This window comes from Schistocerca cancellata, chromosome 11 (genome assembly GCF_023864275.1).
Source record: "Schistocerca cancellata isolate TAMUIC-IGC-003103 chromosome 11, iqSchCanc2.1, whole genome shotgun sequence".
NCBI classification, from domain to species: domain Eukaryota; kingdom Metazoa; phylum Arthropoda; class Insecta; order Orthoptera; family Acrididae; genus Schistocerca; species Schistocerca cancellata.
In genome coordinates this window covers 149,263,769-149,552,126 of record NC_064636.1, presented here as the reverse complement: position 1 = coordinate 149,552,126, position 288,358 = coordinate 149,263,769, and the positions used below count along the sequence as shown (strand labels likewise).

The window sequence follows — 288,358 nt, the reverse complement described above, 5'->3', positions numbered from 1 at the left end:
AGCATGCCATCTGCAAGATGGAAAGACAAAACTAAGCACAGGTTTTGTCAGAATGTTTTATGTTTCCATCAGTGTGTACATTACAGAGGTATGTGGAAGGCATACAAATAAAATGTGGGATAAGTGACAATATGTTCCACCTTTTAAAGCAGAAGGTACAGCATTTCTCCGATACTGTTAAACTAGTGCATATGTCATTGGATGAAAAATCTCTAATGGAAAATTTAACATATGACAGCACTTCCGTCAGTGTTATTGGCGTAGAAAACTTGGGGTGTACACTCACAGTACATTTCTCCCTGTATATGGCAGTTACTTGTCCCATTTACAGTAATATAGAGATGAAGGTCGTATTTGTGGCAACAGGCGAGAATGACTAAAATACAGTTGGCCTATGGGACGTTGACCCCTTTTGCCTGTAGATGTTCTTTTTTTTCTTTATTGTGATTTTAAAAACCTTATACAAAGGCGGGCTGTCAGCAGCACAATACGCCGCTCTTCAGCCTTGAGTTTGACAACAAGTAGTACATAAAGGTGGCACAGAGTAGACAGCAAAAACGGTGGGCAAAAATGTAGACACTAAAAATCGAAAAAACATGGAGCCGTTCACGCTGGACGAGAAACATCACTAACACTAGCCAACATGGTGCACATAACAGGGATGATGGTGACGGCACGTGAACGGTGGTGGCGTGACGGCGAACAACACTACACACAAACAAAGGCACACACACGAAACACTGACGGCGATGATCTCCGTCGCGTGAATGTTCACTGAGCGTGTACGAGTCCGGGGACCTACCAGGAGAAGAGGAGGAGGAAGGGGAGTGGGAGAGCGAGAGGGGAGAGCAGAGATGCCACGGGCAGGGGGGAGGGGAAGCCCAGGGGAAGAGGGGTGGAGGGAGGGGACGGGGGAAAAGGAAAGAGAAGGGAGGAAGGGTGCCTAAAGGAAAGGACACCGGAAGTGGGGGTTGGGGCAGGGTCAAAGTTGATAGGAGGGGTAGATGGAGGGGAGGAGGACATCATCAGGGAGGGGGACCTGGCGGAAGCCACCTTGGGAGAGGGTAAGGGGGGTGGAGAGATGGAGACGTGGGAATACAAGCGCGGCAGCGGTCGGGGGTGGGAGAGGATGGGTGAGACAAGCAGATGAGGAGAATCGAGTTTGCGGGAGGTGTACAGGATTCGTATCCTTTCAAGGAAAAGGAGGAGATGGGGGAAGGGGATGAGATCGTACAGGATCCGCATGAGGGAGGGGAGACGGATGCGATAGGTGTGGCAGAGAGCATGGCATTCAAGGATTTGGAGGGATTTATAAAAGGTAGGGGGGGCGGAGATCCAGGCCGGATGGGTGTAACAAAGGATAGGGCGGATGAGGGATTTATAGGTATGGAGGATGGTGGAGGGGTCCAGACCCCACGTACGGCCGGAAAGGAGCTTGAGGAGACGGAGTCGGGAGAGTGCCTTGGCTTGGATGTAGATGTTCATGTCTGTGCTGCTTATGTGTGAATCTGTGTGTTTCTATTTCGTTGATATCAACGTGGTAAGCTGCAGTTCTATCCAACGTCACAAGTGTTTCTTCACGAACATATTGTAACTTGCCCTTGGATTTATGAGTTTTATCCCTAGTTGTGCTTATTTTAGAATCATTTTTAGGAACATCTATGTCTTCTGATATTACACAACCTCTTCGAAGCAAAAAAAAATTCAAATATTTCTTAAACCACTTATGAGAGGGATGAAAACAAACATGTGTGCTTACGATGCATCTGAAGTTCTTCCTCGCAGCTTGGAGCGCTTGTGTCGCCCCAGCTGTCAAATGGTAACAACTGTTACAGCGGTGAGTGTCGCGGCTGTTGTGTTAGACTGTGGTACTATCTGCAAGATGGATCTTGCTGTAGATCATTCACGCAATAAAAATTAGTAATACTAAAATTATATATATTTCGTTAGTTCGGCATTTAATTCGTGATTAAATGTCTTGCTTGTTTCATATAAGTTTTGCCGTCTTGTTTTCAAGCTGATTAAAATATGAAAACATCTCTTATTCTACTGTGTGTAGAGACTGAATTGCTCATTTGCGACCAACTTTCTAAAGCATTACGGCCTCTCATAATCAAATAAAAATTATACTAGGTTAAGTCAGGCAACACTTTTGGAGGACAACATTTTGGTCTTTGTTGACATCCAATATTGTATGACGACTGATACTGCTTATTTGTTCAAAAACAATGTGAGCATGTACAGTGAAAGGAATTAATGCTATTTTTTCCAATTTTTCACGAAATTGCCAAATTTTAAGGAGAGATTTGGTTCATTGTTGTGGTTCGTTCTTAGTTTCTTGCGTAATCTCTGCAATTGCGCCAAGCGAGTCCAGCATCAGGTGATTATCTAACGAGCTCGATACCATATCGAACACAGCCGCCACATTCGTATACATCAATTTAGCTTCATAACTCTCTTTTCGGGGACAGATCAATCGATCCACACCCTCCAAAAATTAAAATTGATAAGTCTGCTTCGAACACAGCCGCCGCATTCGTATACATCCATTTCTCTTCATAACTCACTCATTTCGGGCTCAGATCAATCGATCCGCACCCTCCAAAAATTAAAATTGATAAGTCTGCTTCGCGTATGAAGCACAGCGCCGCATCGTCCCTGCACATCCATTTCTCTTCATAACTCACTCATTTCGGGCTCAGATCAATTGATCCACACCCTCCAAAAATTGAGTGTTCTTGAAGTCCGCCGCGCATCTAATAGCAAATACAATGTTGCACTAAATAAGGAACACGTTACTAAGAAAGTTGTAGGGTATGAAGTATTGTCTTCACAAATAATAGCGAGAGATGAATGCTTATAGCGATTCTATTAACAAGCTAGGAATAAATAATTGTTAAAATTAAGGAGATGGTTCTGACTTCCAAAATTTTCTTGCTAAACTGCGTAAAGCGAAGCAAAATAAATGGATTTTGTGTGGTGCACTGTTGCATCTAGTGGCCGACAGATGTCAGCTCGAGACACAAGGCTTGACAAAACTTAATTGACAGCGAAACACGAGAAGTTAAGTAGTTCACAGTAGTTAGCCATCTACTTGAAGGCGTTGTCAGTAATAGCTCTGCAGACGGAATTTTTGGCGGGTAAAAAGAACTGTGTTGTTTTTTCGTCAAGATACTAGGTGCTCGACTGAAATGTAGTAGTAACTCAGGAATAGGTTTCAGACAATTCTGATTTCTAAGACACGAAAATCGGAAACAGAATGGTGGCAAAATTGTTGGAGAGAGAATAAGGAATGTACTATACATTCACATTCTGAGAGGCAATTAGGTTGATCCGTTAAAATTATTGCAGCTGAAATATGGTATTTTCCTATAAAACATAAATGGGTTATTTAATACTGTGTCAGATGTATTAAAGCTGGAAGTGCAGTGTTGTTGTGATGAGTTATATAAACTGCAGATTTAATTTCACAGCTGTGCTGTACGCTATTGTAATGAACTGTATTTTCAACTACTGAATTATTTAACAATGAAACTTGCTACATGCAAAAGTAGAGACGCAGCAAAACTGGATATAGTATTACAAATTTGCCTCTGAAAAACAAGATGCTTAAATAGAAGGGAAGATTGTATACGAATGTCTCTCCTGAAATTAATACAATTCGGAAATTAAATCAGTGTCTACTAAATTCACTCTTTATTATTATCTGTAAATACCATTATGGGGCAAAAGCATTGGGGTGTAAGTATAAGAATTTAAATAACCCTTTTTAACTTTTTAAATTGGACAATAATTAGATCTTAGCCTCAGTGCTTAAAAAGATTATAATGTAGGATATATTGAATAAAAGTATGCTATGAGTCTTGTTTGTGGGTCACACACACACACATTAAACAAATGTTATATGTTCCAACATAAATAAGCTTCATTCTAGATAACTGAGTCCTGTTTTCTTGCCATTTGGCAACCATTGTCTAGGCACCATTTACTACCTGAGGCTAATAAGGTTAGTCTCACAGCATCAGGTGCAGTGTTTCCATTTTGGGTCACACTTTAGGCAGTGCTTCTATCTCATCTGATACACACGTAAGTAGTCTCTCTTGAAGCAAGGCTACAGTTCAAGAATGTTACTACTGTGTCCTGCCGTAATAACCTCGAAAATAGTGTTTGACTTACAACTAATTACTGGCTCCAGACTATTGCTTAACTTTGCGCCTATAGGTTCAGTTCCAGATGATGTGGCTCATTGAGGTTCTGTTATGTGTGGAACAGTCGCCATCCACTGCAAACATTTTCTTTAGAATTGTTACGCTAGTAATGGATAAGTAGGAGGAGACTGTATGGGGTCAAGTGAAAGTTGCAAATACGTCCGTCCATTTTCACTGTGATGTGGTGTGTGAGGTCATGATGGGGCTTGGTGTTTTTGAGTCAGTCCATGTTTGCAGAAGGTGCGTTGTAGTATTCTGTTGTGCTGGATGTTTGATAGTGAGTAATTTGACGAGTGTTGAATGTTTCACGCTGTTATGGGAAGCAGTTGTGCTGGTTTGCAGTGAGTTTCTTATGGTCTAAGATTTAATTATATTTTTCTTTTTTTTCATTTGAAAAAAAGATACAGAAATTTTATGAATAGGTCATTGCTTCTTGCAATGGGCGAAGATATGATGCCGATGATGAAGTTCCTACAGTTACTTGGACTGACTGCTTTTCAGTCTTGTGTGTGTGTGTGTGTGTGTGTGTGTGTGTGTGTGTGGGTGTTAGTGCTTTTTGTATGTGTACTACAGGTTTGTTTATAGTTGTTTGTGTATACTGAAAGTGATGGTGATACAAGTTTTCATGAATTTTTGGGTTTTCCTTGTTAGTGTTTGGTAACTGTTTTGGATTGTGATTGGTAGGAATCATGGGTAATGATTTACCATTGTTGGTTAGAATAAGTTTGTGATATTAGTGATGTGAGCATGATTCGGTTTGTTGTACTGTTGACTTCTCCTTAGCCAGATTAAGTGAAGGTGTGGATAATGGATTTGAGTGTTGGTTTTTGGTACTGCAGGACTTCCGTATAGGTCAAGTAAAATTTCTGATATCAGGTTTTGGAGCTGTGTGCAAGTTCGTGATATTTAGGTCTTTGTTTGAGCTATGTGGGTGAAGTGGAATTTGCGAATACTGGGTTTTAGAGTTGTATGTTGGTTCCTGGTACCGAATGCTCTGTTGAAGCGATGTAGCTCAAGTGAAAATTGCAGTATTGTGTTTTTCAGTTGTGTATGGTGTAAGGGGACATCCTCCTCTAGCATTACTTCTCCTCAACGGTAGTAGTTGGTACCAGTAACATTTTTCGAATTTTGGACAGGTCGATATTATGTCATCTGTTTTCTGAAAAATTTCATATAATTTTATACACAATGCTATATTTCAAGCTAAAATTTATGAAAAGAAATTACTTTATTTTCATTGTTACAATCGATATCTACTAGCTCTGAGTGTACAGGTAAAATGTTTTTTTTAAGAAACATTTGAAATTACGAATTATTTGGCACACTTAAAATTTCTATTATTAATTATGTAATCTAGTACTGTTTGTTACTGGATTTATTTATGAAATAATAATTGAACCTAATAGAAATTCATTTGTCAAGAAAAATTTTAAACCGTTTGTAATATTGTTTTTACTGCAGAGTGAGGGAGTAGTAAATGCCTCTGATGTGATCAGACGATTTTTGCATTTTGGGAGAAAAATGTAATTTTGGCTTTGTTACTATGAAAATTCAAAGGACAGTGTGATATAGTAAAATGCGACAATAAATTAACATAAAAACAAGAATTCTGCAACGACATTCTTCAAAATTATGTAAATCAATTGAACCATGAGAACCTAAAATGCGAGAATTTCAGCTACAAGAATCAGACACATAGACATGAAGAACTGGAGCCAACAATGCAAGAAAAAAATAAGTAAAAAGTTTATAGTGATCTTACTCCTCTTGAATCTTCAGAAAAGGCTTTACTATAGTGGACAGTAGCAACGACAAGGAAGGAGGGTAGATTAGAATGTGATAATGGGTTACTGAAATTGTGTCTTCATTTGTGATATATAGGACATGTGAAATAATACAATACCAATAGTTTTCGTCTTTGCAATTTTTTGGTATTATGTTAAATTTTGAGTGCTTGATTTTTGGATGAATATTTGTTTTGTAGTGATGTCATTATTCTTACTGCCTGAAACTACCTTCTTCATGTGGTGCTCCTGTTAGTTTCATTCTGTTGCTGGAGTTAAATACTTTACATGTTTTTAATGTTTTCTTCAGAGGTGTAATGAGTGATGTCATGGGTACCATATTGTGTGTTCTTGAAGCAGTTGTGTACACCACCTTGATGACATAACTGGTCAAAGCATGTGGGTGGAATCACAACTTTTGGGTGTGCTAATCTACCTATATAACAGTTTGAGCTGTAGATTCCTTTATATAGACCGATTTTGTTCTTTTGTTATAGTCTGTGGCACTTGATTAGATTAAAGTAATGCCATGTTCCAAGAATCATGGAGTTATTCCTATCTAAATGGCGTAGGTTACATGTCTTTTATGCAACAAGGTTGTAGTTAAATATCTGTCTTCAGAGCCACAGCTGTCCAGAAGTAGTATAAGGGACACTCAAAAACAAACGAGCTGGAGGCATAATTACAGAAACCAGTACCTGTACGTTAGAAGTATTGGCCCTGGCTGTTGAGACACTTGTCCCACTGTGACACAAGGCAGTGAATGGCTGTCTCATAACATTCCCAGGGCTGCGATGTTAACCAGTTCCACAGGGTTTCGCCGTCCACATGAGTGCAGGAAAGGTTATTCTGACGGTCTTCTTTGACCAAGATGGCCCGCCTTCTGATTCAGTTCTTGCGATGTGGGACAGCAGTGAACGGCCAGCGTTACTCACAAACCTTAACCACCCTTCAAGTGATCAAATAAAAACAACAAGGCAATCTCACCCGTGGGGTCATTCTGCCCCAAGACAATGCAAAGCCTCAAATGGCCAACACAGTCACGGTACTCCTGCAGAAATGCAAATGGGAAGTTCTTGGCCACCCTCCATACAGTCCGAGCCGCTCTTCCTGTGATTACACCATTTTTGGACCCTTAATGAGGCTCTGAAGGGCAAACGATTTACCTCGGATGACGACGCCCAGCTGGATGTGCGGAACTGGTTAACATCACAGCCCTAGAAATTTTATGAGACAGCCATTCACCGCCTTGTCACATAGTGGGAAAACTGTCTCAACAGCCAGGGTCAATACTTCTAACATACAGGTGCTGGTTTCTGTAATTATGTCTCTGGCTCCTATGTTTTTGAACGCCTCTAATAATTTCAGTTCAGATTTGGAATTGTGTAAATGCGTCCAGAAATTACTGCAACCACTCACCTGTTGTTTTATTCTTAAATTTTTATTCAACATGACTGGTTTTGAATTGACAAGTGATTGATCATCAGATGGTACATATTTATTGCATATTTGCAGCATTGTGGAGGTGAAATGGGTATGGCAAGTTGTAAAAACTAAACACATATACGGTGAATCTGGTGAAAAGTATGTTCAGTTGACATCTGGCCAGAGATGCATAACGTCAACAGTGGTGCAAACATGCGATAAATATGTACCATCTGATGACAGCAATTTGAAACCGTTCGCTGTAGATAAAATTTGAAGAATAAAGCAAAAGGCGACTGACTGCAGTAATTTCTGTAAACCTTTATTCATCACAGTCAGTCTTCCACATATATAAGGGACAGACCTTAAAAGTTTTAAAATTGTGTTGGTAGCTGTCAGATTATGTTAGTAGGCAAATAATGGAAATCTTTTGTGGCTACTGTTGAATGCATTCTTGAGCCGTTGAGAGATTTAGCGATATATGGTCATTATGTTTGTTTCTACATTTCGATTAAAATAACTTTGTGGTTGACCAACTATGGTGAAACAAGGTTGTTGATTGGTCACAACATTCCATGTACTTAGAGTGGGCAACAGTTGGATGTGCAATGCAAATCGTTCAAAACATACAGATTATTCTTATCGTTGTCATAGTCAGTGGCAGTGGCAAGTACGTCAGGGGGGGGGTGGTGCTTAAGCCAACAGTTGTCTCTCCCCTTCCTGTGCATCCTACTGTGCCTGGGAAAGTTGTGTAGTGCCTAAAAATCAGCCTTCATAGGTAGCACATAGGTGCCGAGGAAGGACTGCATTTGGCTGACTCCTAGCCACTGCCACGATCACAAAAGTTACTTTGCTCAAAGTGTGATGTGGCTGTGAAAAATATGTTCAAGGTGAACTGTGATTAGCACAATAAATACAAGACAGAAACCTTTCTTTTGTATAAACTTCACATCATTATGTAGGATTTACAACACTGTTATGTACTATGGTGTGAAGGTATCAAAGGAGCTCCTCTCTAATGTACGGTAAGTGATTGGTTATCTCACCCAATTCAAAAATAATTTTAAACATACTTCAAACGCCACTCCTTACGCAAGTTATCTTAGCACAAGGATATGAATCCACCTATAGCTGAATGGCAAGAACTGTGTTCTAAACTATACATATTTAGGTTAAGATTATCTTTGAAAAATACCTGCACAATCAAGTAAATGTTAAGTTCCTGATAAGACAACATATAGATACCTGATACAACTGAAGTATCTGCAACATTCTTTATAATTCACTAGAACACATTTACCTGGCATAAACACATCTAGTATTAAGCAGTATTGTAATTGCTAATATAGAGTATGGCTTAATCTATGTACACTTGTCTTTCGTTAATGTGTACCTTTATTTGTTCCCTAGTCCAGTAGGTTCACCTACTTCATGGAATGTACGGAATATGTCTACATCTACATTTATACTCCGCAAGCAACCCAACGGTGTGTGGCGGAGGGCACTTTACGTGCCACTGTCATTACCTCCCTTTCCTGTCCAGTTGCGTATGGTTCGCGGGAAGAACGACTGTCTGAAAGCCTCCGTGCGCGCTCGAATCTCTCTAATTTTACATTCGTGATCTCCTCGGGAGGTATAAGTAGGGGGAAGCAATATATTCGATACCTCATCCAGAAACGCACCCTCACGAAACCTGGCGAGCAAGCTACACCGCGATGCAGAGCGCCTCTCTTGCACAGTCTGCCACTTGAATTTGTTAAACATCTCCGTAACGCTATCACGGTTACCAAATAACCCTGTGATGAAACGCGCCGCTCTTCTTTGGATCTTCTCTATCTCCTCCATCAACCTGATCTGATACGGATCCCACACTGATGAGCAATACTCAAGTATAGGTCAAACGAGTGTTTTGTAAGCCACCTCCTTTGTTGATGGACTACATTTTCTAAGGACTCTCCCAATGAATCTCAACCTGGTACCCGCCTTACCAACAATTAATTTTATATGATCATTCCATTTCAAATCGTTCCGCACGCTTACTCCCAGATATTTTACAAAAGTAACTGCTACCAGTGTTTGTTCCGCTATCATATAATCATACAATAAAGGATCCTTCTTTCTATGTATTCGCAATACATTACATTTGTCTATGTTAAGGGTCAGTTGCCACTCCCAGCACCAAGTGCCTATCCGTTGCAGATCTTCCTGCATTTTCCTGCATTTCGCTACAATTTTCTAATGCTGCAACTTCTCTGTATACTACAGCATCATCCGCGAAAAGCCGCATGGAACTTCCAACACTATCTACTAGGTCATTTATATATATTGTGAAAAGCAATGGTCCCATAACACTCCCCTGTGGCACACCAGAGGTTACTTTAACGTCTGTAGACGTCTCTCCATTGATAACAACATGCTGTGTTCTGTTTGCTAAAAACTCTTCAATCCAGCCACACAGCTGGTCTGATATTCCGTAGGCTCTTACTTTCTTTATCAGGCGAGAGTGCGGAACTGTATCGAACGCCTTCCGGAAGTCAAGGAAAATAGCATCTACCTGGGAGCCTGTATCTAATATTTTCTGCGTCTCATGAACAAATAAAGCGAGTTGGGTCTCACACGATCGCTGTTTCCGGAATCCATGTTGATTCCTATATAGTAGAATCTGGGTTTCCAAAAACGACATGATACTCGAGCAAAAAACATGTTCTAAAATTCTACAACAGATCGACGTCAGAGATATAGGTCTATAGTTTTGCGCATCTGCTCGACGACCCTTCTTGAAGACTGGGACTACCTGTGCTCTTTTCCAATCATTTGGAACCTTCCGTTCCTCTAGAGACTTGCGGTACGCGGCTGTTAGAAGGGGGGCAAGTTCTTTCGCGTACTCTGTGTATAATCGAATTGGTATCCCATCAGGTTCAGTGGACTTTCCTCTGTTGAGTGATTCCAGTTGCTTTTCTATTTCTTGGACACTTATTTCGATGTCAGCCATTTTTTCGTTTGTGCGAGGATTTAGAGAAGGAACTGCTGTGCGGTCTTCCTCTGTGAAACAGCTTTGATTAGTGAATGGAATAAATCACCACTCTTTTGAAATTGTGGTGGTTTATGTATCTCAAGCCTCATTAGTACATGTGTACACAGTGTGAAGGTGCAGTTAGAATGCTTACTGCCTTGAAGAGGCACCTGCAAAATGACTGTCAGTAAACACTAGGATCACTGTCTTCAGCTGCCTACCTACTATGTGAATGGAATACCTCATTAGATTAGTTGATTACATACTTCACCATTGGACAACTTAATATTTCCTCAAATGCATGAGTTTTTAGTCACAGGTACTTCATTTGAAATTAATTTACACCTTACTGGAGATATAGTGGTGCATGCTACATACAGAATTCATGTTATTAATGAGTACCTATTTAAATCTTTTGTAATTTGACATGTAATGACATTACTCTACTTATCGTTTTGTTCTTTACATTACTGGCAGGTTAGATCAAAAAAATGTTAAATAATTCATTCAGTATAGATTTGGTCTATTTTCAGAACCGCAACACAAATTCAGAACTACAACAGGATTCCACAACCAAACGTTCTTTATATTCTGGGACAGTCACTAAGGATAGGCCATGACCAATACCCAAGATCATTGTTTGTTATTTTACCATCTGTGCCAAATTAATGTGTCTGGTAACATATTAATGTTAAGGCTCTATCAATAATAGTATTGTAGATACACTTCAACGAAATCAAATAGTTTACATGCCACTGTGAAAATTCAGTGTCATAATTTTTTTATTAAAGTAGATAGCGCTTGTATCTCGTGTGCAATGAACGTGATTTTTCAGTATGACATGTCAAAAGACCTGCAGTAAAATAAATTTGTTTATTGCAAAAGGAGTTGTGTCTTAGAAATGGGGCAATATAACTCTGTTGTTCACAATCCCTGTTCCCTGCCATAACCCAAAGAAAGTAATTACAGACTCAGTACATAACATTACACGTGGGGGAGGGGGGGGGGGAAGAGGCGGACACACGATTTTGGAAAGAGTTTAACGGCCCATCCATTAATGGTTATAAATCCAAGGATAATACTTTTTGACCAAGGTGCTTACATTTCTTCAAAGGTAAAATTGTGAAAAGCATGAAATTATAGTATTTTATGACTGACTCCTCATGGAATGTTGAATACTTTGTCACATACAGTTGTTCAAAATTCACTCCCTTACAGTGAATTCTTAAAAATATGTTGTATTAGATGTAGATGTAACAACTGTTTGCAACATATGAAAATTTCTGCCATACTGCCGCTTGTACCTTGATTATCGCAAGGAAATATGCTATGAAGTATTGGATTTGCAGTCAGATATTACTGAACCAGTCTTTTGACTGCATAATTTGATGCAATACCAAACATGAATTGGACAAAGAAATACTGAATATAGACATGTCATAGACACGTTCAATGTTTAGATGTTTAGAATAAAGTGTGAGCCAAATGTAACACATTTGAGCAATGATACACCGCTTCTTATTTGTTAAGTGTTCAGTTCTTTTTCCTTGATTTTTTTTCCACGCAGCATCTCTCCTCCGCGTGTAATTTTAGACTGATCAGTATCTGAGAATATGTAATAGGCTGTGACAATGAAAACATATTTGCAATAGTTTCCTCTAGATATGTTCAGTTTGGATTGATCTTTTGTATGTGACATAATGTTGAAGAAAAAATTAAAAGAAGCAGAAGTAGCGATTGTTGTAAGCATTGTTCGGGTTGTAAAAGAAAAGGTTTCAGTATTTTGACCTACCAGGAAGCGTTTTTTTTTAAATTTACTGACCTGAAACATTGTTTTAATGCTTTTTTTTATCAGAGGTATTGGTATGGTTTGCTGTCACAAATTGAGTGCTAGTTATAATAACAAAAGCAATTGTTGGCTTGGAATAGTTGCACCAGTAACTGTACCTGGATTGTTTTGTCATCTCTCGGCAGTAAAAAAAAACAAAGGAAGATTGGTGTTTGACAATATTACGAAAAGGAAAGTTGCAACTCATATTATAATGGAGAGGATGAGTTGCAAATAGGCACAGCAAAAGACTGTCAAACAAAGCTTTTTGCCAAACTGACGCTCACTGGAATTAAACAGCTCACACACACACTCACAAATGCAACTTAAACATACACTACCAGTCTCTGCTCTGATTGACAAGGCCAGACTGCGATCATAATGCGCTTCTGCCCCCCCCCCCCCCTTGATAGCCAGAGACAGTGTATGTGTGTGTGTGTGTCATTCACCCATTACGTATAGAAACACAGACACTGATATTCCATTCCTGTAACATCATGGTCAACAGTCTTAATCGGAGAGTACTGCCGCACACTGCCTCTTCTTACATTGATGACACACTCGTAGCGCGGGAGACATTCATCCGCGCCCTCCAGAAATTGATTGTTGGTTATGAAAATTAGATTAGAGTGGGCTTTTCTTCTGAAGGAGAAGGGTGGGCTGCTTGAGGGCTTGCTGTATACCCTTTTCAGCCACTGAGTTTTACATTTTATTTTTAAGTTAAATTTGTTTATATAATGCAATTCAGTGCAAATTTCATGTTGATTATACATTTCAAAATTTCGTTTTGGTATTACAATTTGCGTCGTTCATTGTGGAACTTGTACATTGGTATTGTTCTTTCTTTACAGCTTTACATACTATAATTATGTTGCTTAAATATTTTGCATAATACATAATATTTTGCATAATACATAATACATTACTTAAAAATCAGTTTAAGTCTGAGAATTATATGTATACAATTTATGCATAGTATGGCTATCTGGAGAGAGGGAGAGCGATAGGAGTATAGTGGGTTGAGGTGACTTATTTCTAGGGCGGATGGTTCAATTATAGGGTCTTATTTACTATTTCCAATTTTTTCAATTCAATTAAGTAGCTCCTTCAGGGGTTCTTGGTTGTGTGTTTGTTGTAGTGGTGCGTCTCTCTCTCTCTCTCTCTCTCGCTGTGTGTGTGTGTGTGTGTGTGTGTGTGTGTGTAGACCCTTTGTTCAGTATGTGTCTGTGTTACCGCTGCTCGAGGCTTCACTAGCCTGGTTTGGAGTGGTTCTGTTTTGGTTGTTCTGTTGATCTCGTTGCTGGGTTTGATATTGGGGAGATTGGCGATACTGCGCAAGGATCTCCTTTCTGTGCTGTAGAGTCTGTTTGCTACTTGGACGTGTATGCCTCACAGGGGGTCCTGCGTACTTCAGGATCGGTGTAACGGAAGTTTTGAAGGTACAAGCTGCAATCTGTAGAAGTTGTGTTGTATAAAAAATGTGTTACCAAGTTTGTTTCTGGGTACGAAGTATTTTCATCACAAATAACCAAGATATATCAGCACTTAGAACCACTTTGTTAACAAACTAGAGATATGTAATTGAGATAACCTAGAAAATGTTTGTTATTTCCAAATTTTCTTGCTAAACTACATAATGAGAAGTAAAATAAATGGCTCGTAGGTGCTGCTGTAGATGAAGGCAGGAAGCGTTCTGTATTTCCGTAAATTTCGAGGTGAAAGCAAGGAAGAATCTTGCAGATGAAAATCACGAACAGCAAACTGGCAAATCACAAGAGATGGTCGACTGTTGGCAGTTAAGTACAGATTTCACGTGTATCGTAATTTATGAGAGTTAAGATTCACCAACGAATATATCATGTAGCAAAGACCTGCAGTCATTAACTTGAGCTGCAATGAGAATTGCCGCTTAATACTGAAGTTAAATTTCAGATGTATCGATGTCTTTATGTATGTAGAGTATGCCTAATTGGAAAATATTAAAAATATGACATAATATATATACTTTACTGTATCATTACAGAAAACAAGGAATTGAAACAAAACAATTAAGAAATATAAGAAACATGCTACTGTAATGGACCTTGCAGTTGGTGGGGAGGCTTGCGTGCCTCAGCGATACAGATGGCCGTACCGTAGGTGCAACCACAAACGGAGGGGTATCTGTTGAGAGGCCAGACAAACGTGTGGTTCCTGAAGAGGGGCAGCAGCCTTTTCAGTAGTTGCACGGGCAACAGTCTGGATGATTGACTGATCTGGCCTTGTAACACTAACCAAAGCAGCCTTGCTGTGCTGGTACTGCGAACGGCTGAAAGCAAGGGAAAATTACAGCCGTAATTTTTCCCGAGGGCATGCAGCTTACTGTATGGTTAAATGATGATGGCGTCCTCTTGGGTAAAATATTCCGGAGGTAAAATAGTCCCCCATTCAGATCTCCGGGCGGGGACTACTCAGGAGGACGTCGTTATCAGGAGAAAGAAAACTGGCATTCTACGAATTGGAGCGTGGAATGTCAGATCCCTTAATCGGGCAGCTAGGTTAGAAAATTTAAAAAGGGAAATGGATAGGTTAAAGTTAGATATAGTGGGAATTAGTGAAGTTTGGTGGCAGGAGGAACAAGACTTTTGGTCAGGTGAATACAGGGTTATAAATACAAAATCAAATAGGGGTAATGCAGGAGTAGGTGTAATAATGAATAAAAAAATAGGAGTGCGGGTAAGCTACTACAAACAGCATAGTGAACGCATTATTGTGGCTAAGATAGACACGAAGCCCACGCCTACTACAGTAGTACAAGTTTATATGCCAACTAGCTCTGCACAGGATGAAGAAATTGATGAAATGTATGATGAGATAAAAGAAATTATTTAGGTAGTGAAGGGAGATGAAAATTTAATGGTCATGGGTGACTGGAATGCGAGAGTAGGAAAAGGGAGAGAAGGAAACATAGTAGGTTAATATGGATTGGGGCTAAGAAGTGAAAGAGGAAGCCGCCTGGTAGAATTTTGCGCAGAGCATAACTTATTCATAGCTAACACTTGGTTCAAGAACCATGAAAGAAGGTTGTATACATGGAAGAATCCTGGATATACTAGTAGGTATCAGATAGATTATATAATGGTAAGACAGAGATTTAGGAACCAGGTTTTAAATTGTAAAACATTTCCAGGGGCTGATGTGGACTCTGACCACAATCTATTGGTTATGAATTGTAGTTTAAAACTGAAGAAACTGCAAAAAAGTGGGAATTTAAGGAGATGGGACCTAGATAATCTGACTAAACCAGAGGTTGTACAGAGTTTCAGGGAGAGCATAAGGGAACAATTGACAGGAATCGGGGGAAATAAATACTGTAGAAGAAGAATGGGTAGCTCTGAGGGATGAAGTAGTGAAGGCAGCAGAGGATCAAGTAGGTAAAACGACGAGGGCTAGTAGAAATCCTTGCGTAACAGAAGAAATATTGAATTTAATTGATGAAAGGAGAAAATGTAAAAATGCAGTAAATGAAACAGGCAAAAAGGAATACAAACGTCTCAAAAATGAGATCAACAGGAAGTGCAAAATGGCCAAGCAGCGATGGCTAGAAGACAAATGTAAGGATGAAGAGGCTTATCTCACTAGGGGCAAGATAGATACTGCCTACAGGAAAATTAAAGAGACCTTTGGAGAAAAGAGAACCACTTGAATATCAAGAGCTCAGATGGAAACCCAGTTATTAGCGAAGAAGGGAAAGCAGAAAGGTGGAAGGAGTATATAGAGGGTCTATACAAGGGCGACGTACTTGAGGACAATATTATGGATGTAGATGAAGATGAAATGGGAGATACGATACTGCGTGAAGAGTTTGACAGAGTTCTGAAAGACCTCAGTCGAAACAAGGCCCCGGGGGTAGACAACATTCCATTAGAACTACTGGCGGTCTTGGGAGAGCCAGTCCTGACAAAACTCTACCATCTGGTGAGCAAGATGTATGAGACAGGCGAAATACCCTCAGTCTTCAGGAAGAATATAATAATTCCAATCCCAAAGAAAGCAGGTGTTAACAGATGTGAAAATTACCGAACTATCAGTTTAATAAGTCACAGCTGCAAAATACTAATGCGAATTCTTTACAGACAAATGGAAAAACTGGTATAAGCCGACCTCGGGGAAGATCAGTTTGGATTCCGTAGAAATGTTGGAACCCATGAGGCAATACTGGCCTTACGACTTATCTTAGAAGAAAGATTAAGGAAAGGCATACCTACGTTTCTAGCATTTGTGGATTTAGAGAAAGCTTTTGACAATGTTGACTGGAATACTCTCTTTCAAATTCTAAAGGTGGCAGGGGTAAAATACAGGGAGCGAAGGGCTATTTACAATTTGTACAGAAACTAGATGGCAGTTATAAGAGTCGAGGGACATGAAAGGGAAGCAGTGGTTGGGAAGGGAGTGAGACAGGGTTGTAGCCTCTCCCTAATGTTGTTCAATCTGTATATTGAGCAAGCACTAAAGGAAAGAAAAGAAAAATTTGGTGTAGATATTAAAACCCATGGAGAAGAAATAAAAACTTTGAGGTTTGCCGATGACATTGTAATTCTGTCAGAGGCAGCAAAGGACTTGGAAGAGCAGTTGAACGGAATGGACAGCGTCTTGAAAGGAGGGTATAAGATGAACATCAACAAAAGCAAAACGAGGATAATGGAATGTACTCGAATTAATTCGGGTGATGCTGAGGGAATTAGATTAGGAAATGAGACACTTAAAGTAGTAAAGGAGTTTTACTATTTGGGGAGCAAAATAACTGATGATGATATAAAATGTAGACTCGCAATGGCGAGGAAAGCGTTTCTGAAGAAGAGAAATTTGTTAACATCGAGTATAGACTTAAGTGTCAGGAAGTCGTTTCTGAAAGTATTTGTTTGGAGTGTAGCCATGTATGGAAGTGAAACATGGACGATAAATAATTTGGACAAGAAGAGAATAGAAGCTTTCGAAATGTGGTGCTACAGAAGAATGCTGAAGATTAGATGGGTAGATCACATAACTAATGAGGAGCCATTGAACAGAATTGCGGAGAAGAGGAGTTTGTGGCACAACTTGACAAGAAGAAGGGACCGGTTGGTGGGACATGTTCTGAGGCATCAGGGGATCACAAATTTAGCATTGGAGGGTAGTGTGGAGGGTAAAAATCGTAGAGGGAGATCAAGAGGAGGAGGAGGAGGAGATTAGTGTTTAACGTCCCGTCGACAACGAGGTCATTAGAGACGGAGCGCCAGCTCGGGTGAGGGAAGGATGGGGAAGGAAATCAGCCATGTCCTTGGAAAGGAACCATCCCGGCATTTGCCGGAAGCAATTTAGGGAAATCACGGAAAACCTAAATCAGGATGGCCGGAGAAGGGATTGAACCGTCGTCCTCCCGAATGCGAGTCCAGTGTGCTAACCACTGCGTCACCTCGCTCGGTAGAGATCAAGAGATGAATACACTAAGCAGATTCAGACGGATGTAGGTTGCAGTAGGTACTGGGAGTTGAAGAAGCTTGCACAGGATAGAGTAGCATGGAGAGCTGCATCAAACCAGTCTCAGTACTGAAGACCACAACAACAACAACTGTAATGGAAGTAGTGGTCTACAAACGATTTTTTAATTTCTCGGTATTTCATATCTGTTTCTACATTACTTTAAACAATCTCAAGTCCGAACACCAGATAGAATATGTGTATACACTATTTTTATCCATGAAAAGTAATGATGTAAGTGCCAAGGAATGAATATTCGCTTTTTTCTACTGATGTACTTCCAAGCAGTTATGTAAGTAGTGTGTGACAAAGGAGAAACTGTCAGAGTGCATTATTCAACTATGTAGCATGTCGTAAACTGAAATTAATTTGGCCCAATATTACCTGTCTTTTTACATGTGGCAAGAAAACAAAGGATACTGACAGAGAGAAAATTCCACATACATTTTTCTAGACCTGACAAAGACCTGTATCACTAAATAAGTAAGTTTTTAAACAAACAGCACCACATCTGTTGTTATGATATAAAAAAGTGGGTCAGTTTTATTTACACACAGGGCTACTTTTAGATGTAGTTTTCGAAGGTAAGAATAGGGAACAATGAACTGTACTCGGAAATGATACAGTAAATATACAAGTTTAGCGCATCTGTTCATCTGACTAATTAATTTTCAAGTTACATGTCACACTATGATAACTGTTTGCAGAGAGAATAGATCATATGTTAAGGAAACTGTAAATTAGGGACATGATCCTTTTTACTGAAGCTCGGGTACTTGAAAATAGCCACATTTTGTTAGTCGTATTCATCTGATAATTGTTACCAAATCCTCTCAATGATATAGCAGTTTATTTACTTTTTTTGCCAATTGCAGTAGGATTTTGTCATACAATCGACTTTAGCACTCTCATCACGCATCTAAACCCTAGTTCTGTAAAATGGTTGTTTGCTGTGTAAAACTGTAGCTTACTTCCCAAGCGTTAATTTATCTTTCAAAATTTTGTGGTGCTGGACATCGTGTTCCAAATCAGAAACTCTCAGAATCACTATCAGATTCTAACACCACTTTATCGTCATTCTGAAGTTGTTTTGGCATGGGCTAAAGACACTCCAGACTTCACAGAAATGTAGACCATTTTACAGAAGTGTTAAATACATTACCTAAATTGAATTTCACACAAATGACAAATTCCTGTCTTACTGAAAAATATTGATAGAATGCAAAATTACACTCACTAAATTTTCATCTCACTTGATGTCAACTGTCCCAAAAGAAGTCATTCGGTTGTAACAGCTGTTAAAATATTTATCGTGAACACTGAGTCCAGTGCTGCCAACGCAGTATTACTTTATGGAACTGACAAGACTCTAGATCATTCTTCACACACTCTAAATGCACAATCTCTTGTTTAGTCGATGCTAATGATGCATTTATAACAGGGAAAGAATTTAAAACTTTTCCCAACAAGTGTAGTGGGCAGTTAAAAATTATTTCACCGTTAATGATAAGTCGTAATGAGATTAGTCAAGATTAATTTTACGCTTTACCACAATCATTTGGCTCCAGACCAATTTGAAACCAAGAGAGCTAGTGGGTTAGAAACTGTGCTGTAGTAACCATATTTTGTCAGCGGTATGCAGGGCCCCTGCTGAGTGCAAACACGTGTTTGAAATATGTTGTGACAGACAACAATCCTTGTCCTATCATCATGTTATAACATGGCGGCCAACGGGAAAGTTCGACATATTTTTTTCCGCGGAAGAGTGTTAATTTTCCCGTCAAAAAGAAGGCGTGTGCAAGTTGTGAAGACGAAACCACGAATTTAAACGAACGTGTGTCCAGTTTACAGTTTATAATCAGTGCTAGGAAAGTGGATACCTCGAATTTTCATCTTGGAAAATCTGAGCCGAATACTCCAAGTTTTGCAAATCATCGTGCCCGCTAGCGAAAAGTGGACTAAGTCACTTACAGAAACAGCACGCAAGAACTGCAAAATCGTGTAAACGGTAAAAGTACCGATGTCATAATCTTTGCGCACGAAAACTCTTTTGAAGTGCTTTCAACTGTACACCGTGATATCTCAATGAGCTGCGTCGAACCACATGGAAAGGAAAAGGACATCAGAAACAAAAAACGATAGTCGCTGTCAACCACAGGAGAGAGAGAGAGAGAAACAATTCAACCGTGAGTGTAGCTGCCGACAGCGAATTAAAATCAAGTGTTCCTCAAGATGTACTATCGATTAATATGGACAAAAAAAGGCAAAACAAACAGTGCCAACACGCAACACCAAGTACCGGTAGTCGTACATACAGTTATCAACCAGCAGAATCATGTAAAATAAACCTACACTCCTGGAAATGGAAAAAAGAACACATTGACACCGGTGTGTCAGACCCACCATACTTGCTCCGGACACTGCGAGAGGGCTGTACAAGCAATGATCACACGCACGGCACAGCGGACACACCAGGAACCGCGGTGTTGGCCGTCAAATGGCGCTAGCTGCGAAGCATTTGTGCACCGCCGCCGTCAGTGTCAGCCAGTTTGCCGTGGCATACGGAGCTCCATTGCAGTCTTTAACACTGGTAGCATGCCGCGACAGCGTGGACGTGAACCGTATGTGCAGTTGACGGACTTTGAGCGAGGGCGTATAGTGGGCATGCGGGAGGCCGGGTGGACATACCGCCGAATTGCTCAACACGTGGGGCGTGAGGTCTCCACAGTACATCGATGTTGTCGCCAGTGGTCGGCGGAAGGTGCACGTGCCCGTCGACCTGGGACCGGACCACAGCGACGCACGGATGCACGCCAAGACCGTAGGATCCTACGCAGTGCCGTAGGGGACCGCACCGCCACTTCCCAGCAAATTAGGGACACTGTTGCTCCTGGGGTATCGGCGAGGACCATTCGCAACCGTCTCCATGAAGCTGGGCTACGGTCCCGCACACCGTTAGGCCACCTTCCGCTCACGCCCCAACATCGTACAGCCCGCCTCGAGTGGTGTCGCGACAGGCGTGAATGGAGGGACGAATGGAGACGTGTCGCCTTCAGCGATGAGAGTCGCTTCTGCCTTGGTGCCAATGATGGTCGTATGCGTGTTTGGCGCCGTGCAGGTGAGCGCCACAATCAGGACTGCATACACCGAGGCACACAGGGCCAACACCCGGCATCTTGGTGTGGGGAGCAATCTCCTACACTGGCCGTACACCACTGGTGATTGTCGAGGGGACACTGAATAGTGCACGGTACATCCAAACCGTCATCGAACCCATCGTTCTACCTTTCCTAGACCGGCAAGGGAACTTGCTGTTCCAACAGGACAATGCACGTCCGCATGTATCCCGTGCCACCCAACGTGCTCTAGAAGGTGTAAGTCAACTACCCTGGCCAGCAAGATCTCCGGATCTGTCCCCCATTGAGCATGTTTGGGACTGGATGAAGCGTCGTCTCACGCGGTCTGCACGTCCAGCACGAACGCTGGTCCAACTGAGGCGCCAGGTGGAAATGGCATGGCAAGCCGTTCCACAGGACTACATCCAGCATCTCTACGATCGTCTCCATGGGAGAATAGCAGCCTGCATTGCTGCGAAAGGTGGATATACACTGTACTAGTGCCGACATTGTGCATGCTCTGTTGCCTGTGTCTATGTGCCTGTGGTTCTGTCAGTGTGATCATCTGATGTATCTGACCCCAGGAATGTGTCAATAAAGTTTCCCCTTGCTGGGACAATGAATTCACGGTGTTCTTATTTCAATTTTTAGGAGTGTATTTGCAGAGTCAAGGACGGAACATAGCAGCCGAATTTCAGTCTAGAAGCAGTCACAAAATAATTAGTATGGTGTAACCAGGCGCAAATTTCAGGTATTGACTTCCAAGAACCATGACATGAAAACAGCAACAACAAACAAGGACTTTTACGTGATTTAGCGGGAACAAATGGCATATCAAATAACGAAACGAAAGACCTAGTGATCTCACTTAAAAGAAGGTTACGTGAGCTGAGAAGTTCAAAAGCGATCATCTTCTCTGTTCCACATCGACATGAATTACCGATCTGGTCGTGTGTTAATAAACAAGTGCGAAGCGCAAATAAACAGATCCTAAATATATGCACGTGATTCAAAAATGTTACGTATGTGGACGTAAGCTGCAGAGGAAGAAGATCTTACATATCGCATTGCTTACATCTCAACAGACTATGGAAAGACTTAGTTATAAAACAGATCCAAGAAGTAGTGAACAGCAAATTGAATGTGCAGTGTTGTGTTACAGAGGTCATCCCTCTCAAGGACAAAAATAACGGATACTTGAGAGAATCGACCACGAAATGCCAGTTCAGAAGAACAACACATCGGCAGGACAAGAGCGATATATTTTTTTTTTTTTAAAGAGAAAACCTTCCACCAGCGCAATACCACATACAAGTGTATATGTTTCATATGCACCTCAAACACACGTCAGTTCACACGAGAATAATTTATCACTTTAGCATTATAATGCACAGGACGTAGGAAACAAAATAGATGCTTTTGAATCATTTATCACAATACTATCTCCATATGTACTAATAGTTACAGAACACTAAAACAATGGATACCATTCAATATTGCAAATTAAAAGGCTACAACCTAGCTACATTCTACTGCAGAACACCCATCATTCATCTATTCAAGAAAATGTAAGTTCATAACCACTGTGGAAAAAGTTCTATGGGGGAACAGTTTCTGTGTTGACAAAGATTTCGAAATTACAATTCTTAAAATCATATTTTGCACTGTTTCTTTCTGTCATAGGTGTATATAGATCCCCCTGTGGAAACTTTGATGCTTTTCTGAAATCACTTGATGGGGTTTTAAGTAAATTAATGTCAGGCTGTAGAAGTGTAAATCTTGTCATACTGGGAGATCTGAACATCAACACTTTTTATATGATGGACAGGGAAGCAAACGTTTTACAGATTGTATCCTGTCTTATGGGGCTAAAGATCTTTTGGACTAGCACCCACCAGAATAGCTAACACACATAGTAGGTCAACTGACCATGTTATCACAAATTATTACCATATCATCTCAACAGACGTAATAATTGGTCACCTCTCAGATTTAGGCCACAGACTAGAGTTAAAATGTAATACCAAATTCAAACCAAGAAAAATGTATGAGCTCAGGCGAATATTATATGTAAACAATATTGCTATACTAAGACATAATTTTTTAAAAGTTGGTTCAAATGGCTCTGAGCACTATGGGACTTAAGAGCTATGGTCATCAGTCCCCTAGAACTTAGAACTACTTAAACCTAACCTAACCTAACGACATCACACAACACCCAGTCATCACGAGGCAGAGAAATTTCCTGACCCCGCCGGGAATCGAACCTGGGAACCCGGGCGGCATAATTTAAACCAGGCATCATGGAAATCAGTTATGACTACAATTGGGGTCAACAATAAACGGAACATGTTCACATAAATTATGACAGCACTTAAATAGAGCCATACCATTAAAAAAAGTGAGTATCCAGAAAAATCAACCTTCAAAATCAAAACCTGTACCATTAGATTTTAAAACAGATGACGTGAAAAAAAAAGGAAAACATATATAGCTTACATAGACTGACTAACATAGAGTTACATAAAGAACTCTACAAGCAGTACAAATATAAGTACTCTGAAGAAGTCAGTAGACTAAAATCAGAAAGAGTGAGCCAACAGATACGAGGTTCAGATAATGTTTCAAAGACTTTCTGGTTAACTGTAAATAAAGTCAGAAACAATGAAACAGAAACAAAAATTAATAATGTAAAATTAACTGTGAATAATGAAGGTATCTCTGATCCTCTTCTAGTGAGCAATATTTTTAATAATTACTTCATAGATACTGTCGAAAATGATGTCTCTGTGAAACACGATATATAGCACTCATTTGAGTCCTGTAACAAATAGAACTGCAGTACACTACCTGCAGTAAGCACATATCATATTCTGCGGTTTATTGATAACTTCAGAAACAAAAAATCAGCAGGATTAGATGAAATTTCTCCATATCTATTGAAGAAATGCAAACATGAACTATGAAACCACTAGTTCATCTAATGAACTGTGTTCTTGAAGATGGTGTGTTCCCTGACAAGTTGAAACTGTCTGTAGTGAAACCAATACACAAAAAAGGGAAATAAAGCATGAACAAAAATACAGACCATAGCCTCAACTTTCAGCAAACTGATAGAAAAACTAATAATAAATCTTGGAACATTACAACAATGCTGACATATTAAGTGATTTCCCTCATGGTTTCAGAAGAGGTCCAAGTACCACATCAGCAGCAGTACAATTTGTCCATCATGTACTTGAAAAATAAATGAAAAATCTCAAGCAGCAGGAGTATTCCTGGACCTCACAAGGGCTTTTGATAGAGTACATCACGCCGTGCTCTTATCAAAAATTGCGAAGAGTGGTGTCACTGGAAAGCTCATGTAATTGCTAGAAACATATTTAAGGGGAAGACAGAACAATGCACGGAGATTATGTACTCTAATGGAGAAATACTGGAGAGGAGAAGGTTAAGTACACGAAATATACTCCATTTTAGGCTCCATTTTAGGTACAGTCCTATTGATATACTATGTACATGATTTCCTGAGTTCTCTTGATAATAAGCAAATGATCACTATGTATGCAGACGATGAGCCCAGCCTAGTTGAAGATATACATAACTTTATTGAAAAGGAAAGAGCTCACTTTGAAAGAGAGAACCTAACAGTAAATATAGAAAAAACTAATATTAATCATTTTAAACCAAGTGGGCCAAACAGACAAAATACTGTCATTGGTGAAATTCTGCCAAAAACTTGTACAGATTGTAAATTCTTGGGTTTAAGCATAGATGATCGACTTTTATGCAAGCAGCAAGCTGCTTAAGCCTGTAAAAAAAAAGAACACCCAGTTTATATGTATAACAAAGATTATCACCATATCTTTAACTCTGAAACCCTAAGGACTGTATAGTATGGATCAGTGTATCCTTTCTTGTCTTATGGAATAGTACTGTGGGGTGGAACACGCCACACTAATATGAAAAGGATTTTCATACTGCAGAAGCGAGCCTTGAGGTTCACAGCAAAATTAGAAACAGGAACTTCTTGCAAACCTCTATTCATTAGACACAATATTCTCACAGTTTATGCCATGTATATTCTAGAAACTATAAATCAAGTGAAAGAAGACAGTAAGATCACAAAAAGATACATGGATATTCACATCTATGAAACAAGGCATAGAAAATAATTTTGTGTGGTTAACAGCAGATTAACTTTAACAGCAAAAATCCCCTATGGAAAAGGAGCTGTTTTTAATAACTTGTTACCAAATGAATTTAAGATATTGACAGGGGATACTTTTAAAAAGCGAGTCAAGCTGTGGCTTATCCAAAAGCACCCTTACAACTTGAATTTATCATGTTCAGTGGATCATTTGCATGAAAGATGAGGTGATTAAGAATGAGTCATTTTACATTCAGATGACAAATTTGTAAATATGGCTAGACAGCAACCATTCACAATGATTTTTTAATTATTTTTTAACCATACAGAAGTGAGTAATTTCTACCTATCACAATATACACACTACAATAATAAAAAATTTTCTACAGAATGGGATTTGTCAAGGAGAAACTTTTTGCTCTGTTTTTGAGCCTAACGTTTCTGTCTGTCACACATTATCAGTTGGTCGGTGAAGACAGATTTTGACAATATAATTGGGTTTAATGAAATGTGGGTAAAAGCAGAACCTAACTTTAAAAATGGTTTGATAAGCAATACCATCAACTGTAGTATCATAGCGCCAGTTGGCAGAAGAAGGAAATAATTGTAGCACATACCAGAACATCATCAGGTGATTCCTAATTGTCTGCTGTTACTCAGTTTAAGGAAGTCTGTCAGCTACCGAGAAGGGCTTAACCACAGTGCTTTTTGAAATGGTTTCAAGACACTATGCTTTGAAAGTAAACAAAGTAGTATGATATTATGGATAACATACTATATGTCTGCTTGTGTCTGTGTATATGCGGATGGATATGTGTGTGTGTGTGTGTGCGAGTGTATACCTGTCCTTTTTTCCCCCTAAGGTAAGTCTTTCCGCTCCCGGGATTGGAATGACTCCTTACCCTCTCCCTTAAAACTCAAATCCTTTCGTCTGTCCCTCTCCTTCCCTCTTTCCTGATGAGGCAACCGTTGGTTGCAAAAGCTTGAATTTTGTGTGTATGTTTGTGTTTGTTTGTGTGTCTATCGACCTGACAGCGCTTTTGTTTGGTAAGTCTCATCATCTTTCTTTTTAGATATATACTATATTATTAGATATACAAGATAAGACACCCATAAAAGCAGTGACAAAAAGATAATTGCGGGCTAGTGAAATGTAACATTATCAATTAACAGTAACTTTAAAAGGTCAGAATTATTAGAAACTGCTGTGACAGAATACAGAGATTCCAGTTTTCCTTGTGGATGAAACTGTAAACAAACACAAAGTTCCCAGATTGTATCACTACCATTGCTATTTCAACCTAACATAACTGATTTCAGCTCAAGTCAAATGGTATACTGCTTAAAGAAGTAATATTAGTAAGTTGACAGAAATGGATGATTAATTCAAGTTGCAAATCTTTAGGGACTTCAATTAATTCCGTTTATGAAGAAGTTAGGAACGAACTGAAAGGAACAAAAGCTACATTAGATAATATTCTAAACGAAATTTCACTAATATCAGACCTGTGACAGAATTTAGTAAAATTTCAGACAGTATGCTTGTCTGTCAGTAGCAATCTTGTTGCGCAGGAAACCTGTGTGAAAACTTTATCAGTTGTGAATTTAGCTGCAGTAAACTGTAGAAAATCCTCAAAGTATGTTTACAAATAGACTAGAGAGAAAAAGAGTTGTCTAAAGCAAAGTTGAAATAAAGGCAAAACTATGTATAGAAAATGTTTGTAGGGAAAATCAAGAGCTGTGACTTTATGATGACAAGTTAATGTAGTACTAAGATTACTTCTATAGCAGGTTATTGTGAAAATTTTGGTTCTAAAAATGTTTTTCAAAAGTTGCGTTTTGGGAGTGTGCATATGTTGCCATGTTACTAGTAGTATTTATGGTAGAAAATTAAAAGAAATGCAAAGAAAAGAAAGGTGAGATGTTGTTACATGCAATATATGGCAAAAGTATTTAGATGTATACTGATAGAAATGAGGCTATATAATGAACTAGTGACAAAATTTGAAACTAATGGAGACCAGGAATGTGAAATAGAGACACTGTAGCAAAGTAACCCTCAGAGATCACAAAAACATTTAGTGACATGCATATGGCACACCTAGGACTCAGATGCTCTTGTAGGAAGCTGCAGAACCTGAGACAGTGGGGTGAAGCTGAAAATTATAAAATGCTACAAAAGAAGTACAGAAAAACAATAAGAGAGGCAAAAGCAAGAGCAGTTAATACCACCATAATGAACTCAGAAAGCAACATAAAGGCAGGTTGGAATACAGTTAATACTGAAAGAACAGAAAATGACGGATCACACAAGGAAATAGATATTGTGTTAATGAAAAGACACCTTAGTTGTTACAGATCGTAGAGAGAAAACTAACATAATCAATACTAACTATACAAATATGGTAAAGAACTTATAATTGGAAAGAAATAGTCAAGAAAAGAAGGTTACTAAGTTATCAAAAAACTCAAGCAGAACCAAGTTCTTGAAACCAATCACAGAAGATGAACTGAGGAAAACCGTGCTAAAACTTAAGTCCAGTAAATCAGCTGGTGATGACAAAATATCAAAACATATAATACAGCAAGTAAGTCTCACCTTCGCTGGAAATACCAAACAGCTTTTTCAGAGGTGGAAATTTTCCACAAAAACTGAAGATAAGCACTGTGATACTGGTGTACAAGACCCCAAGAACTACACGCCAGTTTCACTGATATTCAGTTTCTCAAAATTCCTGGAAATGATTATGTATAATAGATTAGTTGATTATGTGGACATATACAACATTCTTCTACCATCACATCGTGGGTTCAGAATGAGGAAATGCATATCAATCAGAAACCAAAGTCATCAAATATGGAGTCCCACAGGGATCTGTATTGAGGCCATCTGATTGTTAATGACATAGGTGTTGAAGACAAGTAGAAGAAAATATTGTATACAGGTGACACGACAAAAATGTCATACATATTCAGAGAAGAACATAAGAATCTGCAAACACCTCAGGTCTGTGGCTCCTGAAAAATGGACTTATTACAAATATAAAGAGAACTATGTATGCAGTGTTCATAAATATAGAGAAGTCTGTGCACATGGGTTTAGCAGTGCATGAAATGAGACTGTAATAAATAGAATCCACTAAACTGTTAGGAACTACTGTGGATAACGAGCTAAAATGGAAACAATATATTAATTTTGTCCATAAGAAACTAGGTTTATAATATTAACATTGGGCAACTATCACAGCTTGGAGACAAACAGCTTCTGTGCACAGCACACAATGGACTCTTCAAACCATACCAGCAGTATGGAATGATAGTGTGGGGAATCGCAAACATGCAATAAATAGAAAGAGTGGTCACACTACAAAGAAAAACCAACTTAACTTTTACATCCTTATGTGAGTATAAAAATGTATATCAGGAAAGATAGCGTACAATGGAGTGCAAATACTAATGTACACATCCACAATACACAAAGGAAGAATGACATGCAAAGCATACCCCACCAACTGACAAAGCTTGAAGGAGGACCCCAGCACTCAGGTATCAAGTTACTAAGAAGTCTGTCTGAAAAACTGCCTGACAATGTACATGACTCTAAGCTTTCACCAAAATTCAAAGCCTATATGGTGAAAAAGGAATTTTACAATGTTGTGGAGTACTTATCACATTAAATTTGTGTATGTTGTTGCTTATAATTAATGTTGTTATAATGAAAGAAAAATGATGTGGAAGTATGTGGTAATGGATGTTTTCTGTTTTTGACGTGTCCTTTATTAGGTGCACATTCACCATACACTATTTAATACTACAGCATGAAATAAAATTCAGTTCAGTTCAATTCAGTTTAATATAGTAAATCGACTGACGTCACAGGTTAGTATATTGATCTCATAGTGGCAATATAAATTACATTGAAGTCTACATGATAAAAATTGAACACAACCTGGAATGTTGAAGGAGATAATGTAGTTACTGTTCATGTTACTGGCAGCAAATGAAATCATATCTACTGTAAAGAAATTTGTCATGTATGAAGTTACTAGAAATTTTTTTTATACTTTATTCAAACATAATATACTCATGATCGTATTTGTTAACACAAAGTTTTTGTTATGCTGTATAACTGCTATCTTAAAATTAAGAAAAAGGAAACACCTATCGATTACTGATATACTAAGAGTGGGAAGCCCAACAAACGTAACTTTGGTATCACAATGTAAGCAATCAGCTGCTATTTTTTCTATAACACTAAAAAATCTAATGTGAGTGGAAACGATGTGAAATTATAATATAACGTCAATTTTTGCAATCTACGTTGCCTCTGTAGGTTTGCTAATGAGAGAAAAAGCTTATCAGAGGAGGTTATTCTCAGATCCAATGAATATGAGATGTTTGACAAATCAGTTACAATGTAATGCATTTCATGAGTTAAAGAATTTGATGCTATCATGAAGGAGGTATGTGAAATACATGTAGAGTATTATTGGGTTAGAATATGTTGAGGATGATGTATAGAGCACTATAAAGGTATCTGATGCTATGATGATGTATTTTGAGGTTTATGTGATACTATGACAAGTTTTACAGGAGAATTTGGAGATGATGATTATGATGGGGTTGATGATGATGCTGAGATGAGAGTGTATTAGGGACATACTGATGCTCTGTTTTATAATTTATGTTATTCCTGTGCATGGTGGTTTACCATGTGCAACCAAGAAAAGTACTCGTATTTATGATGGAATAGTGTTGCTCATTGAAGTAAGCTTATGATCTGTGGTTAAGCCCAGGAGTTTGTAATGATATTACTGCTGATGTGATACACACTGCCTGAAAATAATTAGTACACTCTTTCAGAGGTTTCCAATTCACTCAAGACTTATTGTAGCAACAGTATGTAAGGAGTACATGATATGTTAACATTTATAGGTTAATAGCACAAATGGTTCTGAAGTACCAGCTATTGATCCATGCTGAAACACCCCTACTAGCATGTGATGTAGCCTCCATGGGTGACAGTGCAGGTGCTGACTCTGCCATCGAATCAATCACACAGATGGCGAATACTGCCCTGGGATATGTTATCCACATCTGCTCGCCATGTTCAAGTAGTTCCATCATAGATGTTGGTTGATGAATCATATGAGTCACAGCTCACCCAATGGGCAAGTCTCCAAAAGGACTGTCCCAACACTTGGAAGGCCACCGTTTGACCCCTTCAAACACATTCAGCTGGCTGTGGGAAGCACGAGTGCATCTCCATAGTGCAGTTGCCTTCTTGCTTCCCATGCCTGCACCACTCTGAGCCCTCTGCTGTGAGCACTCCCTATTAAAAGGTAGACAATGGTGGCACTCTGGTAGCTATGCTACTACGCTATCTATTGGCAGACGACATTGGAACGATTATAAGTATATCTATTATCCACCAGATTTCATATGCTGTCGAAGGATCAAAACTGACATCATCTTTCCAGGTGCACACCTGGGGCTTTGAAGATGGGCTTGCAGCTCGCCAAATGTCACCAACAGTTGTCAAAGGTTCTGTCAGATTGCATACACCTGTTTAAGGGCCTCAAGGTGTTGGTAATCTCAGCAAACATGCAACAAATGGCAATCAGGGCAGGGCCAGTGGCTTGACTCATATGTGTCAGGAGAATGACGCCGAGGACCCAAATGTCACTGGAGGCAGAAATTACGATGCTGTGAGCTACATGAAATTGTCGATGTCAGCACAGGCAAATAGGGCAGTGGGCAAGATGATGTTGCCCTGGCATCAATGGCGGTAACACATGATGACACGGCAGGAGGCGAGACCATCTAGGATACCTGACAGGGCAATTGGAACTGCTGACCACGCACACCTAATTCTGCCACCTGCCGCCATAAACTCGAGTGATTCTACAATTTATGTTCTGTCAGCTAAAGAAAGGTCAGACAAGGTCAACACCATAGTCTGATCCTCAGGATCAGGAGCTAACTGGACAATTATGTCGCCTTGTAAATATGCGATCCTGGCTGCATACGACTGCCCCTGGCAGTTGTGGTCCTATTTAAACTGCAACCATACTGCTACCACGTGGGTTTGATGGCCGAAATACTGTGTAAGTATCTGACAAAGTTTGTCAAAGGAAAGCCTCTTGGACTCAGTGGAGGGCTTCAAATCCTGCCCAGTGTCATAGAGGGTGTGACATCATACCTTCCTGATTCCAACACACAATAAAACCCATTTTATGAATAAGATTTTTTTTGTTCAAACAAATTTCGGGCTTGCAGCCGGTCGTCATTCAATACTTCGCACGATATTTCAACTGGGCACCTGCCAGTCATCTTCAGATGAGCCGTCGCAGACTGGCGAAAACGTCCTCCGTTCCTCAATATATATAGCGTACTGTAAATATTCTGTGCATGCGTCGAAAACTTAATAGTTGAACCACAGTGCCCGCCGGCAGTGCCGTCGCTTGATCAGTCAATTCGCCGGGAAAATTTTAAAATTCACAAGATTTTTTTTATTCCTTTTTAATAGTGTAGGTAGATATGTAAAGTTTTCTTTTACACAGTTCTCAAAATCAAATAAGCAGATGATGTTCCCCATTGCCCACAAAATTAATAAGCCGATTCCTGGAATTTCTCATAAGCCTTACTGGCACAGCAGCAGGTATGTTAGCCATTTCTACCTGGATGTTGGATTTCATGTGTTGTAGGGTCCTTGGACGGTTCATATAACTGGACCCGAAATTGCCACTTACTGAGATGAGACACTTCACGACATGTTAACTGGAAACGACCTTTGATGCCCTTGAAGTGTTAGCTGTTGATCCGTCATGTTGAAATGAAATGTCCTCTAAGTCTGTCCATCAAGTTGAGGAAAAATAAATGTTCACATATTGGCCTGAATTCACTGTCACTGTGGCCACAGTCTCTTCAAACAACTAGTGACCAACAATCTCAGCTGAGGAAATGTCGCAACACAATGTCACTTGAGATGACTGCAACAGCCTTCAATGAAATTCTCGGGGTGTTCTGCCAATTGACGCATCCGATCAAGTGAAAATGGGCTTCATACTAAAAAAAAGCAAGTTTGTCCTTAGGAACATTTTTGAGAAGTGCCTCCCATGCGTTCCTCTGAGAACTGAAGTCTTGTACCAAGGCTTCCTGCACTATTGCCAACTTGTGCGGATGGTAATGGAAGTCACCATAAATTCACCTTACTGGACGATCAGAAAGTCCAATAGCAGAAGCATGTCTAGGTGCAGAATGCCGTGGGGATTGCAAGAGTGAAGTTCTCACTCTTCAACTTTTTCATGCAATCTGATGGGCCAAGGGATTCCATTTCTTTGTCGTGTTGTCCTTCCATGTTTGCCTGAATGTAGTGATCTGTGTAACAACTGATTTACAGTCTCGGACACAGCCCAGTGGGGCAAGACGCAAGTGATTTTGTAAGGCATGCTAGGCTGCAATCACAGAGCACCAGACCGAAAAGTAGGCCTCGACGGCAAATCCACGCTCCTGCTGCTCGCTGTTCATGACTGACCTGGAAGAGAACAACACCTGTCGAATGGGAGAACAACACCTGTGAACGAGACCACTCACCCCACTACATCCCCTACAGCCTGAATGCCGTGCATGTCAAACGAGTAAGTTATGTTGGCGCACTCGTACTTAGCTAACGAGCATTTCGGAACTGTGTCAAACGAAACTTTAGATATGTGTCCACATCATTAAAAATGATCAGGGCCGGCCGTTGTGGCCGAGCGGTTCTAGACGCTTCAGTCCAGAACCGTGCTGCTGCTATTGTCGCACGTTTGAATCCTGCCTCAGGCATGCATGTGTGACATGTCCTTAGGTTACTTAGGTTTAAGTAGTTCTAAGTCTAGGGGACTGATAACCTCAGATGTTAAGTCCCATTGTGGTCAGAGCCATTTTTTTTTAAATCAGGAAATTACGTTGCCACACCACTTATAAACCACACTGCGGGATAACCACAAGGTGGTCTTATCAACCAGACTGACAATAGGAGCTATCTGACAGTGCAGCGAGAAATGGCACAGATAATTCTCTTATTTTTCTACAGACACTGCAAGATGGGCAAATGGTGTCAGTGCCAGAGAAGATATCTGTCCCTTGGGTGGGTCGCCATCCACCAGTGAGGCAAGGGCATAAATCAAATTCACTTTCTGTATTACCAGCTTCGGAATGTGCTCCTGTTGCTGTTGCTGCTCCTTCCACAGGCACAACTGTTCCTGCCAACATTGCAGAAACTCTTAGCACTACGAAAATGGTGAAAGAAAAAAAAAAAAAGTAACTGGTGTGTCACACCCATAAGACGTCCTTTGGCACCATTTTAGTATTTGCAGAAGATGTGACAAAGTCACTACGTGACACAGTAGTAAGCAGAAAGCAGTATAGTTTTTTGTTTGTAGACATCTCTGAGGCGCCGTGTGACGCTGATCAGGACACAGAGCCATCGTTTTTCCTTAATTTTCGACGATACTTAGTAACAGGTGGACCATCGTGCACAAGGTTAAGTGATGCAGAAAATGACAATTTTGAAAAACAGTAATAAGCCTGGAACACAGTGTGAAGAGCATTACAATAACCTAAAATAATGCAGCAGTTACTGTGGTACATACTGCACATGCTAAATTACAAATAAATTCAATGTGGCCTAATGACACCTTTACCGACTTCCTGTTTCCTGCAACAGAATGCTGGGAATCTTTGAAAGTTACTGTGATTTAGGGATAAATGAAAAGGGAATTTTTACGCATTGTGTTGGTAGAAGTTAATTATATAGCAATGGTGTGGCCAGTCAATGTAAGCAGTGTTTCCTCTTTGCCAACTTCACGTTTTCCAGTCGATGGCACCTCACTATCTCATTGCGTGGCAGAGGTGTCACGGACGGGATTGGTGCAGCTCTAAAGCATCCAATTTGGAATACACTCCTGGAAATGGAAAAAAGAACACATTGACACCAGTGTGTCAGACCCACCATACTTGCTCCGGACACTGCGAGAGGGCTGTACAAGCAATGATCACACGCACGGCACAGCGGACACACCAGGAACCGCGGTGTTGGCCGTCGAATGGCGCTAGCTGCGCAGCATTTGTGCACCGCCGCCGTCAGTGTCAGCCAGTTTGCCGTGGCATACGGAGCTCCATCGCAGTCTTTAACACTGGTAGCATGCCGCGACAGCGTGGACGTGAACCGTATGTGCAGTTGCCGGACTTTGAGCAAGGGCGTATAGTGGGCATGCGGGAGGCCGGGTGGACGTACCGCCGAATTGCTCAACACGTGGGGCGTGAGGTCTCCACAGTACATCGATGTTGTCGCCAGTGGTCGGCGGAAGGTGCACGTGCCCGTCGACCTGGGACCGGACCGCAGCGACGCACGGATGCACGCCAAGACCGTAGGATCCTACGCAGTGCCGTAGGGGACCGCACCGCCACTTCCCAGCAAATTAGGGACACTGTTGCTCCTGGGGTATCGGCGAGGACCATTCGCAACCGTCTCCATGAAGCTGGGCTACGGTCCCGCACACCGTTAGGCCGTCTTCCGCTCACGCCCCAACATCGTGCAGCCCGCCTCCAGTGGTGTCGCGACAGGCGTGAATGGAGGGACGAATGGAGACGTGTCGGCTTCAGCGATGAGAGTCGCTTCTGCCTTGGTGCCAATGATGGTCGTATGCGTGTTTGGCGCCGTGCAGGTGAGCGCCACAATCAGGACTGCATACGACCGAGGCACACATGGCCAACACCCGGCATCATGGTGTGGGGAGCGATCTCCTACACTGGCCGTACACCACTGGTGATCGTCGAGGGGACACTGAATAGTGCACGGTACATCCAAACCGTCATCGAACCCATCGTTCTACCATTCCTAGACCGGCAAGGGAACTTGCTGTTCCAGCAGGACAATGCACGTCCGCATGTATCCCGTGCCACCCAACGTGCTCTAGAAGGTGTAAGTCAACTACCCTGGCCAGCAAGATCTCCGGATCTGTCCCCCCTTGAGCATCTTTGGGACTGGATGAAGCGTCGTCTCACGCGGTCTGCACGTCCAGCACGAACGCTGGTCCAACTGAGGCGCCAGGTGGAAATGGCATGGCAAGCCGTTCCACAGGACTACATCCAGCATCTCTACGATCGTCTCCATGGGAGAATAGCAGCCTGCATTGCTGCGAAAGGTGGATATACACTGTACTAGTGCCGACATTGTGCATGCTCTGTTGCCTGTGCCTATGTGCCTGTGGTTCTGTCAGTGCGATCATGTGATGTATCTGACCCCAGGAATGTGTCAATAAAGTTTCCCCTTCCTGGGACAATGAATTCACGGTGTTCTTATTTCAATTTCCAGGAGTGTACAAAGCTGGTACACACCTACTATCTGGTGCTGAGGATTTTGCAAAAATTACACGTGAAAGTGGTCGTAACAAAAGCATTTTGTTTATCTCTGCCCTGCAAACTGTAACTCAGAAGAATAACTATCACTTTCCACACACTTTGTAGCGATGCAGAATGATAATAGCAATTTTCGAGTGAAAGTGTGTTTCAGTTACTGGAGATATTTTAAATTTAATTAGATATTTATTTGTTTAATGCGTCTGTCTTCTGTACCATGTCGTTCCCCATTTGTTCTCATCTTGTGAATTTTTATAGGAAATGGATGAGCAGAATTATTGTTGTAGACTGTTGTAAATGAAAACAATATGTATGTCTGAATTATGTCATTCCGTTACCTTTTCTGTGTTTTTTATTTATTTTCTTTTACAAAAGCCTCGTTATATGAACAAAACGAACTTTTACAATAACAGTGTTGTCCTTTATAATGATTGTGAGTATTTTTTATCCTTAAACTGCAAAAATAGTTCACTCTCCGTCACTCCATTACTCGTGAAACTACTGGAGACCTGTCGGTACTCAGTAGGGTGTTGTGTGTAACTGAAATGTGTTACAAAATAAGGCTTCAATGTTGTAGGAAAGTTCTTGTAGAATGTAAACACTTTAAAATTAAGGGGCACTGCTCTCCGAAAGGCAGAAGCATCGAGTTGTCGATAGGCACACACAAAAGAAGTAAAACTCGCTATCTTTTGGAGTGACGTTTTGACGAGCTAGAGTAAAATACACAAATCCACACAAACCGGTACCTGTACATGATGCCGGTTAAGCCCCTATTACACGATGCACCTAAACCGCACACTTATGCACCAGCGCCCCAAGCGTGCATATCTGTAACTACAGGCTGCTTCGGATAGACCTGTTACACCACACACGGGATATACAGGGTGTTTCAAAAATGACCGGTATATTTGAAACGGTAATAAAAACTAAACGAGCAGCGATACAAATACACCGTTTGTTGCAATATGCTTGGGACAACAGTACATTTTCAGGCAGGCAAACTTTCGAAATTACGGTAGTTACAATTGTCAACAACAGATGGCGCTGCGGTCTGGGAAACTCTATAGTACGATATTTTCCACATATCCACCATGCGTAGCAATAATATGGCGTAGTCTCTGAATGAAATTACCCGAAACCTTTGACAACGTGTCTGCCGGAATGGCTTCACATGCAGATGAGATGTACTGCTTCAGCTGTTCAATTATTTCTGGATTCTGGCGGTACACCTGGTCTTTCAAGTGTCCCCACAGAAAGAAGTCACAGGGGTTCATGTCTGGCGAATAGGGAGGCCAATCCACGCCGCCTCCTGTATGTTTCGGATAGCCCAAAGCAATCACACGATCATCGAAATATTCATTCAGGAAATTAAAGACGTCGGGCGTGCGATGTGGCCGGGCACCATCTTGCATAAACCACGAGGTGTTCGCAGTGTCGTCTAAGGCAGTTTGTACCGCCACAGATTCACGAAGAATGTCCAGATAGCGTGCTGCAGTAATCGTTTCGGATCTGAAAAATGGGCCAATGATTCCTTTGGAAGAAATGGCGGCCCAGACCAGTACTTTTTGAGGATGCAGGGACGATGGGACTGCAACATGGGGCTTTTCGGTTCCCCATATGCGCCAGTTCTGTTTATTGACGAAGCCGTCCAGGTAAAAATAAGCTTCGTCAGTAAACCAAATGCTGCCCACACGCATATCGCCGTCATCAATCCTGTGCACTGTATCGTTAGCGAATGTCTCTCGTGCAGCAATGGTAGCGGCGCTGAGGGGTTGCCGCATTTGAATTTTGTACGGATAGAGGTGTAAACTCTGGCGCACGAGACGATACGTGGACGTGGGCGTCATTTGGACCGCAGCTGCAACACGGCGAATGGAAACCCGAGGCCGCTGTCGGATCACCTGCTGCACTAGCTGCGCGTTGCCCTCTGTGGTTGCCGTACGCGGTCGCCCTACCTTTCCGGCACGTTCATCCGTCACGTTCCCAGTCCGTTGAAATTTTTCAAACAGATCCTTTATTGTATTGCTTTTCAGTCCTTTGGTTACATTAAACCTCCGTTGAAAACTTCGTCTTGTTGCAACAACATTGTGTTCTAGGCGGTGGAATTCCAACACCAGAAAAAACCTCTGTTCTAAGGAATAAACCATGTTGTCCACAGCACACTTGCACGTTGTGAACAGCACACGCTTACAGCAGAAAGACGACGTACAGAATGGCGCACCCACAGACTGCGTTGTCTTCTATATCTTTCACATCACTTGCAGCGCCATCTGTTGTTGAAAATTGTAACTACTGTAATTTCGAAAGTTTGTCCGCCTGAAAATGTACTGTTGTCCCAAGCATATTGCAACAAACGGTGTATTTCTATCGCTGCTCGTTTAGTTTTTATTCCGTTTCAAATATACCAGTCATTTTTGAAACACCCTGTACCTGGCGCACATGTGCAGCAGACGGTAACAACACACGTAACGTGGATGGAACTGTCTGATCTCTTGTAAAGTCGTTCGTGCTACCATGCGAAACACAAGGGGGGACTATGTGGCATATTGGAACGTCATTCGTTCAAATTATTTATGTGAGCTCAAGGTTCCTATTTAATAAGAAATTATTTTTTATCAATATTTATTAAGTAATTGTTATTCTTTTATGTAAGTTACTACTGTTCTGAACTACCGATTCAACACTTGGTTACAGAGGTATGCGTATTTATACAGCATTTTGCACATGGGGGACCCACTTGTTTTTGGAGCTATTGCCCTGGCAGTGACAGTAAATCTTCAGATCGGGGGACAATGACCACGGAAACGGAAATCCAGACGTTAAGTTCAACCGCTGGCTGAAAAGAAGGGATGAAGGGAAGGGATTATATTCAATGCTTATGAAAGAACAGAGGCCCGAAGATCCTCAAGAATTTCGAACTTCGTAAGGATTGATATGGCCTGTTTCGAGAAACTGCTGTCTGTGATAGGAGATGGAAGTGACGAGTGTGACACAGTCGTGAGGGAGGCTGTCTCACATCCTCGAAAGTAAGTTTTGTGATCATACCATCCCAGATACCGGTGAAAGCCCTGTTAAGCAATTTTACACAGAGTACGCGAATGAACTTGCCCCCCTTCTTGCAGCGGTGTACCGTAGGTCTCTAGAAGAGCGTAGCGTTCCAAAGGATTGGAAAAAGGCACAGGTCATCCCCGTTTTCAAGAAGGGACGTCGAACAGATGTGCAGAACTATAGACCTATATCTCTAACGTCGATCAGTTGCAGAATTTTGGAACACGTATTGTGTTCGAGTATAATGACTTTTCTGGAGACTAGAAATCTACTCTGTAGCAATCAGCATGGGTTTCGAAAAAGACGGTCATGTGAAACCCAGCTCGCGCTATTCGTCCATGAGACTCAGAGGGCCATAGACACGGGTTCACAGGTAGATGCCGTGTTTCTTGACTTCCGCAAGGCGTTCGATACAGTTCCCCACAGTCGTTTAATGAACAAAGTAAGAGCATATGGACTATCAGACCAATTGTGTGATTGGATTGCGGAGTTCCTAGATAACAGAACAAAGCATGTCATTCTCAATGGAGAGAAGTCTTCCGAAGTAAGAGTGATTTCAGGTGTGCCGCAGGGGAGTGTCATAGGACCGTTGCTATTCACAATATACATAAATGACCTGGTGGATGACATTGGAAGTTCACTGAGGCTTTTTGCGGATGATGCTGTGGTGTTTTGAGAGGTTGTAACAATGGAAAATTGTACTGAAATGCAGGAGGATCTGCAGCGAATTGACGCATGGTGCAGGGAATGGCAATTGAATCTCAATGTAGACAAGTGTAATGTGCTGCAAATACACAGAAAGATAGATCCTTTATCATTTAGCTACAAAATAGCAGATCAGCAACTGGAAGCAGTTAATACCATAAATTATCTGGGAGTACGCATTAGGAGTGATTTAAAATGGAATGATCATATAATGTTGATCGTCGGTAAAGTAGATGCCAGACGGAGATTCATTGGAACAATCCTAAGGAAATGCAATCCGAAAACAAAGGAAGTAGGTTACAGTACGCTTGTTCGCCCACTGCTCGAATACTGCTCAGCAGTGTGGGATCCGTACCAGATAGGGTTGATAGAAGAGATAGAGAAGATCCAACGGAGAGCAGCGCGCTTCGTTACAGGATCATTTAGTAATCGCGAAAGCGTTACGGAGATGATAGATAAACTCCAGTGGAAGACTCTGCAGGAGAGACGCTCAGTAGCTCGGTACGGGCTTTTGTCAAAGTTTCGAGAACATACCTTCACCGAAGAGTCAAGCAGTATATTGCTCCCTCCTACGTATATCTCGCGAAGAGACCATGGGGATAAAATCAGAGAGATTAGAGCCCACACAGAGGCATACCGTTCTTTCCACGAACAATACGAGACTGGAATAGAAGGGAGAACCGATGGAGGTACTCAAGGTACCCTCCGCCACACACCGTCAGGTGGCTTGCGGATTATGGATGTAGATGTAGATGTACATGTAGATGTAAGTTGCGGGCTGGTTGTAACATTACGTTATTAGGCGACTTTGTACTCTGTCATTGCCAGTTTCTCTTTTCCTGGCATGCTGAAATAACGCAAGACATGCAATCAAATATAACATAAAGTTTCGTAACCAAGGCATCACGATACAAATCGAAAATCACCGTATAACGTTATATGCATATTACTTGGAAAAGAAACGATTTCCGATGTAGCTTAATATGATAGTGGGTCATATATGCACCTTTCCTCGCTATATGCCTGAATTAAGACGCTTAACGCCTGTTTGCACCATTTTATTTTTAGAATACGAAGCAATCAATAGAAAAAATGCCTTGACGATCAGCTAGTATGAAAGACTACGGGCAAAAAAAAAAAAAAAAAAAAAAAAATCTGCAATATGAAACCTACTTACTGAAAAAAATGCGGAAAGATCCCCTAGACGAAAACCCTAAATTAGCCACTAGCAACCTAACAACAACCAAATGAGAAGCAAAAAGCACTGCGGCAACCCCTTCTGCGCATGCGCGAGTCATTGCTGCCTAGTGCGCATGAGCGGATTGATGACAGACTAGAACCGCTCTCTATTCTGGCGCGCGGATGATGTGTGTGGTTATTTTCATAGACTGGCTGTCAGACTAGACCATTCGTTAGCTTTCGCGCAAGATCGTCATGTAATACCAGCTTTAGACCGATAGTGCCGCTACTGAATTGCAGCAGGTGGACTGGTTGTGGTGGGGTGGTGGTGTAGGTAGTAGGGGGGGGGGATGACTAGCAGCTCAGAGGGGGAGAGCCGCTTGCTGGCTAGGAATGCTGGAGGGAAGTGTGGCAAGTATACGGGCTGGCTAGTGGGAAGTGGCACACGCCGAATGCGACGTGAATAGGGAGAGGATTACAGGATGGAGGAAGGGAAAACTGTTGGATGTGGGTGACAGGGACAGTGGCTTAGCTGAGATTCAGGCCAGGACGATAATCACCGTGGAGGATGTGTCACGATGGTAACTGCCATCTGCGTGTAGCCCGTGTTGCGAAGCGGCTATCGAAATCGAGCATGCTACGTTAAGCCGCATGTTGTATCACAGGGTGATCCACTTTGGTCTTGGCAATACTCGTTCGTTCTACTGGATTGGTTGGTAGCTGTACCCACACAAAAATCTGTGCAATCATTACATCAGAGTTGGTGTGTGTGACAGTCTTTTTGTGGTGCCTGTCTGCTACTCGCTGTAGAGATGACACATTGAGACATAATACTGTTGGTAAATTTAGATTTTTTCATTTGCAACAATATTATTCAAATCACAGACATTAATGAAGACACTGTTGAAAGCACTTCAGAAGAAGTATTTTCGCTATTCTTACTTTTATCCATTTTTTGCAGCTTTACATAATGCTGAGAACAATTGCTTATCATTCACCTTGCATTTGAGATCTCTGATTTCTGCCTTGTATTCATTATTAGCCCTGTGTAGTTACATAACTTTTTTATACAGGGCAAGTCAAAGTCCTTGGACACCTTCATAAGTTGGAAGATTAAAGGGAAAATTGAAATATGATTGGAACATAGGTTTGACGTGGGGCCGCTACTTCTGGAGTGAATGTCATTTATGGTCACCATCTTGAAATTCGCCATTTTGAATTCACGTCTTTTTTTATGGTAAAGGGGGTGTATGACACATCAAATAACACTCGCTTGAGCTCTGGAATTGAGTGGTGTAATTGGTTTTTGTCTATCTTGTACAGTTTAGAAGTTACTAATGCTCAAAGTTACCTTGATACCGACTCATCTCTCTGGATGGACAACACGTAGAACATGTGTTGAAGCAGTCAGTATGAAGGTAATTTCCCAACTTTGAACATTAATAACCTCTAAACTGTACAAGATAGACAAAAACAAATTGCACCACTGAATTCCAGAGCTCAAGAGAGTGATATTTGATGTGTCATACACCCCTCCCTTCCCATTAAAAAAAAAAAAAAAATGACTTGAATCAAAAATGGCGGATTTCAAAATGGCGGCCATGAATGACATTCACTCCTAAAGCTGCGGCCCTACATCAAACCTATGTTCCCATCATTACATTTCAATTTTCCCTTTAATCTTCCAACTTATGAAGGTGTCCAAGGACTTTTGACTCGCCCTGTATTTTACATGAGAAATTGAGACTAGAATTCTAAAACTTTGCAGGTCAGTGTAGCATTACATGAGTATATCCAATATCATGTGGCGTCACGTGAGTCGAACAAGTAGTGACCCATGACGTCATATAATCTTGAGATTTTTCTACACATGTAATTCATTTCTAAATTTTATTGAATATTTACAGAGTAAAGAATTTAATTATGTGTAACATTTAATAGGTAATGAGTTTTAATGAGATAGATAAAAATTTGTTTTGACATAGCAGACCATCTTTTTGCATTATGCATGATATGTTTTCTCTTCGTAAGAAAAAAAAACTTTCGTGTTGCTCGAGTGCGCGATCAAGTAGTCGTTGAGTGCAGATCTTCTGTAACTTTCATGAATGAGCATAGAATTGTTAATTTACAACACAGCGTTGAATTAAAAATTGTTCTAGGGAACCACGGTCCGACTTTGGTGCAAACAAATCGCGCGCGAATTCTCAAATATCGGCGCGGAGTTTAAGATACGCGGTTGGACATCGGGCGTTATCGTGCGTGTATGATTCAGTAACATTAACCGCAATTTACGGACATCAGCTTGATAATAACTATCAAAGACTTATATGAGCGGCATAGGAATAGTCTTGATGCTTAAAGCAAGCGAGAAGCGATTTACTGTCGGGGTACGATAAATATTAGCCATTGCATAGTAAGCTTGTTGATTAGCAACTCATAAACGGACAGTGATAGAATTACTGAAACGATCTTTTAAGTATCAATGACCACTACACACACATCAGAAACTAATTACTGTAACTGTGAGTGATTTCCGAATTGGATGACTTTTTTTTATTTCAGCTAATTGTTATTAACAAACTACACTCCTGGAAATTGAAATAAGAACACCGTGAATTCATTGTCCCAGGAAGGGGAAACTTTATTGACACATTCCTGGGGTCAGATACATCACATGATCACACTGATAGAACCACAGGCACATAGACACAGGCAACAGAGCATGCACAATGTCGGCACTAGTACAGTGTATATCCACCTTTCGCAGCAATGCAGGCTGCTATTCTCCCATGGAGACGATCGTAGAGATGCTGGATGTAGTCCTGTGGAACGGCTTACCATGCCATTTCCACCTGGCGCCTCAGTTGGACCAGCGTTCGTGCTGGACGTGCAGACCGCGTGAGACGACGCTTCATCCAGTCCCAAACATGCTCAATGGGGGACAGATCCGGAGATCTTGCTGGCCAGGGTAGTTGACTTACACCTTCTAGAGCACGTTGGGTGGCACGGGATACATGCGGACGTGCATTGTCCTGTTGGAACAGCAAGTTCCCTTGCCGGTCTAGGAATGGTAGAACGATGGGTTCGATGACGGTTTGGATGTACCGTGCACTATTATGTGTCCCCTCGCCGATCACCAGTGGTGTACTGCCAGTGTAGGAGATCGCTCCCCACATCATGATGCCGGGTGTTGGCCCTGTGTGCCTCGGTCGTATGCAGTCCTGATTGTGGCGCTCACCTGCACGGCGCCAAACACGCATACGACCATCATTGGCACCAAGGCAGAAGCGACTCTCATCGCTGAAGCCGACACGTCTCCATTCGTCCCTCCATTCACGCCTGTCGCGACACCACTGGAGGCGGACTGCACGATGTTGGGGCGTGAGCGGAAGACGGCCTAACGGTGTGCGGGACCGTAGCCCAGCTTCACGGAGACGGTTGCGAATGGTCCTCGCCGATACCCCAGGAGCAACAGTGTCCCTAATTTGCTGGGAAGTGGCGGTGCGGTCCCCTACGGCACTGCGTAGGATCCTACGGTCTTGGCGTGCATCCGTGCGTCGCTGCGGTCCGGTCCCACGTCGACGGGCACGTCCACCTTCCGCCGACCACTGGTGACAACATCGATGTACTGTGGAGACCTCACGCCCCACGTGTTGAGCAATTCGGCGGTACGTGCACCCGGCCTCCCGCATGCCCACTATACGCCCTCGCTCAAAGTCCGTCAACTGCACATACGGTTCACGTCCACGCTGTCGCGGCATGCTACCAGTGTTAAAGACTGCGATGGAGCTCCGTATGCCACGGCAAACTGGCTGACACTGACGGCGGCGGTGCACAAATGCTGCGCAGCTAGCGCCATTCGACGGCCAACACCGCGGTTCCTGGTGTGTCCGCTGTGCCGTGCGTGTGATCATTGCTTGTACAGCCCTCTCGCAGTGTCCGGAGCAAGTATGGTGGGTCTGACACACCGGTGTCAATGTGTTCTTTTTTCCATTTCCAGGAGTGTACTTTCGAGGTTGAAACTTCATCAACTGTGATTGATTTCTGGATTGTATGAGTTTTTTTTTTTTAATTTTTTATTTCAGCTAATTCTTCTTTCGCGGAAGAAACTTCATCAATGGTGTCGGGCTCATTCAGTTTAGTAGAACGATAGACAGTACTAGCTACGCTATTATTTATAGTTTTAAATGAAAAGACAGCACATACATGTTTTATTTTCTTTTGAAAAATGTTCGTACTTCAGTCATCAGTCTTCTCAAACCAGAGGCACGAGTGACGCTCCGTCACAGCACTACGATATCGTGAACCACCACACACGTGTGCCCCTTTCTCACTACATTTATGCACTGAAAACCCTGAGGTATAGCTGCGGTACGAAGGAGGAGGAAAGAAACGGACCAAAGACAGAAGGGTAGGTCACGTCAGGTGTGAGCCATTTACACACATGTGTGAAATCATGTCTCCTGGCTGCTGCTTTATTCTTTTTTACTATCTTAAGGCAACAGGTTTTTGACATTGATAAATTATGTAAATGTATGAAGATAAAAAATTTCATGCTTAACTTTGTCCTGTAATTTTCAATGTCCTCATCATTCAGAAGTCTTCATCTCACTGCCACATGCTGCAGGTTTTTTAGTTTCTAGTTTCAACCATATATCTTTATGGATAGACAGCTATGTAATGGAGCCACCTTGTACTCACAAGCAAACTGCCACCTTCCAGCCAAACCTAGATCTCGGGATATGCCATAGATCAGTCTGTCGCTGAAACCTATATATCATTTTGGGGGGGGGGGGGGGGTGGCTCACTATGGCACTGTACAGGGCTATTACAAATGATTGAAGCGATTTCATAAATTCAAATTGACATATGGTCACGACACACTACAGATACGTAGAAAAACTCATAAAGTTTTGTTCGGCTGAAGCCGCACTTCAGGTTTCTGCCGCCAGAGCGCTCGAGATCGCAGTGAGACAAAATGGCGACAGGAGCCAAGAAAGCGTATGTCGTGCTTGAAATGCACTCACATCAGTCAATCATAACAGTGCAACGACACTTCAGGACAAAGTTCAACAAAGATCCACCAACTGCTAACTCCATTCGGCGATGGTATGCGCAGTTTAAAGCTTCTGGATGCCTCTGTAAGGGGAAATCAACGGGTCGGCCTGCAGTGAGCGAAGAAACGGTTGAACGCGTGCGGGCAAGTTTCACGCGTAGCCCGTGGAAATCGACGAATAAAGCAAGCAGGGAGTTAAACGTACCACAGCCGACGGTTTGGAAAATCTTACGGGAAAGGCTAAAGCAGAAGCATTTCTTAAACAGGAGATTGGAAAACCGATGGATCGGTCGTGGTGGAGATCATGATCAACAATTCATGTCACGGCCTCCACGCTCTCCCGACTCAACCCCATGCGATTTCTTTCTGTGGGGTTATGTGAAAGATTCAGTGTTTAAACCTCCTCTACCAAGAAACGTGCCAGAACTGCGAGCTCGCATCAACGATGCTTTCGAACTCATTGATGGGGTCATGCTGCGCCGAGTGTTGGAGAAACTTGATTATCGGCTTGATGTCTGCCGAATCACTAAAGGGGCACATATCGAACATTTGTGAATGCCTAAAAAACATTTTTAAGTTTTTGTATGTGTGTGCAAAGCATTGTGAAAATATCTCAAATAATAAAGTTATTGTAGAGCTGTGAAATCGCTTCAATCATTTGTAATAACCCTGTAGTTACCTTTATAGGAGGATATAAAAATACATATTGGTCAAGTTCCTACTGTTTTTCATGAACATCGATGATTATATTATTAACACACTGGAACCGACAGACGTACCAGATACGTTCACGATGTTTTAACCATAAAATCCGACAGACGTGTGTCATACGTTCTACACTTCCGACTTACTTATTTGTGATTTAAACGCGTGTTTTACGTTTGTAAGTGGCGAGACTAATTGTTTGGATTGTCGTAAGTGCATTGTTGATGGCTAGCGCGCGCCAGTCTCTCGCGAATGGCGCCAGTGTTAGGTGAACTGCGAACGCGCTCGCAATATTGTTGAAGGTTGTTTTGATCCACGTCGGCTGCCGTGTTATGCTATTGTGTGCATCCTTCCCGTGTGTAAAAACATGTAAGTTTTGAGTATGGCTAACAGGAGCACACCACCAGCACACCACAGAACTGCTGAAGCGTCTTAACAAATCTCTGTTTGCAATGCGAATTTTATCAGACATAGGGGATATAAAAATGAAAAAGCTGGCATACTATGCTTACTTTCATTCCATAATGTCATATGGGATTAGTTTTTGGGGTAATTCATCAAGCCAAGCTAAAGTTTTCCGGGCACAAAAACGTGCAGTAAGAATTATATGTGGTCTGAACTCAAGAACATCCTGCAGAAACCTGTTTAGGGAACTACGGATACTAACTACAGCTTCCCAATGTATTTATTACTTAATGAAATTTGTCATTAAAAATATATCACTATTTCAAACCAGAGCTCAATTCATGGAATCAATACTAAAAATAAGAATAATCTTCACAAGGATTTAAAGTCACTTAGTCTTGTACAAAAAGGTGTGCATTATTCAGGAACACACATTTTCAATAACTTGCCAGCAGCCATAAAAAGCTTAACAACCAATGAAATTCAGTTTAAGAGAAGCCTAAAGGATTTATTGGTGGCCAACTCCTTCTACTCCATTGATGAATTTCTTAGTAAAACCAACTGATTTGTATATAAGTACAACATAACTTCTGCACAATTTCAGTGCAGTAATGTGTTCACTGAAAATTTGTGTTTGTGTGTGTGTGTGTGTGTGTGTGTGTGTGTGTGTGTGTGTGTGTGTGAGTATAATCTAACTTCTGCAGCATTTCAGTGCAGTAATGTGTTCATTGTAAATAAGTATTACAGTAGTTGTATTACATGTTTATTACCTTATAAATAAATAAAAAACTTTTTTATTTTCAATTCAGTCCATCAGTATTTGTAAAATGACTCTTAGTGTTCATTAAAAAATGACGATCATTCCACTTGGGACCTGTGCAATGATACATTAGCTTATTTGTTTTAGTTGTAAATATTTGTCATGTATTGTCGTTTTTCTGACATGTTCCACATCCTGGAGGACCTCCTCACTACGGATCAATTGGAATGAAAGTAAATCTAATCTAATCTAAGACATCGGTTGTCAAACTTAAAGAACTGTTGAACAATGGCTCAGAACATGACGATCTTTTGGACGACATCGGCGATTTTTCAGAAGACGGCGATGACTCATGCGAGCTGGAGGGAGAAACCCATGCTGCTGATAGAAAGGATGGTAGTGAGTATGAAGAAGCTACTGCACAAGTTCCTACTAGTCAGGCTTGTCATTGCCTTCATAATGAATAGTGTCATTTTGAGGCAGTTCCTGAATTACCTCTGTTTGAAGTAACGAGTGGAATTCAGGTTCCTGTCGATACATTGTCAGCAGCACTAGACCGTTTGTTGCAATGTAGTGTGATCACAGCACGTTTCTAAGAGTAAGGTCACAGACATATATATATTTTCTGAACTTCGCTGTCAGAACAGAATCAAACCAAAATCTTTATGGAAGAAATGGAAAGCGGTGAGGATACATGAAGTATGTCAATTTTTTTCAATCGTTTTGCATATGTGTGCTGTAAAGAAACCTAAACTTAGGTAATATTGGTTTGAAGATCCTGTGCTTGCTTCATCATTTGCTTCTCAGCTAATGCTACGAGACAGATTTTTTGCCACATTCGGAATGGTGCTTGTGAACAATAATGCGCTATGGATACCTCAACAAGAACCAGGTTATGACCCTCTGCGTGAAATAAGACCTGTCTGGGACTTTTTCACAGAAAGACGCAGACAAGTCTTTCATCCGTCACGAAACCTGACTGTGGATGGAGCAATACATGTCCTTTTCGGGGAAGAATTTGACTCCGTGTTTATATGAAAGACAAACCAGGGAAATATGGGATAAAACTGTGTATTGTAAGCGATGCTAAAACAGGTTACATGTGCGTTGCTGAAGTTTATACTGGAGGAAAAGAAACTCTTTACAATTCTGTCAAATCCCGTCCGCTGAGGCTACGTTCCTCTTACTTGGGAAAAGGACATGTGGTGTACATGCACAGATTTCATAAAAGTCCTGCACTCCTTGAAGAACCACGGGAAAGAAATACATTGGGAGTTAGAACTGTGATGAAGAACAGGATAGATTTGCCTAAAGACCTAATAAATCTAAAACTAAAAACAGGAGAAATGACATTTCGTCGCAAGGGACACCTTTTCCGCTTGAAATGGAAAGACAAACGTGATGTACGCATGTTGTCAACACAGCATAAGATGACTGCTTCGCATGTCAGTGTAAAATCCAGGAGTGGATATGTTGAGGTAGTAAAGCCAGACGCTGTACTAGACTACAGCTTGTCTGAAACGGGTGTTGACAGAGGAGACCAGCTGATGAGCTACTATCCCTTGCAGCAAAAGACTGTAAAATGATGGAATAAGATTTTCATCCACATTTTTATGAAGGAATCTGTGAATGCCAACATTATTCACAATATCAAAATATCAAAAAAGTGCCCATTAGCATATTTTATCTCTAAATTAGCAAAGCAATTCGTTCAAAAAGGAGGAGCAGAAATAAATAAAGACACACATTCAGCATCTGGAGCTACAAGTGCAGACAGACTCACAGTACGTCATTTTCCTGAGAAACTGCCACCAACAGAAAAGAAAACAAACAAAGCTAGAAGACGCAAGTTCTGTTGGGAACAAGATCTGATAAGTGAGGTAGTACTCAATTTAATTGTGGAATAAAGAAATTTGTGGCACAACTTGACTGAAAGATGGGATTTATTAAGATTCACCTTGAACAATGAGGAAGTCGTGAGTCTAGTAAGGATGGGAAGAGGGGGAACTTGTGGAGAGAGGCACTCCAAGACTTGACTCCTGTAAGGACGTTGCACTTGCTATGTAGAGATGATAAGGTTTGTTCAGGATAGTCTAGGATGCAGAGCTGAAATATATCATCAACAAACGTTCTACATAATGCTGGGTGTATGGAGACCCATCTATATCGTCGTTCAGACATGTACACGAAAATTTTGTGATTTTTTAAAATTTCATTGTGGCCAAAGGAAACTTGGATACACCTGTCTTGCACTGCTTCGTCTGTGGGCTTTACAGCACTCAGAATTCAGCACCGTGACACTAAGAAATTTAATGCAAAATAAATTTCAATCACGCTGTGCTTTTAATATTTAAAGTTTTCCTATCTAATATTCCTTGCTCCTCGCAGATTTTTGAGTCTGAAATATTATTTGCAGTGTTGCAAAATAATTGATTAAGAAACCGAGATGTACAGGACAATCACTCATAGCAAAATTAACATTCTTTGCTGGTACTTTAAATGGTGTTACAAATGCATATACCTTGCACACTCAGAGTCCTCACAGACCCAGTCAAATTTCAGGAAATACTGCAATATGTGAAATAATTCCAATTCAACATTTTGCTATTTTTTAATCAGTACTTTTTTGCCACAACTGATAGAAATTCCAAACTGCCACTGGAAAGATTGCAGTACAGTGCATAGATCTACAGAAGTAGATACTGTACTAAGTTTCAGTTTTGTACAAGACTTCAGTGGATACTGGTACTTTAAATATGGAAAGCAGAAAGAAAAGGAAATTCACAAAATGCACGTAGTTCAATTGTTACTGAAATAATCAATTGGATATTTCAGTTAAAATTGGTTATTGTGATGTTCTGGGATAAAGGTATCGACAGAAATAAGCCACACAGACACCCCCAAAAACACATTGTCACAACACTATAAAAACCTGATGTATTACTCATTTTTATATGGTGAGTTTCCCCAAGCATCCTATTAGCCATGACATGAAGAAAGAGCAGATCAAGTTATTTCTTAACATAAGAGCCAATGCATATAGTCAACACTTCACTGTCAGGTGCTGATTATCACTGATGTTGAAATCCCTCACGGTGTAGAGACCCTGCCATCTACAGCACAGATAGAATCTCTCACATCACCCAGAATCCTCAGTAAAGTTATACCTTCCACAATTTTACATGTAACATTTCAGTAGCTAGCCAAACCATAAACATATCACTAAAATGCTACTAACTACACATGACATTCTACATTTTACATCATTCTGCCAGGATGAATCCCAGGTGGCAGTAAATAACGTTTACTGAGCACTTGACACAATGCGTAATTGCTGAACGTTGTAAAGCTTCCTGCAGCCAGCTCAGCAAGAACCACAAAAACAGACTAATTTTAATTTAAGTAGGCTATACAGAAATTATGTCTTTCACAGAACAAAACAATATTCAAAATATTTACTTTTAATCTGTGGAAGAGAGAGAGGACCAATATGTTTAGGTGTGTATAATGTGCTACATGAAATTGGGGGATATACATCAACAAAATACTGTCCACTGAGCTACTCTTTGTAAGAGCATGGGAGTAATACATCTAGCCTGTGGTACAGAGACACTATTTTGAAGAAAAGTATGAGACCAGATGGGGCAAAATCATTACTACAGGATACCATAGCCGTAACAAAACTGCTTGAGACACGAATTCTGTGGAAACATTTTGATAACATTTCACATCAACAGTTATGCCATATTCTCATCACTAACTTAGCCAGCCCATTTCATTTCACCCTCACTCAATCCAGTTTTATTTTGACTACCCACTATCATGCCACATATTACATTATATTAATACACTATGTAATCAAAAGTTTCCAGACACCCCCAAAAACATACGTTTCTCATATTAGGTGCACTGTGCTGCCACCTACTGCCAGGTACTCCATATCAGTGACCTCAGTAGTCATTAGGCATAGTGAGAGAGCAGAATGGGGCGCTTCGCAAAACTCACGGACTTTGAACGTGGTCAGGTGATTGGGGTGTTACTTGCTTCATACGTCTGTACACAAGATTTCCACACTCCTAAACATCCCTAGGTCCACTGTTTCCGATGTGATAGTGAAGTGGAAACATGAAGGCACACGTACAGCACTAAAGCGTACTCATCTGTTGACTGACAGAGACTGCCAACAGTTGAAGAGGTTCGTAATGTGTAACAGGCAGATATCCATCCAGACCATCTCACAGAAATCCAAACTGCGTCAGGATCCACTGCAAGTACTATGACAGTTAGGCAGGAGGTGGGAAAAATTGGAATTCGTGGCCGTGCGGCTGCTCATTAAGCCACACGTCACGCCGGTAAATACCAAATGATGCCTCACTCGGTGTAAGGAGTATAAACATTGGACGATGGAACAGTAGAGAAACGTTGTGTGTAGTGAAGAATCACGGTACACAATGTGGTGATACGATGGCAGGGTGTGGGTATGGCGAATGCCCGGCGAACATAATCTGCCAGCGTGCATAGTACAGACAGTAAAATTTGGAGGCAGTGGTGTTATGGTGTGGTCATGTTTTTCCTGGAGTGAACATAAGTTTAGTACACTCCTCTAGAATATAAACTTCTTAAAATTGAGATAATTTAAGCCTGGATTATAGCTACTGCTCGCACCCCTTGTTGTTTTGCGTGGCACTATCACAGCACAGACCTACATTGGTGTTTTAAGCACGTTCTTGCTTTCCAATGATGAAGTGCAATTTGGGGATGGTGATTGCATCTTTTAACATGATCGAGCACCTGTTCATAATACACAGCCTGTGGTGGAGTGGTTACACTACAACAACATCCCAGAATGGACTGGCCTGCACAGAGTCCTGACCTGAATCCTATAGAACACCTTTGGAATGTTTTGGAACGCCAACTTCGTGCCAGGCCTCACCAACTGACATCGACACCTGTCCTTAGTGTGGCACTCCGTGAAGAATGGGCTGCCATTCCCCAGGAAGCCTTCCAGCACCTGACAGAGCATATGCCCTCGAGAGTGGAAGCTGTCACCAAGGCTAAGGGTGGGCCAACTCCTTATTGAATTCCAGCATTACAGATGGAGGGCGCCACGAACTTGTAGGTTATTTTCAGACAGGTGTCTGGATACTTTTCACCACATAGTGTCATGAATACAACATTTCTTAATGATGTGGAATGTGTCAAAATTATGCTGTTTAAAGAAAGATTGTGTTAAAAACTATCTTTCTTTCTCTCTATTTTGCAATTACTACTTTATATCTAAAAATTCACCTACTGAGTAGGAGTAGCCATTCAGGAATTCTTTTAATTTGTGTTTAAATGTTTGTCGGCTATCTGTCAGACTTTTAGTGGTATTTGGCAAATGACGAAAGACTTTTGTGGCAGCATAATTCATTCCTTTCTGTGCCAAAGTCAGATTTAACACAGAATAGTGAAGGTCACCTCTTCTTCTATGTTGTAGCTATGTATTTAGCTATCATTTTTAATTGGGATGGGTTTTTAATAACAAGGTGTTGTTAAATATCTGCTGGGTGATCTTGGGTGGGCTCCAGCTATTATACGGATTACACGTTTTTGTGCAATGAATTCTTGTTCTCTTAATGATGAATTACCCCAAAATATGAAGCCACATGAAAGCTGTGAATGGAAATAGGCATAGTACACTAATTTTCTGTTATGTTTATGGCCAAAATTTGCAATAGCCCTAATAGCAGATGTAGCTGAAAATCATTTCTGCAGATCATCAATGTGTTTCTTCCAACTCAATTTCTGATCAATGAACAAACCCAGAAATTTTGAAATGCTGCCTTAGTAACAGATTTCTGTCGAAAGTCTATATTTATCAATGGTGTTACGCCATCTACTGTACAGAACTGGATATACAGTGTTTTCTCAAAATTTAGCGATTCTGTTTTCTGAAAGACATTATTTACAATTTCCTCAGAGGAACAACTGTGGGACACCATTCTTGATATTTTTCCAGGGATGTTGTTGTTTTTGCAGACCATCTGCACTGTCTTGTGTGTTCTTCTAATTAAATATGGAATAAACCATTTGTGCACGGTCCCACTCATATCACAGAACTTAAGCTTATCTAGAAGAATTTAACGATTCACGTAGTTGAAAGCCTTTGAGAAATTACAAAAGATCCCAATGGGTGATGTTCGGTTATTCAGAGCTTTTAATATTTGATCTGTGAAAGCATACATAATCATTATCTGTTGAAAGGCCTTTTTGAAAACCAAACTGACATTTTGTTAGTACGTCATTTTCACAAATATGTTAGGCTAGTCTTGAATACATTACTTTTTCAAGAATTTGGGATAAAGATCTCAGAAGTGAGAGTGGGCAGTAATTGTTAGCATCAGACCTATTCCCCCTGTTTTGCAATGGTTTAACAACAGTGTATCCAGAAAAAATACCCTGTTTCAATGAGATACTACATATGTGGCTGAAAATCCTACTTATCTGTGGGAAATCAAGTTTTAGTACTCTGTTCCAAATTTCACAATTCCATGTGAGTTTTTACTTTTGAGTGAATTTATTATTTTCCTAATTTCAGTAGAAGAAATTGGTTTAATTTCAATTTTATCAAATTGTGCAGGTATTGCCTCTTCCATATACAGTCTTGCATTTTCTAATGAACAGCTGGATCCTATTTTCTCTACAACACTTAAAAAAGATTATTAAAAATATTTTCTACTTCTGAATTTATGTTAACAAACTTTTCATTGAGTTTGATAGAAATACAGCCTTCCTGTGCTCTCAGTTACCCTGTTTCCCTTTTCGCAATGTTCCAAATTGTATTAGTTTTATTATCAGAGGTGATATACCTCTGCTATAGCTATAGAGCATATACTGTAACCAGCTATGTATCATGATCAGAAAGACTATTTTTAACAGGAAAAGTTTTTATTTAATTAAATATATCTTGCCCTATAAAAACATTATGTATTAGTATGCTCCTTTTCTGTACACCAGGCAATAATACGTTAGAAACAGTTTACTAGCCATTAGTTTGGTAGTACTAAAGAGGAAGGGCATAGGGTACCAAACTCACCACAGCTTTATTTGCAAATTCTGTTTTCATCAAACTTACAAGATTGTTGTATGAATCTCACAGGTAACTGCAGTTAATGTAGTAACTTGAAACATTCAGAAATTAGTGTGCACAGGAAAGCGTTTCTAAAAACAAGTATCTGAGCCATACTAAATTTAGAATACAATGAGTACAGGTAGTAGTTAACAATACCAAACAGTATTGGATAGATACAAACAGTATCATGGATAAGCATGTGTGCAACTTCAAATTAGAATCGAAGCAAATTCATCAGACAATAGGCAGTTTATAGAAAGTAACTTTTTTTTTAATTCCTTAATTGGGTTCACATTTTAACAATAGCTTACACTTACATTTCTTGGGGAATTAACAGCTGATTTCTATGAGTCTAGTTCTCTATTCAGAAAATTTTACACTATCATATGCAGTTGATGTTCCTCAGACATATTGAGTCTGACCTTTATCTAAAATACCAAAGCTGTACATATCACATTAGTGTGTTTGACACCCCAGTACAAATTCACGCCTCAGCCCGTGGCCGTTCCCCTTTTAAATTTGTATCAGTATTGCTGGGCCTCTGCGGTACTGGAATAGCGCCTTAGCAATGAGCAAAATGGTCAGTCTGCCAGTCCCTCAGGCATAGGTTATGTATTAATCACGCACAGTTGATTTTCCAGAGACATATTCAGTCTCACCTTTATCTACGATAACTACACTCCTGGAAATGGAAAAAAGAACACATTGACACCGGTGTGTCAGACCCACCATACTTGCTCCGGACACTGCGAGAGGGCTGTACAAGCAATGATCACACGCACGGCACAGCGGACACACCAGGAACCACGGTGTTGGCCGTCGAATGGCGCTAGCTGCGCAGCATTTGTGCACCGCCGCCGTCAGTGTCAGCCAGTTTGCCGTGGCATACGGATCTCCATCGCAGTCTTTAACACTGGTAGCATGCCACGACAGCGTGGACGTGAACCGTATGTGCAGTTGATGGACTTTGAGCGAGGGCATATAGTGGGCATGCGGGAGGCCGGGTGGACGTACAACCGAATTGCTCAACACGTGGGGCGTGAGGTCTCCACAGTACATCGATGTTGTCGCCAGTGGTCGGCGGAAGGTGCACGTGCCCGTCGACCTGGGACCGGACCGCAGCGACGCACGGATGCACGCCAAGACCGTAGGATCCTACGCAGTGCCGTAGGGGACCGCACCGCCACTTCCCAGCAAATTAGGGACACTGTTGCTCCTGGGGTATCGGCGAGGACCATTCGCAACCGTCTCCGTGAAGCTGGGCTACGGTCCCGCACACCGTTAGGCCGTCTTCCGCTCACGCCCCAACATCGTGCAGCCCGCCTCCAGTGGTGTCGCGACAGGCGTGAATGGAGGGACGAATGGAGACGTGTCGTCTTCAGCGATGAGAGTCGCTTCTGCCTTGGTGCCAATGATAGTCGTATGCGTGTTTCGCGCCGTGCAGGTGAGCGCCACAATCAGGACTGCATACGACCGAGGCACACAGGGCCAACACCCGGCATCATGGTGTGGGGAGCGATCTCCTACACTGGCCGTACACCACTGGTGATCGTCGAGGGGACACTGAATAGTGCACGGTACATCCAAACCGTCATCGAACCCATCGTTCTACCATTCCTAGACCGGCAAGGGAACTTGCTGTTCCAACAGGACAATGCACGTCCGCATGTATCCTGTGCCACCCAACGTGCTCTAGAAGGTGTAAGTCAACTACCCTGGCCAGCAAGATCTCCGGATCTGTCCCCCATTGAGCATGTTTGGGACTGGATGAAGCGTCGTCTCACGCGGTCTGCATGTCCAACACGAACGCTGGTCCAACTGAGGCGCCAGGTGGAAATGGCATGGCAAGCCGTTCCACAGGACTACATCCAGCATCTCTACGATCGTCTCCATGGGAGAATAGCAGCCTGCATTGCTGCGAAAGGTGGATACACACTGTACTAGTGCCGACATTGTGCATGCTCTGTTGCCTGTGTCTATGTGCCTGTGGTTCTGTCAGTGTGATCATGTGATGTATCTGACCCCAGGAATGTGTCAATAAAGATTCCCCTTCCTGGGACAATGAATTCATGGTGTTCTTATTTCAATTTCCAGGTGTGTATGTAGGCCGAAGAAATTAATTAAAATGTGCACCAATGCCAGGATTCGAACTTGGGTCTGCTGCTACATCATTATCGCAGATAAAGGTGAGCCTGGATCATGTATAGTTGATGTTCCTGAGACATATTATCACGTTATATGCTAGTGTAAAATTTTCTGAAAAGGGAACTATGCCCTTAGAAGTCAATTGTCAGCTCCTCAATGTATGGGAGAATAAGTTATTGTTAAAATATGATCATCATTAAGGAATAAAAGAAAAAAGTTGAGCCCAGAGAAATATAAAATTTAATATCAAATAAACTATTATGTTAACTGATTCTTCTGTAGGTTCTTGGTAGAACAACAGTATTGAAAGAATACATTTACAGCTCGATATAGTAGGTCGATGTATATACTCCTTACAAGAGAAGAGTAATAAAACATTTCAGTCAAAGAGTGTGAAAATGTGTCACAAGTATGGTCGCAAACAACTTGTTGATGAACAAAATAATATACAGTTTGAAGAAAACGATGTTGCAGAAAAATTACATTATAAACAAACTACACAAGGAAGAATGTTAACATAAAAGAGGAGTTATATCTTTATTCCAGAAACAAAGAACAATGTCTTCAGAAAAAGTTGTATGTCAGAAAATAAGTGATTTCCAGTTAAATATGATTTTAGGTGAAAGAATTGAAATACATCGACAAAATCATGGAACATTTCCCAAATGAGAATCTTTATTTCCAGTTTCCTATTGGTACACATCGAAAATTTAGTAAGCAAATGAACTCTTTTTGTGGAGGTATTAGCGAGTAAAAGTTTCTTAAAGCTTTTGTATAGTTTGTTGGAAGTCGCGAAGTGATCCCACTCTGAAATACGAGATGAATGTGGTCTGGGTAATTTGCTCAGCTCCTAGTTGTAATACATATTTTATTGTATGAAAACCTCTTAATGAGGAGATTATGATAACATTTAAATTTGGTCAATAATTATATGAAATACTGAAAATCAGATTAATGTTTGTTGCCCTTGGAAACCGTTACATGGAACTGAGTGGCCTCACATCAGGTTAGTTGATTAGTAACATACATGATAACAATAAATCTCACGTGCCTTCCACGTTGGTGTAAATATTTTCCATCTGACGTAATTCCAGAGCTGATCGACTCTGTTTAAATAGGTGCTTGCACCTGCAATAGAACCTAGGTCCTCCTTATTAAATGCGTGAACATCGCTACCATTTAGCAACGGAGAGGCGTGTTATGTTTATGACATGGCATGAGTAAAAAACGAAGGCAACTAACATCTGAGGAGCGGGGAGGAGGAGGAGGTCATCAAATAAACAATGTCCGTCGCTTGTGTGGGAAAACATTCTCCTAGCTCCCAGCTTGTACTTGTTAGTGAAGCTGAGAGTCATCGGTCAACGTATGGAAATGTGATGACAAAAACATTGCCTTAACCCAGAGTCAGTCTGCACACTGATTTGATGTGACCCACCACAAATTCTTCTCCTGTGTCAACCTCTTTATCTCAGAGTAACACTTGCAATTTACATCCTCAATTTTGTGTTGGATGTATTCCAATGTTGTATAGTTCAAACACTCAGCATTCCCTCCAGTTACATGGATGTTATTCGCCGATTTTGTAGCACATGTCCTACCATCGTGTCCCTTCCTCTTGCCAGTCTTTTACGTACGGCCGTTTCTTAGCCGATACTACGGAGAACCTACTCATTCCTTATCTCGTGAGAGTCCATCTATTTTTCAACATTCCACTTCTTCTGTAGCACCACATCACAAATGCTTTGATTCACATCTGATCCAGTTTCCCCACAGTCCATGATTAGCTATCTGTGCTCCAAATTTTGTTCCTCAAATTCAGACAGGCCAATGTTCAATACTATTGTTTTTCTTTTATTGTATTTCAAAGCCCCATCTGAGACAGGCTGGCAGCAGCATATGCGCTACTGTTCAAACCGAAATACAGGAATTATACAAATAAGACATTTAGAATAATAGAAAGGAGAAAATATGGTGTACATAGATATAAAGAAGGGGGAACAGTACCGAAGAGGACAAAAAGGGGGGCGACTGTAAAATGGAGATAAAAACCGTAAACAAGTAGCAAACACATAAAAAAACGCACACAATGGATCATAAAAGTATCGACGAATGGCGTAGCACATAACAATCACTGACAGTAACACTATGTACAAGTCCAGCACACAATCACACTACTGGCCATTAAAATTGCTACACCAGGAAGAAATGCAGATGATAAACGGGTATTCATTGGAAAAATATATTATACTAGAACTGACATGTGATTACATTTTCACGCACTTTGGACGCATAGATCCTGAGAAATAAGTACCCAGAACAACCACCTATGGCCGTAATAATGGCCTTGATACGCCTGGGCATTGAGTCAAACAGAGCTTGGATGGTATGTACAGGCACAGCTGCCCATGTAGCTTCAACACGATACCGCAGTTCATCAAGAGTAGTGACTGGCATATGGTGACGAGCCAGTTGCTCGGCCACTATTGACCAGACGTTTCAATTGATGAGAGATCTAGAGAATGTGTTGGCCAGGGCAGCAGTCGAACATTCTCTGTATCCAGAAAGGCCCGTACAAGACCTGCAACATGCAGTCGTGCATTATCCTGCTGAAATGTAGCGTTTTGCAGGGATCGAATGAAGGGTAGAGCCACGGGTCGTAACACATCTGAAATGTAACGTCCAGTGTTCCAAGTGCCATCAATGCGAACAAGAGGTGAATGAGACGTGTAACGAATGGCACCCCTTACTATCACGCCGGGTGATACGCCAGTATGGCGATGATGAAGACACGCTTCCAATCTGCATTCACCGCGATGTCGCCAAACACGGATGCCATCATCTCGATGCTGTAAACGGAACCTGGATTCATCCGAAAGACTGACATTTTGCCATTGGTGCACCCAGGTTCATCGTCGAGTACACCATCGCAGACGCTCCTGTCTGTGATGCAGCGTCAAGGGTAACCGCAGCCACGGTCTCCGAGCTGATAGTCTGTGCTGCTGCAAATGTAGTCGAACTGTTCGTGCAGATGGTTGTTGTCTTGTAAACGTCCCCATCTATTGACTCAGGGATCGAGACGTGGCTGCACGATCCGCTACAGTCGTGAAGATAAGATGCCTGTCATCTCGACTGCTAGTGACGTGGAGCCGTTGGGATCCAGCACGGTGTTCCGTATTACCCTCCTGAAGCTACCGATTCCATATTCTGCTAACAGTCATTCGATCTCGACCGACGCGAGCAGCAATGTCGCGATACGATAAACCGCAATCGCGATAGGCTACAATCCGACCTGTATCAAAGTCGGAAACGTGATGGTACGCATTTCTCCTCCTTACACGAGGCATGACAACAACGTCTCACCAGGCAATGCCGGTCAACTGTTGTTTGTGTATGAGAAATCGGTTGGAAACTTTCCTCATGTCAGTACGTTGTAGGTGTCGCCACCGGCACCGACCTTGTGTGAATGCACTGAAAAGCTAACCGTTTGCATATCACAGCATCTTCTTCCTGTCGGTTAAATTTCGCGTCTGTAGCACGTCAGCTTCGTGGTGTAGCAATTTTAATGGCCAGTAGTGTAAAATCACAGCTCCTGACGCTCTGGAGAACAGCACCAAAACCAACACTGACGCAGTACACTGATGACGATGAGCAAAGTGAGGATCTGCCAGGGGCATGGCGACGAGGGAGGAGGGGAGAAGGGCTGGAGGGGGGTGAGGGGGAGGGGCAACGTGCCGGAGAGGCCGGGGAGGGAAGGACTTGGGTGGGACACAGTTGAGGAGGGGGTGCAGGGACTCAGGGGGGGAGCGGAAGGAGGAAAATCCGGCCTGTTAGGAGGGGAGAGGAGAAAGTGGTGGCCCTGCTGGGATCCGAGAGGGGGAGGTGCTGGAAATAGGCCAATTTTCGATACCACACAAGTAAGACATGAATGGTTACAGTTCTGTTTCCCCGTGTTAGTCTGCTTTTTATGTCCACTTCATCGCTTCGTTTTGTTTCCTTAACTTCCGTCTACTTCGTGAACACCACAGACTCCCAGCGCACTCTCGCCGCAATGCGTGGCGTGTGCAGCTAGGGCGTCAGAAGTTTGCAGGAGGTGTGCGCTACACAGCAACTGCCTCTTGTTTTCCGGCTTAATAGTGCGGCCAGCGGCCAACAGATGGCACAGGCGTATTGCGCCAGCGTTCGCGGGGACCCTCGACTACCGAACACACCGACAGATGTCCTACTGCATGTCAGAATACAGGCTCTCTATGAGACCAGCCCTGCCGTGCCATCTGTTGGCGAGGATAGGCACAGGATTCCACCGAGTAGCACGCCCCCTACAGTTGTTGAAAGTGATACTTGACTTTATTTTGTTTTTTGAAGTTTTGCGGAACCGTAGTTAAAGTAAAATTCATCTTCTGTAAATAAGTATTACTGTTTCGTTAAGGGCTTGTCATAAGCGAGCGACAGTTTTAACTGTTTATGGCGAGAATATTTTCTACTCGTTCTCATAGTTTGTAGTGAACGCCACATAACTTGCAACAGACAGATATCGTAGCATGGTTCCTGTCATTCTCCTTCCTTTTGGAGGCCGCAGGTTTTAAAGATTGTCCGCGGGATGTGGAAGGAACATGCATTGAAAACGCAAACTGTCGGGGGTGCTGGTTTCATCGATATGTCTACGCTAATGGCTTTCACAAAGCGACGGTCCCAGGCACAATCAACCTATTTGGCTCACGTGCGACGTGCTTGTCTACAACCTAAAGTGATAAAGACTGCGACAATCATTTACGGGGCTCGAGAATACATTTTTGTCTAGAAATCGAGGAAGGAAACTGTTACGATTGTTGCTTATGTAGGTCGGAGCTAACCGTTGTCAATAAAAGTGCCTCTGGCGTAGCGAACGGGGGGACTGCAGATTGCGTATAGGAATCAAGTATTTTAGAAGCAGGGGGTAATATAAGACGGTCTGATTGCGTGGTGAAATGGATAGGGTGACAGCTTCGCCTGCACTGGGTTACGGTTTCGCAACTCAGGTGCAGTAAGTTTTTTTTTTATTTAAAAAAAAAGTTTATCGATATTACTTGGAACATTATTTTTATTCAATTAATTGGTTTAAGTGTAATCTTTTATTTCTGTTCCTTTGTCACACCATTTCAATCACCATATGAACTTTTTCGTTTGTTTCATTGTTCCTTATAACGTTCTTTTTTCAGTCGGAATTTTTGTGAATACGAATTTAATTATGTTCATTATAATATTCCATTTTTTTGTAAATTCCGATGTATCAGTTAAGAAAACAACAGACGAAATACTCTATTTATATTTTTACAATGGTATGAAAATGTATTTCTGTTACCATATGTGCAACTTTTTTTACACAGTGATCGTCATACAAAGATTTGAAGCGTAACCTAAATATCTAAACATTTAAAACATAACCTGCATATCTATTGCACAATGGACAAAATAATGCAGATGGAAATTGTAAATGAAGGAAGAGTTTATAAATAAAACAAGATTCAAGCAAAATGAGAGATAGATATACTGAACGCAATTATGTGAAAAAAACGTGGGTGGTAAAACAAAAGAAATTATATCGAAATTAATACATAAAATTAATGAAACACACATGAACAAAGATTTCAAGTGGAGAAACAGTGATAGGAAGAGAAGTAAGAGCAAACAGAGAAATAGATATTATGATTAAAATTATGTGACAAAGGAATGGAATTACAAAATTTCATTCGAACCAGTCAACTGAATAAAAACGGTGATCAAAGTCATTTCGATAAAGAATTAAAAATAAATAAGCTTTTGCACCTGACACAATTCAAACCCGTAACCTCCTGCATGCAAAGCTGTTATCCTCTCCATTACACAATGCAATCAGGTCCTACACTACAACTTTTTTTTAATGCTATCGAGTGGTACAAAAACTTGCGATTTTTGTTTTCGTCAGTTTCTTGCAAATGAGGGCCTCCCAGGGTGAATGGCTGCAGTGTGTGGTACCTGGAATACTAACCTATGTCACCATATATACACAGACACTAATTTGATTTTATTTTATTTCGTGTTCCATAGGTCCAACTGCGTTGGGTTCACAAGGACGTGGAACGAGTCAGTTTTTTACAAATATAATATAATAATCTAATAGCATATTCACACATTTGAGTGTATAATGATAAAACAATTTGTACAGTAAATTCTTCGAGCAGCAATCCAGACAAAAGACAATACATACACTCCTGGAAATGGAAAAAAGAACACATTGACACCGGTGTGTCAGACCCACCATACTGGCTCCGGACACTGCGAGAGGGCTGTACAAGCAATGATCACACGCACGGCACAGCGGACACACCAGGAACAGCTGTGTTGGCCGTCGAATGGCGCTAGCTGCGCAGCATTTGTGCACCGCCGCCGTCAGTGTCAGCCAGTTTGCCGTGGCATACGGAGCTCCATCGCAGTCTTTAACACTGGTAGCATGCCGCGACATCGTGGACGTGAACCGTATGTGCAGTTGACGGACTTTGAGCGAGGGCGTATAGTGGGCATGCGGGAGGCCGGGTGGAAGTACCGCCGAATTGCTCAACACGTGGGGCGTGAGGTCTCCACAGTACATCGATGTTGTCGTCAGTGGTCGGCGGAAGGTGCACGTGCCCGTCGACCTGGGACTGGACCGCAGCGACGCACGGATGCACGCCAAGACCGTAGGATCCTACGCAGTGCCGTAGGGGACCGCACCGCCACTTCCCAGCAAATTAGGGACACTGTTGCTCCTGGGGTATCGGCGAGGACCATTCGCAACCGTCTCCATGAAGCTGGGCTACGGTCCCGCACACCGTTAGGCCGTCTTCCGCTCACGCCCCAACATCGTGCAGCCCGCCTCCAGTGGTGTCGCGACAGGCGTGAATGGAGGGACGAATGGAGATGTGTCGTCTTCAGCGATGAGAGTCGCTTCTGCCTTGGTGCCAATGATGGTCGTATGCGTGTTTGGCGCCGTGCAGGTGAGCGCCACAATCAGGACTGCATACGACCGAGGCACACAGGGCCAACACCCGGCATCATGGTGTGGGGAGTGATCTCCTACACTGGCCATACACCACTGGTGATCGTCGAGGGGACACTGAATAGTGCACCGTACATCCAAACCGTCATCGAACCCATCGTTCTACCATTCCTAGCCCGGCAAGGGAACTTGCTGTTCCAACAGGACAATGCACGTCCGCATGTATCCCGTGCCACCCAACGTGCTCTAGAAGGTGTAAGTCAACTACCCTGGCCAGCAAGATCTCCGGATCTGTCCCCCATTGAGCATGTTTGGGACTGGATGAAGCGTCATCTCACGCGGTCTGCACGTCCAGCACGAACGCTGGTCCAACTGAGGCGCCAGGTGGAAATGGCATGGCAAGCCGTTCCACAGGACTACATCCAGCATCTCTACGATCGTCTCCATGGGAGAATAGCAGCCTGCATTGCTGCGAAAGCTGGATATACACTGTACTAGTGCCGACATTGTGCATGCTCTGTTGCCTGTGTCTATGTGCCTGTGGTTCTGTCAGTGTGATCATGTGATGTATCTGACCCCAGGAATGTGTCAATAAAGTTTCCCCTTCCTGGGACAATGAATTCACGGTGTTCTTATTTCAATTTCCAGGAGTGTATTTTCTTAGAATCATTAAAGCACTACAGGAAAATAGATACAGAGCACACACAGATGCAGAGCTCAAGTTAGATAACATTCATAGTGGCGTTATATCAACTTGTGTTATATAATACTAAAATTTTACAATTTATTTATTTAAAAATTCATCAGGACTGTAAAAAGCTTTTTCTAACAGAAATATTTTTAGTACTTTCTTAAACTTAATCTTGTTATGAATCTCTGTCTTTATTTCGGATGGAAGAGCATTGAAGAGTTTTGTTCCAGTGTAGTGGACACCCTTTTGCACCAAACTCAAATTTCTATGTTCACTGTGTATCTCATTCTTCCTCCGTGTGTTATGCTCATGATAATTACTGTTTGGTTGAAACATCTCTATATTTTTACAAACAAAACACATGAGAGAAAAAAAATATATTGGCATGTAATTGTGTATATATTAAGTTTTCGAAAGCTATTTCTAGATGAGTCTCTAGGGCGCAATCCACACATACCTCTTAAAACTCGCTTCTGAGCAATGAACACTTTCCTTACTAATGGCTGGTTGCCCCAAAAAATAAGGCCGTATCCAGTGAGTGAGTGAAAATAGCCATAGTGTGCCACTTTTGGCATATCATGGTATCTAGGCACTTTGGCATTTAGGTTCAACAAATGTAGTGACAACCCGTAAAGCAGAGGTAGCAGAGCTAAGCCTCTTACAGAGATCTATAATATGCGAAGACCAGTGCACTCAAAGAAATTTTGTTGTTTCCATTCTTTCTATTGGCTGATTACCACATGTCACACTTATCTCTCTCTCTCTTTTTCTTTGTACAGAACTGAATAAAGCTGGTCTTACTAGAATTTAATGAGAGACTATTCACCTTGAACCAATTAACCACATCTGAGAGTATGTGATAAATGGATTGCCAGCCGTTGTGGCCGAGTGGTTCTAGGCGCTTCAGTCCGGAACCGCGCTGCTCCTGTAGTCGCAGGTTCGAATACTGCCTTGGGCATGGATGTGTGTGATGTCCTTCGGTTGGTTAGGTGTAAGTAGGTCTAAGTCTAGGGGACTGATGACCTCAGATGTTAAGTCCCATAGTGCTCAGAGCCATTTGAACCATTTGATTAATGGATATCTTAAGTTTACTATATATTCTACTGCTCATAAAAATTGTGGTATCATCAGCAAATAACGTAAATTTACATGGCAGGCTTGTACACGATGGTAGATCATTTATAAAAATCAGGAATAATAGTGGCCCAAGAATTGAGCCCTGATGCACTCCACATGTAATGGAACTCCATTCAGAATGTGAGGAAACATCACGTACTCCACCTGAGCTATTCAAGACAACTTTTTGTTTTCTGTCTTGGAGATATGACTGTAGCTAACTGTCTGTAACACCACTTTTTCCTACTAATTTTGCTTTGTGCAAGAGAATCTGGTGATCAACACAGTCAAACACTTTAGACAAATTACAGAAGATACCAAGTGCTACCATTTTGTCATTAAGGGTGCCTAGGATTTCATTTGCAAGTGCATAGAGTGCATCTTCTGTTGAATGGCCCTTTTGAAAGCCAAATTGGCTCTTGCTGAGAACTCCATTCTTCATGAGATGATCAGTAATTCTTACACATATTAGCTTTTCTAGAATTTTAGAGAAACCTGTCAGCAAAGAGATAGGTCGATAGGTAGTTAGTTCAGTTTTATCGCCCTTTTTGTACAGGGGCTGCACAATGGCATACTTGAGCCTACTGGGAACAACACCTTTCTGAAGGGAAGCGTTGAAAATATGACAGAGAACGTCCCTTATCCATACACAAGAATATTTCAGTAAATTACTAGATGTGTTATCAACCCCTGCAGAGTTCCTACTTTTTAGAGACATCATGATTTTTTGAATTTCATCTACAGTGACAGGATAAGGTGCATTTCTGAAATTGTGTTTGAACAACAGCTTGACAAAGCGTTACAACTTCATCAACATTGGACTTGCAACCAGTCTGTTGAGTTTATTAAAAATCTGAGCCACACTTTTGGGTTTATCTACTAGGGTACCTTCATATCTCATTTTATTTACATCTTCTTTGCTTGTTGCATCTCTTCCTGTTACTTTATTTACAATGCTCCAAATTGTTTTTATTTTATTATTAGAATTATCTGTTTTCTTCTCATAATATAGGGCTTTTGATTTCTATATTAGTTTCTTTAAAATTGTACAGTATAATCTATAGTTCCCATTTTACTACATCTTTACATAATCGAATTGCAGCATAAGTTTCCCTTTTGGTTTTACATGACTGTTTTATACCTTTCGTAATGCAAGGCTTACTTACAGACTTGGAAACATTGTATCTCACCCATTTCTCTGGAAATATTCCTGTCATTCACTTTCCTGTGTACGTGGATAAATACAAATATTTTTGGAAGCCTCGTATTTTGAAGATTAACCGCGGCTACTAAATAACGGAACATTGTGACGAATGGGATGTGGAAGGAACATGCATTGAAAACGAAAACTGTCGGGGGTGCTGGTTTCATCGATATGTCTACGCTAATGGCTTTCACAAAGTGACGGTCCCATGCACAATCAACCTATATGGCTCACGTGCGACGTGCTTGTCTACAACCTAAAGTGATAAAGACTGCCACAATCATTTACGGGGCTCGAGAATACATTTATGTCTAGAAATCGAGGAAAGAAACTGTTACGATTGTTGCTTATGTAGGTCGGAGCTAACCGTTGTCAATAAAAGTGCCTCTGGCGTAGCGAACGGGGGGACTGCAGATTGCGTATAGGAATCAAGTATTTGTAGAAGCAGGGGGTAATATAAGACGGTCTGATTGCGTGGTGAAATGGATAGGGTGACAGCTTCGCCTGCACTGGGTTACGGTTTCGCAACTCAGGTGCAGTAAGTTTCTTTTTTATTTAAAAAAAAAGTTTATCGATATTAATTAGAACATTATTTTTATTCAATTAATTGGTTTAAGTGTAATCTTTTATTTCTGTTCCTTTTTTACACCATTTCAATCACCATATGAACTTTTTCGTTTGTTTCATTGTTCCTTATAACGTTCTTTTTTCAGTCGGAATTTTTGTGAATACGAATTTAATTATGTTCATTATAATATTCCATTTTTTTGTAAATTCCGATGTATCAGTTAAGAAAACAACAGACGAAACACTCTATTTATATTTTTACAATGGTATGAAAATGTATTTCTGTTACCATATGTGCAACTTTTTTTACACAGTGATCGTCATACAAACATTTGAAGCGTAACCTAAATATCTAAACATTTAAAACATAACCTGCATATCTATTGCACAATGGACAAAATAATGCAGATGGAAATTGTAAATGAAGGAAGAGTTTATAAGTAAAACAAGATTCAAGCAAAATGAGAGATAGATATACTGAACGCAATTATGTGAAAAAAACGTGGGTGATAAAACAAAAGAAATTATATCGAAATTAATACATAAAATTAATGAAACACACATGAACAAAGATTTCAAGTGGAGAAACAGTGATAGGAAGAGAAGTAAGAGCAAACAGAGAAATAGATATTATGATTAAAATTATGTGACAAACGAATGGAATTACAAAATTTCATTTGAACCAGTCAACTGAATAAAAACGGTGATCAAAGTCATTTCGATAAAGAATTAAAAATAAATAAGTTTTTGCACCTGACACAATTCAAACCCGTAACCTCCTGCATGCAAAGCTGTTATCCTCTCCATTACACAATGCAATCAGGTCCTACACTACAACTTTTTTTTTAATGCTATCGAGTGGTACAAAAAATTCCGATTTTTTTTTTCGTCAGTTACTTGCAAATGAGGGCCTCCCAGGGTGAATGGCTGCAGTGTGTGGTGCCTGGAATACTAACCTATGTCACCATATATACACAGACACTAATTTGATTTTATTTTATTTCGTGTTCCATAGGTCCAACTGCGTTGGGTTCACAAGGACGTGGAACGAGTCAGTTTTTTACAAATATAATGTAATAACCTAATAGCATATTCACACATTTGAGTGCATAATGATAAAACAATTTGTACGGTAAATTCTTCGAGCAGCAATACAGACAAAAAACAATACATATTTTCTTAGAATCATTAAAGCACTACAGGAAAATAGATACAGAGCACACACAGATGCAGAGCTCAAGTTAAATAACATTCATAGTGGCATTATATCAACTTGTGTTATATAATACTAAAATTTTACAATTTATTTATTTAAAAATTCATCAGGACTGTAAAAAGCTTTTTCTAACAGAAATATTTTTAGTACTTTCTTAAACTTAATCTTGTTATGAATCTCTGTCTTTATTTCGGATGGAAGAGCATTGAAGAGTTTTGTTCCAGTGTAGTGGACACCCTTTTGCACCAAACTCAAATTTCTATGTTCACTGTGTATGTCATTCTTCCTCCGTGTGTTATGCTCATGATAATTACTGTTTGGTTGAAACATCTCTATATTTTTACAAACAAAACACATGAGAGAAAAAAAATAATTTGGCATGTAATTGTGTATATATTAAGTTTTCGAAAGCTATTTCTACATGAGTCTCTAGGGCGCAATCCACACATACCTCTTAAAACTCGCTTCTGAGCAATGAACACTTTCCTTACTAATGGCTGGTTGCCCCAAAAAATAAGGCCGTATCCAGTGAGTGAGTGAAAATAGCCATAGTGTGCCACTTTTGGCATATCATGGTATCTAGGCACTTTGGCATTTAGGTTCAACAAATGTAGTGACAACCCGTAAAGCAGAGGTAGCAGAGCTAAGCCTCTTACAGAGATCTATAATATGCGAGAAATTTTGTTGTTTCCATTCTTTCTATTGGCTGATTACCACATGTCACACTTATCTCTCTCTCTCTTTTTCTTTGTACAGAACTGAAAGCTGGCCTTACTAGAATTTAATGAGAGACCATTCACCTTGAACCAATTAACCACATCTGAGAGTATGTGATTAATGGATTGCCAGCCGTTGTGGCCGAGCGGTTCTAGGCGCTTCAGTCCGGAACCGCGCTGCTCCTGTAGTCGCAGGTTCGAATACTGCCTCGGGCATGGATGTGTGTGATGTCCTTCGGTTGGTTAGGTTTAAGTAGGTCTAAGTCTAGGGGACTGATGACCTCAGATGTTAAGTCCCATAGTGCTCAGAGCCATTTGAACCATTTGATTAATGGATATCTCAAGTTTACTATCTGTTCTACTGCTCATAAAAATTGTGGTATCATCAGCAAATAACGTAAATTTACATGGCAGGCTTGTACACGATGGTAGATCATTTATAAAAATCAGGAATAATAGTGGGCCAAGAATTGAGCCCTGATGCACTCCACATGTAATGGAACTCCATTCAGAATGTGAGGAAACATCACATACTCCACCTGAGCTATTCACGACAACTTTTTGTTTTCTGTCTTGGAGATATGACTGTAGCCAACTGTCTGTAACACCACTTTTTCCTACTAATTTTGCTTTGTGCAAGAGAATCTGGTGATCAACACAGTCAAACACTTTAGACAAATCACAGAAGATACCAAGTGCTACCATTTTGTCATTTAGGGTGTCTAGGATTTCATTTGAAAGTGCATAGAGTGCATCTTCTGTTGAATGGCCCTTTTGAAAGCCAAATTGGCTCTTGCTGAGAACTCCATTCTTCATGAGATGATCAGTAATTCTTACATGTATTAGCTTTTCTAGAATTTTAGAGAAACCTGTCAGCAAAGAGATAGGTCGATAGGTAGTTAGTTCAGTTTTATCGCCCTTTTTGTACAGGGGCTTCACAATGGCATACTTGAGCTTACTGGGAACAACACCTTTCTGAAGGGAAGTGTTGAAAATATGACAGAGAACGTCCCTTATCCATACACAAGAATATTTCAATAAATTACTAGATATGTTATCAACCCCTGCAGAGTTCTTACTTTTTAGAGACATTATGATTTTTTGAATTTCATCTACAGTGACAGGATAAGGTGCATTTCTGAAATTGTGTTTGAATAACAGCTTGACAAAGTGTTACAACTTCATCAACATTGGACTTGCAACCAGTCTGTTGAGTTTATTAAAAATCTGAGCCACACTTTTGGGTTTATCTACTAGGGTACCTTCATATCTCATTTTATTTACATCTTCTTTGCTTGTTGCATCTCTTCCTGTTACTTTATTTACAATGCGCCAAATTGTTTTTATTTTATTATTAGAATTATCTGTTTTCTTCTCATAATATAGGGCTTTTGATTTCTATATTAGTTTCTTTAAAATTTTACAGTATAATCTATAGTGTTCCCATTTTTCTACATCTTTACATAATCGAATTGCAGCACAAGTTTCCCTTTTGGTTTTACATGACTGTTTTATACCTTTCGTAATGCAAGGCTTACTTACAGACTTGGAAACATTGTTTCTGACCCATTTCTCTGGAAATATTTCTTCAATAAGAGCACAGAATTCATTTATAAAACAGTTAAATTTAGTATCAACATTACAAAGGCTACATACTACAGACCAATGCATTTTCTGCAACCTATGGTAGAAAGTTTCTTTTGCCTCTTCGTTGATTACTCTTACGAATTTCCATTGAGGAAATTGTTTTTTGAACAGATTAACGTCATAAAGAGTGATAATTTGTCCCTTATGATCTGAAAGCCCTGTTATAACCTGCCTGACAGTATAATTCTGATGTCTACTTACATCGAAAAAAATGTTGTCTATCATAGTTTGGGACACGGATGTAATTCTTGTTGGGAAGTTTATTACCGATATCAGATTATATAAGGTCATCAGAATCTCAAAGTTAATTTTATTCTTATTTTCTGTCATAAAGTTTATACTGAAATCACGTAAAGTTACATTATTGTTGCTTTTGAAAGTAATGCTGACAGCCAGAGTTCTATTATATGTAGAAAAGTTTTTATGTCACCTGAAGTTGCCCTGTAGGCAGCCAATACTATTATTGTGTACAATTTAGTTATTATTTCTGTTGCACATGCCTCAAATTGTTGTTCCACACAATATTTCTTAATATCTATAGCTTTGTATGATGCACTATCCTTAACATAAATTGCTACTCTTTACTTTCCCTACAGTAGTATGTTACTAAACTGTAACTTACTATAGATGGCAAGGCACATTCACCAGTGACATGCTGCTCATTTAAGGACAAAATCTGAGCATTATTTATGCAAACCTTTTCATTAATGTTAATAAGATGTTGATCTGTCTTGTTTAAGAGGCCCCTTACATTTTGATTAAAGAAAGAGATGCCTCTCCCTCTTGCTTTTTTATTCTATTGGTGCTTTTGTTACCCGACTGAGAATCCTGTGGAGTCTGCGTTGAGTCAGGAGGGAGCAGACATTTGACATTTCCTACTGCTGTCCCTTCTTTCTCTTCAGGCCCGCTCACAAAACATCGTTCAGATGTGAAAGAGGCTCAGCATTTCTTCTGCCCAACAATCTTTTATTTGGATTGCCCGATGAAGATTTCTTCCCATTTGTTGCATGTGGACTTTCTGTTTTTCCTGTAGACGTCACATCTTTTTCTTCTTCAGACGACGTTAATCTTGTAGGTGAGATCACAATTTCAGCATAGCAGAGTGTTTTAGATGGACCTTGCGTTTCGATTTGTACGCCAACTGACAAGTTATTTTTCTCCTTTACATTTTCAGCACCTGGATGTCCTTGTATTCCCATTTCTAGGGCAGTCCGTGACTTGTTTCCCTCAGTTATGTTACTACCACGTTCTCTAATTTGACAACACATAAATCGCTTTTCCTTGTTGTTTAAGTGCCTGTCATGCCTAGTATAATGATCCCTCTCATGGGAATGGCATTCGTGAAAAGATGCATTAGGAAATGCTTTAGCAGTTTTCTGTAGTTTCCTATTGGTGTTTTCGATTTCTGTGTTGGCACCTGATGTAGGAATTAAGTCGTATCTTGTTGGTATGCTCGAGAGGATCACGTTTACATTTCGTAAATTGCCTAGGGCTTTCACTGTTCCTCTGACAGCCTGTTTAGCATTATTATGGTACACATCATTAGAACCTCCTATTAAGACAACAACATCATTTTTTGTGAGTGTCTCCGATAGTTTACAGCAGTCCTTTGTTACTTCATACATACAGGGTGTTTCAAAAATGACCGGTATATTTGAAACGGCAATAAAAACTAAACGAGCAGCGATAGAAATACACCGTTTGTTGCAATATGCTTGGGACAACAGTACATTTTCAGGCAGACAAACTTTCGAAATTACAGTAGTTACAGTTTTCAACAACAGATGGCGCTGCAAGTGATGTGAAAGATATAGAAGACAACGCAGTCTGTGGGTGCGCCATTCTGTATGTCGTCTTTCTGCTGTAAGCGTGTGCTGTTCACAACGTGCAAGTGTGCTGTGGACAACACGGTTTATTCCTTAGAACAGAGGATTTTTCTGGTGTTGGAATTCCACCGCCTAGAACACAGTGTTGTTGCAACAAGACGAAGTTTTCAACGGAGGTTTAATGTAACCAAAGGACCGAAAAGCGATACAATAAAGGATCTGTTTGAAAAATTTCAACGGACTGGGAACGTGACGGATGAACGTGCCGGAAAGGTAGGGCGACCGCGTACGGCAACCACAGAGGGCAACGCGCAGCTAGTGCAGCAGGTGATCCGACAGCGGCCTCGGGTTTCCGTTCGCCGTGTTGCAGCTGCGGTCCAAATGACGCCAACGTCCACGTATCGTCTCGTGCGCCAGAGTTTACACCTCTATCCGTACAAAATTCAAACGCCGCAACCCCTCAGCGCCGCTACCATTGCTGCACGAGAGACATTCGCTAACGATATAGTGCACAGGATTGATGACGGCGATATGCATGTGGGCAGCATTTGGTTTACTGACGAAGCTTATTTTTACCTGGACGGCTTCATCAATAAACAGAACTGGCGGATATGGGGAACCGAAAAGCCCCATGTTGCAGTCCCATTGTCCCTGCATCCTCAAAAAGTACTGGTCTGGGCTGCCATTTCTTCCAAAGGAATCATTGGCCCATTTTTCAGATCCGACACGATTACTGCATCACGCTATCTGGACATTCTTCGTGAATTTGTGGCGGTACAAACTGCCTTAGACGACACTGCGAACACCTCGTGGTTTATGCAAGATGGTGCCCGGCCACATCGCACGGCCGACGTCTTTAATTTCCTGAATGAATATTTCGATGATCGTGTGATTGCTTTGGGCTATCCGAAACATACAGGAGGCGGCGTGGATTGGCCTCGCTATTCGCCAGACATGAACCCCTGTGTCTTCTTTCTGTGAGGACACTTGAAAGACCAGGTGTACCGCCAGAATCCAGAAACAATTGAACAGCTGAACCAGTACATCTCATCTGCATGTGAAGCCATTCCGCCAGACACGTTGTCAAAGGTTTCGGGTAATTTCATTCAGAGACTACGCCATATTATTGCTACGCATGGTGGATAAGTGGAAAATATCGTACTATAGAGTTTCCCAGACCGCAGCGCCATCTGTTGTTGACAATTGTAACTACTGTAATTTCGAAAGTTTGTCCGCCTGAAAATGTACTGTTGTCCCAAGCATATTGCAACAAAAGGTGTATTTCTATCGCTGCTCGTTTAGTTTTTATTACCGTTTCAAATATACCGGTCATTTTTTAAACACCCTGTAGGTGCACCTGGTTTTACGAAAGATGTTACGTTAATGTTCATTTCACTAAGTGTTTTCGAAATATTTCTGTCTTTACAACTGATGTCCCGGCACTTCATGTTGCCACCGGGAAACATACAGTCCTTGCACTCTGCGGACCTCTCCTCGTTAGTGGCCGTCTTTAACTTCTGTTACTGGGTGAAGTGGTTGTAGTGCTGTGATCCCAGAGACGTATTTGAACCTGGGATCTATTCACCGTAAGAATCATGGAGGTAAGAATAACGGGAGATGGCGCCACGTATCCCAGCCGTGCCACGTTTTGAAGCCGTGGGGGCGTGGCTCGCTGCCATGACACTCTGACCAAAGCATTGCCAGTGTGCTATAGCGCTGCGTGTATTACAGTCGTTAATTGCACCATATACGCGTGTAACGTCATCAGATTGGTTATTTCAAAGTTTTTGTTTAAAATAAAATCTCGTAAAGACGAAATTCCGCGTTTCTTCTGATTAAAAATAGTTTTTAATGTAATATTACGAATAGCTAACCTTCAATGTAAACGATACAATTTTGTTAATTCAGTAATAAACGTGTATCACAAACTAAATAATAGAAACTGAAAACTAAGTTAGCTATACCCTCCCTCCAAAGCCCCATAAATACATCTTGTTTGTAATACGTACTGGGACATTTCAGTTACGTTACACTACTCGGAAACACTGTTCATTACCCACCAATATTTACTGAAATACGGTACATAGAATGGCAAATCTACACAGTGTCCTGTTTAGGCCTATACTTTACGCCAGTTAATGCAGTGTTAGCTTTCAATTTGGTACATGATGAAGACAAAGTGAATTACTCAACACTTGGATTATCGACGATACGTACGTATTATACTGAAACGTGAAGTTGAAAACTAAGAATTTAATTCTTTGAATTAACATACCTTTTGCAAATGTTTTGGGTGTGTAGGGAAAACTGATGGTACAGCATTTTCTCGGAACCTTACTGTTGAAAGGCAAGTTCGGTCTACGTCCTCTTTTCGGAAATGCTGAGAACATATAGTGCTCCATTTAGACGCACGCCAATTCTTCCTCCTCACGGCATTCTCCCACAGAGCTTTCCGACTTTCATTTTTAGGAAACCTAGAATCATACAGGATAAAAACACGCTATAGCACAAGTACCGATGTAGCACACGTTCATTCACAATGAAGTTGTAAAATCACACTTAACGAGGCAACTTACACATGAAATGTTACTCCCTTCGATTTCGCATCACAATCAGAACGATTCGTACATCGGAACACCACACAAGTCACCATAATAGCGCAAAATCCTTCCAAAAGCGAGCGACAAGCCTATGCACACAAGCTTACCACAGTAATGTTTTGGTCGGATTGAGATGGTTACCCTCGGCTTCACATAGCTTCACAGCTGTGACGTCACGGCGTCTCCCTCTATTCTTACCTCCATGGTAAGAATAGACTTGATGTAAACATTATGCTATGTATTCTTCCGCGTTTGCTCGAATCTCATTGGATTTCGTTTCACTTGGAGCTGAAGCCAAGCTGTGACCAGTACAGTCAAGTACGATCATAAGGATACGTGTTAGGCTGTGTCGCACGCACACATACTGAGCGACAATGCGAGACATCAGCTTTACCGGCGCATTAAACTTGGACAGCACTGGTCAGCCAGTGGTCCAACTAACTTGCAATGGTGAGAGCAGCTGCAGGCCAGACGTAAGAAGAGACGAGCAGAAAAAGAATTTAGCTTCGAATGTCAATTAATTTTTAAAGAGAATGAAATAATATTCGGAGAAACTCCAGCACTACCGCGCCCTTATTAGGTGACCAGACGGAAAGCACAAAGTCTCATCTGACATAGTATTCAAATTACAAACATCAGTGATGAAAATTTCTAACTTAAACATAGGGTAATTTTCTTGAGCAAGCTGTGTATAATGCGAAAGCATACTGCAGGGATTTCGCTATTCTGTTGAATACTGAAGGCAGTGAAGGTATTAATTACTGTCAGTCGTCTGGTAATCTCTTAGTTCTTTCCTTATCCGAATCCGAGTAATACATTTCAGTTCTGGAAGTATCACCTGCTACATTGATAACGAGCCTATCAACAACAGAATCCACGAAGCCAAGCAGACGCCAGATTTTCTCTTTTTTTATGACTAGCCGTTCTATATTCCGCCAGCGTTCGGCAGACATGTGGAAAAGTTGCTTGCGTTGGTTCCAGCACATCTGGCAGCTTAACAGTCCTGTTACTTCTGAGGCCAAATTACGCAACTTACCTCCAGATCAGTTCTGTTGGGTTCATATTGTAACGATACAGTAGCGAATGTAAAAATGCAGCATTTGTATGATGTTCAAATGGCTCTGAGCACTATGGGACTTAACTACTGAGGTCATCAGTCCCCTAGAACTTAGAACTACTTAAACCTAACTAACCTAAGGACATCACACACATCCATGCCCGAGGCAGGATTCGAACCTGCGACCGTAGCGGTCACGCGGTTCCAAACTGACGCGCTTAGAACCGCACGGCCACAGCGGCCGGCTTGTATGATGTGCCCGATGCTATGAAAATGATTGTTTTTCAAGTTTCTAAGGGGTATAAAACGATGGACGTAGTACAACTGAAGAAGATTTGGTTTTTCATTTTTGCCTTAAAAATTAATTTGTTACGTTTCCTTAATTTAAGCAACTTTTATGAACAGTCTTTCATAAAACATCGATAATTAAGAATTTGTATTTGAAATGAAAACAGGAATTTCGCTTCCAATATGTAATCAGAAACAAGAAGACGTGCATCATTCATAAAAAGTGATGACCTTTACGAGATGCAGGTATTTTCAAACTGAACGAGAAAAAAATGACACTGCATAGATTTACACCAACGAGTCGTTATCCGTTTAGTTACCAATCTATTACGCTAACGACTGCGCTACTCGTACGATGTAACTGAAGGCATTAAATGTAGCTGGCAAAACTTCAGAGCCGATTATCTCAGTAAATTCATAAAAAACATTAAGAATAGCTTGTTCATTGGCAATTTTTAACCGTATTCCACAGGCGTGTTTTTCTGCGGAAGAGAAAGCAGCCCCGGCCATTTTTATACTGCGTATCAGAGCACAACGCTGCAGAGGCTGTGACAGTACACGATTCTTGAAATGAAAACTAACGTAGCTGAAGCGTGATTAGAAAAACTTTTAATGCTCTTAATACATTTGAATATCTTAAAGTTTCATTTAACAAACTTATTAATAGTATATCTAATACGTAAGTAGGACCTACTTCCATGAGCGTAACAACACCAGTTTACCTGTGCTACTGCTTCTGACCAATCATCGTGTTTGTGTTTTTTTACATCAGCTTTATTCTTATGATAAACGGCTTTGTTTTTTTTTATAGTAATAGGTGTTGTACGTGTGCTATGGCTACTGATCAATCATCACGTTTGTGTTTTATTTACATCAGGCTTATTCTTATGATAAACGGATTTTGTTTTTCATTTATAGTACTAAACTCTAACTGACGGCTTAACTGTTGGCTTAGGTGAGTTCCCCAAAGAACGGGCGTGGGTAGTGTGGCCTGCGTGGAAGGTGCTTCATATTTGTTCAGTTAATGTGAAGGCCTACCCCAGTGTTCTATTCCAGCATTTCCTGACATCTTGGAGGTGGTGGGTGTGTATCCTTAAACCACATCCATGAACTATGCAATTTACTATCTTCTCCGGAGCTGACCTAAGTTGGGCGTCTTTGCATCTGTCGGGCACCTCTTGAGTTGTTCCGGGCCTCTGTAACGTCTCTCTTTTGTTTTGATTCGATGCGGCTGTCTAGGGGTCGGTGGCGGTCGTTTCTGCCTTTGCCTTTTGAGCCCCTGGTAACCTGGTAACTGTGCTATTTCGCGCTTCACTTGTATTCCCCTTCCTGATGTATTTATTACACTCCTGGAAATTGAAATAAGAACACCGTGAATTCATTGTCCCAGGAAGGGGAAACTTTATTGACACATTCCTGGGGTCAGATACATCACATGATCACACTGACAGAGCCACAGGCACATAGACACAGGCAACAGAGCATGCACAATGTCGGCACTAGTACAGTGTATATCCACCTTTCGCAGCAATGCAGGCTGCTATTCTCCCATGGAGACGATCGTAGAGATGCTGGATGTAGTCCTGTGGAACGGCTTGCCATGCCATTTCCACCTGGCGCCTCGGTTGGACCAGCGTTCGTGCTGGACGTGCAGACCGCGTGAGACGACGCTTCATCCAGTCCCAAACATGCTCAATGGGGGACAGATCCGGAGATCTTGCTGGCCAGGGTAGTTGACTTACACCTTCTAGAGCACGTTGGGTGGCACGGGATACATGCGGACGTGCATTGTCCTGTTGGAACAGCAAGTTCCCTTGCCGGTCTAGGAATGGTAGAACGATGGGTTCGATGACGGTTTGGATGTACCGTGCACTATTCAGTGTCCCCTCGACGATCACCAGTGGTGTACGGCCAGTGTAGGAGATCGCTCCCCACACCATGATGCCGGGTGTTGGCCCTGTGTGCCTCGGTCGTATGCAGTCCTGATTGTGGCGCTCACCTGCACGGCGCCAAACACGCATACGACCATCATTGGCACCAAGGCAGAAGCGACTCTCATCGCTGAAGACGACACGTCTCCATTCGTCCCTCCATTCACGCCTGTCGCGACACCACTGGAGGCGGGCTGCACGATGTTGGGGCGTGAGCGGAAGACGGCCTAACGGTGTGCGGGACCGTAGCCCAGCTTCATGGAGACGGTTGCGAATGGTCCTCGCCGATACCCCAGGAGCAACAGTGTCCCTAATTTGCTGGGAAGTGGCGGTGCGGTCCCCTACGGCACTGAGTAGGATCCTACGGTCTTGGCGTGCATCCGTGCGTCGCTGCGGTCCGGTCCCAGGTCGACGGGCACGTGCACCTTCCGCCGACCACTGGCGACAACATCGATGTACTGTGGAGACCTCACGCCCCACGTGTTGAGCAATTCGGCGGTACGTCCACCCGGCCTCCCGCATGCCCACTATACGCCCTCGCTCAAAGTCCGTCAACTGCACATACGGTTCACGTCCACGCTGTCGCGGCATGCTACCAGTGTTAAAGACTGCGATGGAGCTCCGTATGCCACGGCAAACTGGCTGACACTGACGGCGGCGGTGCACAAATGCTGCGCAGCTAGCGCCATTCGACGGCCAACACGGCGGTTCCTGGTGTGTCCGCTGTGCCGTGCGTGTGATCATTGCTTGTACAGCCCTCTCGCAGTGTCCGGAGCAAGTATGGTGTGTCTGACACACCGGTGTCAATGTGTTCTTTTTTCCATTTCCAGGAGTGTAGAACTACTCCTGGACACGCGTATGGAATCGACTGTTACCACACGCCTTAGTGTGTTCTAGTTTTGCCAGCGTGAGGGCCACGCCTTGCAGAAGACGACACCCACCTGAAGGGGTGGAAGGACGCATGGACCTGCGGCAACTGAGGGATGGTGCCTCTGTAAACGGCACATAGAATTAAGAGTTACGTAAAGCAATTTATACGCATTTGCAGAACTGAGTTGAAAGAACATTTTGTTGGTGTCTCATAAATAGTCGCTTTCCTTAAATGATTAATACTATTTTCAAAAAAAAAGATCGTGTTGCTTTTTTAGCTGAGACAAAAATGTAAGATTTTGTTAAATATTCTGGACTCATTGGGAGTTTCATATCTTAAGGGATTTGCCACTGTTGAACTGAAAGCACATTTTTGTAGAGTCGCTTAAATTGTTTTTTTCATGTATGTGGTTACCACTTCTTTTAACAATTGGACAATTGTAAACCTTTGTCAAGCACTTGAGTAGGCCTGCAGTTTATGCTACGAGTTCTTTGTTTAAATCCTTTAAACTTTTTTGTTATGTTTCTTAACACACTGGAAACGTTTTCTTATTGAAAAAATTTGGATATTGTTTAAATAAAGTGTGTAAATTAAAGAGTGAAAGACGTTTTCACCGAACCTTGCCTAGCCATTGCGCATTCCCTTGGCCTTGTTTCTAAACTGTTATTGCGTTTTCGTTTTAATTGGCCATGTCAACAAGTATGTTCTTAGGGGTTATGGGAAGGAAAGTGAGGACATGTAACAGAGTGAGTGAATTAATCGTTGTAAGGCGATCAAGCCTGAAATTTTGTTTTCTTTACTAATCCGATTTTCTTGAGAAATTTCTTCAACTACCTTGCTATTAATCCTTATTGTTTTACGGACCTATTCCTACGAGTTTCGGTACGTAAACTTACATTTATACTTATTTTTACGGATCCTCCATTACTTAGCTAACTAAAAAGACGGTTTTTTGCATCACATAATTTTTACAAGTTGCAGGAAAGACGTTTTATTGGATCCTAGTATATACTGAGTATGCAAACAGAGCTGAAGCTGATGCAGTGTGTATTGTTATCAAATTCATTGAAGATGGTGGCAGGAGATGTGGCAACGTCGCACTGATGACGTCATAAGCTGATGTCATGGCTTTTTCTCCACCCCCACACCCTCCTCGCCTCTCCTCCCCCCCTCCCCCCAAGAAAAATGGTATGAAATGCTCACTCTGTGCTGAGTTGTTGTTGTGCAAGGACACAGGGTGGTTTTTAATTATTTCGTCATTTTGGCTGTTATCCTGTTGGAAAATTTTCTTTTAGTTCACACCCTTTTCAGCAATTACGCGTGCTAATAACATGGAGACCATCAGTCTATAAGAAAATCATGAGCATGACCACAAATGCAGTGGCATATTTGCGAGAAATTGTAACAAAAGCGTTACCTGTGAAGTCCCAAAAACATGAAAAACATCGTGTGTAAATATCTTGAACACAATGCACCCACACTGCTAACACACACTGCAAATGGATTCTATAATGATACTTGCACCTTCTTGAGCAGATGTACAGCGCTAGAAAATACATTGTTACAACAATTCAATAAAACCCAACATTTTAATTTCACAGAATGGGCATATGATTAGTGAAACTGAACAGTTCAGATTTGTAGATGTTGAGATAGATAGTAAACTATTGTAGAAAGCCCACATTCAGGATCTTCTTCAATTACTTAATGCCGTCATTTTTACTATTCGAACGGTATCTAAAGTGAGTGATCGTTCGACACGAAAATTAGTCTACTTTGCTTATTTTCATTCGCTTATGACGTATATTATTATATTTTGGGGTAACTCTTCCCATTCTAAAGGGATATTTTTGGCTCAGAAACGGGCGGACCGGACAGTAAGTGGTGTAAGTTCACAAACCTCTAGTCAACCCCTGTTCACGAGTCTGGGTATTTTGACATTCGCCTCTCAATATATATATTCCTTACTGTCATTTCTTGTTAACGATATTAGCTTATTCCCAAGAATAAGCAACTTTCACTCAGTTAATACTCGGTAGAAATCAAACCTGCATTTGGATCGGACTTCATTAACTCTTGTGCAGAAAGGTGTGCAGTATACTGCTGCATTCATTTTCAATAAGCTACCACTAGAATTCAAAAATCTTACAAGTCATCCACGCGCTTTGAAATTGAAACTGGAGTTTCCATATGGGTCACTCCTTCTGTTCTGTCGAGGAGTCCCTTGAAAAATTAAGTTGATTCTTGTTGTATTGTTGATTGCGTTTACTTGAAGTTATGGCTTGACTTTTTTCGGGTTCATAAACATTTTATTTTTATCTGTTATTACTTTTATGTTGTGATTTCATGTACTGACTTTAGAGATTTGCTCCTCAGTTTGTTCCTACGGAACTTGACGTGTAAATAAATAAAATAAGTAAATGTTTCTCTCCCAACTACGTGTGCAGACCATATACAGGGCTATTACAAATGATTGAAGCTATTTCATAAATTCACTGTAGCTCCATTCATTGACATATGGTCACGACACACTACAGATACGTAGAAAAACTCATAAAGTTTTGTTCGGCTGAAGCCGCACTTCAGGTTTCTGCCGTCAGAGCGCTCGAGAGCGCAGTGAGACAAAACGGCGACAGGAGCCGAGAAAGCGTATGTCGTGCTTGAAATGCACTCACATCAGTCAGTCATAACAGTGCAACGACACTTCAGGACGAAGTTCAACAAAGATCCACCAACTGCTAACTCCCTTCGGCGATGGTATGCGCAGTTTAAAGCTTCTGGATGCCTCTGTAAGGGGAAATCAACGGGTCGGCCTGCAGTGAGCGAAGAAACGGTTGAACGCGTGCGGGCAAGTTTCACGCGTAGCCCGCGGAAAATTGGCTCATGCCGCAACTGGAGACCGACAGCGCCGACTTCATCTTTCAACAGGATGGTTCTCCACCGCACTTCCATCATGATGTTCGGCATTTCTTAAACAGGAGATTGGAAAACCGATGGATCGGTCGTGGTGGAGATCATGATGAGCAATTCATGACATGGCCTCCACGCTCTCCCGACTTAACCCCATGCGATTTCTTTCTGTGGGGTTATGTGAAAGATTCAGTGTTTAAACCTCCTCTACCAAGAAACGTGCCGGAACTGCGAGCTCGCATCGACGATGCTTTCGAACTCATTGATGGGGACATGCTGCGCCGAGTGTGGGAGGAACTTGATTATCGGCTTGATGTCTGCCGAATCACTAAAGGGGCACATATCGAACATATGTGAATGCCTATAAAAAACTTTTTGAGTTTTTGTATATGTGTGCACAGCATTTTGAAAATATCTCAAATAATAAAGTTATTGTAGAGCTGTGAAATCGCTTCAATCATTTGTAATAACCCTGTATATAGCAATTCCACTGATCGCGTTGAGACACAGGAGAAGCAGGTCGCCTGCTTCCTCAGGCTGCGCCAGTGAAATGGTAAATAATGAAGCTGTAAATGTAAGGCTAGCAGCTCAGCCTATCGTCCAGTGCATGCTGTGTGGCAAAACTGCTGTGCTTTAAATTCCTTAAAGTGTGTTGCTGCAGGTGAGTCGAGTTCTTTTCGTTAAAAAAATTTTGTTTATCGTGCTAAGTCACCACCAACCGGCATTGACCTCGTGGTCACCTAGTATCGCTGTAGGTGTTGCTCGGGTATTCCCATGCAGGTAAGAATAGAGGGAGACGCCGTGACGTCACAGCTGTGAAGCTGTGTGAAGCCGAGGTAGCCATCTCAGTCCGACCAAAACATTGCTGCTGTAAGCGTGTGTACATAGGCTTGTCGCTCGCTTTTGGAAGTATTTTGCGCTATTATGGTGACTTGTGTGGTGTTCGGATGTACGAATCGTTCTGATTGTGATGCGAAATCGAAGGGAATAACATTTCATGTGTAAGTTGTCTCGTTAAGTGAGATTTTACAACTTCATTGTGAACGAACGTGTGCTACATCGGTACTTGTACTATAGCGTGTTTTTCTCCTGTATGATTTTAGATTTCCTAAAAATGAAAGTCGGAAAGATCTGTGGGAGAATGCCGTGAGGAGGAAGAATTGGCGAGCGTCTAAATGGAGCACTATATGTTCTCAGCATTTCCGAGAAGAGGACATTGACCGAACTTCCCTTTCAACAGTAAGGCTCCGAGAAAATGCTGTACCATCAGTTTTCCCTACACATCCAAAACATTTGCAAAAGGTATGTTAATTCAAAGAATTAAATTCTTAGTTTTCAAGTTCAAGTTTCAGTATAATACGTACGTATCGTCGATAATCCAAGTGTTGAGTAACTCACTTTGTTTTCATCATGTACCAAATTGGAAGCTAACACTGCATTAAATGGCGTAAAGTATAGGCCAAAACAGGACACTGTGTAGATTTGCCATTCTATGTACCGTATTTCAGTAAATATTGGTGGTAATGAACAGTGTTTCCCAGTAGTGTAAAACTGAAATGTCCCAGTACGTATTACAAACAAGATGTATTTATGGGGCTCTGGAGTGAGGGTATAGCTAACTTAGTTTTCATTTTCTATTATTTAGTTTGTGATAGACGTTTATTACTGAATTAACAAAATTGTATCGTTTACATTCAAGGCTAGATATTCGTAATATTACATTAAAAACTATTTTTAATCAGAAGAAACGCGGAATTTCGCCTTTATGAGATTTTATTTTAAACAAAAACTTTGAAACAACCAATCTGATGACGTTACACGCGTATATGGTGCAATTAGCGACTGTAATACACGCAGCGCTATAGCACACTGGCAATGTTTTGGTCAGAGTGTCATGGCAGCGAGCCACGCCCCCATGGCTTCAAAACGTAGTAGTACGGCTGGGATACGTAGCGCCATCTCCCCTTATTCTTAAGTGCCGTCCACACGCAACGATCTGTCTGCGCAAATGTCTGCGCACATCACATCTGCGCACACAGATCGTTGCGTGTGGACAGAAGATTTGCACCAACCTGAGGTTTGTGCAAACCTGGAAGTTTGAGTTGGAGGTTTGAGCGAAACCTCTCAAATCTGTGGGTTCAAAACACAGCTGCGCAGACAAGTTGGAGCGTGTGGACAGGAGATCGCCGCAAATCTGGCGCGAAACAGCTGTTTGCTCAGTCTAGTGTTTGTATTCGTGCGCACAGGGCATTAAAATGGCTGATAACTCGTCAGTGTTGTCGAGAGTTTGTTAGTGAATTCATTGAAATATGTAGAAACCACCCATGTTTGTGGAAGATTAAAGTAAAGAATATAGTGACCGGGACAAAAAGACAGCAGCATAAAATGCTCTAATTGAAAAATTGCGGGCAGTTGACGCCTCGGCAAACAGAGAAACAGTAATAAAATAAATAAATTCGTTGCGAACTGTTTGCTGAAAAGAGTTATCCAAAGTTCAGAAATCTAGAAGATCTGGTGTAGGAGTAGATCAAGTATACCAGCCAACGTTATAGTATTTTGATATGCTTGGCTTTCTTAAGGTTCGCCCTGCAAATCTAGCAGTAAATTTACGTGAGAAAACTGCTTTCGCTTTAGCAGCTACTGTCTACACCATTTTGACCGCTTTCTCTGTTTCCTCCCGTTGGTCTGAATGTTTTTTGCAACACAAGTTGCGAACACAGACCACAACAGAACTTTCTCAGTTTCTATATTTCAAAATAACTGAATTAAATTTTTGACGTTTACGGGGAGTGTAGTCGCTTGCCACTGATATTCCTTTTCTACACCGACAGATGGCGGGCGAGTACTAGATTGGGGTTTGTGTCGTGCGAACACGCCACATTTGCAGCGATCTTTTGCATGTACAGGCATCTGCGCCGATGTCTGCGCAGACAGATCTTTGCGTGTGGACCGGGCTTTACCTCCGTGGGTATTCCGTATGGTATCGATAGCTGAAATGCCACGGCGTAGGTACGAGTTGTTAGGTTGGCACTACGACACCGACACCGACTTCAGCGCCCTCTAGCCGGCCGGTGCTCTGCAGCTCTACGAGCGCCGCTCCCTATTCAGCCCATTTGATTCCGAGCCGACGACCAAGCAACTTAGTTTGTACTTCATAGGGGGCTAGCCATTACAGACTTGGTTTCTTCAGTTACTTCAGCGATAGTTTGTCCAACTACTAGTAGCTGTTAGCGTTGATACCTGTACGGCTTCGCACCTACGTGCTCATCTTGAGTGCAAAGTTACACTCTGGGATGGTAATGGCATTGAAACAGAGGATGACACGTGTAAAGCTGAAATACTAAACACCTTTTTCCAAAGCTGTTTCACAGAGGAAGACCGCATTGCAGTTCCTTCTCTAAATCCTCGCACGAACGAAAAAATGGCTGACATCGAAATAAGTGTCCAAGGAATAGAAAAGCAGCTGGAATCACTCAACAGAGCAAAGTCCACTGGACCTGACGGGATACCAATTCGATTGTACACAGAGTACGTGAAAGAACTTGCCCCCCCTTCTAACAGCCGTGTACCGAAAGTCTATAGAGGAACAGGAGGTTCCAAATGATTGGAAAAGAGCACAGGTAGTCCCAGTCTTCAAGAAGGGTCGTCGAGCAGATGCGCAAAACTATAGACCTATATCTCTGACATCGATCTGTTGTAGAATTTTAGAACATGTTTTTTGCTCGCGTATCGTGTCATTTCTGGAAACCCAGAATCTACTCTCTTGGAATCAACATGGATTCCGGGGAAACAGCGATCGTGTGAGACCCTACTAGCTTTATTTGTTCATGAGACCCAGAAAATATTAGATACAGGCTCCCAGGTAGATGCTATTTTCCTTGACTTCCGGAAGGCGTTCGATACAGTTCCGCACTGTCGCCTGATAAACAAGGTAAGAGCCTACGGAATATCAGACCAGCTGTGTGGCTGGATTGAAGAGGTTTTAGCAAACAGAACACAGCATGTTGTTCTCAATGGAGAGACGTCTACAGACGTTAAAGTAACCTCTGGCGGGCCACAGTGGAGCGTTATGGGACCATTGCTTTTCACAATATAAATGACGTAGTAGATAGTGTCGGGAAGTTCGATGCGGCTTTTCGCGGATGATGCTGTAGTATACAGAGAACTTGCAGCATTAGAAAATTGCAGCGAAATGCAGGAAGATCTGCAGCGTATAGTCACTTGGTGCAGGGAGTGGCAACTGACCCTTAACGTAGACAAATGTAATGTATTACGAATACATTGAAAGAAGGATCCTTTATTGTATGGTTATATAATAGCGGAACAAACAATGGTAGCAGTTACTTCTGTAGAATATCTGGTAGTATGCGTACAGAACGAGTTGAAGTGGAATGATCACATAAAATTAACTGTTGGTAAGGCGGGTACTAGGTTGAGATTCATTGGGAGAGTCCTTAGAAAATGTAGTCCATCAACAAAGGAGGTGGCTTACAAAACACTCGTTCGACCTATACTTGAGTATTGCTCATCAGTGTGGGATCCGTACCAGGTCGGGTTGACAGCGGAGATAGAGAAGATCCAAAGAAGAGCGGCGCGTTTCGTCACAGGGTTATTTGGTAAGCGTGATAGCGTTACGGAGATGTTTAGCAACCTCAAGTGGCAGACTCTGCAAGAGAGGAGCTCTGTATCGCGGTGTAGCTTGCTGTCCAGGTTTCGAGAGGGTGCGTTTCTGGATGAGGTATCGTATATATTGCTTCCCCCTACTTATACCTCCCGAGGAGAGAGGAGATCACGAATGTAAAATTAGAGGGATTCGAGCGTGCACGGAGGCTTTCCGGCAGTCGTTCTTCCCGCGAACCATATGCGACTAGAACAGGAAAGGGAGGTAATGACAGTGGCACATTAAGTACCCTCCGCCACACACCGTTGGGTGGCTTGCGGGGTATAAATGTAGATGTACATCTACATCTACATCCATACTCCGCAAGCCACCTGACGGTGTGTGGCGGAGGGTACCTTCAGTACCTCTATCGGTTCTCCCTTCTATTCCAGTCTCGTATTGTTCGTGGAAAGAAGGATAGTCGGTATGCCTCCGTGTGGGCTCTAATCTCTCTGATTTTATCCTCATGGTCTCTTCGCGAGATATACGTAGGAGGGAGCAATATACTGCTTGACTCTTCGGTGAAGGTATGTTCTCGAAACTTCAATAAAAGCCCGTACCGAGCTACTGAGCGTCTCTCCTGCAGAGTCTTCCACTGGAGTTTATCTATCATCTCCGTAACGCTTTCGCGATTACTAAATGATCCTGAAACGAAGCGCGCTGATCTCCGTTGGATCTTCTCTATCTCTTCTATCAACCCTATCTGGTACGGATCCCACACTGCTGAGCAGTATTCAAGCAGTGGGCGAACAAGCGTACTGTAACCTACTTCCTTTGTTTTCGGATTGCATTTCCTTAGAATTCTTCCAATGAATCTCAGTCTGGCATCTGCTTTACCGACGATCAACATTATATGATCATTCCATTTTAAATCACTCCTAATGCGTACTCCCAGATAATTTATGGTATTAACTGCTTCCAGTTGCTGACCTGCTATTTTGTAGCTAAATGATAAAGGATCTATCTTTCTGTATATTCGCAGCACATTACACTTGTCTACATTGAGATTCAGTTGCCATTCCCTGCACCATGCGTCAATTCGCTGCAGATCCTCCTGCATTTCAGTACAATTTTCCATTGTTACAACCTCTCGGTACACCACAGCATCATCTGCAAAAAGCCTCAGTGAACTTCCGATGTCATCCACCAGGTCATTTATGTATATTGTGAATAGCAACGGTCCTATGACACTCCCCTGCGGCACACCTGAAATCATTCTTACTTCGGAAGACTTCTCTCCATTGAGAATAACATGCTGCGTCCTGTTATCTAGGAACTCCTCAATCCAATCACACAATTGGTCTGATAGTCCATATGCTCTTACTTTGTTCATTAAACGACTGTGGGGAACTGTATCGAACGCCTTGCGGAAGTCAAGAAACACGGCATCTACCTGTGAACCCGTGTCTATGGCCCTCTGAGTCTCGTGGACGAATAGCGCGAGCTGGGTTTCACACGACCGTCTTTTTCGAAACCCATGCTGATTCCTACAGAGTAGATTTCTAGTCTCCAGAAAAGTCATTATACTCGAACACAATACGTGTTCCAAAATTCTGCAACTGATCGACGTTAGAGATATAGGTCTATAGTTCTGCACATCTGTTCGACGTCCCTTCTTGAAAACGGGGATGACCTGTGCCCTTTTCCAATCCTTTGGAACGCTACGCTCTTCTAGAGACCTACGGTACACCGCTGCAAGAAGGGGGGCAAGTTCCTTCGCGTACTCTGTGTAAAATTGAACTGGTATCCCATCAGGTCCAGAGGCATTTCCTCTTTTGAGCGATTTTAATTGTTTCTCTATCCCTCTGTCGTCTATTTCGATATCTACCATTTTGTCATCTGTGCGACAATCTAGAGAAGGAACTACAGTGCAATCTTCCTCTGTGAAACAACTTTGGAAAAAGACATTTAGTATTTCGGCCTTTAGTCTGTCATCCTCTGTTTCAGTACCATTTTGGTCACAGAGTGTCTGGACATTTTGTTTTGATCCACCTACCGCTTTGACATAAGACCAAAATTTCATTGACAAATATTTTCTATTAAATGTTCTGTTAAGTTAAACAGTACCGAAGCATTTCACCTTTCCCTGTCCCTACTCACTTCCTACATGCGGCCTACCCTTCAGTTTACAGGAGCAGATCCACACGCCGCCCATCCAGGCGGGATACAAAATTCCGTGTACACGTGCCCGCAATGGCTATTCAGCTGCAAACAACCCGCTCCACTCTGTAGCGTTAAATATCACTTTAGTATCACAAGAGCGCAGATTTTAAAAAATCACTGCTGGGCTGAATTCACGATGAGAGAGCATTCCCACTCTAACACGTATACTTTCACTTGAATTTGGGGTGAAAGGCGTATTCAAAATGGATAAGTATACCTGTTGCGATGTTTGTGTTAGAGGTTACTCTAGCTGCTCATCTGGAAATAGGAGAATAAAACGAGTTAAGCCGCAAGCCCACAGCACACTACACCTAAGTGTATATGGAAGAACACTGATGATGTTTACCTTTTAGGCGTAGCGTGACGTTTTATGGTGGTGATGTTACCTCGCCGATTGTGCGCTGCAAGCTGAAACCATCACATGTTAATGGTACATACAAGGTGCCCCAAAATAATGTATACACTCTTTGAAACAGAATATCTCTTTACTTAAAGGAGACATAATATGGATAATAATTTAGACGACGGTGAAAAACATAACAATGCTTTCTTTTGTTTCAGGGTTCTCAGCAAACATGGCGTCATCATTTGAAGAACTGGAATGGGTGCTAAAGCGTTACTGGAAATACAGATAGTGTGAGTGACGTTGGAGAGTTGATTTTGGAACACCACCACCGACAAGAGTAACAATTACAAGAATAAGAGGTAAGTTTGAAGTCGAAGGAACGGTGCACGGCATGAAGAAGGGACATAGCGGACGAAAGAGAAGTTCAACAGACAATGAGAGTGTTGATGCAGTATTCCAGGCATACACACAATTCCTGAAGAAAATCTGTGAGGCGATGCTCTCTTGAGACTGGGATATGCAGAATCTTGCTCGTGCTCCCCATTAACATGAACTATTTCTGGTAAAGTCTGCCGGTTAGGGCCAGAACTTTCTATCACTTCACAAACACTATCTTCCTGCGGGACGAGACGCGGCAAATCCTGCCCGCGCTCCCCATAAACACTTCTCCCGTACAGGCCCCTATAATCTCTTAGTTCGTCGTATAAGCGACCGAACTGCCTTAGCCAGACCTCATCCCTCTCTGCATCCCCTCGCTCGATGACGGACGTTTTATCCGACATCTGATCTTCTCTCAACAATTGCGAATCATTCTTAAACTCAAGCTCCAGTTCCGCTGTGGGTATTACAGCTGCCACTTTATAATCGATTTCCGGAACACTACTTAAATTGTTCTCACTGACAGTGAATGTACTTCCTACTGCCGTGTATACAGCTGATCTACTACTTGTGGGCGCACTCCTTTCTCCTAACACTGGCACACTCTCCCACCGTTGATTATTCCACACGGAATTTTCATAACGACGACACCTGGGTTTTCTCCTGTTATTGTGCCGCCAAAATTTCTCCACGCCCGGTCGGCCCCTCACCGGCGCGGCTAATGGTTTCCCTGTCTCGTCCCAGCAGATACGGTCCCCGGATGCTGCTGAGGCGGCTGATCACACCCTCTGGCGTTATTACTATTCTGTGAAGCCCGTATCACGTTAGTACGATACTGGTTTTCGTTATTCCTGTTATTATTTGCATTGTACCGATTGTTATTACGCTCCTAACCATTATTGTTATTGCTGCCATGGTTGCGGTATGCATTATTCCCATGGTTATCGTTGTTGTGGTTGCTGTGGTACCCGTTGTTGTTACCACGGCCTCTACCACTGTCGCGATTATTGCGCCAATTGTCCTCGTCCTCAACTCTTTCCAGGAAATCATTGATTGTCCTGTAATTGCTTCCTACGTAGCGTTTTGTATCATCTGGAAGCTTTTTGTAGAGTTCCCAGACTATTTCGGATTCCGTGCGGCGATCACGCAAATATTCCAACTTGCGGATCCAGCCCTCACAAAACTCCTTCATCGAACCGCGAGAATTCGCATCGAAAGGCCTCGATACGACAAATTCGCGCCAGACACTTTGCTGTTTTTGCTCTGACCAGTATTCAGCCAGAAACAAATTTTTAAATTCGTCAAAAGTCAGGTTCGTAATGTTGAGGTTTAAGCCCCAACGCTTGGCATCACCAGCCAACACGTCAATAACCGCATTAATTTTCCTCTCATTAGTCCATGATCTGGGTAAAACTCTTTCACAATTCTTAATGAAATCCGTCGCGTGTATACCGCCTTTTTTCAAGGGGTCGAACCGCTCCTCTTTCGTCAACAATTCCGAACTATGTGCATAGATTGGCACATAGCTCTGTTTTTCGTCAAGTTTCTTTTCTAATTCCGACTCTCTCGTAATTATTTGGCAAGTGGTTGTCGCAAGCGTTTCTACTTCCCTTTTTTTCTCTTCGCAGGTATTAGCCTGCTTCGTCACTTTGGTATCTACTTCGGATACTAAAGCCTTTAAAGTTTCCACCTTCTTTTGCCTCTTTTTTTCACTAATTGAATTTGTTCCGTCACCTTATTCTCGATGATCGGAGCAACTGATTCTCCTACACTTTTCTCGATTCTGCTAATTTCGGAATAAAAACGAGTATTTATGCTCGCAATTTCCGCCTGAACGCCTATCATTTCCTGTTTAAGATTACCGATTTCGGTATTAATCACAACAATATCTTCTTTGATTTTATCAACTTTTGTGTTAACAATTCCAACATTGTTGTTAACAACATTAATAGCTTTGTTCTGACTGTCTAGCTTTCGTTCAATTTTTTCAGACTCAGCTTCTTGCTTGGCCGATTGACTCTTGATTTCGTTAATCAAAACATTCAATAAATCAGTTAAATTTCCGGAAACTACCGGTTTTACTTCCGTAGCGGCTTCCTCTTTAGTTGTCCCCCCGTATTCGTCATCAAGGGATTCACATTTGATTTTCACTTCCGATTCCGAAACATTTTCTAAAGTGTGGAATTCCATTTCTGCTCTTTGTTGCGTTTCGGCGGTCGCGTCTTTCATGCTAGCTGCCTGCCCCTGAACAATGGGTACCGCGGTGCGCGTTTCCCACTGTTCGACCGATTGTTCCGTATCCAAGTCTACCAAATTTTGGCAATTGTTGCCTTCACTCATTTTAATAATTTTCAATATAAATGCCAAATCTCAAATCTAATTAGGATTCCTCACACTAATATTCTCGCTGACGTATCGACCATTTCGTAACCAGTACTTTGTTACGAGATTTGCACAATGCAAAATTCGTGTCCAGAACAACCTCAAATCTGAAGATTGTCCTGTCACCAGGTCGCCACGTGTAACCTCCCCCTCACTTATCGACCTTAATGACAGTGAAAAATTAAACTGCGTGTACCTAATGGAAATTTGGGAAAAGCAATCGTCACCGAAGTTAATCTGTCGGTAAAGAGGGAGGAAAGGGTTACATCTAAATGAAAGGAAAAATGCTAATGAAACAGGTGGAAATTAATTTTGAAAAGGGGTAAAGTTAGCAAAGAAAGTAAATTTGCGGCCGTTACGTTAACAATTAACGAGCGTTAATTAGATATTTGAGATTTGGGGGAAATTACGGTCGCCAGTCCTAAGGACAATTACTATAGTAACTGAAAAAGAAAGGTTATTACACATATAATTAGCACTAGAAGTGCGGCAACTGAAGTTTGACACGTGTAGTGTGAAAACTGAGAGTTTGTTAGAAGTAATAAATTTCGCTACACTCTGACTTAATTTAGCAAAAGAATTAATAAAACAGGAAAATCGAAAGTTAATTTAGTGACTGAATTTAATAGTGAGCTTTCTTTCTGAAGCACATCGAAATTCAGTCAAATACGGTTAGTCTTGGGCTACCTCAACAATCATTTCAAAAGCTACTTGAATCTACGCAATTTAGAAAGAAGAGATTTAACTTTGAACTTGAATTAAATGATTCTGAACAATTAACAATAGTAAAATTTAGTACGTACCAAGCTGAGCTGCAGTCACAGGTAAGCTAAAAGACGGTAACAAAACTCGCACTCTTAATTCGTGCTTGTGTAATCTAAATATTGTATCCAGCTATGAATACTTTAACTGAGCTTTGAAATTAAAGCAGTGAAATGCTATATTATTATTTTAATGCTGGCGTTTGAATTTCAACGACACTCGGGTTCATTCCGGAAAAGGAAGGGACCCTGCTTGGTAATGCAATTGGGACAATGAGCAACAAATGTTCATGCTAAGTTGCTGTAATTATAGTTACGAAAATGGTACAGTTTGAAGAGCTGAGGTCTGCCATACAGTTCTAAAACTTTACGTGCTCCCAGTCTTCCTTGTTGGTTGATTGAAGGTTTGAAGCCGTCGATCGAGGAGGTGGCGACAGTCACTCATTGTCGGCCGTCGCTGTTGCAGAAGCTGGATGTTGGCGCGCCTTCCTCTCGACATGGTCACCAGAACGAAACGGGCTCTTGATGTGCGCTAGCTAATGTTTTTCTTCCGCGACACCATGCCAGAGACTATCATCGCAAGTCGAGCGCAATTACATGCTGCCAAACCCCGAAAGCGCGGCAACTCGCGGGAGCTTCACACTACACACCTGCTCCACTGCACTATCCCAGCCAGACTCCCTCTCTGCTCAGCCCGCGCTCCTCGCGACAGAGTTAACACTACCAAAGATCCTACACACTTTGATTCTTCACACGACCTATCGATGTAATCGTTCGATAGCAGTTTTCCCTAGGCAAGACCCAGCGTAAAAAAGAAATAATATTTACGAAACAAACCAATTATACATCGACATAAATGCATATATATATATATATATATATACACAAATAGTAAAACAATTACAATACACAAAGACACAGAAATGTTATATATTCAGGTAACAAAATAAGGAAAACAAATTTATAGTACAATAGATGGAAATAGGAGGATATGCATTTCCGGCGTTACAATGGCCCTCTTGTCAGCCTCGTAAAGCCAACTGAGGTGCTACTCGATTGAACAGTAGCTGCTCAGTGTGAAGAAAACTGGTGGCAGTTGGGAGAGCTGACCAAGCGCCCCTCCATACTGTATCCAGTGATACCATTCACGTAGGATGACACGGCGGTCAGCTGGCGGCCCGCCAGGGCCTGTAGATGCAGTTTACGAGAAGGGTTAACAGGGTTAATAAATAGATATGGAATAACAACAAGATGGGTAAATAAATTTCTCAAACAGCTTCCAGCGTGTATCGGCGACTGAAATTTGGTTTGTGTATTCCGAGTGGTGTTGACTACGAATGCTAAAACATTACAACAGGCTTCTTCATGACATATCTGACTGTTCCATTGTCGATGGAAAATCGTGGCCTTCGTCCAAGAATGTCTCCTGTTTCGCGCCGCACCGACTATATGTTTATGTCCTATAAATGTCCAATGGGATTCGCGTCGGACGATTGGTGGGGCTAAACCTTTTGCTAGAATTGTCCAGAATGTTCTTCAAACATATGGCAAACAATAGTGGCCCAGTGGCGCAGCACATTGTCAGCTGTAAAAATTTCGTCTTTTTTTGGGAAGATCGAGTCCATGAATGGCTGTGAATGGTCTCTAACTAGCCGGACATAACCACTTCCACTTAATAATCGGCTCAGTTGGACCAGAAGACCCAGTCCATTCCATGTAAACACAGCCCACGTCATTATAGAGCCACTACCAGCTGGTACAGTGCACTGTTGACAACTCGGGTCCGTGGCTTCATGGTGTCTGCACCACACTCGAACCCTACAATCAGCTCTTACCAACTGGTACTCATCTGACCAGGCCACGGGTTTCCAGTCGTCTAGGCTGCTACTCATATTGTCACGAGCCCAGGAGAGCCACTGCAGGCGATGTCGTGCTGTTAGCAAAAGCACCAGTGTCAGTCATCTGCTGCCACAGCCCATTAACACCAAATTTCGCCACACTGTCCTAATGGATATGTTTGTCGTATACCCCACATTGATTTCATGCAGTATTGCTTCTCTGTAACTGCTGACAACTTTACGTAAACGCTGCTGCTCTCAGTCGTTAAGTGAAGGCCATCGAGTGTGTCTGAGAAGAACTGTGTGGAATATTATTGAGGTTCTACGAGGGCAGTTCAATAAGTAATGCAACACATTTTTTTTCTGAAACAGGGGTTGTTTTATTCAGCATTGAAATACACCAGGTTATTCCCCAATCTTTTAGCTACACAACACTATTTTTCAACGTAATCTCCATTCAATGCTACGGCCTTACGCCACCTTGAAATGAGGGCCTGTATGCCTGCACGGTACCATTCCACTGGTCGATGTCGGAGCCAACGTCGTACTGCATCAATAACTTCTTCATCATCCGCGTAGTGCCTCCCACGGATTGCGTCCTTCATTGGGCCAAACATATGGGGCTGTAGGGTGCATGAGGAAGAACAGTCCACTGAAGTTTTGTGAGCTCCTCTCGGGTGCGAAGACTTGTGTGAGGTCTTGCGTTGTCACGAAGAAGGAGAAGTTCGTTCAGATTTTTGTGCCTACGAACACGCTGAAGTCGTTTCTTCAATTTCTGAAGAGTAGCACAATACACTTCAGAGTTGATCGTTTGACCATGGGGAAGGACATCGAACAGAATAACCCCTTCAGCGTCCCAGAAGACTGTAACCGTGACTTTACCGGCTGAGGGTATGGCTTTAAACTTTTTCTCGGTAGGGGAGTGGGTGTGGCGCCACTCCATTGATTGCCGTTTTGTTTCAGGTTCGAAGTGATGAACCCATGTTTCATCGCCTGTAACAATCTTTGACAAGAAATTGTCACCCTCAGCCACATGACGAGCAAGCAATTCCGCACAGATGGTTCTCCTTTGCTCTTTATGGGGTTCAGTTAGACAACGAGGGACCCAGCGGGAACAAACCTTTGAATATCCCAACTGGTGAACAATTGTGACAGCACTACCAACAGAGATGTCAAGTTGAGCACTGAGTTGTTTGATGGTGATCCGTCGATCATCTCGAACGAGTGTGTTCGCACGCTCCGCCATTGCAGGAGTCACAGCTGTGCACGGCCGGCCCGCACGCGGGAGATCAGACAGTCTCGCTTGACCTTGCGGCGATGATGACACACGCTTTGCCCAACGACTCACCGTGCTTTTGTCCACTGCCAGATCACCGTAGACATTCTGCAAGCGCCTATGAATATCTGAGATGCCCTGGTTTTCCGCCAAAAGAAACTCGATCACTGCCCGTTGTTTGCAACGCACATCCTTTACAGACGCCATTTTAACAGCTCCGTACAGCGCTGCCACCTGTCGGAAGTCAATGTAACTATACGAGACGAAGCGGGAATGTTTGAAAATATTCCACAAGAAATTTCCGGTTTTTTCAACCGAAATTGGCCGAGAAAAAAAATGTGTTGCATTACTTATTGAACTGCCCTCGTAATAAGTGTACCATAGAGGCCTATAACGTCCTTGCCTAAAGTCGTAGTACTGATGAGCACACCTTATACCATTAGGCATAAAAACAAACTCTCTGTACGCATCCCTAAATTGTGCAATCAGTTGTTCCAAATTAGGCTTGTAGTACCACAATTCTTCTAACACAATTGCAGCAGCTGAATAATTAATTTTATTTCCATAAAATGTTAAAGCTAAATCGTCGATTCGCTCTTGAGAGGTAGGAACGAGGAAGGCCAGGAAACGTATAAGGACGCCCCGTAACTGTTAATGTCGAAAATAAACCCGGGATGGTAAATCAATCGCAGAGGGTTGGTTATATTTGTGTGTAATGAATTTTCTATTGGTGATGAGGCGTTGATATCACGTCTGAACGTTGTTCATGCTGATTGTCACATTATTCATTGTTTACAAATGAAGGAGGAGGTGGCGTCGGACACGTCGGACGTTGAGGCCGAGGAGGAGGCTGTATGCATTTCGTCGGACGAGGATGATGAGCCGGCTTCGCCGTGCACGTCCGAGGCGGTGGATACGCCGACGGAACATAGTGACTAGGCCGTATTTTGGTAGAATGTGTAAATGGCGTTGCGAGTATACTCAGTCGGACCTACTTTTATTTGAGTGCGGGAAGATGGGTGCTACGGAGAAATATGATGAAAACGCTTTGAATTTTAGTACACCCAAACATTATGACATTACCGATGAGTTTAATTTCTTTGCTAATAAATATGCATCTGTAATTATTAATAAGATAGTAACGTATGTGTATAGGATTAATGTAAGAGTAGAAAGACTAACACTTGATGACAGAGCTAATAAGAAAATATTTGAGGATCAAGGTGCATTGGAGAAAGTAAGGCTTGCTTGTAGTAATAAGTTGGGTCCGTTTAGTTTAAAGCCGGCACGTTCTTCAGGCGTAGATCATCAGGATAGTTTCTTATATGGTCCAAGTTTGAATAAAAAAATTCCAACGCAGACATTAGCTGTAAACCTCTCACCACAGACAACGCAGTGGCCCTGAATGTGGGATTCTCGGCACAGTTTTGATACTGTGGATCTCATAATATTGAGTTTCCTAACGATTTCTGAAATGGAATATTCCATGTATCTAGTTCCAACTACTACTGCGTGTTCAAATTTTGACAATTCTAATCATGCAGCTGTGATCTTGTCGGGAAACTTTCCACACGAATCACCTCAGTACAAATGACAGGTCTGCCAATGCCCTGCCCGTTTATGTATTGTGTACGTGATGCCACCGCCATCTGTATATGTGCACTACCCCGTGACTTCTGTCACCTCAGTGTAAGTAACATTTCAAAAATGGAATGTTAAGTTCTGGGTCCAATATACACTACCTGATCAAAAGTATAGGGAGACCCATATGTAATTCGGAACTGAGCACCAGATGTCGCAAGGGGCAGACCTGACAGTATAAAACGAGTTGGGCAGTATTGTGTCAGTAGAGAAGTCGTAACAGCAGAGTGGGTCGCTCAGGAGAGCTGAGCTCGCTTTGAACGTGGACTAGTCACTGCATGTCACCCTACCTCTGCGCTCTGTTGATGTCACCTGAGCAATACATCTATCAGGGGCATTCCAAACCTTCTGAAGCTGCCCAGATCTACTGTTGGTGGTACGATTATGAAGTGAGAATGCGAAGGAGTAACCATTGCTAAACTGAGACTGGGCAGACCTCATGTAGTGACAGACAGGGGCCATCGATCGTTGGGAAGGCTGATTGTAAGAAATCATATGAAATCGGCGGATGGAATCACTCTCGAGTTTCGAAGTGCTACCAGCGTTCCAGCTAGCACAATGACTGTGCGTAGGGAGTTAAAAAGAATGTGAGCATCCTCTCAAAAGCTACACGTCTCTGTAATCAGTGCTAAGTAACATTCGAGGTGGTGTAAAGAGTGATGCCACACGACAGTGGCTGACTGGAAATGAGTGATTTGGATTGATGAATCACTCTACTCCCTGTGGCAATCGGATGGAAAGATTTGGGTCTGGCGAATACAAGGAGAATGTTACCTGCCATCACGCGTAATGCAAGCAGTGAAGTAAGGAGAAGGTGGTGTTACAGTACAGCTCCTTTTGTCAGGATTAGGGTCTGGTCCCCATACTGCACTTAAGAAAAGGATAATTGTTGAAGGTTATGAACAGATTTTACAACATCGTGTACTGCATACAGTAGTGTAACAATTCAGAGACGACGATTGTATGAGCATGACAATGCACCTTGCCATTAAGCCGAATTTGTGAGGCACTAATTTATGGACGCTCCTGAAATGGACTGGGCTGCCCCGAGTCAATATACAGGGTGGTCCACTGATAGTGACCGGGCCAAATATCTCAAGATATAAGAGTCAAACGAAAAATTTCTTTAAATAGGAACCCCCATTTTTGTTACATATTCGTGTAGTATGTAAAGAAATATGAATGTTTTAGTTGGACCACTTATGTACTACACGAATATGTAATAAAAAATGGGGGTTCCCTATTTAAAGAAACGCAGTTGATATTCGTATGACCTATGGCAACGCTATCTAGCAGGCCAACCATAGCCCCATCTGGTTTCCCCCTTCAAGCTAGACGAGTTACGTTCTTTGTAGTTTTTTCGTTTGATGCTTATTTCGTGAGATATTTGGCCTAGTAACTAACAATGGACCAACCTGTATAAGGGTGGTCCCATAAGTACCCAGCCTGACCAAGAGATGGCAGTCGTTATTGAAAAATATCTCTGGATCAGAAAGTATACCATCTATGAAGCATATGTTTCAGGTTTGAAAACGCCACATTGTTTAGTATTTGTTTGGCAGCATCAATAGTGAACATTGTGAGTGAACCTGTGAAAATGGAGAAAACTGTTAATCGTTATTTTTGAAACGTCTCAGCGCAACCAATATTAAAGCTGAGCTAGATTCTACTTTGAGAGAGTCTGCTCCTTCTTTGACACTAGTAAAATGTTGGGTAGCTGAGTTTAAACGAGGCCGTACGAGCTGTCAAGACGAGCATCACAGTGGTCGACCAAATGAGGTAACGACTCCAGCTGTACTGGATGATTGTCAACTAGAGATGGGCAAACTGAAACACGTAACTGTTTCGAAACAAATGAAACAGTACAATGTCATGTTTCGATACACTGTTTCGAAACAGTGAAACAGATTGTATTTTGTAATCTAATAAACCTGCACATTTTATCATCTTGAATGTCTACTGTATAAGTATGTCAATATAAACACAAATGAGGTGCGCGAGCGCTAATTATGTCGCAGAAAGTATGAAACTATCACTTAGGCGTCTTGGGAGTTTCGTATTTCCTGCAGCAAATGCGCTGCTTTCGTGGCGTGTGACTTTCATACTTTTCAATTGGCTGAGGGCAGCCATAGCTGAAGACAGAAGAACCACCACGAACGGAACTGGAGGTGGGAGCAAACTGCAGAAACAACGGATATGCTACTGGGATTCCCACATTCCGTTAGTATGGGTAATATACCCATACTGCTAATTTCCATGCACACAAAGGGAAACATTGTGGATAATAGGCACAGTGACTATAGACTCACAAATAACGCCAAATAATTCGAATAAATAACAAAATATAACAGAAAAAAATTTTGTCTTTCAAGGTGTTTCTAACCGTTACTATAAATTCACCATGCTTCCCAGCTCTTCCTGTTCACCATTACACTATCAGCGATATTTCAAACAGATTGCTTGCAATTATACATACATCAAATTTATGTATATGTCTAATAACTGTCACTCTAGGCCTTTTTTTATTCAAAATGCTGTAGGCTTACTTGCGTTTCTTAATATGATTACTCTACATAAACAGAGAAGCGTATGTTATAAAAAAAAAGTGTAGACCTAATTTAACTGAATGATTTTCACATTTTTATTATTTTGAAAGTGAATAGTATGCGTTGTTTTATTGTTTGGTTAGTGTTTATAAAGCAGATGTTACGCCATTTCGGAATAGGACAGTCAACTAGAAACGAAGCTTTATTTTCGGATATTTTAAGCTTCATGCTATTGCTTGTCAAAAAGACTTCGACACTCTTGAAAGTGTTTCATGAAGGGTATGTTGTGTTTCAGTACCTGTGCCGAGCCCGAATCTCGTCCGACACAGAGCGGAATGAAACATCACTGTTTCGATACAATTAGTCCGTTCCGAAACAGCCTTATTTTGAAACAACGATACAGTTTCTGTGTCTGGTTCGAGATCGAATCTGCTCCGGTTATCTGAGACAGGGGCGGAATGAAACACCACTGTTTCGAAACAGTGAGCCACAGCCGTTCCGAAACACTGAAACAGTTCCACGTATCGATACACTGATCGAAACATAGAAACAGTGGCCAAGTCTATTGTCAACTGAAAGTGTGCGAGCTAGTAGACATAGTAGGCATTTCAAAAAGTGCGGCACATCGCATGTTATCTGAAAATTAGGAGACGAGAAAACTGTGTGCAACGTTTGTGCCGCGTTTGTTCACATCACATCATGTCGGCAGTTAATCGCTGTTTTAAAAAGTTTCACTGTTCTCATTATAAAAAGGGTATCGAACTTATTGAACATCGCTGGGAAACGTGTATAGAGCTGAAAGGAGATTATGTTGAAAAATAAATACTTTATTCCATTTTTTATGTTTTCTTTGTTGGGAGTGTCGACGGGACGTTAAACACTAACCACCACCACATTTGTTGGGAGTGTACTTATGTGGCCATCCTCGTACAGACATTAACACACACAAATCAAACTTTTCAGTCAGCGTCCTACCTGACTCCATAGGAAGCCATTTTGGGATGAGTTAGAACGTCTGCTTCGCCAGCGCCACCTAGGTGGCGTTGGTTTCGCTCCAGATGCCAGCATCCAGTATCATTATCGTCTCTGGCTTCGGCTCTTGGAGACCTGCGTCTCGCGACCCGCTGGTCGCGATGCTGATTGGCTGACAGTAAAATTCATGACGTCATATACAGTAGCGAATCAGAAGCGCAGCATTGCGACCAGCTGGTCGCAAGACTCTGGTCGAGACGCAAGTAAATAACAGCAGTATTGAAGCCTGCGATTTTGCGTATTACGAAAGTAATGATCCACCATATTAAAGATCTCTCCAAAAAGTGCCATTTTGAATTCTGTCTTTCATTTGTGTATGAGGATGCTAGTATTATTGAGTGATTACTGATAGATAAATTGTAGTTGCACATTCTACAAATGATTAAATTAATGCAGTGCTGGCGTTAGATTCATATTCTCGTACTGGCACCTTCAGTGATCTTAAACAAAACACTTGCCAAGTGGTTTTCCGAAAGGAAGTACCAAGGTTTCTAGTAACAATATAATTCCAGTCTGACTGTATCACTTAATAAAAGAGATCGAATATATTACAATGTCTGATAGTGTATTTGTACGTAACATAACTCCAATATCTGTAATTGAGTAACTTTAACATTAAAGATCTCGCACAACTTCACATTTTGATATACCAGGCCGTATTACGTTGGTTGTATTGATAGAGAACGGTATTATTGTTTTACGTGACAGTTTGTCATATAATTTCCGAACACAGATTGTATATGCGAGATTACTGCGTTATTAATAGATGTAACACAAACATATACGATGTTTGATAAACCAACAAGAATAACGTTTACGTTTATAGGTCCATAGATCATCTTACATGCTTGAAACAAGCAAGAAAAACAAGAGTTTTACGTTACAGGACTGATAAGAATCGTACATATTTTTGGATACACATTATCAACATAATTTTCCCAGATTTATCACCACACCCAAATACTAAATACAGCTACTTGTCTGTTGTAGGTCTGTGTTCCCATACTTTAGGCTGATATTTTCAGTATGGATATTCCTGCTGGCTTGGAACTGCATTTACATTGTGTGTGTACCAATTATGAACAAACTGTTGCTACTGAAATACTGGTTTGCATTTTCTATGTCCAGAGTAAGTTTTTTTCTCCAGGTCATTGTAAGTGCTGTCACTAGCTACAAAATATGCATTATCTGGATTACAGAAGTGTCCGATTCCACTCGTCTGCTTTGACTCTCATTAATATGGTGGAAACGGCTTCTCAATATCTCCAATATAGCGCCTATAACGTCATTACATGAACACAAAAATAGATATAAAACCAACAAACACATCTTCCTCCAAAAATATAATCAAACTAACGAGACCAGTGCGAGAAATTGGGGTTTATGGGTGGGGACAAACTAAATATAAACACATACAGGCACACACCACGATCCCAAACCACACAAAACGACTACATAAAAACACCACAATATCACAAATTCCGCTACACTCACAATAACGACAGGCATCGGTCACTTCCCTTCACCTGCATAGATCAACAGCAATTGTCGATACCACAAAATAAAAACCAACTACTCCAAAAATTATAATCACACCGCAACTATTAATACCACAAAACCAACACATGAAGCAACAGGAATCGCACACTTTCCTTGACCTATATAGGTCAACAGCAGTTTACGATACCAAAACAGCTATGACGACATATTGGTTTCGGACACTTCCCTTGACCTATATAAGCAAACAGCAGCTCACGATACCAAATCTCACATAGCTACGATGACAAATTGGAATCAGACACTTCCCATGACCTATATGGCTCAAATACAACTGACGATACCAAAAAAATTGGAATTGAGTTCTTCCCCTAAGAAACATAAATCAACCACAAGTGCCGATACCAAAATATCAGCTACCAACACATGCAGTAAATAACACCAACCGAACAACATATGAAAACTCCACCAAACATCATAACACGTGAACAATAGACCCAAAACAATGACTATTTACCCCAAAAAAGTTCTGGCACTAAACACTAGGTCAGCCACCCCAATCTCTCTCTCTCTCTCTCTCTCTCTCTCTCTCTCTCTCTCTCTCTATCTCTCTCTCTTTCACACACACACACACACACACACACACACACACACACACACACACAAACACACAAAACCAACTCACAACCCACCTACAACCAACCAACACCCCTCACCCAACCTTCACCCTCCCCCCAAAGACAAAAACCCACCAACAGTCCCTGGTCTGAGATGCCAGAACTCTGGATAATCACATATTCAGCGTGCATACACCACATTTCACTATCTCCACCACAAGCCCAAAAAGTTGCAGAATCTTAATAAAGGACAATATGTCGTCCCCCATTTTAGGCCGCAGACGCACACTATTAAACCTAGAAGTTATATCCATACGTAATAATAGAAGCCACAAATAATCATAACACAACAGAAACTTAATTCTTAACTCACTGAAATCAATTTCCGTTCTGCTATAGAAGTCACGACTGATAAAAGCACACTTCTAGCACCGAGTCCCAAATGAACCCAGTGTACACCACATAACATGCGGACCATACACACATCACCAACCGCAGCAAGACAGCATCTACAAACAAAACACACTCATAACCTAAACTCTGCACCATAATACGTCACACACCACAACACCTTTACATCATGGGCCAAAGCTGACGGGTGGGATTGGCCACCTCCATTGACCCATGTCATCAGAATATATAATGACATTTGGACCCTTTAGTGTACTCATATCGTTTATATAGAGAATGAAAAGCAGTTGACCCAATACTGTGTTGGTTTTGAGGCTCAGGGATTCTTCCCTACACTTGTTTATTAGAAACGTCAGTGGCTCCACTGGAAACTCTGAACAGTAATTAACTACTCTTGTACATATGTCATCGGGCCCTATGGCATTTTTTCTTTATTTTAGTTTTGCAGATTATTTTTTATATTTACAGATCATTTGTGAGAAACAGAAATAAACATTCTGTTACATTTAAAATGCTTAAAGAAATATATCATTCTTTTTGTTTTGTGTTGTGGGATTTTGTCATATGAGATTGTCTACCATAGTTACAATTGTGTTCATAGAAAATGGAATCGATGAAATGTGGGTCCAAAAATTCACTTCCTTCTTTTTTTTAGGTATTATGTTTTCATTATTGTTGGCACGAATTTCTTTTCTGTCTGTGCTAATCAAAGTCCAGACAGTCTTTGCCATATTAGGTGGGTAATTGATTTCGTGAAGTACATTGTCTTTATTTCTTTCGGCAATCTGCGGTAATATCTCTCTCTCTCTCTCTCTCTCTCTCTCTCTCTCTGTTTGTGCAGTCTTCATTACTGGTTTGATTTTTAATATTTTTTGTGACTCTCATATGGATGTTTCAGGTCCCTGGTGTGATCCATTTCTTTCCCATTATTTTTTGCTTTTCTTACAGCATGCAATATTTTTGCAGTAGCTTGGAGATGAATAGAAAGTTTCTCAATGTTTATCCATGGATTTTCTATAACCATGTTACTGTTATGCTATTTTCTGGACTGTACTAAACTGGTAAATCAGAAGTGTATAAAGAATTGTATTGTAGAGCTAAGTGTAAGTATGAGCAGGCAATCAATGAAGCAAAGAAACTACATGATATAACAAACATTGAAAAGTACAAAAAATTAATAAATAAATAAAATAATAACAGAAAAAATGCAAAGAAGTCGGAAGTTAAATTAACTCTATTGTCTACCCTAACCAAAAAGATGATATTGCCATAGCCCCAGACAAATGTAAGAAATTTTGTATCCAATCCATTGAAGAAATTGTTGTTGTGGTCTTCAGTCCAGAGACTGGTTTGATGCAGCTCTACCTGCTATTCTATCCTGTGCAAACTACTTCATCTCTGAGTAGCTACAGCAACCTACATCCTTCTGAATCTGCTCAGTGTATTCATGCCATGGTCTCTCTCTATGATTTTTACCCTCCATGCTGCCCTCCAATACGAAATTGGTGATCCCTTGATGCCTCAGAACATGTCCTACAAACCAATCCATTCCTCCAGTCAAGTTGTGCCACAAATTCCTCTTCTCCCCAATTCTATTTAGTACCTTCTGATTAGTTACATGATCTATGCAACTAATCTTCAGGGTTCTTCTGTAGCACCACTTTTTGAAACTTTGTATTCTCATCTTGTCTAAACTACTTATCATCCCTATTTTACATCCATACATGACTGCACTCCATACAAATACTTTCAGGAAAGACTTCATGACACTTAAACCTATACTCAATGTTAACAAATTTCCCTTCTTCAGAATCGTTTTCCTTGCTATAGCCAGTCTACATTTTATATTCTATCTACTTTAACCATCATCATGTATTTTGCTCCCCAAATAGCAAAACTCATCTACTACTTTAAGTGTCTATTTCCTAATCTAATTCCCCCAGCATCACCTGATTTAATTCGACTACATTCCATTATCCTCATTTTGCTATTCTAGATGTTCATCTTATATCCACCATTCAAGACACTGTGCATTCTGTTCAATAGCTCTTCCAAGTCCTTTGCTGTCTCTGATAGAATTATAACGTCATCGGCAAATTTCAAAGTTTTTATTTCTTCTCCATTGATTTTAATACCTACTTCCAATTTTTCTTTTGTTTCCTTTACTGCTTGCTCAATGTACTGATTGGGGAAAGGCTACAACCCTGTCTCACTCCCTTCCCAACCACTGCTTCCCTTTCATGTCCCTTGACTCTTATAACTGCCATCTGGTTTCTGTATTTTACCCCTGCCACCATCATAATTTGAAAGAGAGTATTCCAGTCAACATTGTCAAGTGCTTTCTCTAAGTCTACAAATGCTAGAAACGTAGGTTTGCCTTTCCGTAATCTAGCTTCTAAGATAAGTCGTATGGCCAGTATTGCCTCACGTGTTCCAACATTTCTACGGAATCCAAACTGATCTTCGCCGAGGTTGGCTTCTATCAGTTTTTCCATTCGTCCGTAAAGAATTTGCGTTAGTATTTTGCATCCGTGACTTATTAAACAGATTGTTCGGTAATTTTCGCATCTGTCAACACCTGCTTTCTTTGGTATTGGAATTATTATATTCTTCCTGAAGTCTGAGGATATTACACCTGTCTCATACATCTTGCTCACCAAATGGTTGAGTTTTGTCAGGACTGGCTCTAACAAGGCCGTCAGTAGTTCTAATGGAATGTTGTCTACTCTGGGGGCCTTGTTTCGACTCAGGTCTTTCAGTGCTCTGTCAAACTCTTCACGCAGTATCGTATCTCCCATTTCATCTTCATCTACATCCTCTTCCATTTCCATAATATTGTCCTCAAGTACATTGCCCTTGTATAGACGTCTATATACTCCTTCCAACTTTCTGCTTTCCCTTCTTTGCTTAGAACCGGGTTTCCATCTGAGCTCTTGATATTCATTCAAGTGGTTCTCTTTTCTCCAAAGGTCTCTTTAATTTTCCTGTAGGCAGTATCTATCTTACCCCTAGTGAGATGAGCCTCTACATCCTTACATTTGTCCTCTAGCCATGCGTACTTAGCCATTTTGCACTTCCTGTCACTCTCATTTTTGAGACGTTTGTATTCCTTTTTGCCTGTTTCATTTACTGAATTTTTATATTGTCTCCTTTCGTCAATTAAATTCAATATTTCTTCTGTTACCCAAGGATTTCTACTAGCCCTCGTCTTTTCACCTACTTGATCCTCAGCTGCCTTCACTACTTCATCTCTCAAAGCTACCCATTCTTCTTCTACTGTTTTTCTTTTCCCCATTCCTGTCAATTGTTCCCTTATGCTCTCCCTGAAACTCTGTACAACCTCTAGTTTAGTCAGTTTATCCAGGTTCCATCTCCTTAAATTCCCACCTTTTTGCAGTTTCTTCAGTTTTAATTTACAGTTCATAACCAATAGATTGTGGTCAGAGTCTACATCTGCCCTGGAAATGTCTTACAATTTAAAACCGGATTCCTAAATCTCTGTCTTACCATTATATATTCTATCTGAAACCTGTCAGTATCTCCAGGCTTCTTCCATGTATACAACCTTCTTTTATGATTCTTGAACCAAGTGTTAGCTATGATTAAGTTGTGCTCTGTGCAAAATTCTTCCAGGCGGCTTCCTCTTTCATTTCTTAGCCCCAATCCATGTTCCCTTTTCCTCCTACTGAATTCCAGTCACCCATGACTATTAAATTTTCGTTTCCCTTCACTACCTGAATAATTTCTTTTATCTCATCATACATTTCATCAATTTCTTCGTCATCTGCAGAGCTAGTTGGCATATAAACTTGTACTACTGTGCTAGGCATGGGTTTCATGTCTATCTTGGCCACAATAATGCGTTCACTGTGCTGTTTGTAGTAGCTTACCCGCACTCCTATTTTTTATTCATTATTAAACCGACTCCTGCATTACCCCTATGTGATTTTGTATTTATAACACTGTATTTGCCTGAGCAAAAGTCTTGTTCCTCCTGCCACCGAACTTCACTAATTCCCACTATATCTAACTTTAACCTATCCATCATCATCATCATCATCATCATCACACATTTAAGACTGATTATGCCTTTCAGCGTTCAGTCTGGAGCATAGCCCCCTTATAAAATTCCTCCATGATCCCCTATTCAGTGCTAACATTGGTGCCTCTTCTGATGTTAAACCTATTACTTCAAAATCATTCGTAACTGAATCCAGGTACCTTCTCCTTGGTCTGCCCCGACTCCTCCTACCCTCTACTGCTGAACCCATGAGTCTCTTGGGTAACCTTGCTTCTCCCATGCGTGTAACATGACCCCACCATCTAAGCCTGTTCACCCTGACTGCTACATCTATAGAGTTCATTCCCAGTTTTTCTTTGATTTCCTCATTGTGGACACCCTCCTTCCATTGTTCCCATCTACTGGTACCTGCAATCATCCTTGCTACTTTCATATCCGTAACCTCAACCTTGTTGATAAGGTAACCTGAATCCACCCAGCTTTCGCTCCCATACAACAAAGTCGGTCGAAAGATTAACCGGTGCACAGATAGCTTAGTCTTGGTACTGACTTCCTTCTTGCAGAAGAGAGTAGATCATAGCTAAGCGCTCACTGTATTAGCTTTGCTACACCTCGCTTCCAGTTCTTTCACTATGTTGCCATCCTGTGAGAATATGCATCCTAAGTACTTGAAACCGTCCACCTGTTCTAACTTTGTTCCTCCTATTTGGCACTCAATCCGTTTATATTTCTTTCCCACTGGCATTACTTTCGTTTTGGAGATGCTAATCTCCATACCATAGTCCTTACATTTCTGATCTAGCTCTGAAATATTACTTTGCAAACTTTCAATCGAATCTGCCATCACAACTAAGTCATCCGCATATGCAAGACTGCTTATTTTGTGTTCACATATCTTAATCTCACCCAGCCAGTCTATTGTTTTCAACATATGATTCATAAATAATATGAACAACAGTGGAGACAGATTGCAGCCTTGTCTTACCCCTGAAACTACTCTGAACCATGAACTCAATTTACCATCAACTCTAACTGCTGCCTGACTATCCATGTAAATACCTTTAATTGCTTGCAAAAGTTTGCCTCCTATTCCATAATCTCATAGAACAGACAATAACTTCCTCCTAGGAACCCGGTCATACGCCTTTTCTAGATCTATGAAGCATAGATACAATTCCCTGCTCCACTCATAACACTTCTCCATTATTTGCCGCAAGCTAAAGATCTGGTCCTGACAACCTCTAAGAGGCCTAAACCCACACTGATTTTCATCCAATTGGTCCTCAACTAATACTCACACTTTCCTTTCAACAATACCTGAGAAGATTTTACCCACAACGCTGATTAAAGAGATACCTCTGTAGTTGTTAAAATCTTTTCTGTTTCCATGTTTAAAGATTGGTGTGATTACTGCTTTTGTCCAGTCTGATGGAACCTGTCCCGACTCCCAGGCCGTTTCAGTTATCCTGTGCAGCCATTTAAGACCTGACATTCCACTGTATTTGATGAGTTCAGACTTAATTTCATCCACCCCAGCTGCTTTATTGCACTGCAATCTATTGACCATTTTCTCCACTTCCTCAAATGTGATCCTATTTCCATCATAATTCCTATCCCATTCTACCTCGAAATCTGAAACATTACTGATCATATTTTCACCTACATTGAGCAACTCTTCAAAATATTCCCTTCATCTGCCCAAGGCATCCACAGGATTCACCAGCAGTTTTCGTGACCTGTTCAAAATACTTGTTATATCCTTCTTACCTCCCTTTCGAAGACTGCTAATTACACTCCAGAATGGTTTTCCAGCAGCTTGACCCATGGTCTCCAACCTGTTTCCAAAGTCTTCCCAAGATTTCTTCTTGGATGCTGAAATTATCTGTTTGGCTTTGTTTCTTTCTTCAACATAACTTTCTCTGTCTACCTGAGTTCTAGTATGTAGCCATTTTTGATATGCCTTCTTTTTCCTTTTACAGGCTGCCTTGACTGTGTCATTCCACCAAGCTGTTTGCTTCATCCTGCTTTTACACACTACTGTTCCAAGACATTCTTTAGCCACTTCTAGTACTGTGCCCCTGTACCTTGTCCATTCCTTTTCCAATGACTGTAATTGACTACATTCAACTAACTGGTACCTTTCTGAGATCGCTGTTATGTACTTGTGCTGATTTCCTTATCCTGAAGTTTCTCCACTCTTATCCTTCTACATATGGACCTGACCTCCTGCACTTTCGGCCTCACAATCCCAATTTCACTGCAGATTAAATAATGATCAGTGTCATCAAAGAATCCCCTGAATACACGTGTGTCCCTCACAGCCTTCCTGAATTCCTGATCTGTTACTACACTCCTGGAAATTGAAATAAGAACACCGTGAATTCATTGTCCCAGGAAGGGGAAACTTTATTGACACATTCCTGGGGTCAGATACATCACATGATCACACTGACAGAGCCACAGGCACATAGACACAGGCAACAGAGCATGCACAATGTCGGCACTAGTACAGTGTATATCCACCTTTTGCAGCAATGCAGGCTGCTATTCTCCCATGAAGACGATCGTAGAGATGCTGGATGTAGTCCTGTGGAACGACTTGCCATGCCATTTCCACCTGGCGCCTCAGTTGGACCAGCGTTCGTGCTGGACGTGCAGACCGCGTGAGACGACGCTTCATCCAGTCCCAAACATGCTCAATGGGGGACAGATCCGGAGATCTTGCTGGCCAGGATAGTTGACTTACACCTTCTAGAGCACGTTGGGTGGCACGGGATACATGCAGACGTGCATTGTCCTGTTGGAACAGCAAGTTCCCTTGCCGGTCTAGGAATGGTAGAACGATGGGTTCGATGACGGTTTGGATGTACTGTGCACTATTCAGTGTCCCCTCGACGATCACCAGTGGTGTACGGCCAGTGTAGGAGATCGCTCCCCACACCATGATGCCGGGTGTTGGCCCTGTGTGCCTCGGTCGTATGCAGTCCTGATTGTGGCGCTCACCTGCACGGCGCCAAACACGCATACGACCATCATTGGCACGAAGGCAGAAGTGACTCTCATCGCTGAAGACGACACGTCTCCATTCGTCCCTCCATTCACGCCTGTCGCGACACCACTGGAGGCGGGCTGCACGATGTTGGGGCGTGAGCGGAAGACGGCCTAACGGTGTGCGGGACCGTAGCCCAGCTTCATGGAGACGGTTGCGAATGGTCCTCGCCGATACCCCAGGAGCAACAGTGTCCCTAATTTGCTGGGAAGTGGCGGTGCAGTCCCCTACGGCACTGCGTAGGATCCTACGGTCTTGGCGTGCATCCGTGCGTCGCTGCGGTCCGGTCCCAGGTCGACGGGCACGTGCACCTTCCGCCGACCACTGGCGACAACATCGATGTACTGTGGAGACCTCATGCCCCACGTGTTGAGCAGTTCGACGGTACATCCACCCAGCCTCCCGCATGCCCACTATACGCCCTCGCTTAAAGTCCGTCAACTGCACATATGGTTCACGTCAACGCTGTCGCGGCATGCTACCAGTGTTAAAGACTGTGATGGAGCTGCGTATGCCACGGCAAACTGGCTGACACTGACGGCGGCGGTGCACAAATGCTGCGCAGCTAGCGCCATTCGACGGCCAACACCGCGGTTCCTGGTGTGTCCGCTGTGCCGTGCGTGTGATCATTGCTTGTACAGCCCTCTCGCAGTGTCCGGAGCAAGTATGGTGGGTCTGACACACCGGTGTCAGTGTGTTCTGTTTTCCATTTCCAGGAGTGTAGATAGTCAATGACAGATCTGGTTCCCCTGCCTTCCCAAGTATACCGGTGAATGTTCTTATGTTTAAAAAAGTAGTTTGTGATTACTAAGCCCATACTGGCACAGAAATCCAGGAGTTGTTTCCCGTTCCTGTTGGCCTCCATATCCTCTCCAAATTTACCCACAACCTTTTCATACCCTTCTCTTCGATTTCCAATCCTGGCATTAAAATCACCCATGAGCAGAATACTCTCCTTGTCCTTTACTCTAACAACTACATCACTGAGTGCCTCATAAAAACTATCCATCTTATCTTGATCTGTCCCTTCACAATGCGAATATACTGACACAATCCTAATTTTCTTGCTAGACACTGCACTGTCAAATCTATCCACATCAGTCGTTCATTTACATACCTTATTGCAACTACGCTGAGTTCCATTTCTTTCCTGATGTAAAGCCCTACACCCCATTGTGCTATTCCTGCTTTGACTCCTGACAGGTAGGTCTTGTATTCTCCCACTTCCTCTTCTTTCTCACCCCTTACCTGAATGTCACTAACAGCTAAAACGTTCAGCCCCATCTTACTTGCAGCCTCTGCCAGCTCTACCTTCTTCCCAGAGTAGCCCCCATTGATATTAATAGCTCCCTATCTCATTACCATTTGTTTGCCACATCGTATCTTAGGAGTCCCTGGTTTGTCAGTTAGAGGTGGGACTCCGTCACCTCCAGAGGTCCGAGTCATTTTGCTCTGATTGTTGCCAGCATCATATTTAAAGTACCAGCGAAGCATGTTGCTAGCCTTACTTGTCCAAAGTCCCATTGAGTTTCACCCCTAACGGTTGAAGGACTAACCGGTGGATTTGGTAGTCTTTGCCGTATGAGCACAAAGGTGACCACGACTCAGAATATGTCTGAGATGCCCAGCCTTATTCCAAAGTAACTGGTATCCCGACTGTCAGGACCACTTACTTGGCCACTCATACGTGGTTCATGAACTAGGACATCACTACAGGAACCCACACCATGAACCATCCATTTCCCTTTTTAAATTTTCTAACCTACCTACTCGATTAAGGGATCTGACATTCCACGCTCCGATCCGTAGAACGCCAGTTTTCATTCTCCTGATAACGACGTCCTCCTGAGTAGTCCCGGCCCGGAGATCCGAATGGGGCACTATTTTACCTCCGGAATATTTTACCCAAGAGAACGCCATCATCATTTAACCATACAAGAAAGCTGCATGCCCTCGGGGAAAAATTACGGCCGTAGTTTCCCCTTGCTTTCAGCCGTTCGCAGTACCAGCACAGCAAGGCTGTTTTGGTTAGAGTTACAAGGCCAGATCAGTCAATCATTCAGACTGTTGCCCCTGCAACTACTGAAAAGGCTGCTGCCCCTCTTCAGGCACCACACGTTTGTCTGGCTTCTCAACAGATACCCTTCCGTTGTGGTTGCACCTACGGTACGGCTATCTGTATCACTGAGGCACGCAAGCCTCCCCACCAACAGCAAGGTCCAGAACTCCTACCTAGTCCTTGGACTAAGGACATTTTACAGACTAAGCAAAGATTTTAAAGAATTACCTGTAAATATTTTTAAAGCCAAATTTCATAAGTTACTAGTAATTGATCCTTTTTACACTGTTGTTGAGTTTTTTAAGAGAAAAGTACTGCTTGGAAACATGTGGTTTCTACTTTTATCCATTTCATGCAAACTAAAATACATTGGGAAATGTATTTTTCTTGACTTAGTCTATTGCTTTAACAAGCTGAATGACAATAAAATTTTATTATTATTATTACTCCATTTTTCTGAGCTAAATGGAACATATTTATTTATTTTTACTGTGTCTTACATCCATAAATGTAAATGCATTGTGTTTTGATTTGTCAATTATTTCTATCAACTACTTGCAATGGTCTGAAATTAATATTTAATACATGAACTTTTTATATAGACTGATGACATGATTTACCATGTCATATAGTAGTAGTCCCCCCCCCCCCCCCCCATCAATTTAGGTTGTGAAGATCTTATTAGATCATATAAGTCTCTTGAATGAGAACTGCCTTCTAGTGTTTTTACACTATCACCTACTACTATTATTTAAGGGAATTCTCTGGTATCCTTTTCTAGTAGTACATGCAGTTACTTGAAAAAATGTCTTACCTGACAACTTGGAGATTAGTACTGCCCTAGTATTAAGCTCTTCTTCCTTTCTCTGTATAGCCACTGCTTCAAGACAATTTCTGTATGTTTGTCTGTCCACAAAGTGGTATCCTTTACCTTTCTGTTTAAATATATAGCAACTCTACCTCCCTTATGTCCCTGTCCACTGAAACATTGCAAGTCTCTTGTATCCAAAAATGTGGCTGGATATTTACATTGTTTTGTGTATTATAAAAGCTATGTCTTGGTTTGTCTCAATCTTTGACATCAATGCCATCTGGTGCAAGTTAAAAACAATACAATCCTCAAGTCTGCTGCCTTCAGTTCGACATGAAGCTCCCAGATAATATCTTCTGTTCCAAATGTTGCGTACTGGCAATTGCGTACGAGACGGTGTGTTTTTCTTGTATTGCTAACTCATATGAACCTGCCTAAGCATATTGTAGGTACTTGTACCCAGTACGTATTTTCATTCCTGATGTTACTTTTGCCTCATAATTATTATGAATTAGCTTTCATAATTTGTCTTTAGTGTAAATTTGCCACAATTATCTGATGACGACTCAAAACCCATAAAGTTTTTAGCAATTAAGGCATTTCCATTGAATTACTACATCGAAAGTCTGAATGGTCACATACCTTACAAATAGAACGTTGTACATCTTGATTACATTTTCTTCCGGTCCACTTTCACTCAATCTCTGATGTCTCTGAATCAATTATTACTTGTATTGCTCTCAATTTCCTAGCAGCATAGTGTCCATTTTGAAGTAAAATTCTTACATTTGAAGCATATCATGTTGATAAATATGTGTAGCTAAAGGAAGAATAAGTTACAGCATCTTCTGTACCAAGAAAAATTGGGTGAATGACTCCAAAATAGTTAAAAGGTTTCCTCTTTGCTATCTACTGGTTGGTAAATTCTGCCAACCAAGCATTGCACAGTATCAATCTACATAAAAACTCCTATTCTGAAAGATGAATCTCAAAAGGTACTGAAGACAAGTAAAGGTATATAAATCTAAAAACATAATTGCTAGATGTAAAGCACATGAGACTGCAAACTCTAAAAATAATTCTAAAGCAGCTTGGAATGATACTGAAAAGGAAATGATTAATTGTAGTAAAGAAAATAGTGTCCCACTTGTCTTTACAATTCTCAGTATTCTGTAAATCAAACTAACCACACCACACTGCTCAGTAACTGCACCTTGTTTCCTCAGACTGAGCACTGTGTGAAATTCTTTACCACAAATTTCCTTGGTCAATAATTACTGTAGGAATGCACATACAAAATTTTTCAGGAAGTTGCTACATTCAGAGCCTTTAAATAAATATAAGGGAGCATCAGATACTTTGCTTAAGTGCACTGAATTTTATTCTGTTGAACTCTTAGTAATGAACCAAATTGAAATGCGATTCAGAAGTGAAAAATAAGTTTTTAATTTTTATGCAAGCAATTTTATTTTGCAATGTATTGTTACAACAGACTTCAGTACATCATATGATAAGGGGCTTCAAATTTATGTCACACAAGCTCTGCAGATGTCAATTTTCTCCACTAGTTACACAGCAATTCATTTTAATGTAATCAAGTAGTATTTCAAATAAAGGTTTTAATTGCACATACAAATAAAAGGATGTTGTTGTTGTTGTTGTGGTCTTCAGTCCTGAGACTGGTTTGATGCAACTCTCCATGCTACTCTATCCTGTGCAAGCTTCTTCATCTCCCAGTACCTACTGCAACCTACATCTTTCTGAATCTGCTTAGTGTATTCATCTCTTGGTCTCCCCCTACGATTTTTACCCTCCACGCTGCCCTCCAATACTAAATTGGTGATCCCTTGATGCCTCAGAAGATGTCCTACCAACCGATCCCTTCTTCTGGTCAAGTTGTGCCACAAACTTCTCTTCTCCCCAATCCTATTCAATACTTCCTCATTAGTTATGTGATCTACCCATCTAATCTTCAGCATTCTTCTGTAGCACCACATTTCGAAAGCTTCTATTCTCTTCTTGTCCAAACTATTTACCGTCCATGTTTCGCTTCCATACATGGCTACACTCCATACAAATACTTTCAGAAATGACTTCCTGACACTTAAATCTATACTCGATGTTAACAAATTTCTCTTCTTCAGAAACGCTTTCTTTGCCATTGCCAGTCTAAATTTTATATCCTCTCTACTTCGACCATCATCAGTTATTTTGCTCCCCAAATAGCAAAACTCCTTTACTACTTTAAGTGTCTCATTTCCTAATCTAATACCCTCAGCATCACCCGACTTAATTCGACTACATTCCATTATCCTCGTTTTGCTTTTGTTGATGTTCATCTTATATCCTCCCTTCAAGACACTATTCATTCCGTTCAACTGCTCTTCCAAGTCCTTTGCTGTCTCTGACAGAATTACAATGTCATCGGCGAACCTCAATGTTTTTATTTCTTCTCCATGGATTTTAATACCTACTCCGAATTTTTCTTTTGTTTCCTTTACTGCTTGCTCAATATACAGATTGAATAGCATCGGGGAGAGGCTACAACCCTGTCTTACTCCCTTCCCAACCACTGCTTCTCTTTCATGCCCCTCGACTCTTATAACTGCCATCTGGTTTCTATACAAATTGTAAATAGCCTTTCGCTCCCTGTATTTTACCCCTGCCACCTTTAGAATTTGAAAGAGAGTATTCCAGTCAACATTGTCAAAAGCTTTCTCTAAGTCTACAAATGATAGGAACGTAGGTTTGCCTTTCCTTAATCTTTCTTCTAAGATAAGTCGTAAGGTCAGTATTGCCTCACGTGTTCCAGTATTTCTACGGAATCCAAACTGATCTTCCCCGAGGTCGGCTTCTACTAGTTTTTCCATTCGTCTGTAAAGAATTCGTGTTAGTATTTTGCAGCTGTGGCTTATTAAACTGATTGTTCGGTAATTTTCACATCTGTCAACACCTGCTTTCTTTGGGATTGGAATTATTATATTCTTCTTGAAGTCTGAGGGTATTTCGCCTGTTTCATACATCTTGCTCACCAGATGGTAGAGTTTTGTCAGGACTGGCTCTCCCAAGGCCGTCAGTAGTTCCAATGGAATGTTGTCTACTCCGGGGGCCTTGTTTCGACTCAGGTCTTTCAGTGCTCTGTCAAACTCTTCACGCAGTATCGTATCTCCCATTTCATCTTCATCTACATCTTCTTCCATTTCCATAATATTGTCCTCAAGTGCATCGCCCTTGTATAGACCCTCTATATACTCCTTCCACCTTTCTGCTTTCCCTTCTTTGCTTAGAACTGGGTTTCCATCTGAGCTCTTGATGTTCATACAAGTGGTTCTCTTATCTCCAAAGGTCTCTTTAACTTTCCTGTAGGCAGTATCTATCTTACCCCTAGTGAGATAAGCCTCCACATCCTTACATTTGTCCTCTAGCCATGCCTGCTTAGCCATTTTGCACTTCCTGTCGATCTCATTTTTGAGACGTTTGTATTCCTTTTTGCCTGCTTCACTTACTGCATTTTTATATTTTCTCCTTTCATCAATTAAATTCAATATTTCTTCTGTTACCCAAGGATTTCTACTAGCCCTCTTCTTTTTACCTACTTGATCCTCTGCTGCCTTCACTACTTCATCCCTCAAAGCTACCCATTCTTCTTCTACTGTATTTCTTTCCCCCATTCCTGTCAATTGTTCCCTTATGCTCTCCCTGAAACTCTCTACAACCTCTGGTTCTTTCAGTTTATCCAGGTCCCATCTCCTTAAATTCCCACCTTTTTGCAGTTTCTTCAGTTTTAATCTACAGGTCATAACCAATAGATTGTGGTCAGAGTCTACATCTGCCCCTGGAAATGTCTTACAATTTAAAACCTGGTTCCTAAATCTCTGTCTTACCATTATATAATCTATCTGATACCTTTTAGTATCTCCAGGCTTCTTCCATGTATACAATCTTCTATCATGATTCTTGAACCAAGTGTTAGCTATGATTAAGTTGTGCTCTGTGCAAAATTCTACCAGGCGGCTTCCTCTTTCATTTCTTAGCCCCAATCCATATTCACCTACTACGTTTCCTTCTCTCCCTTTTCCTACACGCGAATTCCAGTCACCCATGACTATTAAATTTTCGTCTCCCTTCACTATCTGAATAATTTCTTTTATTTCATCATACATTTCTTCAATTTCTTCGTCATCTGCAGGGCTAATTGGCATATAAACTTGTACTACTGTAGTAGGTGTGGGCTTCGTATCTATCTTGGCCACAATAATGCGTTCACTATGCTGTTTGTAGTAGCTTACCCGCATTCCTATTTTCCTAGTCAGTATTAAACCTACTCCTGCATTACCCCTATTTGACTTTGTGTTTATAACCCTGTAGTCACCTGACCAGAAGTCTTGTTCCTCCTGCCACCGAACTTCACTAATTCCCACTATATCTAACTTTAACCTATCCATTTCCCTTTTTAAATTTTCTAACCTACCTGCCCGATTAAGGGATCTGACATTCCACGCTCCGATCCGTAGAACGCCAGTTTTCTTTCTCCTGATAACGACATCCTCTTGAGTAGTCCCCGCCCGGAGATCCGAATGGGGGACTATTTTACCTCCGGAATATTTTACCCAAGAGGACGCCATCATCATTTAATCATACAGTAAAGCTGCATGCCCTCGGGAAAAATTACGGCCGTAGTTTCCCCTTGCTTTCAGCCGTTCGCAGTACCAGCACAGCAAGGCCGTTTTGGTTATTGTTACAAGGCCAGATCAGTCAATCATCCAGACTGTTGCCCTTGCAACTACTGAAAAGGCTGCTGCCCCTCTTCAGGAACCACACATTTGTCTGGCCTCTCAACAGATACCCCTCCGTTGTGGTTGTACCTACGGTACGGCTATCTGTATCGCTGAGGCACACAAGCCTCCCCACCAACGGCAAGGTCTATGGTTCATGGGGGGGGAATAAAAGGATAAAGGTATCAATTGAAAGACAACACTGCAAAAAGATTTTATTTTCTTTATTAATATCACTTGGGTTTCCACATCACCAACAGGGGTACCAAGCACAATGCGTTACTCTTTGTTTTACATGGCGAGTTTCCCCAGTAGGCCTACAAACCATGGAATGTACAGAAGCACATACACATCTAAAATTTAGTACCGACAGTAATTATGGTCAGAATTTACGTGAACATTTAATATTTCACTTTCAGGCTGCCTCAATGCCGAAACAATATTTGCTTTTTCAGCAAGAGTTGGTTTCTTCAAACTGCCCTTTGGCTGTTTGTTACATTTACCAGGTCTTCGTTGCACTTTTACCTTCTCGTTGCTGGGGCATCGTGGAGCTTCCCTGCAGTCTGATTGAAAAAGTGACAGCGAATGAGCTGCGTCCTTCTGTAGTGACTTCAGGATTTCTGTGGACACTTTACCTGAACTGACACGGTTAATCAAAATTTGGTATGTGGACACTAATTCTCGGGCCAGAGATGTGTTCTCATGATCATCAGTATTCGTTTGCAGTGAACATAAAATGGCAGAAGCCTCTTCTGTCACCGTTGCTTCACTTGGTGTAAATGTGGCACTTGAATGTAATGCATACGTCATTGACACTGCATGAATGTGCTTGCATATGTTCAAATGAATTAAACTGTCCGCACAAGAACAACTGAAAGCATGTATACATGTATTACATTTGGAGCACTTCAATTTGCACTCCAATTTACATTCAATGTTATTTAAAATTACAGTATGTGTTACACCACAATGTGTTTGGGATTTCACATGAAACTTTGTACCATCAGTATTGACTGTAATGTCATTCTCCTTAATACTACATGAAGCTTTATGACGAGCCTCAATAAGATTGATTCTATATGAATGGCCACCCTTATACAGTTTAACCATTCGAGCACACAGTTTGTCACGCACCAATTTCATCAACACAACAAGTAGTCTGTCAAGTCTATTGTTTGTTTTTCCCTCTAGATAACAATATTTTAAAACTCTATGCATTGCTTCAAGGTGCATATTTGTATTTATACCCAGATTGCGACGGTGACAGTATGCCCACTGCTGAGGCCGGAATAAGTAATTTGACGAGAAATATACACCAAAGTCTCTTGTACCCTCATCTGCTTGAAGCTGCTCGACGAACGATTCCAGCAGCTCATTAAAATTGTCTATGTCTGCTTCTTCAAGCAATGTACGAAGAGCTTTGTACACAAATGCTTTCTTCTCTTCATTGCCATGGACTTTCTTCAAATTATTCCGCCAGCTGCGGTCTATGTGCCAAGCACACAGTAGATTATTTTCTGCAGGTCCCATGACTCGTGACCATGCACTACGGAAAGTATTAGTGTCGTCGGACATGAATACAGATGTTTTTATGATGCCAGCTCTCTCTTTCACAGCACTAAAGAAATGTGTCATTATGGAAGTAGTCTCCCGATTTGAAACACAGAATGTTACAGGCATACCTGAACCAAAATCGTCTACCACTAACAATGTGGTCACCAACAGTTTGTAAACATTTGTACAATGTGTGGAGTCTACACATACAACATTTTGTCCAAATCTCTGTAATAACTGCTTCTGGTAGTCAGTCATCAACACTATCACCGAGTCAGTCCTATCAAAATCTTCCCTGGCCTCACCTTCTTTCTTATAGAGGAGAACACAGTCTTTCATTTTCTCCAACCACATACTAACACTGACTTCATCAATTTTATGCTGCTGATCATCACCAATGGCGAAGTCTCTCTTAATGTTATGAAGGTCATGTCGAGTCAGGAGATGCAGCCTCTCCACTCCGCTGGAATGAACTGAGTCCCGCACATCATCCAGAATTCTCTGGAAAGTGACCCCTTCAGCAATTTTACCTGCAACATTTTAAAATTACTCCAACTACAAAGAGGCCAATTCCGAGTATGTACATGAAAACACTATTCAGAAAGGACACTGTAGTTAACCACCCCCAATAAAATAAATTCATGCAATATAACAATTGCTTAGTACTTATAAACTAGATAGTTTAACAAATGGCTTAACAGTATATTCAGTGTACCCTTCCAACAGTACTGAAGATGCTATTAACACACTGGGGATGGGAGAATAAACAGGCCTGATTAAAGGACTTGTTGCAATGTGATATTTCCCAGTTTCAGCTACCAAGGCTATTTTCAAATGGTTACGAGGTACATGTACATGAGTACATGTGAAGAGAATTGTAACTGGTGTTTTTGTATAGTCACAAATCCATTTTTGTAGTTGCAAATGCCCTGATCCACTATGTTTAACATGCTGGACAAGAAACAATAAATGTACTGTCTTTAGTCTACCCAGATACATTAATGATCAATTCTTAAATAGATTACTATGACGCAAGCAATAACACAGGGCAACACATAAGTATTTCAGAACTTATTTCCACACTTGCATTACTGTAATGCATTACACCTGCTCTCACACACACCTAAGTACGTGGCATTACAGTCACCAATATTGTGGTCAATATGGATCACAACTGGTCTTTTACAACTGCTTTCATGCTACCTTCACAAATTGTATTCATATGAACTGCCAATCGATATATTCACACCTTTTACTCCAGATCACATATCCATAACAATATTAATTTCTCAGCAGTAAAAAACAATGCTCCTTCACTGCAAAATAATAAAAGTCAACTACATATAACTAAAAGCAAGCCTGAAAATTGAATCAAACTTTCACGCCATATTTACTTGGAGATCACTGAAAGGCCAGCAAAATTCTACAAGGTAATACTCACCAGCGATGGCTTCTCTATCAGAACCACTGAGATGCAGAAAAGCAATGTTCTGGTCGTGGCCGATGGTTAGACACTGGACTCGCATTCGGGAGGACGACGGTTCAATCCCGCGTCCGGCCATCCTGATTTAGGTTTTCCGTGATTTCCCTAAATCACTCCAGGCAAATGCCGGGATGGTTCCTCTGAAAGGGCACGGCCGACTTCCCTCCCAATCCTTCCCTAATCCGATGAGACCGATGACCACGCTGTCTGGTCTCCTTCCCTAAACCAACCAACTGGTCGTGGCCGAAATGTGTTCTGTAGTAAATGACACTACAGATTCCACTTTCTTCTTCGTGAAGCTCTATGGCAGCAACACAATGGTTTCCCATCTTGCAAGTGCTCTGGGACTTACACAACCTTTTGCCACCTGACTTCGAAGAAAATGTGCCACTTCTGTGGCATACAAAGGTGGTTTTTGCAGTGCCATCCTTTAAACGCTTAGTGCCATAACTAGAGACAAAACTACTTTTTGTTCTCCTCTCCTCTTCAGACTTCCACTTCATAAAGTCTAAAACAAAAGCATCGATGAAAGACAATTGCATTCAGATTCAACAAGTGCCAAGCACATAGCAGGAGTAAAAAAACCTGCACTGTTAGATACACTCACGAGTTACTGGTGTGATTTTAATCGTTTAAATTTGCAACAATTTAACCTATACTTAATGTAGCAGACAGTAAGCTTACAGTTAACGTGAAATGCGTCTTTTTCAGGGTTTCAAATAAGCACATGTTCTATTGACCAACAAAAACAAGATCTAATGGCCACTGGTCAGGCAAGTATGTAATAATAATGGACGATATTAATTTAAGTAGGCAGTGTACACTTAACTTACCGTCCTTTGTTTGAAATTCACTAATTTCTTTTACCATCTCAACCATGTGCTCCTGCTCCACGTGTAGGCGCAGCTTAGCCAAAAAATTGCATTTAAAGCTGCAGTCACTTTTTGAGCACTTTATCGTACCTTCTTCACCTGGCTGAATTTTATGCACATTTCTCAAATGAGAATTCAAATGCTTCCTTGCTGAATATTCTCTATCACATACATAACACGCTACAGAACCAGCCATTCCAACGAAATAACTCACTCTCACAAGGTGCAATGATATTCACTCACATCAACTGTGAATACGAGAATGTGTGTAGCAAAGATGTTGCATTCGCTCAGATGTCACCTATGCTTCTGATTGGCTACTGTATATGACGTCATGAATTTTACTGTCAGCCAATCAGTATCGCGACCAGCGGGTCGCGAGACGCAAGTCTCTTGGAGGATGCTAAGTTCACCCAACCTGGATATGATGTGACGTCATTAGTCGATTAACACACGTATCGACTTTTACGAACGTTCGAGATTCTAAACTGTCGTCAGCTAGTGGTTTGTTTTGACACGTGCGACCAGATTAAATTGTGTGATTGTTGTATTGAACACTTACGCCGAAAATAATATTTATTTATTATCAATATTTTAGTATGGTTTCATACAATTGGTCTTGTCAGTACATATTAGATTGTAGCAACATACTCTTGCTGACTTTCTTTTCTTAATTTATATAGCTGAAAGAGAACTCGTGCAAGTTTGTTAGCTAAGTAATTTATATGTCCATACCAAGATAGTCTTTTATCAACCATAATTCCAAGTAATTTTACACTCGGACCGCAGAGACAGGTACCTTAGTGTCCAGTAATGACTGGTGTGTAGAATGATTGAATTTCGAACTTAAAAAGAAAAATATGAGGCAGTGTTGAAGAAAAATCGTCGACCGGAGATGAAATACGAGGGGAAGTGGATTTCTCAATGTAATCTTAACCAAAGGTTAGTGTCTTAACGCATCTAAAGATTTTGGCTGCTGAGTGCTTCTTCTCACCGAGTACGAATAACCGACGCACTTCAGCTGGGTCAGAAGTACATCAATTTCCGCTTGAGATTCACAATAATCACGCAATTGCCCGTCGTCATCGATGCTGAACTCTTTTCAGCTTTTCTCTCATTAGTCTCTCGAATGCTGAACACATAATTAGAGACGAGCAACGAAAAACAACGCACAGACACACACAGAGTACAATACACGATTTAAATGCGAGGAACGCAAAACACATTTGAACGAATGGCGCAGAGCACAGCGCTACCCTGTCACAACCTCTCGAAAGTTCACAAAAGTCGAATAGTCGATATACGGTTTCTATCGTTTTCGATGTAGCGTGATACGTCATAATGACGTCACATCGTATCCAAGTCCGGTGAACTTAGCATCCTCCAGGTAAAAACGCCACATATTAATGTCCACTAATAGGCGTCCACATACTTTTGATCAGGTAGCGTACGTCTTGAAAATTTGATGAAAACGTGTACTACACCCACAGTAATCGAAATTACAAGCAGTTTCTGACTAGACTGATAGTAATTCATGATGGAAGTGAGAAAGTTATAATACTTCGAAATCAGACATACATAAAAACAAATGAGTTCAGATTCAAAAGTATAGCTCCACAACGCTGATAATGACTGTAAAGGCACTGTGGAAGTTTGTGAACATGCAGACATATGAAAACGAGCCAGGTGGAAAAAAAGTATGTAAACTAATTTAGTATTTCGAAAGCTGTCGCCCATAACTATGAAAACATTTATCCCACTGTAAGACAAAACGGTCAATGCCTTCATGGAAAATCGTTTTCGGTTACCTATAGTGGTACGATTCTACTGAAGTGTACACATCTTTGTTCAAAGCAAACTGGTGACTACGAATGTCTTCCTTCAGGGCTCCAAAAATATGGAAATCGCGTGGGGAGATATGGCGACTGTATGGAGGATGTGTAAGGGCCTCCCAGCGAAACTTCTCGAGAAACTTTGGCAGCATGTGGTCCGGCATTATCCCGCAACACAATGATGTTGCCCTTCAACATTCAGACTTGCTGACGAGCTTTAGTTTTTGCAGAGAGTTTGCATGCCACTGTGCCTTAACTTTGGCGCCGTGTTCCAAAAAGTCAATGAGCAGCAGGCCCTTGCAGTTAAAGAAAATGGTCATCATGACTTTCCCGGAGTTGGCGAAGAGACAGGCTTTGTGCTGTTACAGTATGTTACATCGTATATAAGGAGAAATGACATTGTAATGGGAAAATCAGTAAAAACACTTATAGCATCAATGAGATACTTGACAACTGGCAGAAGTTACTATGCTTATCCGAAATTTTCTTCGTTGAGCCACATCATTCTGAAAACACATCTTGCCATACATGTAGCACTTACTTCAACTGGCCGATTCATATTGTTGTTGTTGTGGTCTTCAGTCCTGAGACTGGTTTGATGCAGCTCTCCAAGCTACTCTATCCTGTGCAAGCTTCTTCATCTCCCAGTATCTACTGCAACCTACATACTTCTGTGTCTGTTTAGTGTATTCATCTCTTGGCCTACCTCTACGATTTTTACCCTCCACTCTGCCCTCCAATACTAAACTGGTGATCCCTTGATGCCTTAGAACATGTCCTACCAACCGATCCCTTCTTCTACTCAAGTTGTGCCACAAACTTCTCTTCTCCCCAATCCTCTTCAATACTTCCTCATTAGTTATGTGATCTACCCATCTAATCTTCAGCATTCTCCTGTAACACCACGTTTCCAAAGCTTCTATTCTCTTCTTGTCCAAACTATTTATCGTCCATGTTTCACTCCCAGACATGGCTACACTCCATACAAATACTTTCAGATACGACTTCCTGACACTTAAATCTATACTTATTGTTAACAAATTTCTCTTCTTCAGAAACGCTTTCCTTGCCATTGCCAGTCTACATTGTATATCCTCTCTACTTCGAACATCATCAGTTATTCTGCTCCCCAAGTAGCAAAACTCCTTTATTACTTTAAATGTCACATTTCCTATTCTAATACCCTCAGCATCACCCGACTTAATTCGACTACATTCCATTAATCTCGTTTTGCTTTTGTTGATGTTCATCTTATATCCTCCTTTCAAGACACTGCTCTTCCAAGTCCTTTGCTGTCTCTGACAGAATTACAATGTCATCGGCGAACCTCAAAGTTTTTATTTCTTCTCCATGGATTTTAATACCTACTCCAAATTTTTCTTTTGTTTCTTTTACTGCTTGCTCAATATACAGATTGAACAACATTGGGGAGAGGCTACAACCATGTCTCACTCCCTTCCCAACCACTGCTCCCCTTTCATGTTCCTCGACTCTTATAACTGCCATCTGGTTTCTGTACAAATTGTAAATAGCCTTTCGCTCCCTGTATTTTACCCCTGCCACCTTTAGAATTTGAAAGAGAGTATTCCAGTCAACATTGTCAAAAGCTTTCTCTAAGTCTACAAATCTAGGTATGTAGGTTTGTGTTTCCCTTAATCTAGATTCTAAGACAAGTCGTAGGGTCAGTATTGCCTCACGTGTCCCAATATTTCTACGGAATCCAAACTGATCTTACCCGAGGTCGGCTTCTACTAGTTTTTCCATTCGTCTGTAAAGAATTCGTGTTCGTATTTTGCAACTGTTACTTATTAAACTGATAGTTCAGTAATTTTCACATCTGTCAACACCTGCTTTCTTTGGGATTGGAATTATTATATTCTTCTTGAAGTCTGAGGGTATTTCGCCTGTCTCATACATCTTGTTCACCAGATGGTACAGTTTTGTCAGGACTGGCTCTCCCAAGGCTGTCAGTAGTTCTAATGGAATGTTGTCTACTCCCGGAGCTTTGTTTCGACTCAGGTCTTTCAGTGCTCTGTCAAACTCTTCATGCAGTATCATATCTCCCATTTCATCTTCATCTACATCCTCTTCCATTTCCATAATATTGTCCGCAAGAACATCGCCCTAGTATAGATCCTCTATATACTCCTTCCACCTTTCTGCTTTCCCTTCTTTGCTTAGAACTGGGTTTCCATCTGATCTCTTGATATTCATACAAGTGGTTCTCTTTTCTCCAAAGGTCTCTTTAACTTTCCTGTAGGCAGTATCTATCTTACCCCTCATGAGATCAGCCTCTACATCCTTACATTTGTCCTCTAGCCATCCCTGCTTAGCCATTTTGCACTTCCTGTCGATCTTATTTTTGAGACGTTTGTATTCCTTTTTGCCTGCGTCATTTACTGCATTTTTATATTTTCTCCATTCATCAATTAAATTCAATATTTCTTCTGTTACCCAAAGATTTCTACTAGCCCTCGTCTTATTACCTACTTGATCCTCTGCTGCCTTTACTATTTCATCCCTCAAAGCTACCCATTCTTCGTCTACTGTATTTCTTTCCCCCATTTTGTCAATTGTTCCCTTATGCTCTCCCTGAAACTCTCTACAACCTCTGGTTCTTTCAGTTTATCCAGGTCCCATCTCCTTAAATTCCCACCTTTTTGCAGTTTCTTCAGTTTTAATCTACAGTTCATAACCAATAGATTGTGGTCAGAGTCCACATCAGCCCCTGGAAATGTCTTACAATTTAAAACCTGGTTCCTGAATCTCTGTCTTACCATTATATAATCTATCTGAAACCTGTCAGTATCTCCAGGCTTCTTCCATGTATACAGTCTTCTTTTATGATTCTTGAACCAAGTGTTAGCTATGATTAGGTTGTGCTCTGTGCAAAACTCTACCAGGCGGGTTCCTCTTTCGTTTCTTACCCCCAAACCATATTCACCTACTGCATTTCCTCCTCTCCCTTTTCCTACTGACGAATTCCAGTCACCCATAACTATTAAATTTTCATCTCCCTTCACTATCTGAATAATTTCTTTTATTTCATCATACATTTCTTCAATTTCTTCATCATCTGCAGAGCTAGTTGGCATGTAAACTTGTACTACTGTGGTAGGCGTGGGCTTTGTATCTATCTTGGCCACAATAATGCGTTCACTATGCTGTTTGTAGTAGCTTACCCGCATTCCTATTTTCCTAGTCAGTATTAAACCTACTCCTGCATTACCCCTATTTGATTTTGTATTTATAACCCTGTAGTCACCTGACCAGAAGTCTTGTTCCTCCTGCCACCGAACTTCACTAATTCATCTGGGCTGCATTAGTTCAAGAGCCGCCAGACTTCGCATAGGCCGAATACGGACATTAACACAGACACGTCTTTCCGTCGCCGATTCATCCACATGCAAGGATTTGTCTGTGAAAACACTGTATGCTCAGATAAGTGTGTGCAAATATCTGGACCCTTAAAGGGCCCTTAATGTTTACATTCGCACCATATTTAAGCGCACTTTGGCATATTCGGCGCCGTTTTCGTCATAAAAACTAAAACTGCAATACACGTTCCGAAAGCGTTGATTAGAGAATGGACAAGTCTCTGACGAGTATTTTTATGTAGGTATATTACGCACATTTGTCGCAGACAAACTACGAAAAATGCAAGGGGAAATTCCACTGTGTAACATCTGTTCCATGAAATCTCGTGCGAACTGGCGTAAGTCGTTAACTAGCTTCCACGATACTTCGGAGCAGAATCTTCTAGTCATCTTCAGACACCCTTTTGCCAGTATACACTAGGTCTTGGCTATGGCAAGAATATACGGCCTCCACATATTGCCGCAGGAAGTTACCGACATCCGGCAGTTCGCCCGAAAGTTCATAAACAGTTTATATATTATGTTAATGCATGTGTAATATTAAAACTTTCTTTACAGTGCCAATGTCAGATATGAACACCGTAATTCAGTTGGAAAAATGCAGTACGAAATAGTGAGTGGCAAACTGCAACTTATAACACAAAAAGGAAAAACAACACTGTAAGTGCTTAACTAGCAGACGCTTGTAATGTCAAAGTATTTCCAACCTCAAAGCACGATATGCACTGGTACCAACATCAAAATGCAGACAGCCATTTGTTGAGTAAAGTAAATTATGCGGGTTACTATTTTCAAACATTCTGTGTTTACTCGTAACAGTTACATTCGTTATATGTAAATAACATGCTCAATTATACAAAAATGATCTTAGCTTTATTGGTTTGTATAATGTCGAATGGTTATATCAACTCTGAAAACGTGGTAACATGTTCTTTGAATTTGGCATGTCGTGTTCTAACCTATGTAGATAGTAATTTGTGAGAGGTTGTATCATTGTTACACCTAATTGCATAGGATTTTATGATTAGATCTGTGTATATCTTTCATTGATATAGGTGTCATATTTATAATTTACCTTAGCAGTAGCAAAATATTTATATAGTGAAGAACATGGGTAGCCCAGCTGTTATTAACGGAGAACTCGTGAGTAAATAAGATTATTATTTTGTATATATGTATTTATAATACCGGCAGATTTCGAATCATTAATTCTACATTTTTTTTCTCGTTAACTATTATTCGATGTTACCGAAATAATAGCAGGAATGTCATGTGGTTAAGTAACGTTAATTCTAGTTTTATTGCTACATTTGTCATGTGTGTTACTCCACACAATTTGTATACCTGCTTTGATATGCAGTAAGGCTCCCGTTAACAAATTGGTTTATAATTTCTTATAGGACTTGACGAAGTTGACACCCCTCTCACCGGAAGTCATAAGTAAACAGGCTACAATTAATATCGGTATGTATACATTAGCTTTAAAATATACTTTCATCTGTCATTATAGTTTCGTAGCAGTTTTCAAACATTCACGGGCACAGTTACTCTTGAATCGTTATGAGAGCTTTATAAGTGTTTTTATTTTAACATTTCTAAGACCCTGACTTCAGCCATAGCTATTTTATGTAATACGGGAACCCAATGTAAGAAAAAAATAGTGTGCACACACAACATTTTCGCTGTTTATAAATGAATTTGTTGGATATTTCGCAGACTCCATAACAAAAGTTCTGTGTCAACTGATCTAGTGTGAAAGATACCGATAATTCGCAGCTGTACAATCTGTTTTGTTGACATTTGTATGAACTTCTCAAGTTTCAGCTCTGTGTGTTGCTTGATGTAATTTCTAGAGCCGTTCGCTCATTCGTTCAGAGTTCTGATAATGATCTGTTCCCCATATCTTTGCAGGAACCATTGGTCATGTAGCGCACGGCAAATCAACTGTGGTAAAAGCAATCTCTGGGGTGCAGACCGTCAGATTCAAAAATGAACTTGAACGGAACATTACGATTAAGCTTGGTTTGTATCTCTATTATTATTATTATTATTATTATTATTATTATTTAAGCTCTTTCATATTATTGCATACATATTAATGGCTTCAGAAGCAGAATCTTGCTGTGGCTGTTACTGTTGGCCTAGATGCCACGTAATCCATTGTGAAAGATGACGATGATGATTGGTTTGTCGGGCGCTCAACTGCACGGTCATCAGTGCCTGTACGAATTCCCAATTTTCACACAGTCCAGTTTTTTCACATTCCAATCTAACCATTGTCACGGATGATGATGATGATGATGATGATGATGATGATGATGATGATGATGATGATGATGACAACGATAACACAAACACCCAGTCCCTGGGCTGAGAAAATCCCCAACCCGGCTGGAATTGAACCTGGGAGCCCATTATCCATAGGCAGCAATGCTAGCCACTATACCATGAGCTGTGGACAGACTCAAAAGAGGATCTCGAGACCTGCCAGCACTAAGATATAGGATGCTCAATGACAGTGCTTTATTGTGTAAGTTTTCCACAGAATATTGGTCTTTGAGCAGTCTACATGAGTACAATTGTTCTTGGTATAAGGCATATGACTTTTTTCGGAGGGGGGGGAGGGGAAGGTTGAACACCAATATTTAATCCATTTTGACAGGAAGATTGCATCAGATTGACAATATATGATTACTAAAATTACATTACTTTTTAAGTAATTCTATTTCAAATTAATCTATTTTGATTGAACAACGGAATCTAGAATTTTATAATGTTCATATTACGAAACGTCTACATTGCTACTTACTGAATAGCGGAGCTGCTGATGTGTATCTGTTATGCAACAACTGACTAAAATGTACATAAATGTGTGATTCATTATTTGTTAGTTAACAATTATAGTAGTTAATAAACATGAAATTTAAATAAAAATAGAAAGGAGTTTTGGCAAAACTGCACTTACATTGCCCACGGTTTTTCCATTGCACATTTCTGTCGATAAAGATTCTTGTGAAGAATCATAGGAAGATCGTTAGTCAGATTTGAGTAGCCAGTGACATTCCTTGCACATAAATTCATCTGCTTCGTAAATGAAATTAGCCGGTGTTTTGCTTCACTCCCAACAATTTAAACAGGGGTATCAGGCCATGCCGTAATCATTGTCTCAGAAATCGTGATAACCAAATATTTGTGACAACTGAGACTATAAGATTTAGTGGTTCTCATTTATTTACATCCTTGTTTTCTTGTTAGAGAGTACTGTAAATAATAGTAAAAATAGTCAGTTTGTGAAGTGGTAAAGCAGTAGAATCGTGCTATTAATGTATGGTATGTATATCAAGTGCTAGATAAATTAAATGGGTGGCTGTGTGAAAAATTTTATATTTTTGGCTATTTTGTCCTGTTGAGTTGGAAGCTAACACTGGTTAGATGGCATGAACTGATATACTTCCACTAGATACTAGCTGAGGCAATGCACGTAATGTGTAAGAAGTATTTAAATTTATTGTGTGCTGTAATAATATTGCATAAAGACAGGAACCGAATATGTTGCAGAAGTCTCTTAGGGATTCTTGGAAGTCTTACTCTTCTGTGCCAATATATTCACTCTCCACTGGTGGTTATTGTCTTGTTGTTGCGGTCTGCAGTCTGAAGACTTTGGTCTGATGCAGCTCTCTGTGCTTCTCCATCCTGTGAAAGCCTCGTCGTCTCTGGTTAACTATTGAAGCCATCATCCACTTGAAGCTGCTTACTGTAGCCAAGCCTTGGTCTGCCTCTACAATTTTTACCCCCAGTGCTTCCTTCCGTTACGAAATTCACGATTCCTTAATGCGTCAGGGTCATTCTGTCAACTAATTCCTCCTTTTAGTAAAGTTGTGCCACAAAGTTCTTTCCACCCCAGTTTAGTTCAGTAACTCCTCAATACGTCCTTTGTCTTCAGCATTCCGCTGTAGCACCTCACTTCTCTTCTTGTGTGAACTGTTTGTCAACCTACCGCATGCATACGGGACTACACTTCAGCCAAATACCTTCAGAAAAGACTTCTTGATGCTTAAACTGATTTGAGGTGTTAAAAAAATTTCTCTTTTTCAGAAATGCTTTTCTCTCTTTTGCCAGTCTTCATTTTATATTCTCTCTTCACGCATCCATTATTTTGCTGCGCGAATAATAAAAACTTGTCTAATCCTTATCGTGTCTCATTACTGGAATTAATAGTATTAGCATTTCACGATTTAGTTCAACTACATTCTATGATCCTTGTTTGATTTTTGTTGATGTTCACCTTATAACATTTCTCTAGACTGTCCATTCCATTCAGTTGGTCTCCCATTTCCTGTTTTGTATCTTACAGAATTCCAGTGTGATTGGCAAATGTCAAAGGTTTTATTTCTTCTTCCTGAACTTTAATTCCTGCTCCAAATTTCTCTGTGGTTTCTGTTGTAACTTCCTTTGCGCATTCTGTGATTTTATAGTGGATATAGGAGGAAGGAACAGATGTGACTTGTGGGTACAGAATTTAGGTATTAATGTATTCTACAGCTAGTGTCAAATAGTAAAAGGAGTACATAACTTTTTTCACTGTAGTTGCAGCATCGGTTGCTAACAGTAGATTTGAGTGTTGAAATATGTACAGATACAAAGGTTTACGAGACAATCGGTCTTCAATACAATGACTAGTCGGTGGATGACGAGCCCTGACAACTATGAAAGTCTGTAGATGTTATGAAGTGGCAAACACACACAAAGTGGGCTCAGTACACGGATGTTGGAACTTAAGTAGACCCACTGCTGGAGTTCCACAGAGAGAATGTTCGTGTACCATTGGCAGTGGCGCAAATGTTAATGGCAGCGAGCTCGTGCCATGGTTTCGCTTGTCAGAAATGCGTCGACGTCACTGGTGGTGCACCTATTTTAAAGTACGGCCAACTGGGTGGTGGCCGATACCACAGTTTCCTTTACTGATTACCCAGTGTACAGATTCAATAACTTCAGGAATATACAACAACCCATTTCACCCTCTTCTCAACTACTGCCAGCCTTTCGTGTCCTTAGATTGTTATAACTACTGCTTTTTCGCCCTGCTACCTCCTGAATATCAGAGAGCGTATTTCAATCAACTTTGTTAAAACCATTCCATTAATCTACAAATGCTATAGTTGTATGTTTGCCCTTCTTTAATCCACTCTTTAAGATAAGCCATAGAGTTAATATTGCCTCGTGTGTTCCTACATTGCTTCGGAACCTAGAATGATCATTTGTGTGTAATAAGAAGTCTCGAGAGTCATGACACGTTGATCTGGTGCCTGGCCAGAGGATTGCAGTATGCGAGAAGATGATAGTCTAATTAGCTGTGAACAAATAATGGGACTTTAACCAAAAACAGTGTATTCACTATCGGCGAATTATTGTTTAGCCCTTTTGCAGTCAGCCGATTTGGAGTGGTGTGTGCTAAAAATTTCACACGTATTTATACTGTTTTGCTACATTCTATTTAAATTGCCATATATCATACAATATACATTTTAAAAATATGAAAAAATTACTACTTATCCATAAAAGTATGTAGAATATTATGGCTTACACAGATTATCATAATGTTTCAAATGAATTTGATTGTGACAGTTCAAATAAAATATATATTTTTTTAATATTATAAATTTGACTTTGATTCCATATATCCAACATTGTGCTTCAATTTAAGAAGGCTAACTACCGTCCATAGAATTTACACACATTTGTGAGTAAAATGACATGAGGGAGATGACATTTGTGCTATTATCTAGAAAGATAATAATTATTTATATGAAGAGAACATTACAGAATTTCTGTGTCTACAGTATGGCTTAGCATTTGTGTTTAGGAAAACATTCACCATGCAACCCCTTATTACATCTATTGAACAGTTCTTGACCTTCTTTTCCTTCCCTCACTAGTACACACACAGCATCTTGACTCTTTCTTCTCAGGAAGTTTTCTCTAACCTGAAGAACCACGAGGATCATCAGTTGCAAATACTGTAATAGGGAAGTGTGACATTTAGTGCCAACTGGACTCTCATCAATACTAAGTTGTTCATGAGGTGTGTAATGATGTCTAAATATATTATTAGCATGATCTACCAATGGCTGGTACCTGATACACGGGTCATAATCAGGATGGCCTGGTGCTGGTCATTTCTGACTGTCCACAAGATGAAAGAATTTCATAAAATTTCTAAATCGGTGGGCAGAAAACATTTTGCCAAACCATGGAAATGCCTGTGACGGTTTTGTGATCCACTATGAGCATTGTGGGCCTTTTTATTGAGTCCCATATTTAGTAAGCAAGCAATAAAACCTCTTAACTTGGTACTTGTCACATTCTTCCGTTTCTTATACGGTTTGGACAATGTAGCATGTTTAGTTACAAACTGTTTGATTGCAACTACAAGCTTTAAGTTTGTATAATTTATTGTGTAACCAGAATTTCATGATTTTTTAAGTACTCCATTGGTGCTTCACACTTGTTATTGTTCAGGGTCAACTGTCACTTTTCACACCCTACAGATAGCTTGTCTAAATCATTTTGTAAATTGGTTTTGATTTTGTGATAACTTTACTAAACAGTAAACAGCAACATCATCTGCGAACAATCTACAGCTATATGTTTTGCTGAAGTTAGGAATTACCCCAGAATATTATCCGGTGGAATTTTATTGAATGAGAATATGCAGAATACTTCGAAATATTGAATTCTGTGTCCCTGATGGTGGTTGTCACTGTTGCGGCAGATGTAACTGAAGGTAAGTGTTCAGTAGGACTGCTGTGTTGTCTTTCCTGTTTATAGCAGGAATGAAGGAAAATTAGGGTTGAGCACTGTACTGACAAAAGGGTAATTAGTGACAGGGCACGACCTCGATTTCGGGAAGTTCGACAGAGGAAATTGGCTGTGTCCTTCCCAAAGAAACCGTTCCGAGCATTCACCTCAAGCATTTTGGGGAAACCACTGAAACTAGGATTTTAACCACTGCCCCCCCCCCCCCCTCCACCCCCCGTAAGTGAGCCCAGTGTGCTAAACACTGCCTTAGCCAACTGGCTCAGTTTTTTCCAATTTAAATTTTCATCACAATGAGCTGACACAAGAACTTAGAAATACAAGGTGCAGCTGAAAAGTTCAGTAGATGGTCTCAAAAAGTAAAGGAAACAAGAGCTACAAACTAAGAACTGTGGTCATGTGTCGTCGGATATCCGCAACTTCTGCACATGTCGAACAGTAGTGCCTACACTGTCTTTGCTTATCTTGAACTGTTTTGCTGTCATTATTAAAGACAGCTGCTGATCATCTACAAGCATCCATCACACTTATATCATTGCAAAATGTAGCAATGCGTTAATGTGAATTTTTGCTTCAAATTAGGGAAAATGGCACCAGAGACTCATTGAATGTTAGTACAAGTGTACTGTGTTGAAGTAGTGAGTTAGAAGTGTCTGCTTGACTGTTTTAAATTCCTGAAAGATATAAGTGCGGTGTTGAGAATGAGCCACGTTTGGGTCAAGGTGCACAACCCCAAGACAGTGTGACGGATGCTTGTGGATAATCAGTGGCTGTGTTTGAAAATGAGAGCAGGAGAGCCGAAGATAAGCAAAGATGTTGCAAGCACTATTGCTTGTGAACATTTGCAGACATTGTGGGTATCCATCAAAATGTGACTTACAACTAAATCTGACCTCTGCAAACCACCGTGGAGTGCATGGCAAACAGTACCTCCCACTGTACTAGTTACTAATATTTTTTTTCGCTTACCATTCACATATGGAATGCAGGAATCATGATTGCTGAAAATTAAATGATTCTGCACATGCTGTGAGTAATCTAATCTTGTTCTCTCGATCCCTATGTGAGCAATATGTACAGAGTTATAGTATATTCTTAGGGTTATCATTGAAAGTCAATTCTTGAAATTTTGTTAGGAGACATTCTCAGTATAGTTTGTGCATACATACAAGAGTCTGCCAGTTCAGTTTCTTCAGCATCTCCGTGACACATTCCCAAGGGCCAGACAAACACGAGACGATTCGTGTTGCCCATCTCTGTATACATTCAATATCCCCTGTTGGTCGTATTTGGTATGAGTCCCACACACTGTACCAGTGAGTCAATATTCGAGAATGGGTTACACAAGTGATTTGTAAGCAGTCTCCTTTGCAGATGCATGCACTTTCCCAGTATTCTACCAATAAACTGAAGTCTGCCACCTGCTGTATCCATGACTGAGCCTATGTGATCATTCCAGTTCATATACCTACGAAATATTACACCTCTGGTATTTGTATGAGTTGGCCGATTCCAACTGTGAGTCATATCATAGTCATAGCATACCATGTTTTTTTTTCTTTTTTTTCTTTCTTTTTGTGAAGTGCACAGTTTTATATTTCTGAGAATTTAAAGCATGTTGCCATTCTGTGCACCACTTTGAGATCTTATCAAGATCTGACTGAATATTTATGCAACTTTCTACAGACCATACATCGTTATGGATAACTGTATCATCTGCAAAAAATTCTCAGGTTACTATTAATATTTGTCTTTGGTTGGTTAAAAAAAGAAATCTAATCACCAAGCAGTGGCAGGAGAACACACACACACACACACACACACACACACACAGATGTCACTTATGCAAGCTTCTGCAGTCAATGACTTCTTCCAACAGAAGACTTGAAGGGGAAGGAAGAGGTTTAGGAAAAGGGGCACAGTTGGGAAATCACCCAGAACCTGGGTCGGGGGAGACTTACCAGATTGGATGAAAAGAAAAGACTGACTGTTGGGTTTTGCACTGGATCAGATTTGAAGATGGAGACCTTAAACGTGGAACACAGGATAATATGCAAGATAGTAATTATTGCTAAACATAATGCAAGAGTTAATAAGAATGAAAAGATAAATGCATTGTATGTAACAGAGGTGGGAGGAGGATGGTGAATAATAGTCATGTCAGAACGTGAAACATGTAGAGAACTAAAACGGTTTGAAGAAAGGAGTAGTTACTCTGAAGAAATGCTGAGACAGAAGGAAGTAATGGAAATTAAGGCCAGGTGGGTGGCGAGAACCGAGTTGTAGTGCTAGTTTCCACATGCAGAGACCATAATCTGCCCCCTGCAGAACTTGAGGCTGTACAATCCCTAAAAGCTGACAACCCCCATCATTATCACCTCAGCAGACAAAGAATCTACGACTGTGGTACTTGACCAACGGGAGTATGTTAGTGAAGATCTGTGCCAGCTGTCGGACACCTCCACGTACAGTATCTGCCATCAAGATCCCATCCGTGTGATTCAGTCTGACCTGCAGCCCCTCCTAAAAACTGCAAGCACCGTATAAGGACTAACATCTCAATCCATATAACTTCCTACCCCCATCCAAACCATACTCTCCCACCTTTTACCTACTTTGTAAGATCCAGAACCCCAATCATCCTGGCCATCCTATAATTGCTGGCTTCAAAACACTCACTGACTGTGCATTTGCATTAGTCGATCAACCTCAACAATCTGTAGTACAAAGACTCCTATATTAAAGAAACCAACCATTTCGTAGATTGTCTGAAGTCCTTGTCTGTCTCACTCCCACCACACCTTGCTTGTCACCATTGATGTTGTTTGCTTTCATTTTCAGACCATCGATTGCATCTCTAATATTTGACTGTAACATAATTCCTCAGATGTTCGTCTGAAGCCAGTCAAATGTTGCTATGTCTCCTGCTGCATATTTTCTCAGTCAGTGCCCACCTGATTCCAAACTGATGATGTCCTTCCTGCTCACGTTAATCAACTTCATACATGGTAACAGTGACTTCAGCTTTGAGGTGCGGACATACAAACAGCATTAGGGGTACGCCCATGGGAACCATCATGGTTCCCTCCTATGCCAACCTTTTCGTGGGTCGCTTGGAGGAGGACTTTCCTGGGACCCGTAAGCCTTGTTTGGTGTAGATCCATAGATGACATCTTTCGCATAAGGGCTCGTGGTGAGGCTGACAACTTAAAATTCCTGGAATTTCTGCATACATCCTCCCAATTAAATTTCACATGGCCCTATTCAGAATCTCATGACACTTTCCTTGATGTTGATCTTATCCTCACTGAGGGTCACCTACACACTTCTGTCCACATTAAACCTACTAACAAACAACAGTACTTACATTTTGATAGTGCTATCCTTTCCATGTCAAACGTTCCCTCCCATACAGCCTTGGCATTAGAGACGAATGTATTTCGATACAGCAATGTTTCACCACTCTCACCTCAACCTTCACTGGATGTTATTACCCCACCAGTCTATATGAAAAGCAGATTTCCCGGGCCATCACATCCAATCCTGGTACTGCTGATTCCTCCAAAAACATCGTCAGAGTGCACCACTTGACATTCAGTATTATCCTGGTCTCGAATGCATTAATCGACTACTTCAAAAAGGCTATGACTTCCTAAAATGATGCCCTGAAATGAGATCAGGTCTAAGATTTTGCCCACCGCACCTACCTTATCCCTGTGAATGTCCTTTGTGCAAGACTTGCCCTAGGCACCCCCGTACCACCACCTATATCAGCCCTGTAACTGGCAAGACATATGCTGTCAAAGATATAGCCACCTGTGAAACAACATGTCATATACCAGCTATTATGTAAACACCATTTAGCCTTTTACATTGGCATGACCACCACCCATTTATCTGTTAGGTTGAGTGGGCGTAGGCAGAACATGTACACCAGCAACACACAATATCCTGTTGCAGAGCATGCTCTGCAACACGACAGTTGTGACCTCGATGCCTGGTCCACCACACGCACCACCTGGATTCTTCCCCCAGACACCAATTTCTCAGAACTAGGTGCAGGTGGGAACTAGCATTACAACGTATCCTTGGTTCTTGTCACCCACCTGGCCTTAATTTACATTAATTTCTTCTGTCTCAACTTTTTTTCACAGTAACTACTCCTTTCTTCACTCCGATTTAGTTTTCTGCACCTTTCATTTTCTGACCCGTCTATTTTTCGCTATCCGCTCCCACGTCTGTCACACACAATGCACTTAGCTTTTCACCCTTATTGACTCTTGCACGATGTTTTAGCAGTTATCTCTGTCTTGCATTTATCTTGTCTTCCATGTTTAAGCTCTCAGGTTTTCAAATCTCATCCGGTGCAGTCACCCAACAGTCAGTCTATCCTTCTCATCCCATCCAATAAGTCTCCCCCGACCTGAGGTTTTGGGTGACTTACCAACTGCACCCCTTTTCCTAAACCTCTCCAGTTCTTTTCCTTCATCCCTCTTCCTTCCTCTTCAAATCTTCTGCCAGAAGAAAGAGCCGCTGGCTCTGATAGCTTGCATAAGTAAAACCTTTTTATTTTATTTTATTTGTGTGTTCTCCTGCTGCTGTCAAAAATGAATTATTTTTGTTGTTATATTAATATTGTCTTTAAGATCAATAATATGCAAAATGAAGAGTGCTGACACTCTTCCCCAGGGCACACCCAAAGTTACTTCTAAACCTGGTGATGACTCTCCATCTGAGATAATGTGCTGCGTCCTCCCTCCCAAAAAGTCCTCAGTGGAGTCACAAATTTCAGTTGATACCACATATGATTGTACTTTTGACACTAAGTGTAGGTGTCATACTGAGTCAAATGCTTTTCAGAAATCAAGAAACATTGCATCTACCTGACTGCCTTAATCCAAAGCTTTCAGTATGTCATGTGAGAAAAGTGCGAGTTGGATCTCATGTGATTTATATTTTTGGAATCCATGGATGAGGTCATTCTGTTAGAGATACATCATGTTTGAGCTCAGATATGTTCTAAGATTCTACAAGAAGTTGATGTTAATAATAGCGGACAGTGGTTTTGTGGCTCATTTCTAGTGCCCTTCTTGTAGATGGGTGTGTCCTGTGTTTTTTTCCAACTACTGATGCAGTTTTTTGTTAGAGGGCTCTACAGTAGATTATATGTAATAGAGGGGCTAACTTAGCTGTAAAGTCAGTGTAGAATCTGATAGGCTTTCCATCAGGTCCTGGAGATTTGTTCAGTTTTAATGATTTTTCTGTGTTTCTCAACACCACTGACGCTAATACTTATTTCACTCATCTTTTCACATTAATGAGAATTAAATTTGGTCTATTCTCCTGCGTTTTGCTATGTAAAAGAACACTGAGCTAAGCATTTAAATTTTCGTTTTGCGACCCTCAATTTCAGTTCTTGTCTCGTCCACAAGTGACTAATTGCTAAATTAGATTGTACTTATAGCCTTTACATATGACCAGAATTTCTTTGGGGTTTAAAAATCATTTGCCAATTAATGCTATGGTAGTCATTGCTCTCTTGACAGCCAAATGTGTTTCGTTCAGCATCTCTCTATCTATTGTCCTGTGTTTTGTCATACCCAATTATGCTGTACTCTCTGTTTCTTTAGAAGTTTCTTTACTGTACTTGTATACCCTGGGTACATATCCATCTCAGTGCATGGTCGACTGTTTTTTTTTTTTAATTTGAGCCATAGTTCTTCTACATGCTCCTGCCCTGTGCTGAAAGTTTCAAGTTCCTCATTGAGATATGACACTACTGATTTTTTATGTACTTTACTGGACATATATATCTTTCCGATTGTTTTAGTTGTCCTTTGTACTTTGGTAATCACTGTTGCCACACTTGGGTTACGGTCACTGATACCAGAGATCAGGTCTATTTGTTGCCATTAGATCCGATATATTTCTGTCGTGAATGGTGTTCCTAACTATCTGTTCTAGATAGTTTTCAGAGAAGGCATTTAGTAATGCTTCATAGGATGCCTTATTATGCCTACCACTAACAAAACTGTAATTTTCTGAATTAATTGTTGAATGATTAAAGCCTCCAGTGCAGATTATAGTATGATTGGGAAACTTACGTACAATCACTCTCTAAAGTTTTTGGTTACTTCAGGAGATGAGTGTGGTTGATGATAGGAGGATCCATTACCATTTTATGCCCATCCATGATACTGAGTCTTTCCCAAACAATCTCGTGACATCGGTGCTTTGAGCAGTTCCACAAGATGATTTGCTGACATTTTCCAACAGCTTTACAACCACTGTGAAAACTGTGATACACCCAGTAGCAATTACTTTCAAGACCAGTAAAGGTATTTTGTGTGTAACTCTTGTTTCCTTTATTTTATGAGATCATTCACTGAACTTTTCAGGTAGAGCTTGTCTCTGCACTGGACGTTATTTTCGGTTGGAACTCTGTATTAATAGGAAGTGAGGAATTTGATTGTATAAAACTAAATGAGTTTGTGGTTTCCTAAGTTAAAAGCCTTTGTGCCAAACTAAATAACAAGTTGAACCAAAACATCACGTACTATTTATATAGTTTTCAGTCACAGTTGCATATAATCCTCAGTGGTCACTAATCTCAAACTGTTGCATTCATATGCAAACCATTGATTGACTTGACTGTAACATAATTCCTGTGTTACATTCCACAGATGTCCGTCTGAAGCCTATCAAATGTTGCATTGTAATTATGTTACAGCCAAATAATAGAAATGTAGGCAATACTATATTTGCTGCTGCTTCTTTGTTTCATTTGACAATAATGCTCTGTCACCTGCAGAAAGGACTAATTTTAACTCTTGTTGCAAATAAAATGGTAGATCATTAACACAGAAGATGTACAGGTGTGTGTCCATGATAGATGTTTTTTTAGGCTAGGCAGTAGTTTGAGGTACTCTCACGAACACTTTCCCGTCAGTAAGCATGTAGGGAAATCAGACTGCGTTCAGAGTAAAAACAGTTCAACTGTAACAATTTTATCAGTAAATTGTCAAAATATTCATAACAAAGTTCCCATATTTACTTTATTCCAGGAAAGTTCTCAACCTTGAATTATTCTTGGGACTGAGAGCTCTCTAAAACTCAAAGTAAAAAGCTACGAGATAGTTAGCAAGTCGTGGAATGTGTATCAGAAAGACGGATTGGACACCATAGAAGGGGCAGTGTTCATTGTTGTCAACAAATATATTCTCTCCTCATAGCCTGAAATTGAACATGATAGTGAAGCTATCTGGTCGTGTGTGTGTGTGTGTGTGTGTGTGTGTGTGTGTGTGTGTGTGTTTTTTTTTTTTTACAAAGGTCTTGTTGCATTCTATCCTGGATTTTCCAAAGTCTGTGGTCATTGTGCGTAAATACCCAGATCATGCAATACTAGTTGGTGTCATTTTAACCTACAGAGTAAAGGCTGGGACATGAATGGATTCATTGCAGGGTTTCAGTCAGTCAGTCTTGTGAAGTACTTTTGAACACATTTTCCGAAAATTGTTTTGGACAGCTAGTTCGGCGGCCCACTGCAATGGAAGTATCTTAGACCATGTAGCTACAAACAGATTGGACCTCGTCAATGGCGTCAGTGTAGAGACAAGGAGTAATGATCATGATATCATCATAGCAGCTATGATTACGAAAATGAATAAATCAGTCAAGAGGGCTAGGCGAGTGTTTCTGTTAAAAAGAGCAGATAAGCAATTGTCAGCATCTCACTTGGACAATGAACTGCAGTCATTTAGTTCCAGAATGGTGGCCATAGAGGAATTGTGCACAAAGTTTAAACAGATTGTAAATTGTGCTCTGGGCAAGTGTGTACCTAGTAAGTGGATTAAGCATGGGAAAGACTCGCCGTGGTTTGATAACGAAATTCAGAAAATACTGAGTAAGCAAAGGCTGGTGCATTCACGGCTCAAGAGGGGACACGCAAATGATGACAGATAAACATTAGTAGAGATTCATGTGTCTGTTAAAAGATCTATGCATGAAGTGTGCAGCAGCTATCACCACCATATCTTGGCTTAAGCTGTGGTGGAGAATCCAAAAAAATTCTGGTCCTATGTAAAATATTTACCGTATTTACTCGAATCTAAGCTGCACCTGAAAAATGAGACTCGAAATAAACGAAAAAAAAATTCCCAAATATAAGCCGCACCTGAAATTTGAGACTCGAAATTCAAGGGGAGAGAAAAGTTTTAGGCCGCACCTCCAAATCGAAACAAAGTTGGTCCATTGTAATATGAGACACAATTTAGGTCGAATGAATGACGATACAGCTACAGTAGTTTGGTTCGAGTCGAAAGCTTAGCAGTTAAGCTTTACCAGGTAGCCATTGCTATGCGTCAGGCGCTCCGTCCATATTTATACGGATACCCTTCCTTTTTCACGTGCTTCGTCTGGTTTGAATCGATTGCTTATTTTGCTTTGATCTGATAAGTGCCGTTTTCTATGTTATAGGTGTTTACGTCAGTCACTCTAAGCTGAAAATGCATTACTATACCGTGTCATGCATTGTTTGTCGCATTCTGGTAGTGCGTGTTTACGGCCTGTCGCTGCTCGCGGCATGGCTTGCTTTTGTGCGCGCTACCGCCGCTTACAATTAAAGAAAAAGAGAGGAATCGTCTCATTAGCGAAACAATGGCAAGAGACTGCTATTTGTTGTTACTTACACTGCTGCTTTCTTTGATAATGATCAACAAGAACCAAATAATAGACTGCGTATGATAGGACATGTTCTGAACGAGAGTTTGGCGAAAATTTTTCTGCGTTTGAAAATCTTAGCGGCCGCTTCTTTAGTACATCAAATTCTGCACAGAAATTAGTCATCTTAGATTTAAAAATCTAGTCAGTTGCCGTGCTTCATTTCTGACTGTATCACTATTAGGCGTAAGAGTAATACGAATATAAACTAGACACGATACGTATATTCTTCCGCGTTTGCTGTTGTCTCACTCTAGTTTCGTAGTTTGTCAGACAGGATTTAAATGAGATATAAGCAAACACGAAAGAATACATGGCGAAATGTTTATATTGGTACTATTCTTATGGTGAAGAGAATACTGCATGTGATTCACATTGCATCAGGTTCCTATTAGCAACCATCTCTTCTTACAGGTACGAAAAAAATCAGAACGTAGAGTTGGCCATATTGACAAAAATCCCAGTATTACCAGTTGGATTTTCGTAGTACCCCAGATTCTTATGTGATCTGGGGTAGTACATTGAAATTCGAAGATGAACAATACGGAATTTGTATTTACTTCGTTGGATAATGTATAAAAATGCAGTGGTCGAAACTCGGGGCGGAGAAAAAAAGCTCGTCTTCCAATTTTTTTTTAAATTTTATTTACTGACGCAGCGGTTTTGGCGCCAGTATTTATCTTTGTGCCTACAAAGGATACCTGTGTAGCGCTACATATATTCGATGGCAGAAGTTAGTTGTGGCGGCACCTACCAACATTTTTCAGAACTTCAGCTTGCTTTGCACTCGATTCTAAGCCGCAGGCGGTTTTTTGGATTACAAAAACCGGAAAAAAAGTGCGGCTTAGATTCGAGTAAATACGGTAAGCAGGTCTAAGGCTTCCATCCAGTCACTTGTTAACCAGTCTCGTTCGGCAGTAGACAATAGCAAAAGGAAGGTCGAAGTTTTAAGTTCCATATTTAAGAATTCGTTCACACAGGAGAAACGTACAGTCGTTTGACCATCGCACAGAATCCTGTACAGAGTACATAGTAATAAGCATCTCTGGCGTAGAGAAGCTGAAATAGTTGAAAGCAAATAAGCTATCAGGTCCGAATGGAATCCAAATTTGTGTTACAGAGAGTACTCTGTCATTGGCCCCTTACTTAGTTTGCATTTATCACGGATCTCTCGACCAGCACAAAATGCCAAAGGACTTTAAAAAAATTGCAGGCGACTCCTGTGTGTAAGAAGGGTAAAAGAATGGACCGGCAAAATTACAGGCCAGTATCCTTAACATCGGTTTACTGCAGAATTCTAGAGCATATTCTGAGTTCGAATACAGTAAATTTCCTAGAGATCAAAAAGCTCATGTCCACAAATCGGCACGCCCTTAAAAATCATTGCTTGTGCAAAACTCGGCTGGCCCTCGATAAAATCGACTGCCGAGTCGATGCGTCGTTCTCCGGCAATGTTTCAGCAAGTTTCTTACGAGCCACCTTCAGGTAAAGATGAAGAAGATTCACACTTCACGTAAAGATTGCAAGTAAGAAACGTGCTGAAATGTTGCCAGAGAACGACACACTGACTCGGCTGTCAGTTCGATAAGATTTTATCGTCGAGATTTGCCAAAAAAAACCTGCATTCTCATATCAACTTGCCATTTTTTTCACGATATACTGCAAACTGTGGATCCAGGGCAATAGGTAGATTCCATATTTCTAGACTTGACACGGTGCCCCATTGCAGGCTGTTAACAGAGGTACGAGCATATGAAATAAGTTCACAGATATGTGAGTGGCTTGTAGACTTCTTAAGTAATGGAAGCCAGTTTGTTGTTGTTGTTGTTGATGGTGAATGGTAATTGGAGACAGGAGCAACATCAGGAGTACCCCAGGGAAATGTGACAGGACCATTGCTATTTTCTATATACGTAAATGTTCTGGCAGACAGGGTGGGCAGCAGTCTGATATTGTTCTCTGATGATGCTGTGCTGTTTATGATCTAGACAAAACTTCTAGTTTGTGTGATGAGTGGCAGCTGGCTCTCAATGTAGAAAAACGTAAGTTAATGCGGATGAGTAGGAAAAACAAACCCTTACAGCCTTAGTAGTGTTCTGCTTGGCACAGTCGTGTCTTTTAACTATCTGAACAATATAAAGCGATACGAAATGGGACGAGCGTGTGAGGATTGTGATAAAGAAGGCGAATGGTTGCCTTTGGTGTATTGGGAGAATTTTAGGAAAGTATGGTTAATCTGTAAAGGAGACTAGTGCGACCTATTCTCGGGTACTGCTCATGTGTTTGGGATCCGCACTTGGTCAGATTGAAAGAGGACGTCGAAGCAGTTTAGAGGCGAGCTGCGAGCTTTGTTACTGGTAGGTTTGATCGGCATGCGAGTGTTACGCATATGCTTCGGAAGCTCGCGTCAGAATCTGTGGAGGGAAGAAGACATTCATTTCTAAGAACACTACTGAGAAAGTTTAGAGAACCGACATTTGAAGCAGACTGGAGAACAATTCTACTGCCACTAACATACATTTCGCGTAGAGCCCACGAAGATAAGATTCGAGAAATAGGGGCTCGTGCGGAGGCATATAGACAGTAGTTTTTTCCCTCGTTCTGTCTGCGAATGGGAGGGTACCGTCCACCGTGCACCGTACGTGGCTTGCGGAGTATGTCTGTAGATGTTGAACTCTGTACAATGCCTATTCCAGTTTCTCCCTACCTCGATAATGGGATAGTCATCTTTGCACTACTCGAACATGCTGGTGTAATGTTCTGATAGTAAAACAGCTGTTCTGATGTATGTATGTCATTTGCTATGGTATTGCTTGCAGACTTGTTAAGTTTCTCAAATTTGTTCTCTCTCTGAGCTGGAAATCTCCACTAATTTAGAACATTTTAATGTTTTATTCCAGGCTACGCTAATGCGAAGATATACAAATGTGACAATGAGAGGTGTCCACGGCCAGCATGTTATATATCTGGTGGATCGGGCAAGGACGACAGCTTTCCCTGTCTCCGTGCGGCATGTTCCGGACGTTTCCAGGTGGGAGCTTTCAAACATTCTATTCCAGGCTTATGACGACTGGTTTGTGGCAGGAATCATTGTAGCTTCTTTTCTAAAAGCTGATATTGCATTATATTTTGATTTTAATCAGTCTCTCTCTCTCTCTCTCTCTCTCTCTCTCTCACACACACACACACACACACACACACACACACACACACACACACACACAAACAAATTTTGTTTTTAATGCACCAAAAACAGATAAATGTTACAATTATATACAGGATGAACCTGAACGCCACTAACGAAATTTTGAAGGTTGTTCAAGGATATTTTCCAAGTATTTTGGTACAAGGGCCTGTAGTCTCTGTGGTTCAGTAGGGTAATTGCATTGCATTTGATTTCTAATCCCCATTTATCTTTCAACTGTGCTCTGTGGCTCCAGAAGCAGACAGCAGTAACAGAGGACAGGTTTGTTAGTCTGTTTCAGGGACAGGCACATTTTAGGGTATCAGATAAGTTAGACCATGTGTTGTTATTGTGATGTGACAGTATTTGATTTCTGATGCAGTCTACTGGGGAGCACATGCACTGAGGAGTTGAGCTGATGCGCTAGACGTCAGTGGCAATCACATTAGTTGTCTGGATGCAACCGAACCAACTGGGCATACAAAAGACTTGAAATGGTCATGTAGATGGATATTGTAGATATAAAATTACTTTTACATGGGCCATTAAAATTGAATATTGTAGGCAGTATATCCCAATAGTATTGTCTGGCAACATTCCACACACATCAGTTGCAGTCACATCTACAACAACATTACCAGCCAAAGTTGCTGGCAATGTTGGTGGCAATACATTTAAGGGTCGGAAGTGTTCACAAAGGGCCACACAGTTGAGCTTTGTAGATAACATTCTTTTTTAAGTGGAATGCTTCAGAACTGTCAGGGGCTCATGCTGGACATGTACCTCTTCCAGAATTTTATCATAATTTTGAAACATTATTTTGGATATCTCATACAGGTAGTTGTCAAAGAACTGATACAAATATGAGAGAGCGTATACCAATTCCAACCAGATTGGCGAGCGCCTTCCGGTTTCTAGCTACTGGCGATCTGTACAGAAATTCAGTGTCTCTCTCTTCTAATACACTGTTCATCAATAAACCTCTTGGTATCAGAAGCATGCAGTGCTTTGGTAAAAGGAATGAAAGATTTCATTATGGTAACAATTTTTTTCTATATTTTATTATTGTTCGCAAGTGCACACCACATTTTACAGGTATAGCGTGTATCTGAAATGAATGTAGAAAATGAGAGGGTTGGTAGAACGGATGATAACACATAGACACCCATGTCTGTATCCCTTAGCATATGATGCTAGGCATCATTGGAACAGCATCTCACTCCACCAAGAGGGTAGGCGCAAAATGTGCCATCGGAGCTATCACGGTAAGAGGTCTGCACGGCACGGCAACATTTTTAATGTATTTGTGGCATCGGGGTACAAGAGAAGTTGGCGTGAAGTTTTATAACCGTTATTTGACAACAGTTACAAAAAGTGCTCGTAATTAGGCCATTGTGCCTGAATGCACTCCATGCAATGACTCTGAAGTGACTGATGCACTCTTTCAAACACTTCTAGAAAAGCGTTAATTAATCAGAGGCTGTCGTAATGCGCCATCAGCTCCTCATCAGTGTCAGATTTCAGATGGCCTCAGAAGGGGGGGGGGGGGGGGGGGGAAATACTGTGGGTGTCAAGATGGGGGAATGATGTAAAGTCAGTGCCACCAGTCCACTGTGTCCTATTCAGTTCTCACCAAAGGTTTAATGCAAATTCATTCTCACTGCATGCGCAAAGTGCACTATCGTGTCGGTATCAAATTTGCTGTCGCACTTTGATGGAACATATTCCAACAATTCGGACAAAGTTTCTCATAAAAAGTATCTCTTTGTGGTTAGTCACCAGGGAAACATGTATGAACCGACCAGATTATAGCCTGCCAGACCGGCCCAAATGGTGACAACAAAGCAACATTGGTGACCACGAACAAAGGCAGTGGGCAATTTTCCCTTGCTGACACGTGTTGATTGTGGCTGTTAAACGTACTGTAAAAGTTACACGGTTCGGAAACTCCGGTTGAATGGCACACCTTCGCAAAACCCACTGACAGAATTCAGTTGGACATAAAAAATTATCTGGGTTAAGGAGTGAAATCTTCCGAAGGTGGTAGGAGTGGAAATCATTTTCATACCACACACACTAAATTGTGTAATGGCTTACACCCCTTTCTCGTGCGGTACACTGTGAGCTTGTTGAGGATGTGTCCTGTAGCAGTGCTAATGCCTCCTCTTCGAGCCGTGGTGGACGCACTGTGCGTCGACGACCACGTCTGTCGTGCCGTCACACCTGTAACACGAAGTTAATACACCGCGTTTCAAAGTAGGTCTTAAATGCGCATGTGCCTCTGCCAGAACGTGCCACTGGGAAACGTACCTCAGGTGAACCTGTCTCTCGTAGGGATCTGGGAATGGCAGTAAATCCGCACGGATCTGGCACTTGACGATTTGGAAACTGTCGAATGTGCAAATGGTGGGCAGTGTGAGCATTTCCATTCACCGCCGGTGAGCACAGTGCATGTCTGCCCTCTCCACCCAAGAATAGCGCTCAGTTTCCTGTACTACACACAGTAACACACAGGAGTGCCCTGATTAATGACAAACTGACACAGGATGAACAGACTGCAGTGTGCACAGATCTGGACCTCTATGCGACACGTATGAAACAGGCCTTTGCCCAGCCAAAAGCAGTGTGTTACATCCCAGTAAGAGGCAGAAAATCCGTAATGTCCCACCTGAAATATCTGCGACTGTATTGACTACAGCACTTACAAATAAAAATCGCAAAACTTCGACCCGGCACCTCTTTTACCTCGAAAGTCGTGGTATTAAAAGCAAACTGAGCACGTGAGGAGCCAGTTACACTTCCTCTATTCCTCTGCAAATTTTTTGCCTCACAGTTGGCAAAAGTTTGAAGACCTTCTAATTTTTTTGTACTTTGAGCGTGATTCTGAGCTCGTTGGGAATAATTTGGCAAGTGTCCTTGTCAAGTTGCACTCTTTGTATACATTCTTTTTATGTTCCAAACCTCTGTTCATACATGAATAACATTTATGATATGTGTGGTTCTCTTGTTTGCCCACTTCTGCATTACTGTACACAAAATGCTCACAACCACAAACTGACAAAACGTGGAGCTATATGTACACATGCAAACTTTAGAAGGGAAGTGAAAAAGTGTTGTTTTGTTTTGGACATTTGACTGCAGCAACATCAACAGAGCTGAGAGCGAGAGGAAAGCATTTATAGTAGAGGACAAATGTACGCATTGCCATATAATACGAAATGATCCACACTCCTCAGCAAAACATGCGCAACTATCACCAGTATTGCCTGGCCATACTGTGTGGGTTGCATCCGCATTGCAGCAGTGTTGGCAGCAGTGCTGTCGAGGCCAAATACTGCCTTAAAATGTCGGCCTCGTAAGTGTACTGAAAGTCACGTAACCGGTTGAGGACGATTACAACTGTCTACAATTTTCATTACTCGTGCTTCGCAAAAATGAGGGTTTGTCGGATCGGGAGATTCCGCTTCATGTGGGAGTGTCTACAAAATTTCTGGACAGCGTACAGAAAAATAGCAATCCTCTTGCGTGTTGTGAAAGTATTTCCTACCAAGTTCAAGTGCTCGTTGAGTTCTTCACTTCATCATGATAAAGTTGTTCTATACTGTCAAGAAGAATAGTAGGTAATTTTTCACCAAGATCAGAATTATGTTAATTATAAAGTGATATTAAGATTGCTGCAGACTTCATATTTAGTTTAAGTCCTTGATCCGCAACCTCCCCCCGCCCCTTCCCGCCCCCCCCCCCCCCCCCTCCCCCCCCGCCCCTTCCCCTTCTCTGAACACCAAACAGAGATTTTCATCCATCTAGATGATGACAGAATTGATATATTCGTGGGTAAAGCCGAAGGTCATTGGCACATAAATGATATTTACAGAAGACAGACCTTAGTAAACACTATTTACGTGTGAGGAGAACAGTAGTAAGCCTTAGACTGAACCTAGTGGTACCACTGAGAGAACAGGCTTCCACGAAGACTTTCAGTTCACCCAGATGACAGGCTGCTATCTGTTTCTCGTATAGCTTCCAGTCTATAAAGGACGATCTGTCATGTCGGCGAGGGATTAGTGCTGCATTTGTGTCTTTCTGACGTCTGTGCGGTGAATGTGGAAATGTGAACTGTGGTGACACGATTACCAAATGTGTCCAAACAGGACCGGTGTGCCGTTATTCTTTTCTCGGTTACCGTAGGACAAACACATGTAGACATGCATCTGAGAATGAAGAACATATACGCAGCAGCACGTCTTTCAAAAACCACCATCGAGGAATGGTGCGACAAGGGGTGCTGCTCCATTATAACGCGTGCCCCGTGTAGCAAATGTCATAATGCAGAAGCTATGAGCACCCGCCCTATGGTATTGATCTCTCCCTGTGCATTTGTCATGCCTTCGATCCCTTAAGGGGAGTATGACATCAAACAGGCCGACTTGGAGCAGGAGAGGCACCACAGGACATTTTAATTTCCACTGTCTATACTTTTACAAATAAATTCATAAAACTTTGACAGTATGACCACGAACGATTCAGGATTCATACTCATATCAGTAGAAGCTCAAAAATGTAACAAAACACATTTTTTTTACATGTGAAATTTCATAATTCTTTCACTTACTACTGACTGCATTTGTTGCTATAGGTACACTTTTCTTCATAAGTAAGAGAGATTCTTCAATGACTTTTGCACAGCATACAAACCATAGTTACAGGTGTATGAAACTCTAGAAGCCATTTAATTTATGAAAAAATGAATGAACTGTTACATTTTAAACTTCATGTTTAGAAAAAAACTCAAGTTTTATAGTTAATTATCTCAATTTTTTACCACAGTTTTGCAGCACGTTTCCACGTATAGGAGTGCTGCCACTTCTCACTCCTTGAAACTACTTCAAAAGAATATTTTCCGCATCATTGAATATAGATGTACAAATGTTCGTTCTTTTGGATCCACAAAAATCATTAGCTTCAGCCTTTAAGAATGCTTCCTTACTTGTCAGTGTGCCGTACACGCACACAGCGCTAAATACAGGGTTTATACGACCCGGGACAACCGTGAAATCCGGGAAAAACCCGGGAATTTTTTCATCCGGGAGAAAACTGGGAAAAACCCGGGAATTTTTCGGAATTCCGGGAATGTTTCATTGTTTTAGCTTTCAGTTAAATTTTTGTAATTTTGACTGCAGACTTGATTCTCTACCAAAGAATGTTATTGTATCCTGCTACTGGAGAATGATACTGCAGCAATAAAATATAAACAAGAGGGAAAAAAATAAAACTTTAGTGTCAAAGGAAATGTGCAATTTACAACAAAAACCGTGCACGCACAAGCATCTGCAAATAGCAAAAATGTGTCAAGGGCCGTAGGGCGCAGACTGTAATTCTTCGTAACAATAAACTGCTTGCTATGAGCATGACGTCACAACTGTTCACATTAGGTTCGTTTGACCAATTGCCAGCAGTCTGTTGCGCATGCGCATTTGACTCTCGTATTGAGCAGTACCTTCTCCCACTACTTGAAGTTTGGCTGTTAGCTGTACCGGTAGTAACAGCAAGCAGCCAGATGGAAACGAGAAAAATTTTTCTCGCGCGCCCTAGCTGCCAGATTCACGCTTGCACAGAGTTGTTTGAGTTGTAGTGGGGAGGGGGTTAGTCTCCACGTGACCCGTGTTTACATTAAGTGATTTCGCTGCTGCTTTTCGTGTACAGCTCCCACGTCAAATGAAAACACATCAGATTTCTGTGGCCGGGAGCTATCAAATGAATTAAAATACATTCACATAATTACGGAGGGCAAAAATATATTATTAATTTCAGTTTTCTGGTTTTATTTTATTTCTAAGTTAGTGGCAGTCAAGCATTAATCGCCTTGCAGAACAGTGAAGTTTTGCAAGTTTGCTAAAGAAATTTGGCTTTATTAAGCTTTCCGCCGAGGCAATCATTTTATTTGAAACGAAGTGTTTCATTCTACAGTATTGGCTAGTTCCAACTGTTTGCTGAATTTCAAGTGCAATTTCAAGTGCACTTTTTTTTTAATCATCTTCTGCCATATATGGCATTCTGCCATAATAAAGAACCAAAAAAGATTGTAGAGTACTGGTACTTCAAGAAAATTTACATCCCAAAAACCACCCTGAAAAGCTTAATATCAGAAGGGACCTACTTCATTGCGAATCTGGAAAAAGCCAATTTGCACTTCAAGCCGAATTATGCATTTTAGTATGGTTTACGAAATTCCGATGCTCTTTGGAGTATCCTCTGATGCACTGTTTCTTTTATGGTGTAATGTAAGCTCTCTTAGTGCTTTATGCACACAAACATACGGGCTTCCTACACCACTGCAGCTGCACACGCACAATAATGCCTGTTTTCTGGCGCTCTCTGGCAACTGGTAAATCGAACCTATTTCTAACAGTCTCCGGATAGTATTGCGAACGGTAGTTAGAAAAGCGTTACTTTCAAAGTAAACTTCTTTTTATGCAAGATGAATTATATTAGGTGTGAGAAAGTGGGATGGTTATCTAAATCACAGAGCGTTCGAAACTGAATAGTTTGAGTACCAGCCACTTACAAGAATTTGGAGCCGAGACATTTATGTCATAATTTTAAATTTTTCTAGCACATTCGTGTGACGTGTCTTAAAGTATAACACACGCAAAAAAAGATCAATATTACATGTGAAAGCTTAGCTTCTGTTGTAGCGTGTTAATCTTAGAGACTAACATAATACGTGAAAGCTTAGCTTTTCTTGTAGATATACGGTACTGTGTACATTAATGTAAACCGTTAACTTTTCCTCTTGTGTGTTCGCGCTATGTAACCAGTGATCTTGCTATTGGCTGACTATAACACGTGTCCTATGCTCTGAATAGCGGCTGCTATCGGCTGACGAGATCTCGTGGCTTGAGATATGCTCGCTTACAAAAGGACATCGCAACCTCGGTTTCAACGCTCTGCAAACTAACGCGCTGTGTTTGGTGCAATTCAAATTTATACTTTCGTAATACTAAAATATGCAACGTATATGTTGCTGCAAATCAAAGGTCTTTCCAAAACTTCTCTCTCTCTCTCTCTCTCTCTCTCTCTCTCTCTCTCTCTCTCTCTCTTTTTTTTTAAAAAAGTCTCTCCAAAACTTCTTTGCCTCGTCTTTTCTTTTTCATCCGGGAAGTTCTATGTGATTGTATAAAACGTTAACCATTCGAAGGATTGATAAGTTTTACAGTTCCGAGGGAAAATCTACGGAAAACCTACTGTCACTTAGCATAGAAAAAGTGTATTTTCGCCCGGGGAAAAAGCATATTTTTTAAACGGGATATCCGGGAGAAATCCGGGAATTTTTTTTTTCCTTGTCCCCATATACACCCTGTAAATAGTATTTCTGTGCTGTGTCGGATAGTTTTAAGTTAAGATAGTCATCGACACAGTGATCGTAAGCATTTACTGAACTGTAAGTGTTCTACATTTGCAGGGTGTAACTCCACAAAATTAAAATTTGTGATTTCAGGACGTCAGTAAATGAATGACTGCACTTTCACACTTCATAGACTGTGTGATGCTGACATCAGATCACATGGGCTAAGTCGCATATTAGGCAGAGCAGAAATAGATTTCAGATTCGTTCTGTGCACGTGCCGATACCACTGTAAGTGAAGTAGCGTTATTGACTACGATTTAGGTATGTGTTGACCAATTGAATCAATGGTCATTTACTGCGTCACACAGTACATCGCACACATTAAGGTTTGAGTAAAAAAACTGGATTTTAATTTGCAGAATGTTTAGAGTTTATTTCTTAAGAGCTTCCTTGGTTAAAACGGGTTATGGTAAGGGGACCTAGAATGGAAAAAATAATTTTTTACCTTTTTGCATTTTTATCCCATTAGCAAATTTGCAATTTCCTTAATAAAATGGTAGATAAAGCACTTATAAATTTGCAATGGAAGTGTGTGTACGTGTGTGTGTGTGTGTGTGTGTGTGTGTGTGTGTGTGTGTAAATATTAATATCGTCTGCACCTGTTGAAACTGTTAAAGATTGTACATGCATCACTTCAAGATCAAATAGTTGGCAACTTTTTATATAGACACGGTTGCCACAAGTTCTGGAAATCAGGGAAATGTCAGGGAAATTTGAAGAAAAGAAAAAAAAAACCTGGCAGATTAAAACTGTGTGCTGGACCGAGATTCGAACTCGGGGACGTAGCCTTTCGCGGGCAAGTGCTCTACCGTCTGAGCTACCCGAGCATGACTCACGCCCTGTCCTAACTGCTTCACTTCTGCCAGTTTCGTATCAGCGCACACTCCACTGCAGAGTGAAAATCTCATTCTGGAATGTGTTGATCACCTAGAGAAGAGTATGGGCACCAGGCCGAGGGAGTTGACACTAAGTTTGAGAAACCAGGAATTTTCTGACAGTAAAGTGTCAATTGGATGGTTGGCAGACAAAGTTATTGATGAATTACAGCAGTACTGTAGGATAACCATTAGGAATAACACTGATGATTTGTTCAGAGTAAGGCAGGCACAAACTGTAACAGATGACAAACCAATACATCTGCCTTATCCTGTGGGACCAAAATCGTGGTGCAAATAATGCAACAGCTAGTACTCAGACACTTCATACAGCAAGAAACATTCTATCCCAGCAGCAGTCACGGAAGGCATAAATCCCACTTACAGACACCTGGCGCATCCTGATTTGTTGAGGAAGTGTCCACAAGGACAGACACAGAACCCATACGAGTCTTTAATCGATCTCGTATCTGCTCGCGTACCAAAAGATGTTTTCATTGGCAGGGTGACACTAAAATGGGGGGCATCTGTGAAGCTGTTATTGCGTTTAATGATAGCAACATTGCTAGGGGAAAGTGCTACAGCATATGGGAGTTATTCTTAGAGTAAACTGAATCAAATTATTTCAATGAAGGGGCTAGCTTCGCATCATAAATAGGTATACCCAACAGAAATGGCCACTAAGGAGTCCAGGAGGGAGAAAAGAAAGAGGTCCATGGAAAAATGATCAAAAGGGTGATGCACAGTATGGTTCAAGGTGCTTCTGAATGAGTAAAAATAAAAAGTAAAACCTATATTTAGTAAGGTGTCCATTTCAAACTTAAGAAACCATTCCTGAAAATTTACATTTTCATTTGCATTATTTGCTAATTCTCAGGAACTGTGTGGAATAGAGTATGCATATTTTCAAGGAGTTGCAACAAATATACTGAGTCTACTGAGCTAAAATAGAAACATTATGTAAAGTATAATTAAAATTGTTTTGGAGAAGGTACAAGAAGCCATGCAAAATTTTAACCATGTAGTTACAAAATTGTATTTCCCAAACCACAGGCTGAAATGGAATAATATTAGTTCAGTACATGAAAAACATAATGTATAATGCCCTGTAAAAGTTTCGTGTTCGTTGCTACAGTGGTTTCTAAAGTACAGGAAACTGAAGTGACAGAGTTTAACATTGCTGACACTAGATGTTCAACCTCCCCTTAAAAACATAGAAGAATAGCATTGTTTTTATGGGATTTTGTCCAGGACTGAAGGAAATCTCCATTAAAAGTGAGATTCCCTTAAAAGCGGGTTCATTAATTCAGGGTTTTATTGTTGAGAGTTTTGCAAAATTCTTGATCACAGTTACGCTGATACTTTGAGGTGCCAGCCAGTCAAGAAATATTTTCGGGAATTGGCTTAAAAATTTTTATTTCAAAGGCCCCAGTTAAGCCTGTACAAGTTTTCTCCCTTAGCATCTTAAGCTATGCGTACGTGATCCGAGCTGCCTTCCTTTTGGAACCGAGGCAGCAGTTCTGTGTGGTTAAATCTGCTGACACCAGACGCCAGCCCTCTGCCAAAGTTCGCTGGCGAATTCACCACATCGCTTTAGCCAATAGTGAACTCGGGAGGCAGGTCACGTGTTTGGACACTGGAGGGTTTGCAGAGCAGAACTCATTCACGTGTGTAGTCATTGGAGGGTTTGGAGAACAGAACTCATTTGATCCAGACCTCGACTAAAACAGACATCTTTCTGTGGGGCAGAGCATGTGCCTCTGCGTTCCATGACTGACGACCAGCAGAACGTAACATGGACTGCCTCCTCTCCCATTGCCTACTTTATTCAGTTTGTTGAACCTTCTAGACTGGCCTACACCTTGTAACTTCCTAGCCGTGCCCCATGCATCCCTTACATTGAAATATATTCTCTTTATTTTACCATTTAGTATCAGCCCTGGACGCTCACTCCCAATTCCTGACAGCTCGACTACTTGTACTGTACTGTCAGTGGAGCAGACATAGAAGAAAGATTCTGTTTCTCAGTTTGACGTTAGTGAGTGAACATAATAGGACCTGGTGATTGGTTAAAGACTTTTTATCACTCATCTGGATGTTATACTATAACCACTGCACGTTTTTTATTATGTGTGCAGTATAGAAATATTTGGTCGTCATGCTTTCATAACGCATTTGGATGTTTAATGATGAAACATATCATCAGATACCACTTTGAGGATTAGTTGTGTTACACATCTAGACTCCACAAGCCATCTGACATGAGTGTGAGGATGTGGTTACTTCTGGAATCACTAGCTAATCCAAAAGTTGCCATTTTCATTGAAGAATGGTGGGTGGGATGAATGATTGTCAGTAGACATCTGTATGAACTCTGATTTCTCTTTATTTTCTCATCGTGGTCATTTTGCAAGACATGGGAGGAAGTAATATGTTGCTTGACACTTCGTCGAACGTGCACTCTTGGAATTTCCACCTGTGTCGTATTGTCTACAAATTGAATCTGTTTAGCATCTCTAAAGCTATGTTTACACTGGGGGATTTGTTGCGGAGATTTGTGCCCTGCACAGGTCGCAGAGAAAAGTATCTCGCAACCTAGTCCAGACACATGGCTATCACAAGCAGCCGACGAGAGTGTTCTCACTGGTGACACGTTTCACGGAACTTGGTGTCAGTTGCTGAACTTCTATTTCTATGTGTTAGCACTGTGAATATAATTGTAAAAAGAGAGAATAATCGGAGAAGGGAATGTAGATGTTGGGGTGCATAACTTTCTTCATAAATGATGTAGTCGCGTAGCTCACAGTTCAGTGACGAGTGACCCAAAAGTTGAAGACAAAGAGGATTTTAAAAAAATCGTTCGTGTCTCTACATAGACTTTGAAGTATTACTAAATATGACAGCTCAATACTACACACAGAAGGATACAAAGTTTTGAGAAGCTGTAACCGCTGCTGAACAGCTTGCGGTTACATTACATTTTTTAGCAATTGGAGATTCGTACAGCTCCTCGATGTCAGGCTAATAAAGGCACTTAAAAGATGAATTGAGGTAGGAACTTGTTATGCTTTTTGATTTTTTATTTAAAACTAAATGCCATTAACTGCAGTTATAAACAAATTGATTTGGACAATAAAACATTAGCTGTCCTCAGTTAAATATAAATGTTTTCTGGCTGCCCCTCATTTATGCCAGCTGTCACAAAGTTTCCGCTATTGCCCTTGATTCATTCCGAAATTCATCTGATGTTTCGAGTTTTGCCTCAAGAATGTTCTGTATCGTCTTCTACAGGATTGGATTGTAAGGCATTTTATGCTTCAAAATTCTCAATGTTAACATTCCATATATTTTGCGAATGATGTAAACGTGGCCTCATTTTTCATTAGGTTGTGTTCACTTGTCTTCAAAGTTTCCAATCCGTCATCCGTCACGTTTTGTTGAATAAGTTTGGCCTTCTTGCGCTGTGGATTTTGAGGTGGCTCTGAGTGAGTACTCGAAGTACTGGTACTTCATTCCTCCTCCAGTTCTGTTTCCTCTTTGACACTCGTCTCTTCTGATGTAACCTAAAAAAAAGGAAAAACACCTTCTTCAGATTTTTTGTTTATTATTTAGGGTACCGATTGCTGAAGCACAGTTGAACTAAATTGCTCAAGAGAATTTGAGATTAGGTGGAACTTTCCTCACTGCATAAGGGCTTTAGATGGAAAACATTCGCAAACTACCGAGCGAGGTGGCACAGTGGTTAGCACACTGGACTCGCATTCTGCAGGACGACGGTTCAATCCCGCACCCGGCCATCCCGATTTAGGTTTTCCGTGATCTCCCTAAATCGCTCCAAGTAAATGCCGGGATGGTTCCTTTCAAAGGGCACGGCCAACTTCCTTCCCATCCTTCGCTAATCCGATGAGACCGATGACCTCGCAGTTTGGTCTCTTTCTCCCAAACAACCCAAACCGACAATTTGCAAACTGTTCATCCTGCTCATGCTGGAAGCACTTGCTGCAACTATCTATATAGACACTTTCCTCGCATGGTGTTAATGGCATTAGTGGATGACGATTACCAGGTTCTTTATGCAGGTGTGGGTGTACGAGGGTGTTTTTCAGATGGAGGTGTATTTAACTATGCATCCTTTAACAAAGCCCTTCAAGGAGGTGAGCTGCACATACTAGGAGGGGAATCTCTGTCTGGAAGAGCAGTGTCCACCTCTTATATAATTGTTGCGGATGATGCTTTTGTACAACCAGAACATGTCATGAAACTCTTTCCAGGTAATCATAACAAAAGACGAATATTTAACTACGGCTCGGTAGAGCCCGACGAGTTGTCGAAAATGCCTTTGGAATATTACCCTCTGTTTGCCATGTTCTATGAAAACCTATTAATCTTGAGTCCCATGAAGCAACTATTGTGACTTTGTGCTGCGTTTATCTTCATAACTTCCCAAGAAGATACTGAGAAGCTTGTCTGCTTTATCCACCACCTGGCAGTTTAGATTCTGAAAACCTAGCAGGGGCGACTGTAGAACCTGGTAGGTGGAGAGCACCCCCCCCCCCCACCCCCATTCACATTGCTATGAAGACTCAGTAGAAATGTTGCCGGGAACAATAAGCAAGTTAGAAATGAGTTGCAGCATATTTTGTCACTACCGGCAAGTGGAGTGGCAATATTTGTTTGCTTCGTGTCGATGATAGTTCAGTGATAACTATGAAGTTCATTGAAAAGGCTTTCCTTTTCAAGCACTACTGTAAACAACACATTTACATTCTTCATTGTTATGCAGATAAATATCTGTAATAAAAATCATGTAAAATAAGTATGCTTCCCTCAAACGTGTATAAACTCATTCTCAGGCTGTTTATGTCCTTGAGGAAGCGCAGTGAATTGTATGCCTGAATATGTAAAACTATTCTCTGCCGGATCCTGATGTGTTTGAAGATAAAGATTTATTGTATTCTCGGAGGAATTGGGACCTGAGGTTATGAAGTTTGCTGTCTCTCTCTCTTTATCCGACATGCCGAGTAAAGACATTAGCTGGTGAGTTTCATCATTTTTGGAATTGCGGTTTTCATGATCTGGGGATGTTAGATCCCACAACGAGCATCTTTTGAGAATTCTTCAGTATATTTTACTGTATTATTTTTTGTCCACTCCATCTTGACAAACAAATGGAAAACAAGGTTATACTGATTACTATGGAATGTATACGGCTATAATCTACTTGTATGCTTGTACCCAAGATGCAACACCACAGGTCTGCCTGTGAGCTGCGCACGTGCAGTTGATGATGTATCTGGGATTTGTGCGGTGTTTTAGACGAGCCAACAGATACAGGACCATGTGCCAGAACGGAGTATTTCTCAGAGTTCTAGCATCGGATGTTGCAGGAACTTGCAGCTTGGGCCACGCCTCGTCGGCTACACAAGCCGGGCATAAATCTCCACAACAAATCCCACAATGTGAACATAGCTAACACTCATGCTTGCACACTCTCTCTCTCTCTCTCTCTCTCTCTCTCTCTCTCTCTCTCTCTCTCTCTCTCTCTCTCTTCCCTCCCCCCCCCCCTCCCTCCCCCCCTCCATCCCCCCTCCTTCTTCTGTAAATCATATCTACATCTACATCTACGTCTATACTCCGCAAGCCACCTGACGGTGTGTGGCGGAGGGTACCTTCAGTACCTCTATCGGTTCTCCCTTCTATTCCAGTCTCGTATTGTTCGTGGAAAGAAGGATTGTTGGTATGCCTCTGTGCGGGCTCTAATCTCTCTGATTTTATCCTCATGGTCTCTTCGCGAGATATACGTAGGAGGGAGCAATATACTGCTTGACTCTTCGGTGAAGGTATGTTCTCGAAACTTCAATAAAAGCCCGTACCGATCTACTGAGCGTCTCTCCTGCAGAGTCTTCCACTGGAGTTTATCTATCATCTCCGTAACGCTTTCGCGATTACTAAATGAACCTGTAACGAAGCGCACTGCTCTCCGTTGGATCTTCTCTATCTCTTCTATCAACCCTATCTGGTACGGATCCCACACTGCTGAGCAGTATTCAAGCAGTGGGCGAACAAGCGTACTGTAACCTACTTCCTTTGTTTTCGGATTGCATTTCCTTAGGATTCTTCCAATGAATCTCAGTCTGGCATCTGCTTTACCGACGATCAACATTATATGATCATTCCATTTTAAATCACTCCTAATGCGTACTCCCAGATAATTTATGGTATTAACTGCTTCCAGTTGCTGACCTGCTATTTTGTAGCTAAATGATAAAGGATCTATCTTTCTGTATATTCGCAGCACATTACACTTGTTTACATTGAGATTCAATTGCCATTCCCTGCACCATGCGTCAATTCGCTGCAGATCCTCCTGCATTTCAATACAATTTTCCATTGTTACAACCTCTCGGTACACCACAGCATCATCTGCAAAAAGCCTCAGTGAACTTCCGATGTCATCCACCAGGTCATTTATGTATATTGTGAATAGCAACGGTCCTATGACACTCCCCTGCGGCACACCTGAAATCACTCTTACTTCGGAAGACTTCTCTCCATTGAGAATAACATGCTGCGTCCTGTTATCTAGGAACTCCTCGATCCAATCACACAATTGGTCTGATAGTCCATATGCTCTTACTTTGTTCATTAAACGACTGTGGGGAACTGTATCGAACGCCTTGCGGAAGTCAAGAAACACGGCATCTACCTGTGAACCCGTGTCTATGGCCCTCTGAGTCTCGTGAACGAATAGCGCGAGCTGGATTTCACATGACCGTCTTTTTCGAAACCCATGCTGATTCCTACAGAGTAGATTTCTAGTCTCCAGAAAAGTCATTATACTCGAACACAATACGTGTTCCAAAATTCTGCAACTGATCGACGTTAGAGATATAGGTCTATAGTTCTGCACATCTGTTCGACGTCCCTTCTTGAAAACGGGGATGACCTGTGCCCTTTTCCAATCCTTTGGAACGCTACGCTCTTCTAGAGACCTACGGTACACCGCTGCAAGAAGGGGGGCAAGTTCCTTCGCATACTCGGTGTAAAATTGAACTGGTATCCCATCAGGTCCAGAGGCCTTTCCTCTTTTGAGCGATTTTAATTGTTTCTCTATCCCTCTGTCGTCTATTTCGATATCTACCATTTTGTCATCTGTGTGACAATCTAGAGAAGGAACTACAGTGCAATCTTCCTCTGTGAAACAACTTTGGAAAAAGACATTTAGTATTTCGGCCTTTAGTCTGTCATCCTCTGTTTCAGTACCATTTTGGTCACAGAGTGTCTGGACATTTTGTTTTGATCCACCTACCGCTTTGACACAAGACCAAAATTTCTTAGGATTTTCTGCCAAGTCAGTACATAGAACTTTACTTTCGAATTCATTGAAAGCCTCTCGCATAGCCCTCCTCACACTACATTTCGCTTCGCGTAATTTTTGTTTGTCTGCAAGGCTTTGGCTATGTTTATGTTTGCTGTGAAGTTCCCTTTGCTTCCGCAGCAGTTTTCTAACTCGGTTGTTGTACCACGGTGGCTCTTTTCCATCTCTTACGATCTTGCTTGGCACATACTCATCTAACTCATAATGTACGACGGTTTTGAACTTTGTCCACTGATCCTCAACACTATCTGTACTTGAGACAAAACTTTTGTGTTGAGCCAACAGGTACTCTGAAATCTGCTTTTTGTCACTTTTTCTAAACAGAAAAATCTTCCTACCCTTTTTAATATTCCTATTTACGGCTGAAATCATCGATGCCGTAACCGCTTTATGATCGCTGATTCCCTGTTCTGCGTAAACTTTTTCAAATAGTTCGGGTCTGTTTGTCACCAGAAGGTCTAATATGTTATCCCCACGAGTCGGTTCTCTGTTTAACTGCTCAAGGTAGTTTTCAGATAAAGCACTTAAAAAAATTTCACAGGATTCTTTGTCCCTGCCACCCATTATGAACGTTTGAGTCTCCCAGTCTATATCTGGCAAATTAAAATCTCCACCCAGAACTATAACATGGTGGGGAAATCTACTCGAAATATTTTCCAAATTATCCTTCAGGTGCTCAGCCACAACAGCTGGCTATGGGGCTGACAAACAGTACTAGCAAATCGGACGATCGAGTGTTTTATAAGTCGCTTCTTTTGCAAATGAAGGGCATTCCCTTAGGATTCTTCCAGTAAATCTCAGCCTCGCATGATCTTTCCCTAAAATTTTTGTTACTTGTGTGATACACTGTTTCAATAATGTTGATACAATGTGTCCACTAAACAGACTTTTGTAATTATTCTGAGAAAAAAAAGTAATGGAATGGTGTGTTCACTTTACTAAAATATAATTTTTTTTCTTAGCTGATGGTCTTGAAGGTGCCATCATCTTCTTTTCAGGGATCATCATGGTTACTTTCTGGAGAAAGAAATAAAAATTTTATGGGATTGTAAATATTAGTTGGGTCACTAACAAAAAGGTGAAAAAGTTTTCACACTTTTAATATCTATATTAGGAAACATTTGCGTGATTGACAGAACATGCAGTCTTCAATTTCTAACTTTAACTCTGTTACATCTATGTAACTGTTTGGGCACACTATTGTGAATTGTGTTTGTTTCATCTCACTTTATCACATACTCTACAGCGGTGAACTACCTGTAGCGTTTTGTTTGACCTTGCACTTGAAGCCATTGCATTTTTCCAATAGTGATGTTCCTTAATAGAAGTATTTTTATAGGTGTAAACTTGGAGTGTGTTTCAGGATTTTCTCACCAAATTTTCCTGTGAAATTACGCATTATTTTTTCTTAGTCGTTTACAGAGTTGTGCGATGCTTGGTGGTTGCAGGTCGTTCGGCACGTATCGTTTGTGGATTGCCCAGGTCACGACATTCTTATGGCGACCATGTTGAACGGTGCCGCCGTGATGGATGCAGCGCTCCTGCTTATAGGTATGTGGGTATTGTGTCCTCTCCCTGTACTGTGTGTAATGTGATTTAACACACGGTTCCTTAAAAATATTGCATGCGACAAAAGAACTTCTGATTCTTATACATGCAGTGACCAGGGCTATAGAGAAGTAGGTTTTTGCTGTAGTACAAATGTGTGTCTATATTATTTAAGTCAAAACAGTTACAACTTTTAGTGCTATTTTTTGACAGCATAGTTTTCTGTTCTTCAGAAGTTAGAGAATGAACAATTTATATGTTTATAAAAATCATTGTAACAGTATTATGAAAGGGAAAGTTCCTACTCACCATATAGCGGAGATGCTGAGACGCAGGTACTCGCAACAAAAAGACTGTCACAAATAAAGCTGCATGTCTGTCCTCTTGCTATTTTTTCCCCTCCCTTGGGGAACATGTCTGGGGTGTTATTGGAAATGTTCTGCATTGTCCGTCACCGACATTAGAACCGTCTCACCACCAGTTATTCGTTCCCTTATTTTTCTTTGTTTCGCTTCTCCTATCCTTCCTCCGATTTGGTGTTTGAGAATCCTCTTTTTCTTCTTCCTCCCTGTGGCACTCCTGAAGGCCGGCCCAGGCGTCTCAAGCGCAACATGTGAATGGGTAATGCGTAATTCCCAGCCCCGGGTTGTCAGGTAGGGTTCGCACGCCGGCCCAGGGAGGGGTGATTGCCTGAGCTGCTACCTTCCAAAATCGCCGATTGTTCCTCCTGTCAAGCGTTCAGGATGTGTGACTTGAAGTCTGAGCAATCGTCTAAGGCAGGTGTGCCCCCTTATGAAGTGGGCCCCAGTTGGAAGGAGCGTGCCATTACAGCCGCTGGGAATCTTGAGGGATTTTCTCGCAGTGAACCAATCACCTACACAATCGACGTTTATGAAACATAAACGGAATTAGGCTAACGATTCAAAGACCCTTTCACCACGGTTCCTAGTGGTTTCACGTACTGAAGACAGTCAGTCCTTCGCAACGTTAAATACGCTTATTATTCAGAAAAGTGTTGACGCAGTTGCCGGCCCTGTGAAATCCTGCTCTCGTTTACGGAGTGACACTTAGCTTTTGGAGACTACTTTTGATTATAGAGCATAACAACTGCCTGTATATCCTGTTTTTCTAGGCCCGTAGAACTTTGAATTCTTTCCGTGGTATTATTTACACTTGGCTGCTTGACGGTCTGACCGAGGCTGAACTCCAGTCTTGACGCAATTCGCGCACAGAGATGTGCTCTCCACATTTTTAACAGTCATCCTACGATGGCAAACTGCATTCATTATAGGCAGATGCATGTCAGGGTATCATTGTTGTCCATCAGGTGATGAAAAATGTAGATACCTTCTTAGTGCACTCTTTTTCTCACCTCTGTTAGAGTTTTGCACCATCCAAGATGAAAGCAGGCTATGAAATTATCGCAGTCTGGCTGTACATTGCGAACCCGATGCACTGCTACCATTGTCATTCTTTCAACCACACTAGAATTTCTTGTCAATACCCAGCCAAATGTGTAACCTGTGGTAGAGATGCACACGAGGGCGACTGTCCGCCATATCCTACCCGCCGTACCGACTGCAGTGGCGGCCGTGCCTCCTTCTCTGAGGATTGTTCCGTGTATCTCGAGGACTGGGCTGTCCAGGAGATCTGGGTAAAGGAGAAAGTGGCTCACCCAGTCGCCCGCAAGTTGTTGGCCGGTCACAAACCCTGCGTTCTCCCGTCCGGCACTTACAGTTCTGTTATTGTTACTCTCGCTCCGTGAAGGACAGGGTCACGCATACGTGTGACCCCAAATTCAGCTCTGAGGTTGTGAAATTGCCCAGTGTCGAGGTAGTATCACCGTCCCCTCGTCCAGCTGTGCGACGAGCCGTCGCCTCGAGGGGAGGAGCCAGCGGCTCCACGACCGGCCGGCCAGAAAGGACAGGAGTTCTCCCGTGAAAACTTCCTACGTCCCTCCGGCCGACTGACACCCGAGTCTTCCTCTGCTGACCGGAAAGGCTCAAAGGAGTCCAACAGAGGCAAACAGTCTTCTCCTTTGCCGACTCGAAGATCCTCTTCGACGGTGTCGCCACATAATACACTAGCCCGGGCGGCCTACGAGTCGTTGGTGTGCACCACCGACTGTTTTTCTGCGTCAGACTCTGCAGACTGACAGCTCGAGAGAGCCGATGCTTATGTGAAACTCGTGAAGCGGGATCTTTCTGCTTCTGTGCCCTCAACTGGCGAGTCTTTGCAGGCTGTCACTTGGCAGCCGCGGTGGTGACACCTCTCCGTTTCTTCATCGTTGTGACTCTCCTCAGACAGAATGTTTGTGGCCTTCTGTCCCACAAAGGGGATTTACTGCTGCTTTTAGCAACCCAGTCTCCCCTTGTACTCTGCCTTCAGGAAACAAAATTGCGTCCTCACGGCCACTTTGAGCTGTCGCATTTCTTCCCTGTCCGTTTTGACCTTCCCCGTAAGTCGGCATTCCATCTGACGGGGGAGTCGAGCTACTCGTACGGGATGACATTCGTAGTCAACTCGGCTCGCTGAATACCCGTCTTCGAGCTGTTGCAGTTTGCTATTTTTTTTCCTCACCTGACTTTTTCCTTTTGTTGCATTTATATCTCTCCATCATTCGAGGTCACCAGGGCTGACTTTCTTCAGCTTATTGGGCAGCTACTTCATCCATTTCTGCAGCTCGGTGACTTTAACGCATATCGTCCCCTTTGGGGTTTTCCCAGAATCTGTCAGAGAGGTGCCCTCTTGGCTTATCTTATTAATCAACTTAACCTCTTCTGCCTTAACAGTGGAGCACCCACATTCCTTTCTGACTTCTCACACACCTATTCCCATTTGGACCTATCCTTCTACACTGCGCAGCTTGCCCATCGTCTCGAGTGGTCCGTTATTTCTGACACCTACTTGAGCGACCATTTCCAGTATGCTATCCATTTGCTGACTCCTACCCCGCCTGCGTACACACCCAAATGGCAGCTTACTAAGTCTGACTGGTGGCTTTACTCCTTCCTGGTGACCTTTGAAGAACGAGGTTTCCCAATTGCAATGACCAGGTTGAATATCTTACAAAAGTTATCCTAACTGCTGCGGAATGTTCCATTTCTCACACTTCCTCTTTACCGTGCTGTGTCCCAGTCCTTCGGTGGACTGAGGCGTGCCGTGATGCAATTCACGCGTGGAGACGTGCTCTCCACATTTTTAACCGTCATCCTACGATGGCAAAGTGCATTCATTATAGGCAGATGCGTGCAAACTGTCATTGCATTGTTCGGGATAGCAAAAAAGCTGTCTGGATTTCATTCACTAGTTATTTTTACAGTTCCATCCCTTCCTGTTTTGTGTGGGCCAACCTTCACAGGTCTCTGGAACCGAAATCCGTTCCTCACTTTTTGGCCTGACAGTAGCTGACGATGTCGTCGTGGACCTTAGTGCTGTCTCCGACACCTTGGGCCGCCATTTTGTGGAAATTTCGTGCTCTTCGCACTATCACCCTGCCTTCCTCCATCGGAAACGAGTGGAGGAAGCGCAGGTGATACCCTTCTCTTCTCAGAATCGTGAGTGCTACAATGCTGCCTTTACTGTGAGGGAGCTATATCGTGCTCTCAGTTTACCCCAGTCCTTTGCCCTGGGGACAGATGCTGTCCACATTCAGATTTTTCAGCACCTTTCTCTTGGAGGGAAGCACTTCCTGCTTAATACATGCAACCGCATCTGGGCAGAGGGCACGTTTCCCGGACGTTGGGTGAAGCCACCGTAATACTCGTACCTAAGCCCGGTAACGACAGAAACCTTCCTTCTAGCTACCGCCCCATCTCCCTCACCAGCAGCGTTTGCAAGATGATGAAATGTATGATTTGTGCCCAGCTGGTATGGCGGCTCGAGTCTCACAATTCACTAAGCACTGCAAAATGTGGATTTTGACCATGCTGTTCTGCAGTTTACCATCTCATTGCTTTGTCCACCCATGTCATGAAACCCCCCTGCGGGTTCGGGGGTTAGAGTAGGCCCGCGGTATTCCTGCCTGTCGTAAGAGGCGACTAAAAGGAGTCTCACATGTTTCGGCCTTATGTGATGGTCCCCTCTCGGGTTTGACCTCCATCTTTCTAAATTATTCCGAAGAGCGAGCCAATTGGGGAAGGGCACCTTACGTGGTGCACTGTATCCGTCGTGCATTGAGACCTTTAGCCGGCTTTTTCGTCGTTGCAATGGTGTCCCGCTCGTTTTCCATCTCTTGGGCGAGGATACGTCCCTGGGTGCGATTCCCACGCTGCACTCTGCAGTGTTTCTTTTAACTGCGACGACGACCTTGAACAGTTTTGCACCTAAGATCCAGCACGGTAGCCAGTCCGTTGTGGTGGGGCCGCCATGTACCCTCTTGGTTGTAGCCCCCTGACAACACAGGGATCGCTCTACTGATGCCTGCGCCGTTAACTCCCCACGTATGCCAAGGAGTAGATGCCCGTCTCTCTGGGGCATCAGGACTCCCGGCAATGGCCATCCTGCCAGGTGGCTATTGCTGCGGCTGGGTGGCGCCCGTGGGGAGGGCCCTTGGTCGGAGTAGGTGGCATCAGGGCGGATGACCCGCAATGAAGCGTGGTACATCATCTCTCGCTGGCGGCCAGCCGCCAGCAGTCTCTAAGCGTTCTCGGGCTCACTTTAATGCTGAAAAGTACAATCCGAAAACGTTCCCCTCTCTGGCCACGCCGTGGGAGGAGCGTAAGTCTCAGGATGGAGGTAATAGTTATTCGCCCCGATTCTTAGTTTGTACGAGAGCTGATGGGGAGTCTTTTCTCTCCACAAAGCCTCAGTTCTTCGTCGAGCATTTAGAGGACAAGTTTGGGGAGGTGGAGGGCTTGTCAAAAATGCGCTCTGGATCGGTCCTGATCTAAACGGCATCCTCTGCCCAGTCACGACGGTTGCTTGCTTGTGACAAGCTGGGGGATGTTGCTGTTACGATCACGCCGCATAAGAGTTTAAATATGGTTCAGGGAGTTATTTACCATAAGGACCTTCTTTTGCAGTCTGATGACGAGCTGCGCGCCAACTTAGAGCGCAGGGGTGTACATTTCGTCCGGCGCGTTCATCGGGGTCCGAAGGAAAATCAGATAGCTACCAGTGCCTTCATCTTGGCCTTCGAGGGTGATACGTTACCGGAAAAGGTCAAGGTGATGGTCTACCGATGTGACGTCAGACCCTATATTCCTCCCCCGATGCGGTGCTTCAAGTGCTGGAAGTTCGGCCATATGTCTTCCCGCTGCACTTCCAGCCTCACATGTCGAGATTGCGGACGCCCGTCTCATCCCGATACTCCATGTGCCCCGCCTCCCATCTGTGTCAACTGCGGGGAGCACCATTCACCTTGCTCGCCTGACTGCAAAGTCTTTCAGAAAGAGCGCAAAATTATGGAATATAAGACCCTGGACCGGCTGACCTATACTGAGGCCAAAAGGAAATATGACAGACTCCATCCTGTGAGAATGACATCTTCTTATGCAGCTGCTACGACAACTGTGCTCGCTCCATCAGTTTCGAGACTTCCAGCCAGCTCGATAAGCAGTAAGACTCCTCCTGCCCCCTTGCCTGTGGGGGGCTCTACCCAACCGGTTGCTCCTGCACCACCTACCTCAGGAGCAACCTCCTCCCACCCGTCGGGGACGTCCGTCCCCACTTCTCAGCCGGAGAAGCGTCTAACTTCTTCGGCTACTCTCGCCCGTAAGAGTTCCCTTGGGACCCTCCCTTCCCAGGGTTCCACCAGCGGGAAGGATGACGGCCGCCAGTGGCATAAGTCCTCACCAGCGGCCGGGCGTAGGGCTTCACGATCCTCCTCTGTCCCGGAGACTGAATCGGTGAAGCCTTCCCAGCCGGTGCAACCCAAGGTTCAGCGAGAGAAGTCCAAGAGAAAGACCTCTAAGGCCAAAGAACTTGCGGTGGCGCCAACCCCATCGCACCTTTCGCGCTCTGCGTCTGAGGATGCAGTCGAGATTCTAGCATCCGCTGAGGACCTTGATCTCGCTGGTCCCTCAGACGCCATGGATGCCTCTCGTACGGGTACTGAATCGGTGGCAGTGAGTGAACAAGCGGCGTAAATTGCCTTCCCAGTCCTTTCACGCCTTTCTCAGCCATGGACAATATCATCCTCCAGTGGAACTGCGGCGGTTTTTTCCACCATCTAGCTGAGCTCCAACAACTTATCAGCCTTCACCCTTTCTTCTGCATTGCTCTTCAGGAAACTTGGTTTCCAGCAATGCGAACCCCCGCCCTCCGTGGCTATCGGGGTTATTATAAGAACCGGGCAGCATATGAAAGGGTGTCGGGTGGCGTCTGCCTCTATGTCCTTCACACTCTGCACAGCGAGTCTGTCCCTCTCCACACACCTTTAGAGGCTGTCGCTGTTCGGGTGTGGACGCCACAGGCTGTTACCGTCTGCAGTCTTTACCTTCCACCGGATGGTGATGTCTCGCAGCATGTCCTGGCTGCGCTGATAGCCCAATTGCCGCCACCTTTCTTGCTATTGGGCGACTTCAACGCCCATAACCCTCTGTGGGGTGGGTCAGTGGCCACAGGTCGAGGCGCCATCGTTGAGCATTTATTGTCGCAGCTCGATCTCTCGATTTTAAATGATGGTGCCTTCACACACTTCAGTGTGGCGCATGGCACATACTCCGCCATTGACCTTTCAATATGTAGCCCTAGCCTCTTACCGTCTGTCCAATGGAGTGTGCATGACGACCTGTGTGGTAGTGACCACTTTCCGATCTTTCTGTCACTACCACAGCGTCACTCTTCTGGGCGCCCTAGCAGATGGGCTATGAATAAGGCTGACTGGGACTTGTTCTCCTTCACTGCCGCTCTTGAGTCTCTCTCTAATGCCGACATTGATGCGGTGGTTCAATCGGTCACCACCGGCATCGTTACTGCCGCCGAATCTGCCATTCCCCGTTCTTCTGGGTCCCCTCGGCGGAAGGCTGTCCCTTGGTGGTCGCCTGAGATTGCTGAAGCGATTAAAGATCGCCGGCGGGCGCTCCAGCGTCACAAGCGACATCCCTCCTTAGACCACCTTATCGCCTTCAAACGGCTGCGTGCGCGGGCCCGCCTCCTTATCCGCCAAGGTAAGAAGGTGTGCTGGGAGCGGTATGTGTCCACCATTGGCCTCCATGTCACTCCTTCGCAGGTCTGGGCCAAGATTCGACGCGTCTACGGCTATCGGACCCCTGCCAGCGTCCCTGCGCTCTCACTGAATGGAGCAGTTTGTACTGACTCCGACGTCATTGCCAATCGCTTAGCAGAGCATTTTGCTATGAGTTCCGCTTCTGCGAATTACCCCCAGGCCTTCCGCTCCGTTAAAGAGCGGATGGAACGTCGGAGCCTTTCGTTTCGCACCAACCACCCAGAATCTTACAATGCTCCATTCAGTGAGTGGGAATTTCGCAGTGCCCTAGCTGCTTGCCCTGATACCGCTCCTGGGCCAGATGGCATCCACTGTCAGATGCTGAAACACCTTTCAGTGGACTGCCAGCGGCGCCTTCTCGATCTTTACAACCGTCTTTGGGTCGAGGGGGTGTTTCCGTCGCAATGGCGGGAAGGCGTTGTCATCCCCGTTTTGAAACCTGGAAAGACCCCTCTGGAGGTGGACAGCTACCGCCCCATTAGCCTCACCAACGTTCTTTGTAAGCTTCTCGAACGGATGGTGAGCCGGCGCTTAAATTGGGTACTGGAGTCTCGGGGCCTTCTGGCTCCGTCTCAGGGTGGGTTCCGGAAAGGCCGCTCCGCCGCCGACAATCTGGTGAGCCTGGAGTCGGCCATCCGTACTGCCTTTGCCCGCCGTCAGCACCTGGTCGCTGTCTTTTTCGACATGCGGAAGGCGTATGATACGACATGGCGTCATCACATCCTTTCCACGCTTCATGGATGGGGTCTTCGGGGCCCTCTGCCGATCTTTATCCGCAATTTCCTGTCGTATCGTACCTTCCGCGTGCAAGTCGCAGCCTCCTATAGTTCCACCCACGTCCAGGAGAACGGTGTGCCACAGGGTTCTGTTTTAAGTGTCTGCCTGTTTTTAATAGCCATTAACGGGCTCGCTGCGGCCGTGGGAACTTCTGTCTCTGCTTCCCTGTATGCTGACGACTTCTGCCTTTATTACAGCTCTACTGGCATTGCAGCTGTTGCACGTCAGCTACAGGGAGCTATCCATAAGGCGCAGTCTTGGGCTGTAGCGCATGGGTTTCAGTTTTCGGCAGCCAAGACCCGCGTTATGCATTTCTGCCGGCGCCGAACAGTCCATCCTGAGCCGCGGCTTTATCTTGGCGACGAACTCCTTGCTGTGGTGGAGACCCACAGGTTTTTGGGGGTGGTTTTCGATGCCCGGTTGACTTGGCTGCCTCATATCCGGCAGCTTAAACAGACGTGTTGGCGGCATCTAAACGCTCTGAGATGCTTGAGCCACACCCGCTGGGGCGCCGACCGCTCTACCCTGTTGCGGCTCTACCAGGCGTTAATCCAGTCCCGTCTGGATTATGGGAGCCTGGCTTATGGCTCAGCATCCCCATCTGCGTTACGGGTGCTGGACCCAATTCTCCACAGCGGGATACGCCTTGCCACTGGTGCTTTCCGCACCAGCCCTGTGGACAGCGTACTAGTGGAGGCAGGTGTACCTCCACTGCAGTTCCGGCGCCGTTTGCTGGCCGCTTATGCTGCCCATGTTCTAAGTCTGCCCGGGCATCCAAATTATCGTGTCCTGTTCCCGCAGTCAGTCGTCCATCTGCCAGACCGTCGGCCCCGGTCGGGTTGTCCGATCGCCGTACGCGTCAAGGAGCTTCTCTGCGGGCTTGGGTTTTTCCCTGTTCCACCTCCTTTCCGGGCGCCTCTGCGTACACCCCCGTGGTGTGTTCCTCGCCCTTGCCTTCGGCTCGACTTGGCACAGGGCTCGAAGGACTCGGTCCCTCCAGAGGCCTTCCGCCGCCGCTTTTATTCCATCCTGGCCACTTATCAGGGCTCTGGAATTGTTTACACCGACGGTTCGATGGTTGCTGGTCGTGTCGGGTATGCGCTAACTCTAGGGGACCATTCCGAACAACGGTCCTTGGCGGCTGGCTGCAGCGTTTACACTGCTGAGCTAGTCGCCATCTTTCGAGCCCTAGAGTATATCCGCTCCTGCTCAGGTGAGTCCTTCGTTATCTGTAGCGATTCCCTGAGCGGTTTACGAGCTCTCGACCAGTGTTTTCCTCGTTCTCGTTTGGTGATGGCTATCCATGAGTCCCTGCATACTCTTGCGCGTTGCGGCCGCTCTGTGGTCTTTGTGTGGATCCCCGGTCATGTCGGTATCCCAGGCAATGAACATGTTGACCGCCTGGCGAAAGAGGCCACGAGTAAACCATCTCTGGATGTTGGCCTCCCAGAGGCTGATTTGCGGGCAGTCCTCCGCCGTAAAGTTTTTGCGCTTTGGGACGCTGAATGGCGCGATCGGATTACACCCAATAAGCTCCGTGCCATTAAGGAGACGACGACTGTGTGGCGGTCCTCCATGCACGCCAACCGCAGGGACTCAGTCGTCCTTTGTCGGCTCCGCATTGGCCACTCCCGGCTAACACACAGTTATTTACTGCGCCGGGAGGACCCTCCTGTATGTCGCTGCGGGGCGGCTTTGACAGTGGCCCACATTCTGTTGGCCTGCCCCCTTTTAGCTGTGGTCAGGCAGACATTTGCGCTGCCTGATACGCTCCCTGCCGTTTTATCTGATGACCCTGTTATGGCTGCCTTAGTTTTACGTTTTATTAGGGCAGGGAGTTTTTATTCTTTCATCTGAGTGTTTCTGTTTTATTTTATTTTTTGTGCTGATTCTGGCCTTTGGCCTATGATTTTAAACTGATCTTTTAAGGTGTTTCTAAGTGGTTGGCTTTTCCTTTTTATTTCTATGGTCGGCCAACCACTGTCACACTCTGTGTGGTTTTAGTTCGTTTTGTCTTGTCCCTGTCTCCGTTTCTCTTGTTCTGTATCGTCTGTGATCTATTCTGTTCCTCGTTTTTATTCTCTGTGGGTGTTCTTTGTATTTGGCAAAAGGGACCGATGACCGTAGCAGTCTGGTCCCTTTCATCCCCCAAACCAACCAACCATGTCATGAAAGGTCTTCTGCTGAAATCTGGCTGTAGCTGTGTTATTTGATTTGGAGAAGGCCTATGAGACCTGCTGGAGAACTGGTATCCTCTGTACACTCCACATGTGGGGCTTCTGTGGCCACCTGCCTCGATTCCTTCAGGAATTTTTAATAGGTAGAGTTTTCAAGGACCATGTGGGTTCTGCCTTGTCTCGGACACCTTTATCCCGGAAAACGGTGTGCCTCAGGGTTCAGTCTTGATCGTCGTCCTCTTTGCTATCGCCATTAATCCTATAATGGTCTGTCTCCCGCCGGGCAACTCCGGCTCCCTTTTTGTTGACAGTTTTCCCATGTATAGCAGTACTCCGTGGACTTGTCTCATTGAGCAGTGTCTTCAGCATGTCTTGATCGTCTTTACTCCTGGAGCATCAACAATGGCTTTGTTTTTTCACTGACAGAACTGTCTGTATGAATTTCTGGCAGCGCAGTTGGATCCTCCCACCATCTTTACATCTTGGACCTGTTGCCCTTCTGTTCGTTGAAACTGCAAAATTCCTGGGATCGTGCTCGATAGGAAAATATCTTTGTCCTCCCATGTATCTTACCTGGCAGCTCGCTGTACGCAGTCCTTCAGTGTCCTACATTTCCTCGATGGTACTTCGTGGGATGAAGGACAAAACACTGCCATCCATTTGAACTGGTCTTTTGTCCATTCTTAGCTAGACTATGAGTGCTTTGTTTATGTGTCTGCACGTCCACCCCTCTTACCCCGTCTCGACACTATCCACCATCGTGACATCCATTTGGACACTGGCACCTTTTACACCAGCCCAGTTGAGAGTCTGTGTGCTGAAGCTGCTGAACTACCACTGTTCTACTGCTGGGACGTTCTCCTCAGCAGGTAAGCGTGCCATTTGTATACCGTGTGTGGCCATCCATCCTATACCTCCGTCTTCGATGACTCCTTTGGTCGCCGCTATGTTACCTCCTGGTGTCCACTTTTGGCACTTGTTATGGCAGCATACCTTCACACAACTTTCCCGGTGGGTGTGAAACCCTCACAACCTCGATTTTGTGCGACGGCCTGTAGTCACCTCGGCCTTCATTCACTTCCTAAGGACACCACTCCGGCCTCGGTCTATCGCCTTCACTTTCGTGACCTTCTCGTGGAACTGATGGCTCTCGGACTGATCGTGGTGTCAGGAGTGCCTTCGTCATTGGCACTGGCATTTTTCGATATCGGCTTCCGGCACACTACTCAGTGTTTACAGGCAAGCTCTTCGCCCTGTATCAGTCCTCATAGTACATCTGGTGACACAGCCTTTTCAATTGCGTCCTCTGCTCAGACTCTCTCAGCGCACTTCAAAGTCTCTGTTCGCTGTACACCGCCCATCCCTTAGTGCAGTGGGTCCAGGAAAACCGTCACTTGGTCACTGTTGGTGGATCTACTGTGATGTTTCTGTAGGTCCCCGGTCATGTCCGTCTGCCAGGAAACGATGCTGCTGACGCTGCTGCCGAGGTTGCAATCTCGTACCTCAGTCCACTGGTTCCTAGATTCCCTTTGGAGATCTCTCTGTTGCAGTCTGTCAGGAGGTTGTCTCACTTTGTCATCGCCATTGGTCCTCCCCTCGTGGTTATAAGCTCTGGATTATTAAGCCCCTCCCAGCGGCTTGGACGACCTCCTCTCGGCCTTCCTGCCAGGAGGTGGTGATCCTAACTAGGTCACGTATTGCGCACTGCCTTTTTAGCAATCAACATTTGTTAAGTGGCTCTCCCCCACCACTTTGTACCCATTGTGCTCAAGTTTTACCTGTCCAACACTTCCTGGTGGAATGCCCATTTTTTAACAGTTAACATTTCCACTCGGGTTTGTTGTCTTGAGTTATCAACCTTTTAGCGAAAGACGCGTGGGTTGTCGACCACGTCTTACTTTTTACCCGTCGTGGCGATCTGGCACAGGCCACTTAATTTTTAGTTCTGTGCCTCCGTTTCTGTATGGTGTCTTTTGTAGCCCTTCCTCCACGTCCCTGTTTTTAGCTTTCTTCTCATAGGTCAATGGGGATTGACATATGATCATTTTTTAACTTCTCTCTGTCTTTGTGTTTTGACTTGGGTGCGTATGATCCCTGTTGTTTTTGTGCCCTAAAACAAACAAAACTCAATGACTGAAGCAGTGGTGTTTTTGTTGTTGTCAGTGCTTACAGACAAGCAACACTGTGTGAAGTAGGTGCAGAAATCTGAGCTGATGTGTGACAGAGCTCGCGAAGCTTTGGACCCAAGTTATCAACGAGATACTGGCAACCTGATAGTGGCTCCATAGTGGCGTGGGTTCCACAGTACAAACAGTATTTAATGGAGTATTAGGCTAATACACATTTAATATGTGCTGTGCAAGCTGATGCACGAAGCATCAGCACGAGAACATATTTTCGCTCGCGCTCTGAGGTATGTTCTGCCAACAACCTTTAAAATTGTTTTACTACATAGCATTAAATGCATAATAGATTTTTGCTCTTAAAACCTACCACTAATTATAATCTACTGGCATAAAACAATTCTTCATCACTCAAAAGTCTTAAAAAACAGTACTCAAGCATATGGTGTCGTACTAAGGCCCAACTCTAACGACCTAACAAATACTTAAAACATAGTAAGCCCATGTCGTACAATAAATAAAATTGTATTTGCAAAATGCCAATAGCAATGGGAAATATGGATAGTATGTCACACTACAGTGCAATCAGTATCCTAAATCTCATTGTTACAAAAACAGATTTTATATGTCCGGGACGGTGAGGAAATGGAGTAAAAATGCGGGAATTTTTTTCATCTGGGAAAACACTGGGAACATTTTAGAATTCCAGGAATTTTTCAGTGTTTAAATTTTTAGTTAAATTTTTGTAATTTTGACTGGTAAGAACTGATAGTGTAACAAAGAATTTTACTGCATCCTGCTGCTTCAAAATAACACTGCAGCAATAAAATGTAAACGAGTGAATAAAACCAAAATAAAAAAGGTTGCAAAGAATATGTGCCATTTTCAACAACACAACACAGTGCACACACAAGCGCCTGCCAAAAGCAAAATGTGTCAATGGTTTTAGGGCAAAGACTATGGAATACTTCATAACAGCAAACGGCTTCTGATGAGTATGACATCGTAACTGTTTACATTAAGTTGGTTTGAAGCAGTTGCCAGCGGGCTCATGCGCATGTGCAGTGGAGTTGTGTATGAGCAGTAGCTTCTGCTTCTGACTACTTGAAGTGTGCCTGCGGCAGTAGCAAGAAGCAGTCGTGCTACCCAGAAAAATTTTTCTGGCGCACCGAAGTTGCCAGATTTGCACATGCGATGAGCAGTCTGGGTCGTAGTGGGGATTGAAATAGTGACCTGCATTTACATTTAGTGATTTTTCTGCTTACTCTTCATTTATAGTTCACACATGAAATGAAAACAAAACGGATTTCTGTGGCTGGGATCTATCAAGTGAATTAAAATACTTTCAGATAATTACGGAAGGCTGAAATATGTTGTTAGTTTCTGTTTTCTGATTTGATTTTATTTCCACATTTCTGGCAGTCAAGCATTAATCACTTTGCACAACAACAAAGTCATTTTTGTCGGTTTGCTAAATAAATGTGGCTTTTATTAATCTTTTCCACAGATGCAGTCAGTTTATATGAAAGGAAGTGTTTCATTCCACACTATTGGCTGGTTTCAATTTGGCTAGTTTGAATTTCAGTTTTTCATTTTCATCTTCTGGCACATATGGCGTTATGCCATAATAAAGAACCAAACATGAGACAATACAGTACTGTTTGCCCCAGAACCACAACCACTGCTTCCATTTCATGCCCCTAGACTCTTATAACTGACATCTGATTTCCATACAAGTTGTAAACAGTCTTTTGTTCCCTGTATTTTACCCCCACTGCCTTCAGAATTTCAGAGAGAGTATTCCAATTAACAATGTCAAAAGCTTTCTCTTAAGTCTGCAGATGCTATAAACTTAGGTTGGTTTTCCCTAACCTACCTTCTAAGAGAAGTGGTAGGGTCAGTATTGTCTTTCTGTGGAATCCAAAATGATATTCCCTGGGGTCGGCTTCTACAATTTTTTTATATTCTTGTGTAAAGAATTCATGTTAGTAGTTTGTAACCATGACTTATTAAACTGATAATTCAGTAATATTCACACCTGTCAGCAACTGCTGTCTTTGGAACTAGAATTAGTGCATTCTTCTTGAAGTCTTAAGTATATTACTCCTGTGTCATACATATTGCACACCATGTGAAAGAGCTGTGTCATGGCTGGCTCTCCCAAGACTATCAGCAATTCTGACAGAATGTTGTCTGGTCTCAGCACCTTGTTTCGTCTTAGATCTTTCAGTGCTCTGTCATATTCTTCACGCAGTATCGTATCATCCATCTCATCTTCATTTATGTCCTCTTCTAGTTCAATAATGTTGCTTCAAGTTCATCTCTCTTGTATAGACCCTCTACATACTCCTTCCACCTGTAAGCTTCTTTATATTCATACAACTGCTTCTCTTCTCTCCAAAGGTCTCTGGGTGTAGGGTCTATCTTTCTCCTAGTGGTATATGCATGTAAACCCTTAAATTTATTGTCTAGCCATTCTCGATTAGCCATTTTACACTTCCTGTTAGTGTAAATGTTTAGACATTTGTATTCCCTTTCACTTCTTTCATTTGCTGCATGTAATAATTGAATTAATCTTTGTGCAGGTCAACATTACTTAACACTCGTATAATTAGTTACACTTTCCGTGACTTAAAAACCAAATGATTTTACACCTTCCTCCAATCATGTTACACAAATCAAAACCAAACCACATATGCAGTTAATGAAAATAGTGCATTAATTGATTGTCTGCACTGTTTCAGTTCACACGGTGACTCCCATTTCTTCTTCTTACGATCGTCTGATCCATTCTTGATCATTCAGTATCTCCTGGCTAATCAGTCTTGTCAATCACCTGCTGCTGCTCTCCAGTGGCAAACACGAGAGTGTCCAGGTGTATTGTACGAACTTGTTCCATTTCGAGCTCATCCTCTGAACAAACTGATTGATTTTGATGAATCCTGTCAAAGTTTGAGAGACACAGTTCAGTGTCAGAAATCGCTTGTAACAAGGCAGTTCTTTAGTAAAGCTAAGAATCACATTTCCTTTGTATCACAGTAATATTGAACTATAACAGTTTGTTTGCAGCCTTCATCTGTTCCACTGGTATGTTTTGTTAGTGAGTTGCTAAAGGAGACTCTACAGAAGTATGGCTGGAGTCAAAGTAAATACAAATGGAGAATTCAACTAATTCTATGCACGACATTAATAATGTGCCGTGCTGTATGTGTCTCTCTACATCCCACTCTGAAATAAAAATTATTGAACCAGGAAAATCTAAACACTTTCTTCTAGCTGAAATGATGTCGAGCATATCTACATCTTCTCTCACCGAGCATCTCTCAGCGTGTGGCGTAAGATGCTGTGGGTAACCCGTTCCTGTCAAATTAGGAAATGATGCAGAGGAAGAACAACTGAATGTGAGCCAACATGTTTAAGATTTTCTCATCCTGCTCACTTGGCTACATGCACGCGGGAGTAAGTACTGTATTGCTCTACTCTTCTGCAAATGTATGCTCTCGAAATTTCAATAGTAAACCACTCAGTGATGCACAGTGCCTATCTCGTAGTGTCTGCCCCTGGAATTGGCTCAACATCCCAATGATGGTCTCTCATTTACTGAACGAGCTTGTGATAAAAATGCGCTGCTCTTCTTTACACATTCTCTCTCTTCTGTATTGATCCTATCTTATGAGGTTCACAGAGAGAGCAGCGCTATTGGAGTAACAGCGAAAGTAGGGCTTTGAAAGCTGCTTCTTTCCTGCATCGACTAAACTTTGTGGTGATCCGTCCAAGGAATCTGTCGCCTGCCTCTCCTAGGACTAAATATTGTGAAGTTCTGTCAGTGTGTAAATAATTTAGGAGTAAAAGTAACAACTAACCAAATAGTAGAGGCATCGTGTTGCTGGCAATCATAAAAACAACACTGAAAACTTTGGTAACTTTCAGATGAATTCTTTTTCGAGCTTAAGTATGTACATCAGTGCTTGTGGTCGCCCCCCCCCCCCCCCCCAGCCAACCCCCACTCCCCCACAGAACCCCCCCCCCCCCCCCACACACACACCTCTATTTCCCACAGGTGCACTAATGATCTCAGGGCTTATCACTATAAACACTGGTTGCATTGCATCATACTGTATAAATTTATCACCGAGCGGGGTGGCGCAGTGGTTAGACACTGGACTCGCATTCGGGAGGACGACGGTTCAATCCCGCGTCCGGCCAACCTGATTTAGGTTTTCCGTGATTTCCCTAAATCACTTCAGGCAAATGCCGGGATGGTTCCTCTGAAAGGGCACGGCCGACTTCCTTCCCAATCCTTCCCTAATCCGATGAGACCGATGACCACGCTGTCTGGTCTCCTTCCCCAAACCAACCAACCTATAAATTTATCTCATATTTATATAATAGAGGGAAACATTCCACGTGGGAAAAATATATCTAAAAACAAAGATGATGAGACTTACCAAACAAAAGCGCTTGCAGGTCGATAGACACACAAACACAAACATACACACAAAATTCAAGCTTTCGCAACAAACGGTTGCTTCGTCAGGAAAGAGGGAAGGAGAGGGAAAGACGAAAGGATTTGGGTTTTAAGGGAGAGGGTAAGGAGTCATTCCAATACCGGGAGCAGAAAGTCTTACCTTAGGGGGAAAAAAGGACAGGTATACACTCGCGCACACACACACATATCAATCCGCACATACACAGACACACTGTGTATGTGTATGTGCGGATTGATATGTGTGTGTATGCGAGTGTATACCTGTCCTTTTTTCCCCCTAAGGTAAGTCTTTCCGCTCCCGGGATTGGAATGACTCCTTACCCTCTCCCTTAAAACCCACATCCTTTCGTCTTTCCCTCTCCTTCCCTCTTTCCTGACGAAGCAACTGTTTGTTGCGAAAGCTTGAATTTTGTGTGTATGTTTGTGTTTGTTTGTGTGTCTATCGACCTGCAAGCGCTTTTGTTTGGTAAGTCTCATCATCTTTGTTTTTAGATATATTTATCTCATATTTATTTACAAAGGGCTACCCTAGCAGCAATAGTGGCTTTAAGTCACCTGCAAGTAGAGTACTCGTAGATTGTCATACAGAATCGTGCCATCACGTGCTCTAACGCTATGTTTCAGCTGGGAACGAGTCTTGTCCACAGCCGCAGACGTCGGAGCATCTGGCGGCCATCGAGATCATGAAGCTGAAGCACATCCTCATCCTGCAGAACAAAATTGACCTCGTCAAGGAGGGACAGGCCAAGGAGCAGTATGAGCAGATAATAAAGTTTGTGCAAGGTGAGACCACTTACAGGCTGTCTTACAAGTAAAGTTAAGTTCCCATTTCTTGTTGGGTAGGTTCAGCAGTTGGTATGCTGTATTTGTGACAGGGTTTGCCTCAGGATAAATACTGTTGGGAAATTAATCATCAATTCATTGCAAGGAATTGGTGTCTTTCCTCATTACCCTTCTTTGTTTGTTAATTAAAACTTTGAAGCCTGGCATTTTGGCATCTGTTTATGTACCGACAGTATAATCCCACTTTTTTTGTGTTCCGTGAGTCAATGTTTCCCAACTGTTTACTTTACCAGTCCATTCAAATTCTATATGTTCAGAATGTTAATTCCCACCCTCTTCTACATTATCATAATTGTAAATTTTCCACCTTTTACACTTATAAACGTCAATAATGGAGAGAAACAAAATCAAAACGGGCAACTTGTAACTGAGGTATAGTGATGTTGGCAAGGTGTTTTAAAAACATTACACAATATAATTAGTTGAGCTCTAGTCTCCCTAGTTCTGAATCGGTAGAAATTGTTAGAAGTTGGAACAGCTTGTGCCGTTTGTGCTGCTTCTTCCAACACTTCTATCCTAACAAAAACCACACTGTGTGTAGTGTTTTTCGTATTCACATAATTGGACAAAGTATTCTGTTGGACTAAAACTTCAGAATTAGCTTGAACAAAAGGAGAATTGACAAAAATCTACATGAGCTATTGTATCAACTCTTTCGGAATGTGTTTTTTTACTCACTTGTGCAAGAAAAATTATCTGGGCACCTATTAGCTCACTGAGTTAAGGTCAGAAAAGGTTGATTAGGAAGGAAAAAATATATTATAGTCACAAAATTTTGCACATTGCTAGGGGAGAGTCTCATGAACAGTATACTAAAAATCCTGACTGGTGGAGTGTGTGTTGGGATGGGGGAGTTCAAAGGGTTGGTCACTCCCCCCCCCTCCCCGAATGACTCAAAAAGTGCACCTTTTAGTGAAAATGTTTAAAAAAATTAAACTGTGTTAAATTTCCTACAAAAAAGAACCTATTCAACTTTTTTCCTCTAGGAGTAGTAGTTTCCACAGTCTGGATACAGAAAAATTGAAATTTAAAAATATTTACGCTAAAAAATTGTGTATCTTTAATTTAAACAGTGGAAAACTGAGGATGGAATTATGACAATATTATGAAAAGGATAGATCGCTACTCGGCATATAGCAGAGATGTCGAGTCACAGAATTGTGCCTATCTGTGACTCGGCATCTCTGCTATATGGTGAGTAGTAGTTTTCACAATATTATCTTTAAATGAAGTAAGTTAACACAGCGTGGGATGCAGATGTAAGTTACTAATAACACTAATGTGGGCAATGTGTGTTAACAAAATATGTGTAAATGTCTGTACACTGTTCTATGCTGCTAGAGGAGAAGTTGATCCATAGTTATCATGCACAACAGCCGTAGTGTTCTTACGGGAAAGCCAACTTTGCCCACCACGTGTGCTGCTTGCTTGTTATTTTACAGGCAGACTGTTCCTCACCAACATTTCCTGTCCAGGTCTCTTATTCCAGTAGACACAATAACTTCACTGAGCACATGTTTATATAGTGAAGTTATTTTCAATCTATTGAGTGGGTAGTACTTATTTGCAGTTGTTAAATGAGCTGTTAGGTAAAATACAATCTTGTGTGCTCAATTTGTACGATGTTAGTAACTTGTGCGGTGTCAGTGGGAAGGGGATTGGATCTGTGTATGTGACACCTGACTGTTGTGTGTCATTGATGATGAGCTATAATGCTGTGCGATTGTGTTTTAGTCACTTGGTGGTGAACTGATGAATGGCCAAAACATTACTGCACTTGTCCCACCATCAGTTGTGTTACTGGAAGCCTGCACAAATATTTTCCATTCAGGGATTGCTGGCACTTGTATACTAGGCTGCACCTAGTGGAATCGCTTGCTATACCTCAAAGGTAAGTCGAAAACAGTAGCCTGCTGTAATGCATTGCTGAGATAATTTAAGCCTGTGGGCCTCTTCAAATTTTTGAACTGAGGCTGGGCTGATGCATTTGAGACCCTCACGCTGTGAAAACTATTCCAGATGGTGATGGTGGATAAAATAACATCGACACGGTCAGATAAGTATTGACAGCGTGTTCCACCCGGAACAGACTCTTCATGTGGCAGATAGTCGGCAGCTCTGGCTGTTGAGCACATTTTACACATTGGCTTATGTAAAAACTGCAAATAAGTACTCTATAAACTGGCAGACAACTCCACTATATGAACACGATCTCAGTGAAGTTATTTTGTCCACTAACGTTAGAGAACTGGACAGGAAATGCTGTCAAGGTATAGTTTGTAGACTGAAAAGCGAATGGTGTAGGGAAATTGCCATTCTTGGAAGACCACTACAGCTATCATACGTGATGACCCAGAATCAATGCATCCTTGAGCAGTGTAGAACATTGTGCAGACATACGTAGATTCTGTCCATATGCATTACCTGTATTAGTGTTATTAGTAACTCATATCTACATTCCACGTAGTGCATAACTTATTTTATGCAAAATAAAACCTTCCCCAGGCATGTTTGCACAGTGTGTTGCCAGTGATTCATTGGGTGTGAAATACCCTATAGTTGTTTCTCCGGACATAGTGGGGTAGAAAGAGTAGCGAATCACCTACTCGATCCTCAGTTTGCAGACCTATGAAGGAGGGAAGTGTGTGAACACAATCTGGTGATCTACTTTTCTTCACACTTATATTCTACACATCTTCTGCCCTCCACTGTGTTACAGTCCTGGAACACTATTTATCCCTTAACATGGTTCTGCTGCACTTAGGTGTGGTACAAATTTAATATTTGTTTTATACTTAATGATAAAAATTAATTTTTTAGCGTTAGAAAAATATTTTTAGTAGTCTGATATTTCCATCCCCTGAACACAGAAACAATTAGCCCTGGCGGAAAATGAATAGAACTTATTTTGTAGGAAATTTAACGTAGTTGAAATTTCTACTGGGACACATTTTTGGTAGAAGGTGTGGTTTTAAAGTTGTTTGAGAAACATAGAGGTTTTCCGTTGAGGGTAACTGCAGCTGAAGTAAACCGTATTTCAGAAATGGCCACTTTCAGCAGTATGTGAACTTTTTTATTTACAGAAGCAAAACCGGTTTCGTTATAGCAAATAACATCTTCAGAACCCTGACCAAACACCTCTACATAGAGAGAATGTAGCTTGTGAAAATTACTTTGCTACTTGTGTTTATCACATCAGTTATGACAATTGTCCTGATAAGTATGTGGGGCAGACCCGCAGAGGATTTGGTACCGTGTTCCGAGAACACCAAAGTCTCAGGCATTCAGAGTCTGCTTTAACTAGCACTTGTTTTATTGTGACAGGGTAACAGGTGTAGCTAGTAAGTTAAGTTTTACACAGAGAAGTAAAGGGGCAGATCTTAAACATGCTGGAAGAGACTGCAGTTGTGCAGGTCCAAAACTATACCCCAACACGCACTTAATCAGATGGAGTTTAGACATTACAACATACTGTTCAAAATCATTTGCCTTTTGAGTACATAATGCCACAGTTTTTCAGCCGATCGATTGAACCTGGGCTTGTCGTTAGATGATATCGCATCTGGTCTATTTGATTTTAACGATTTTTATGCTGAAGTACGCTAATGAGCCAAAACATTATGACAGTTGCCTGCCAAGAGCTCGTGTGTAGCGTGGTGGCGCTGAGGACACGTGATGTGTAAGAGAAGTATGTGAGCAGTGCAGAGAGGAACGGGCAATTGTTCTAGCAACGGTAAGTGGCAGAAAGCCGCCGTCTGAATCGGCTTTGACAAAAGACAAATTTTCGTGGCCCAGTGTGTGGGAGTGAGCATCTGGGAAAGGGCGAAACTGGTCGGCTGTTTGTGTGCTACTGTCGTAAGCATCTACGGAAAGTGGTCAAAGAATGCTGAAACCACGAGTGGGCAACAAGAAGTTGGGCGTCTGTACCTCATTGTATCTGTTCCGTTACATGTAAATGTTCTGAGTTTTTTTCTTGACACCCGTCTCACTATGCTACTGAACGGGCGCTGAAGACCTTGCTGTCGTGCGCCCACACAACCCTTCTACTACTACTACTACTACTACTACTACTACTACCACCTCATTGTAGAACATATGATCAGAGGCTCGTGTGCTCTCTAAAGCGGGATAGACAGTGTGACTTCTGAAATTTTCCCGGCGTATTTCTTCTTCTAATAATTTCCGGGTATGCAGCCGGATCCCGTCGACATTCTGCCACGATATTTCGGCCCAGAGACGTCCGGCCATCATCAGGTGAGTACACAACTACTGAAGAGCCCAGGTGCAGTCGTGGTATTTATGCCGAATCTCGCGCATGTGAAATGTACTGGCATCCTACAGCGCATGCGTCAGGTGTTGACATGCGCAGCATAGCTGATCTGTGGCAGGTTTGGAGCAGAGTACAGTGTTGGCAAAGGCACAGTTGTTTTGGAGTACACCGTTCAGTGCACGGTATCGAATGTGGTGTTCTGCGGCAGAAGACCCCTACATGTTCCCACGTTGACCCAACAGTATTGTCAGTTACGATTACAGTGGGCGCAGGATTATCAAGATCGGATCACGGATCAATGGAATCGTGTCGCCCGGTTGTACTAACCCCGGTTACTGTTAAACCAGGTCGACGCTCGTGTCTGGATATGCCGTCGTCCGGGTGGACAGCTACTCGAAACGTGTGATGTGCCTTGCCACACATGCGCACCGATGGAGCAGGGTTACGTTATAGGGCACAATCACCTGGGCTTCCGTGGGACCTGCGGTAGTAACTGAAGGCACCGTGACGGCTGTGGACGACGTGAACTTTATTAGGGACCGCTCGTAACCCCTTGTGCCCGATGTCTTCCTCGGCAGCAGAGGCATCTTTCAGCACGATAGTTGCCTGTGTCAGAAGGCGAGAATCGTGTCGTAGTGGTTAGAGGAGCACGGTAGTGAACTCGCGTCGATGCCTCGGCCGTCAAATTCGGCTTACCCGAATGTGACGAAACCCAGTGGGCTGCTGTCTGGAGCCAGCTCTGCACCCACAATCTGGCCACCTGTAAATTAGAGGAAGTGTGTGACCTGTGCATAGGCATCTGGTGGCACAATCCTCTGGAAACCTATCAAGTACTTGTTGAATCCTTGGCACTCAGAATCAGTGCTGAATTGTGTTGTAGAAGTGGAACAACGCACTTGTAAGTAGGTGGTCACAATTTTTTGGCTCATCAGTGTATTTTATAGTCAGTTGGATACGTGCAAAACTTTCCGTGCTACATGTACGGTGATGCTAAAGCCCTCCACGGCGCACGTGAGCACATTTACTAGTAGTGCGGCCCTGCAGGGTGAAGCGGTGGGAGGGATGCTGTCTGCTGCTTCCCGGTTGAAGTGAGTTTTCTTAACCGTGGGCTTTCAGTATTGCTAGATGGGGCTTTTTACCTTTTTTTGTTTTCGTATTTTGCTTTTATTATGTCAGTTTTTCAACTGGTCAGTTTGAACTATCATGCTCTACTCGATACGAGTACTAGTATTTTAGTTAGAGACAGTTGAGTCCCTCTCCTTCCTGTATAAGAGCTTAGTATCTTACTGATGTGTAAGTATTTCATATTGCTTGTAACATAGCATAGATTGAGTAGTTACCTAGTTTTTTTATCTAAATGTCGATCATACATTTCCTGCCTTGTAGAAGTACACCTGAAGACGTGATCTGATGTCGTGGAATGAGTCGTGCTACAGTAAACAAAAAAGTTCTTACACAGCTGGACACACATTATTTCTCAAAAAGTGACCTCTAAACCCATCCCCACGCCAACACTCCTACCCCACCAATCAGGAATTTTAGTATTTCAGGAGACTCGCTCCTAGCACTGTGCAAAAATTTGTGCTTACAGAAATTTTTTGCCTAATCTTCCTACGTTTAGTGAACTGTATTACTGGACAGTACTGTGACAGCTCGGACTTTACTGTGGCTACTTTTAATGAGGTGTACGAATATCTGTGTAGAAATGGCAACCTATTCTTCCGTAACTGCCAAAACCAGAGAAGGTGGTATTAGACACTGCGATATGGAATGAAGTAGACGTTCTGGCTCATCCCAGAGGTATTCCATTGGGTTCAGTCCATTTGAGGAATTTCATTGTCCGTAAATGATTGCCTCACAGATGCTGCTCTGACAGGGTGCACCGATATGCCGGTACAATAAATCGTCACTTCTGAACCGTTCCTTTACTGTATGCAGTACACAGTGCTGTGAAATGCGTTTGATCCTTTTGCATTTAGTGTTTTCCTAATCACAAGAGGGGGCCTACACACTAACCACGAGGAAGACTGCCGTGCTGTAACAACCACTGTCTCCGTACTTCACTGTCGTCACTACAGACGGTGGCAGGTAACGTTCGCTAGGCATTCGCCACACCCGAAACCTTCCGTCAGATTGCCACACGGTAAGTACAATTCGTCATTCCGAATCACACGGTTTCGGCCGTCCACTCTCCGACGACATTTCTCTTTACACCAACTAAAGTGTTGCTCACTGCTGACTACAAATACGTATGACTTATGAGGAGCTGCTCGACCGTTGTAGCTTGTTGTTTTTAACTCTCTACACACAGTCATTACGCTAACTGGACTGCCGGCTACACTTTGGGACTCACGAGTGATTCCTTCTGTCAATTTCGTGCAGTTTTTTACGACCGTCCGACCGTCGACGGCCCCCTTCTGTCCGTATACGGGGAATGCCCGGTCCCAGTTTAGCTGCAGTTGTTCCTTTGTGTTTCCACTTCAGTCACATCACCAGCAGTAGATGTGGGAAGCATTAGAAGTTCTGCAAAAATTTGGTGACGGATTTGTTACCGAGATGACATTCGGTGACTAGTCTGTGTTTGAAGTCGTAGAGTTCTCCTGTCCGACCCGCTCTGATATTACCACTTCTCTATGACGACACAGTACTCCCTGCCTTGTTGCGGTCTGGCAGGTCCCCCTCTCTTGTGGCCTGTTCTGCATCACATAGGAGTGTTTGTGCTTTTTATCAGATAGTGTTCGTTCCACACAGTCAGCTTTCCTTTTCTTAATAAAGTTCAGGAGAGTTCTTTGTTCCTTTAGCCTTTCCATTACTACAGTGATCTTCCACTCATTTTATTTTCTCGATTATCCTCCAACTCCACGTCTCAAGTAGTTAGATTGTGTCACTTTCTCTCTTCTTTAGTGTCCAGCTTACCCGATTGTACAGTGAGCATTTAACTAACCTTTTACTTAATTCCAGCTCCATTTTGCTATGTAATAAGTGTTTCTTTCTTTCCCTGGAGAGCTAGCTTTGACATTGCAGTTATTGCTATTATTTATTTTTCACTCATCCAGTTATCAGTTAGCACACTCCCCAAATATCTCTACTGAGTAACCTATTTGTTTTGACTCCGTTGTTTTCACTGTCATATCCACTTTGTTATATATCCCCAAATTTACCTGAACATCTACATCTACATCTACATCCATACTCCGCAAGCCACCTGACAGTGTGTGGCGGAGGGTACATTGAGTACCTCTATCGGTTCTCCCTTCTATTCCAGTCTCGTATTGTTCGTGGAAAGAAGGATTGTCGGTATGCCTCTGTGTGGGCTCTAATGTCTCTGATTTTATCCTCACGGTCTCTTCGTTCTTCGTCGGATCTTCTCTACATCTTCTGTCAACCCTATCTGGTACGGATCCCACACTGCTGAGCAGTATCCGAGCAGTGGGCGAACAAGCGTACTGTAACCTACTTCCTTTGTTTTCGGATTGCATTTCCTTAGGATTCTTGCAATGAATCTCAGTCTGGCATCTGCTTTACCAACGATCAACTTTGTATGGTCATCCCATTTTAAATCACTCCCAATGCCTACTCCCAGATAATTTACGGATTAACTGCTTCCACTTGCTGACCTGCTATTTTGTAGGTAAATGATAAGGGATCTATCTTTCTATGTATTCGCAGCACATTACACTTGTCTACATTGAAATTCAGTTGCCATTCCCTGCACCATGCGTCAATTCGTTGCAGATCCTCCTGCATTTAAGTACAATTTTCCATTGTTACAACCTCTCGATATACTACAGCATCATCCGCAAAGAGCCTCAGTGAACTTCCGATGTTATCCACAAGGTCATTTATGTACATTGTGAATAGCAACGGTCCTATGACACTCCCCTGCGGCACACCTGAAATCACTCTTACTTAGGAAGACTTCTTTCCATTGAGAATGACATGCTGCGTTCTGTTATCTAGGAACTCTTCAATCCAATCACACAATTGGTCTGATAGTCCATATGCTCTTACTTTGTTCATTAAATGACTGTGGGGAACTGTATCGAACGCCTTGCGGAAGTCAAGAAACACGGCATCTACCTGGGAACCCGTGCCTATGGCTCTCTGAGTTTCGTGGACGGATAGCGTGAGCTCGGTTTCACACGATTGTCTTTTTCGAAACCCATGCTGATTCCTACAGAATAGCTTTCTAGCCTCCAGAAAAGTCATTATACTCGAACATAATACGTGTTCCAAAATTCTACAACTGATCGACTTTAAGAGATATAGGTCTATAGTTCTGCACATCTGTTAGACATCCCTTCTTGAAAACGGGGATGACCTGTGCCCTTTTCCAATCCTTTGGAACGCTACACTCTTCTAGAGACCTATGGTACACCGCTGCAACAAGGAGGGCAAGTTCCTTCGCGTACTCTGTGTAAAATCGAACTGCTATCCCATCAGGTCCAGCGGCCTTTCCTCTTTTGAGCGATTTTAATTGTTTCTCTATCCCTCTGTCGTCTATTTCGATATCTACCATTTTGTCATTTGTGCGACAATCAAGAGAAGGAACTACAGTGCAGTCTTCCTCTGTGAAACAGCTTTGGAAAAAGACATTTAGTATTTCGGCCTTTAGTCTGTCATCCTCTGTTTCAGTACCATTTTGGTCACAGAGTGTCTGGACATTTTGTTTTGATCCACCTACCGCTTTGACATAAGACCAAAATTTCTTAGGATTTTCTGCCAAGTCAGTACATAGAACTTTACTTTCGAATTCATTGAATGCCTCTCGCATAGCCCTCCTCGCGCTACATTTTGCTTCGCGTAATTTTTGTTTGTCTGCAAGGCTTTGCCTATGTTTATGTTTGCTGTGAAGTTCCCTTTGCTTTCACAGCAGTTTTCTAACTCGGTTGTTGTACCACGGTGGCTCTTTTCCATCTCTTATGATCTTGCTTGGCACATACTCATCTAGTGCATATTGTACGATGGTTTTGAACTTTGTCCACTGATCAACACTATCTGTACTTGAGACAAAACTTTTGTGTTGAGCCGTCAGGTACTCTGAAATCTGCTTTTTGTCACTTTTTCTAAACAGAAAAATCTTCCTACCTTTTTTAATATTTCTATTTACGGCCGAAATCGTCAATGCAGTAACCGCTTTATCATCACTGATTCCCTGTTGTGCATTAACTGTTTCAAATAGTTCGGGTCTGTGTGTCACCAGAAGGTCTACTATGTTATCGCCACGAGTCGGTTCTCTGTTTAACTGCTCAAAGTAGTTTTCAGATAATGCACTTAAAAACATTTCACTGGATTCTTTGTCCTTGCCACCCGTTATAAATGTTTGAGTCTCCCAGTCTATATCCGGCAAATTAAAATCTCCACACAGAACTATAACATGGTTGGGAAATCTACTCAAAATACTTTCCAAATTTTCCTTCAGGTGCTCTGCTACAACAGCTGCTGAACAAGGGGGCCTATAGAGACATCCAATTATTGTGTTTGAGCCTGCTTTAACCGCGGCCTTCACCCAAACTATTTCACATTTCGGATCGCCGTCAATTTCCTTAGATACTATTGCACTTTGTACCGCTATAAACACGCCTCCCCCTTCACTGTCCAACCTGTCTCTGCTGAAGATGGAATGGGAAGCAATGTAAACACATTTCAGAGACTTCCAACAGTGGAATTGGGTCTACATCGCTGTCCAGTGGTAAAATACAAGTTGTGTGTAGCAGAGTATTATAAACAGAAACATTTGTTCTAATTATAAGATAATACTTAATGCTTCATTTCTTTGGTAATGACCGAACTATGTACGAACAATACATGTACCTTATAGTAAGCACTTGGATAATTGGTAGCACTTGCTTCAGTCTCTTTTTGCCCTGAGCTTGTTCGTGGTACTGTAATTTCAGTTGTCTTTTATATTATAAACTGCATATAAACTAGTGTAACTACTACTAGATATACTACTAAAAATAAAAGGATGATTTAGGTGTAGAATATTGATGTACGAACTGACGTGTTATGTCTTTTGATACTGCCTGCTTGTAAAATTTACTCTCACAGATCTGCCCCCTTTTCTCCTGCGGAGTGTATTTTGTAAACTTGTACGGTGTCGCAGGCACAGTAGCCGAGGGAGCGCCGGTGATACCCATCTCGGCGCAGCTCAAGTACAACATAGAGGTGCTGTGCGAGTACATCACGACCAAGATACCCGTGCCGATGAGGGACTTCACGAGCCCGCCACGCCTTATCGTCATCCGTTCGTTTGACGTCAACAAGCCGGGCTCGGAGGTTGACGACCTGAAGGGAGGTGTCGCCGGTGGCAGTATTCTCAGGGGTGTGCTCAAGGTACTGTATCATATTCAGTGTGCTCGTGGTGTAGGCAGACTTAAGTGTGATGGATGTTACACAGGATAAGGAGCCTAACTTCTTCACTTCAAATAACTTTTGGCTCATTAGATACGTGTAATTTCCATTGCACCTAGACAGATCGTAACTGCCGGCTCGCCGAGGGAAGTACGTTATATTTGTCAGGTATAAAGTTTAACCCAAACATGTAAAATTACTGATAGGATAACAGTGTTTCTTTTTGCATTGTTCAAGTATGAACTTTTCCAAAATGTTCTTATGTAGTTTACCTGAAGATGAGGGCCTGTTATTTAGATGTTTTGTGCAGTTTCTGATTTTATCACAGATTTTTATGCAGTTGAGCCAGATTTTAATAGCTTACAATCAAGGTCAGGTCCAGCTAAATACAAAATTTTAAAGCTGGCACTAAGGGGTGTGTGTGTGTGTGTGTGTGTGTGTGTGTGTGTGTGTGTGTGTGTGTCTGGTTTTTTCCCCCCCTCATGGGAATAGCAGATCTGTACTAGACGAATTTGTCTGACAAGAAGTTAATCAGTAAAAACACACTGAATGTAATGGTCTATGTGGTGTTGTTGCTGCAGCCTGCATTTCCCTTTATGGTGATCCAGCTATTCCCTCGGTTCAGTTTTTTCCTTTTGCTCTTGTGTCTCATGTTTCCACTTCCCGTTTGGTGGGGTTGTTAAGTAACCATCTGACAGAGCCCCCAACTAGTGATGTGGGCCGGACAAATGCCCAGTGGGCAAGACATTTATAAATGGGCATTTGCCCAAAGCAGTTTTAAATGCCCAAAATCTGGGCATTTATAAAAAAGAGTACATTTTAAAGTTTTTATGCTGGAATGCAGAATTTACCAACTAAAATAAGGGATGGAATGATACGCTCAATATTAGAAGTTAGTAAATGTTTACATTTAAACTTACGTACGTCCCTCATTACTATTATTACTAAAAATGAAAAGAAGAAAGAGAGAAGCACTTTTTTTACTAGCATTTCAACTTGCTGTACCAAGGAAGGGTGAGTGTAACTGACAGCTGCTTGTCATTTACAATCTCCTTTCTACTTTTACCTGTTCTCTCTCTCTCTCTCTCTCTCTCTCTCTCTCTCTCTCTCTCTCACACACACACACACACACACACACACACCTGTCATTGAGTAGCTGTGTAGTTGTGTAGTGATAAGCTGGTATTTTTTAAAAAAAGTTGTCCTTAGATCATAATCGCTGAATATTACTGAAGAATGATTATTGATAGCAAAATTATTACTGATAGTATTAAGCAGCTGGCATGTGTCTCTTGATAAATGGTTTGCAGTGGGGGCAGGTTGGGGATGGGAGAATGCTTTGTCAGATGCAGTTACGTTTACAGTCCAATTTATTTCCCCTAATAACTCTTCCCTTACTCTCGAGCAGCTTTTTCAACTGGGTTAGACAACCGCTACAGAACCAGTGTTGCAAAACACCTTTTCCACTAAAAAACATCAGCTTAAATTTTTTTATAAGTGCCACTTATCAATTAATCTTTAATGTGAATAAATGCCCCCAAGCATTTATAAATGTTGGGCACTTACCCAGGCATTTATCCTGGACATTAGCCCCTACTTACATATGCTCAGGCATTGTACATCACTACCCCTGACAACACAGCGATCACTTTTCTAGTACCCGAGCTTTCACCTCCTCACGTATGCCTGGAAGTGGTTGCTCATACCTTCGGTGCATCGGAACTCCCGACAGCGACCGCCGTGCCGGGTGGCCCGTGCTGGGACTGGTGGTACCCACGGGGCGAGCTCGGACTGGGTAGCCGTCGCGTGGTGAGCCTGTGATCGGAAAGGGTGGTACTGGGGCTAGGCACTCTGCAGGTGAAGCGGGCTAAGCTCCATTCTTCTGGCCGCTGTTCTGTGGCCGTCCCTCCAGACGGGAACGGTTCTCTCTCTGCTCCTGCGTTTGCTTCTTCGGACCTTCCCCTCCTCGGCCACCCCGTCGGAGGGGGGCCAGTCCTGCTGGCTTGGGGCGAAACCCTTCTCCCGTTGCTTGGTTTGTTCCGGGACAGACAGAGACATTCGCTGCTACCAAACTGCTCTTTTTTGTAGAACATGTTGAAGGTAAGTTTGGTGAAGTCTACTCAATAATATGCGATCTGGTTCCCTGTTGATTAAAATGTCTTCTGCCGGTCATTTGACATCCCTTTGTACTTTCGAGTGCTTAGGAGACACGCCAGTGTGCACCACTTCTCGACAGTCCTTAAATATGGCCCACGGCATTATCTTCCACAGACACACCTACAGTCTGACGAGGAACTCGGCACTAACCTGGCGTGGAGTGAAGTTCATTTTTTGCGGCTAGTCCAGAGAGGTAGTAAGGACATTGACATTGATACTGGCACTTTTGAGGAAAAAGTCAGTTATAGTGTACCATTGCAACATGCAGCCTTATATCCCACCTATACACTCCGTTTCCGGCCTCTCTGCTTCGGTCCCACATTTTCACAGCACGAGCTGATCCTATTTGCAATAACTGCGGCTGCCCTGGAGAGGAATTGTTCCGGCCCACATTCTCCTCGCTCACCGAATTGCCTATATATAATGAGGAAAGGAAGTGTCAGGAATTCGAAACTCTCGACCGTATGTCCTACTCTGCAGCCTAACAGAAATTCGACCGTCTTTACCCGGTGTCTTTAACATCTACCTTTGCTCCTGTTGCGTCTTTTCCTCCTCACCCCTGTCGTGTCCTCCTTTCCTTTCCTCCTCCCTGGCAGTTGCTGTTCCCTCTCCTCGTGGAACTGGTCTTTCTCCACAGCCGGAGGAGAAACCCTGTTTTCTGGCCCCTGCTGGGCATCTCCAGGCTGAGGAACTTGTTACTTCGAGCTGGAAACGGGATCCACGATCTGGGCCCCGAGGCCGCTCGTCCCCTTTCAGATCCTGATATTGTTGGAACTTGTTCTCTTCCTGATCACACTTCCTCTCACTCTCCAGAGGAGAAGTAGAAGATGCGTAAGTCTCTGGAAGAGCCCCCGATATCCCAGGAGCTGTCACCCCTTTCCTCCCTGTTGCGGTCCAGTCTTACAGTCGCGGACGTCACTCCGTCCTTACTAGTGACGGACACTGGCTTGGCACAGTGACCCCCCGATTCTGGCTCGTTTGATCTCCGTCTGGCCTCTTGTATTACTCTTTCCAGTGGAATTGTAATGGTTATTATTATCACTTTCAGGAACTGTAGTCTCTTCTTTCTCTGTACTTTGTAGCTCGTGTTGTATCACGGAGATTTCATTTTGTGGATACTACTCACTGACTCTACACGGTTTCCGAGATTTCTGCCGGCACAGGGTTGGCCCTTTGCGAGCCTCTGCAAGGACATAGTTCTCGGGTTCCTCTTCATACTGTTCAGGAAGCTGTGGCCATTTGGGTCTGTTTAGATGCTGTAGTAACAATATGCTGTCTTTATCTCCCCCAGACTGGCCTCCTACGCTTCCTGCTCTTCTGACCCTCCTTCGACAGTTCCCTCCCCCGTTCCTTCTCCTTGCAGATTTTAACACCCGTAACACTGTGTGCGGTACTACAACCACTGACAGGACAGGATTGTTGAAGATCTGCTGGCACGGCTTTATCTCTGCCTCCTCCACACTGGGTCCCCACACACTCAAGTGTGGCACACGGCACTTTCTCGGGCACTGATGTTTGTCTGCAGCTCTGGATTCCTCCCCTCTGTTCGACGGAGGTGGAGCATTTACTAATGCAGACTGAAATGCTTTTACCTCGGCTGGCATCACGTGTGTCCCACCACACGATGGCACTGATTAGTCTGTATGAAGTTTGGCGAATGCCATCCTTTTGGCAGCTGCTTTGGTGATTCCTTCTTCCTCGGCTTCTCCCCGACGGGAGACTGTCCCTCGGTGTACCTCAGAAATTCTGCAGCTATTGCAGACCGCTGTCGTGCCCTCCGATGCTACAAACGGCATCCGTCTCTCGACCAGCTCTCGGTCTCTAACTGGCTCCGGGACCGGGCCCTTTATCTTATTAAACAGGAGAGAGATTTTTTGGGAACAATATGTCGCTGCCGTAGGGCCACAGTGCTCCCTTCCCGGACACGGCTCCTGGACCGTACCGGATGCACAGCAAAATGCTTCAACACATATCGGTGCCTAGTCAATGTCATATGCTTGCCCTTTTCAACTGTCTCCCCAATGACGAGAAAGTGCCGTTATCCCAGTTTCGAAATTGGGTAAACTACTACTTCAGATGGACAACCGTTGTCCAATCAGTTTAACCGATGCCCTCTGGAGATTACTTGAATCCGTGATGGGTTGGAGGCTGTGTTGGATCCTGAATCGTGGGACCTTGTGGCTTTGACCCAGGCTGGTTTTCGTCAAGGCCGCTCTACTACAGATTATTTTGTTCAGCTGGAGTCCGCTGTCCGAACGGCTTTTGCACAGTGTCGACATCTTGTTGCAGCCCTCTTCAATCTGCAGAAAGCTTATGAAACCACATGGTGCCACTACATCCTTGCTATCTTACATGAATGGGTTCTCTGTAACCCACTCCAGATTTTTATCCGGAACTTCCTTCCGTGTCTTACTTCTCAGTTACAGGTTGGTGTTCCTGTTGCACCATGTAGCTCCTCCAGGATCATGGAGGTCTGCAGAGTTCTGTTTTGAGTGTACCTCTCTTTTTAGTGTCTATCAATGGTCTGGTGGCGGCCGCGGGGCCTGTCGTGTCCCCCTCTGTATTGTGATGATTTTTTAATTTATTTTTGTTCATCCATGGTATACGTCGTAGAGTGCAGACTCCAGTTACCAATACACTGAGCACAATATTGGGCTCTCACTCGTGGCATCCAATTTTTGGATGCATAGACCTGTGTAATGCGGCTCTGTCGTCACCGTACAGTCTGTCCCCATCCAGATCAATAACTTGATGGGCAATCCCTCAGTGTATCAGGGTCTTATAGTTTTTTGGGACCGGTCTTTTGAGTCCCACTTGACGTGTCTTCCCCATCTTTGCGAAGAAAAGCAGGCCTGTTAGTCGCACCTCAGTGCCTTGTGATGCCTTCGCAACACCAACTGGGGCACACGCTACTCTGCCGTGATGCGGCTCTACACGGCATTTGTCCAGGCCCGTCTAGAACACAGGATCTCACCTACAGCTCGGCATCACCTTCAGCGTTACAAATGATGGGTCTGATATACCATTGTGATGTTGTGGCACAGTCAACAGATTCTAACATTCCACAGTGACAGTATCAACAAACTGATCTCGTTGGGAGAGGTTTGTGTTTGTACCATGATGACTATGTTGAGAAACAGATATGAAGGCATGAAGAATAAAGATGTAGAATGTTAATAAAAAAATCATCTAATATGTTTGAAGATTTAAAAAAAAATTTGGAGGCACTACTTTTCATCACACTATTGTACTATAGAGAAGTTCTTATAAGCTGCAGGCGATGAACTGTACCAAAATATCATCTTTACTAGAGATAGTAGAGAACTGTAGGAACATCAGTATGTGCTAATAAGGCATATACTTTGTTAAAATGTTATGGAACATAGTGGCCCCAATCCTAAGACTGTAAGTTGTAATACAACTTTTTTACCTGTTTCCATCAGAGAATAAATGAACGCACTGTGGTGGTGAAGCTGCACAGAAACATGTATGGATGGAAAAAAGTCAGAACCTTTTCCAAAATACATTTATGTAATTTATTACCACTCTCATAACATCATTTGGCATGGTTATGACAATGTTCCTGTGTTATAGTACATAAATCTTTTTGAGGGTGTTGTGTCTACAACAAGAAGTAAAAAGACACACTGTTTAGCCCGTAATGTATGAAGACACATGCAGGTTACTGATCTCTGCAATAGGGTAGTGATAATGTTGTGACAGATGGAGCAGGAAATACCGTGTGAAGAGAGCACATTAATGACGCCAGTAGATTTTGACGTGAAAGAGAACCCTCTTCGGCTTAGAAAGACATGAAATACATGAATAATTTATGCAAGAGCTACCCATATCATAAAAGTTCTAATATTTTGAAAGTGTTCACTATATCAGAGTCAGATAAATTGCTGATTCAGTTGAAATTAAATAAGTAAAAATACAAAATGGGCAATTACTATTCCAGGGGTCAGTTGTCACATGCTGAAATGTTCCTTCCCTTCACAAACCGTAATCAAAACATACACAAATTGAATGAAACAGTATTATTTCTCTTGATGTTCTTGTTTCCGGTCCAATTATGAAAAGTTAATAGCACTATATGTGTAGTTGGCAGTGCATCTCAACATAGCGTAATTGATTTTAAAAGTGTAAACTTACATTAAAAAACTTGCTTTTGTGATCCTCAGGTTTTGATATTTCCAAATCTTGCTCTTTTTTGATGTTACATTTCCCTTAGTTGTCCATAGCCAAGCAACCATAATGCCAGCAAAGAAATGGGTACAGCAGCCATGAAACTCATTGCAGTCAAGAGAAAGATAAAAACAGGCGGACCCTACAGCCACCACTGTTGAAAATTATACAATTTTTAATGATTAAAACTTGTCATCTTTTGTAATGTATTGCGAGTACATAGAAATAAGGATCCTTTATTGTATGATTATATGGTAGAGGAACAAACACTGGTAGCAGTTACTTCTGTAAAATATCTGGGAGTACGCGTATGGAACGATTTGAAGTGTGAGATTCAATGGGAGAGTCCTTAGAAAATGTAGTCCATCAACAAAGGAGGTGGCTTAAAAAACACTCGTTCGAACTATACTTGAGTATTGGTCATCAGTGTGGGATCCGTACCAGGTTGGGTTGACAGAGGAGATGGAGAAGATCCAAAGAAGAGCGGCACATTTTGTCACAGGGTTATTTGGTAAGCGTCATAGTGTTACGGAGATGTTTAGCAAACTCGAGTGACAGACTCTGCAAGAGAGGCGCTCTGCATTGCAGTGTAGCTTGCTGTCCAGGTTTCGAGAGGGTGCATTTCTGGATGAGGTATCGATTGCTTCCCCCTACTTATACCTCCCGAGGAGATCACGAATGTAAAATTAGAGGGATTTGAGTGTGCACGGAGGCTTTCCGGCAGTCTTTCTTCTCACGAACCGTACGCGGCTGGAAGAGGAAACGGAGGTAATGACAGTGGCACGTAAAGTGCCCTCCGCCACACACCGTTGGTTGGCTTGCGGAGTATAAATGTAGATGTAGATGTAGGTACATCATTTAAAATTAATTTTATTAAACAGTTACAATATTTTTTTACAGTTTTTGCCTGAAATTTAATATTTCTGTGTAAACTTATTAGCGTTGTCATCTTTTATACAGTTACACTCTTACTATCATAAAAACATGGTTTTCTATTTCTCTCATTATGATTAACATGATAATTTTCACACTTTTAAAAGGCTTCAACAGTTGCCCACTTGTCTTCATAAGTTTCTCATAGTTACGTAAAGTATGCACGCTTGGTTACTTCCAAAAGTCACATGGGTAAAGCTGAGTATTTCTTTGTACACCCTCAGACTGTTTTTTTTTTTTTTTTTTTTTTTTTTTTTTTTTTTTTTTTTTTTTGTCTTTGCATCTTAACTGTATCAACTTTCATATTTATGGAAAATAATTTCAAATTGAAATAAAACCTCTTATCATCCAAAAATATTACCCCACACCATAACAGCATTTGGAAATACTCAAAATTTAGAAAGGGAAACAATTAATAAAAAACAAATGCATGTATCCAGTACTCCACTAGTCTTTCGGATGAGATACCTTATGAACTGCTAGCTGAGACAGTCGCATTTCAATGTGCAGGTGGGCATGGAGATCGAGGTGCGGCCCGGGCTGGTGTCCAAGGACAGCGACGGCCGCCTCACTTGTCGGCCCATCTTCTCGCGCATCGTTTCGCTCTACACCGAGCAGAACGAGCTGCAGTTCGCTGTGCCGGGTGGCCTCATCGGTAAGGGAGTGTGCCGTCCCTCTGGCACGTGGCTGTGCGAGTGGAAAGAGAATATATAATTCCAGGATTGAACGAAAAGGATAGTTGCTGGTCAACATATGGTGGAGATGCTGAGCTGCAGATAGGCACAACAAAAAGACTGTTAGAAAGTAAGTTCTGTAGCCAACAAGGCCTTCATTGGAAATAGAGAAAGTGCACGCATGGACCCCCCCCCTCCACACACACACACACACACACACACACACACACACTCACACTCACAGGCAGCCTCCCTGGCTGCTCAGGCCTCATTGGCCAGAGACTGTGTTCATGTGTGTGTATGATGTCTATTTCTGATAAAGGTCTTGTTGGCCGAAAGCTTAGTCCTTTTGTTGTGCCTATGTGCAATTCAGCATCTCCACTATATGGTGAGTAGCAGCTATCCTTTTCATTACATTGTCGGGTGCAAAGTTTTTACTTCATTCTCTTCTGTGTACCAGCACGGAAAATCGTGTACATTCTTCACTGTACGTCAACAGCGCAGCGTCTCGTGAATTGTTGACATGCAGCGAGAATTAGTATACATTTTTTGCATCAGAATGCCACGTGCAGACTGTTATTCTCAAACTGTAAGCAGGTTCTCTATCTATGAATATTATATGCAAATTGAAGGGGATCACTTGCTGTCGGGTACAGTGGGACATTATGTGGAATCACAGCGACGAGTGAAAATGTGTGCTGGACTGGGGTTCTAACCTGGGATCTTCTGCTTGCAAGGCAGGTGCGTTAACCACTGCACCATTTGGGACACGACATTATCGCAACTGTGTGCAACTGCACGCCTCATAAGCATAAGATCCTGGGCTCAAATCCCGATCTGGTACACATTTTCGCTTGTTGCCACTGATTCCGCTTAATGTCCTGCTGCAGCTGCCAGCAAGTGATCCCCTTAAATTTATAATGTTTCACAGTTGTGGATTCTGCATGATGTCTTTTCTTTCGGATGTGTCCAAAAGAACAGACACCACACTTTCACGTAATACCTACAAATAATCTATGAGTAAAGGTAACAACTCGCTGAATAGTGGTCGTATTAAGTTGTCAACAAGAAAATAAATGAGACTATCTGTTTACTCTAGTCAGGAAATAAATATAGGATTCTAGAAATCTAAAATTTCATGTAATGAAATAGAAGAAATTGATACATATACAAAATTGAAATCAAACAGTCTTTGTCCAGGAACGAGCAACGCTACAGCATTTTCTTGTATTGTGAACAACTCCTCTGTATTACAACAATTGTGGTAACATAAACACTGACGTGGATGTTTTGTTGTCTGTATTTCTCCACATTCACTCAGTGTAGGTCATTATAAGTGTCGTGGTTATTCCATGCCACATTGTCTAGAGGCTCCCATGTGACCATAACAGAAGTCCCTGAAGTTTTGTGTGAACTTTCCCCACATGTTCCCAATAAACACTGTTAAAGTTTCACAGTCATTAATTCTGTACTTACAGAGAGTAATCATTTGTCTGACACCATAATCCAGCTATCGACAATGCACTCATTAGTTGTGGACAATTTTTAGACATAACGTCTCTTTCAGTACTTTCTTGAAAGAAACAAAACTACGCCATCCTGTACAATTTTTTGTGCTCTCTTAAGCTAAATAATAAAAAAGATTTAGGGAGCAATTTTCATAAGGGTAATTTGAAGCAAAGTCGGTCAAAAAAATAAACGCTTGAAAAAATGCAAAATTTAGCTTTTTATGCATGCAGAAGTAATTGTGAGATAAACCTGAAACTTTGCATTTAATAACTTATCAATGCATGGTTGTAGAAGATAAAATTGGTGTAGAAGATAAAATTTCGTCCTCCTACTGTTTCCAATAGTTCGCAAATTGAAGACAAAGTTGACAGTTTTCCTAAAAATGTCAAAATGGCCAGTTTTGGCCCAGTTTCACAAAAAAGTATCTTCTGCAAACTTTCTTCAACAATTTTTAGTAGAAAGGCCATGTTCTAAACCAGCTAAAACTAATTATGGTTTTACAATCTGAACATATAAGGCTCCGAAAAGCGATGACAAGGCGGAGGTGCATTGAAAATGGACTTATATTTCACTGGTTCTCAAATTAAATTAGACATCCTTTGTTCTACAGCTTTTTAGTTTTTTCCATGGAAGATACTATCGAAAGTCCTGATGACTAAGAAATGAACTTGAGTCAGAAAAACGTCAAAGAAATAGCCCTTTTTTGACATCTCTGTGCAGCATTCAGATCTACAGAATTCTTTTTATAAAAAATTAAATGGAATAAAGAATCCAGTATAGATAATAGTTTTCCCTTTTGTAAGGCTCTAATAATTTGGGGCAATCAGATCTGAAAAATATAATTTTTGGGTTCTGTCATATCAAAATTTCTTCTCATACAGTCCCGTCAGTGATAGCATACAGCCAACAGTATAGTTTTCCTCGTGACACTCGACAACAAATTAATGAAACCTGTAAAAAAAAATTCAAGTAGCTTGAAGTAAACTTAAGCTTAGGATCCTAAAAGAGATCTCTTCTAGCATTGGCCTGTGACACTTATAAAAATGTATCATCAGGCTTGGTACCCTGGTTAAAGAAACCCAGCCATGGCTGCTGTTGGACAGCTGTCAGGCATGGCCCCTACGGGGATGCCGATTTTCTCACTAAAAAAGAACCAGCAGTGGTTTAACCACCATGTACCATCACTCTTCAATGTTCCACATAAACTGCAAACTATGCTAAGAAGAGATGTTATCCTTAAACCTGAATTACACTATCACTTCAATAGCATTGCACAAGAATCATACTAATAATTATCTATAGCATGAATCCATTTCAAAAAGTTAGGAAGAAATTTGCGACAATGATGTAAAACCTGAAAGCTATTTGTACAATGTGTGGTGCAGCTGTCATGCAACAATTTTGCTACCATGATCTCCACTGCCTTGGTAATGCACAGCAAAAACTAAGACCATATAAGGCCCTAAAAATCAATAAGGTGGAGGTAAATGGGCTCATATTCCACTGGTACTCAAATCTGAGATCTCTTATGATGATCTACAATTTTTAGTACTCTCTGGGGAAAGCAACTTCTGAATTATTGATGACTGGGAAGTGCGATTAAGTCCTAGTAACTCCAAAAAAAAGAGGTGTCTTATCCTGTCTTATTGTAACAAATTTCAATCTGTTTTTCTGCTACAACTACAGAATCAAACTCGTTATGAACTTCACAATTTAACTGTGCAGCATTTAGATCTACAGAATTCTTTTTATAAAAAATTAAATGGAATAAAGAATCCAGTATAGAGAATAGTTTTCCCTTTTGTAAGGCTCTCCACCTTGTTGATTTTTAGGGCCTTACATGGTCGTAGTTTTTAGGTGGTTTAGAACGTGGCCTTTCTAATGAAAATGGTCTAAAATAGTTTACAGAAGACTATTTTATAAAAATGGGTAAAAAATATCCAATTTTGGCATTTGTCAATAACATTGTCAACTTTGCTCTCAATTTATAAACTATTGGAAACAGGAAGAGAATGAAATTTTATGTTCTGCGACCTTGTATTGGTAAATTATTACATGCAGAGTTTCATGTTTATCCTGCAATTATTTCTGAAGAGATAAAAAGCTAACTTTGACTTTTTAAGCATCTATTTTTTTAACCAACTGCTTCAAATTATCCATATGAAAAATGGTCAACAAATATTTTATTATTTTGCTTAAGAGCACTTAAACAGTTGCACGAAATAGTATAGTTTAGTTTCGTTACTGTCGAGAAAATATTGATGGAAATACTACATCTCAAAATTGCTGAAAACTCGTGGGTGCACTGTTGACAGCTGTGCTGTGAGGTCAAACGAGTGCCCATATCTGTAAAAGTATTAAATTGGTGTTAGCAAAACCTTACCAATGTTTATTGTGAACATCTGCAAATGGCCTCACAGAATTTCAGCAAAGGCCATCCACAGTGCTTTGGGTTGTCCTCAGTTTTTCCAATGCTCATCTGTAACCGTTCAGTGATCTGCTTCTGGTGCAGTCAGTTCTGTCTGGGTGGTAATGGTCCTGCTGGCTTTACTGTAGCTTGGAAAAAACTTATTTTGGCTTTCTTACATGTTGTATTTTGTGTAAATGTTGACAGTAAAGCTCTTCCTCAGCTGCAACCTAGTTCTCAGTGGAGTATGTCTGTGCATTGGGTGTACCTCATGTTCTTTGACTTTCTTCCTTTCAGCATTTGCAGCTATTTTTCAGCATACATCAGGAGGAGAAATCTCCTGCCATGCATTACAGTTTATCTCCAGGAATCAATTTTGGGTGCACATAATTAGCCTTGCTGTTTCATTAAGGGCTAAACCTACTTGTTTTGTATGATTGTATTTGTACCACACTCGGCAGATACATTCACCAGCTCAGAAACTGAGTACCGTTGTGGAACCCCAGCCAGTACTGGCAAACTTCTGGAAGATGATGTTTCAGGCCGACACTCACATTCAGTATTAATGGTGTGCCGCTGGTGACTGAGTGATCTAAGAGACCTCAGAGGTATTTGGTGTTAAACAGTGCTCCATCTTGGTGCCTTCCAAACCATTTTCAGTTTTCTACCTTCCAGTCTTTGTTGTAGGTGGAAAACACATACCTGAGTTTTTTGGCGGTTTGGCTTCAGACCGCTCACGTTACAGTAGTCGGAAAACATTCCTAGATCACTTTTCAGCATGTGCGTTGCATCTTGAGAATCGCCTGTCTGTGTCGTCAAAGTGAGGTCTTCAGGGTATATGAAACTTTTGCACATATTATTTCTCAGCTGATAGCTTGTGTAAATGTTGAAGAGCACCAGTGACAATACAGTCCCTCGGGATAAACCGTATTGGGTTCCTCCTGTCATTTGACCCACCAAACGCTTGCTGCTTTGAACGAGGTACCCGACTCTGCATGTCCTCTGTGTGTGTTTCTCTTCGCAGTGTTTACTTGGAAACTGGCTGAGGTAAACCAATGACAATAGCAGTTCCTGTCATCTTTGAAATAGATTGTAATTGACGAGACACAACACTCGTATTGGTTCACTGTTGGTTAGTTCTTTTTACAAATGCCGTTCTTAGAATGCATTACGTGGCTGCAAGTGATGCGCTGTTCCTTGTACATGTGGCTAACGTGTTACTGGGTTACCAAATTGGTTAGTTTCATTCACATTGCGGTCACAGGCACCTCCAAACAAAATATACCCTTGCCGCTGTTCTGTCACGTCTTGTGTGTGGAATTACCTTATTGCTCTGGTTCCGTACAACCGACGGTCACGTATATGTCACTCGACTGCTGTGACATGTCAGTAGCAGAGGGTCACTTGATGGGCACGTTACAAAGCGACGAGTGCACTCTAGGAAGTGACTAAAATTTTTTTTTTTCCACATATCCCTTTCCTAGTGGATAATGGACAGCAGCTGTTATAGTTAGGTGTAGCAACAACTGGGTTTATTAATTTTGTTTAACTGCAACCACTTTCAGTGATACAAAAAAATTAAAAACATCATTGTCACACTAGTGGCTACCTGAACTGATTTATATAATATCTGTGCATGTGGCTATCACAGTATCAAAACAGATATATCAATGAAAACAATCATTTTTTGAAAATAGAATGTAATTGGATGGATCAAAAATCAACTTACCAAATGGTGGTAGGAGCAATCATACATTCTCAGAATATCAAAGGGACAGCTACCTGTGAAATGAAATGACATGTATCATCTACCAGCTGCTATGTAAACACTGTTTGTCCTACTACATTGGCATGAATATCACCGGGTTATCAGTCAGGATGAATAGACATTGAAGGGTGTATACTGACGCGACCTCCGTACCTGTTTCAAGACACGTGCCATCTAGATTCTTCCCCCAGACATCAGTTTCTCAGAACCCTGCAGATGGGAACAGGCATTACAACATGTCCTTGGTCCTTACCATCTACCTGTCAAATTTTTTTTATTTTTTTTATTATATATATATATATATATATATATATATATATATATATATATATATATATATATATAGTTATAATAGAAGGAAACATTCCACGAAGGAAAGTAAGTTATATATATATATATATATATATATATATATATATATATATATATATATATATATATATATATATATATAAAGAAAGATGATGAGACTTACCAAACAAAGGCGCTGGCAGGTCGATAGACACACAAACATACACACAAAATTCTAGCTTTCGCAACCAACGGTTGCCTCGTCAGGAAAGAGGGAAGGAGAGGGAAAGACAAAAGGATATGGGTTTTAAGGGAGAGGGTAAGGAGTCATTCCAATCCCGGGAGCGGAAAGACTTACCTTAGGGGGAAAAAAGGACAGGTATACACTCGCGCACACACACACATATCCATCCGCATATACACAGACACAAGCAGACATATCCTCTTGCACAGTGTTTTGTCACTTATCTCTATCTTGCTTGTTACCCTATCTTCCCCTTTCGAGCTCTCGCATCTTCATACCTCATCTGGTGCAGTCCCCAACCCGACAATAAATCTTTCATTCTCATCCCGTGCAGTTAGTTTCCCCTGACCCAGGGTTCTGGGCAACTTTTCCAAACTCTCCCCATTTCTTAAACCTCACCAGTCTTTGCCCTTCATCCCTCTCCCTGACTCCTCCATTCTTCTGCCAGGAGGAAAAACTATTGGCTCTGAAAGCTTGCACATTTTTTAATGTTTTATGTGTTTACTCCTGCTGACACTTGGTGAGTAGATTAGTCTATCCAGTTACATAATGTTACTACTATAACTGACAATAGCTACTGATACTGCTCCACTGTAACATACATTTAATAGCTGCTAAAACTAAACAGTTTACACAACAGGTGCATTACGCAGTATGAAAACCATATACAAATAACTGAAAGGGATGTATGTATGTTTGTTTTGTAGGGTCTAAGAACCGACTAGTCTAAAGTAACTGTACAAGGAGGATTGTGTTCCTTTTGTCATACATATAATGCTGATAAAATGCCGTGGACAGCAATGCGTCACCTGCACGGGTTGAGATGAGAATGTATAACGAAATATGTATATCTCAGTTGCTTAAAATTGAGTCGTCGTAAAAAAACTATCTGTACGAGGTACAAATAATATTTGTGATGCAGTGCATATTATGCATAGCTACCTGTGATGCTACATTGCATCAGAAATATTATTTGAATTCTGTAGGGATATTTCATTTTACATTTTTATTCCACCCCCGTGCAGATGACGCATTATGCTGCACAGCATTTTATCTGTTTTATGTGTATGACAGAGTAAATACAGTCCTCCTCATTATGTTACTTTAGTCTATTTGATTCTTAGACACTATGAAAGAGACATAAGTACACCCCTCCCATTTACATGTATGTACTGCTCTTGTTGTATTTTTGTTTTTGGGACATACAGGTGCATAATGGTGTGTACTGTTCGTAGTGAGTGATACACCTGTTGTAGCAGCTATTAAATTTGTTACAGTGGAGCAGTGTCAGAAGCTAATGTCTGTTACAGTTTTATTAGTGTGATAGTGGAATGTTTCCCGGGTCTTTATTTCCCTAAAGGGGGTGTTAGGAGTAGGCTGCTGAAACAGTCCAGTAGCCAATTCGTAACTTCCGTATCTTGCTAGGTTTCTCGCTTCTCTTACTTTTTCTCTGAGTTGCTGTACATACCAATGGTGCAAGAGTCCTGCTGTTCAGTGGAACTGTCACACAGCTTCTCCCTCACGGAATTCAATCTGTTGCATCGAAAGGGCTCACAGAATTTTTTCTCGTTCCTGTGGAATAACACATTCGGAGAAGTTGAACTCTACATACTTCTTATAATGTACTAGTCTACCTTTTCTTAATGAATTGACTACACGTGTGTTACATTCCAGCTAGATGTTGTTGTGAGTCCGCCCCACACGAGACTCGGAACAGTAGTACAATAAAATTCTTTACACGAATGCTGCGACAATTTCTTCGGTGTCGCGAAGGTCACGTGCTCTCCGTGCCTTTCCCTTACGGCCCCACGGAGCGAACGACTCCACCCGGCAGACGGAAGGGCCGGTCCGCGGTTGACGTCGCCGACAGCACGGGATCTGTACAATATCGGTACGTGCAGACCGTCGAAAAACTTCCTGAAAGTGGGGTGCTTCCTACTTACTACCTACCTTAAGCCACAAATGTCTTTTCCTGGAAAAGTGATACTGAAGATGTGGAACACCTTATTCTGTGAATGACGTGTTATACCTCGATAGTCGTGTGCACGTATAGAAATTATGTCAGCATCAATTAATGGATGGTGATATAATGATACATTTGCCACATCTACCTAGGGGACAGATTACGGTGGACTGTATTGCCAAATCGGGTCACAGCTAATGAAACTAATACACTCGACTGACGGTATTGCTGTCGCTACACGTTAATACTATTTCGTTCGGCGACACTCCGTGCGAACGGCCGCTCCGTAGCCCGAAAGCTACAGACATTCCCGGTCGAGTTCTCGTGCCCAGCAACGACTCCGTCCCTCGACCGCTCGACCGTCCGGCAAGCCGCCGCGCGCGCTCCCCGAACTGCGTACGTTGTGCTGAATACACTCCCTGTGCCCGCAGGTGTGGGCACGAAGATCGAGCCGACGCTGTGCCGCGCGGACCGGCTGGTGGGCCAGGTGCTGGGCGCGGTGGGCGCGCTGCCGGAGATCTTCATTGAGCTGGAGGTGTCGTACTACCTGCTGAAGCGGCTGCTGGGCGTGCGCACGGAGGGCGACAAGAAGGGCGCCAAGGTGAGTGCCAGCGGCCAACGTGGTCGCGTTTATTTATCCCCTGGCTATGTCGCCGAATATTACTACTTACAGTTATTTCACGTCGTAAACTAACATCCGCGCCGCAGATGTAGTCTGTCGTTACCGGCAACTCTGTTAGATTGTCGGGAAAAGCTTTCTGTGTCAGTCTTATATATTGTTCCATTAGTGTAATTAAATCTTGCTACTTTCTTTTTTATGTCCATACTAATAGATTATATATCTAAAAACAAAGATGATGTAACTTACCAAACGAAAGCGTTGGTATGTCGATAGACACACAAACAAACGCAAACACACACACACACACACACACACACACACACACATACACACACACAAAATTCAAGCTTTCGCCATCTGAGGTTGCTTCATCAGGAAAGAGGGAAGGAGAGGGAAAGATGAAAGGATGTGGGTTTTAAGGGAGAGGGTAACGAGTCACTCCGATCCCGGGAGCAGGAAGACTTACCTTAGGGGGAAAAAGTGACAGGTATACACTCTCTCGTGCGCGCGCGCACACACACACACACACACACACACACATACATATGTAAAGGCAAAGAGTTTGGGCTCTGCCCAGACATATGTCTGCTTGTGTCTGTGTATATGTGCGGATGGATATGTGTGTGTGTGCGCACGCGAGTGTATACCTGTCACTTTTCCCCCCTAAGGTAAGTCTTTCTGCTCCCAGGATTGGAGTGACTCCTTACCCTCTCCCTTAAAACCCACATCCTTTCGTCTTTCCCTCTCCTTCCCTCTTTCCTGATGAAGCAACCTTGGGTTGCGAAAGCTTGAAATTTGTGTGTGTGTGTGTGTGTGTGTGTGTGTGTGTGTGTGTGTGTGTGTGGTTCTTTTTTTTAAATTGTGTCTGTCTACCAGCGATTTCTCGTTTGGTAAATCACAGCATCTTTGTTTTTTATATATATTTTTCCCATGTGGAATGTTTCCCTCTATTATATTCATATCACTAATAGATTATATTGTGGATAAAATATGAGCAGCTGTTCGAAGTGTGTTCCCACTGTTTGCTGTCACAACTTGACCGTCACCAAAGAGAAATGTTGTAGATTATGTCCTTTCTTTGAGGTCACAAGTATAAAAATTTATATATACAATGCCTCAGCATGTCATCAGTACGAATATTAAATTTGTCCTGGTCTTAGATTTTTCCATTTTCTGCAATGGAAATTTGTGATCTCATGGTACATGCTTTCTACTACTGTTATCATGTGCAGAGGTATTTCTGTTTTCTTCGTTATCTCCCATAGCTATTCTCTGTTTACTTCGGCTAAAGTTTTCATGTAGTCTACAAATAGTAAGTGTGTGTGTGTGTGTGTGTGTGTGTGTGTGTGTGTGTGTGTGTGTGTGTGTAACGTATTACCTGTGCACACTCTACCATTCCTAAAGTGCAATTGCTCTTCTGGCAGAATATTATCAGTAGTTCTGCTATTCTGTGTGTTACTATTTTAGCATATATTCTACACTCTTGTGTTTAGCAGAAAGACACCCCTATGATTTCACAATTACTTCTCTTTTCTTGTAAATAATACATTTTTCATATTTGCTGAAATGGTTTGCATTTGCTACACTCTATTCCATCCACAAAAAAATGCTAATACTTGAGGAACAACACACACTGCCCACATGTGGCCTAAATGGCAACAACTGCTGCGTAACTCTGTAAACTGTAGTAACAACAAACTATGATTACCACTAACTACTCAAACTGATAATTAGGTTTAAAAAATTTATTCTGTAATAATGTCGTTAGTATGTATATTCTTTGGACTTTGTGACAACATTTTCTCTTCTGTTATACGATCCGTGCACTCCGTAGATTCAGACGCCATATTTGTTTACAAAATATGACAGTATACATGTGATGTGTTAAGACTGTGAAAGGAACCTGTGACCACTGTAGGTACTTTATTTTACTTATTTTATGTTTACCATTAGATATGTGTTTAATATTTTGTGAAATTTCTCCACTAGACAGTTCCCCAAGTTCCTCCAAAAAATCGTAACACAATACACACACAAATGTCATATTAACAAATGTAAATCCATCTGATGATGGAGGTTCAAACCTTTGATACATGTCATGGAGATACATAAACAGTGTCTGGTAACAGTAAACTTGTTGTTTCATTTAATGTCAATAACAGTCACGATAAAGCCTAACCTAAATTTTCGCATTTAAAGGTGATCATATCACTTCTTTTATGTGTATATTATAAGGGGGCAGTCAAATGAAAACAAGGCAAATGGACAAAAAAGTAAGTAAACTAATACATTTATCCCAGTGTGATGCAAAATGGTCATTGCCTTTATGAAAACATGTTTGCGGTTGTTTATGGAATTAAGATTGTACCCATGTGTGCTTATCTTCATCTAAAGCAATTCGATGGCCACAGAGTCTTTCTTCAGAACTCCAGAAATACGGAAATCACACAGGGAGAGACCGGGACAGTACGGAGGATGTGTAAAAATGTCCCAGCAGATCCACTGCAGTGTAGTCAGAACAACTTTGCCTTTGGCAACATGAGACTGGCACTATTCTGCAACAGAAGGATTAGTAGAGGTTTTAGTAGACAAATATAACTTACCTTGCTATGGCTATCTCGTCCTCTAGTGTGTCTTCATTCCTGTTGAGGCATTGCAGTGAAGGGATCCAAGGTGTTGCAATTACAGATAACTGGAACATTGTCACTCTTTGTCACTGTATCAATCTATTTTTACATTCCTGACACATTTTCTACACCACCACATGTTAAGTAAATACATTGTTCGACACTTCTGCGCAATACAACGAATGTTATTTCTCAGATAGTAACATGGACCAGTCTCAGTGGCTGCTAAAACCACTATGGCTCAACTCGGGTGCACTTGGCGCCAAATGTACGTCATCTAAAAGTCCAGCGGTCTAATACCTTGTAGAACAGGATGTAGTCAATTTAGTATTTGGCTCTTTTAATTAAAATAGCTTTTAAGATATAACTTGCATAGTGGTCTCTGGAAATCAGTATTTACGTGAAGATTTATGCACCTAGTAGTTAATAATAAAGGTTGCCTTTTTTTGACACTCTGAAAAATGTCAGCTCCCTGTAAGCATACCCGGTTGACTGTATTATTTATAATGAAATTGTACAAATTATAAATGAAAACAGAAATTTTTTAATGAAAAGTGAAGCATAATATTATTTTTGCAGTAAAGTAGTTCTTTTATGAAAGTGGGAATTTTATTACTAATTATCACAGTTCAAAATCGCTGTTGTGAAATGGATCTATATGAAAAATAAAATTATATTTTGATGGTCAGATATATGCAAAAATATCTTCATATATGGAATAGTAATTTAAGTATGAAAATTAACTCAGGTCAGCCCAAAATTTATACGGAATTGAAAATTTCATTTGACATGCAAATGTTCTGTGGAGGCAAGATTCATTACAGTAGGCACCACACACGTTTTTCCATGGAGGCACTGACCATATTGTCTCTCTGTATTAACAATTATGGCAATCTCTTTTGAAGTAATAAACAGTTTACTTAATTTTTTTCCATTTGTCTCATTTCTATTTGATTTCCCCTTATAAAAGAAAAGCAGCTATTTTGAAAGAAGCCACCATTCCTCCTCCTATACTACTCAGCTTATAACAGAAGATATATTGATGACAGCCGCACGAGAATATAGAAATAAAATGGTGGCGACGATAAAAATTTGTGCCGGACCGAGACTCGAACCCAGATTTCTCGCTTAATGAAAGTGGAGCCTTAACTACTTCGGCTAACCAGACACGCTTCCCAGCCAACCCAAACTCCCAACTTGTCACATACTACTTCTGTCCGCCGTCCTCATTGCTCACTGCTCGTGGGCCGATTCCCGCAGGAGGTCAGACCTGCGGTGCATCCACACTGAGGATACGTCAGTGAAATGTCGTCAGTGCATATAGATTTTACTATTATACAGAGTGATTCAGAAAGAAAGAACGGGTTTCAGTTGTTCGTTACAGACTGACTGTGGAAGATAGAAACACATTGCGTATGTCACTGGATAAAGAAAGGTTCAGTTTTACGTCGCACACACACACTGTACCTTACGAGAACCCTGTGCTGCTCGAGAAACATCGAAATGCTATTTCATTCCACACACAGATCGACAGGTCCCTGTTTACTCAACTGACAGCTCCGATAATTCAATTTCTCAGATCACGGAGAGTAGCTACCGTAGGTGGAACAAAGACTCTGTCTTTTATGTACCTCAGAGGAAAAAAATCATTAAGTGTGAAGCACAGTGACCTGGGAGACAAAAATAAACAATGAATAACTTTGTTTTCCACCACTTGTAATCCCATATTGTGGGATTGTGGTGTTAAGATAACACCGCACCTTGAGGTGAAAGTGAGGTGGGGCACTGTCGTGGGTAAAAATTAGGTCCTTAGAATCTTCGTGAAACTGAGGAAATGACTAGTTTTGTGGCATGTTCGATTAAGACGTTCCTGTCACAGTTTCCTCTGCAAAAAGAACAGGTCTATAAACTTTGTGAACAGAAACTGAACCAAAGAGATCGAGTCTCAGGGAGTCTCATCATGTTCTACAACGATGCAAGGGTTTTGTTACACCAAAATTCTTACAGTATGGTGGTTTACTTTACCCGATAGAGGAAACATTGATTAATCTAAAAAGATAAGTTGTTCACAAAAAGTGTGCTCTGCCATATCCTGGAATGGAGAATTGAAATGCAAAATTCGTATCCTCTGTTATGGTTGATGGGATGCAGTTGCTGCAGTAACTGTATCTTGTAAAGCTTCATATGCAGGTGTACACACACCACCATTGTTTGAAGAAGTTGAGGTACTGGCCTAAGCATCTTGTGGATTTGTGAGGGCTCCACGTCAACACCTCTCGTATTTGCTCGACATTTTCGTAAGATGTGCGTGGCCGACCAGTGTCCTTTCCTTTGCGTATGAGACTGACTTGCTTGAATTTTGTATGCCGGTCACAAATCAGCTTGTGCAGAGGCAGTTTCTTGCCAAATCGATGGCTGAATGCACGTTGCACTCAAAAAAATGGATTGACATTGCAAAATTCCAAAATTCAAAATGATATGTCTTTTGATGAAGTTGCCATGTTGCTACAGATAAAACAGCGCAGCAGTGTCAAAACTTGGAACCTTCTTTATCCGGTGACAAGCACTGTGTATTTGAATCTGTTGCAGTTTTTCTGTAATAAACAATTGAAATCTAGTCTTCCAGTATGTTTGGTGTCTGCTCTTCCGGGCGTGCCTAAAAGAACACACCCCACACATACGACAGTAAGATACTTAAAACAAAGCATTTTTAACATCGAGCAGATCAGCATTAGTTGTCTGTGTCTTAGCAAAGTCAGGATCTGTCTAATACAAATGTCAGAGATAAATGAAATTTATATTCCTAAGTCCAAGTATTTTCATAAATTGTAGGAGTGGCTACTATGGTAGTCTTTTAAATAGAAATATTCAATTTCGTACCTGGAATTTTTGCACCAGGATGTGAAGCTTCTTTCTGATCCTTAGGGGAATGCGTAGACTCTATGGAAATCATTTCCACTTCTAGTACTGTCATGATGAATTGTTGAGTTCATTCTAAATTTACTGTTGTTGTCAACCATAAATACCACAATGTATGTACTGGCATAATGCAAGAATCTGTAGGTGCCTTAAGAGGCTTTCACAAGATCTTTGGTTATCAACTTCACACAATATGCTTACTGCACACTTCTGCAAGTAAACATTGTTTTTTCATATTAACAGCAATGCCCCGAAGATTACGCTGCTGCTCGGGGTAGCCGTGTGGTCCGAGGTGCCTTGCCACAGTTCGCGCGGCTCCCCCTGTCGGAGGCTCGAGTCCTCCCTGGGACGTGTGTGTGTGTGTGTGTGTGTGTGTGTGTGTGTGTGTGTGTGTTTTTTGTCCATAGCGTAAGTTAGTTTAAGCAGTGTGTAAGCCTAGGGACAGACGACCTCAACAGTGTGGTCCCGTAAGGCCTTACCGCAAATTTCCAGTTTTGAAAGCGCTCATGTCGCTAACTCCCCGTTCGCGTCGTTCTCGCAGGTCCAGAAGCTGACAAAGGGTGAGGTGCTGCTGGTGAACATCGGGTCGCTGTCGACGGGCGGGCGGGTTCTGGCGACCCGTGCCGATCTGGCCAAGATCTCGCTGACCAACCCCGTGTGCACCGAGGTCGGCGAGAAGATCGCCCTGAGCCGCAGGGTGGAGAAGCACTGGAGGTACGTACTGCTCTCTCGCTCACTTGAAAAAATGGTAAGATTGGTCATCTGTGTGTCTGGAGATAAGTTTTCAAAAAATTACCTCCAATTGAGATACAATCAGTTGGACTGTCTTCACACATGTAAGATTGCATCGAAAGAAAAATTTTCTCGAGAACACTGTAAAGTTGAGAGACAGAATTGCTTGCCAGCACTGAGGTTAAGTGTGTAGTGCTGTCGTCGTCGTCATCATCGTACTTCGAAGACTGGTTTCTATGGAACTTCCCACTCTAGATAGGCTATCCTGCGCAGGTCTCTTCGTCCCTGTGTAACTGCTGCAACCTACAGCCTCTTAAACCTGAGTACTGCACTCAAACATTGGTTTCCCTCTACCGTCTTTATCCCCCAGTTTCCCTCAATTCGTCAATACCTCACGACGTGTCCTATCCGATGGTTTCTTCTTTTAAGCAAGTTGTGCGATATATTTTTCTCACCAGTTTGATCCTGCACCTCCACATTAGTTATGTTGTCTATCTGTCTAATTTTCAACATTTTTCTGTAGTACCACATTTCAAAAGCTTCAATTACCACATCTGAACTGGTTATTGTCCACAATTCCCTTTCGTACGAGACTGCACTCCGTAAAATCTTCATCAGATAAGAGTTCCTAACACTAAAATTTATGATGGTCACTCTAAAAGAAATGAACAAGATTTTTTTTTTTTTTCAAAAATCCAGTTTTTGTTCTACACCTTTTCTATTTGGGAAAGTCTTAGAAATATTCTTTCCGCTTGTAGTTAAATTTAATCCGACCGGTTTCTGCAAATCGGCATTGTCACAGAGCTCCATCAGAGGAACTGCCATGCTTCACGTTCGTCTAAAGCAGCGTGCTGGCGAGTTCACATGTTGTGAGAACGGGACGGTGACGAACATTCATGAGAGACTGAAGAATGTGTATAAGGTTGACACTGTCTGTTGCAGTACAGTTAGTCATAAAGCGAGCAGATAATCTGTTGAAAGTGTGCGACACACTGCAGCGTGCGACGTATTCGCAGCCTGATTTTCGCTGACACGCACGTCAGTGAATGAGCTGTCAGTGAGCAGGAGTAGCAGAAGTGACTGCGTGCACAATGTCTAGACAGTTGAAGTCGAGAAAGATCTGTGCCGACTAGGTTCTACTAATTGTTGACAGCTGTCTACAAGCGAATGCAGAAAACAGTGCAGAGTGAAATTTTGAAATGATACAAGAATTCTGGAGATGACTTCCTTACAATAATTGTGACGGGAGACAAAACCTTGTCGCATCACTTTGAACCAGAGATAAAAAGCCAATCCCTGGAATGGCGGTGTGCAAACTCTCTGAAGAAGAAATCCAAAACTGTGCCTTCAGCAGTGATGGCTACCAATTCCGATGGCTATGTGGGAGCTTTAAACTTTGAGGCTCAGTTGTGTCCTGTTTGACTACATTGTCAAAAACACGATATTTTACAAGGGCTATTCAGAAAGTTGGGAACAGTTTCCGTCTGACGACGCTAGGCGTGCGCCGATCACGTATATTTTGGTACGGGCGCGCTCGGCAGCACAGTCGGCATATGTCCGTGTCGGCAGGAACGTCTCTGCGCGTCTGTTTTTTCGATATTCGAATTTGAAATGTGCGCTGCAATTGAAAATCCTGCCAGTTGTGAGGTGTGGTCTGTGATACGGTTTTTGTTGGCAAAAGACCTTAAACCCGTAGAATCTATCGTGAACCGTGCGAAGTGTACGGAAACGATGTAATGACTGAATGTTCCGTTCAGAAATGGTGCATTCGCTTTAAAAATGGCCGAACCGACGTTCGTGATGAAGAGAAGAGTGGATACTTGAGCATTGTGGCTGACGATTTCGTCACCAAAGTTGAGGAAATGATTCGTGAAAACCGTCACTTCACAATAATGGAGCTTTCGCTTTATTTTCCACAAGTTTCATGGACTTCATTGAATTGTCACTCAGAAGCTTGGCTACCACTAATTTTGTGCACGATGGGTGCCCAAAATGCTTAGAGAGTGCCATAAAGAACAGGGATGTGGTCAATGTTGACATTTCTGGAGGCCTACCACAAACGTGGTGATTCATTACTGGATCGAATCGTAACCGGTGACGAGACTTGTGTGAAACACGTCAGTTGCGAGACAGAATTACAGTCCGTGGAGTGGGAGCACACAAGGTCCCCCCAAAAACCAAGAAAATGTTTGCAAACCTTGTCATCCAGGAAGTTGATGGCGTCAGTGTTTTGGGATAGGCAAAGTATGCTGCCTATTGATTTTCTCGAATGTGGAGCAACCACAAATTCTGCCCGGTACTGTCAAACTTTGCACAGGCTCAGAAGAGCAGTTCAAAACAAACACCGAGGAAAGCTGATGTCCAAAATTTTGTTTTTGCACGACACTGCCTGACTTCACGTGGCAAACCGCACTAAAGAACTCCTTAATTCATTCAAATAGGAAATTTTCCCTCATTCACCCTACAGCCCCAATCTTGCACCGAGCGCCTCCCCTGTTTCCCAAGATGAAGAACTGGCTTGCAACGCAGCACTTTGATGACAGCGCGGAACTCCAGTTGGGCATTACTCTCTGGCTGAAGTCTCAGTTGGCAGAATTTTATGACGAAGGTCTTCCAAAGCATGTCCACAGCTATGATAAGTACCTCAATGTGTTTGGTGACTATGTGGAAAATTAGTATGTCAGTTGCTCTTTCAGATGTATATAATAAAATGTATTTCTTTTACTTAGTTTTTTTTTTTTTAAATGTTAAAACGTTCCCTACTTTCTGAATAGCCCTCGTACTATTGCACGATAACACCATGCCACGTGCGTATGAGAAAACCACCACAGAGATCATAAAGCTTGGGTGGACAACATTGTAACACCCACATTAGGGCCCCGACCTGGGACGACACGATTACCCTCTCTTCGGTAAACTGAAAGAATCGCTTTGCGGGATGAGGTTTGAAGGTTGTGACTTTCTTGTGAAGACCACCAAACAGGGGCTCGATTGCCCGGGTCTCAACTTCTGCCGTGCAGATATACACGCCTTATGTCCGTAGTGGCATTAAGCAAATGAAAGGAACCGAGGTAATGTGGAAAAATGACAACATTTTGTCTCTGAAAAATGTACTGACATGCTGTAAAAATATCAGAGATATGGTCAACGAATTACATGTATAAACCTCGTTACAAGTTAACAAATGTCTATTATGCAGAAATTCCTTTTCTTACTGCAGTCAGTTTGAATTTTGCGCACACTCTACTTGGGGCATCATGAATTATTTTACTGTTCTAGTAGCAAAACTCATGTTCTACTTTTAGTGTTTCATTTCGTAACCCAATTCATTCAGCATCATTATATTTAATTTGACTACATTCAGTTGCCCTCACTGTACTTTTCTCGACATTCATTGTGTAAGCTATTTTCAAAACACAACTTATTCTGCTCAGCTAGTCTCCCATGTTATTTGCCACCTCTGATGAAATTAAAATGTCGTTAGCAAACCACAAAGTTTTTATTTTTTCTTCTGGAACTTTTGAATCCCTTTCCAAATTTCTCCATTTTCTTTACTACTCGTTGAATGTACAGGCTCTGTGTTGGGAGGCTGAAACCCTGCCTCACCCCTTTCACTACTGCTGCTTCCCTTTAACATCCTGTGAGTCTTAAAAAACTGCAGTTTGGTTTCTGTACTACATGAAGTGTGACTGGAAAGTTATAAGAATGGATCTGCTACTGCTTCTTCAGCTGCTTTCTACATTGTTGCTTGAGCAATATCTTCAGCAGAAGATCCCACGAATTCATTATAAAATCCAAACTTGGTTAGTGGTTTTGGCAAGTTCATAATTCCACATAACATTGTTCCTGCAGCACTGCCCTTGCCAATGCAACCCAAGCCATACACTAGCCTAACATTTATATAATACACCTTCTTTCTGCTATTACCACTACGAGGAATACTGTTAGAATTAGAAAATGAAACTTCTGCAGCACATTTGTTACACTTCAATAACATTTTACATGCCAAACCAATATGTGAAATTATTTTCAAGTCCAGTCCTCTTTCTTTGCAAACTTGGCATGATACGTAATGTTTCAAAATATTAGAGAGCAAGGAAATGTTAATTACTTCATTCACATCGTCACTGTCACTTTCAGAGTTTTCAAATTTTTCTTTGCTGTCACAAGGGGTCTTGCTGGAAGTAGTTCTATCACATTCATTTGGAGTAGTCGGTGAAGCAGTCTGAGCAGCATCTCCCTTCGAAACGACAAAAGATTTCTTCTTCCACTCATTGTGCCTTTTCTTAAACACTCGATTGCTGAAATTGGCCATATTGATATCTGCAAACCAAATAAGTAAAACAGGTACGAGCAATATTCGTCAAATACGCAAAATAGGACAACTAAACAACACAAAGCAAACTCCACAAGTCGACACACACGGTATAGCATTTATGTTTACCGATACGATTAGTCTCTCGTCACAGAGAGAAAGCCATACAACGTTGGAAAACAAAACACTGTCTAATTCCACAAAGATACCCCGCCTGCATCCAGCAAGTGGCGCCGTCAGAGGTGACACACCGAGTCGCTACAACTGTTCACGCGGCACGTGAACTATGCAGCGATAAAACACACACTTAGAATTCACTTAGAAGAGTGAAACTTGATTTGTTTTGTTCAAAAAACTCCAAATAATTTTATAACGGAAAAAAAACAAAAAACATTAATTTTGTCATTTTCACCATTCCGGCTCCTCTTAAGTAAAAGCAAATTAGGGTGTCTACCGAGGAGTAGAGAGATCGAGTCGTCCACCCTCGATTCACAAGTGGAGGAAGTCAGAAATTTCTAAGGTTGATATGAGGGTCATTAAGTAAGTAATGCAACACATTCCTTTCTGACAGCAGATTGGTTTTATTTAGGATTCCAATGCATCACATTATTCTCCACCCTTTTGGCCACAAACCTTATTTTTGACAGAATCTCCGTTCAATGCGATGGTCGTGTACCGCGTTAATTGGAGAGCCAGTGTGTCAGCAACTGTACCACTTCACTGGTAGACGTCAGACCTGTCTTCCTGCTTTATCAATAACCTCTCTGTCGTCCACGTACTGCTACCCGTAAAGTGCGTCCTTTCTGTGGACCGGACAGGTGGAAGGCAGAAAGTGCAAGATCCGGGCTGTATGGTGGACGAGGAGAACAGTCCGGTGAAGTTTTGTGAGCCCTCCGGGGTGCACAGTCTCACGAGCCTCGCACTGTCAGGGAGAAGGAGAAGCTCGCCTCTGTCGTGGTGTTGTACCCGCTGAAGACATTTCTTTAATTTCCTGAGGGTAGCACGATACACTTCAGAGTTGATCATTGCACCACGAGGGAGTACATCGAACAGAACGACGCCTTCACAGTCCCGGGAGTCTGTTGCCACAACTTTACCGGCTGAGGGTAGGGCTTCGAACTTTTTCGTCAGAGGAGAGGTGGTGCAGTACCACTCCACAGATTTCTGTTTTGTTTCCAGTTTGAAGTGACGAGCTCACGATTCGTCATCTGTCGCAATGTAAGACATAAAATTGTCACGATCGGCCTCGTAAAATGCAAACAATTCTGCAAAGGTGGTCCTTCGTTGCTGTTTATGTTCCTCTGTTACTTGACAAGGAATCCAGTGGGCACACAGGTTTTGAGTACCCCCAACTGATGGGCAAGTGTGTCAGCACTACCAAAAGGGATGTCCAATCGAGCAGCGAAGTGTGTGATTGTGAGCCGTCTGTCACCTCGAACGAGTGTGCGAAAGTTCCGACGTTACAGGAGTAACACCTGCGTGTGGCAGGCGGGAGAGCGGACAGGTTTCCACCACCTCGTCGTGATAAGTGACGGACGCTTCGCACAGTGACTCGCTGTGCTTTTGTTCACTACCGGGCCTCCATACACGTTCTGCGAGTTCCTTCGAATATCTGCGACACACTGGTCTTCCGCTGAAAGAACTTGATGACGGCTCTGGTTGGCATGCACGTCCGTTACAGACTCCAATTTGAAGGGTGCGTGTAGTACTGCCACCTGTTGGAACTTCGTGAAACTGTAGGGATTGAAACAGGAATGGTCCGTGGTAGCCCACAACAAATTCCACATTTTTTCAACTGAAATTGGGCAACAAAACTGTTGCATTACATACTGAACACAACTCGTATAAACCCACTATCTGTACAGTGGCTTTTGGAGTTCTACGTCTATGTACTTGTGGATGGTGATCTCGATATTTTTTATCTTAGAGTCCAAAGGTAGGTTTGACGCAGCTCTCCACGCTAGTCTGTGCGTCTTCATCTCGGCGTAACTGCTGCAACTTAGAACTGTAAACTTTTTTTCTGAAGTTAAGCCTGGGTCTCCCTCTACTATTCCTATCCCACACGCTTCCATCCATTACCAGATAGGTGATTCCTTAATGCCTCAAGATGTGTCCTTTCAACGGACGCCTTAGTCGAGCTGTGACACGAAAGTTTCACCCTCCCCCAGTCACCCCCCCCCTCCCCATCCCCCGCCATGCCCCACTCCTCCAACATGACCCCAGTTGTATTCAGTACCTCCCCATTATTGAAGTGATCTACCTAGCTAATCTTCTACAGTTTTCTATAGCACCACATTTCTAAAGCTCGTATTCTCCTCTTGTCTGAACTGTTAGTCGTCCTTGTTCCACTTCTTTGTAAGATTTCCAAACACGTATTAGTTTCTCCACACTCAGAGAGTGCTGTGAAAGGCCCCTCCGTTTGCTAATACTTACTTCATTTAAGTCTACAACTAGTTTCAGCATTCGCCCTTGGCCATTTTTGATTGGATCAGAAACGGCCATTGTTAGTGTACAGTATAACGGATGTTCATAAATATTTTACATAACAGGACACGAAAAACAAAATTTACACATGTACAGTATAGGTACAGAAAAAATACAACCAGAACAAATAGATGTATCGAGGTGCAATTTCACAGAGTTATAGTGGACAGTATAACAAATTTCCTGACTTCCGCAAGTAATTGTTATTGCTTTTAGTCACCAATTTACGACACCAATTTAGTTTTTTTCCCTTGCTTCAAAGGGAACTATATAGTTTTTTCTGCGGTGTTTGAAAGAAGCTTCTAATGAAACTATAACGGTGTAACACGTACAAGTCTTGATCGAGTAATACGGTGATAACAGTGCCACGAGCCACTGTGCCGTTGTCAGGAAAAGAGGTTCCACAAAACATTTGGTCTGTTATACCAAATGTAAGCAAACACACAACTCGGGTATGTTCTCATTTTTACCTTTGTGTATGAAGCCCATCGGTTTATCTTCTGATGTTGTAGCAATTAGATAACTTACTCATAAAGCATTTGAGACACTCACAATGTATATGACAGTCGGAAAAATGAATATTGTTCATGGAAAATGTTGCCAAACTATTGTAGCAGTGGTGCAGTCGTAGGCTGAAGAGTATCCAGGTCGCACCAGGCACTTGTTTTGTTCTTGTAGACGTTATAAAAAGAAATGTTCTAGAAAGTGGAAGTGCGGAGAGTAAGATGCCAAAGAAAAAAAGAGATCAGTTGGTTAAAGAAATGAAACTAACATACAATGAAAATGTCACTAAGAAGCATCTCAGAAGTACGAGAAGGATCAACCAAACGTGTTTTCTCGGAACACTACGTTCTGTCGCATTTAATCCTCTTCGCATTTTGCTGCATCCAACGTCTTTGTGGCAGTAACTTCCAAAATTGGTTACATTTCTCTGAATGGTGTCTACAAATGTGCAAAGTGTTGTGACATATCTGTGCCAAATTTTGTTTAAAGAAGCATCGTTTACAAGCTATGGCAAGTCAGTGTTTGCTATAAGCACTAAATGTCAGCTGAAAACCCCTGTGGACTTGAAGAAGTGGATAAAAATAGTTCTCTCGATCTGACAAGATTTGGTGTGTGTTCTAATCTAAATAAACTTGAATATCTAGTGTTCCTGATACATATTGCTGCTGGTGCAGTTATTGGAAGACGTCCTACTGGATACGAGGGAGACAGTGTGGCATCAGCACAGTGGACGTCCCTCGCACTTCGTACAGGTAGTGACAGATCCTCTTGAGAGAGCAGTGGTTGTTCAGAAAATGCAAACTGGTCTGCGCACTCACCACACTTAACACTTTTGTACTTTTATCTGTGCCAAAATTAAAACAAGAGGTCTGTTAGGAAACACTGACGGTCCACAAAGGCGTGAAACGCCGTATAACACGGGCGTATGCTGCTTTTCACCTCAGATGAAATTCAGCATGCAGTACTGTTCCTCCGGGATCACTTTGTAGCGTGTAAAAATGCCCGAGGTCAACATTTCGAGCACTCGGTACGACTGCTGTGATTATAAACACACAAACCAGTATTCTGCGTTGGTTTACATTTGGTGTAATAGGACAGATGTTTGTGGAACTTCTTTTCTTGATGGTTGAACCGTGGTTTGCAGCGCTGATATCTCAATACTATTTGAAAGAGTCTCGCACGTTTCGTGGTTTAAGGTCTCTTAGAAGCTTCTTTCAAATGCCACAGAAAAAAATATATAGTTTCATCAGGAAAAAAACAGTTGGAACCATAAATGATAAAAAAAAAAAAACTACTTGTGAGTGCCAGGAAGTTGGCTGTATTGCTAACAACAACAACTTGGTAAAACCGCACCTCAATATATTTATTCATTCTGGATATATTTGGGGTGTCATGTCTTAGCTGCCTCACCCTGTGTACCTACATTGTGTAGTTGTAAAGTAACTTTATATGATTAAGAAAGTAATAGTTGGGTGGATTTAGAAGTGATATGCCCATTGATATCATTGGAAAAACAGTTCTTATTATAATAACTTTACAATTTGGTTAATTATAACTATTAGCATGCTTTAGCTTTAACTATTGTGACATGTTCAGAACTTCACATTGTAAGCTATTCCAATGAAAAGCTAAAAGTAATTTTTAGATTTAATAAAATTCTGAAATAGTTGCAGTTCAGATCGAGTGTAAAGTTCCATCCTCTAAGACTGAACGGACAAAACATAGGTAACTAGAGGCTGCAGCAGTTTCCTTTCAGTACCAGCACAGCAAGACTGTGTCAGCTAATCTTACAAAGCCAGATGAGTCAACTACTGAAAAAAGATTGCTGGCCTGCCTCAGGAATCTTAAGTTTGTTGCGTGGCGGTGAGGATATTAAGCTACAAAATGATACACCGGATGTGGTGGTGGTGGTGGTGGTGGTGGTGGTGGTGGTGGTGGTGGGAGGAGGAGGGGGAGGAGGAGTTCTGCTCTTTCTACAGCAGGATTACTGACATTAACAATAGTAAAAAGGATGTAAAATGTAGGCAGGAAATGACAAACAGCTCTTCTGCAGAAAAGAAGTTCGTCGATATAGGATATAAATTTCACCATTACTGTATATTTTCTGAAGGTATTTGCCTGGAAAGTGAGACGTGGACAACAAACAGTATCAAGATTAGAAGACACACTCTTGAAATGTGGTACTACAGAAATGTGAAGAAGATTAGATGGACAGATTGAATAACTAATGAGGAGATACTGAATAAGATGAGGAAAATGTGATTTGTGGCACAACCTGGCTAAAGGAAGGAATCATTTATGTGACAGGTCCTGAGGCATTGGAGGAATCACCAGTTTGGTAACAGAGGAGGAAGGTAGGGGATAAAAAGAGAAATTCTTTTTGGGTGAGGAAGCTGTAGAGAGAGGCAAAGGCAGAGCGACTTCAAACCAGTGTTTGGAATAAAGACTACAACAGCAGTAATAGTAACTAACACTGCTTATTGATATCTGATGATGATATTAATAATGTGGATTATGATAAGTCAACATCTAATCAGATTCAATACTGTATGTGCCATACATCAACATTGTTTGTTTCCCGTTTCATGGGCACACGATGTTCTTGTCTCACATTGTGATGACACCTCATAGATTAGACTAATAGCCTATTAATTTGTTGCCTTCACAAGCATTCGATGAAGGTATTATATTGTAAGGTGCATATGTTTTGCTGTGAGGCAATCTCTGTGATTGGAAATAGAGAACACGCTTAATATGCTGTGTTTACAGAATCAAAACTTTTGTTGTTCTGAGATGACAGAACATGAAGATAATAAGGGGGGAGGGAGGGGGGGGGGAGATTACAGTTAATTTCACCTGTTATATAAAATACAATATTCCACATTCTCATGGGACTTGTATAAAAGTGCCACATTGTCTTACTTGTCAGAACACACAAGGCACTCCACACGCATACAGATCTTGGTGGGAGGGACACACACACACACACACACACACAAATGCACAGTTGATAACCTCCTCATATCACCCATGCATATCAGCATCGGCCATAACTCTCCCAAGCTTCTCTCAGTGCACTGTCCTATGGGCAGAGTGTTAACATAGATGTGGCAGATTCACTACGAACTTACCTCCATGCTGCTGGATATCATAAATAGTACACACTAAAGGATTATGTGCTGAGGTTACAAGCAATGAATAGCAAGCACCAGAAAGAGAGATGGATTTTTCAGAATGCCCAATATAATGATTAGGAATGCCAGTTGACCATGCGTTTGAATTTAATCCAGGCTTACTCTTCATATAAAATCTATAGTCATACATAAAAAAATTTAAAAGCTAACCTATACCCTTAATTAACAAAGTAGCTGAAGCAACAAAGCAAATGAAGAGAGAACCACACAGGTGGGAGCACGAATGCTAAGCTGGCCAGACCTGCAGGTGTTCCGCAAGGTGACACTCGTGAAAAAGGTTAGCGTATGTTACAACCACATGGGCTGAAAGTACTTCAGCAGTCATCTAATTCAGAAGCACGCCTTATTGAGTACAAGTAGTCTCTTACAGAGTCAAATCGAAATTTATACTATAAATAGTAATGTGGACAGCTACAATAAAGTGAAGGTATGGATGTGTCGTAACAGTGAATATGTGAACAGGACCTGATGATGATGGTGCACGAAGGGCGTCTTTAGTCCAAGCTGTGCATCAGAAACTGATGTAAATGGAGGCAAAAAGGAATACAAACATCTCAAAAATGAGATCGACAGGAAGTGCAAAATGTCTAAGTATGGATGGCTAGAGAATAAATGTAAGGATTTAGAGGCTTATCTCACTAGGGGTAAGATAGATACTGCCTACAGAAAAATTAAAGAGACCTTTGAAGAAAAGAGAACCACTTGTATGAATATTAAGAACTCAGATGGAAACCCAGTTCTAAGCAAAGAAGGGAAAGCAGAAAGGTGGAAGGAGTATATAGAGGGTCTATACAAGGGTGATGTACTTGAGGACAATATTATGGAAATGGAAGAGGATGTAGATGAAGATGAAATGGGAGATACGATACTGCGTCAAGAGTTTGACAGAGCACTGAAAGACCTGAGTCAAAACAAGGCCCCAGGAGTAGACAACATTCCATTAGAACCACTGACGGCCTTGGGAGAGCCAGTCCTGACAAAACTCTACCATCTGGTGAGCAAGATGTATGAAACAGGCGAAATACCCTCAGACTTCAAGAAGAATATAATAATTCCACTCCCAAAGAAAGCAGGTGTTGACAGATGTGAAAATTACCGAACTATCAGTTTAATAAGCCACAGCTGCAGAATACTAACGCAAATTCTTTACAGACAAATGGAAAAGCTGGTAGAAGCCGACTTAGGGGAAGATCAGTTTGGATTCCGTAGAAATATTGGAACACGTGAGGCAATACTGACTCTAGACTTATCTTAGAAGCTAGATTAAGGAAAGGCAAACCTACGTTTCTAGCATTTGTAGACTTAGAGAAAGCTTTTGACAATGTTGACTGGAATACTCTCTTTCAAGTTCTAAAGGTGGCAGGGGTAAAATACAGGGAGCGAAAGGCTATTTACAATTTGTATAGAAACCAAATGGCAGTTATAAGAGTTGAGGGGCATGAAAGGGAAGCAGTGGTTGAGAAGGGAGTGAGACAGGGTTGTAGCCTCTCCCCGATGTTATTCAATCTGTATATTGAGCAAGCAGTGAAGGAAACAAAAGAGAAGTTCAGAGTAGGTATTAAAATCCATGGAGAAGAAATAAAAACTTTGAAATTCGCCGATGACATTGTAATTCTGTCAGAGACAGCAAAGGACTTGGAAGAGCAGTTGAATGGAATGAACAGTGTCTTGAAAGGAGGATATAAGATGAACATCAACAAAAGCAAAACAAAGATAATGGAATGTAGTCGAATTAAGTCAGGTGATGCTGATGGAATTAGATTAGGAAATGAGACACTTAAAGTAGTAAAGGAGTTTTGCTATTTGGGGAGCAAAATAACTGATGATGGTCGAAGTAGAGGTGATATAAAATGTAGACTGGCAATGGCAAGGAAAGCGTTTCTGAAGAAGAGAAATTTGTTAACATCGAGTATAGATTTAAGTGTCAGGAAGTCGTATCTGAAAGTATTTGTATAGAGTGTAGCCATGTATGGAAGTGAAACATGGACAATAAATAGTTTGGACAAGAAGAGAATAGAAGCTTTTGAAATGTGGTGCTACAGAAGAATACTGAAGATTAGATGGGTAGATCACATAACTAATGAGGAGGTGTTCAATAGGATTGGGGAGAAGAGAAGTTTGTGGCACAACTTGACTAGAAGAAGGGATCGGTTGGTAGGACATGTTGTGAGGCACCAAGGGATCACCAATTTAGTACTGGAGGGTAGCGTGGAGGGTAAAAATCGTAGAGGGAGACCAAGAGATGAATACAACAAGCAGCTTCAGAAGGATGTAGGTTGCAGTAGTTACAGGGAGATGAAGAAGCTTGCACAGGATAGAGTAGCATGGAGAGCTGCATCAAACCAGTCTCAGGACTGAATACAACAACAACAACAACAACAACAACAACAACAACAATTGCTACTCACCATGTAGCAGAGATGCTGAGTTGCAGATAGTCACAATGAAAAGTCCGTCAAAGAAAGCTTTCAGCCAAACAGGCTTTCATCAACAAGTGCCCCCCCTCCCCACAAACACACACACACACACACACACACACACACACACACACACACAGTCTCTGGCAGCCAGAGACTGGGGTTGTGTGTGTGAGAGTTGCATTTGCACTTTGGCCAAAAGCTTTGTTTGACAGTCATTTCAGTGAGGGTATCTGTGACTGGGCATCTCTGCTATGTGGTGAGTAGCAACTATCCTTTTCATAATATTGTCACTATTCCAGCCTGGATTTTCTGTTGTTTGTATTTTATAAACTAGGTGAAATTAATTGTGACCCCGCCCCCCTCCCACATCCCATTTTCTTTATCTTCACATTCACCACTTAGATCTGGTGATGGCTCCATAAGACTGTTGAAACTTGTCATCACAGGACACAGTGTACAAAGTATGTTCCTCATTCTTGACAATACTGTATCATATAATTGTGTATAATGTAACACTTAATATTTTGGATAGTTGTTTATATATCCAGAGCACTTGCAAATATTTGTGTCGAATACCACGATAAATCACCAGGTATAGAGTGTATTGTGTGTGGTTTTGGTGCGTGCAGAGCTATACTGTGTGTTTTGTCTGCCTCAGGTTGATTGGCTGGGGACAGATCCGCGGAGGGGAGAAGATCGAGCCCGTCAGCCAGTAAGAAAGGTGAGGAAGCTGCAGCAGACGTGACCGTGGTGAAACACGGTATTAGCCCCCGCCGTTGCGCGAGCTCGTCGTCATTTCAGCTGTAAAGCGGCATCTTTTAACTGTGCAGTTTCTCGGCTACTATTTGTCTTCTTTTGTTTGCAGTGAGAAATACTCACTGTAAATTAGTCAACAATAAAAATAGTATGAGGCATATCCAGAAAGTAAGAATGCTGATTCTCTGACACTTTTAGAGGGAAGGTGTATTCCCCCTCCCAGTGAAGATGGAAGCACTGCATTTGACGACCAGGTGTTGCTGGTAGAAAGCACGCTCGTATGTTTCAGTCAGCTGAAAACTCTTGTTGAACTTCTGTGCTGAAATGAGTGTGTGTGTGTGTGTGTGTGTGTGTGTGTGTGTGTGTGTGTGTGTGTGTTTCAAATCTCACCAGCTGCGAGCTGAGGAGTGTAATGTGATTTTTTTCTCACAAAGGGGAATTAGACATTGCAGATTTTTTAAGGAAATAAGAACCATTTATGGAGATGGTGAGGTGAACCATACTAATGTGTACAAGTGCTGTTGTGCATTTAGAGGTAAAAGAATGAATGTTAGTGAGGAACAGAGGATTGGGCGTCCCTCGATTGTGTCTGACGAGGTGGAGAACTGAGATTAGATCAAAGAAATGATAACTGACAACTGTCGATCGACTTTGGATGAAATGAACACATTTAAAGAAATCTCCAGATCTCTTATGCATGAAATTATTACTGAAACACTTTGCTTTCGAAAATTGGAAGGTATGTGGGTTCCAAAACAGCTCACAGATCACAACAGTTGATGGTTCATGGGAATTTCTCAAGCTCTCGAACTGGGAGGTGAACACTTCCTTCACTCTATTCTGACTGGCAACGGAATGTAGGTTCCCCACCACACTCTCGATAAGGAAAAACAGTCCGTGCAGTTGCGACATGGCTGTCGGTGAAAAAAATTCGAAGCCGTTGCGTCTGTCTCTTGATACTGTAAGGGAACTCTTCTCGTGGAGTTTTGGGTCCAGGGGGAAACAATTAAAGCCATGTGATGCTGTGAAAACTATAAAAATTTGTGTATGGTTGGCACAGAACAAAAGAAGGGGAATGTTAACAAAGGAAGTATGCTTGTTCCCACATAGCCAAAGCACAAAGCAACTCTTGAATTAATTTAGTTGGGACTTTGTGAACCATCCCACTCACAGTCATCTGCTCATCGGACACATCCAAGTTTTCATCTTCACCTCTCAGAAGATGTTTACGGGTAGAAAAAGGTTTTTCGTCGATCACGAGGGCCACAGTGCCATCAAATGATGTGCCAAACAGGTGCCTGAAGACTTTTGAGAAACACATCAGAAAGCTCATCTTTGGACTGAAAAAAGTGTTAATGACTGAATCTGACTGTGTTGAAAAATAGTGTTTTTTTTTTTTTTTTTTTTTTTTTTTTTTTTTTTTTTTTTTTTTTTTTTTTTAGAGAGAGAGAGAGAATGTATTGCCTTTGCAATTTTTTAAACACTTTAATACTCTTAACTTCTGGACATGCCTTTTGTTGTCTGTTGTTTTAGTCACTAGCATAAAAACTGGACAAGACTTGTAATATTGGACTTAAGCGAATAGTGGTGTACCTTTTTTTTTCCCACTGGCCCACAAATTTGTAGAACTTCAGTTGCTGCTGCATCGTTTGCCATAGCTTTTCTGTACTCACTCAGGAGCTTTTCTGTACTCACTCAGGACAATAATGAGAGAAACTTCTTAAATGAAAGTAGCTTATTCTTCTGGTTTTAGTGTCCTTTACAATAACAGAAAACCTATATCATCCATCAGTTTCTTTGCAGTTAATACTCAGTATTTAAGAAACACAGTTTTAGTCATTTTAATGATAAATATTTGATGTACTTTCTCAATGAATATTAGGAAGTTTAAAATTCAGAGCCAATGGTTGCTGTGGTTAGTATATAGTTACTACTATGTTCCTTCGTCAACACTGCTGCAAGCTGTGTGTGTGTGTGTGTGTGTGTGTGTGTGTGTGTGTGTGTGTGGACAAAGGCTTTAATGGCCATAATCTGCTATATGGTGAGTACCAACATGTTTTATGGAGATAGAATACTTCTCAAACTCTGAAATAAACTTGAAAGACATTCATGGCAGTTGATTTGCTTCAAATGCAAAGGTGCACGCCTGTGTACAATTGGGGCTCCGTAGGTAGCCACAAATGTTTTTCCATTAACGCATTGAATGTCATTTCACATTGGGATAAATGTACAGTTAAATATGCTCAAAACGAAATCATCTGGGACTAAAATAATTTTCCAAACTGGACAAGTTTCTGAACTGTACACAACTCACTGGGTTACATAAAATTTGTCAGGTATCATGCACAAAAGTAAAGTAATAATTTTTAATTATGCTTATACTGTATTTATGTACCTTCACTCCAGCACAGTAGATGTTCATTTTCTGTATATTGGACAATAGAACACTGGACTATTACACTAGTTGATAAATTACACGCATTTCTATATTTTTACTCGATTTTAAATTTGTTTATTATTGTACGTATGTACACATTATTCCAATGTTTATTTGCTTTACATATGACTTTTTTTTGCCATATATCAAGGAAGGAAACTTGTTTTAATCTCCTGTTCAAAATTGTTTTTGCTAGGCAGTTTTTTGCACAACACAATAGTTCCAACAAGTTGGGAGAATTTGTGTGTGCTGCAAATTGCATAACATTGGTTATGCATGCAATGGTTTCTTCAGGCATATTAATTTTTCTAGGGACATCATTTTGTTCCTCCTCATCTTCCTTTGGTTCTTCATCACATCTGAAATTACTTCATTCTCTGTAGATGACACTCTACCTGAGATAACATGCTGTGTCCTCCATACCAGAATCAAGTCACAAATTTCACTCTACACCTCATACATTTGTATTGTCGATAATAAATGTAGATGTGGTACAGAGTCAAATGCTTTTTGGAAGTCACGAAATACTGCATCTACCCGACTGACTCGATATGTGGCTTTCAGGATGTCGTGTGAGAAAAATGCTTGTTGGGTTTCATGTGATTGGTGTTTTCAGAATCTTTGGTGTTTGGTAGGGAAGAGATCATTCTGTTTGAAACACTTCATTATGTTTGAGCTAAGAATATGTTCTAAGATGCTACAGAAAATGGATGTCAAGGATATTGGATGGCAGTTTTGTCGACCACTTCTGCTACTTTTCTTATAGACAGGTGTGACGTCTGCTGTCATCCAGCTACTGGACACGGTTTTTTGCTCGAGGGGTCTACAATTGAGAGTAGTTAACAGAGGGGCTATCTCGGCCACAAATTCAGTCTAGACTCTGATATGGTTTCCGTTGGTCTCTGGACCTTTGTTCAGTTTCAACAATTTAAAGTGTTTCACAATCCCACTGGCACTAATATCTATATCACTCACCTTTGCAGTGGTGGAAGAATTAAATTGGGACAATAGCCCAAGATTTTCCTTTGTAAACATTTAAAAATGGAGTTGAGCATTTCTGCTTTTGCTGTACTATCTTTTGACAGTATTCTCCTACAGCAGCCATTGAACGTTTCGTGTATTGCTATCTTGTCAGCCAAACACATTTCATTCAATGTTTTATCTGTCTATAGCCCTTTGTTTTGTTTGACATTTATTATCGACTAGTATCTAGGATCCCTACCATCATGAACTGTTCTTTTGAAGTCGAGCCATAGTTCCTCTACATGCTCCTGTCCTGTGTTGAAAGTTTCAGGTTCCTCATTGAGATATTATGCTACTGATTTTTTATCTAGTTCATTGAACATATATATCTTTCTACTTCTTTTAGTTGTCCTTTGTACTTTGATAATAATTCCTACCAGAGCCATGTCATGGCCACTGACACCAGTTTAGTCTCCTTCAATGATAACGGTGAGATTGGGGATTGTGATTCTGATTGTGGGATTGTGGTTCTGATTCCCGGTTATCAATGATTAGGCTATCATTTCAATATATGGTTGAATTTTATCCAAAAGTCTGACTGCAATCAACATCCAAGTTTAACCATATTTTTGTGACTAGTATTATGTGAGCTCCCGTGCTTTTCAGGAACCCTTCTACTGTGGCACTTCATTGGGAATGCTTCAGCAGTTAATTTCCAGGATTTTAATACTCTCATCTGTTGGGGCATTTCCTTCGATCCTGTACTGCCATTTCCACCTCCTCTACATCCATCCTTATCTGGACTGGATGGAGAGTTGCCTAATCTAAAAAAGAAAAACCAAAAAGCAGCTTGTGCGCATCTCGCACAGCTATGCGAGTGGTGCACCCTACCCATTTACGGGAACCCTACAGGTCTGAACACAATGGCACAAGTCCAGGAAGTTGCAGCCTAGCTTGTCACAGTGCCTTCGAAGTCTGTGGTTGGATCCCCTCACTTGACAGAGAACTGGCAGGCCACAATCAGTTTGAGGGACAGTGCTGCAAATTGTAAGCTTCACTGAAACACTGTAAACAGTGCTGGTCTTCTCAGCCATCTCTATCAGTCACCAAAACGATCAGTTTGTGGCCTCGGAACCCCAACTGAACAGGGTAGTGCAGCGGTTAGTGCACCGGACTCGCATTTGGGAGGATGACGGTTTAAACCCGTGTTCGGCCATCCTGATTTAGGCAAGGCCACTTTCCTTCTCTGTCCTTCTGTAATTAGAGCTCGTGCTCTGTCTCTAACAACCTCGTTGTCGACAGGACCTTAAACACTAATCGTCTCTTCCTCCGAGCCCTGACGATGGGCACTGTTTATTCCATCGTGCATCACAATTTGGAATTAGTTGCGTCCTGCTCCTTCGGTGGCTAGCGGAACAGTCTCTTAAACACGTCAAATTAGGTTCCCATGCATACACATTGAATGCACTCGGTCTTTCTTTCTGTCCCCGGATGCCATTTCGTTGTACGTTCAAACTTCTGACGAGTGATAGACCCTTGTAAATACCTCCTCTCGACACGGGACACGGCAGGTTTATCGAAAGGTGATAAGAGTCTCACTGGCACAGTTGCCCTTTCCGTCAAAGATGCCACCTTGATCTCTGCGGTTACAGATATAGTATCCCAAATATGCTCGGTTCCCGTGTCACCTGTACAGGATGCTCAGTACTACTACTGACATGCCGCCCAATGTCATTGTAAGTTCTTGCTAGATCTTGTGAGTTCTGCTGAGCAGACTAGATGCACAGGAGAGGAAATGCGAGGTGCCTCTGCCATCTCGGGTACGGGGCTCCGGGGACCACTCCCGACACCCACATCTGCAAATACATTTTAGTGCGATTTGTAACTTAAAGAAAAAACATGATTCAGTACTTGTTAATTGTTTCCATTTGATAGTAAATATAGAATTTGAATGAAAGTAAAGAAAAAGTTGCTCTAAGCAAGATTTGAACTGCTGATTTTACAATAATAAGGTATTTATGTTATACATTCAACTGCAGGTAACTGTGCCAATGATATACAAATGTTTTGAGTTTAACAGTCCTCGAAGGTCTTCTAATCTTCAGAGGTGGTTTTTCATAATTTTGTTGTGCTATTTTAAGAATTGATATACGGGCAATGATCTTCAGATCCTGTATGTATGAAGAAAATAAAAGTAGTTTGGTCTTAACAGTAATATGGAAAGGATAGCTTGCTACTCACCCCTTACAGCAGGCATCAAGTTTCAGACTGGCACAGTAAAAAAGAATGCAAGAAGTATTGCCGCTTTTGACAGAGTCCTCCTTCAGGGGTAAACAACTTGCACATACGTGGCCATTGTAAGTCTCCAGGCACTGAGGGTCGGGTATGTGCACCCGAGTGTGACAGTAGGTGTGCATATGTGTGTGTGTGTGTGTGTGTGTGTCTGTGTGTGTGTGTGTGTGTGTGTGTGTGTGTCAAAGTAATCCAGACTGCATATACCTATGAGGTTTTTGTATAAGTGAAGTCCATAATAAAACATTTTTAATTTATCTGCGCTAACTGTGTGATGTAGTAGTGTGCTTGAAAACTGTTGTAGCCAAGTACAGAAATGAAATTATAATGAAATCCAGATCTTTAGCTGATGAGTATGGTGGTCAGGGGCACTACAAATGTAGTGTGTGGACAGAAAGTTGGAAATTGTGGGTCTCACGGAGAGTGTGTCGGAGATAAGTCCCTGCAGTCACACTATCCTCTGTGTCACCGGTGAATCGGTCGGATAGAGCGTCTACCGTGTAAGCGGGAGGTCCGGGTTCAAGTCCCGGTCAGGGCACATATTTTTCAACTGTCTCCGTTGATATTTTTCAACACCTGTAAGAAGCTAAAGGTCTGGATTTCATTATAATTTCATTCTTCGAGAGCTGCAAGTTCACCAATTGTATTTGTACAGATACCAGCTTCATATAAGTAAAGAAATGGGTCATGAAAGTTGATAGCCTCCTCAACAGATGTTAAAAATGTAGACAAGTTGCCACAAATCATGTGCTTTAATGTTATGGCTCAGTTATAATTCACGTAGAACATTTCCTGCTGACACGAGAGGAGCATTGTGATTTACTGTTATATTTAGCATTTTCTGACAGCTTGGATGTGGTCGTGATAAGTTGCACTCACTTTGTTCCAGGACTTTCTCCAGGCCTTGCAGCCAGGCAGCTGTAAGGAAGAAAAGAGAAGGAAGAGAGAGAGAGAAGAAAGAGAGAGAAACTGCTGACTGAGGTGGCCACTTTGTGAAGTTCTTTCACAGTTTCGGCTGTCCTCGGTCACTGTTGCTATTGATATCGGCACTATATTCTAGAGATGTTGTCCGGACTGTGGTGCTGTTTCATTTTCTTTATGTATCAAACGAGACTTAAATCAATAAAAATTATAGCTCAAAATCGAAAGTCTCAATATGTAACTGAGAATGTGACACCTGCATCTGTACACACAAGTTCACCAACCTGTCAATTGATGGGAAGTTGGGGTAACCTCGAGTGATTCCCACATGACCATAACAAGTTTTCCAGTTGGTGATAATACAAAACACTATTCCAGAAACACGTAAAGTGGAAGGTCTCAAAAAAACAGTCTCCTCAGATACACAAAGTAATTAAATCTAATAACACACAAAATAGTGATCTTCTCGATTTGGATTTAGCTTAAGAATAAGTCTCCAAAGTGATGGTGGCAGAAAAATGAGAACGCTCAAAGTGTTTCCCTGAGTCTGGTCGAGTGCCTGTCATTGCAGACAGTTAATTGGTATAGTTTAAAGTTCTGTGAGACACCAGTCACTGTCGATTTTTAACTGGCGAGATGAAGATATCAGAGTCGACGAGCGTGTACCTCCCGGAACGCACAGTCAGAGTGAGGCAGAGATTGGTGGTGGCGAGGGCTCCGGCTGCGACTGATGGCTGCTATGATGAACCTCTGTGGTTGGGACTGCTCGTCCGTGGCTGGATGGCCACTTAAATCAAGCTTCGGTAGAATGGTATTTGCTCAGTGTACTTGCACACACGTTATTGGTGGTAGCAGGTACCAAGTAGTTTTAATTTTAAGTGCAGCTCCTCACATAGGTCCAGTGTGGGTTTTAATTATTGTATGGCAGTAAAACTTGGTAGATATGCTAATGCATTAATATGGAAGAGAAATTAGTTCCAATTGTGGCCATCAGGTGCAAATCTGCCACTAGACTCTGTTTGTAGGACAGTACAACGTCCGACTGTCATTTGAGAAGCCCTAATATGTGAACACTGTGCCTATTGAGAAAAGAACACATTCGCTGTTAGGGAAACTCTTTTATGTGAACGGCAGCAATTACTGTGCTCTGCTAAGAGAGTGCCGCCGACTGAAATGTCTGAGGAGAGGTCTTACGTCATTATGTGGTTTAAAGATGATGATTATTATTATTATTATTATTATTATTATGAAAATGAAAATGAAATCTGAAAACACTGGTGTCGAACCTGGAAGAGGAAGGCATCCTATCCCGGTGGAAGTTATTGATGAGGTGGTTGTTGCTGTAAATGACCGTGCAGCATGTGCTATGGTAGTGCTAGTGTTCGTGCAGGCTCACAAGAATTGTCCATCCCGTGGTCAACAGTACGGAACGTTTTGTGGTCTATATTACACTGGTAGTAATACAAGATCCAGACTGGTGCAGCAACTAAAATCTCATTATCCGCAGTGACATTCTGAATTTACTCTTTGGTATCTGGCACAGATTGAAGTTGATAGCATGTGGCCAGGCAATATTATATGGAATGAGAAGGCTCATTTTACACTACAGGGTACAATGAATACACAAAGCTGCTGAATAGACAGAACTGCAAAGGCTTTAGAGATGCGTGACCTGCAAGGTCACATGATCTAAAGCTGAGACACGTGTGGCTCTGGTTATATCCATAAGAACACATTTACCGGGGATATGTTTGGTCTCTACTTGATCCGAAATCCAGTACACAGGAAGACGTCGCTCAGATTGCAACAGAACTGCTGCGAGCAACTGTCGATGTGTCTTTTTACGGATACAGCATCTCACTGGTGTCTCCGGTGCTCGTATTGAACAAAGTGTGTAAGCAGTGGTAATAATAAAATTGACATCATGCCTTTCTCACGTGGTTGGCCTTTTCTGCCCATGTCCTGTTCCTAATCCATTACATACAGAAACATATCTGTCTTTGTTGCATTCACAGTGCCACATTTGCACCAGGTGCCCAAAATTGGAACTAATTTGTTAATGGCGTAAATTGGTTCCGCATTAATGCTAGAGTTTTGCAGTTGTACTATAATTACGGTCCACACCTCTGTGAATAGCTGCGCTGCACCCAGTAGTGCTGTGCCTGTCGAGGATACAAACCTTTGACGAAGCAGGTGCTGCTCGGTGTGTGTTGTGGTCGGACGTACCGTTTGCGTGCAGTCTTGCCGAGTTAGTCACCGGCAGTGTCAGAGCTGTGCCGACTTGCCGGTAGAATAATTGCCCGATACGGCAGAAGCCGTGTCTTCTTCCTCCACCACCTCTGTCGGCATCCAGCGGCTGTGTGATTTCAGTGAAATTTAACCTTTTGCACCAGGTTTTCAAATTTACTCCTGCTGCATATCACCACTCCTTGTACTGATGAGGGCTCAACCTTTTTGTAGTACATTTCATTCTTGTAATCAAACAGATCAGTAAACTATATAAACTTCAAGCACTGTAAATTACTTGTCTGGCAGCCTGTAGTAAATGATTTGTACACTGCAAAGTCTGCAGTTAGACATATAACACGTCAGCCTCAGTTGCAAATAGATTGATTTCTATTTGCATCTGAGGCTGCCGTGTTATATGTTTAATTGTCACAGCTGCTGACGGGGCTGCACGGTGTTAAAAGTTCTCCAGTTAGTTTTACACAAGTGAAGCTGACTTTCATCGAACTTTACTCGCCGAAGACTCGGCCACAGTTGACAGCAGCTGTTGAAGGTCATCTGTAGGACAGTTATCCCTAAATGTCAAAATACAAAATTATTACATTTTCATTGGCAGCACAAAAATCGGGCATACCTTTCTTTTGTACTATAGTTAATACAGAAATCCATCACTACGGCTGACTTGTTCATCACGAGAGAAGCCTTATACAAGTGTTGTACCAAAAGTAAGGTTCCCAATGAGCTACGGCCTGGAAGGTGCCGGGCTGAATTCGACGACAGTGCCTCGTGCAGTGGTTTCCTCACTCTCAAGCCCGTCCACCCGCGATTCGCTACGTCGCTCAGTGTGGGCTCGGCAGCCGTCAGAGATGGAAGTCTCGATCGCTGCTCCCGCCAAGTGCTAGGTTAGAGCAGTAATCCGGTTTCTCCACGCGAGGAAGTTACTGCCCGTGGAGATTCGTCGGCAGCGGACTGAGATTTATGGTGAAGAGTGCACGTCCGTTCGGCACGTCCGCAAATGGTGCAGGGCTTTTGCTGAGGGGTGCACGAAAGTTCACAGTGAAGAACACAGTGGAAGACCACCTGTTTAAGATGCAATTGTCCAGAAGATCAACAGTGGCACAATTGAAAGAACTTCGACAGAAACGTCGGGTTATCGCAAGGTGTGTGCTCGCCGGGTCCCCCGGATGCTGACTGATGGACAGAACTACCTTTTTAGTAGGAAATTAAGTGTCGTTTAATTTTGTCGGGGATACGTTTTCAGTAGAGGCCGTCACTTGAAAGTTATTAAAGATAAGCTTACAGACTTAACATTAAAATGCACCCCCACCAGCCAGGATGATGATCACAGTACTCCTGCTATTACAGTACAGAAATTTGTGACTACACAAATTAATTCTCACGTTTGACCGCTTTTGGTCTTCATCGAGTAGGCTATTATGCCGCCGGCTTAGTTGTGGTCTTACAGAATGTAAAACTGACTTTTGTGTAAATGTTTCCTCACCACTTGGGCATTTTAACAGTGTAAAAAAACAATTAAATTATTTTGTTTGTCTAACCTTCTTGTTAAAAAAAAGGACTGTGCTTGTAAGGGTTAAGTTGAGATCGAATTGTAAATAAATTAGATTGGTGCATTAGTTCGTAGCGTTTTTCCCCAAGTTTAATACACACATCAGATAAACCTAACAAAGACTTAAGTCATCAATAATATATTCTCCTTCACTGTTTACAACAGTCTGGCAACACTGGAGTAACTTTTCGATTTCACAAAGTAGAAACCGTGCGGTTTGGATGTAAAGAGCTTGTGGAGCCATGTTCAGACCACACTGGAAAGGAAGTCCCTGGAAGGTTGTTTGATAAGAGAGCGGAAGAGGTGAAAACCTCAGGGTTCCAGATCAGATGAGTAAGGTGGCTGCCGAATGATTTCCCAACCCTACTTCTGTGTGGTGATTTTTGTCAGTCTAGCACAATGCGGTCAGTCGTTATCGTGGTGCTATATCACTTCCCGCAGTCTTCCTGCTTGTTGTTCTTAGATTGCATCTGCAAGATGTCTCAGTGATTGACTGTAAATGTCTGCAGTGACGGTTACACCTTGGAGAAGCCATTCACGGTACACCACACGGTCGCTGTTCCTCCAGAGTCAGAACATTATCTGTTGTGGATGTGCGCGGGTCTCGTTATGGGAGTTGCTGCTTTGTTTGGGCTCAGCCGTTCCTTTCTTTTCCTTACGTTATCATAAAGACATCATTTCTCATCACCAGTAACAGTACGGGATAGGAATGGCCGTATTGTTGCCGAGCCGATTGATGGTGAGCAAGCAGAGATGCACAAATGGCCACATGCTGAATTTTGTAATTTTGGCTTAGAGAATGTGGTAGCCATACCTGACTTTTGAACCTTCCCCATTGCACACAAATGTTCCACAGTGGTGGAATGATGACAGTTCATCACATTTGCCAGCACTGAAGTACACCGACATGGACCATTGTGGATTAATGTGTTTAAACAATCTTCTTCAAACACCAAAAGTCGTCGGACACAAAGGGCCGAGCGGTTCTAGGTGCTTCAGTCCAGAACCGCGCGACTGCTACAGTCGCAGGTTCAAATCCTGCCTCAGACCTGGATGTGTGTGCTATCCTTAGGTTAGTTGGGTTTTAGTAGTTCTAAGTTATAGGGGACTGATGACCTCAGATGTTAAGTCGCATAGTGCTCAGAGCCATTTGAACCCCAAAGGTCTTCCTGAACGTGGATAGTCACTAATGCCAAAATTGATCCTATTTAAAATGAGAAAACCAGTTTCTTGCTATGCCATCTGCGGTATCATTATCCCCATACAGGGTGCAAATGTTTCTGGCTGCCTCTGCTGCTGTCACCCCTCTGTTGAACTCAAACAGAAGAATATGTCTGAAAAGTTCTGATTTCTCCACTCGGCACTCCATTTTCTAACGACCACAGCTCCACTCACTACCTCCAAATGTCAAAATTACAAATGTAAACTCGGTTAACAACAGTGAACTACAAATTAAAAATTATAATCAATAAAAAAATCCATAGCAACCCGAAAAACGACATGCAAACAAAAACGCTGTGAACTTACGCACAAACCCAATAACTAGATTTTGCAAAATGTTTAAAGTCTTTTTTTTTTCCTTCATTACCCTCACATGTAAGCTTAAATAATAATTTTAATGAAATAGCTAACAAAGCTGGTGATGTAACAGCCCAGGCAGTGAAGACCAGAAAAGATGCCTCTCATTTTGCCTCTAGAGATCAACAGTTTTCACTAAGAGAGCGAGAGAATATTGAAAATCTCACACACGCTGTAGGGTAGGTGGTTTTTGAAGGCCAATTTCAGGTGGTTTTCCGACTTGTAGACCCAATTGTCCCACATCAGATTGTTCATTTAGACTCCCTCTATAACATTATGGTACATGGTAAATAGTTATTTTTTACACACTGCACATAGAAAATGTAAAACTGAGACAAACAAATTAAGATTTTTAAAACATAAATACATGAAGTAATTTATTTCACTGTGGACTATTATACGAGGTTTTCAGTGTCCTAAATGGTAGGTTCTGTTTCATGTAATGGAATTTTGGGCAACCCCAAGATTAGCATAGCCTACAAACAATTTTCTGGAAACACAAGTATTTTAACTAAAGTATTTGTTAAACTGAAACGTTATTCTAGTAAAAGGGTACATTTTTGGAGAACTTAAAAATTTGGGCAACAGGATAATAACACTTGATTTTTGAAAGGGTTACATTTTAAATTCCAACGTTCTTGAATTCTTATGATAGCAACTACACATATCATAAAAAATTTTCACCACCTCGGTTCTGAGAGTTCCGGAGATCAACATAAACATCATTTCCACCCCTTTTATTGCTCATGAAAACCACACATTGCCTATTGTACCACCATACAGCGAGACATACAGAGATGGTGGTCCAGATTACTGTACACAATGGTACCTCTTATTACCTAGTAGCATATCCCCTTGGACTGATGCATGCCTGTATTTGTCATGGCATACTGTCGAGAAGTTCATAAAGGCATTGTCGGTCCAGATTGTTCCACTCCTCGATGACGATTCGGCATAGATCCCTCTCACTGGTTGGTGGGTCACGTCGTCCATAAACAGCCCTTTTCAATCTATTCCAGGCATGTCCAAAACATTAGGGAACCTCCACCTTAGTGCACTCGCTGGACAGTGTGTCTAAGGCATTCAGCCTGACCGGGTTGCCTCCGAACATGTCTCCCACAATTGTCTGGTTGAAGGCATATGCGACACTCATTGGTGAAGGAATGTGATGCCAATCCTGAGCGGTCCATTTGGCATGTTGTTGGGCCAACCTGTAAAGCATCGCACAGTGTCGTGGTTGCGAAGACGGACCTCGCCATGGACGTCGGGAGTGAAGTTGCCCATCATATTTGAGTTTGAGTCATAACACGACGTCCTGTGGCTGCACAGAAGCATTATTCAACATGATGGCATTGCTGTCAGGGTTCCTCCGAGCCATAATCCGACAGTGGTCATTCACTGCAATAGTAGCCCTGGGGTGGCCAGAGCGAGTCACGTCTCTCTGTACCTCCTCCATGTCCGAACAACATTGTTTCAGTTCACTCCGAGACGCCTGGACACTTCCCTCGTTGAGAGCCCTTCTAGGCACAAAGTAACAATGTGGACATGATCGAACCACAGTATTGACCATCCTAAGCAGGGTTGAACTACAGACAACACGAGCCGTGTACCTCCTTCCTGGTGGAATGGCTGGAACTGGTCGACTGTTGACCCCCCTCGGTCTAATAGGTGCTGCTCGTGCGTGGTTGTCTACATCTTTGGGCGGGTTTAGTGACATGTCTGAACAGTCAAAGGGACTGTGTCTGCGATACAATATCCACAGTCAACTTGAGGAGTTCTGCGAACTGGGGTAATATAAAACTTTTTTGATGTGTTTATGTTGATTAATGACGCTTGGGCGCGCTGAAAAGTACTGCCTCCTAATTTTTATGTGAAAGCTCGTAAAGCTTTTAAAACAAAACAAACGTTATTAACATTCTACAGCTTTATTTTTCATTTCGACATATTTATTTCTCAATATAGCCAACCTGGTGACAAATACATCTACCCCAGCGAGAGACCCGCTTGTTGATGGGGCCACTGTAGAATGTTTGTCTTTTTTGACAGAGCCACAACCTCATCTCCAATTGCACCACCTCATCACTATCAAAGTGAGATCCTCGAGGGTGTTTTTCAAGTTTTGGAAATCGGATGGGGCCGAGTCTGGACTCTACGCAGGACGATCGATGTCAGTGAACCGAAGGTGTCAGATTGTTGCAGCACTCGTGTGTGGTCTGGCATTGTCTTGCTAAAGAAGAGGGTACTCCATGTGTGGACAGTTAGGAACTCAATTACAGCACACTTCCTCATGCAGTGACATAATTGCATTACACATTGCCACGTTACACACTAGAATTTGGAGCCCTCTAGTGGCACAAAGTTGCAACTCGTTTCAGTGAAGTGAGAAAGCCAACAGAGTAATATGTGACATGCTGTACCTCAACCAATGTTGAAAGGAGAATAAAAAATTTAGAGACCTTACTTTTCAGCCAACCCTCATATTATAACAATCAGAAAGTCTACAAAAAAGACAAAATCTTTGTTAGAAATAAGAAAATTAGGGATTTCAAATAAGGTATGCCAAAAGTAAAACAAACACTTATTTGCGGAGAGGAATTTTCAATTGCGTGTAATTTCTACGAATCATAAATTTCAAATATTTCATTAAAGAAAACGTTTCTGCACAAACTGTTTATACTATTATCACCTGTAGTCCATAAATTATAATGTATTCCACACATCTGTGTCCATATGGATGTACGAATTATGCTATATGCATTACAATTTTTACTTTCATGTAACTCGATAATGGCATGAGGGTGAAATAACTTGTCACTAGAATGAGATTTTCACTCTGCAGTGGAATGTGCACTGATATGAAACTTCCTGGCAGAAAAAAAACTGTGTGCTGGACCGAGACTCGAACTCGGCAACTTTGCCTTTCGCGGGCAAGTGCTCTACCAACTGAGCTACCCAAGCCTGACTCACGCCACGCCCTCACAGCTTTACTTCTGCCAATACCTCGTCTCCTACCGTCCAAACTTTACAGAAGCTCTCCTGCGAACCTTGCAGAACTAGCACTCCTGAAAGAAAGGATATTGCGGAGACATGGCTTAGCCACAGCCTGGGGGATGTTTCCAGAATGAGATTTTCACTCTGCAGCGGAGTGTGCGCTGATATGAAACGTCCTGGCAGATTAAAATTGTGTGCCGGACTGAGACTTGAACTCAGTTGGTAGAGCACTTGCCCCCAGGCAAATATACATGTTCACTTTCCCATTAGTGTGAAAAGTGGCTTCATCACTAAAAATTAAGTGATCAACAATGCCATCCCCATCCTCATTCAATTGCAACTGCAAACAAAACTCAAAACACTTCTCTTTGTTGTCGTCATTGAACTTCTGCACTAACTCCAATTTGAATTGTTTCATAGACAGCTTCTGTCACAGGTCTTTCCACACTGTCATTGGAGCCATTTCGAGTTCACGGGATGCACGACGCACTGATTTCTTTTAACTCCTTACAAATGTATCTTGTATGCGCCCCACATTCACTTCACTGACACTGGGACGTCCGTTTCTCTTTTCCAGGCACAAGCAACCCCTCATAACGAATTTGTTGAGCCAGTGGTAAATGGCCTTCATTGTTGGTGGCTTCTTACTGTACTTGGTTCTAAACATCCGTTAAACAGCTGTAGCACACTTGTTTTTGTCGAACTCTGACACACAGAAAGCTCACTCCGCACCTGAACGCGCCACGTTTGCAACTAGTGCTGACTGTCGGCAAATTACCAATCTACGCTGTGGTGGTATACACGAAAAAATGTTTCAGGGTTTCTCTTCAAAATGACATATGTATGATATCTGTACAATGTTTGGTTATTGTGCAATAAATAATTGAAAGTTTTCTGGACTTTGTGTACACTGTGTACAGTCGTCTCGGAATGCCATCTCTTGAAAGTGTTTCATATTTACGTGTACCAACAAAATTTTGATTTATTGCTCTCCGCTGGAACACACAAGACTTTACTTCAGTACCTGTAGATGACACCCGTTCCAGGATAATGCATTGTGGTCCAACTGTCAGGAGTTTGCAATGCAGTCGCAAGCCTGTTTTGATAGCCCACGGGAAAGATAGAAGAGGTCGGTGAAGTACCAGATTGAAAGTTTTCCAGTCATCTAAAAATACAGAATAAATCTGGTTCACATTCTCTGTAACACAGGATAATGTGTACAAAGAGTGTAATTTCGAAAGATCGATGTTTTTCAAACTCGCGCCAGTTGCCACAGGAAAGGTTGCAAGTGGGTGCGAAAATAATGGCGTATATTTGTGGACGGGTGTGTGCGGCGTTCTTTCGCAGTTGCGGTGAACCCGTCTCCACTGAGGGATTTGCAATAAATTGAGAGCAGAGCATACTGGGTACATGTGGCAGGGGAGTATTTAAGAGTTACACACTCAAAGACTGAACTTGTGGTACGGGCACCACCAGGGGAGAATAGCATTTTAGAGCAATTTTCATGCTGAAACAGTATGAAGGCTTTCACGACCGGATGACATATCTTCTGGTAAACCTTCCGGGATGTAAGGTCGTGGTCCATGAAACTCTTCAGCTTCTAACGTTTCGTCCAGAGCTGCGCTGGACATCTTCAGAGGGGTGTTTCTCCTCCGGTGAGTCTTGTCGACTGACGGGTCGGACGTCTGAGAGCGTCTTATATATCGTAGAAAAGTGGGCGTGACCAGAGTTACACATGATATGCAGAGATAATCTTTGTCAAAGATAAAACTTAACTATCGATCGTAATCTCCTCACAGATAAAACTGTCTAGCAATTCTGTAGTGCTACTGTCCAAATATCACTAAGTTTCATGGTCTCTTCTTTCCGATTAAAATTATCCCTATGTTTATATATTTCAATTGCTTCTCTACAAAGCCGTGGGTAATAGTTCGTCGTTGTAGATAAAATTTTTGTTTCGGAAAACCTCACTTGATGATTTCCTGACTGAAAAGCGTGTTCTGCTACAGCTGATTTATCTGTTTTTCCTAATCGGCAAAGGCTTCTGTGTTCTTTTAACCGTGTATTTACGTTTCTTTTTGTTGTTCCAGTATAAACTTTTCCACATGTACACGGAATTTTATATACGCCACTGGCTGATAGAGGAGCGCGTTTATCTTTTACAGACCGGAGAACATGACAAATTTTCTTCGTTGGTCTAAAAACAGGTCTAATATCATGTTTACTTAAAATCTTTCCAATCTGATCCGTTACTTTCTTTATGAAAGGGAGAGAGACTGTATTCTTCCATCGTTTTTCGGGCTTGTCCTTATGCTTTTTGTTGTTTGGATGCAGAATTCTGCTTACTTCTTTCTTCGAGTAGCCATTTTTCTCAAAAGCGTGCTTCAGATGTTTTAATTCGACGTCTAGATACTCCGGCGTGCAAATCCGTCTAGCTCTGTCAACGTGACTTTTAATCACACCTCTCTTTTGTTGTGGACGGTGGTTAGAGTTTTTATGTAAGTATCTCACCGGAGGAGAAACACCCCTCTGAAGATGTCCAGCGCAGCTCTGGACGAAACGTTAGGAGCTGAAGAGTTTCATGGACCACGACCTTACATCCCGGAAGGTTTACCAGAAGATATTCGTGCTGAAAGCCTATAACACCAGCAGCTTAGGTTTATATGAATGTGTGGTGTCTGTTCTTCTTAACATGTCTGAAAGAACAGACACCACACAGTCGTATAATTTGATAGGCCTAGCTGAGCGATGAATACACCGTCTTCAGTGCAGATGTACAGACACGTCAGCCCTCCTGTGGGAATCACGGCAGAGCAAATATGGAGGAAACGGGCAGGGGCTGTGGACAGGTGGCACTCAACGGGAGTGGGAATCGGCCGTGAGGCGAGCCGAGACAGTCCGTGCAGTTACGATAACACTGTGTCCCGGATGGTGCAGTGTAGAGTCCTGCACGACCGAGTAAGTGAGCACAAAATACGAGATGTGGCAAGCACACCCTAACTGGAGAGGCTGCCCGCACTAGTTCTAGTGACCGAGCATAGAAGCCGTGACTGAATACGTAGCACGCAACTTCAAACACATTACACGTGTCATTATCCGTGTGAGACTGCAGCCAGTACGGGCTTCTCATTTGTGATCTCTCTCTCTCTCTCTCTCTCTCTCTCTCTCTCTCTCTCTCTCTCTCTGAAATCATGCAGTGCGAGGAAACCAGTGCAGTAAGACGTAAGATTGAAATCAATGTTTACACGTTGAAGAGATAGGAAGGTCTAAAAAGCCAAGTACGGAGCATATTTTTGGTGGTTGTAGACGAAAACAGTGCGTCTACTGGGTACGTATCGTGCATAAACTGCTCGACATTATTTTGTTTCCAATCGCGAACCACTCTTTTAAAGAAACACAGCTGCAAGAAACCTCACAAAGATACAGCTCCTTCAGGAATACCGGCAGTAATAAAAAATAGTATTACAGCAAAGTGTGTTGCAATGTGTGCTAAAGATATGAGACCTTTTAATGCTGTTCGCGGTGAAGGTTTCAGAGAACTAGGCCAAGAATTAATACATCTAGGTGCGCATTATGGAAAAGTTAACGTGGGAGATGTCATGCCACATCCTTCTACTATAAGCAGACGTGTCAAAGAACAAGGTGATGCAATACGAAACAGTATAATGCCTTCTGTTATTGCGGAAGTTATTAATAAAACATGTGCTGCGACAGTTGATATGTGGACTGATTCGCATAATCAGGTGCACTATTTGACGCTTACATTTCATTACATTAACACAGATTGGTCTCTTGTGATCAATGTTTTATTTACAACAAAATTCCTGGACGTTAGGAAGACGGGAGTAAATATTATAAAAGAAAGTGCTCTATGAATTTAGCTGTGTAACGTACCCGTTCCTGGAAACGTTACTTTTGTATTAAAAGAGAGAGAGAGAGAGAGAGAGAGAGAGAGAGGCGTTGTATTTGTACAGTACAGAGCAGCGAGCCGTGGCGAGGCGAGGTGAGACGTCAGCGGTGACCGGTCATGCTCGGTTATCCGCGTGTCCGGAATCCGGACAACAGACATGGTGCGAGTACGTGGCCAAGCCGAGTAGTGTGGGGCCGGACACGAGCGGCTCGGTCCCCCCGTCATCAGGCGAGCTGTGACCGGTCAAACACGGAGCGTTGCAGCGCTCTAGTGCAGTGGTTATCGCACCTGCCTAGTAAACAGGAGGGTGCCGGGTTCAAATCCTGGTCCGGTGTGAACGGTGTGGAGCAACTCGGTTATTTAAAAATTCAATTTAAACAAGGTAATGCAGGTATATATTTAATTCTTTAAACTGCATCGAGTACAATATTAAAATTTTATGTTTACACAATTTTACAGATCTCCTCAGGCCGATGGCATCCATTATCCTCAACACACTGCATTAATCAAACTCGGAGGTTTTGTTCACCTGTTTACAGCATATTCACGGATATGTGGGCAACAGATTGTCGAATGTCGGTCTTCACACGAGTTACGGACCTACGACGACGTTGTAAATGAGTGACTTTAGACGGCTGATAAAAATTAGTCACAGAAGGCTAAATCAGTTGGCTGCACTGGCCAGTGCAGAATATCCTGGAAAGTGTTGCTGCAAAACAGTCATTGACAAACACACTGTGTGTGTGCAGTAGCACTGTACTTCTGGATTCGTACATTTCCCACATCCATCTCATTGGGTGTTGGCAGCAAAGTTACTTAGTTACATATCTCATAGATTATTTTAATGAAAATTTCATTGAAATCATGTGAAACAAGTCAGTTTACAGCATATGTATACATTATTAGTGTTAACATCAATGAACACAAAATCATTGTGTTCTTACTCCTATAACTACATTTTGAAAACACTGCATTATGTGGACATAATGGTCCCCTCCCCTCCCAAATACTGTGGATCAGTTATTCCAACTTGCGATAGTGAACACCGAACAATTACACATTGTCAATGTAGAAGACAGTGGTGAAATTGTCTGATGCAGCTCCAATAATGCACATTAGCCTTACTTACAGATCCTCGAAGATGGAAGTGAGCATCATCACTGAAGAAAAATAGTGCGTCATGAGACGTGCCGAGAAGTGCGCAAGAAAATCATGTGGATTAAGTTCCTGCACTGCAACCAACTGCAAATTGATAAAACTTTAGTTGTTCTCAAAGGATTCGCCTTGCAGAATGACGAGACAACCCAAATAGCAGGTGCACTTTTTTTGGGGGGGGGGGGGGGGGGGGGGGGGGGAGGCGGCATGGTGTGCCCTTTCTGTTTGTTTACTTGTGGAACAATTGGCTGTCAGTCAGAAACACATCCATATGGCACAATGCCGAAATGGGTACAGAATGCTTGTCACATAGCAACAACTGAATGACCTTTAGAAAACTAAGCCTCTGCAACAAATGTGTGCTCCACCTCTGCCCACTCTGTGATGCTAACTAAACCGAGCCAGAGCTACAAGTGTCCTTGTCTTCTGCTGTGTTCTGTGGTATGTTGTGCATTTGAACTGTCTCCTCCAAGATCCAGTCATCACATCTTTCACCTTCAAATAGAAATTTATCTCCTTTAAAAATTACGTTGCTTATAAGTGCAATCTTGTGTTATTCAGCACACCAAATCTCTAACTGTTTGGACAATATACAGTCATGAAACATTTTAATGACCTGGTGTCATACCTACTTGTCAACAGTTCCTTTGGAATGTGCAAGTATGCACCACACCCAGACAAACATAGTTTCTTCAAATTTGCCTTCCTTCTATGCCATAGCTTCGCTGGAATTTTTCCATCTAAAGCTGAAGAAGCTACACTACAATTAATGATAGAAACAGCTGCCGGTAACGCTTCTATCCAAAATTGCTTTGTAAGTTTGTATCCAAGAATCATACAATGCCACTCCATTTTGCTGAGGTTTGTACATAAGGGGAAACTAGAACTGCACTTACTTTTCATCACACAATTTCGCCATTTCATTTGAAATGTATTCACAGCTACTGTCACATCTAAATCTACTTTTAAAATGATCAGTAAACATTCCAGTGTATACTTTAAAATAATGAAATACTTCAGACTTTGAAGAGTATAAGCTCTGTAAAGTAAGTCTAATTGCAAGTGAAAGTTAGTATCTATTTCTTTACATCAAAACAAACATGTTGTAGGACCAAGCACATTACTGTGTGCCAGAACAAGTGGTTTGGCTCAAACATCAGACTGAATGTGTGGTGATTGTTTTTGTTTACCCTCTGTGAAGGTCAAACATTTATTTACGGGTTTCGAAACCATTACTTCGTCCATTCTCTCTGATAGATAATGAAGTGTCTTCATATTTTTCAGGTTCAATTATCCTCAGCATTTATGTCACAACTCCATACCACTATCTGAAACCCAAGTACTGCACATGGATCTCGTAGTATGTTTGAACAGAGTATATACGTGCCCGAATATTTTCTGTGAGCTACAACTGTAACTTTATCACCCTTTCGAATTGAACCCACCAAATTTTCAAAAACAATGTAGTATCCAGCCATTTCTAGTTTACACACAGTAAATTATTTAGCAAATGTGCCACTACAAGAACAGCTTTTATTTCTATTTAAGATTTCTTTCCAGAGACAGTGCTTTCGAGATCAACTTCTCCAACCTTTCTGGCAAACAAAAATGTGTCTGCTTTGGCAACGTTTATTCTTATTGGATTTTTCAGTTCCTTCAATTTCATCAAAGGAAGAGAATCGTTAAGTAAAAGTTCTGTTGCCTCGAGTCTAAAAATCACTCTACTTTACCATCTGGAAAACTTCCAGTGATAGCTGAGGAAGAAAACTTATTTTCACTCCCACCTACTTCTTGCACATTTTTTGTTACATTTGCAGAATTGTTACTTTTATGCTGAGGAAGAAAAATTATTTTCACTTCCACCTACTTCTTGCTACATTTGCATAATTGTTACTTTTATGCTTTTGTGACAATTTAACTGTGCTTTGTAACTAATATGACCTGGTTTCCCACATCTGTAATAAATGTATTTAGTCAGAGCTTCGATTGAATCGTACATACCTTGAGAGTTGGTTGTCACTTAATACTTTCTTTGGCCTTGCTGGGAGAAATACTATCTATGAAGACAATTCATTTAATGATTTTTTTTTACCTTTAGAATTACACATTTTGTTTGTTTGTCTAGTAGTTAACCCTTTACAAAACTCAGTTTAAATTGCTCACTCGATGAGGTTTTGAGAGCGGCAACTACAACTTTTTATTGTGTAGGCATCAACAGAAAGCCGGGTGAAATCTAAAATTGACAGAAGTGAGATTTTTGCGGAAAATTTAAGTGTGTATCAAAAGGACTGCCTAATGGGAAACGGAGGTGGTGTATTTGTCACAGTAGACTAGGAATTCAGATCCACTGAGACAGAAATTGAAGCTGAATGTGAGGTGGTTTGGACAAGACTCAGTATCAGGCATGGCCATGAAACAGTAATTGGATCCTTCTATTGTCTACTAGACATATCTCCTGATGTTGCTGGAAACTTTAGGGAAAACCTCAGTTCAAGTGTACGCAAGTTCCCTAATCGTACTGTAATCGTCGGTGGAGACTTGAATTGTCCGCCAATTAATTGGGAAAATTACAGTTTTGTTAGTGGTGGGCATGATACGACATCCTTTGAAGCTTTACTAAATGCTTTCTCTAAAAACTACCTGGAACAGATAGTTAGGAACCACACTCATGATGGAAATGTATTGGATGTAATGGCACCAAATAGACCTGATCTCTCTGATGTCTGCACTGAAACTGGTACCAGGACCATGATGCAGTTGTGGCAACAATGATTACCAGGGTACAAAAGACAACTAAAACAAGCAGGAAAATAAATATGTCCAGTAAACTAGACAAAAAATAAGTAGTGTCATATGCGAATGAGGGACTTGAAACTTTCAGCACAGGGCAGGAACATAACATTTAATGTACAAATAATTGTACAAGTTGGATCTCGCCATCTCGTCGCTTTATGGGGTACCTAAGGGATGTCATGTTCTCGGAATGGTGTACAACAGTTCAAGCAAATAACATTAGTAGTTTTATTTCAATAAAGCAAATTGACAATATTTAACTTTGGAGCTACATCGGTGTCACAAGTAATGCGCAAACAATAATGTTCGCAGCTATAGACAAAGTTCCTGCAAGTTGACACACGTTACTGGTAACTAACAACGGTCTACAACTGTTCCTACACTGTCCGTATACTGAGCCGATCTGAGCGGCCGAGGCTGGCAGGAGTGGTGCTTATATTGACTTCTTGCAGAGGGCGCTCCTGGCACGGCACGGTCCTTGTCGGCGGGCTACGGGCTGACATCGCCGCATCACCTTCTCTGATCTTGTGTTCTTGCTCTTCGTTCCGGCACTTATGGATATGCCAGGACAGTACACAGAAGAATTACATTACAGTACATAATTTTAACAAGACTGATGAGATGCAGACTCAGTCCAGAAGTATCAACATTACTTATTACAGTATTTCATAAACATAGTTTTTGCTTTATTTCTACACGAGACATTGCCTCAATTTTACCAGCTGCATCATTAAAATATGAAACATGGTAGTACAAACATTAATGTTGTTTCTGACGTGTCTAACATCCTATAGTTTGGTGCAGGGAGTAATTCTGACAAAAGGATTTTCAGTTATCTTTTTTTATGTTAATACTTCATAATATTACTTAATGTAAGTGTACATAATAGAGTGACTTGATAAATATGTTCCAGTTGGCATCTTAGCAACATTGGTTTGGGTCATAAGTGAATGGTATACTTTGAATTAACACAAATTTTAGTATGAATGTTTTCTTGGAGAATGCCAGAAATTTCTTTTGAGTTGGCTTTTGTTGGTGTGAGGTGTTAAACCTTTATACTGCATCACCCACAGGTTGTCGGGAAAATGTCCCCTTAAAAAACTGGCACCAGGATGACTTACGGCATCTGCTTTACAATGCAGCACCTCATCTCGAGGACAGCTTCAGGTTGTCAATTACAGCTGGTCGACGACAGCATCGGCTCGGTAATGGCAACGAGTTGTTGATAGCAAGGGAATGTCAATAGGAATGTAGGTCTGTGTGTTATTCAGGATCTCGTGATGGTGCTGGTGATGTACAAGGAACAGATTATACAACAGGCATTAGTTTCACGCCACAGTGAACAACAGCAGGGTCTCGGAAGCATTTAAAGGTCCCATACATTCACATTACAGTCGTGCGGAAGCAACTTTCACACTGTGCGTCACTGACAAGTAAAAAGCTCAGTCAAACTCTGACTGTACACAAAAATTACTACAGTATAATATAGAAGGTAACTGAAAGAAATACACAATGAGATGAACAAAAATTATGCTTTCGCTCGAGGACAATAATTACACTAGTCTGCACGGTGTCAGATGACTGAAAACTAATTTTTATGCCAATTCCAAATCTGTTTCCAGTTTTTTGCTATCGCATACAGTTTTGCCACCACTTGAATTCAAAAATATATTGCTGTGCCGGTAGGTTATGCATATTGTTGGAGGGAAATTTCTCAATATGGCACTTTATACCTTTACATCTAAAAAGAAAGATGATGAGACTTACCAAGCAAAAGCACTGGCAGGTCGATAGACACACAAACAAACACAAACATACACACAAAATTCAAGCTTTTGCAACCAACGGTTGCCTCATCAGGAAAGAGGGAAGGAGAGGGAAAGATGAAAGGATTTGGGTTTTAAGGGAGAGGGTAAGGAGTCATTCCAATCCCGTGAGCGGAAAGACTTACCTTAGGGGGAAAAAAGGACAGGTGTACACTCGCACACACACACATATCCATCCGCATATACACAGACACAAGCAGACATTTTATACCTTTAGGTTGTTACATCTGTTGGTCCTATTTGTTATTGTGTGACACTGAAAGTGTTGCTTATCTCACAGACTTCAATTAATTACCAATGCTATATTTTGATTCTTCTGTATATTTAAGACAGTATTAAGAAAAAACTTTGCGCACTGTTGATAGTTACTACAATGTCAACACGCAAGTGTGTGGAGAGCCCATATATTTTCTGTTACATTTTTGAGAATTACGCAGTGGCCAAGCAGACTTCGTGTAAGAAGGTTACCTTGCTTATTTGAAAATGAACCTTGGTGATCAGGACAAGGGATGGGCACCAGTGACAGTTTGCCACTATTGTGTGGAAAGGTTAAGATTGTGGGCAAAGGGAAAGGAAACATGCATGCCATTTGTGATTCCAATGATGTGGAGGGAGCCTAAAAGTTACCTTAATGACTGTTACTTTTGCTTAGTTAATGTTCGGCACTGAAATTCAAAAAATAAGAGATAAAGTGTGTATCCAAACATTGATTTAGCCATTACGCCAGTTTGCACGTGGAGAAGATCTGATTCTTCCTCTTCCTCCAGCTGCTGTAGAGAACATGGCAGAAGATGATGATGAAAATGAAGTTGGTGCAATTACCAAAGACGAAAGTGATATCAACCAGCCTAAATGTGACTTTACTCCATAACTGTCCTCTCTAATCTCGTACGAGATTTGAAGTTGCATAAGGAATCTGCAAAACTACTCGACTGCCGGTTAAAAAGCAAGAATCTTCTGGAACCAGGAATATGTTACTCATGGTACAGACGTAGAGAGAAAGAATTAGTTCATTTATTCTCATATAAAGAGTTAATGCACTTCTATGGCATCGAACATGATCCTACACAGTGGAAACTTTCTAGATTCGTCAATGAGGAGTCTGAAAGGCGAGTTACTGCATAATGGAAACGTGTATGCGTCCATTCTTGTGGCCCATTCAGTTCAAATGAAAGCGACATCTGAGAATGTGAAGTTACTCTTAACAAGCATGAGGAACACACTTAGCTTATCTACAGCGACTTCAAAGTTATCGGAATTCTATTAAGACAAAAAAATGACGTGCTTTCTATGCAAATGGGACAGTCGGGTAAGGCAAAGTCATTTTGGTCAGAGAGGAGAAATTTTGTGTCTGTAACTAAAAGTATCCTGCATGAACTGCTTGTAGAAAAAAAAAAAGTCTTGCTTCCACCTCTAAAAATAAAACTGGATTTGATGAAGTAGTTTGAAAAGGCTCTACCAGTGGATGGACAAGGCATCAAGTACCTTTCCAAGAAATTTCCCTTCACCACACAAGAAAAATTAAAAACTGGAATTTTTTTTTTTTAGTCTTCAAATAAAGAAATTGATGAAGGATGAAGATTCTGAGAAGACAATGAAGAAAAGGGAGAAAGTTGCATGACTGCCTTCTGATTAGTTACTGAGAACTTTCTACGGAATAATTCAGTTTGATTCAATTTATTATCATTCATTTTATCATATACATGATGTAGGAATTGTCATATAGAAACAGGGAGAGAGAGAGCATGATTTATATTTTTAACAATTAAGGGAAATAACATTTTTTTAAAATTACACTTCACATATTTTGTCTTCTTTTTACATGCAAGATGAAAAAAATTACAAGGTTTATACAAAGAAACCCATTAAGGGAAAAAACATTTTCTGAGTTACAGTTTAACATTTTCTTAATTACACTTTACATATTTTGTCTGCTTTTTACATGCAAAAGGAAGGTTTATACAAAAAAATCAAAAGATGAGTACTATCTGTTTAGATAGCAAAGAAATTCATCAACATTATAGAAACTTTGACCTAATAGTAGTCTCTTTAATTATTTTTTAAATGTATGTAAATTTTGTATGCTTTTTATTTCTTTTGGTAGGGCAATGGACATTATTTTGGGTAGATACATCACACTATCTTGGTACAGGGCTTTCGAATGTACATTTCTATGGAAATCGTGCCTGTTTCTGGTTTGACAGTTGTGTTCTTCACTGTTTAGAGAAGAGAATCCTGATTTGACTTGAGGAAACACACTGATTCACAGATGAATAAACTAGGGAGGGGCAAAATTTTCAACTTCTTAAAGATGGGTCTCAGTAGGAAACACCCTTTAGAATATGAATATCTCTCTTTTGGAGCTTAAAACAACATTCTGTGAAATCTGTATTCCCCCAAAATATAATACCGTATCTTTAATATATAACAGTATTTACTAAGTTTTTTTATTCAATAGTTTAACACATTATTGTCTAGCCATACGCCTAAAAAATTTGTAAAAGAAGTTTGTTCCATTAGACATTCCCCAATCTTTACTCTTATATTACTTTTTTCTTTCTTCCTTATGTGCCTAAAATTCATCCACATGTTTTTTTGTCATTTGTAATTAAGTAATTGTCCTTGAACGATTCAGCTGCCTCATTCGTTGTTGAAGTTATTTTTCTTGTAGGTCAGCTTCACTAACTCCCTTGATAAAAAGGCTCGTATCATCTGCAAAAAGTACTGATTCTTCTCTTGTTAGAGTGCTGGGAAAATCATCAATAAAAACTAAGGAGAGCAGAGGCCTAGAACTGAACCCTGGGGTACACCAAGTTGGCTTTCTGGTACGTTGAGTAGTATTTTGTGCCATTATGTATTATTTCAACACTTTGATATATGTTGCACAGATACAATTGAAACCAGCTGTTTATTTTTCCACAGACTCCATAGCAATACAGTTTCTCTAGTAAAATATCATGACTGATGAGATCAAATATCTTGGATCGATCTAAAAATATTCCACAGTTTAAGTCCTCATTATCCATTGCAGTTAAAACCTGTTCCAAGAAGTGATCTACAGCTGTTTCTGTAGACCTGTTTCCTGAACCCATTCTGTGCATTGGTTAGAATTATGCATTTATTTGTGGCCGAGCAGTTCTAGGCACTACAGTCCAGAACCGCGCGACCGCTGCGGTCGCAGGTTCGCATCCTGCCTCGGGCACGGGTGTGTGTGATGTCCTTAGGTTAGTTAGGTTTAAGTAGTTCTAGGTTCTAGGGGACTGATGACCTTAGAAGTTAAGTCCCATAGTGGTCAGAGCCATTTGAACCATTTTTTATGTATTTGTTTAGGAAACTCAAGAGTCTCTGATGCATAATCCTTTCAATAACTTTAGCAAAACCTGACAGTTGTGACAATGGTCTATAATTTGTATGGTATATGGACAGTCTTTTTTATCAAGTGGCTTTATTATTGATTTTTTAAGTGCAGAAGGGAATTCACCAGTTCTAAATGACGTGTTAATAATGTCGACTAATTCAGTCGTTGTTTCGTTTGCACCATTTTATGAGCTTATCAGGAGTACCATCACATCCACAGGACATTTTATTTTTCAGCTTATTAATTGCATTTCTTACTTCTGAAAGCATAACTGGGTACAAACACATTGTCTTTTCATTTGTGGGAACTTTTGACTTACCACCTTTTGAGTTCCCCAGGTTCCTGATAAGATTTTGAGCAGTGTTAATGTAGTATTCATTGAACATATTGGCAACACACAGAGGGTCTTCAACATTTCCTCCCTTTTTTATGATAATATTGTCACTTTGGATTTATCAGTTTAAGGTTTATGACCTTCCAAACTGATTTGGTTTTATTGCTGCCTTTTCTGATAGTTAAATTGTTGTTCAGTTTTTTTTGCTGCACGAATAACTTTTCTGTAGCATCTAAGATATGGCTTTAGTGCTGCATTACGCTTTGAATGCCAACCCAGATCTCTAAGAGTACCTGCAGATTTCTTAATTCCCGCAGTTAACCTTGAAATAGATTTGAGAGAAATTTTTAGTTTTATAAAGGGGAAAACGACATCAAAGCAGTATTTATAATCGGAGAAAAATTACTCATATTTAGGATCTACAGCTTTGTTTGGGTCTCTCTCCCAATTGACACTATGCAACATGCTATGAAAATTCCTGACTACTTTCATTAATGTATCTTGTTTCTATATAGTCTCCACTGCCACACTTTTTCCTAACCATATTTCTTAGTAAGAGCTTGATTGGAATGTGCTCAGAGCAACTGGTATCTGTTAGTTCAACCTCATAATTACAGGTCTCTTTGTTAATAAACACCTGATCAGTTGTTGTCTCACACCCATCCCCATACCTGGTGATGTCAGTTACTGTGACTTCTAAATTATATGAGGTGAAGAGATTTAGCAATTGTGTGCATAATTATTACTCCTAAAATTGATGTTCTACAACTGTTGATTTTGACCTAAGTCTTAATTCATTAATTAGATACTCAAGATTTTTTTAAGAACATCTACTTTCAACAAATCGTCTGACAAAAAGTTTTAAAATGCAGACTAGTGTTATACTAAAGTCACCGCGATTTATGATGGTCGCCTGGATATTACAAAAAGCAGGATATGGTTCTTAATAGAGTTTGTGATCATTGGTCACAAGATTGGTAAGGAGTTTTCTTGTGATGGGGCATTCCATTACTCCAGAAGTGCAGCTGACAACAACCGGGTGGTCATCAGCACACGTGGACGTGCAGTAATATGAGGGCAAGTCAAAATTTATCTACACTTTTCATTCTACCATTTATTAATGTGAAGCATATACAATGTACATCATTTTTCTATGCAATCTCCCTCCTTCTCAATGCACTTGGCCCAGTGGTCAACGAGCTTACTTATTCCTTCCAAATTATTGGTCTGCAGTCGGTCGTGAAGCCACTTTTGCTCCGCATTTCGCACGTCCACATCTGAGGCGAGTCGGCAACCGTGCGAAACGTCCTCGAGTGGCCCAAACGACTGAAAGTCACTCAGAGTGAGGTCTGGGCTGCAGGGAGGGTGTTCCAGTACCTCAAATTTTGTCCTGTTGACGGTTTCAGTAGTGTGACGGGCTGTGTGTGGCCGTGCATTGTCGTGCGACGACGACACCTTCTGTGACAGCAAACCCCAGCATTTGGCGTGAATTGCTGCCTTTGGCTTCTTTTCTGACACTTCACTATACCCCACACTGTTGACAGTCATTCCCTTTTCCGTGAACTCTGCCAGTATGGGCCCCCGTGAGTCCCAAACCCCGGTTAACGTAATTGTAGTAACGAAAACCAACTGCGGGAACGCCTTGGGCTGCGGATCGGAGCCGCCAGGTGGGGAAGCCACCAGCGGTGGAGCACTCACCACTGGGTAAACACAAGGACGAGTCGGATGACAGACCAATGACAACCGACAACGACCGACTATGACCGACACAAGAAGGAAGAGATAAACAACAGAGGCTTGTAGAAACCACAACACCAAACACCAACAGTAAATCCATTCGAAACCAGAGCCAGGCAAATGTCAACAACGAGCAAAGACCAGAACACAGTACCGCCGAGATAGAGACACAACCCAGAGCGAGTACCAAACTGATTGGACTAGGGCAGAGTGGGTCCCTATATACGAAACCAGAGGGAGCAGCTATTGGCCGTGGACTGCACGTGGTGTAGCGGTGGCACCCTCGCTGCGCGAGAGCCGCTGCGCGGAAGAGCCACCGCGGACGTGGAGCCCTCTACGGGCTGACCACGTCCATTTGTTCTGGCGCATGTTCAACTTCCGCAGCGGGAGGTACTAGAGTAACCTTTCCTGCAGATGGCCCCATTTCGAATTTTTTTCCTCAGTGGCGATGCTGGGTGTTTCCACAGCATACTCCGGCACTTTGACTCGGGCTCATAGTGATGCTCCCACGTTTCATCTCCGGTGACAATTCAGCTCGAACGTGCATCACGTCTGTTGTTGAAGCGAGCAAGTAAGCGTCGACAGAGCCTAACACGGGTGAGCTTACGGTTGTCGGTAAGCTTTCTCGGTACCTACGGTGCACAGACGTTACAGAAACCGAGCTAGTCATGAATGACATGATGGGCGTAGCCGAGGCTGACGTTCAAAGCGGATGCTACCTCATCGATAGTGATTCGCCAGAACTGTCTCTCGAGCTTGCCGAATGTCGTCACCTGTAGAGGAGGTCGACGGCTGTGCCGCTCCCTCTTCAGATGTTACACTTGTTCGACCACTTTTAAACTTCTCGATCCACAAAAACACAGTTTTACGTGATAGTGCACTTCTCCCATATTGCGATGATAGTCTGTGATGAGTATCTGGCCCTTTGACACCCTCTGACCAGAGGAATCGGATCTCTGCCTGTTGTCCCTCTTTGGTGCACACTTCTAATGGAGACTCCACGCTGTATCTGCAACAGAAGAAAGAACCGTGGTGGAAATAAGATCAAACTATCACAGCATTACCACAACAGTATAACAATGACATGTGTGAGGACAGAAGATAATGTGTGCAATGTAACAAACGTTGTGGCAAAAGTGTAGGTAATTTTTGAGTTTCCCTCATACATTTCCCCAACACACCCTCAATGCAGTTAAAGTTAAGGGAACGGGCAGAGCAGGCCGTGCCATTTGGCAAATATCCACTCTTTCCGAAAGCTCCTGCTCCTGCGCTGTTTGTTGCAATTGCACATTGTCATCTGTAAAAATGAAGTCGGAGGGGAACACACTCCTGAAATGACAAACTTTGGGAAGGAATAGAGTTTCACAATGATGACTGGTGAATATACTGCATTCAAAGATTTGGAGGCAGTAAGCCCATGCTTATGATGGTCCAAGTAGAGAGGATATAAAATGTAGACTGTCAATGGCAAGGAAGGCGTTTCTAAAGAAGAGAAATTTGTTAACATCGAGTATCAATTTAAGTGCCAGCAAGTCTTTTTTGAAAGTATTTGCATGGAGTGTAGCCATCTATGGAAGTGAAACACGGACAAAAAATAGTGTAGACAGAATGTGGTGCTACAGAGGAATGCTGAAGATTAGATGGGTAGATCACATAACTAATGAAGACATACTGAATAGAATTCGGGAGAAGAGGAGTTTGTGGCACAACTTGACTAGAAAAAGGGACACATTGGTAGGACACATTCTGAGGCATCAAGGGATCAATAATTTAGTATTGGAGGGCAGCGTGGAGGGTAAAAATTGTAGAGGGAGACCAAGAGATGAATACACTAAGCACTAATGCATCACTAACTCTAGGTATTTTCCCAGACAGGTTAAAATATGCCATTGTCAGGCTTCTCTACCAAAGGGGGACACCACAGATGTCAATAATTATTGGCCAGTATCCTTGCTTGCAACATTTTCAAGAATCTTCAAGAAAGTAATGTACTGAAGAGCGGTTAGCCATCTCAACAGTAATGGGATACTTAGTAAATCACAGTTCAGATTTCAAAAATGCTGTTCCACTGAGACAGCAATATACAATTTCACTGTCCACATAACAAGGTCTTTAAACAGTAAAATGTCACCAATAGGAATTTTCTATAACTTGTCCAAAGCATTTGATTGTGTGAACCAAGACATTATGTTACAGAAATTACAATTTAGGGTATAAATGGAATAGTGTATGAGTGGTTTAACTCATATCTACAGAACAGGAAGCAAAAAGTTTCCTTATATGGGTCAAGTGATTTAACTAAGTTTGCCACTTCATGTAACTGGGGTTCCACAGGGTTCAATCATGGGCCCCTCTTCTGTTCTTGATATATGTGAACGAACTCCCTTCCTATCTGAAACAGGAAACTGAAGTGACACTGTTTGATGATGATGCAAGCATCGTTATTTATCTGGTAAAAGAAACTCCAATTGAAAATGATACAAATAAGGTCTTTGGAAAAGTCATTAATTGGTTTTCTGCAAATGGGCTTGCTCTAAACTTTGAAAAAACACAGTACATCCAATTTTCTGCTGCGAAAGGTACAGTTCCTTCAATAAATAGAACAACAGAAGTCAGTAGGCAGGGTAAAACATACTAAGTTTTTCGGGGTACATACAGATTAGAATCTTAATTGGAGAATTCATGTTTTGGATCTTCTAAAGCGACTAGGGTCAGCAACTTTTGCAATCAGAATAATTGCCAATTTTAAGGATATAGAAATTAGTAAGCCAACATACTTTGCATGCTTTCACTCTCTGATGTCATACAGAATAATATTTTGGGGTAACTCAACATTTAGACAAAAAGCATTCACTTCTCAAAAGAAAGTGGCTAGAATAATGTGTGGGGTTTATAGTCGCGCATCTTGTAGGCATCTTTTTAAAAGATTGGGAATTCTTACAACACCCTCCCAGTACATTTACTCACTAATGAAATTTGTTCTCAACAACATGGACCAGTTTAAAAACAACAGTGACATTCATGATTATAATACCAGAAAAAAGAAAGACTTACACTATCCTTTACTCAACCTATCTTTGGCACAGAAAGGGGTAAAATATGCTGCTATAAAAATTTTCAACAAATTACCAGATGAAATAAAATGTCTGATAGACAGCAGTAATAGCTTCAAAAATAAATTGAAATCATATCTCCTTGGCAACTCCTTCTATACCATAGATGAATCTTGAATAGGAATAAGTAAATCTATAAATATAGTATATGCATTTTGTGCCATTTAAGGGAATGGGGTAAATAATAGAAATATTAATCTTTAACTCTGTATTGTATTACATATATATTTTAAAAAAATCTTGTTTCATATGTGCATTTCTTGTGCACTTGACACGTTCCACATCATAACAGCTACCGTACTGTGTGATTGATCAATGGAACACGCCATCAACCAACTAACTAACTAGCAGATTCAGAAGGATGTAGGTTGCAGTAGGTACTGGGAGATGAAGAGGCTTGCACAGGATAGAGAAGCATCGAGAGCTGCATCAAACCAGTCTCTGGACTGAATACCACAACAACAACAAGCCGATGCAACCCCTACCCCTACCCCTCCTCCCCCCAAGCCGTAATACCTAGTGCACCAAAACAATCAGCTTCGACAGTGTTCTCGGGCACATTAAATGTTCTCACCTCTCGCCATAGGGGGCCACACACAGTGCACCCAGGAACATTGTCGAACGTGATCATTTTGGTGTGCCAGGTGTTACGGTGTGGGGAGAAACAATGTTGCTCGGGCGTACTGGCTCCTAATCTTTGAACACCACCAGTCAACAGCCTTGTAGCAGGCTACTTCCTGATATTTTTCTTTTGAGTAGTGCATTTGGCCTCGACTTCATTTCTGTGGATGACAATGCGGAACTTCACTCACCTGCACCGGTAAGGAGCTCTCAGCATGAGAAGATATACGGCGAATGGGGTGGTCTGCCAATTCCTCTGCCTCAGCTCCAGTAATACCGAGGCATTTTCCATAATGGACATTACCGAGGGCAGGAGGCATACTTTAAGCCCACCCTTAAAAACACAAATACAAAACTTAATTAATTGTTGTTGAATTGTATTAGCTACATACTTTTTAAAGACGCACTGGTGTGTAAGTTGAGTCAAGAACCTGAAAATGCTTATTAGCACACTCTTAGCAATATCAATGTAGTTTCAATAATATGTTCTACCAATTTACTGAAAAACTGCCTAAAATAATTTAAAAATTCACATTTGGTTCATTGTTGATTTTTACCCAACATAATGTGTCTCAAAAATGAGATCGACAGGAAGTGCAAAATGGCTAAGCAGGGATGGCTAGAGGACAAATGTAAGGATGTAGAGGCTTATCTCACTAGGGGTAAGATAGATACTGCCTACAGGAAAATTAAAGAGACCTTTGGAAATAAGAGAACCACTTGTATGAACATCAAGAGCTCAGATGGAAACCCAGTTCTAAGCAAAGAAGGGAAAGCAGAAAGGTGGAAGGAGTATATAGAGGCTCTATACAAGGGCGATGTACTTGAGGAGAATATTATGGAAATGGAAGAGGATGTAGATGAAGATGAAATGGGAGATACGATACTGCGTGAAGAGTTTGACAGAGCACTGAAAGACCTGAGTCGAAACAAGGCCCCCGGAGTAGACAACATTCCAGTAGAACTACTGACGGCCTTGGGAGAGCCAGTCCTGACAAAACTCTACCATCTGGTGAGCAAGATGTATGAAACAGGCGAAATACCCTCAGACTTCAAGAAGAATATAATCATTCCAATCCCAAATACAGCAGGTGTTGACAGATGTGAAAATTACTGAACAATCAGTTTAATAAGCCACAGCTGCAAAATACTAACATGAATTCTTTACAGACGAATGGAAAAACTAGTAGAAGCCGACCTCGGGGAAGATCAGTTTGGATTCCATAGAAATACTGGAACACGTGAGGCAATACTGACCTTACGACTTATCTTAGAAGAAAGATTAAGGAAAGGCAAACCTACGTTTCTAGCATTTGTAGACTTAGAGAAAGCTTTTGGCAATGTTGACTGGAATACTCTGTTTCAAATTCCAAATGTGGTAGGGGTAAAATACAGGGAGCGAAAGGCTATTTACAATTAGTACAGAAACCAGATGGCAGTTATGAGAGTCGAGGGGCATGAGAGGGAAGCAGCGGTTGGGAAGGGAGTGAGACAGGGTTGCAGCCTCTCCCCAATGTTATTCAGTCTGTATATTGAGCAAGCAGTAAAGGAAACAAAAGAAAAAATTGGAGTAGGTATTAAAATCCATGGAGAAGAAATAAAAACTTTGAGGTTTGCCGATGACATTGTAATTCTGTCAGAGACAGCAAAGGACTTGGAAGAGCAGTTGAACGAAATGGATGGTGTCTTGAAGGGAGCATATAAGATGAACATCAACAAGAGCAAAACGAGGATAATGGAATGTAGTCAAGTGAAGTCGGGTGATGCTGAGGGTATTAGATTAGGAAATGAGACGCTTAAAGTAGTAAAGGAGTTTTGCTATTTGGGGAGCAAAATAACTAATGATGGTCAAAGTAGAGAGAATATAAAATGTAGACTGGCAATGGCAAGGAAAGCGTTTCTGAAGAAGAGAAATTTGTTAACATCGAGTGTAGATTTAAGTGTCAGGAAGTCATTTCTGAAAGTATTTGTATGGAGTGTAGCCATGTATGGAAGTGAAACATGGACGGTACATAGTTTGGACAAGAAGAGAATAGAAGCTTTTGAAATGTGGTGCTACAGAAGAATGCTGAAGATTAGATGGGTAGCTGACATAACTAATGAGGAAGTATTGAATAGGATTGGGGAGAAGAGAAGTTTGTGGCACAACTTGACCAGAAGAAGGGATCGGTTGGTAGGACATGTTCTGAGGCATCAAGGGATCACCAATTTAGTATTGGAAGGCAGCGTGGAGGGTAAAAATCGTAGGGGGAGACCAAGAGATGAATACACTAAGCAGATTCAGAAGGATGTAGGTTGCAGTAGGTACTGGGAGATGAAGAAGCTTGCACAGAATAGAGTAGCATGGAGAGCTGCATCAAACCAGTCTCAGGACTGAAGACAACAACAACAACAACAATGTGTAAGGCCCTGAACCTAGAAATATTGAATATAATATTCATCAGGAAAGTGACTTGTACTACTGAGATTTAAATTTTTGGGTTAAGTGTAATTGAGAAATTTAAAACGTAGTTGGAATCTGGAAGAAAATTCAACAATATTTTTTTTTCAAAAATTTAAAATATAAAGTAATTGACTAGATTACAATATTTTCAAAAGGTGGGTGTAAAGTATTGAGGGTTAATTCTCATTTAGCATGTCATATACTGCAGCACATCCACACGTACCGAGGACCATCTTGCCACTGTCAACTGTGCCCGTGGAAGAATGGAACGCCGTACGACAAGAACTCCTTACCGAGCTCGTGGCCCGTCTGGAAGTGCGTCACAGAGCACATGTTGCCGTCTGTGGTGACCACACATCCTGTTGAGAGATATGTCCAGTCTTTTGTAAATTACAGACTTGTGACTGAAGCTCTAAGCATACAAGTGTCAATTATGATAATTTAGCAGTCACTTAACAATTTTGTGAAATTGCCTTAACCGAGAAAAGACACTTAATCCTGGATTAAAATCAGCATAACTGCACCTCACAACTGGAAAAACACTTTTCACTCTAATGGGAACAGGTGTTTCATTCTTCAACCTAACAAATATTCCTGAATCATGATTTACTTTTGTGTGTGTGTGTGTGTGTGTGTGTGTGTGTGTGTGTGTGTGTGTGTGTGTGTGTGTGTGAAGCCATATGCAAGGAGACAAACAGTTCACAACTAGCTTGTGCAAGTACTGTTCTGCCTTTATTTTAGCTTTCTTTTAGTCTATAAAATACGACCTAGAGTGTGATGGTGCTCTTCCCCCCCCCCCCCCCCCCCCTCCCGCTGCCCACACTTCCACAGAATATCGGCTGAGTCAATGATGACGTGACAGACAAATCTGTGGCATCTCCTGAGGCCTAGGTTAGATTGATGGGTGGCAATTTGGTTACAAGTCTGTGAATGTCATATAAGTAGCACAATCCGATTTCGAAGTTTCCTACCGCAAAAGTAGAAACCGATACAAATACAACAAAACATACTGTAAATATGTTATGTTACTTGCCGGAGACTCCAACTCCAGTTTTGTTACTATTTCTTTTCCATTCACATTTCCCAGATGGGATCATAATTCCTGCCATTTCGAGCACATGTAAGCTTCACACTCTGTACTTATTAAAAAAATCGGATTTGAGATAAGCATTTTCATAAAGCAAACCAACAGTGTTCGTATTAATCTTTGCACCATAAACACGACAGTTTAGCAAAGGAATGGTATACGTGCTAGGCATATTATTAAAGAAACCGATACATTATTGCTGTACATAGTCACACAACATTACAGTACATCATATTATGTTCAATACATTCCTTACCTGTCTAGACCAGTGAGTTTTCATATGTGCGTGTCAATAAAATCCACAAATTTGTCACAAATGTGACAGTTTTCTCTGCCTTGCTGTTACCGTAGAAAATGCACATATGTTTCCATATATTATGCCTGTGGGCAAAACTCTTCCCACTACAGGGTGGAGAAAAATTGTGTCACTAAATTTTAACTCTTTACCCAGTAGGAACCAAAATTACTAATGTTGTGTACGTCAACAATGCACCACTTTTAAACTACAGGAACTCGGGATTGCACTCTCGCCATTTGTCGGTTGACGGACAACGCTACTGTTGTCAGTTCACACATACAAACATCCCTCAGCCCGTCACTGCCCCAATGTGATACACACACGTGTCGAGTAGGTCTGGCTGTTTGTCTGCACCTCACGTCAGAGGCATACACACGTAAGCTCCACTTCGGAGCACACACGTCACCTGCAATTTAGTGATACAGTAAGCACGGTGGCACAGCATTTGTTTGAAGAATGATGAGATATGCTCCAGACTGAACGCTGAAAGGCATAATCAGTCTTAAATGATGATGATGATGATGATGATGAGATATGGTTTTCGTTTATGAACAAGCCAACACTAGTGCACACAAAGTTCGACAGTTGTATGAGGAACGGTACCTGGCAAGTCTCCACTCACACCTGCAAACATTTACAGCATTCACCAGTGACTTGGTGAAACGGGCTCATTAGCAAGATGTATCATTGTGATGCTGGAAGACCTCAAACATGACGGGACGCTGCATTTGAAGAGACTGTTCTCGAGCACTTCGAGGAAGCACCTACGTCAAGTACTCGAGTGGTTGGACACGACATGGGAGTCACTCACCGGTTAGTCTGGGAGGTTTTGAGGGATGACAGCCAGCATCCATTTAGGATTTTGCCGGTGGTTTCTGCAACGTACTGCACGAGACCCCGACTTACTCGCCATCGTGTCATTTACCGACGTGTTCACCTTCCATCGGGATGGCCTTTTAATACTCGACACATTCATTACTGGGCAAGGGGAAATCCTCATGTCACATATGTCCACAGACACCAGGAACAATTTTTGCTCAACATTTGAGCAGGCACTGTCGGTGACCAATCTGATTGGGCCAGTCCGCCTGCCTCCTCAACTTATCGGGGCGAATTACCTTCACCTTTTGGAAGAAACTCTACTCGGTCTGCTGGAAGCTGTTCCCCTGGACATACGGCTACATATGTGGTTGCAGCCAATGGGGTGCCCACACATAACAGTCGTACTGTGCACGGATATTTAAATGAACTCTTCAGCGTTGGGGTAGTTGGCACAGGTGCTCGTAGGACGTGGCCCCGGCGATCACCAGACCTCACGCCACCAGATTTTTACCTGTGGGGATTTTCCAAGGTTCTAGTTCACCCACCCGGACACTAACCGTGTAGAAACGAAGAGGAACTAATGGATCACATTCAACACGCCCCCAATCACATCAGGGCAATGCCAGGAATCTTTGAAAGAATTCGGCAAAACACCGTTCGATGATACTGAGCTCGTGTCGCGTCAGAGGGTCACCAGTTCGAGCACTTGCTTTAAGTAAACAATGCCCTAGCTGCAAAAAAGGCCATTTTCAGGACTGACACAATCTGTAAAAGACTTGCTGTATGCGAACTAACAGCTGTCGATGGGATTGTTCCCGACACATCTTATCGTGAAACTGTAACGGACATGACGCGACCCCGGCGGATTCGCCCCCGGGCCTCCAGAGTGCAAGGCTGCCTCACTACTGACGAGTGAGCAAATGCCTCAGATACATTGTGATCTCCAGCAGGCAAAGCATTTGCAGTCACATGTTGTCCAGAGCATCTGTAACAGGACAACACCGTGGTCAATCGGAGCGTGTGGCGTCAAGTTTCCGTAGTTTAAAAATGGTGCGTTGTCGACCTAAACGACATTAGTAATTTTGTTTCCTACTGGCATCAGCTACCCAGGGTTAAAATTTTGTGACACACCTTATCTCCACCCTGTATAGTTGGAGTCACAAACGATTGCAGCCAAGTTTAGGCTTGTTCCACACACCCAAAGCTGGGTTTCACTAGCAAGTTGCTTGCAGAAGTTATTGCTGCAAGTTATTGCTAGCCACTTGCAGCTGTGTTTACACAGCAGTGCAAGAACTAAGTAAGATTCTTCCGCAAGTTCTTTGGCAAGAAACTTGCATCAACAACTTGCTGATACTGTTTACATATGCTTTCAGTACCATTACGAGTGACAGCCGAAATGTAAAATGACAAGTAGGTGGGTGAGATATACTGCAGCTCTTCTAATAGTAATGAAAAACGTGAAAAAGAAAAAGAGAAGTATTTGGGTTAGGGAGTAGATAATAAGAAGATTGCAAAATGGTGCCTATGATAACCTTTTGCAAGAACTTAGTATCGAGAGCATGGATACTTTTAAAAACTTTTGCAGAATGTCCTCAAATGATCTAGAGTATTTGTTGACGTTAATAGCGCCCGTCATATCAAAATGAGACAAACTTGCGTACTGCCATTTCAGCAAAGTAACGTTTGCTAGTCATTCTACAATTTATAGCTACGAATAAAATAGGCATTTTGTTTATTTATGTGAAACATACTACCAAAAAAATTTTGAATTTTGAAATCTTTTCTTTGTAGGAGACTCGTACAAGTCCCTAATGTACTTGTTTCATATTCCCGGCAGCATGGTTTCTCTGATTGTATCCGATGTATGTAGAGCCATTTTTAATGTCTTGAAAAGGGAATATTTGAAGGTATGTGAAAACACAACAATGAAATTAAATTTTTATTGAAATAAACTGCATTTTACAGGATGATATGCTTATAAAAATGTTTTTTTTTTTTTTCTAATGTTCATAAAATGGAAAGTGACAAGCTAATTAAATAGAACATGCAATAATTACACATCGTCTTTTTCTAGACTCCTAAAACAACAAGCGAGTGGATGCAGGTGACAAAGGGGTCGTGTCTTCAAGTTACACTACTTTCTTTGTACTTCTTTCACAGACGTGTCGAATATCAACGAGATTTCATTTAATGCGCTCATCTACTTCATCCTATCCTTAAAGTCTCGGTTATGCACGTTCCATATTTCGGGGTAGCTCTCCACGGCTTCAATAAAATGTTCTGTATCCTGCTTCATCCATTCCCACTTCTCCTCCATTTCTGAAATTTGTTTGCATATAATATGTAAGATGGTTGCATATATTAAGTCACAACATTAAGTAAAATGTTAAATATGAGTGTTATGCGGATGACATACTTACTATAACTTGTGCTTCCTACTTGCAGGAAATAGAAATAAATCCTAAAAGCTACAAGTTACTTGCACATGCTTCTCGCGTGGTGTTCACACTGGAAGCGGAAAACGGGCAGCAAGTCCCTTCCGCAATAAATTGCTACGGTCGCAAGTCGACTTGGCGATATGTTTACACTCGCAAATCGCGCGGCAAGTTCCTCTGTGCAAGTAAATTGCTGCAGTAACTTGCTAGTGTAAACCGAGCACAAGTCATGCATTCTCTGGCAGCTGATGAGTGTTCGGCAGTATTCTGAGCACTCTGCTGTGAATGTTATATGCAGTGTACACGATTGTAGTGAGTTATTTAGTGAATTTTTATTCCATTCGTTGTGAGTTGTCACGACTGATCATGGTGGTAAGTGAAATTTTGACCAAGCAATCGAGAGACATAATTTGCTTTCACCAGTTGCAAAGCACCTGTATGTGAGTACCGTAAGTGCTGCCCGCAACCAGCAGCAATGCAGTCCCTGTCAACTTGCGCGAACCACCATCGTTAGTGGATCGGACTGTAACATTCCAGAACGCGACACATTTGACCCGTAGCTAAACCACGTGGACCGAGCCTGTATAACGTGTACAAAACACTCGTCATATTTGAAAATTGAGCATTTTTGTTGGCTGATGTAATCTCTAACGACATTGACTGACTGTGATGTGGAGCAAATATTTTTGGAATATAAAGTATTTTAGGTTGAGGAAATAAGCACCCGTACTCTAAACTTATCTGCTATGACTAAACTAAGTACCACATGGGACTTGTTCTGCATTTTGTGTCGGTAATCGAGCTTATCTAGGCTAGACGCATCTTGTTTTCATGTTCACTGAAGCACATCTGATCAAAATAAGATTTTATTAAACAGTAACAGCCACTGTGTAAGAGATTAGATTAGATTAGATTAATACTTGTTCCATAGATCATCAATACGACACTTCGTAATGATGTGGAACGTGTCAGGTTAATAAAAGATTTCTGTACAGGATATTACATTACACAAAATATTGCATGACACTAATGTTTAAGTTTTTTTCCCCTTAATTTATGTCTAAAACTTCAGCCAATGAGTAGGAGTTGTCATCCAGAAATTCTTTTAATTTATTTTTAAATGTTAGTTGGCTATCTGTCAGGCTTTTGATGCTGTTTGGTAGGTGACCAAAGACTTTTGTGGCAGCATAATTTACCCCTTTCTGTGCCAAAGTCAGATTTAACCCTGCATAGTGAAGATCATCCTTTCTCCTGGTGTCATAGCTATGCACACTGCTATTACTTTTGAACTGGGTTGGATTATTAACAACAAATTTCATAAGTGAATATATATACTGTGAGGTTACTGTGAGGATCCCTAGATCCTTAAATAGATGTCTGCAGGATGACTGTGGGTGGGCTCCAGCAATTATTCTGATTACACGTTTTTGAGCAATGAATGCTTTTCTACTCAACGATGAATTACTCCAGCATATGATGCAGTACGAAAGCAGTGAATGAAAGTAAGCATAGTAAGCTAATTTGCTGAGAACGTGAACATCCTTACTTTCAACACCTTGTGGATTTACTGTTTTTTTTTTTTTTTTTTTTTTTTTTTTTTTCCTGTTAAATGTAATGCAGGCGCAGCAGTCTGAAAGATACAGCACTTAAATCTGCTGCCTCACTAGACTCTGCATCAGGGCTGTGAGCACACCTTCAGTTGTGCACGTTTTAAGCAGCTTTTGCGCACGTGCAGTTCACGTGATGTAACTGCCTTACGGGCCAAATACATATGGATTTGATAAAAACATCCACGGTTCCTGATGTGCACAGCTAGCTGTTACTACTCAACTAGAAGTTTACATCAGTGCCACCAGGTGGTAACACACTGCGGCAAACGTTTATCCCCGTTCACTCGTCATAAATCCTCTAGATGATAGCACACTCCCTAGATATGCTAATTCACTCTCTATATACTGCAGTAAAATTAGATCGCACATCAGTATATGTTAAAATTGTACTTGCAGTAAACCTATTTTGTGGGTTTATGAATGAGTTATAGTATATTAAGTTACGAATTTTATAATACATTAATTCATTCATTCATTCTTTATCGATCCACTGAATCATTTTTGTACAGAGAATACTACACGATATGGGACAAGTTATTAAAGTAGTTAAACATTTAAAAAATACATAACACCAAATTAAATACAGCTAGACTTACACAATTGTATGATAGTTATAGATTTGTCGTACACTCTGTTGTTACACATCCATGACAATGCTCGTCCACACACTGCTGGTACAACCCGACGGCTCCTCGAACAATTTCAGTGGGACATTTCCGATCTTCCGCCGTACAGTCCTGACCTGGCACGCGGCGACTTTCACCTTTCCCCTGAACTCCAGACGTGGCTGGAAGGACAGCACCTTCAAACCAGCAAAGATCTTCAAAACAAAGTCAATGTTCATTTGAAATCATTGGCGGCAACATTTTTTGATGGGGGTATTGCAAAGCTTGTCCACAGGTATGATAAATGTCTCAGTCTTTTCGGTGATTATGTTGAAAAGTAACCATAAGTGTACAAAACTTTTGGTAATAAAATAATTGTTTTCTACGAACATGTCTGTTATTTATAGCCAATCGGACGTTGGAAAAAAAAATGCCCTCTTAGTATTAGTATACTCACAAGTTGTTCAAAAATTGAGGTCAACAAGGCCTAATTAAAATTAATTACATAATTTTTACAATAGTTAAGATTTACTAGATAAATATAATGAGTACATACCAGTAGATCAATTTTCAACAGTCTGTTAGGCCTTATTGAAATTTCCATTATGGAGACAAATTTTAGTACAGAAAGGTAAGTGTGCAAATATATTACATAGAAAAATCACATTCAAAATATTCACTTAAGTTATAAAAAGAGTATTTTATTAATGTCAGTTTAAGCCTTATTTTAACATGTACTGGGTTGCTGATGATTTTAACGTTTAGTGGTAGATGATTATAAAGTTTAATCCCTATGTATTTTACACTATTAGCATATAATTTGTTGGAAGGGGAAACTGTGTCAGCAAGTATTCCCCTCTAGTGTCATGCTGGTGATAGTCCATATTCTGCTTCAGGCCGCCAATATTTAGCTTGGTAAAACTTGTTATCTCCAGTATGTACTGTCATGGAAGTGGAAGAATAGCTAGTTTTTGGAATAGTTGTTTATGCGAGTCTCTCTGCTTTTTACATAACATTATCCTGATAGCTTTCTTTAGGAGCTTAAATATTTTATTGGACACAGAACTGTGGCCCCAGAATATGAGGCCATACGTCAGGATTGAGTGAAGAAGAGCACGGTACACTGATGTTAGGATATTTATACTACTCTCTTCCTTGACTGACAGAAGCATAAAACTTACTTTACTTAGCTTGGTAGCTAAGCTGTCAGTGTGCCTTTTCCAGCTCAGAGTGTAAGAGATAGATATTCCAAAGAGTTTAGTTACATTTTCCAGTTCAGCACTATTTCCACCTATTTGTACAGTTGGGACGGTGGGATTTCTGTTCTGGACTGTATGAGATGTTAGGCCTACAGTCTTTTTTGCATTAAGAAGTAGCCTATTAGCTGCAAGCCACGAACCCAGTACAACTGTACACCAGTTGACTGCAGCTTCAGTGTGATCATCTGAGTCGAGATATCAGAATATTCGTGTCGTCAGCAAAAAGAAAGGTATTGCAAATCAGTAGGTGAAGAGGAAGATCATTAATGAACAGGAGAAATAGGGTCAGGCCTAAAACTGAACCTAGCAGGACACCACATTTTATGGTTTGCATATCAGAACATGAAACTGTGGATTTTCCTGAAGGGGTGGCCTCCCATAACTGCACATACTCTTTTCTGTTTAGTAGGTAGCTTGCAAACCAATCATAGGCATTGCCCCGCATGCCATAATTATATAGTTTTTGTAATACACCCTTCAAGAAAAGCTTTGCATCACCTCGGTTCCGAGAGTTCCAGAACCTCTACAGAAAATTGGAATAGAGGTCAACATAAACATCATTTCCACCCTGTTTATTGCTTATGAAAACCATACATTGCATATTGTATAACCTTACAGTGAGACCTTCAGATGTGGTGGTCCAGATTTCTGTACACACCAGTACCTCTAATACCCAGTAGCACATCCTCTTGTATTGATGCATGCCTGTATTCTTCGTGGCATACTACCCACAAGTTCATCGAGGCACTGTCAGTCCAGATTGTCCCACTTCTCAACGGCGATTGGATGCAGAACCCTCAGAGGGGTCAGTGGGTCAAGTTGTCCATAAACTGCCCTTTTCAACCTATCCCCGGCATGTTCCATAGAGTTCATTTCTGGAGAACATGCTGGCCACTCTAGTCAAAGAATGTCATTATCCTGAAGGAAGTCATTCACAAGATGTGTGCGATGGGAGCACAAATTGTCGTCCATGAAGATGAATGCCTCGCCATTATGCTGCCGATATGGTTGCGCTATCGGTTGGAGGATGGCATTCACGTATCACACAGCTGTTACGGTACTTTTCGTGACCACCAGTGACGTACACATAATACCATCCCAAAATGGCAGGGAACCTCCACCTTGCTACACTCGCTGTACAGTGTGTTTAAGGCATTCAGCCTGACGGGGTTGCCTCCAAACACATTTCCAACGATTGTCTGGTTGAAGGCATAAGCGACACTCATCGGTGAAGAGAACGTGATGCCAGTTATGAGCAGTCCATTCAGCATGTTGTTGGGCGCATCTGTACCGCGCTGCCTGGTGTAGTAGTTGCAAAGATGGACCTCGCCGTGAACGTTGGGAGTGAAGTTGCACATCATGCAGCCTATTGGGCCCAGTTTGAGTCATGACATGATGTCCTGTGGGTGCACAAAAAGCATTACTCAACATTGTGGCATTGCTGTCAGGATTCCTCCGAGCCATAATCTGTAGGTAGCAGTCATCCACTGCAGGAGTAGCCCTTGGGGGACCTGAGCGTGGCATGTCATCGACAGTCCTCGTCTCTCTGTATCTTCTCCATGTCCGAACAACATCACTTTGGTTCAGTCTGAGATGCCTGGACACTTCCCTTCTCGAGAGCCGTTCCTGGCACAAAGTAAAATGCGAACGAGATCCAACCGTGGTGTTGAACATCTAGGCATGGTTGAACTACAGACAACACAACCCATGTACCTCCTTCCTGGTGGAATGACTGGAACTGATTGGCTGTCGGGGCTGTCTAATAGGCACTGCTCATGCATGGTTGTGTACATCTTTGGGTGGGTTTGGTGACATCTCTGAAGAATCAAAAGGACTGTGTCTGTGGTACAATATCCACAGTCAATGTCTATCTTCAGAAGTTCTGGAAACTGGGGTGATGCTAAACTTTTCTTGATGTGTGTAGTATTCTGTGGTTTACAGTATAAAAGGCCTTTGTAAGATCAACGGACAACCCCACAGCAGGTTGTTTCTTATCCACAAGAGTGAGAGTTGTATCTAGAAATTTATAAACTGCTAGAATCCATATTGAGCTGGAGAAATGATACTATATTTATTCAGAAATGATTTTAGTCTGTCAGCAACAACATACTCAAATATTTTACAAAACACAGAGAGGACTGCTACTGGCTGAAAATTATTGGGGTCTTGTTTAGAGTTTTTTTTTTTTTTTTTTGTGTATTGGTATAATTTTTGCTATGGTAAGTAATTTAGGGAATATGCCTTCTAAAAATGAAGAATTAATGATTTGTGATAGAGGCTTACTTATTATACTTAAACATCTGTGAACAAGGAAACAAGGAATTTCATATTGTCCAGCAGAAGGAACCTTTTTTATTTTTTGGCCAATTGTATTTTCATTTCTGCTTCTGAGATTAGTGATAAGAATAAGCAGTCTGGTTGCTCGAAAGAAGGGCTGGCATAGGGTTATTCTATAAGTGACTAGTAAGGTTTTCAACAGAATTTGCAAAGGAGGAGTTAAATTCATGAGCCATTTCTTTTTTGTTAGTAATCAATCTTCCATTTATTTCTCGGTTACTGTTATTTGTAACGTTTTTAGTCCTACCTGTATTAGTGAAAAGTATCTGCCACATACATTTGGTTGAAATTTTGAGAAGTATGTCATAATGAAATTTTTGGGCTGCCTTGACAACATTTCTGAATATCTTTTTATAATCAGTGAAGTATTTTTTAAACTGAACACTCCTGCCAAAGTTTGTTTTGCTCAGGTAGAAAAGCTCCCTCTTTCTTTTGGAGGAAGTTATAACGCATAAAGTGATCCACTTTCTGTAATAGCCAGGGACAACATTTTTTTAATTTTAAAGTAAAGTGGTAATTGACATAATTGGAGAAAAAGGCTTCGTACTTATGATCTACTGTTCGTGATTGGTAGACTGTCTGCCAGTTTTCTTTACTCGTGTGGGATAGAAAATTTAGAATATTGTTTTCTGAAGAAGTTTCTGCTTTCTCTAAGGCATCCCTAAGTGCTAACTTTGCATTTATAATTAAAGCATTGTGATCTGATAACCCTAGGTGTACAGAGTTTTCAACACATTCTATGTTAGTGGCTACTTGGTCAATACAGCTACTACTATGGGATGATATTCTAGTTGCAGATTTTACTTTCAACTGAAGGTTAAAAGAATTCATCAAATTTATGAAGGCTGTCTGGGCGCTGCCATCATTCGAGGAGTCAGTATTAAAATCGCCGCAGATTAAGATGTTTGGAATGCTTCTCTTTGTTAGAGTTTCAAGAAGAGATGTAAAGTTTTTAAAGAATGAGCCAATGTTTCTAGAGGGTGGTCTCGAAACAGTTATTAAGAGTAAATTGAGGTCAGTATGTTGAATTCCGGATAATTCTATATACCACTGAATCTGCTTAATTTGGAAGAAGGAAAGGATCCCAGAAGAATGGGAGGAGTCTGCCATCTGCCCTATACTAAAGAGAGGAGACTCAATGAGATGTAGCAACTATAGAGGAATGACATTACTATGCACAGCTTATAAGATCTTGAGCCTGTTGTTACTGAAGCGACTAACACCACATGTCGAGAAAGTACTGGGATTCCAACAAGCAGGTTTCAGAAAGGGAAAGTTAACTATAGACCATTTACATACAATATGGCAAGTGCTAGCAAAAAGCTGGGAATCCCACAAATATGTTCACTGCCTTTTTGGGGACTTCCAAAAACCATATGATAGTGTGAAGAGACAATCAATATGGCAAGAATTCGAAAGGGCTCAAGTTCCCAGAAAACTTATAAAACTGACACGGATATGCACTCAGGAGACAACATACATGGTGAAAGTAACTGGAAAAATATCAAAGAAGTTCAAGATGAGGACTGGAGTGCGACAAGGAGACTGCCTCTCCCCTCTTCTGTTTAACCTGGTACTGGAGAGAGCCCTGAGAGAGGTAGCAAGCCTGGAGACAGGGAGGGAAGAAGGATCAACACCCTGGCCTATGTGGATGATGCTGTTTTAATAGCAGAGAAAGAGCAAGACCTGGTTCAGACGACAAGAATATTAATGGAAGAGGAAATGAGAGCAGGCCTGAAGCTGAATATGGATAAGACAAAATACGATGTAGTTAGCAGAGAAAATGACGACAGACCCCTGAAGGTGGAGGACAAAGTTTTGGAAAGGGTAAAAGATTTTAAATATCTTGGGGCTATACTCAACAAAATGAACAAGATAGAACAGGAAATTACCGCTCGAATACAAGCAGGAAACAGGTCAAGGTTTTCTCTGGGAAAGCTGTTAAGTCCCAGCTTCCAATGAGATCCTCAAAGACCGAGATCTACAAGACTATAATACAACCTGTAGTCTTATATGGAGCAGAGACCTGGACCATCACCCAAAAGATGGAAAGAAAACCCTGACATTTGAGAATGCCATCCTCAGACAGATTTTTGGGCTAGTGAACGATGGAGATGAATGGAGGAAAAGAAAGAACTGTGAATTGCAAGAGCTATACAAGTTGATGAACATTGTGGCAGTGACCAAAGAAAGACGACTGAAGTGGGATGGACACGTAATGCAGATCACCAGGCAGGTAGTTTAGGAAGATATTAGAGGCGAAAGACCATGGGGGAGACCACGACTCCGATGGATCAATCGGGTCAGAGAGGATATGAGTACGCTGGGGCTGTCTGCAGAAGAACACGTGGACCGAGGACGCTGGAGGAGGCTGACTGGTTGCAGTTTGTGTGGCCAGTAAAGTAAGTAAGTAATAACTATAACAAATACTGACATCCTATCTAATATTAGTATATTGTGAGTGAATTTGAATATCAGAGCAAGGTGATAACGTCTAGCAGGGCTTACGCCAAGCAAATAGGGATACAAGTCCGCTGCAGTATGCTACCACCTGGTGGCACTGATGGAAAATTCTAGTTGAGTACTAAGGACTAGCTGTACACACTGTCAACTGTGAACTTTGTTTACCAAATCTGTACGTATTTGGCCTGTAAGGCAATTACGTCACATCAGTTGCGCATTCGCAAAAGTTCCTTAAAACGTGCACAACTGAAGGTGTACTCGTCACCCTGATGCCAAGTTTCACCGAGTCTGGAGGAGCAGTGTATCATAGCACAGTAGATTTAGTGCCACGGTTACAGATTACTGCATCTACATTAGGTTTAACAGCATTCAAAGAAAAATCAGCGAGGTGTCAAAAGTTAAGGAACCTTTCTACAACCTTATCACATTGTCTGCACCTCACCCTATGTCCTTCACCAGACTGATAGTCCTCGCCCCTTGGCGTAAGGTAGGGTCACTATTGGCTACCTTACGTATATCTTCATCCGTATCCAACCCCTGCTCAATGACCCTACTGAACACCTGATCCTCAGAACCTTCCCCCCCCCCCCCCACCCCACTCACCGTCACCTGTGCCACCATATATGTCTGTCCTGCTCTTTCCATCCCCTATGACTTCCTCTACCATGCTGACCACACCTTCTCCACCTACATGATTGCTGCAGACCTTAACACTCATAGCCCCGACCCTGCCACCATCTGGCAGTGGCATAAGTTCCTTTCCACGTCACGAAGCGATCTTGTCCCCCTCCCTCGGCTTACCCATCCGGAAAGAAACATGACCCCCTGATGTCGTTCTCGCTTCCCCATCTTCTTTGCACTTATCGCTACCGTAGTCCTTGATCCCATTGGCATTGACCACTTCCCAGCCCTTTCCACTATCTCATTTGCCTCTCACCCTCCCCCAGCTCCACGCCCTGTAGCCCTTCCGAAGATCATTCACGACTACCGCTGTGCTGGCTGGAATGCCTACCAGAGCCATTGACACCCAAGTCAGAATCCACGACCTTCGTTTCCACCATCCCGACGACATTGCTCACGCTTTGTCCTTCCTCCAGAAGACCGTCCTTGACTTTATGCTGGCCCACATTCCCACCAAACTTATCCGCCGCCATCCTACCATTCCTCAACAGGCTGTACTCTTTCTCCGTGAATCACGCTGCCTCTACTGTTCCTTCCTCCGCACTCTTGACTGGGACACACTCCTCTGCTATCAGAAATTACAAAGACGTGTTGAAAACCTTCTGATGGCAAAGAAACACTGGGACCGGCACCATACATGCACACGACTTAATGGCACCCCTCTCCGTCAACTCCGCCAAGTGCTGGTAGCCACCCTGCCCCACATTACCCAATCCTCCATGACAAAAGCCTCTTTCCTCCAAATTCAGTAAATCTAAACATTTTGCTTTGCATTCTCTGAAGTCTTCTCCACACCAAATGACCCTCACTTAGATTATTCCCTCTTCCCTGATGTCCTCGACTGCATCAATACCACTGTCCCACCACTCGCTCGCAGCTTCCAGTACTTAGACCAGTTACTGCCCTCAGAATTGAACACTCCCTCAGCTCAAAACGCAACACTGTCCCTGGTCATGATTGCATCACCTACTGTCACCTCAAGGAATGCCCTCCCTCCTATCTCACTGCCCTCGCCACCCCGTACGACACCATCCTGTCCACTGACTTTTACTCCGACCAGTGGAAGACTTCCCACATCCTGTTGTTCCTTAAACCTAACAAACCTCTTTCTGACACCTCCTCCTATTGCCCCATAAGCCTCGCCTTTGTGTTGAACAAGGTCTTATAGTTCATCCTCTCCTGCTGTATCCGTCACCACCTAACTCGACACCACTTCCTCCCTCTTACCCAGTGTGGCTTCTGGCCCTCCTACTCTACTGACAGCCGCTTCCATAACCTTACCCATCTCCTCTCCCTCCAACTTAACTTCTGTCACCCTGCTATTTTTGTTTCCTTTGACCTCCAGAACGCCTATGACCATGTGTGGCATCCCGGGCTACATTTCCAGGTCCAGACCTACGCCCTTCCTGTCAATTCCATCCATCTCTCTGCCTCATTCCTCTCCCAACGTCCTTCCTATGTCACCATTCGTAATACCAATTCCCATATCTTCTACCGTACAGTAGGTGTGCCCCAGGGGTCTGTCCTTTCTCCTCTCCTATACCTCCTGTAGACTGCTGATATGCCCAAACACCCCCACACGTCCATCTCCTTCCTTGCCCTCTATCCTACCCTTCAACAGTCCCAGAGCTCCCTCCAAACCCACCTAAACCAGTTTATTACTTTGTGCAGCCAGTGGCTCCTTCAAATCAATTTTTTCAAAATCCAGGCAATAATTATAGGATGTACCAACCCTTCCTTCTGGCTCCACGATTTCTACCTCGCCGTCTATGACTGCTCTAGTCAACTTACCCCCACCTCGAAATACCTTGCCCTCACCCTTGACCATCACCTACCCTGGACTTGCTATCTCCTTACCATCCAAAGCAAACCCAACAGTAGGCCAAGCCTCCAGAAACTCCTGTCCGACCAGACATGGGGATTGCATTCTTCGTCAGTCCTTCATACCCACAAATCCTCGATCCATCTCATCCTACACCAGTGTCCCCTGAGTCTCCCCCATCCTAAATTCTATAAAGCCCTCTAAGTCCTTGAATGGCATGCAGTCTGCCTCACTTTTTGTATCCATCTCCCAAACCACACGAGGATCCTCTATGGCCTCACCCTCTTCCCACATCTTCTCCTATTTCTTGAACACATCTCTATCCTCTACACCAACCACAGCCTCACCCCTTGGTGTCTCTTTTCTCTCCACTCTCCACCTGCTGTTGCTCCTTTACCAATGTGTCCCACCTGCTTTCCATCTTTACACCCTCCACTTCCTCTCCCAAAGGAATTCCAATATCTCCGCATCCCAGATGATGTGCTTCAGCCAGATATTTATCCTTCCTTCCAACTCTGACCCTCCTCTTTGCCTTCCCTCCTCCTTTGGGCTCCCTCTCCCTCCCCTCCCCCTCTGCTGTTTCCTCCCTCCTACCCCCCTACCCCTTGTTCTTCCCACTTCTCCATTCCCAGTCCTTGTGCTCTCTCCTAGGCTGCTCCCTCCCCACCCTCCCTGTCTCCTGCCCCTTGGTGTGCTACTGGCTTCCTCCTTTCTGCCCCATCCTGCCTCCTCCTCCACCAACCCCCATCTATCTTTCTTCTCTCCTCCCTTGGCAGGTCCTTCCATTTTTAAGCCAGTTACATTGTCATGTTTTGGTGCTCACCGTGTATGTAACATCATTGCAGTGTGTGTTCAGCGTCAATGTCCTGTATGTCTCTCATTACTGTGAACACCAATTGTAATAGTGCTCTTCATGCCAGCAGTGTTTATGTGCTGTGTCTTCATCAAGTAGAATTTTAATTATATGTGGATTTTATATAAATGTGCCCCATGAAACTAATTTTTTGTATCTTTTAACTGCCATTGTTTCCCCTGTCGTGTATAACCTTCATCTTTTATCCCTGTGTTTTATGTATGTACCGTTCTCCTGTGTTGTTTTATGTAGTCTCTTGACTGAAGAGTGGTAAATTGTGCTGCTGCCAGCCCACACCTGCCCACATGGAGCAGGGACATGAAATAACAATAGAGGAAAAGAAAGTTAAGATGTTCACGTGCTCTTCTGCTCTTACGCAACAGCCGCCACTGCTGTGAAGTATTCAGTTGTTCAGTATTTCCCATTTCCAGGCAACTTTAAAGTCTTCAAGCATTTTAGTTGTAATTGATTAGGAAAAGAGAGAGAAAGAAGCCTACAAATTTATGAAAACTGTGGCGAATATTTATGCTACGGTGGCTTAATAGCACAAATCTGGCATCTAACACCTCAATGAAAGAAAAAGATGGGGTATATGGGGTCCCACAACAAACTACTACAATCTAATAGGGAAACTACGGATGAAAACAAAGAAAAAATACAAATTTGGGAAACATGACCTCTATTCTAAGATATTCTGGACTCCATTATGTTTCCGAATTTGTCGAGACCGAGGTAATTGTTCTATGCATTATTTTTTTAATTGAAGTTGTTTACACAACATTTTTTATGAAAGTAGAATGCAAATGACACACTGAAAGTCACTTAACCCTCTAATGACTAACAATGTTCATTACGTATTTCCCAGATTCAAGAGTACCCAGTAAAATGTTCTGCTCTTAATTTCAAAATAAATAAATAAAATAAAAAAATAGTGCTATACAGGTCACGGATGGGCATCTATTGAAATATTATTTTACAAGCGTTGCCGCTGCGTAAATTGCATTAAACATAATGTTTCTTGGTTAGAGAGACAAGTTCTCAGTTTTCCAAACACAACATCAACATCTTGCTGTGACCTCCTTCAGAAGTCTGCAAGCAACTCATAGCCTTCACGTTGCATTTCTCGTACAAGTACTACCTCTGGTACTTTGACACTGTATCACCTATTGCTGCCTTTCAAAGCAATTAAAGCAGTACAAATTGCCAAAAAAATGATGTTGAGCCTTCTTGTGGAAAACGCAATGTAACCATTCATTTTTGTTTCCATTCATCTGCTGTAGCAGAAGGGAAAACATAAAAGCTCCATTAACAAAAATGATCAATGAACCATTCAAATCCGGCTGTTTCCCAAGCACCTAAAACAAGTGAAAGTAATACCCATACTTAGAAATGGTGACGTGAAAAATGTAGAAAACTACAGACCAATCTCTCTCTACTGTCAACCATTCCCAAAATTATTTGAAAAAGTAATGAAAAATAGGTTAATACAGTTTCTAAATAAGTTTAGCCTTCTTTGCATAGAAAAACATGGTCTCAGGCCCAAAAGAGGTACAGAATCAGCCATTGCACAGCTTACACAGGTCATTCTTGATGCATTAAATAAAAGTCATCATGTGAATGGAATTTTCTTGGATCTATCGAAGGTATTTGATACAGTGGACCACATAATTTTATTACATAATTTAGAGTTACTAGGAATAAGAGGTGTGATTAAGGAGAGGTTTTAGTCCTACTTCGAAAACCATATGCAGTGTGTTGAGATTTCACATACTTCAGAAAGATTTGTAGTAAAACACTTGTCAGATCCAAAAAAATCAATATAGGCGTCCCACAAGGTAAATGTATGAGGTCCAATCCTTTCTCTTATTTACATTAATGATTTTCTGCAGAGTATCAGACGTGGGGAAAAAACACTATTTACTGATGGCAGCAACACAGTGATGACAGCCAAACCTCCAACACAGTTGACAGAAAAGGGCAATGCAGTCTTCATAGATGTTCACAAGTAGTTACTGAAAAACAAAGTAACTTTAAATGCAAGGAAAACTAATTGTATTGACTTCCAGTTCTATAAAAGACACTTGAAAACAAAATCTTCATGCCAGCACTGCAGTTTAAGGCGGCATGTTGCACGAGAAGTGGGCGCCTCAGAAACCACGCCAACAGGGTCACGTGCATCGGACTGCTGCGTAGGCGGCGGAACGTCACTCTAGGTCACGTCGGCAGCACCAGCAGGTGTGGTGGCAGCGATAGCAGGCAGATTGGAAGTGTCCGTATGCAGTTCTGAGATGGACCACGCCGGTTTTAAGTGGTTAACGGAAACTGTTTTAAGTCATCCATTGAGATGTATAATGAAAGTACTCACTCCGCAACGTCAGATGTGATGCGGGTCCGTGTAAGGCAGTTGCAAAACTGGAATCTCGGAGTCGTCGTACAGCATCACAAATTCACACGATGGGCGAACACCAGTGAGTGAGTGTGAGGCAGGGGTGGTCGTAAAGTGAGCAGCATGCGCACACACCCGTTCCACAACGGCTGGGACGTCAATGGCGTCAGCTGGTGGTGCATACTCCACGAATTCTGCTGGCAGGAGGAGGTGCTCTCTGCAGAGGATCTCCACCAGTGATGCAACAGATGCCGAGTAAGACAAAAAGGAGGGCCTCAGACAACAACCCACCGTGGCACACGAGTGGAGTGTGCCAGCACTCGACCAGGCTGTTCACCTGCAGGTGATAGGCCGTAATGTAGAATTTTGCTACATCGCACAGTCAAGCATAAAGCTTGGACTTGAATTGTCATCGTTGATCAGTAGTGAGTGAAAGAGGACAGCCGAACCTCACGGATAAGACAGCGTGGTCTCTGCTGTTATGTTGACGAGAGGGACTGCCTCATCCCAACGGGTTACGCTGTCCGTCATAGATAATATGTATTTGTACCCCTCAGAAGGGGGCAGAGGACGAACCACATCAATGTGGACCCCTTGGGATGCCCAACCGGCCTAAAGGAGGCTGCGCGCGTCTGCCTACTTTACTACATTGGCAAGGGACACATGCAAATGTCCAAGTGTGGCAATCGTGCCCCACACCAGGCCAGATGATACATACGGTGACTAGTATTGTCGTTTCCCAAATTCCACGGTGGGTCAAGTTGTGCAAAGCATCGAAGATACCGTACTGAAGAGTTGATGGCACCAAGGGGGGAGGGGAGCCTGTAGAAACGTTGCAAAGGACCGGGGTCGCCGACCCGTGCAGGACAAGAGGTCGGATAGTGAGCAAAGACTCATTGTCCGAAACTAATCACTGTGTATCGATGTCTTCAGTCTCCAGTCAGGCATGGTCATCTAATTTCAATGGTGTGGCAATTGCCGAGATAGGAGATAGATAGTCAGCAACAACATAGTAGATAGTGAAAGGGTGCTCCTCCAGATCGCTCCGGAAGTGTTTGATTGCCTTATAAACTGCAAGCCGACCACTTCCACTGACTCCTGGTTAGATTTTTTTTTTTAAGCGGAGCAGCTGAATGGAGTCGGTGGTGTGCTGTTGTAGGCGTCAAGTTCAGGGTGGGCGCGAGTGACAGCTTTCGCGATGGCAGTTTTCAGATTATCAAATGCATCGAGCATGGGTTTAGTTTCCCCATGGTATTTTTACCAGAAAGGTCGTTGGCAAGGGCTGACTGGATGGAGACAGCCTGAGGGATAAGGCGACGATAAAAGTTTAGCATACCCAGAAACCGTTAGAGATGGGCATAATCTTTAGGAAGACGGAGTGCGAGATTGGTCAAAGTCCATCGGCCATGACAGCATGGCCTAGGAATGTAAATGATGTAGAGCAGAGTTGAGACTTATCGTGGTTGATCACCACACTGTTGGCTGCAAGAGATAAATGAACTGCATCAAGGTGAATTGGTGCTCCTCAGCAGACGAGGAAAAAATCAGGATGTCATACAAATAAGAAAATGCGAAAGGCAGATGTAGCCAAATGGAATCAATGAAATGTTGCCTCTTCTCTGCAGCATTTTTCAAGCTGCAATGCACATAACAGTATACAAATAGGCTGAAGGGTGTGATGATGGCAGTCTTCAGAATATGCGGCGGGTGCACAGTAATTTGGTGATACGACTTTGAACAATCTAAGAGAGAGTAGAACTTCGAGCCAAGCAGTAATTGCGTTAAATCCTGGATGTGAGGAATTGGATAGTTGCCAGAAATTGTCTGAGCATTAAGGGACCTGTACTCCTCGCACATGTGTAAGGAGACACCCTTCTTAGGAACAAGGTGGATAGGTGAAAACCAATTGGTGTCCGATGGTCGGAGCATACTGGAAGCCTATACATCCTCAACGATTTCTTTCGCATGCAGAAGTTTGGAAGCATTTAAGACACCTAGCTTTATAACATACAGGTGGGCTCTCCGTGGTGCGGACCGGATTGTATGACAAGTGCTTATGGCCAGTTACCGCAAAGGGTGGTAGGTGAGGGAGGGGGGGGGGCGAAAGTGGGGTCAGGCGCGACGATGGTTCACCGATCTTACTGGACCAGAAAGGTGTGCACGGGTATCAGCAGCAGATGACAATGGAGGACATAGTGCGGCAGCCATGCGATGCGAGGTATTCCATGAAGCGAGAACATGAACGTCCTGTAGATTCATCTGCGCCTCTGTGGACAGGCTACAAATCCTATTCCATGTGTGTGATAATTCAGAGTCGTGCAGTAATATGGGCGATCAGAGATGCACATTTGGAAAGTGTAGCCAAGGAGGCGGAGAGTGGAGTCGTGCTGAAGTTGTTCGACCATAGAACGGTAGAACAATACATGTCGTGGAGCGTGGCGGCCTGCAGGTCTGGTGAAATTTCGTAATGGTGTAGGAAGTACAACCCAATCACAGGTTCAACCACGTCGGCAATGTGGAAAGGCCGAGGGAAGGTGGCGACTCGTGATAGATGAAGCAACATCTCGATGGAGCTGAGGACCACGATAAGAGAGTAATTTGCAGTGATCATAGCGAGGTTAGCACGAGAAAGCATGTCGCCCGTGTGCTCGGCCGAGATAACGCCGAAGTCGGCGGCCATATCGAGGAGTAAGCGAGTGCCCGACGACAAGTCCGTGACGTAGAGGTGCCACGCCACTGGAGCAAGTGTAGCGGCATTGGACGGTAGGCTCTGTGGACGAATGTGGCAGCCCGACGACAAGTCCGTGACGTAGAGGTGCCACGCCACTGGAGCAAGTGTAGCGGCATTGGACGGTAGGCTCTGTGGACGAATGTGGCAGGACGTGGTGCATAAACGTGCACACCTAAATAGTTTGGGTACGTGCAAGGTGGGTAGCAGTTGTGAGTGTCGTCTCCGAAAGTGGCACGGTACCAGCATAGTGGGGAAGCTCGGAGGCGAGGCAGTGTGGAGTGGGCGGGGGGACACAGTGACTGTGTCATTGCTCGATACCACTCGGGCGGGGTCGCCTGCTGTCGGGAGGCCGCAGGCAATACCTCCTGTAGGCCGCAGGTGGCAGCTCCTGACATGCCGCCGAGGTGCTGAGGCGAGCGCACCGATGGTGCAGGCGTGCCAACTGGTGGCGACGGGTGGTGGTGGTGGTGGTTGTTAGGATGTTTAAGGGGGACTAAACAGCTAAGGTCATCAGTCCCCCATTCCAAAAACAGGCGAGACATTAAGGCGCGGAGCAGATAAAATCCCTAGGGGAAGGATACTCCCCCCCCAGGCCCTAAAAGAACACAAATGCGGTAACGAATACGACAGACACGAAGAGGACAGATGAACACCAGACAGAAAGAAACAGAAGAAAAGAAGATGGCCGGAGACTGGTTGACTGACCACGACAACAAAAAAGGGAAAGAGTCAACCAACCGACTACACACTAAAAGCTGCAACCAAATATGAGAGAATCGAGGACAAGAGACACACAAAGGGAAAGGTGCAGGACCACTCTAAATGGAACCATAAAAAGGACTAGCACGGATAAAATGTAAAACACTGTCAGCCATGGAGGTATCGTCGCATAAAATCAAAGGCAAGGTGCCCGGGAGATTAAAAGACTGCCGAAGGGTGCGCAGTCGGGGACACTCCAATAAAACGTGGGCGACCGTCAGCCGGGACCCACACCGACACGGGGGGGATCCTCCTGACGTAAAAGATGGCCGTGCATCAGGTATGTATGGCCGATGCGGAGCCGACACAGGATGACAGAGTCCCTGCGAGAAGACCGCAGGAAGGAGCGCCACACATCGGTCGTCTCCTTGACAGCCCGCAGTTTATTCTGGGCTGTCATGCCATGCCACTCAACAGACCACACCCCAAGCACCTTACGGCGCAACACCAGCTGCAGGTCGCGAGCTGTGAGGCCGATCTCCAAAGCTGGGGCGTCGATCGCCCCTTTGGCCAGCCTGTCAACACGTTCGTTCCCCGGGATGCCAACGTGACCTGGCGTCCAAACCAAGACCACCGAACGACCAGAGCGGGCAATGGCGGAAACAGACTCCTGAATAGAGGACACCAGAGGAGAAGAGGGATAGCAGCGGTCGATGGCCTGAAGGCTGCTCAGGGAGTCACTGCAGATGACGACGGACCTACCTGAGCAGAAACGCATATGCTCAAGAGCGCGCAAGATGGCCACCAGCTCTGCAGTAAAAATACTGCAGCCAGCCGGCAAGGAGCATTGCTCAACATGGGCAGCGTGAGCAAAAGCGTAGGCAGTGCGACCATCAACCAGGGAACCATCAGTGTAGACAGGCTCACAGCCCGGAAATGATTCGAGGAGCGCAAGAAAACGGCGACGGAGGGCCACAGGCGGAACCGAGTCCTTAGGTCCCTGTGCCAAATCCAGACGGACGGACGGCCGGGACAAACACCAGGGAGGCGTAGGTGTACAGACCCGGAAGGGAGGCAGAAGAGGGAACGACCCCAGTTCTGACAGCAGGGACTGGACACGGACAGCTACGGAAAGCCCAGACCTAGGTCGCCGTTCAGGCAGATGGAGGACCATGGCAGGGAAAAGCAGGCGACGATTGGGATGGCCTGGCGAGCAATGCACGTGGACAGCATAGTCGGCGAGCAGTCGATGGCGGTGAATCCGCAGCGGGGGGAACCCCGGCCTCCACCAGTAGACTATCCACGGGGCTGGTACGAAAAGCTCCAGTTGCAAGCCGAACCCCACAGTGGTGTATGGGGTCTAACAACTTCAACACTGAGGGTGATGCAGACCCATAGGCCGGGCTCCCATAATCAAGCCGGGACTGCACAAGGGCTCTGTACAATCGCAGCAGCGTGCAGTGATCTGCACCCCAAGACATATGGCTAAGGCAGCGGAGGGCATTGAGGTGCCACCAGCATTTTTGCTTCAGCTGAGTAATATGAGGAACCCATATGAGCCGGGCATCAAACATGAGTCCCAAGAAGCGGCAAGTGTCCACCACTTCAAGC

At 42.1% G+C, this 288,358-nt stretch overlaps 1 protein-coding gene across 1 annotated transcript; it reads left to right on the top strand.

Moving 5' to 3' along the window:
- Positions 1-128,469: 128,469 nt before the first annotated feature.
- LOC126108620 (eukaryotic translation initiation factor 2 subunit 3) lies at positions 128,470-235,228 on the top strand. Its single transcript, XM_049913931.1, has 12 exons — positions 128,470-128,699; positions 128,957-129,020; positions 129,468-129,578; positions 145,991-146,121; positions 163,384-163,486; positions 180,845-181,003; positions 191,440-191,669; positions 199,476-199,620; positions 208,253-208,422; positions 214,531-214,703; positions 228,297-228,359; positions 234,976-235,228. Exons 1-11 carry the CDS (start codon positions 128,667-128,669, stop codon positions 228,352-228,354), a joined length of 1,377 nt encoding a protein of 458 aa, XP_049769888.1. The 5' UTR covers positions 128,470-128,666; the 3' UTR covers positions 228,355-228,359; positions 234,976-235,228.
- Positions 235,229-288,358: the final 53,130 nt, after the last annotated feature.

Bases quoted from the DNA above. Each gene is read 5' to 3' on its own strand.
- LOC126108620 (XM_049913931.1), top strand. From the start codon at position 128,667: ATGGGTAGCCCAGCTGTTATTAACGGAGAACTC. The intron at 163,487-180,844 runs GTATGTGGGTAT...GCTATGTTTCAG, and splicing joins TGCAGCGCTCCTGCTTATAG to CTGGGAACGAGTCTTGTCCA. The intron at 199,621-208,252 runs GTAAGGGAGTGT...CTGTGCCCGCAG, and splicing joins TGTGCCGGGTGGCCTCATCG to GTGTGGGCACGAAGATCGAG.